The sequence below is a fragment of the Cheilinus undulatus genome, linkage group 15 (assembly GCF_018320785.1).
Source record: "Cheilinus undulatus linkage group 15, ASM1832078v1, whole genome shotgun sequence".
NCBI lineage: Eukaryota > Metazoa > Chordata > Actinopteri > Labriformes > Labridae > Cheilinus > Cheilinus undulatus.
The window spans coordinates 41,815,668-42,104,025 of NC_054879.1; the positions used below are offsets into that span (position 1 = coordinate 41,815,668).

The following is a 288,358-nucleotide window of genomic DNA, read 5'->3' on the forward strand; positions in this document are numbered from 1 at the left end:
AGTGAAGGCACATCTTAATTCTTCAGCATACCATGCTATTCCAACATGACTGATGACACAAAGCAAAGACTATAAAGACCTGGTTTGATGAGTTTGGTGTGGAAGAACTTGACTGGCCCACACGAGGCCTGACCTCAACCCCATCAAGTACCTTTGAGATGAACTTGAATGGAGATTGCAAGTCAGGCCTCCAAAATCTTGTGGAAAGCCTTTCAAGAAAAATGGTGGCTGTTGTAGCTGCAAAAGGGGACCAAGTCCATATTAAAGTATTTGGATGCAATGTCATTACAGTCCCTTTTGGTGTAACGGTCAGAGGGCTGAATACTTTTGTGTATGATTTATCCTCTGCCACCTAAAGCAGTGGTTCTCAACCTTGGGGTTGGGACCCCTGTTGGGGTCGTGAGACACTAAAGGGGGGTGGGTCTCCAGATGCCCTAAAAAACTAAGAATGTTTTTTATATTACACTGTTGCCACTTTACACCAATTATGTCACTTTTTTTAACCCCTTTCCATCATTTTTCGCACCAATTTTAACACATTTTTGCCATTTAACACCTATTTTGGTCAGTTTTAAACTCTTTCCACCACTTTTTTCTTCCTTTTTTGCCACTTCTAAACCAATTCTTGCCATTTAAGCTTAATGTTGCCCCTGTTGCTCCATAATTGCTACTATTAACCCCTTTTGACACCCAATATTTCCCATTTTAACCACATTTCATCATTTGATATGCTAAATTTTGATGGTTTTAACCAATTTCTGCAAATATCTGCCTATTTATGTCTTTCTCAGTTAACCCTTTTTTGTGATTATATCAATTTTCCATTCCATTTCACCAAATTTTCACCCATTTTTACCAATTTAAAGACATTTCAGCCACATTTTAACTCCCTTTACCACTATTTATGCCCATTTTTGCCACTTTAACCCATTTTTGCCATTATTAACCCATTTATAGCAATTTTTTAAACATTCTACTTTTTCAAGATTTACATTTTAAGAAGGCTTTTTACTACACACATGACTAAAGATATTTGTTTCTTTGATAAGAGTGGTTATTATTCAGGTCAAATATACATATAAAGTACAGCTGAGGCAAAAGTCTACCAGCTAGGCCGGGAATCACTGATCCATCAGACAAGATGATCACTGAGTAAAGAAGAAAATCTTTGTGGGCTTGTCTTTCATAACAAATGCTCATTCCCATTTTACCGTCATAATTAGAGCCTTCCAGCCTCTCTTCCTGTCTAGAAGCATCCTTACATCGCATGTTGTTTTGAAGTGTGAATAGGAAAATGGTATTAATTCAAGTTATAATGTTGGCCTTGCAGCGGAAATTGTCTTTAAGTCTGCGTCTTTGCATCATCAGTAGGATGAATGACTGAGTAAGAAACTCACCCAGTACATTTAGTGATGGCCCCTCACTGTGACAGTAATTACAATTGAGGTATGCATGTGACATTTCAGTAAAAGCACGAAATGTAAGCACTCTCTGGAACACTTTGCAAGACTGGGCTTCTTTTTACAGACAGCAGAACCACCTAATGTTCGCATATTGCTTATATTTGTATTAATTTTATTAGATTTTTTACTTTTTATTCAGTTTTATTAAAGAAAACACCAGTCCCATATTAAGAAAATAATCAGCACATGGATCAATTAATTTTTAAAATTCAAAGTGAGTAAAGAACTAACTCTGTAGCACCGAAAATTAAATAACACCCCTAAAAACCAAATCACACACAGTTTAAAAGTTTTGGGTAAGATGATAAATTCTAACTGGACTCCTTTAACTGTATTTATCACTTATGAGCTTTTTTTTTTACAGTTTAAAGGAGCAATTCAGCATTAAATGGCCTCCCATACCTCTGCATTATTCATGTATACAAGATCAAATTTATTAGAAATAGGTTTTAATTTTGCAATATTTCAAATACTGGTTAGAAAAAGAGCTGAACTCCTTATACCAAACACATTTATGCATCAGTTGTATAAGAATCTGTGGGCTAAAGCTGCTCACAAAGGAGGGAGGCACTGACGTCAATTCGGACCCAGCACATATTACCAAACTTCAGTCAACACTATAGTCTACAAGTCGGCCAAGCTTTAGTGGTAAGTACATTTTTCACTGAAAAATTCTCCTCTGCTCTTTATTCAAGCTGTTATTAAAAATAGTAATAATATTGTATCCTTAACTTGAATTTCAATGTTCACCTAGTGCATGTTAGGCCTGTGAGTTATTTTCCCTATAAATTATTTTCATGTTTCATAATTCAGTGTACGAGGCCTTTTTGCTTCTAGAATAGTTGACCTTTTGTTTACTGAGCCATTAAATCAGCTGAACTGACCTGATGGACACCGTTACCTGACTGAGTGGATAATCAATAGCACCAGCAGCTGATCTGTGCTGCGTCCTCCACAGATGGCCCCGGTGCTCCTCATCGTACACGTGCTCACTGTGTTTGTGCTGAGCTGCGCGCGCGCCGTCCCGCTCCGGGACCAGGTGGACCCCTTGACGGTCCCCCGGGCGAACCCGCAGTGCTGGGAGTCTTCCTCGGCTCTGCTGCTGGAGATGCGATCCCCGAGGATCGCTGACACGGTGCCCGCCCTCTGGGACGTGATGAAGTTCCTGCGAGCGTCAGACAACAGCAAACACACGGCACTGTTCTGGGACCTGGCCCGGGTCTTCTGGGACCTTTATCTGGACTGTGTGTTGTCCCGGAGTCATGGCCTGGGAAGGAGACAGGTGACCGCGGTACACTCCCTCATCACTGACAGTAAGTGGAGTCTAACACATTCACGCACGAGGGGCTAACTGCATCGTTTTCCTATTACTTATTATCATCAATATTAGCTTTGCTTAAATATCAGTTTAAATGTTTTAGGTCAAATCTGCAGGAGATGAGTAGAGCTACTGAATTATGAAAATAACATCTCAAACAAGGAAAAAAGTAATCAGTGACCCCAATTCTCTCCTTTTCAAGTAAGTGATTGAAATGCAATGAAAAAAAAAAGATCTGAAACACTTATTATAATTATTAATGTTACACCTATATATCATACAAAATAGTGGCCAGTGTTACCAGTAGCAGGCCAGTTTTTAACATTTTAATGTCAGAATGTCAGATAGGCACACCAACTTAGATACAAATTTAAAGTATTTTACCAAAACATTTAATTCCTTTATTCTCTCATGTTTTCCAGACTATATTAGTGTAAGAATACTTAATACTTCAGTGTTTTCCTTTCACGTTTGGTATTGTTGCACAGACTTTAGGAAAATAAAAAATCTAATGCACACTTTATATATGATGTTATATCATGTGTTTGTATTAAGTCTATTGATCCACCTTAACCAGCTGCAGAACTAAATTGACACATCATTTCAATCAGCTATGGTGAAACGATAAATAAGTATAGTCTTAAATCTGAATCTGAATTTGTACTCCACCTTCAGTGTCCATGTGGATATCATCCATGCAGCTTTGTCTGAGAGGTAGAGAATAACTGCTAAGAGAAAAAGAGGTTCCATTTCTACCAGTAGTAGCAGACAGTGATGAGGTAGTGTACGGTGGCCTGGAAGTGCAATAGAAAATTAAAAAGTCTTAGACACTTTTGCAAATTTTCAAACAAATTTACGTTAAGCAAAACGTTTTTACCAGGGCCGTCAAAAGATTAAAATTTTTAATTGCTGTTAATCTCAGAATATCTTTGCAATTAATCGTACCCTTTTATCACATTTTAAAATTTCACTATTTTGCATTTTAAACTTTTTGTGGCATTTTTTATCCCTCTACTGTCTTAAACTAGGAGTGATTGACTTCCAGTTTAGATACAGACCTGCTTTTATTGGTAGATTGAAGATTTTAACATGACCCTCATCACAGAAAAAAGGAATTTGTTATGGATTGACAATGAAGTAAGACAACATTAAAGGTCACATATTTTACTTATTTAAGACAAGTTAATATTGGTCTCAGAGGTCCACAAAACATGCCTGTGAAGTTTGTTGCTGAAAAAACACTCCAGTATTGGATTTTTGCATGTCTAAAAACCCCTCCGTTTCAGTCTGCTCAGAGCGAGCTGTTTCTGTGTCTGTGGCTTTAAATGTTAATGAGCTGTCTGACTCCGCCCCTGACTTCACCCCTCTCAGGAAATGGATGTGGCTTATTGGGTGTGGCTCTCATGATCGTCCTCTTAGATCAGGAGAGGAGTGTGGAACTTTCTTCCAAGCGGGGAGGGCCAACTGAACCTGGGGGCGGGGCTAACTCCCCACATGACATCATGAGGGGAAAATGTAAGAACAGCTTGTTTCAGCACACATTTTCTGAAAGGTGGAGAAAGGAGGGGAGGGAATGGATTTTTCTGATTCTTGTGGGGGTTGTGGACAGGCCAGGTGCACATATTTTTGTTAGACGAGCCTGAAAAAGTGTATTTTGCATAATATGTGACCTTTAAAGAGGATGTGGCCAGAAAGAAGAATCCCATGCATATTCATCATCTTTTGTGTGTCTTTGTGTGTGTATGTGTCGTTTTCAGAGTCCTTCAGGTTCAACAGATCAGGAGTGAACTCGCAGGCGTGGATCAGTGTCAGAGTGAGACGTAGAGGACACATAAAGACCCTGAAGACTAAACGTGAATCAAACACAAACCACCACAAATAATACAGAATATAATCATGCTGTATATCATTTTTACAGTAGATGTTTGTTGTAAGAATTATTTTAAGATTACCTGCTATTTTGTTTGATTTTTAAAATTGTAATAAATTGATTAATCATGGCTGTGAATGGAGAATCATCCTTTATCTAGATCAGCTATCTGTCTGTAAACATTTGAATCAAATTAGTTGGCCATAGATATGTGTGCATGAAAAAATTTGAGTCAAGTTTCTAACATTTTCTCAGATATTTATGACTTAATAAACTCAGAAGTTTTAATTTTTCCTTCAACAAATAGATCATTTTTTTCACATATTTACTATTTTATTTAGATTGAACTTACTATGTATATATATAATTTTGGCTCAAGAGCCACACATTATCACTGGTCTAAAGTCTATTCTCTGAGAGACAGGGAGCCAGTGTTAAGACTCAGAACAGGACTGTTATGGTCCAATTTACTTCTGCTTTATTTTGTAGATACAACCCAATGAGCAGTGGATCTGGGTTAACTATTAAATGAGGGTTTTTATGGAGGCTTTGACGTCATGCTGACAGGACACAGATAACATAAGGTTGCGTAAGAACGAGAATGTTCCCTGAACCATCCCAGTTTAATGAGTCAAAGTAGATCATACAGATTCAGCAATCTTCAATGGTTTACGTCTACGTGTCGACTTGAGTATCACACAAGTGGAGTCTGCGCTGTGACGTAGTCGCTGGTTCCCAGGCCGAGCGTGAACGTCTTTACTTTCAATTTCCACTTCCGTATTCAAAGGCGTCTTCGACAAATACACTGCGAAGTCAAAGCTGCGTAGAAAAAAAGAAAATTATCGGTTTTCATAACCAACCTACAGCTCTTCGACTATGCTGAAGTCTACCTGAGACTACATCCTGCTCGGCTCACCGCTGGAAACTCTTTTTACAGGTAAAAATGCACGACACGTGTTAAAGGTAGATACACCTGGTCAGCCTGTCGGGCAGAAGTTAGAGACTACATAAAAGTTTGTGGATTTTAAACAGTTTAGGGAGATTTTTTAATAAGACAGTGTTATGATGAAGCCTTATCAGGCCGTCGAGAGCCCAGATTCATCTGTAGGCTCTCAAATCCTCCCCCTCCTCCCATTTGTCATTGGCTGCTACACGCACGAAAGAGTTATCCAAACTTCATGACGCATTAGTTGCAAATGTTAAAAAAACTGCTTCTCTAAAATGTCACTCAATTGTTAGCACCTTCTGAAGCATAAAAAGCCATGAGATCCGTGTGAGTCTGTCTTGTTTCTTGTTTTCAGAGGACAAAATGGTCTTCCAGAAGCAGCTGTTAGACGCAGGGAGGGCCCTATCCAGGGATGAGGTGAAAGCTTTAGCATTTCTTTGCTCTGACCTTCTTGGTCGAAACACTTCGTCAGTGGAGTCAGCCACAGATCTCTTCACTCGCCTTAAGGACCAGGACTTCCTCTCTGATGAGCAACCACACCTGCTGACTGAGCTTCTCCTCATCATTCAACGCACACGACTGATCAGAGAACTCGGGCTCCCTGACCGAACTCCTACAACCAGAAACCTCATCTCTCCATACAGGTAGAGCATCTATATTCAACAGCTAATGTGTGCTGTCTTTATATATAAGAAAATATCTAAGATTAAACAGATTTTATCAGGGCATTTTGGCTGAAAACTCTCAACAGTGGTTTTTAGTTGGTTGTTTTTCCTTGACCTACCATGGCAAAGAGGCCGTCAGAGACAAATGTCATTATTTCTGTAGGGCTACTGTGATTTCTTATGTCTTAATTTCCTGCTGAGGCGAGGTGAGTAATGAGTTGATTGTCACTGTGCTGCAAAAACTGCCATTTTTGATCCTTCCATAGAAGTAGCAATACATGACTGTTGCAATAAAGCAGGATAAGATGAGAGGGAAAGCACACCAAAGAGATAAGATGTCCACAGAGGGCGCCAAAATGCCACTTACCTAAAGTTAACCACGGGAGCTTTATTTACATTTGCATTTTTTTTACAATAATCTGAATCACCTGAGATCTAATCAACTGATGAAAAAGTCAGATTTTAGTATTGTAAAGTGTAGGATCAAGTACAGGATAGAGAATTTAAACTGAAAATTATATCAATGATGCTCCAAACAAAACCAAATAAAGAAACCAATACTAACATTAACTACTGTTTCTTTTTCAGGAAGCTGCTCTACGAACTGTCAGAAGATCTAACTGACGAAAACTTGAAAGAAATTAAATTCTTGTTGAACGGGAAGCTGCCGCGTAGAAAACTGGAGGAAAATGTTGTGAGTACAATGAAACATTACCTTGAACAACTCAGTATTTATCCCTGTTTCTTTAAAGAGAAAGGTTTGATCAGTGGTTCCCAACCTGGTGTTGGGCACTCCTAAGGGGGGTGCCAAAGATCTCAGGGTGGGCGTGGGACCCTGTCTGCTTTGACACTGTCAAAATTAGATGTGCATATTTTTTTAATCATGATTTGAGACATAATGTACAATGACGTACTAGGGGAAACCGAAAGGATTAGAAAATAAAGATAGTTAATTAATCTTAGGGCTGACAGCCTCAAGTCGATTGGTCGATTAATTGGTCGATGACCTCATGTCCGACCAAAATCCAATTGGTCAAACAATCATGTATGCCACTTTAATTGGAAGAATCCAATTTTTTGCAGGGGTGAGAAGGAAGATGTCATGTGTTTTTTTTCTGTTATCTAGTGTTACAAAATATAATTTACAAAAAAAAAACTATGAATATAACTGTTCAATTATATAATTTACTCGTGCCTTTAAGGGTAATTAATTACAGGTTAAATGCCCAGAAAGTCAAAACGTCACCAGGACCCTCCCACCTTAGAGTAGAGCAAAGCCTATGAAGCACGTTTATACACTGTTTCCCGTTAATTGACAACATGTCGAAAAAGTCAGCGTTGTGGCAACATTTTGTTAAAAAGGAATATTATTTAATTAAACTATAAGGTGGTTATACTGCAAAAATTGTATGATTTTTAAGTTCATTTTGGGTTCATTTTGAATTTTAATTATCACCTAAATGCACTGACTACATTGTCAATGATAAGTTTGATGTGGAAATAACATGAAGGTTTTTTTTGGTCCCTCCCATGACCAATTGATTAATTGATGATCTGGTGTGATTTTAGTCGACCAAATTTTTCTTTGGTTGACTCTAGCCCTAATTAATGTTTAAGGAAAAAAGTCTAATTTCTTGGGGAAAAATATATTTTTTAAGATAACAAAGTTGTAAATTTACAAGAAAACCAACTCAGAATTTCAGTTCAAAAATGAGAAAATTTATAAAAAAATAAACACAAAATTTACAGGGTATAAAAAGCCATAAACTTTAACACTAGAACTTAAAAAATTTACCGTTCAAAATGGTAAATTTGCAACAGTTTAGAGTCAAAAATTAACAAATAACCAAACTGAAAACAGTGGTTGAATTTTTTTTAACTTTTCCACTTTATAATCTAAAAAGATTAAAGTTTTGGTCCATGTACATTTACAACTTTTTAAACAAAAAAATTTATAGCCTTTTCTTGAAAATGAACAGAGCTTTATTATTTTCTATTACAGTGGCACTAAAACGCTGTTGTAATAATGGATAGTTTATATATAGATCTTTTGTCAAGAACAAGTGTATGTACTGAAAGACTATTATGTTGGGATTGTGTAAATTAAAATGATGTGTAACTTTTCCAAATGAGTCGGGGTGGGGGTTAGCTTTTCTTAGATATAAAAAGGGGAGGCCCTGAGGAAAAAGGGTTGGGAACCACTGGGTTAGATTCTTGGACGTCGTTAGGCCCTTTTTGGGGGGGTGCTGAAGCCACCCTAAAATTTTCCTCAGACCCCCTAACAATAATTACAGTAAAGATGGTGACAAAATCAATTAAGGCATGCACCACACCAGTACATTACTTTCGGCTTAATGTATAGAGTAGAGATACTCAATCCATGGCTCTCCAGTCACCTGTAGCTCTGTAGTGCCAAGTCTTAATAAATACTTTTATTTCCTTTAAATCTGTATATTATCATCATCGTATACCTACAACTGGACAATTGAAACTTGTCCAAACATGGGTGTTTTATTTGATCTTCAATGCACTACTGATGATAAATACTGTCAGAAACAGGAAACCAAAACTACAGGATGAGGCAGGGTGGAATGATGTGTCTGCAGGTGTAAAACAGGGTCACTTTTAGGTATTATGAGGCCCAGGGCAAGACCAATATGACCCCCCCCCCCCTTAGCTAAAAGCATCAATAATGAGTGGAAAAAAAATAGAAAACGTCTCTTTAAGTTAAACAGAACTATAGTAAGCGTCCCAGTGTGAGATATTAATACCCAAATAGCCAACTATCATTCAACAACTCTTTAAAAAAAGAATCTTAGAGCTCAAAATAATATTTTAACTGGTCATTAGACCAGGTGGATCTTGCATAAATAAATAATATACGCTCACTATCAGTGACATATCCTTTTTTCTGACACTATAGACATTTTATGTGGCCTTTTGCATCCCATTTAACTACACAATAATCCAACAATTCAAAGTTTCATTTTATTCCACCTATGGATCAGCTGATCTATGGATGTTCTTACATCCCCAGCTTTGGAATGTGGCTCTCGCTAAAGTATTTTGAGACAATATGGCTCTGGGTAGAATAAGGTTGAGTACCACTGGTATAGACTGTCTTCGAACACAGAGAAGTATCTGTGGCAGGCAGAAATAAACTAGTTTTATTTGGAAAGCATGAACAGCTTGAAAGCAGAAAGAGATGAGTTATGACACTTTATCTTTTTTTAGATATTATAATCCACATTTATATTTCACTAAATGCATTAATGGATATGTTTTCCAACATCTTTTCCATGAACTCCCCCCAACATATAGACTTTCAAATACAAACTCATAAACTCAATCAGGCCGTTATTAGAAAAAAAGGAAGACCTCCTGAAGGCTTAGGAAAGGGCAGTCTTTTAAGGAAAAGAGAGTGAGCCAGATTATAGGTCCTGATACATGCTCTGCAACTTATAGTAAATAAATTAATGAAGCTTTTTTTTTAAATGGTACATGCTGTATGCCAAGCATTACCTGCAACCCTTGAGGCTAAGCCCCCCCGTCTTTCAATCCTAGTGACATCCCTGGTTAGATTATGTATCATAGAGTAAAATCGTATAGAAGCTCTCCATACTTTAATCCCTTTTGACAGCATGGGATTCAAACTGACACCTTAGACTATTTTAACCAAAACCTTAACTGTGCAAATCAGTTTGTGTTTCTCCGAGTAAGATGATGTGTGGGGCTTTTTTTTCTACAAATTTTTGTGACTAGGATTGGACTTTAATGGTATCCAAAGAATTTTGTATTGTTTGATTATGCTAGTGTGATTTCTAAATTTAAACCTACGTTTGAATTCTACAATGCTTTAATGCATGCACGGTGTTAACTCTTAATTTGTTTCGTAGACTACACTGGAGGTCTTCTTGGAGATGGAGCAAATGGACCTGATAAACAACACTGACCTAAAGTCACTTGAGTTGTTACTTCAGTTCTGCTGTCCTGTTCTGACAGAAAAGATCAACAGGTTTAAAGAGCAGCAGGGTAAGCTGTTAAAACTTCTACCAGTTTATAAAACTAGTTGCTGGCAGTTACGGTGCTGTGAAAAATTACTTGATTTCTTTTTTTTTTTTTTTTTTTTCCTTTTTTTTCTTTTGCATTTGTCACACTTCAAGCAAATGTTATTGTTCGTCAAAGATAAGCTGAGTTAATACAAAATGCAGTTTTTAAATGATTTTATTTATCAAGGGAAATGTATTTATTAGGTCAGCAGTGGTTTTGGCCCAGACTCTCCCATGGATGCCATTTTTGCCCAGTGTCTTTCTTATTGTTGAATCAGAATCACTGACCTTAACCGAGTCAAGTGAGGCCTGCAGGTCTTTAGATCTTGTTCTTTTGTGACCTCCTGGATGAGTTGTCAATGTGCTCCTGGAGTAACTTTGGTTGGTCGGCCACACCTGGGAAGATTCACCACTGTTCCAAGTTTTCTCAAATTGTGGATAATGGCTCTCATTGCAGTATTTAACCGGTCTGGTAGTAATCAGGCCTGGGTGTGGCCAGTGAAATTGAACTCAGCGTTCCAAAAAATGCAGTTAATCATAGTTAATTCATGATCTAACAAGTTTACTTTACACATAGGGCCACTAAGGTTTGAACTACTTTTTCTATTAATAAATGAAATCATCATTAAAGAACACAACTTTGTCAAAATTTGTTGGTTGATTTGAAACAATGAAGAGTGACAAATACGCAAAAAAAAAAGAATCAGTGAAAATACAGTCTTGGTCCAGGAAGAAGGGCTGGGAAGGGTTTTGTAGTAGAATAATACATGGAGCACTTTCAAGTCCAAAATAAAATCAGTTCAACCATGACCCAGAGTGGATACACATGTAAAGTTTGATGAAGTCCCCTCTAAGCATTCTTGAGATGCCGCATTCACAAGAATGTCCTGGATGGACAGGAAACCCAGAAACAGTGCCTTCAGCCTTTGCTTTAGCCGGCATGGAGGCATAACAAATATCTAAACAAATAAACAGGAGAAAAAATGTGCAAATCTGCTACATAACTTCACGCAACACTTAGACAACTTTCAGCCTAGTCTTACAAGTGAAGTCTGGCTGTTGCTTTGTTGTTGAAACACAGACAGGGGAGCACAGGGTGAGGTTTTAATTTTATACAGCTGTGTAAATCATGTTGAAAATTTTAAACCTGTGTTTTTTCAACAGCAGTACCTCACAGTGGCCTTATAGCACAAGAGACAGGCCGTCCCAGATCCATGACCTACCCTCTGGAGCCAAACAACAATCAGGTTTGTTTGACCATGTTACTTCAGTCCCTCTAAGTGTCAAAAGATTTCGACCAGTTTTCATTTGCATTTTTTCTTTGTGGCAATTTCTGCTGGATCTTTCTTGCAACTAAGTGCTTTTTAACCAGAGTAACTGCACTTTTACTTGAGTACAATTGTTGTGCACTTTTTCGGCCTCTGGTAGTAGGGTTGTCATGAACCCCTTGTCATGCTGTGGTTGATCCAAGGGCCCGAAAACCACCTGCAGTCTCTGGGTGTATGACCAGGGGTGGAAAGACCTGGACAAAAGAGATGCTGTTGAGCTTGACCTTAACTGGCGAGCAACACACATGTGTCAACACATGTCTTGCTTGAGTCTGGATGCCCTTCCCTCTCTATTCCCGGGCTGTGGCACATTGGGCCCCTGTGATGAATCCTAAGAGCCCTACATGCCTAAAACTTTAGCACATGATAGAAAACCATACATTTTTTGTCTTTAATTGTTGTGTCCTTTTTGTCCCATGTAGTCCACCATGAGTTCTTTTACCACTTCCATGGGTGAGTCTTTTGGTTTCCTCTTAATATTTAAATCAAATTGAGACGGAATAGTTGTAATTATTGTGATGTTTCATTATGTCTAGATTTTACAAATGTGGCTCATGGTGGAGATAACTTGGAGGACCTGTCACATGAAATGAGTGGTTTGAGCACCAGAACAGGCAGCTGCTCTTCTATGACTGGTAAGTCAGATAATTTCTGTATTTTACTATTTTTGAAACCAAATATTAGAATTTTTTATGAATTAAATATTTTGACAATTCTTTATAACTTTTGTTTTTACATCTTTGCCTTTTATCAACTGTCCCACAGTGAGAACTGATGCCTTAGCAATATCACAGTCAGAGTTGAATGTGAGCTCCTCTGAAAAGCAGGTTGCTCCAACTACAAACACAAACACTGAGGTGTGTGACTCTGACTTTTGTAACCTTATTTAATGTAAAAAATTGAACTAAACGTGTTGTACTACGACTGTACTTACTTGAATTATCAAATTTGGGTTTATCTTTGAAGGAATTGGGGTCATATCCCATGAATGCTGAAAAAAGAGGTTTCTGTCTGATCATAAACAACCACGACTTCAGCAAATCCAAACAGTATCTCCAGAGGCGAGAAGGGACCATGGTGGATGAAGGTATACTCGATTTTGAAAACGACAGATCAAAATTGGTGCATGTTTTTTCTGAAGTGGTGTTTGAACATTTGTCTGTGTGGTTCCCAGAGCGTCTCATCAAAGTCTTTGAGTGGCTCCAGTTTGATACAGAGATTAAAAGGGACTGTAAGAGAGAGGACATGCTGTCTGCGCTTCATGAGCTCAGCAGAAGAGACCACAGCAATGTGGACTGTCTGGTGTGCTGCATCCTCAGCCATGGCGAGCTGGAAGGTGTGTTCGGTGTGGATGGAGTCACTGTCAGCCTGAAGGAGCTGAGGGAGCCATTCAATGGGTTAATGTGTCCATCTCTAGCAGATAAACCAAAGCTGTTTTTCATCCAGGCCTGCCAGGGCAACGACTTGCAGAAGCCTGTTGACCTTGAGTCTGATGGTCCCTCAAGCAGGCATGTTGTTAGTGATGCTGTCAAATACTCCATCCCATCTGATGCAGATTTCCTGCTGGCGATGTCCACCGTGCCTTCGTTTGTGTCTTTTAGAGAAAGGGTCAACGGAACGTGGTTCATTCAGACTTTGTGCCAAAACCTCGTCCAGATGGTGCCAAGGTTTGTGAAACAAAACGTCCAATATGGTTGAATGATGTGATTTTTTTTTTTTTAATGGGCATTAAATGTGTTTATATGCTCAATTGCTGTATTTAAGTACCATTTTAGGATGCTGAATATTAGTGAGCATTTCAACACCTAACTAATTATATGTAAGCTCCAACTAGCCCAGATGCTTAACAAATGTGAGGCTTACATATCAGTAAGAATATTGATATAATTACATATTCATACAGCAAACATCACCACGTGCTGTTCTGCATAATAATTTCTAAAGTCCCTGTAAAATAAAATTCAAGTTCTTAAACATACTACAGTCATGGACGAAAATGTTGGCCCCCCTGGAATTTTTCCAGAAAATACACCATTTCTCCCAGAAATTGTTGCATTTACAAATGTTTTTGGCATACACATGTTTATTGCCTTTATGTGCATTAGAGCAGTAGAAAAAAATTGAAGAAGAAAGCCAAAATTGACATAATTTTACACAAAACTCAAAAAATGGGCCGGACAAAATTGTTGGCACGCTTTTAAAACTGTGGGTAAATCATTTTATTTCCAGCATGTGATGCTCATTTAAGCTCACCTGTGCCAAGTAACAGGTGCTGGCAATCTAGAAATCACACCTGAAGCCAGTTAGAATGTATAAAACTTGACTCAACCTTTGTGTTGTGTGCCTGTGTGTGTCACACCAAGTGTGGAGAAGAGAAAGAGGAGCCAAGAACTGTCTGAGGACTTGAGAAGCAAAATTGTGGAAAAATATGAACAATCTCAAGGTTACAAGACCATCTCCAGAGATCTAGAAATTCCTTTGTCCACTGTGTGTAATATAATCAAGAAGTTTATAACTCATGGCACTGTGGCTAATCTCCCTGGACGTGGACGGAAGAGAAAAATTGACAAAAGAATGAAACGCAGGATAGTTGGAATGGTGGATAAACATCCTCAGTCAACTTCCACACAAATTCAGGCTGTCCTGCAGACTCAGGGTGCAAAAGTGTCAGCTGGGACCATACGTGGTCATCTGAGTGAGATGAAGCGCTATGGCAGGAGACCGAGGAGAACCCCACTGCTGACAAAGAGACATAAAAAAGCCAGACTGGAGTTTGCAAAAATGTACCCGAGTAAGCCTCAATAAACCTTCTGGGAGAACATTTTGTGGACAGATGAGACAAAGGTAGAGCTTTTTGGAAAAGCATGTCATTCCACTGTTTACAGAAAACGGAATGAGGCCTACAAAGAAAAGAACACAGTACCTACAGTCAAACATGGTGGAGGTTCAAGGATGTTTTGGGGTTATTTTGCTGCCTCTGGCACTGGGTGCCTTGATTGTGCAAGGAATCATGAAATCTGGATACTATCAAAATTTTTGGGCCGCAATGTAGGGCCTAGTGTCAGAAAGTTGGGTCTGCGTCAGAGGTCATGGGTGTTCCAGCAGGACAGTGACCCCAAACATACTTCAAAAAGCGCTAAGAAATGGTTGGAGACAAAGCACTGGAGAGTTCTGAAGTGGCCAGCAATAAGTCCAGATCTAATTCCCATTGAACACCTATGGAGAGATCTCAAAACTGCTGTTGCAAGAAGGAACCCTTCAAATCTGAGAGACCTGGAGCAGTTTGCAAAAGAAGAATGGTCCAAAATTCCAGCTGAGAGATGTAAGAAGCTTGTTGATGGCTCTAGGAAGCTATTGGTTTCAGTTATTATTTCCCAAGGGTGTGCAACCAAATATTAAGTTGAGGGTGCCAACAATTTTGTCCGGCCCATTTTTTGAGTTTTGTGTAAAATTATGTCAATGTTGTCTTTTTCCTTCGGATTTTTCGTGTTGTTCCAATGCACATAAAGGCAATAAACACATGTATACCAAAACATTTGTTGATTGCAACAATTTCTGGGAGAAATTATGTATTTTCTGGAAAAATTCCAGGGGTGCCAACATTTCTGTCCATGACTGTATGTTGGAATATGGTTGCTGTAAACATGAAAACACAGATCTATGTGAGACTCAATTTTAAATTTATGCAGTTAGAAAATTGTTTACCTCTTGCCTGGCTTGGTTTTATTTGAGCAGGGCAAAAATCTGAGCCCATGACATCACTGGTCTTGATGGTGAATAACCCCGCCCCCTTGAGGCTACGATGTTATAAAATCCCAGAGCAGTTAATCTCAATACAGTCTATTGTTAGCTGATGTGACAGACTTCATTGAAAGTTAACAGGTTACATGCTGTGTTTTTGTTTATTGGGAGATATGTTTACCAAATCTATCAGCCATGGTGGCCTACAGGTCATTGAGGTATCATAATGTAGATTTGTGCCAGAAAACAGTAAATTTTATCCCAAACTTCTCTCTACTCTGGCACAGAGCCAAGCAGCTCTGATCAGAAGCATTTTTTTCTTCATTTTAGAGGTTTGTGTTTCTTGTGAGTGGGCGTGGCTTCAGCTCATTCAATAGACACGCCCACATTCCTAGAGCAGATTTTTCTGCCTCATTTTTCAAGATTCTGAAGCTTAATTTGATCAACTAAGAGATGTTTTCCATGACTGAAATGTGTCCCGGCGGTTGATAACACGGTGGCCTGTCATACAATAAAACCTTAAATAAAGGTTGTTTTTTTTTTTTTTTTTATCATTTTACAGGGACTTTAAGGAAAACTCTGATACATATATGCCCCCATCATATACTTAAAGTTACTCAAACATGCAGAACTTTTACTTGTAATTCACTGTCTATGTAATTGTTTTTACTCTAGTGGTACATTGTTTTACATATTCAGCCTCTTACAGTTGTAACAGCTGTAGTATCTGAAATAGAGAGACTGAGATAGTAGAATATTATATTATCTCACAATGACTTCATTTTTTTTAGGGGAGCTGACCTTGTGTCCATATTGACAAAAGTGAATGGAGATGTGAGCAAAAAGACTGACATCACGGGCCAGAAAAAACAGATGCCTCAACCAGCCTTCACACTCAGGAAGAAGGTAGTCTTTCCAAAACCCAGCATCCCTCCTCCAGCCCTCTGACACGGACTGACGCCAGTGGGATCAACTCATGCAACAAATCATGTCTACTGTGTTTTTTTTACTTTCCCTGTTTACAACCTCAAATCTGCTGTGCACAAATTAAATCTTATTTTTATAGCAATAACTGAGACAGTTTGATTCACTTATGATAATCAGTGATGTGGTAAGAAGCTCTGAAACAACTCAAGTGAAATTATTTTAGCATAACATGTTATTTGTTTAAGATTATGATACGGAAAAAGTACACACAAGATCCAATGGTCACTTTGTTTACAACCTAACAAAAGTATTAATTTAAAATGATTTTAAATTGTTAACCATGATGTATTTTGTATGAAAAATTAAATGAAAAATTTAATTTCACTTGAACTCTGTAAAACCTGGATGTTTGACAGAAGCAATAACAAAAATGCCATTGTTAAGCAAAAACACCAAATGTGAATGTGTTATTTTGTTCTTTGCTATAAACATTTAATGCACATCAATTTTCTGACATATAACAATAAATTTTGTCCGCCTTGTTATTTTTTGGGTGCTAAGGCTGTCTTTTGTTTGTTAGAGCTGCAAATCACATCAGCAAAATGCTGAAAGTTCAATGCAGGTGTCAAACGCTTTTACAACTGAATACACATGTAGAAATTAAACTTTTTTTAATAATACTTTTTGTCCATTTCTTAGCAACACTTTTAAAACAAATATAGATAAGCTAAAGCTTTGACTCGCTACTTTATTGATTTTGTTTAATTTGCACACATGTAGGATTATATAAAATTGAATTATAAACATAAAACGTGTCAGGGGAGGTCAAAAAGCCAGCAGGCTTACACAGGGACCTCACTTTCTATGAGACAGAAAAGAAAAAAAATTAAACATATGATAAATATTTAACATGTTCAGTTAGAAGTTACTTTGAGATTTTAATCAACTGTGGTGAATACTAACATTTAAAAAATTATCTTTTATTTTGGGAATGGATAAAACTACGTTTGAACGTTTGGATAAAGGAAAAAATCATCACTAGGTGGCAGTAAACGTTGCTATGAGCAACCAATCCGCTACACGACCCGCTGATGACCCGGATGTTGATATGATGTATATTAGGTAATTTCCTCCCCGGCTAGGCTACAATGGAGAATTGAAACCAAATTTAGGCCATTCATACTTGAAATTATATTTTAAATAAATTCAGAGAAATATATTGTCCTAAAGTTGTGTCATAGTTCACTGGGTTACCTGCAATAGTATCTTTAATCAGATCGTAAGGGACAGAAACATTTGAAACATGTCTAAAGAAGAATTTCAACCAGCAGCAGTACAGCCCCCCTCTGACACGAGGTTAGTGGTTTTATTTTATTATTTAATGTGTTTAATGGCTGAAAACAGTTGACAGTAACATATTAGTAGTACTTGACGCGTTCTTACAGTGTTTAGTGTCAAATGATTTAAAAACTGGCAAATATAAACGAAGTTACTCGTGTATTCAAAAACGAAACTGGTGGTGAATTTAGAGATATAAATCTAAATAATTCCATGATACATAGCTTTTGTTTAGCTTTACGCTTTACGTTGTGAGAGATTACGTGTTCTTTTCTCGTTAGCTCTGTAGCTACTGTCCGACTGATGACAGAATGTAAAGTCGGAGTTTATTTTCCCAGTTGTTGTGGTTTTAGACGCCTACATGACGATATTTGTGCCACTAACTTTTTAAACAGGGGCTGCTCTATGTCCCTCTGTAAAGAGCTGAACAAACGCACTTTTGCTTGTTTGACGGGCTAAATAACGTAACTCTCGTGCGCGACGGTTACCCCGATTAGCAAATTTTACAAACGTTCGGTAGTGGTGGACGATACTGCAGAACAAGGTTATAGTTTGGGATTTTTCATTAGTTTTTCATTCTGTTTCTTTTTCACTTTCTGTGTTCGATTTCAGTTTAATTTTTATTTGTTTTGGAAAAATGCTTCGTTTTAGTTTAGTTTTTTAAAATCAGTTTTAGTGTTAGTTTTAGTTTTTTACTGATAGATGTCAGGGCTGAGTGAACGTCATACATTTTAAAAACATATTAAAACAGGCCACTCTTCACTTTTCCTTTTATTTACTTAATGATGATGTTTGAATACAACTCCAGGCATTGAACTACCACTGTGTCTTAACCAATCAGGTCAGACAATTTTACACTCCCCAGATTTGTGTGTCGGTGCCAGTCAGTATGGTTGTGTCAAAGACTAAAACTAAGGATATTTCGTCTCCATTTTTATTTTATTTTATTTTTATTTTAGTTAGTTTTGTAAGCGCACTTTACAGTTTTTGTTAGTTTTGTTTTTTTTCGGTAAAGCTTAGTTTTTATTTTGTTTCAGTTAACTAAAATGCTTTTTGAATTCTAGTTTTAGTTATTTAGTTGGTTTTATTTAACTATAGCAACATTGCTGCAGACTTAAATATCGAAAACAATTAGTGACAAGTAAATTCAGGACTAATACCATCGTTATTGATACCGTATACCGAAAGCAGTAGTATATTTCACAAATTATGATACTACCCCCCCCCCCCCATTAAAAACAAAACAAAAAAACAAACAAACAAAAAAAAGATAAACTTGTTTTAAAGTAACTTTAAACAAATCCCTAACTATTCAAAGAAAAAAAATAAAGCAGGATTTTAAATTATTTTATTATCTTAATTTAAATTTCTACCTATACTTAACCTTTTATATCTCTTCACAGGCTACACTTGACCTAATATTTACTTATTTTTAATTAGTGGACTAATTTCTGTTTGGTTTTATATATTAAGTAGATACAAATGCTTAAATTAAGAAAATGTTTCCAAATTATAGGATAAAAGAACTCTTTTAAAGAAGGGGAATAGAAAAAAATGGGACAAATTAAAATAATTTGTATTAATAGTCAAGAAAAGAACATATTTCACTAAACATAGCTCAAAAAGGTTAATCTTTAAATGGTTCAAGAAATGTTTTGGTAGTTTAAATGCTAATAAACTGTCCATAAAGACTCAAAAATTGATTATTTATCAACCAAACCCAGTGTAGGTACAGTGATTTTAAATTTTTCCTGCTATAAATTGCGTCTATCATTTGCATTTGTATGTCTGGTTTGTAAACTATAGTTATATCGGCAAAGAGCATGTGAACTGCAGCCACCTTATAACTGAGTTAACATGATCCTGGTTTACTGTTCAACACCCACAGCATGGATAAAAATGAAGTGCAGAAGACCAACCCTGCAAAGACGCCAATACAAATCCTGCATGAATATGGCACCAAAAGTGGGAACCTCCCTGTGTACGTGATGGAGAAGGCTGAAGGAGAGGCTCACCAGCCCAGCTTTGTCTTCAGCGTGAAAATCGCTGATGTCAGCTGCACAGGTGAGTTACTGTCACAGCTGGCTGTGTTGATGGCTGCAGTCCCTTGATGAAGCCTTGTATTAGTTATGAATAAAGTTCTGATCATTCAGAAAGAACACCTTAACCAGCAGTTCAGGTTCAGGGTTTGAGGAGGTGAAGTGCTAGGTGTTAAAACATTTTTCAGCCTCATTATTCTCATCCTTTTCATCAGCATCTTGGATAAACTTTAACTTTCCAGAACATACACCATTTGGGCTTGAAACAGATTTTTTTTTTAAAGTATTATCAATATATTAGTCATAATGGGTGCTTAAAGACTTTGGCAAGCAAAGCACTAAGTCAAACACGTAGTTTGTTATGAAATCACCTGAAACTTGTTTATGTGATTGTTTTTAATTCAGGTCAGGGTCCAAGTAAAAAGGCTGCCAAACACCAGGCTGCCGAGGCTGCACTGAAGATCCTGGACATAGACGCTGGAGCAGTGTGAGTAAAGCTGAAATAATAACAATATTTATTTTGAAAAAAAGCCAGGTATTTTACGGAATTTAGATTTGCTTTAGACTTTTTTGATGTCAAACTGTATGTGTATGTGCTTTGATAAAATAACGTGATTTGCATTTCATAACTGCTTACTTTAGTCATTGAATTTTTTTATTTCCAACTGGCCTGTAATAAAGGTTAATGCAACAGCCAGCACATACCAAAATTTGACATACTATGCTGAGAGCAGAGATATATGCAGAAGGCAGAAAGAGGAACGTCTTTCGTATCAATCAGAAAAGATCCTGAAACTTCCTTCTTTTCTGAGAAGAGGTTTTGGTTTGTTTCTAACATCTTCAGATCAGAACTGCTGTGAAATAATTTAAAAATAATTTTTTCTTTCTCCATAACACTGCTGGACACTGTTCTTCCTTGATCATCCATTGCTGTGTGCTGTTTTTCTGTCTGTCTGCCCGTGGCACATGATTAGGTTTAATCCAACATCAAAAATAATTACCATTATGGCAAACATTTTGACAACCTTAATAAATGCACTACGAGGGAATCAATTTATTGGTGGGGGTATGTCCAACTCTGCTACACAAATGACATTATGCCTGTAGAGCCTCTTCCTCTCATAGAGTACTTATACACACTGTGCTTTATTTTTGGTACAAATAAAAAGAATGCCACACCTCTAGCTCAACCTTTCTCAACCAAGGTGCTGTGGCATCCTGGGATGCCTTCTGGTATTATCTAGGGTGCATTTAAGGTGATATATTTTACCCTTTTAAGACAAATTTATATTGGCCTCAGTGGTCCCCCAAAAACATGCCTGTGAAGTTTGTTGCTGAAAAAACACCCCAGTATTGGAATTTTGCATGTCTAAAAAGCTCTCTGTTTCAGCCCTCAGAACGAACCATTTCTGTATCTTTTTGACAGATTAATCCACAGTGGAGGAATATCATGGATTTCGAATGTCCGACAAAAACTAAATTACATTTTAGTCTGGTTTTAGTCATCTTGACGAAAACTAAACTTAGCTTTTGTCAGTTTTAGTCATCGCAGATCTATTTTTGTTAGTTTTACTCTAGTTGGCTGTCAACGAACAGTTTTAGTCATAGTTTTAGTCGACAAAATTGACACTGGTTTGTGGACTGAATAAACATGTCAAAATTTGTTTTATGTTTACTACAAGTCATTTGTTTTAAGAGAGTAGAGATTTATCATGCTAATTCTATTCAAACATGAATCCCTCTGCAGTCATAGGGATGAAGAATGTTGTAACTGGGGTGAATGGAGATTTTTCAGAATTTCAAATGTGGCTTGATGGAATAAAGGTCTAGAAGACAAACATTCCAACTACAGCTTTTTAATTGTTTAAATAGGGATGCGCATATTATTGGCCTAATATTGGTATTAGTAGATACTAACTTAAAAAAGGCAAATATTGTATTGTCAGATTTCAAAATTTCTGCTGATTTTTACATCCCTGTATTTTGGCCTTGGATATCAGCATATATCAATTATAAAATTTAGCCGTATATACTAATAAATTAGTGGAGTTTTAGGATGGACCAACAGACCTATGCAAGTTGAGATCCTTTTCTTTATTCATCCTCATTCTTTAAACTTTAAAGTGTGTTTTAAGAGGAAAAAAAAGTTTTCTTTTTTCATCCTAACACCTCAAATTGTGTCCAAAGGACGGTATTTTTAGTTATGTTAAACATATTTAAATATCGGTATCAGCTAAAATTAATCTGTAAATATCGGTATATGGATATCAGCAAAAATCCAATATCCTGCATCCCTAGTTTTGAGAGGGGTAAAGTAAAATGACTCCCTCTGCAGTCATTGTTTTTTATCAGCATTTTTTGACTGAAATAACTTGAGTTTTTACAAATATTTAAGGGGGCCCTGAAAGAAAAAAGACTGAGAAACTCTGCTTCAGCTTCTGCTGACATTCAAATGCAGAGGACTGCTTTGTTGAAACCTCCAAAGGCTCATTAATGCTCACTTTATATGCTTAAAAAGATATGGGCATTTTAAAAAATACAACCATCCCTGCCCACATACTCTACAGTTCCTTCATTTCTGCTGGCCCAGCTGCTCTGTTGTAGTTGTCTCTCTCTTTGCCTGGGTTTTGAACTGTGGCTGCTTGCATCAAGGACAACAGCCTCTGTATATAGGGCACGCTTGTAGGTAACCAATGGGCCACCAGCACCCCTCATGCTTTAAATTTTGACATAAGGGCCTGTAGTGAGTGTTGGTTTGTTGCAGCTGTGTTACCTGCATCAGTGTGATTTCTCTAATTTCCTACAGGAACATTCCTGTGAAGTCAGAGAGTAATGGAGTGGCAGCAGAAACAAACAACCATCCTAACTCTGTTGGGGTTCTGCAGGTGTGTAAATCACTGTGTCTCTGTCATAGTTTATTTGTTATCATTTTATGAAGATTTTCAGCCAAGATAAACTACTCTTCTAATCTTGAGAAATGTTATTTTCATGAAGTTTGTCACAAATTTAGTTGTATGAGGTGTTGATTACAATCACTAGAAGTATCTTAGAGAAAAGACCAACTGTTTTTATCTGTCCTCTTTATTTTTTCTGTCTCTTTGGATGTTATTTATCAGGAGTTAGCTTTGCAGAGAGGATGGCGTCTTCCTGATTACACAGTTTTAAAGGAGGCAGGCCCTCCACACAAGAGAGAATTCACAGTTACCTGTCGAATAGAGTCCCTGACAGAGAAAGGTACAGCTTCATCTCTGTAAAATCTGTTAAAGTAGCTGTATCTTCTGTTATTTATCCCAATCATAATGTCTGTCTCTTCTTTTTCCAGCTGTTGGAAATTCAAAAAAGTCAGCAAAGAAGGCTGCTGCGGAGAAAATGGTGGCAAAGCTTCAAAGTCTGTCAGGCTGTTCTGAAATCACATGGGTATGTTAGGTATTTATCAGAAGCAGTTGCAACATTTCTGGGAAAGATGTCAGTGAAATCTCCAGTGTTTTCCCTTTTTTATGCTTTTTACAGACTCCTAAACCTAATGTCCGATTTGAGAACTTGAGAAATTCACAAGCAGAGAAGATAACGTTGCTGAGGAGAAACCCGCTGAGCATTCCTAACACAGATTACATTCAGATGATGCTGGAGTTGTCCAAAGAGCAGGGCTTCGAGGTCACATACTTCGACATCGGTGAGAAAAACACTCACACTCTTATTTGCTGAGAGACGGTGCTTTCTATGCAGCGTTTGCATCCCTCACTAGTGTTTGTTTAAATGGAGAATGCCATCAGATTGCCAAGTTAATTGGTCTATTCTAGTGAGAAAGAAAAAAGAGAAATACATTTTTATCTAGAAAAAAGTTTAGGAAGTAAGTAATTAAAATGGTCTAAAAACTCATAAATCTGTACTTGATTTTTTTGAGGTTGCAGCTATGAAATGTCAAAATGGACACACCTGAAACAGAGTAAAGAAGAAATATACATGAGGACAAAATTATTAGCCCCCCTATGAAAATGTCATTGAACTTTTGCAACGAAGTTGGAAGCATAGCATTGCCCAAAGTGTCTACATACTGAAGCATTAAGATTGTCCTTCACTGGAGATAAGAGGCCTAGCCCAAACCCTGAAAACCAGCCCCATACCTTTATCTCTCCTCTACCAAACTTTACAGTTGGCACAATGCAGTCAGAGGGGTAACGTTCTCCCGGCATCCGCCTAACCCAGACTCTGCCATCTGACTGCCAAACACAGAGATGTGATCTGTCATTCCAAAGAACACTTTTCCACTGCTCCACAGTCCACAGTTGATGTGCCTTACACCACTTTATCCAACACTTGGCATTGGACTTGATGTGCTCACATTAATGCCAGTGGAAGTTCTGGAAATCTTCAGAACTGGCTGATTTGCTGTTATTCCTAAATGCTTCCACTTTCTAATAATATCACCCATGATACGTCTCAAACCGTCTTATTGTAAAGGTGGCATCCATCAACACCTATATACACCTGTGAAAAATCTGATTAAAACACCTGAAATCAATAATTAGAAAAGCACTCGGAGAGCGCAGACCTCTGCCATTAATAATGATAATAATAATAATAATAATAATACATTTTATTTATAGGTGCCTTTCAAAACACCCAAGGACACTGTACAAACCAGATAAAAACAAACAGTGAAAAAACAAGTTAAAAGGATGTAGCAGTTAAAAAGAGGGGAGATCTACAGTAGCCCTATCTCCTAATAGTAAAGAATCCTTTAAAAAATTCCTGGATCCAGACGGTAATCCAGATCACTCCCAAAATCTAATCAGTTCTTCCTTATGCCATGTCTGACATTTCCTGAAAATTTCATCAAAATCCATGGTAACTTTTTAAGTAATGTTGCTAACAAACTAATAAACCCTGCCAATCATATAACCTCCTTGGCAGAGGTAATTGGCAGGTGTGGCTAAATACTTTTGTCCATATAGTGCATATTCTGTGTTGGTGTGCCAATAAGGCTGTGTTTCCACCCAGCAGGTTAGTGTAGTAGCTAATTAATGTGTTTCCACTAGTTACAAAAGTACCAAAGTAACTGATCTGTACTGTCCTCTTTATTCTTTTGGCGCCCTCCTGCTGGGGTTTCAAGCATACCTATCGGACACAACAGCTTCAGTACTAATTTATCGTGTTGTAAATGGTCTCTATTGTTCTGTTGCAGATGAGCTGACGGTGAACGGCCAGTACCAGTGCTTGGCGGAGCTGTCCACCTCCCCGGTCACCGTGTGTCATGGCACAGGTATTTCCTGCAGCAATGCCCACAACGACGCAGCACACAGCGCACTCCAGTACATCAAGATCATGGCCTCCATCAAGTAAACGCCACCACAGTCGACATGTGCTGCACCTGTACTGTCACATTAACAAACTGACATCCAATCAGGCAAGGATTTAGTTACTCTTCCCTCTTGTCTTCATCTGCGTGGACAAAATAAGGTTAAGGTATATTTTTATAATAATGTACATCATAAAGCAGATCTTACTCTAAAACAACACATTGACTTAAACCAGGCAGTTTTAAAGCAGTAGCTGCAAAGTTTCCAGGTTGTACCATCATGTTTTATTTAATTAAAATTAAATTCATACAGTTTCAAATTATGATCCACTTCCATTTTATAAGCTTAGTTTGAGTTTTTTCTGCTTTCTTGTATTTTTTGTTTTTTATATCAGGATGGCTTTAAGGTTCCTGTTGACTTATTATTTTTTTTTATTCCACATGTTTATTTCTTTCAGAATGAAGTGTATATGTATGAGCTGATCTTAAACTTTTAATTTACTTCACAGATATTTTCCTTTCTTAAACTGAACAAAAAAAGTCAGATGAAATTGAGCTAGAAAGGAAAGTGAGATTATTTTTAATATTTATTTTTCCTACTTCCACTCCTCCACCAGCCATTATGCAATCCATACTTCAACCCCTGCTGACTTTATCTGCTGGACTCTGAAAATAGATAAAACGTGCTTCTTCATATTCTGACGCCCTGTTGCCATGTTTTGCAGTGTGCCTCATAGCAGCGTGTGATAAATTTAATAAATAAAAACTTGTAGGTCGCTGTGCTCTGCTGTGTGAACTGAACCCCTGTGGAGAGCAGCAACATTAAAATAAACCATGACACTAAATGCTAATGAGTGTTAGTTTCTCTTAATGGTCACACAACAGTCTGTCAGGATGAAGAGAAAAGATTGCAGCGCTGCATTCAGAAGCCTTTTGCAGTGTTATTGAATGAAAAGTCTGTGGAGGGAGCTGACCGCCTTACAGCCATCAATTCATGAGGCTGTACACCCTGCTGTATTATTACAACGGCAATTACATCAGAGCCTGTGTGCTGCTTCATTCACTCTTGATTTGTGTGGGTAATGAGACACAAGCACCTGCCAATTCATACAAAGGAAGAAACACATTTATGTTTAAATAAATATGTTATAACAAGGGTTTAACAACAAAAAAGCATGATGATTAGTCTTAGACATTAGGGTTGTAAAATCCAAACCGTATATCCAGTTTTTACCCAGCTTCTTTTACTAGCCTACTGTTGTTGCATGTTTTAACATATAGAGGTGGGTTTTTGTAAGCTGCCAGCTACAGTGCAGTGAAAAAGTATTTGCCCCTTTCTGATTCCTGATTTTATGTTAGTTTTTTGCATATTTATCACAATTACATGTTTTGGATCATCAAACCAATTTTTTATATTTCACAAAGACAACCCAGGTAAATACAAAATGCAATGTCTGAATGATTATTTAATTTTTTAAGGGGGGCAGGGGTGGGAATCCAAACCTATCTGGCCCTATGTAAAAAAGTAATTGCCCCCTGAACTTAATAACCGGTTGTTCCACCCTTGACAGCAATAGCTGAAATCAAGTGTTTGTGATAACTGGTGATGAGTCTTTTGTAATCGCTGTGGAGGAATTTTGGCCCACTCTATTTTGCAACATTGTTTTAACTCAGCCATACTGGAGGGTTTCCACCATGAACTGCCCGTTCAAGGTAACACCACAACATCTCAATTGGATTTAAGTGCATACTTTGACTTGGCCACTCCAAAACCTTAATGTTTCTTTTTTTGAGCCATTCAGAGGTCATGATTATAAAAGGTGAAAATATACAATAACATTTTCAACTCTGAATCTAATACACATGGGATAAATAGTCAAAACCAAAAGTGGGTTTAATGGTGGGAAGCAAAATTGAAAATATGAAATAAACCAGTGGGTCAGTTAGAATAAAAACACAATATGATCTTGCAGTCTAGGTACAACTGAACCACGGGCTAAGATTGGCCCCCGGGCCTTGAGTTTGACACTAATACCTATTACACTAATACCTATTACCTAATACCTTGTGATTTCATCTGTACCCATGGTACCTCCACTTCTCAAAAATGGAAGGGTGCCAGTGTTTATATTCTACATTATGTTGATAATTGTAGCTGTTCAGTCCATTTTATTTTAAAATGCAATCTAAACCAAAATTATTTTGAAAACATTTAAAATGGCTAATTTTGAAACACTGTTTCAAATGGTGTTTTATTTTGAAATGCTTTTGTTTAACGCTGTTTCACATGGTGTCTTATTTTGCAACACCATTTTATTTTGAAATGCATGGTAGCCGCAGGTATGGGGAGAGAGGGACTGGATAAAGAGACGCAGAGGTTAAAGTTGACAATCTGTTATGTTGGTGCTTCATTTAAAATGTTCGTGGCTCATGGTGGCGTGGCGCCCTAGGCAACTGCCTATATCACCTTTGCCCAGAACTGAAGATTTAGCGTAACAGTATGAATGCGCATCTAAAGAATCAGAGCACTGCCTCTTTGAGTCTCCTGCATGATGATCTGGATACATATGAAATAATTCTTAAGCCTCCAGAGATGGAAATAAATTTAAAACAAAATTCTAAAAAATAAAATTAAATAGCTTCATTGTAAGGTATTGTGGCATAACCTTTTGACATTTGGCTCTGGGTGACTAAAACATCATTTTCACGATTGTGTTTTTCCATATCTATCATCAGTTCTTGCTACAGCCAACAGCAGTATTTACTGACGTTCTACTTTCCCAGTCTACATTTACTGTTAGTTGTCGTTGCTGCTACTTCTCCATTTATAATTCAACTTGACTTTGATGCACAATTAAAGCAGATGAAGTAAGAAAATAAGTCCCTAAGTGACAGTTTGTGTACATAGATTAGTGGTTCCCATTACGGCTGTGCAATTAATTGCAAAATTAGATTAAATCGCAAACTGGCCTGCTGCAATTTTCAAATCACAGAAGGTGCAATATTTCTTTAACCCCAAGTTTGTGTCAAAATATGTGAAACTTTTTTGCATCAGAGATGTTATATATTGCACATCATGCAATCATTCTAGTGGCATATTTTCTTAATTTTTGTATATTTTTTCTTGTTAAATATTACATTGATTTAAGAATTATCATTCCCTTTTATACAGTTCATATCCAATTTGCAAGATGAGTCAAAATCCTCACAATTAGATATTTTTTTTTCACAATTGTTCAGCCTTAGTTTAATCTAACATTGTGTTGGCTTTAGTATAGAAGGAATTATTGCTGGTTTTTGTTGGAAAATAAATGAGATGAGGAACTTAAATAATCACATATTACATCACAATTGCAATATTGGGTAAAAAAAAACGCAATTAGATTACTTTCCCAAATCACTCAGCCCTAGTTCCCATGGTGTGCCGAGGCAAGTTTAAGTGTGCAACCATACTTTATTAAACCAAATATAAACTAAACATATGCTGAAGAGGCTATTTTGCATGGCTATAAAACAGTGAGCCTTGATATTTCAACTTGACCTTAGGTATGCCTGTGGAAAAGTTTGAAAACCACAGACACAGATCAAAAATAATAAACCCTCGGTTGACTGAATAAAAAAAGCTTACAAACTTTGGAATAATCCTTTAATTCGTATTGCATTTAAGTAAAATATTCCTGAAAATATGGGGAAAAAAATCTATTTTTTGCTTTATTTGACTGAAAACTGTGAGCCTTTATTTTTTGGAGTGAAATAAAGTAAGAAAATGATTTGTCACTTCTTCCTGGGGACTGGCATGTTTCAGTTTTTTTCTATTCAAACACCAACAGATTTCTTTAAGTATATGTGCCCTGTTAACGGTGAAATCCTTAAAAAAGCACACACACTCCTCTTGCGTTGAGTTTTACAGTTTTATTAGAACAAGCACTATATAGCAGCAGTGTACAGTGTTCATGGAAAGATATGTACTTTGTTAAAATTGCACTTTAGAAGGTCTCCATTAGGAAAAAGATCTGAAAGAAAGAGAGCTGACACAGTGCTAAGTGATGAATGTCAGTCCAACAAAATAAACAAAAACGATGGTCCAATTTAAAAAAAACAATACGCTTTTTTCTCTGTAAGGCATCTGCAACATTCATTGGCAGGCTAAGTTGTCTAGACATGCAGGCAGAATAATGGATGAAAAGCATGAGGAGGTTGTTTTTTTTTCTTTTTTACTAGTCTGACTGATATCAAACACTACACAAAGCATCGCCCCGTCCACACAGCTGCTGTGATTCAGTCTTTTTTTAAGTGATGTAGGAGGAAGAAACAGAATCCACATTTGTAGTAGTGACCTGTCTGCTAAATGTGCTGTATTTACAGTGATGATGGAGAAGCAGAGCAGTGCTGAACATTTTCTAACACCACAAGCATTTTTTCCTTCCTTTTTTTTTTTTTTCTGATCTCCTTTGAACCAAAGACACTCTGTACTCAGCTTAACCCCAAACTCTTTCATATATTTTATCATCTGTAGGCATGTGGAGACTGGATAATGTGCGGTGTACGACTTCTCAGCGTGAGAGGTTCTTATCAGTAGTGTTTGTGGGTGAGGCATTAATAAATGCATTAAGGCACAGCAAGTGAAACTGACCGGTTGTAGCACTGAGTGGGAATGGAAATGAAACGCACAAAAGTACACTTTAAAGAAGAAGGATATGGATGCAAAGCAGAACTACCTTTTTGGTTTTTATTCTACAGTACCATATGAACAGTGCACACATAATGGATATTTATTTCACTCTTTTGCTCTGTCAGCGTCCTCTCCCTCCAGTCCTGAATGATTGAGGAGAACGGCATGTTTGTTCTGTTTTCTTAGTCTGTAACAGAAAAGTCTGGTTCAAAAACATTAAAGCTAATCTGCTTTGCAATAAATACACAAACTGCATAAATGTCATTGATTTTAGCAGTAAACTCTCTGAGGAATCTGACTCATTCAAACATCAGCACAGGATCATTTTACTCTCTTACCTTCAGTGTGCTAAGGCTGCATTTACACAAAACAACCTGTAGGTGGCTCTGATGTTACACCGTGGTGTAGCGGCATGATTGTGGCTGAGTGACTCATAGGAGTGTTGACATAATTATCTAATTAATTAATTAATTTAAAGACAGCTTCATTATTTATGTTAAAATAGAGAAGTAGGTGTTTTAAAACAAGAAAATACAAATATTTACTTGTAATTTTTTTGCAAATTATATCAATTTCTTTAATTCTTACAGTTTTCTACTCATATTTTTGGTTGTTAGTCAGAGCTAAGATGACTTTGCTTTAAGTCTTACCAAAAAAAATAAGGTAATGGGTCAACATTTTTACATAAATTAAATAAATGTTTGATATTTTGAGGAAAAAATGCCATATTGGGATTTGTGTTGCAAACAAGTATTCAGCCTGCTAATAAGGAGACACTCTTACAGTCCCATCAGAGTTATTATTAAAGCTTGACAATATTTGATCTCAGAGAGATTAACAATCTAAAAAATTCACAACACAATCACTTCTTTGTCCTTCTTTTACATCCAGCGTTTCGCTATTTCACCTCTTTCCTGGGACTAAATCCCTTTTCTGCTCCACATTCATGCAGTCTGAATGTGTGCCCACTATATAAGGAGGGAGTCATGTGTGTATTTATGTAACTATATGAGTCAGACATGCTGGTCTCATGTCACCATGTTTAAAATTAGACAGTGGGGCAGGGCCGCTGAGGGTCTCCCTGTATTTACACATAACTCCACTGTGAGGAGAAACCTGACCCTGTGACAGATCTGTGTTGATGGTTTCAAAAAAAGAAAACAACCGTAAAGGTTGGGGGTGTGTCCTGCGTCACGTGTCCAAAACACTGGGATGAGTTTTTCATTTTAACGTCCTACCTCTCCCTCTGACACGTGATCAGCTCTGAGAGCTTCAAAGTATTCATTTAATATTCCATCTGTGGACGCCACACTTCCTCCGCTGCAGCCGTGATTAATTTTAAATGAGCGGGTTTCCGAGAGAGAGCACTGCTACCACATAGATTCGACAGTATTAAAAGGCAAAAAATGAATAAAATCTGCCGATTCACATAATGCTAATTCACTAAATTCTGAGTCCAGGATATTTTACAAAAATATCTCTTTTTTTTCTACAATATTGATGATATAGTAAATGCGGCTTAATGCCGGTGAAAGCTGCTCTCTAATCATGCATGATATTGTAGGTAATCAAACGTCTACATTAGAGTCTAATCTAACCCAGTCAGAAATCAAATGGCTTTGACTAAAAAGCGCTAAACTTGTGTGACTTGTTCGGCATCTTTTTAAGGCAAGGACATAATCAAAAGTCAAGAGGAGCTGAGGGAAGATCTACAGAGGAGCGGTACCATCGTTGTCCTGACAACCCAGCTTCACAAGCACAATGCAGGTGATCCTTCAGGGTTTTCCCGTGAATGGATGACCTTGTGGCGGTGCCACTAAACCTTGAATGTGTCGCTGAGCGTCAGGCCGTCAGTTCCATGCACATAGATGTCTTAACATGTTTCTCCCAACACCTTGTTGTGCATAGGTAACAGCTTTCCTTCTTGATATGATGATATGACGATCCCAGTGTTCCCCGTGTGCTACCACAGGCTCGCTGTAGGCTCCATGTTGATGAAGCCAGGGTTTTTGCGAAGCTCCCAGTACGTGTTGTTGGAGACCCACCTCTCCCTGTGATTGGCATCAACCGTTTTCCTGAAAGAAATTATACATATATTTAGAATTATAGAATTGTGACTGATAAACTTGATAATAAAAGTCTGGATTTGGTGGATTTATCACATGGGGTGAAAGAATCTTCCACATTTTAATAAATCTTTATCTTATATCCATGAAATAAACCAGACCTGTGGAAGCATGCTTTGACATATTAGAGGTTACAGTGGTTGAGCATAAACTCAAAGCTTTAAAAAGTATTTAAAAGTCTTAAATGCAAACAGCATTTTTAAATTTGGTTGTTTTTATCTTGGTAATCTTAAGACATTTTAAAATGCTTTAAAAATCAGAATTTAAAGTATTACAATTACACTGAAATGGGCAATAAAACCTTGTTTTTATCTCTTAAAAACTAAAGGTGTGCCGTTCTACTTTTTAGCTTTGTCTTCAGTGCAAAACTTGTAAACAGGTACTTTTTGATGGAGGTATAACTACTTGGAGGCCGATTAAGTAAAGAAATAAGGCCTTCCATTCAGCTACTATATGGTATTGTTTTTTCCCCCCTCATAGTCTAATCTCCAAGAAAGCCTAATTCACATTTACAGAAAATAAAATCAGCATTTTACTTTCTTTGGTGTCACATTTTTGTCTTAATATCAGCCCTGAGCATACATGTAACTGTGTTGTTAATAGGGCTGGGAAATTAATTGCAAACTAGATTAATAGTGGCAACATGGCTATCTGCAATTTACAAATTGCAGAAGTTTTAATATTTCTTTAACCTGAAATATGTCAAAATACATTCATTTTTTGCAGCAGCAGCGATTTTATACACATTATGCAAACATTCAAGTGTCATTTTTTTTAAGATGGTTTACTAAAAAATCCTCCTTTTCTTGTTTTATGTATGTTTTTCTTCAAACAAGTGACATAAAAATTATAATCCCCTACAATAAAAAACAATTGCAATTATATATTTTTCATTGTTCTGCTCTAGTTTATTCTATCTAATATTGATGAAGCTTAGCATTAGTTCAACAGCTGATACCAATTATCAGATCCCAGCTCCCACAGCCAATCACAGCACTTTCTCTCAACACAGTGGTTCATTTAAATATGACATACTTCTCACTAATCTCTGCTTTGCATCAATGCTGACGCACCACGCAGCTGACAAAGCTTCACCTCCTCCACCCCAGCTACCTCCTTTATAGCTTAAAGCTTGATGCACCCTCATATTCAGATTCATGCTACTATGGATTAATGACCTCTGAAATAATTTCATTGTTTTCTATATATGCAGTCATAAATGTATTTATCCATATGGGGGTTTCTAGCTATGCACTCCCTGGAAAGTCAATGCATTTTGCTTGACTAACACAGGAGGCATCTTTAGAGCAGAGGCTTCTCTGCCAAGTAAAACTGTATATCCATTTTGTAATAAAATAATTTAATGTATGATGAGTGTTCTTGACTGGTTGTAGGGCATGATATGGAAGGATTTATTGCTTGAATTTGTTGAAAAATACTTAAGATGAGTAACCTAATAATAATCGCTTATTTAATCGCAATAAGATTATTTTTGCAAATCATTCAGCCCTAGTTGTTAATGTAAGGGATTAGAAATTGAAGATGTGATAGAGTTTTGAAATATATGAAGAGGGTCTTAAAAAGGTCTGAAAAGGTATTAAATTTAATGTTAAATCTTCTATACCCTGTAACTAACTCACTCCCCAATGCATCGCTCCCATCTGTCTTTGTGGAAATAAGACAGCCCAGTATCCTCCACAGTATTCAAGACTTAAACGTGTCAATAAACTTCCTAACAAAGATTCATAACAGCACTCTTCATTACTTTACTTGATGTGGTGGTCAAAAGCCTGCATCTGTCTTGACACACCTGACACCTCAATGAAAGCTCCTGCATATTAAGACCTACACTACCTGAACCCAGAGGTGATACCTGCTCGAAAACATCTGTAGCCCCTAGATATTGCTCATACAGATAAGAATAAAAATTTTGGTGGGCCTGCTTACTTGAAGAAGCGAGGCTCCTGTTTGATGTCATTCTCCTCTTTCCACTTCCTCCTGGTTCTCTGAAGGTCCTCAATTCGCTGCTTCTCCGATGATGCCATCTCCAAGTTCCCCTCCTCCAGGTGCCTGTGTGACCGAAACACCACTTTAAATAGTCAGATCATAATACAGGCAACAGAAACAACGCCTTCTATGACGTCTCATACCACGCTTATCAGTGGCATGTGCTGCTATTGCTGCATGAGCTCTACCTTTGATCAGGCCTGAATCGAGAATCTGTTCGAGGCAGGGCATCGTTAAGCTCGGGGCAAAGCTCATTCAGTTCAATGGCGAACCTGGTGAATCCATAATACAGCTCATAGTCTGTGGGCATGGAGCCTGAAGAGGAAAGAGACCAACAGAAAGCTTGAAAATTAAAAAACAACCCAGCTGTTTTCATTGGAATGTGTCAACATGTAGTCTAAATATATTTATATATACACACTGAGAACCATCTCCACATTCCTTTAAAAAGCCTCCCGTGACTAAAGCACACATACCCGGCCTCCAGATGCATTTGGCCGAAGGTGGTACACCACAGTAAAGACCCTCGTGCCATTTCCCAAAAAGCCTGTGGATCACTTTCCCTTCTTGGTCCATCACAAATCCTTGAACCTCATTCACATTAGAACTCCAGTAGTTTCCCTAAAAGACAGAAACGGTGCAGTTATCCCCCACTGAAGAGGTGAATAATATTCCAGGGTAGTGGTGGCGATAGGCTGGTTACAGTGATAACGTTTCACCTTGACGAAGGTGAGTTTGCAGAGACACGCGCTGCTCTTTGTGTTTCGGATGGTGATCTCCCCATAGTGTTCGATCCACCGTCGTCCGCTGAGGATGTTGTGGACACATGTGGTGACTTTGTTCCATTCATAGTGATCTCCAAACCTGAATGTCAGCAATCACAGATAATTAGCCTTTCATGAAACTGTCTTACCTGATAATGAAATCTATTTCTCAGTTACCTTGGAATCATGAGATTAACCGTCCCAATTGGTAAAATCTCCATCGATTTCCCCCAAAACTTGTTTTTCCATCTCACATCTGAAAAGCAAATCAATGAACATCAAAAATTAAAAACACTTTGCATTTAGTAGAAAAAAAGTTACTCCTAATCAGTCAAATTTCATGAAACAGGCAAAATGAGGCTGACACACTCTGCTGCTAAGCCAAAGCTCTCATGATATAAAATTCTCTCTAACGAGGTTTGAAACCAACCTTGCCAGAAGGTGAAGTTCTTTGACTCGCAGTGGCAGGCGGAGATGGGCGGGTGGTGGCTCACCTTTGGGACGAGATCAAAAAAGCAGATTCGGCGAACAGCTGTTGAATTCATCTATCGTATACCTCAGTGGTTTGACTTGATTAGTTAACTAGCAAAATCTAATTAATACATTTTTCTCTTTGATTAATCATTTCCATTCCTATTCTTTGTCTAACATTGTGGTTTATAGATTTTTAAGGGGGTTTAAATTGTCAGTATGACTGCGCGGATGACTAAAATCTATCCACTGAGGGTGCCAAGGATCTTCATAACAAATGTTTTCTATAGACAATTATAAAGGGGGCAGCTGTACACTGTTCTCTCTGGTGTTTTATTTTTTGCAATGACCAAACATTAATCCACCATGAGCACAGCACCAATTAACATTTGCAAACAGGCAGAAACCTCGAGCAGAAACAGATCTATCTTTAACAACCATCTACAGAAGCTGAAATTGAGCAGAGCAGCTCTTTTCCTGGCTTTAGTTTTATCAAATTAACTACTCAAGACTGCACCTTTGAAAAGTTCAGTCAAATGTATGGTGGAGTCGTGCAAATTCAATGCAAATTAGAGTCTCTGTGCCATTATCTATTTTGATAAACCAAGTGCTGGAGCTCCTCTTCTCAGCCGTGCCACGGAGCATGATTGCACAGACGGCAGTTTCCAAGTTCAAATGCTTTATGCTGCACAAAATCCCTTGAAACTCTGTTTAATAAAATCAGTCTTCCTTTTAGCTGGTAAGACACAAGTTCTGTTTTAAAAGTCCCAAAAATGACTCCTCAAGACCTTTCCTATCCACTTTTCGTTGACCTTGATTAAAACATCACAGGACTAAATGAAGGCATGAAAAGAGAACAGCTGCAATAAGGGAACCCAACTTCTCTTACACTTAGCGAATGTTATGGATGTGACATGGGTCTACAGCGTATAAAACTTGAATTTACAAGTGATGAACTACATATTCTGCATCCATAGTGCCTATTAAAAGTATTCACCCCATTAGATACTTACCCTTAATTGATTTTATAAATGAACCATGATCAATATAATTTAGTTTTTTGACACACAAAAAAAAATCTTTATGTCAAAGTGATGTCATTTAAATAAAATATGTAATGTCAAATAAGTGACTGCATATATATTCACCACCTTCAAGTCAGCATTTAGTAGAGTCACCCTCTGCTACAATCACAGCTCTGAGTCTGTGTGGATAGGTCTCAATGAGGCTTGCACATCTTCATATTCGTCTTTGTAAGAATGCTCAAGCTCTGTCAGGTTACACAGGAATCAGATGTGTATTCAAGTCCAGACACAAATTCTCTATTGACTGAGCTTAGCTTTGACTCAGCCACTCCAGGACATTCCCCTTGTTGTCTCTAAACCATGTCTGTGTAGCTTTCTCTGTATGCTTTGGGTCATTGCCTTGCTGGAAAATAAATCTCCCAAGCCATAGTTCTCTTGCAGACTGAATAAGATTGTCCTCTAGGATTTTCCCATATTTTGCTGCATTCATTTTACCCTCTACCTTTACGAGCCTTCTAGGGCTGGTTGCTGAGAAGCATCCCCACAGCATGATGCTGCCACCACCATGCTTCACAGAGGGGATGGTGTGTTTGTGGTGATGTGCAGTGTTTGGTGTCCATCAAACATAGCGTCTTTTCTGACCTATCATCAGACCAAACAACTTTCTTCCTCTTGACCATGGAGTCTCCCTTATGCATTTAGAGGAACTCTAGTCCAGATTTAATGAGTTTTCTTCAACAGTGTCTTTCACTTTGCCACTCTCCCATAAAGCTTTGACTGGTGAAGAACCCAGGCAACAGTTGTTGTATGCAGAGTCTCCCATCTCAGCTGCTGAAGCTTTAACTTCTTAAGAGTAGGTGGCCTCTCTCACTATTCTCCTTGCATGGCCACTCACTTTGTGAGGATGGCCTGATCTAGGCAGATTTTCACATGCCATATTTCTTCCATTTTTTGACCATGGATTTAACTGAAATCTGGGGGATGCTGCCTTGAATTTTTTTGTATCCATCCCCTGACTTGACTGAGTTCTTTTGAGTGTTCCTTTGTCTTCATGGTGCAATTGTAGCCAGGATTTTGATTAACTAGAGACTGGACCTTCCATATACAGGTGCCTTAGTACTACAATCACTTGAGATTACTTTGTAGAAATCTGTCATCATTTTGACATTAAATACATTTTTTTAAAAAATTTTTTTTTTGGGGGGGGGGGTCAAAAAGCCAAATTGTATTGAGCATGACTGATTTATAAAACATCCAAGGGGGTGAATACTTTTTATAGGCACTGTATCAAGCATAGAAGCATACATCCAGGATAAGACTCTGCTTTGAAATGCATTAAATCCGGTGTTTGCAGACTTACCTGTTCTGAGAAAAAACAGAAGCCCTTATCTTCTCTAATACATTCATAAGTCTCTCCAAGTAGTGGGTTGAATGGCTTACTTCCTGCTCTGTAATACGTGGATGAGTAGCCTGAGATGGCAAAAGCTGCAACAAGAACCTGTCAGGAGAGTCAAAACAAAGCAGCAGACACAGAGAGAGGATTAACCCATGCCTATTAGCAGACAGCTTTGTCACCAATAAACACAACATTAGTATGCACTGGATGGTATCAAAAGGAGAGGAGACAGATAAAAATAGGAGGATTCAAGGTCGACGGCTCCACTGGAGCGGCACAGACTCTGCCTCTGAGTGAGACTATTTATGTTGGCTTGTGACTGGCAATGTCACCTCATATATTAACAAAGACGGGGATGATAGACACTAAAAAACAGGCAGAATGTTTCTGAAAAGTTGCAGAATCACTCTAGAGCCTGCAGCTTACCAAAGAGATTACCAGACAATTAATGTTCAAATCTCCCATCATGCAACACCTGGCCTGATTAACATGTGATGTAACAGCATGTTTGTGACTGTTACCATGCGTTCAAAGGGGTCCTCAGTCTCTGCGGCCTTGTCCAGCAGCTCGCTGTACTCCAGCTCTTCGCACATGCGCTGCAGGGTGTTGAGGGGCTCGTTTAGCTCCACAGGCATGGACACTTTGGACAGGTCTTTGCCGATGTTGTTCCTCAGGATGTTCCAGAGGTTGATGTTGCTGGTGTCGGGACACGGAGACGGCAGGCAGGTACGCCGACCGTTACGGAAGGCACTGCCAGCAAAGTCTCCATTTGCCACTGGAAAGTGAAAATAGCCTTATTATTTATCTATTTATGGTTGAACATAATCATTGATTGACCTGATCCAACTAGGATCAACATGTGCAATTTTTTCTTTTGGTGCTTTGAAAAGCACAAGAAATCACAAAACAAAACAAAAAATTCAAACAAAGCAATTTAAGTGGCAACCTTAAACCCAATACAAGATATATCAAAGATAAGAAATTAAGAGACAATTAAAACCAAATAGGATGGCCTCTTCAGAATGGCAGTCTTTAAAGCAGGCATCTAATAGCTAGTTTAAATTCAGCTTTTGTCATTTCAGAGTCCTAGACGAGCGCTGCAGAGGATCTGTCTTCTACAGCTATAAGCCGCCTGCATTGAAAGTAAAAACCAGGCCTCAAGTTAATCCTACTTTGAGTCAGTGCGGAGAGGCTGGGAGTTGTGATGTGCCCATGGATCTGATTATTCTTGATTGGATTTGACATATTTTGATTAGTTTATATGTTGTGTGCTGATGTTCCCTGGCAAGATCAGTATCAGCTAATCCATGACACATCACCCTGATGCTCAAGGGTTCACAACGTCAAATTAGCTGAATGACAGCTGCTCTACATGAACAAGTTAGTACATTTATCATTTGCATTTGCATGCAATCCCTTTCAATATGCCTGAATAATAAAGGAATAGGTCATTAAATTAGAAATTAGTGATATTCAACGTGGAGCCACATGTGGCTTTTTTGTTATGATTTGTGGCTCTTTTATGTCTTAGTTTAAAATATTATTCCCCCAGAAAACCTTTAAAAAGGGAAACTTTGACCTCAGAAATTATCCATTGCATGAAGCATTATTCAGTTTGTTTCCCACACGTCAAACTTAATTGCCAATCTTTTTTGTCTGTCTCCATTGTCCTCATTTGCAATTTTTGCCACGTTAAATCATTTTTTGCTGCTTTTAGCCCATTTTTGTCACTTCTTTATGCCACTTTCTGCCAATTTTGCCACTTTAATCTCATCTTTGCCATTTTCACCACCTTTTGCCTCTTTTATTCTGCTTTTTGCAATTTGTTTTTTTTTCTCCCTTTTGCCCATTTAAGCTGCCTCTTCCCATAAAATGTCACTTTTTCCATTTTTTCCCATTCTTCCCACCTTTTTGCTGTTTTTACTTATTTTAAACACTTTTTCACTATTTTTTTGCCACCTTTTTTTTACCACTTTATGACCATTTTTTCCACCTGTAACTCCTCTTTTTGTCACTTCTCATCCATTTCTGCCACTTTTCTCCCCATTTTTTTTAAATTTTCACCCAGTTTTTGCCATTTTATACCTAATTTACCCTCGTCACCAATTTTGAGCCACTTTTTGACCTTTTTTTAACAGCTTTAACTTATCTTTAGTACCACGTTAACCCATTTTCACCACTTTGATTGTGGCTCTTGCAAAGGTATTTTTTTAACATTTAGGCTTCTTTTTGAGCAGAGTTGAGTAACACTGAATTAGACCATTTGTACTGTGACTGGATTTGCCAATGATTTGTCAGAATAACCGTGTGTAAGGTTGCTGGATTTAAAACACTTGTTTTGAAGCATTCACAAACCAAACTGATAACATTTTCTGGCATTCAACATCTTAATTTTTCTAATTTTTACAGATGGCCTTGCAGTTAGGGCTCACTGCATGTAAATTGTGTTCAATATTATTATACAAATATGATATTTGATTTTTGTAGTTTTCCAGTTCAAGCTTCTCCTGTCAGTTTACATCACTGACATCAATCTCAGACAAGTTTGGTCATTAGTTTGCCAGGTGAGCCTAATCAAAGGAAACTACTTAAGGAGGTTGTTGTACGAAAAATGGACAAAAACAGTATATACATAATAATTTGTAACACAGTGCAGACCATGCAGCACATCAGCTTCATGCTCTGTACTGAAACTATGTTAAACTGCATCGTCCATATAAAATAAATAAAATTCAATTCAATTCAATTAAATTACCTACACTACATAGTCTTAATAAAAAATCTTAAGATCTTCATAAAAATACTAGGTGATGCCCCGGATGTGCCACTGTCAATACGTAACTTTCAGTATGTTTTAGTGTATTTTAAACAATATAACAATATTATGAATTATAAACGTATTTAGGTGTCACAGTTGCACAATCCTTAAGTTTGCAAGAGTTTTTTTTTTTTATAGACAGAGAAGATTTAATTGGACCTCCAGAGATGGAACAAATTACCTCTTTAACTTGTGGGTTGATTCAAGACAATTAAAATAAACTAAATACCTCAAATCCTATTCCTCCTTCAGACTCTTCTTCTTTTCCTTTCTGTATCTTTTTAAAGAACACCTAATGCTGCTATACTTCTGATATCTGGGCTGTCAAGCCTCCTAAGATTCATAAAAACAATTTCCCCAAAGTACCCAAAAGATGGAGGCTAGCCTTTCTCAGTGTGCTGCTAATCTCCAGAAGTCTCCCAACACTCCCTGCAGCATCTAAAAGCTAACACCTGCGCTTCATCTTCTCTTCCTTCTGATCTGTTAATGCATCCATATCACTTTCTTCTTTAAAAACCTGGAAACAATTTACTGAATATTTATGATCTCCGTCCATGCTTAATCCTATCTGCAGCCCTAACCCTAGTCTTAGATTCTTCATTTAGAACATGATATAAAGGCTCTACTCTTTTTTGTGATCTCTATTTTGATGAGATAGTTGGAAGTTTTGGAAACCTTGTTACCAATTTGGCACACCAAATCATAAATTACAATTTTGTTCATAACTGCAGACTTACAGGAGTTTTTCCATCACTATGAGATACTTGAGAGTGTTTGTTGACTAAGACTGAGGAGGGAGATCCCATCCCTCTGCGCACAGACAGCTCTCATAAAGTTGAAGCCCTTGGCACAGAGCAACCCTGCAAAGTCAACTGCCTCCGCCACGGTGATAAATGAGCCTGCTAGAACCAAGCTGGTGTGTATCTCTGTGTGTAGATATTTTAGAGGAGGCATCCTCTGAGTGGGAACCCCTTGCTTTATTAATTTCCCCTCCTTTCATAAAGAGAGAGCTGTGGATGCTCGACTAGCGGTGGCGCAGAATTGGACCTACTTTGCCTGGAGACGTTATCGGTCACGCTGGCGTTGTCCTCGGAAATGTTATCACTCACATCGCTGACGTATGACTCATCATCTGAGCCCTGTGAGGCGGGACAGGTACAGAGCAGAAGGAGTGAGTCAGTGCGGAAGAGTACGACACAAAGTGATCAGATTCACACATAAAAACACACACATATAAAGACAGCTTCTGCAGTTTGCCGGTGGCGACCAAACTGCAGCATTGGTCTGCTTTCTGTCCCGCTGCAGTAATCACAGGACAAGACACTGCAGCATTTTCTACTTTATATTTAGCCAACACAATGAGGCCATTGACGCCTCCATAGCGGAGCATCTTGCTGTGATAGCCTTGTTACAGCAGCCTGCTGCTGCTGAAGTGTTTGCTCACAGTGTGACACAGGTCTGAGTGGACCTGCTGTTTGAGCTAGAGTACAGGTGGTTGATGTATTTCCTCTGTGAGTAATCCATCAACAGGCCTCAATGTATGCCTGGGGAGCTACAATGCTTAACTGCTCTTCAGAGACCACATATATTCTGAGCAGGGTGTTCACAACAGCTTAAAAGGAAGAAGGAAGGAGTGATTGTTTGAAGAGATGCATCAAAGTGTCTCTTTAACCAGGGTAGAGGCTACAAATCAAGAGCAGATGAGGAGGACTGCTACAATTTTGAGCCTTGAGGCAGTTTGAAAAGAAGCTGTCCTGTGTGTCTGCGCTATCTCTGCTTTTCATGTCGCCCTCCTTAATTGCTGACTAACTCCAGCTCCACTCACTGCCATCACAGCGATGTTTTATCTAGCTTCACAACAGCAGGGCTATTTTAACCCCCTCCTTCCTTCCTCCACAGCCTCCCTCCTCATGATCCACACTGCTGTCATAGTTTTTTGAAAGCCCTTTCTCAAATGCCCTCTGTTGTACCTCATTCTCCGATGAGCTGGCTGACAGAAGCACTTCCTGGGCATCAAAGAACTCGGAGACCGACTCCGACATGGAGAGTCGGCTCTCATTAGAGGCCTGCTGAGTCAGAGGGATCCCCATCTGTTCCCCTTCCTGCAGGCAAACACATGCAAACGCATGAGATGTTCATAGCCACAACGACAGGTTTAAGAATCAGAAACAGACCAAAAAGAGCATCAGAAGACGACATAGACTTGATTTAGCAGCATTTATCCTTGCTAGAGGGCGAGTTACCATCCGTTTCTAATTAGTCATTTGTTCCATTAACCCTGATGTCAGCTTCTGCATTGAATAAAGATCCTTTAAGCTCACCTACCACAGCACACTGGTAAAACCATCAATATGTAAGGACAGGAATCAATAATGTTATTGACAACCATAGGAGAGAAACACTAAAACTGGCCAGCCTTGGAAGCCTTGTTGCTTTATCAATACTAGAGTCAAAAATGTAGCAGAAACCCTGACCACCGTAACCTACCTCATCAGGCGTGGAAATGATGTTCACACTGACAACTTGTTCAGTCAGAACAGATTCAGAGTGGATGCGATTCAGCCGGGTTCGAAGTTCTGCATTTTGGGACAGGGCCTAAAAAATAAAAGGAGTTTCATTATTTAAATGTATTTTAACTAGGATTACTAGGGATTGACCAAATATTGGTCTGGCCAATTATCAAGGGCAATATTCAGCATTTGGCTGTTTTTTCTGCATCTTAATTTACCAATAGCCAATAAATTTAATTGATCAAAACATCCATTCTTAATCTGGAAAGCATCAACCAGGGCAACACGTTCTTGCTTTTCTTGTGCCTACAAGGAAAGTCTGAGGCAGAGAGAGAGAAGCAGCAAAAACCAAGAGCAAAGCAGTGACAACAGAAAGACATGATTAGGTCAGAAGCTGGATAAAGGAGGAGCTGGGGTGGAGGAGGGTTGCAAAAATTGGCTTGCAAAGGGAGCAGCAAAGCGTAGCTAGGCTAGAGCAGTTTCTTTCTGTTCCTTTGTATACAAAGGCAGGTGGTTCAGGCTTCTCTTTCATGTCAAGGCTATCTCTCCACCTTACATATTCCATATGTATAGGGACTGACCCCACATGGGCAGTTGACATGGACAGTCTTTAAGACACACCACCTGTGGTGTCCACGCACTGATTAGCTGACCGAGGCTATATAAGCCACACGCATGCATGGCATCTTTGGTTAACTTTGATTGGAACACATTTCTGAGCTGCCTTCTGGCTGGAGAGATAGTCTCTCCACTCAGAGAACCTAAGTTACAATGTAACCATCTGTTCTCTTTCATGTCAAGACTATCTCTCCACCCTACATATTCCATATGTGCAGGTACTCTGTAAGACACAACACAAGGAAACCCAGCAGATGCCGCTGCTAATAACCACCCATGTGCTCAGATAAAGGAACTATTTACACACCCATCACCTAGGCGCAAGACGCCACCAAGGCTCAACTGGCCCCGCCAGATGCTAAGGCCAGCCATAAATGGGTGGAAGGCCACCTAGCCTGAACCTAGGTTATAATGTGACCATCCAATCTGATCAGGATGCCTCCTGGGCGCCTTCCTGTGGAGTTCTTCCTGGCATGACTAACTGGGAGGAAACCCCAAGGCAGACCAAGGATTCGCTGGAGGGATTATATATCCCATCTGGCCTTGAAGCACCTTGAAATCCTTCAGGAGGAGTTGGAAAATGTTGTGGGGGAGAGGGACGTCTGGGTTGACTTGCTTTGCCTGCTGCCACCCCGACCCCGGATAAGCGAAAGAAGATGCACAGCAGGGTTGTCAGGAGCCGGTTGGAAAGTAAAGTGGATTTTTTCTCTTGGTTTGCTAACAGGTATTGATATTGACCATGAAAATCCAATATGAGATGACCCTTAGCAATAATCATAAAAACTTGACTGAAAACACAGAAACACTACAACTGAACAAAATGTTTCCAAGTGTATGAGAAACAAATTAAAAGGCATGACTGTAGTGAAAAGCAGGGATGACAGAAAAGCATGAATAATGATTCTTGCTATTTCTGGTAGAACATTTGTGCATAAAAGGCTCACTCCAAAATACCAAGTAATCAACAAGTGTGGCTATGTGATGTCTTTTTTCTCAAACTACGCTAAAAGCTCCTGTAAAAGTGGGGATGAATTGAAATATTCAAATAGTAATAACATAAACTCAGAGAGGGATCCATTATTAATCTAAAAGTTAGTTATTATAGCTGACCAAAGTTAATCCAACATTCAGAATACTGTGCCAGTTATACCCCCGAGGGTCTTTAGTAACTACCACTGAATAGATTCATCTGGGGTCATTTTTGAAGCAGCTGTGCACAACTGACAAAAAAACAATGAGCAGAAAGGTTGTATAGTGTTTTTGTTAAACTGGGGTTTGGTTCCCTAAGGATCTTTTGTTATATGAAACACTGATATAAGCTGCCTTTAAGTTGCATTCAAAAGAGGACTAAATGACACTTAAGAAAAACTCAGTTATTAAAGTGAGATAAGAAGAGTAGGCAGGAGCAGCTTTAGCTGTAATAACAAAGACTCCAGCCTATCAACATCCCACAGATTCTCTCCATAAAAGCCTGACCTCCAGCCTGCGACAACATTGTCACACAAGCCTCCAATTAGGAACAAAGCGGAGATAAAGCAGCAGAAACATTTTACTGAAATGATGTCAACTGTTAGCAGGAGAACAGCCCAATTAAATCACTGGAGGAGAGAGACAGCCCTAAGGAGTGGAGTTAATGAACTGTATGGCACATTTCTTTCTCAGCCAATTAATATGGGAAAAGATGATTGAACTTTCACTACTCACTTGCCTTCACTCTCATCTCCTTGCATCATTTTTTAATCAGGATTAGCATGGCTGCTGCTTGGCATAAACTGCAGCCTGTGTGGTTTATCTGACAGCTCGTCATGATGTGCTTATTTTACAACATGACAACTACAAAATGGCTTTGACTTTAAACACACATCGTTAAATTTACAGTGGTAATTTCACAGTAATGTCCTGATCGCTCCTGCTAATTACATCTTAATACGGAATTATATTTAACATTGCACATGGGATGTAGCCAAATATGTCAGACAAACAGCTCAGCTTGACTAGCCTGAGCAGAAAACAAGCTGCATCATGGGTAATGTGTGAAGAAAATGAGTGAAGGCAACTCATTACCTGTGAAAGAGACTTCCTGAGAGAGTTGATCTGGACTGACTGGTCCGTCTGCTCCTGGTCTGACAGAATTTGTTTGATCTTTTCTTTCTCGATGGCCACTGTGTTGAAGGCCGACTTCAGCAGAGAGTGGACTGCACAAAGACATGACAAAAGAAAGTTAACACCCTTTACACTGCACAATTTGTTCTTTTCACAACCCTTAAATGAAAATGTTGCATGCAGTTCTCACAACTTTGAAGCACTTCAGTGGCACTTTTAATGTTTGGTGATTTGGCGCCCCCTGTGGACAATTACTGCTTCCTTTCAACCAAGCAGCAACGACTGTGCTTAAAGGTCACATATGCAAAATACACTTTTTCAGGCTTTTCATACAAGAATATATGCCCCTGGCCTGTCCACAGTCCCCCCAAGAATCAGAAAATCCATTCCCTCCTCCCTCGCTTTCTCCACCTTTCAGAAAATGTGTGCTGAAACAAGCCGTTCTCAGATTTTCCCTTCATGATGTCATGTGGAGTTAGCACCGCCCACAGGTTTGGTTGAAGAAAGTTCCACCCTACTCTCCTGATCTTCCTCCCAGCTGCCAACTGAGAGAAGGATCGGGAGAGCCACATCCATTTCCTGAGAGAGGCGGATTCAGACAGCTCAGTAACATTGAAAGCCACAGACACAGAAACGGCTCGTTCTGAACAGGACTGAAAAAGACGAATATTCAGACATGCAAAATTCCAATACTGGAGTGTTTTTTCAGCAACAAACCTCACAGGCATGTTTTGGGGACCTCTGAGAACAATATAAACTTGTCTTAAAAGGGTACAATATGTGACCTTAAAAAAAATAAAGCTAATACAAAAGTATAGAATACTGCAGTCCCTTATATAAATGTTAAAATGCTGGTTTTGACATCAGAAACAAACATGGTTACAGCCTGGTTTAAGAACGATTTTAGTCAGAGTAGTTCAAATCCTAATGGGTATACACTATATGGGGGTTGGGATAGTTTTTTTCTTTTCTTAACTTGTCTGTTTTGTTTTTAAAAGTACACAAATGATGTGTACTGAGAGGCATGGCTGATATGACTGCATGTCTGCACGCTGTAGTTATCTGTCAGGACTGCTTCAGCTGTGCCTCTTTCTCTGTTCCTCTGTTGATTTAAAGATAGTTTGAGGCAGCATTGTCAATATGGCAGCAGCTGTGGATTGACCCCAAAAGCCCTTTTTGTGTAATCAAATGGCTAACGTCACTCAGACTTTGCCCAGTATTTTTTACAGTCTGTGCTTTTAATGCTAAAAATGACTGCTCCGTCAGTATGCTTAAAACCCTCTCATCTGACACCTTCCCTCTGGCTGTTTAAGGCATTTAAATTTATTTATTTGAATGAATTTAACCAGGAAAACCTCATTTACATTAAAAATCTCATTTGCAAGAGTGCTGTAAATGAGAGTGCTACAAGAGTATGGGCAGCAGCACAATTAACAAAGGCACAGACATAAAAAAACAGAGCAATTACAATCACAGAAAAACCAAACCGTCTTGGCCTTAACCCACAACATTTGGATTCATGCAGACATATTCCCTTATCATCTCTCTTACCACCACCTTTCCTTGCCACTAAATTAAGGTAAAGTGGATAGGAAATAGGGCTGGGCAATTTATTGCAAATTAGATTTAATCACAATATGGCCAGCTGCAATTTACAAATCACACAAGTTGCAATATTTCTTTAACTTCAAATGTGCCAAAATACCAGTTTAATAAATCAAGTTTTTGCAGCAGCAGAGATTTTATGCACATTATGCAAACACTCAAGTGTCAAATATTTTATAATGGTTTACAAAAATCCTCCTTTTTGTGTTTTATGTATGTTTTCCTTATTTAAAATGAGTGACATAAAACGATAATGACCTTCAATAAAGCAAATGACATAAAATTTTCAATATGAGCAAAAATTAATTGTTGATTGATGAAGTTCAGTGTTAGTTCACAAAATTCATACTCCAGGTTGCAATTAGCTGATAACCAGCTTCACCTCCTCCACCCCAGCTGCCTCCTTTATAGCGTAAAGCTTGTTGCACCCTCATATTCAGATTCATGCTACTATGGATTAATTGCTTCTGAATAGTTTCACTGTTTTCAGTACACATTGTCATAAATGCATCTATCTGTATGGGGTTTTCTAGCCATGTGCTCCCTGCAAAGTCAAAGCAGCTGCTTGACTAACCCGGGGAGCATCCTTTAAGCAGAGCCTTCTCTGCCAATTAAAACTGTAGTAGATCCATTTTCTAATAAAATGGTTAAATGTATGATGAGTGTTACTGGCTGAATGTAGGCTGTAATATAGAATGATTTATTGCTTGAATTTGTTGAAAAATACATATCCATCCATCCATCCATCCATCCATTTTCTATATCCCACTTATCCTGTTGGGTGCTGCGGGGTGGCTGGAGCCTATCCCAGCTGTCATTGGGCGAGAGGCGGGGTACACCCTGGACTAGTTGCCAGTCAATCAAAGGGCTGATGTACAGAGACAGACAACCAGGCTCACACTCACACCTACAGCCAATTTAGAGTCACCAATTAACCTAACAAGCATGTCTTTGGTGGGAGAAAGCTGGAGCTGGAGAAGCTGGAGAGAACCCATGCACAAGGAGAACATGCAAACTCCACATAGACAGGCCCCGACCGAACCAGGGACCTTCTTGCTGTGAGGCAGCAGCGCTAACCCCTGTGCCACTCTGCAGCCTATAAACTAATGTAAATCTGTAAGTAAGTCTTTATTTTAAAACTTGAAAAACTAGTCTTGGCTGGTTGGGACTCGAGGGATGTGTGCCTTATTCATGTTGTGTCTTGGCCTTCCCTTAATGAGGCATAACATGTAAATCCTCTTTTCTGACAGCTTCCCTGTGGCACTTTGAAAGGCTTTAAAAAGTACTGGATGGAAATCATCAGTCTTGTCGCTGATGGTCTTGTTCCTTTTCATAAAAGTCTTAAAGAGGAAAACATTTTAGCCAGTTTCATAAACAGCAGAACTCCTCACAGGACCAAAGTCCTGCTCCTGGCTCAAACTGTTGGTTTCTCCAAGTTGTTTTTTGTCCCTGGGTAATTTTTTTCTCAAATTAGTGGCTGATATCTGGGTAACCTGCATCATAGTGAGAAATAAACTTCAAGATGATTGCAGTTTGATTGCAGACTCTTTTATCTTATACAGTATATAATCTTGTTATAATCTTGCTAATCATCCTGCGCTGCAAGAAAAGCTATTTACACAGTATCATAGGTCAACTGTGAGACAGAAAAATCAGTCTTAAAATGTGGTGGATGGAATACTGTTTGGCCAGTTTTACTTCTGACCTTTGCATCAGTAGTCTTGACACATTTATTTAATTCAAAGCTTGATAACTCAAACAGACACTGCACTAAAGTTAGAAATACACATGAAAAAAGGCCAAGGTGTCTATGTTCAGTCCAGTGTTGTTGCAGTCATGCATGCAGCCTGCCCACCTTTCTGTGCGATGGTGCAGAATTCCTCCTGAAGCTTAATGTAATCACTGGCACACTCCACACTGTCAGTCAGCCGGGAGACGGGGGGCTGGAAGTCGACCAGCTCGGCACAGAGGTTTGGGTTGGACGAGTGGAGGCGGACAGGGGACATGCTGGCAGACAGAGGGACCTAGAGCGGGATGATGACCACAGTGGACAAGTGTCAATCAGCTGAGAGATACCGTGATGTGTAGTGGGTCTGACAGCCAGAGCTAGGTTTTAAGAGCAAAAACTTAGTTGGATAAACTAAGCATATTTAACCCGTTAAGCTTTTTGCTCTTAAGAATTCAGAGATTCATCAGTTTGACTTTGAAATCTACAAAGGACTAAAAATTTTTAAGACTCTCTATTAGCCGAAGGTTTGGTTAAAAAAAAGTGAAAAGAAGTGACTGAAAGCCAATTTAGTCTTTACACAAGTAGCACAAATAAATATCTGCAAATTAAAGGAAAATGAGAAGAGATAGAACTTGAGTCACGACACAGTGCACAAATAAAGCCCTTTTCATACATGCAGTCAAGAGTTTTTCAGGAAAATACAGAGTCCTCAAATTTCCTGACTTGCTTGTTCACACTTGTCTGGAAGTTTTCCTGCAATTTGCCTGTCAGGTATGCGGGGTGGGCTAGATGGAAAATTATGGGTCAAGTCTGGGTGAAAAATCTGTCTGTTCACACGTGCAGCTCACAAGGAAAATTCTGAAAATTTTCAGTTGTTGTGCAAGAGGGACTTCAGTGAAACAGTGGCAGAAAAATCAATAACTATGTCATATTACTTTGTATGTGTACTGTACCAAACTCCCACCTAAAAATGGTGGAGAAAGCAAGATTTGTCTTCTTTATATTTTGCCCAGTGGTCCCTGGTATGAACTGTATTCAACCAAAATGACTGAACATAAGGTACAAAGTAAGTGAAGTTACTGTCATTTTGACTGTATTTCTTCAATGTGCTGGTGCAGAGATCACACTTCTTGTAAGCTGCATGTGTCATTTTATAACGGGATGGCATATGCTTAGGCTTGGTTGGACTTGGAGGTGCAGTAATGGTCAACTGGCTCTAGTCTAAGTTCGCGGTAAGGCCAGGTGTATATTTGCTGTTAACTACACATGTGCAGGGACAATGGGGATGGGTACCGAATTTGGTACTTTTATAGGTACCAGCTGAATTCAGTCAGTACTACAGAGTATTGATTCACGTAAAATCAAATAGTACCATATTTGGTACCTAAATGCATCTTTTTGACTGTGAGAGAGAGGAAGAGAAGGCGATTTTGCATGCTGCAAGCAAACAGAGCATTGCATGAACGACAACGCAAGCATGGCTGATAGGAAGAGATTGAAGGTATAGCTTCACTCTTCAAGATGCGATGTAGATTATGCTGCATTATTTGGGACGTGTAGTACAAGGCTTGCCCTGGCAATTCTGCTAATCTGAGGAAGCAAAGTAATGAAAAATGATTCAGATCAGTGCTCGCTGCTTCTGCTTCCCTCTCTTTTACTCACCCACCAAAAACTTTAAACAGCACGATTTGCCCGTTTATCATGTTGATATCAACCATGGAAGTATACAACATAACAGCACAAGTTTGTTCTCTCTAACAGAGACTCAATTAAGCTCAAACACACTCAGACACAGCACGGAGTGTGAGTGCGTCCTAAAAGTTGATCTTCATGTCTCCAGCTCAGCACAGCTAGTCCCGTATGAAGTGCTCTGTCAGGATCGATTGATCAAGTGTGATTTTGAAGGAATGACAGAGCCACAGGCTCATCCTCACTTCTTCATTTCATCGCAGTTTGAAACAATTTGCCACATTTTACAAATTTCGCAGTAAATATAAGTAGAATGCAACAGACTCAGTGTGCAAAGTTTGGGTGCCTGACGTTTTTGCAGATTGAGGCTCGGTTGTGCTTTTTGGGTGGACGGCCGCATGATTGATCGATGAGTCTGGAGCGGGCTCTGCTCTTATCAGAGAAAGTTGACATGTTGGTTTTGTGGAAAAAAACTGCATGAGGAAAGAAGATTTCAGTACATGCAGTTTGTGGCAGAAGAAGTAGTTTTTTTAACTTTCATTTGTAGTTTGTAGTATTTTATTTTGTAAAATATTATACCTTCATTTAATGATTTAGACTCCATCCTCTATGGTCATTTATTTTAATCTTTTTTGCCCTCAATGGACCACCAACACACATCTTTCCAAGAGGGAAAAGGAGAGGAATAGGAGGTAGTGGGACTGGGTTTTCGTTTAATATATTCAGTATTTAAAAAAAAAAAAACACTGGGTAGGTTTTTCATGTTTGAGTAATTTGTAAAAATTCTTGTGGTGTTACATTGCAAACAGTGTTTGATACTGCTTTGATATGTTCGATATTTGATCGATTTTTAAAAATGTATATCTAAAAATTCCGAAGTTTTGATATTTTTTAATAAACTAAATAACATTTATTAATACATATACACACACACATAAAAGTACTAAAAATGGGTACCATTGCGTACCAATTTGCAGGTACTGGGCATTGGTACCGTACTGGTTCATATGTGAAAGGTCCCCATCCCTAAGGGACAATAATCTCTCCACTAGAGCTTTCCTCCACTAATATGCATCCTAATATGCATAGCCAAGAACAGGAATTTTAATGATGCTCCTGGATGGGTAAGCAAATGCAAGGTGAAACAGCAAGTATATCTCCGGCCTAAGAATACAGGGGAAAAAAAAGGACTTCTCAGCTGTTTCAGTGTTTCTTTGACCACTTTTCATCTACAGATTCTTTAGTTTTACTATTGATCAAAATCCAAGAAAGAAACAACAAACTTTGTAAAATGTACTGTATATAAAGATAGATTTTCTTTAAAAAGTTAGATGATTTATATCTAATTCTAAAAAAAAAACTGTCAAATTACTGGTATATACTTTTTATTCCATCTGCATTTTTAACATCACTGTTAAAATATATCAGAGGGAGACCAAGTTCTCTAAATTTAAAAACATCCCAAATCATGTATGTGCATGTATGTGTTAGTGCAGCAGAGCAGAATAGTACCTGTAATTGGAATTTTGCATCTTTGCCGACACTTTTTGTTCTCCATCTTCTGTTCAAGCGCTTTTCTTTCTTTGACAATTCTACACAATTGGTCTTTGCAGCACACATGGATCCAAATATGCAACGCGGTGGTGGTTAATAGGACAAAGCAGATGACATTTAAAGCATAAGTTAACACACATCCATTAAAGTGAAATGGAAAAAAAGACAACATCTCCACACATGAGCTGCAAATAAAAATACTAAAGCAAACAGAATGTATGTTGGTGTATAAATAAAACACATCTGCCAAAAACTCTTGGACAAAAACAGTCAAATTCTAGCAGATACAAACTGGATTAAAGAGCTTTCAGATGCTTTGTGCATCCTCCTGAATCCTGTCTGACTTCATCGATGATGAGGACACCTGCTGAGGTTATAAAACCCTTTTCACAGAATGACACACCTACGTAATTACCTTCGTCTGTTCCCTCTGTATCCATGCATATCTGTGTATGTTTCAGACTATACCTGCATGCTGGTGTTTATGTTTCTTCTCTACCTGCATTTCTGTGAAGTTGGGTGCTGACTGCGTCCTCTGTAGAATCTCCAGACTCTGCAGTAACCGACTCAGCTCAGTCAGGTTGGACTGGCATCGAGCGAGCTCTGAAAATTAAATTCACAGCCCACACAAGCACAAACACATTCAGGTCAATGTGTGAGACAATGGTCATAAAACTCTCCTCTCAGAGTTCAGAGGACTTATCACAAGACCTGCGGCATGATTTGATCTCCTACCTTTCATTAGATAAGATTTAACCTTGACAAAGGAAGAAAACAGTGCTTACCCTCTGCACACTTGTCCATTTCCTCTGATTCCTGCAACCAGGCAGCCACCTTGCTCTGTCCGTTACTGTAAGAGGCAGGGAGGCTGTTGGTGCTGCTGCTGCTGGGGGCCACCGGCTGCCACGGCAAACTGCTTGGTTTGGTCTGCTGTAGGGCCAAACACAGAAGGATTTAGCTGCTTAGTCCTTAAATTCATGTTAGAGCTGACACTTTTGTTTCACTAATAGTTTATGCCATAGCTCTTCCATTCTTATTGTTAAAGATGGATTATTCTAGATTTGGACAACAAGAAGAACTGAATGATGTATAAAATGATTATGTTAATAATTGAGGAGTTATTTTGTTTAAAACAGCTGCTACAGACAAAAATACCCAGAGGACAAAAGACAAAAGAGACACCAGACTTGGAGAGGCCATTTTTAAATCTCTATACTCCAGGGTAAGGTCTAAATTCCTTATTTTGTCCAGTTAATGGTCCAAAATACAAAAATAAGCACTCAAACCATATGAAGAAAATCATCATCATCACACATGTGGAGCTGAAGGCAAAAATATATTTTGATTTTTTTTTAATTTAAAAAGGCCCTTTACCCAAAAAAGGCATGTAAACTGCCTGATTATTTCACTGTTCTACTCTGTAAACAAAGACATTATTATTATTATTTAAAGGGACTCCATACTGCATGAAAATTTAACCTTTCTCTAGAGCAGTGGTTCTCAACATGGAGGTCAGGACCCCCTTTGGGGTTGCGAGACACTGAGAGGGGGTCTACAGATGCCAAAAAAACACTAAGAATATTTTCTAAATTACACATTTGCCACTTTACACAAATTTTAATCAGTTTTCATCATTTTTTCCATCAATGTTGCCAATTTAAAAAATTGTCACTTAAACCACATTTTGGTTGACTTTAAACCATTTCCACCACTTCTTTGTCTGCCCACTTCTGCCACTTCTAAACCAGTTCTTGCCAGTTTCTGCCCATTGCTTCCACTGTTGACCCATTATTGCCATTATTGCGGTTTGACACGTGCATGCGGCTTCAGTGGGCTATGCCATGCATGACGTAGTGTTTACGGCCTCCCAAAACGCTGTTTCACTGGGGATGAAATGCTGATACGACAAAAAAAACTACGTATACTCCTGAATTTGTCGGCGTGTGTGGGCCTAAGTCTTGGAGGCTGTTTTTTTGGAGGAGCTCATCAGGCTGCAGCCAGCTGCTCTGAATCTAGATTTCACTGATGACCTTTAGAGGTCTGCTAGGATCACAGCTACAAACTCAGGAGACCCTCAGATGGGTGCATCATCACATTTACACACAGTTCAAATGTGTGAGCAAAGACCAGGGTTTGAATAAACCTGACCAACAACCTTAAGGTCTATCAATTATGGTAAAAAAAAAAAAAAAAACAGCCCAATCAGTGTAACCTCAATGGGCAGATATCTGCCTTCCCATTAACAGCCACTTAATTAACTATTCACTGCATAACACAGCAACCCATCAGGGCAAAATTTACAATAATACAGTGTTTGAAGCATGTTTAATCCAACAGGAGCTTGAATAGAAATCTTTTCATCTACAGCACACTATAAGAACATAAGATCTTTTCCTGAGTTCAGGTCAGCTGTGGATCAGCGGTAGAGTCGGTTATCTCTCAGCTAGAATGTCAGGAGTTTGATCCTCAGCTTCTGCACTCACATCGTTGTACCCTTGGGAAAGACACCTAAGTCTAATTTGCTCCCACTGCTGCATCAATGACATGTCAGTGTGTGTGAATAAATGAACGGGGATTAGCTGAAACTGATGGACGCTTGACAAAGCGGCCTCGACCATCAGTGTGTACATTTGGTGTGAAAGGGCGAAATACGTTAAAGTCCATTCATCATTTACCATGGATGTTCAGTGGCATTTTATCTCCTGTCTCCTGGATCATACTATTTTTTACTCTCTCCTAACTTCCAACAAAAACAGAATTTGTCAGTCTCTCCTTTCCCCTGACATACTCTGAATAAGTCATTTCTCTCTGCTTTGATCACACAGTCTACTTTTAAGTTAGACTCACAGTGAGTATGAAGAATGTTGAGCTGCTTTGATAAGAAAGGTCCAGAGAAAGATTATATCTGTAAAGCAACATTCAAGGTTATCAGTGGATCTCTGTTCAGAGCATTAACTATTCATGACTCTGAAATATTAAAAAATAAATCTTTCAAGCAACTAGTGTCCCTGTCTCCCATTATCTGAAGACTTGGACCCTGGCAGAGACATTTGTCTCTATTTGCAGATATTTCCTGCAAATCTCCTAGATGACAAGTAGTTCTTCTATCGGGCACAGTATTTTTACTGTGAGGGTAGAGGGAAGGCTCACCTTTGCTTCACGTACTACAGTAGAGGCAGGTTGAGGGGACTCCATGGCAGCCGGAGGAGGAAACGTTCGCATGGTGGCCTCCCGAGGGGATCGCACAATCTCGTTCTGGCGGTAAAGCCGGTGATGACGCAACTTGCACACCCAGGCATCAAAGATATCTTGAGATTTGACCTGTAGTGAAAGAGAGCACACAGATGTAAAATTGTATTTGTCCCCTTGTTTATTGCTGATTTTCACAGCCATTTCCCCTCTGCATTACCTTCAGGTGATAGATGTGCTCTTCAGTGTCGAGGTCGATGCGGCGCGCCCTCTTCTTGATGGACATGACTGAGAGGCCGACGTCAATGCTACCATGTAGTTTGCCTTTTTGGATCTAATGCAAATGACAGATCCTTTTAGACACCTAAAACATATCTTACAATCAGTCACATCATTTGCACATCTCCAGAAATATTTTCCTAATGGGAGGGGCAATGGGAGGGCTAAAGCCTCTGCACATGGACTACCACCCTACCATCCGAGCCAAACCAGCATCTGGGAAATCATTTTTAGCCCAAGCTGCATTTACAATTACAGTAACCCAGGGAAAACAGACTAATATCTGCTTTAACTGGGGATATTTGGACTCCATAGAGACTACATTTCCTAAAGACTATGTCTGATATGTGGTCATAAATCAAGTTTCCTGAAATGTATTGGCCTGATTTCAAGTCCACAAGGCAGAGCCTGAAGGCTCACATCAGCCCAGTTCCTCCAGTCATCAGTGTGAAACTAAATTAACTTCAAAAAGTTTTGCTGATATGAAGCTTTACATCAGTTGTTTCGCCATAATTCAGTGGTTCATTTACTTTTTTACTCAAGCAAATCTGTATAAAGATCCATCTGTCGTCATTAAATCTGTTTTGAAAATTCAGATCAACATACCCCAGCTGTCTTTCTTTATCTAGTTCAATTTTAACACAAAGTAAACCCTCATTTTCCTTTTTAATGTGACAAATTGTCACGGTACGGCTCTTAAATTTCATATTATGTTGTATAAAGTGTTAAAGCATCAGATACGTACATGAAGCATTCACAGAAATGACTTTAGTATTTAATCAAATAGAAGTTATGGTATTTACAAAGGCTACTTTATTTCATGTGTCATAAATACTGACGGACTTTACTATGTTTTGATCTTTCTCTACATAAAACCTGCCTTGATAATCGTACATCCCGGGACATATAATTAAACCCCTTGTCACCTTAGATATTATTTTATCGTATGGTTGATCTGCTGGGATTTTATGTTCTTTTTTTAAAGGGATATTTCATGATTTTTCAGGTTGGGTGGTATGAGGTGCTAGTAGTGGCATTAGCCACCAGTGATTTCTGTAAAAGTTGTTCCTGTGGTTATAAAGAGCTCAGAGAGATCTGCGACATAGTGACTGTAGATGGGAACATTTTATCCTCGTAGTTTAACCAGTTTTACGTAAAAATGGGGCAAGAAAATATGTTGGCTCGCCTGCATGCTGTGTCGAAAATGTACAAAGCACTTAATTTCTCCCAAAATAACCCCTCTTTGTCAGGCACTAATTTACAATGCAGCTTTCGACATTTTTTCAGTGATATCCTCTGATCAGCTGTGTGGGTCTCCGGGCTTCTACAGTAATAATAACACCACAACAAGCTAGGACAAAGATAATATGAGCAGATGGGAAATAACCCTTTAAGGTGAGAAGAAGGAGAACAGGGTGGAGTTTAGATTATGTTCATCAGGAATTGAATGCTTGTGGTGCTAGTGGTACATCTTCATTTTGTGTCTTTAATAACGTACCGTTACGGCTCCAAACATTTCTGTTAACACATTTCATCAGCTGGGGATCTGTGCTGACCGTGGTGGACATCTTCAAGATGGAGTTATTAAAAAGATGGCAAATTAAGCTGTCTACTGCTAGCTCTCCATTGATTTCTGTCACTAGTTTGAACTTTCTGCCACTCAGTGGAAGGAACAGCAGCGACCCGCGACGGTGACCCACATGAAATATAATTCTACTAAGTTGTAAGTTTCTATTTAGTTATCTTTTTTTTTTTTTTTTTTTTACAAAAATCCTACTTTTCTTTTTCATGTATATGTTTTTCTTATTCAAAACAAGAATAACAAAGCGATGATCACCCCCTTCAATATAGCAATTGATATCAAATTTGCTTTTTTAAAGTTGTTTAGCCCTAGTTTAATTTATCTAATATCGTGCTAATTAAAATAAAGAATAATTTATAGCCTCTGTTTGTTGAACAACACATTAGATAGGGATCGCATATGAAATCGCAATTGCAGTATTGGGGGGAAACAAAATCACAATTGGATTATTTCTGCAAATATTTCAGCCCTTGTATGTTCATTATAATGACAATCATCCAAGGAGTGATAACACTTTGTGTGATTACGTTACACCCAAAAAATATTCAAACATAAAGTTAAAATGACAGAAAGCAGTTCAAAAATTCAACTTTCTGAACATAAAGTATCTCTATATGCAAATGACATGCTTTTGTATTAATTCAAATGATTAAACAACCCATAACAAACACCTACTGTAATAAGTGCTTTTTGCAAAATATCAGATTAATAGGTTAATGCACAAAAAGTGAACTAATGACATTCTTCATTGCTTTTAAAGTAGATAAACGCTCATTTAAATACTTGTGTATATGGATCATACACCATTACCTAGATCTATCACCTATCATATGATCCAATATCTCTATTAATTGATAAAATCTTTTCTTCTGGTATAAGATAAAATGATATCTTCATTAATGTGGAATAACAGCATTAATTTGACCTAACGGTAGTTAATTGCAGCCAGTGCTATGTAACAGAATCATTATTATATAAGTCTTGTTCTTCAATATCTTTCTGGTCATATGTTACATTTTTCTGATTTGTCTGTAAAATTTTAGCTGTGCTGCAAAGTGACATGGCGTGCTGAAAAACACTGAACATCCTGACCCGTGTTGCAGATGTTTCTGCTGACTCATTGCCGAGCAGAACTGATGTCAGGCCAGGCTGCCCTGTTTGTGCCTGTGGTTACAGTCAGGGTTACTTACATCAATGGGGGACTTTGAATACTTCAGGATACCATTGTCCAGAACGAAAAACCGCTGCAGAGAGAGCAGACAGAAAAACTGCATGGTTAAAAAAGGAAGCGAAGATGTTTTATATGACTGCATTAGACCTGTTTGTGTTTGTAATGTTTATTCTCTGGTGATATTTAGCTGTAGGGCATTTGTTCTGTGTGATCGGTGGTGTTATGCTAACAACAGGGACTGGTTTCTGCAGGAATATTAGTGGGACAAGTTGACTTCAAAGGAATTATCTAGTATGCCTGTGAAAGAGGCCCAGAGAGGGAAGCGCAAGGTGTATAAAATAGTGAATTTCTTCCAGGCTACAGGACTTCACCAGATAGAAACCTGCTTAACATTCAAGGAGCGGATGTGTTTGAAATGTTTTTACAGCTACAAAAGCTTCTGTGAATCACTTAACCAGTGTATCTTACCTTGTGCCAGCCTTTCAGAGGCCATTTCCGCTTCTTCAACATAAAGCCCTCATGCTTATCAGGCCTTTGGACATTGCTTTGACCGATTTTCAGCCCTTCAATGATTTCCCAGCTGTCTGCCTCCTGCAGAGGAGTCAAAAAATGTGCTGTGTCAGAGTTAATCCCCAGGAGAAAACAGGAGACATTTGTAGGAATAAAAAGATAGATTCTTCTGTCGTTTCAACAGTCCGACAGACGCAACAACAGAAATACACTTCACACATCTTCTATTCTTTTCCCATCTAGTGCACATTTAAAGAAATACTGCCTCATTCTGATTCCCGCTGCTCTCTCAGCATTTCCACTCCATTAGCTTCTCCTGACTGTGCTCATCCTGGGGTTGGGGTGTCTGTAAATCAAAGCGACTCCTCAAGAGTCGAAGGGCAGCAGGGTCAGGCAGGGACAGGTGAGACTTCGCACTGTTTTCCAACTCAGGGGGGAGTAGGATGTCATGGGATCGTATTTTGACAACAGCAGAGTGACTAGAAATGGATAAGGATCACAAACCTAAGATGCAAAGGCCTATACTGATTTATTCATCTCTTCAAATGATCTCTGTCCTGAAGGTTTTAAATTTCCGAATTGACATGATCACTCTCCATACTTGTTGACTGTGTAGTTCTAGGTAGGGGGTAAATGATATTGGTTTATCCTTGGGGTTCCCGGACCCCAGGTTGGGAACCAATGCTGCATACGACACAATCTGATTGGCTTGATGTCACATGAGCTATGGGCCTGGGTGCTACTGACACAGTGAGCTTATGACATCACTTCCTGTTTTCCTGCTTCTACGAGGATTGAACAGTTTTGGAAAATATTAAATGTCTTTTAATGCCTAGATCGGCTTTTCAAATACATAAAACTCAACAAAATATAAAAACAAAACAAAGCTCAACAATAACTCAATACAGAAAACATAGCAGCATATTACAAAGGAAGTGCAAGATCATACATGACCTTGAGGCTCTGTTAAATCGAAAGTGTTGTATGTAAAGTCAGACTTCTAATTTCACATTTGAGTCGGCGGTTTAGTCTCTTCAAGATGAAACCAAATAACAGCCTGTGGTTCTGTCTATCACATTATCTGATGTCTCTACCTTCAGGACAGCTGGTTGGGTGTGTGATGACACCCGTCCTTGGCTTGTAGGACACTCGACAAAAGGAGGCAACAGCTTGTTGAAACTAATGACCAGGCTGATGAAGCTATCTGGTAATGAGGTCTGTTTCTACGCTGACATCAGCCCATCCTCCGAGCAAACCCTCAAGGAGCTCAGCTTCATTGGGAACATGTAGCTCACTGTTAAAAGCGAATCTATTATAAAAGGTAGTGATCCAAGCTAAGGCCCAAAGCTTACAGGCTGTTAACATTTAAACAGCTCAGCTGTAAAATGATCAAAACATCACTAACAGCCTCTGTGTTTAGAACATAAAAGTCTCAAAAATGATGAGTAACACCTCAGTGAGAGCCTGTCAGACAAACTTTCTGTGTTATCTGCAGGGTTACAAACACACTTTCAAATAGCTTTCAATTGATAAATCAATACCACACTAAATAAAGAATGGCTCTCCCTGCAAGCATTGCAACTCAATGCACTTCCCTGATCGTTTAAGCACCTAAACCACCATCAAAAAATTCCACATGAAGACATCCTGGAATAACTCCCAAAGTCTGTGCCAACTATCACTTTATATGAAAATTATTGCTTCAGTCACAGAATCTGCTTTTGTTATTTGACCCCGGATACAGAAGTGAATTAAGCCAAAGTGATTTCCTGCACTCTGTGCTCATTCATTGATCTCACTGCAGAATAATTTAAAGCTGAATGAGCTGAACTCTCAGTGAGTTTACGACTTTAATAAAGGATCTTGTTGCAGAATTAGGAAAAGGCGGATTGCTCTCCAATGTTAGGACTTAGACATGCTCATTTTGTGAGCTTCTTCTGTTAATACTTCTTCCATTTGACCTCATTTATCTTTCTTTTTTTCAGTTTTCTTCTCCGTGGAAAAGGACTCAAACCATATCTGTACAAAGAGATGGTTCCATGACAGTTTGAAAAATCTGTATTTCCAGTTAGCATTTTTTTCTAGCAGTGCCAGTTTTGCATGCCAACTCATATGGTATTCACCCAGCACTGACATGGTAGCAGAGAAAAGCTCTTAAAGCAGCAATGAATCAAACTATTACAGTTACGGTCTCCCTGAGCAGCAGAAAGGACAAACACTCCTTGGGGAGCGCTTTGGCTAGATCAGCTCCATAAATACCAGAGCAGCAGCCCAGTTGTAATGACAAATTTCTCACATCTGCTGTTCTTAGAGACACTGATGATCCACATGTCGAGGAAAAGTCTTCACTGCTGAGTGAATAAAACAATGGAAGGCTGGGCAATTAATCGCACATTAGATTAAATCTTAATATGATCTTCTGCAGTTTTCAAATCACAGATGGTGCAAAATTTCTTTAGCCTGAAATATGTCAAAATACTGGTTTGATACAAACTTTTGCAGCAGAGATTTTATGCTCTACACATTATGCAAACATTCAAGTGTCTTTTTATAGCATGGTTTACAAAAATCCTACCTTTGTTGTTTATGTATATGTTTTTCTTGATCAAAATGACAATAATTTGTAAATGATCATCCCCTTTAATGTGGAAATTAAAATCAAAGTTGCTATAAGAGCCAAAATCGCAATTTGGTATGCCTTTCAAAATCGTTCACCCCTTGTTTAATTCATCTAACTCTGTGCTGGTTATAATTTAGAATGATTTATTGCTTGTGTTTATTGAACAATACATAAAATGAGGAACTCACAAATAATTGCATATTAAATCGAAATCACAGTATTGTTAAAATAATTGCAATTAGATTATCTTCACAAATCTTTCAGCCCTAGTGCATTACCGAAACAGAGAAAGTTCAGTTATTTTACAAGATGATAAAACACAATATGATACTCTGCAAAAAGAATGCATACTTTACAGTTCCCCAATTTTATCTTGCCTGCTGTACACCTTTAACTAGCTCCATGTTAGCATCAAACAGTTCAAAACAATTTAAAAAAGAAAGACCAATTTAGATTAGGACTGGCTGATGATGCAGTAATGCCATACCCTGGGATATTTAGAATAACCTTTGCTTTAATAGCAGTCATGAAAGAAATCTGCTTAATGCTTGCTTATAATAAATGCCTTCAAGTATATACTGCAGGAAAACTGGGGAAGGTTTAAAGGGGACATATTATGCAAAAATCACTTTCTCAGGCTTTTAAAACAAAAATATGTGCCCCTGGCCTGCCCACAATCCCCTTTCTCCACCTTTCAGAAAATTTGTGCTAAAACAAGCCGTTCTCAGATTTTCCCCTCATGATGTCATGTGGGGAGTTAGCCCCGCCCCCGGGTTCGGTTGGCCCGCCCCCTTTTGAAGAAAGTTCCACCCTCATCTCCTGATCAGGAGAGCTACATCCATTAAGCCACATCCATTTCCTGAGAGGGGCGGAGTCAGGGATGGAGTCAGCTCATTAACATTTAAAGTCACAGAAAGAAACAGCCTGTTCTGAGCAGGGCTGAAACAGAGGGGTTTTTTAGACATGCACAATTCCAATACTGGAGTGTTTTTTCATTAACAGACTTCAGAAGCCTGTTTTGTGGACCTATGAGACCAATATAAACTTGTCTTAAAAGGGTAAAATGTGTTCCCTTTAATGATTCTAAAAATGGATACTGCCCAATCCTAATCCATACCTCAAGAGAGATGCAAAAACAAAAAATAGCCCAAAAAATTTATAGCAAAAATACCTAGGCTATATGTTGCAAATTATAAAAAAAAAAAAACAGAAAAGTGTGAATTTTTTTCTTTTTTGTTTCATAATGGATCAATTAAACCACAGATTAAACTACATTAATAGCTTGTGGTTAAAAATGATATTTCACTGCAGGCCCAGCTGCAAGAAAACAACTTTATTTTGACATGAACAAATAATTTAAAGATTGCAACCACAGCTATTCTCAGCTTCTACTCTGTTACAGAGTCAACATTTCTCAAAGCACACAACTTCCCAAAAAAGAAACTAAGAAAAGGGAAAAAACAGAAAAATAGTGGGAGAGTTAGAGAGGCAATATATGAGTAAAATTTGATTCTCTATAACAGTATAATTTTTTCTTTGGGGCAGGAAATTGATGTGACATTATGCCTTCCTGTCTGTGACTCTGTATGGAAATGCTTTTTATTCTCACGCTCATCCCTTTAACTTAAAACAATCTGATGCACTTTCTCATAGATCTCTGCTTATTCTTAATTTTGAAAGTACACAGAAACGTTTCAACGATTTCCTGTGGTGCTGTAATCTTGTTAAGTTTATTTAGTTATTTTATGAAAAGCAGTATTTTTACTTTTATTTTCTGTATTTATACACTCTGTGCTGGGGTCTCTCCTGCTAAAAGTACCTTTATTTTACTGAGGCTCCCTGATTAAATAAGGTCATGTATGAAGGTGGGTGGTGGGCAGTTGGGATGGGTAAATACTAAAGAAGGTGAAGAGGTGGTAGATATCTTTGTTAATCTGTGTGTTTATCTTGAATTATCTATTTAACTACTCAAACTTACTTCAATCTTATCACACTTCCAAAAGCCCTTTTATGATTGTGTGTGTAGTTTCTAGGCTTAAAATCAGTTTGATAATTGCGTAGACAGAAAAAAACCCCACAAACCCATTAACATTACTTCCAGTGTGTGGTTTCCTGTCATACCTATACAGCATGAAAGAGGAATGGAAATAAATGCACTATGAAACTGTTCTCCTTCATAGACAATAGCTGTAAAAATTCCCCATCTCGTCTACAACAATCCCCCACCCCATCCCCCCCCCGACACTGATATTATCAGCAGGTAATGACCACATAGGAAGTGCTGTGAGAGTTGTGCGGATGGATCCACTGTAGGGTCTGCCTGCCTCAGCTGTAAAGCTTAGAGCAGAAGGCCCGACTGCCACATGGATGAAAAGTTAACACCTCAAGAGACTGCATATAAGCACGGCACTGTGCTCAGTGTCCTCAGTTTGCTACTCCTCATCTTCCTCCTGCTGAGGAAGAAAAGGTCCTGGTCAGGAGGCCAGGCTGACAGGCGTGGCAGTGCTTCCTGGGGAGTGCGAGGGCTATCGCGCTGCCATCAGTGAGTTTGCTGCAGTTGCTGAGGAAACCACTTTCTCCCCTTTAGCCTCAGAGAAAGGTCCAGTTTCCCCTTTGGCCTTTCTTCCCTTTTGCCCCAAGGAAGTCCCAGTTACCCTGTTTGCCATGAAGGACGCCCCTGTTGCCCCCAAATGGAATCTTGTTTGTTCCTTTTGCTCCTGGGGCTCAATCTTGAGCCAATAAATATTGATCCCTGGAGAAAAACACCTCATTATTCAGGACTTTTATATCATATCAGAATATATATAAGACAACAGGCTGAAATCCCCTCATATTAGGCAATAAAGCATAGAGATAAAGGAGGTTCAAGTCATGGAGAAATTAAAACCACCTCTGATTAAGTTTTAATTTTACCATCTCACATTTCCTCTGCCAATCATTTCTATTGAAATCTTTTTAAATGGCTAATGGTGTGGCGAGAAAAAGTCAAATTGAATAAATAGCTCATTTTTAAATAACTGTAATGATAGACTTCTGTACAGGAGTGAAGAGATACTCATTCATGGAGCTGTCTGTAAAAGAGCTCCTTTATTCTTACACTCAGAGTTCTATTGTTTTTTGCTGATCATTACAATGAAATAGTCTCTCTCAGGGCTCAGAGGATCAGAAAATTGATTACTAACTCTCAGAGATCAGAGGGATCGTTCTTTATTGGACAAAAGCTGTGATTCTATCTATTCCTCCGTGCATCCCAGAGCTGAAAACGTCTTATCTGGACAGGAAACAACAGAGTAAAAAAATGATAGCTGTGGGGGCATCCAGATCAGTGTGTTTATGTGTGTGTGTACTTTTTCTGTGTGTTTGAGTCGGATTGCAGGTGGGGCCAGTAATTGCTCTCATGAGGGTCTCGACATTGAGGAGTCATCGTCAGTGGAGGGGAAAGTGATGTGTATTGATTTGAAAACGGGGGCTGGATCTTATTAAGGTTTTCCTTCAACAAAATGCCCATCTTTAATTTTTCCACAAAGTCAGAGTCTTTGCCAGGCTGTAAACCAAATCTATACCACACAAATACTAGGGGTGGGAGAAAAAAACGATACAGCATAGTATTGCAATATTTTGTCTGATATATTGTATCGTCATCCACCAAGTATCGATTTTTTTCAAATTAATTGCTAATAAAAACTGAAGTCTATGATAATGGAAAATAGAATCAAATGTTGGATAACTGTTTGTCCAGTGAGGTCGGTAAAAGTGACGGTCACAGAGCAGGAGAAAGTTAGTACAACAAACATGGCAGCATCAGGGAAAGGACATTAGGAATACAACCAGGGCACAAACGAGGTGGACATGACATATCAGGTTTGCAAGAAATGCTACATGAAAATAACTACACTGCGGAAATACGACAAACATGAGGGCAAGACCAATGCTAAATAAGCTAAACTGTTGAAAAAACTGTATAGATCGCAATATATCGCAATACATGGTATTGCAATACTCACTGTATTATGAAATGTTAAAAATCGCAATAATATCTAATTTTGACCCAGGTATCACGATAATATCATATTGCGGGCGACTAGCGATTCCCACCCCTAACAAATACCAGACCTAACTTAACCCAGTGGTTCCCAAATGAGGGTCGGGACCCCCTGGGGGGTCACGAGACACTGAGGTCCCGTCGATACGGAGACAAATTCAGGTGTATATGCAAAAGTTTTTTGTCGTATTGGTGTTTCATCCACACGGAAACGGCATTTTGGGTGACTATAAACGGGTCCCAGAGTGCATAAATCCGTAAACGACTACCGTTTCATCTCTATGTGGGCAGCTATCTGCATCTTTCCTGAAACGATTACGTCACACACAGCGTAGCTCCCTTAAGGCGCCTGCGCAGGTCCGGCCAAAACAATAATAGCGGACTACACGGTTGCATTCGTGTCGCAGAAGCTACTGAGCTTGTTATGAGTTTTACAGAAAAATCTGATGCTCCTTTACCACCACCGCGAAATGCACACACCATTTGTTCTTAAATCCAACACGGAGAACAACCAGAAAGGCAACTAGAGGAGAGTTTGTGTCAGTTTACTGTGATGTTTTTCTTCTCTTTTGGTGCATTTCCATGGCAGCAACACAGCGCCACGTACAGGCTTGGCATATGCACTACAGCGTTTTCAGTCGATTCCAGTGGTTTCATGCTCACCCTGATATTTCCTGAAATGATCCCGTCTTTATGGAAAACTTTTTCAAAACGAAACGGCAATATATTGTTTTCGACTCCATGTGGACAGGGCCTGAGTGGGGGTCGCAAGATGCCTTCCAAGAAACAAAGAGTATTGTTAACTGGTTTTAAATTGTGCATTTTGTGCATTTCTGTAGAAATATACTAGGGGTGGGAATCACTGGTGGCCCCACGATATGATACTATCACGATACTTGGGTCACGATTCGATATAATTGCGATTTTAAACATTTCACAATACAGTGAGTATTGCGATATGATATATTGCTATCTATACCATTTTTTCTACTGTTTAGCTGATTTAGCATTAGTCTTGCCCTCATGTTTGTCGTATTTCCACAGTATTTTATTTTCATGTAGCACTTCTTGCAAACCTCATGTGTCATGATCATCTAATCTGTGCCCTGTTTGCATTCCTAATGTCCTTCACCTGGTGCTGCCATGTTTGTTACTAAGCTAAAGTATAAAAGAGTTTGAATGACAAACATGGCATATGCCTGCCTCATACAGCCCACATAGCACAAAAGTCCTCCAACAATTAGGAACTTTTCCTATTTAGCTTTATGATTTTTTAAGTAATGAGGTCTCAAATTAAAGAGATCTACTTGAATAAAGGCATTTTCTTTTATCTTGGGAGCCTCTTGGATTTGTGCCTGACTTAATTAAACACATTCAAAGACATGAATAAGAGAAGTACTAATAGATAACCTCACTCTTAGATTAAACTGGCTGTGAGATTACGGAGCTTCTGGAAAATTAAAGGCTGTGACCTTTCTCCCATGAAGGCTTTCTTATCAGAAGAAAAGAGCTGGCATTAAAGATTGGGACAATAAACAGAGATGCTGCTGAAAGGGTTAACCATCTGCCCCATCGAGCAGCAGGCCTTCAACTGTGTACTTTCAAACCGGCCTCATTTCTCAAACACACTCCTTTTTTTATTTTACTCCATCACAAGCTGTGTACCCACTCAGCATACCAGAGTGTGCCACATGTTCAATGGAGCACCGAGCCTCCGCCTGTCCCTCATGAAATATTCATCAGCTTGTGCCGACGGAAAAGCTGTGATGTCAGAGATTCCAGTTTGGGTGTCTTGTTGCTGCGTGGCCACAGTGACACAGCAGCTCGGTGAGGTCTGGGGGCTTCAGATGGCTCAGTGCTGAGGTTAGTTTTAAGCACTCCTGGTTTAACCTGTGAAATAAGAGCCTATTGTTGCTAACAAAGAATCTACAAGGTGTTTACTTACTAACCAGGGGATTAAGGATGCTCCGTCTCAGCTGATCAGACATCTAATTGATTTATAATGTCTGCAGGGTTGAATGTTTATTAAGTCTTTTTTTCTAATAAAACAGTTTAAAACCATTAATCAGTGGTCAGTATTAGAGGATTTGCTTCTGTGTGCCTGGGGCCAAGAACAAAGATAAAATAGATTCATATATAAACTATAACTATTCATTCTATTATAACTATTCATATATAAACTGTAGGACTTAACTCTCAGCTTTACAGGAATTAGAGCTACTTTTGTTTACTTTCAGTTATCTAAATTTCAGCTTTCCGACATTAGTTAATTCCAGTATTTATATGATGATCTTTAAGTCTAGACTTCGGACAAGGGTCTACTCTCAGTCACTGTGAGCAACATAGACTACTAAAAAGCCATTACTGTAAAATAGAAATTTCATTTTTATAGGCTTTAACACAAACAAAAATGTTCAAAGCTGATTTTTAATCTCCGCCAAGGAGGTTATGTGATTGGCAGGGTTTGTTAGTTAGTTTGTTAGCAACATAACTCAGAAAGTTTATGGATGGATTTTGATGAAATTTTCAGGAAATGTCAGAAATGGCATCAGGAAGAAATAAGGCATAAGGAAGAACTGATTAGATTTTGGGAGTGATCCGGATCATCGTCTGGATCCAGGAATTTTTTAAAGGATTCTTTACTATTGGGAGATAGGGCTAATGGTGGAGGTCTGCGTTCTCAGGGTGCTTTTCTAGTTTTTAAATAAAATCACGCTGTGAATATTTGGAATAATTAAACCAATTTCTTTTTACTTTCTACATGGAAACTTCAGCCTGATAAACACTCCCATCCTCTCCATCAGCTGTTAGCAGGAACTGGTGCCATTTGAGCCAATACATGGGAAATTCAAGGCTGTAGTTGCTAAATTTAAAGGTCACATATGCAAAATACACTTTTCTGGCTTCTCAAACAGAAATATGTGCCTCTGGCCTGCCCACAATACCCTCAAGGATCAGAAAAATCCATTCCCTCCCCCCCTTCTTTCATCACCTTTTAGAAAATGTGTGCTAAAACAAGCCGTTCTCAGATTTTCCCCTCATGATGTCATGTGGGGAGTTAGCCCCGCCCCCAGGTTTGGTTGGCCCTCCCCACTTGGAAGAAAGTTCTACCCTTCTCTCCTGATCCTCTTCTCAGCTGCCAACTGAGAGCAGGATCAGGAGAGCCACATCCATTTCCTGAGAAGGGTGGAATCAGGGGCGGGGTCAGACAGCTCATTAACATTTAAAGCCACAGACACAGAAACAGCTCATTCTGAGCAGGGCTGAAACAGAGGGGTTTTTAAACATGCAAAAATCCAGTACTGGAGAGTTTTTCCAGAGACAAACTTTACAAGCATGTTTTGGGAACTCTGACCAATATAAACTTGTTTTAAAGGGGTAAAATATGTGAGCTTTGACAAGACATTTCAGGACATTTAAGTTACAACAAGACTGAGCTAGCATGCATTTTTGATTTTTATACGTGCCATAAAATTTCAATATAAGCATAAGAGCTAGGGTTAGCTTGAATATGTTTTTGGTTGAGGACAATCTCTTTAAAAGACCTACATAAACATGCAGTGTTTGTAGAGGAAATGCGTGGTTGCACCATCTTTTCTCTTATTTGTAACCTTGAATGGTAATTCAGGCTGATGTCTGATGTGGCAGCTGATTTTATAAAAACTGACAAGGTCATCACATAATTGTAGTGACTTTTTTTGAACAAACCCAAGCTGCTGAAAAATCTTTCCTGATTTAATTTTCCCTGGCAGGCCTACTCTCCTGCTATCTGCCTTTTTTCTCCTTACATAAAATGTCTCGCAGATGACTGAAGACTGCAACAACCACAAATCATATTCACTTCTTCCAGTGAAGTTCGATTCATTCATAACCAGAAGATTTCCAGAAACTTCAGTGCAGTGTATAAACCTGCTGCTGGTTAATTACCTGCCGGCTGTCCCTCTGGGAAGAGGAGGAAGAGGAGGCGCTCTTGTGAACCGGTGTGGAGGTCTTGTTGCTTGTGGTGGAGCTCCTGTCCTCTGAGCTCATGGTGCGGCCACTGGAGCCTCGCTGGTAGTGTTGGTGGTGAGACATGGTGGACCTCCCTCAGCGCTGGGACCCGTAGATCAGGTGCATCCTCTGACACTCTCTCTCACTCTTGCTGCTTGATGCTCATCTAAAAAAACCACAACATCAAGAGTTAGCAATCACACCAGCGCTGTTGTTTACAACAGATGCAGAGACAACGTGTCATTGATCACACAACCCTTCATTTGGTTTATTTCCTGAAGAAATGAGTGTCTGGGCCTCTTCCCTGCTATCAAATTGTCTCCCATCAACTTTAATATGTTAATCGAAATTGAGATGCTCTGTCTAGACATGCTGAGCTTTACTTTAAAGGCTGGGTCTTTAAGATCCTTCTTGTAAAGTGTGCTTGATTTAAGCTTTTTGTTAGGTTTGCTGTGAAACTGATGATGGAAACCCTCCCACTTCAGACGCTGAAACAAATAAGGGTAATTATTCACCTTAGCTGATTTCTAACTTTGAGCCTTCCATTTACGATAACATTGCAAGAACTGCATTCTGGTTGATCTTAAGAGATTAATCCTAATGACAGCAAATTAATCAGCAGCTTTTAAACACTTAAAACTTAAGGTTTGGAACTGTTTGATAGTATTTGTTGATCTCATCTTTTACTCTAAATGTGAGAAATTTGGTATACCAACCTGTACACCTGAATTCAGTTGGCCAAATTTGCAATAATCTTTTATGTGATCATTATTTCAATGATCAGTGGTTTCCATAAGTACCAACAAAAAAGAATAAAATATCTTCAGCCATATTTTTACCTAAAAATGCTGTGACTGAAAAAGAGAGAACAGCACCGGTCTGTCAAAATTCACAGGTTGTTAGGGCACTGATAGCCTGGTGGTTTGGAGGCTGTAGCCCTCGAAGAGGGCGTCTCATGTCCAGGTCCAATGTGGCCCCTTTCCTACATGTAATTCCTCACTCTTACCAAATTTCTAATTCTATCTACTTTGCTCTATTTTAAGTGAAAACTGAGATGGGACATTTAAAAATCAAATCAAGACTTAATTTACTTTAAAACCCAAATTATATTAAAATAGTTTTCTTTGCATTTTTGCCAAGTAAACAAAAAATAAACAAAATATGGTGCCGATGTTCAGGTTCTGATATCCTTCAAATTCCCCATTTTTCACCTTCAAATTTTAAAATTCTGATATAACGACAGCCCTACGTCTGAGTAAAGTCTCTGTCTCTGCTAAAGAAGATTGAGCTCATCCTATAGGACTAATGCAACATAAATCCTTCACCATCTAATGACCTCCATGTTAATGGTGGCAATTAAGGGAGGATGCTCTGTCAATATCAGAGGCATGGACAGCTCAGCTAAACGCTAACACACTAGATTATACAATATCTTCTTTTTTCACTCATGAACTGGCAGTGGAGACCATATCTTGAATAAACTCACTTCTGGGCAATTAATTAAAAATTAGATTAAATCGGAATTTTCAAATCACAGAAGGTGCAATAGTTCTTTAAACTGAAATTTGTGTCAAAATAGCAGTTTAAAACTTTTTTGCTACACCAGATGTTATTCACTACATATCATCATTGAATAAGAATGACCACTCCCTTCAGAAAACAATTCATATTCAATTTGCAATACATGTCAAAATCATCACAATTAGATATTTTTCAAATTTGCTTAGCCAAAGTTTAATCTAGTATTGTGTTGGTTTAAATATAGAATGATTTATTGCTAGTTTTTTTTTGTTTGTTTTTTTGGAAAATACATGAGACTTGGAACCTAAGAAATAGTTGCATGTCAAATCTTAATTGCAATATTGGGGGGAAAAATGCGATTACGTTATTTTTCCAAATTGTTCATCCCTACTTCAAAGTAACTTTAAAGTCCCTGTAAATTGATAAAAAAAATCTATTTTAGTTTTTTGTATGACAGGCAACAGTGTTGTGAATCACCAGGCCAAATTTCAGTCATGAAAACATTGCTAAGTTTATAAAATCAAGCTTCAAAGTCATAAAAAACGTGGCTTTAATATGTGCTCAGTTGACCGAGCTGAAGCCACGCCCACTCAGGAGAAATACGTTCCTCTAAAATAAAATAAATTCTTCTGATCAGAGTGCAGCTGCCTGGCTCAGAAGTTGGGGATTATATTTACTGTTTTCTGGTACAAATGTCTCTGTTATGATGCTTTTAATGACCTGTAGTCCACCGCAGTTGATAGATTTGGGAAACTTACCTCACAATGAACAAAAATGCCGCATGTAACTGGCTGTTAACTTTTAATGGAAGCAGTGACATCAGCTAACAACAGACTGTACTGATATGAATAGCTCTTTGTTGTAACGTTAGGGGGGTGGGTTGATTCCCAATCAAGACCGGTGATGTAATGAGCTCAAATGTTTGCCCAGCTCAAATTAAACCAAGCCAGGAAAGAGGTGAACAGCTTTCTAATGGTCTAAATCTAAAATTCAGTCACCCATAGATCTCAGTGTTTTCACATGTTTACAGCAACATTATTCAAACATATCTAGGGTGTTGAAACACAAAGTTTGGATTTCACTTTACAGGGACTTAACCTTCATGTTCAGGTAGAGAAGCACAGCTCTGGTTTTAGTCATTAGTCATGGCAGAGCAGCGCTCCATGCTGACACTATTGATAACATCTGCAATGGTGCTGTGTAATTGTCTGATGCCCAGGAGGTCTCAACAATGATAAAACATACGTATACTGCAAGATAACAGAGAATAAATAGATAGACAAACTCTGTTCAATTCAGAAAAAGACACATGGTGAGATACTGAAGGTATTACAGGGCCGTCACAAGGATATTAGATAAAAATAGTTGTTTTATTGTAACTGGAGCCACATGCCAATAAAAGTCCCATGGTTGGTCAAGAAGAAAGGGTAGAAATGTCATAAAAAGGACCAAGCATGCACCTTTGACCTCCAAAATCGAATCTGTTTTTCCATAAATTTAAGTAACTGCAGAATACTGTTATCTTTGGGTATCAGATTGTTTTTCATAAAGAAATTACATTTTTAATATCTATTTGTAAATTCTAAAACATGTAAACAATTTCAAGTTGTAAGAGTAGTAGTGGTAGTATTTTGCTTACAATATGCCTTGACAGCTATGGAAAACTTTTATCCTTATCCTTGCCTTGAACATACATAATTCTGTAGATTGCACTGATTGCACTAGACTCTTTACACACGTGGACAAAATTACTTTTGTCAGATTCAAGTTATTTCTGTGGGTACCAACAATTTTGTCCACGTGTGTATAACTTACTTAATGCTATCGAGTTATAGGTTTGTATCCGTGTTGTCTTTATCCAGCAAATTTTGTTGTACAATGTGCAATGACAATAAAGCTATTCTATTCTAGAAGTAGTAGCAGTGTTAGTAGTAAGTTGGTAGTAGAAGTAGTAGTATGGTAATGGAAACAATGAAGCCAGGGACAAATGTAGGTAATTAGTGCAGAATTTTCCAGAGCTACTGTCAGTCGTCCTGTACTGTGCTGTATGACTTGTGGGAATTGTATACAGCTCTGGAGCCTCCTGTGGTTTTCACTGTAGGATGTGTCTAAGTCTCTCCTGTGTGTCAGGGGAACTCCCTCGTCCACTGTGCAGCTCTGCACACTTCAGCAGTGTGCTCTCTCACATGCAACGCCACTGCACACACACACACTATAATCTATAATTCAGATCCTTTTAGGACGTCATCATCCCTGCCCCATCTTAAGGCAACCGCAGTCTGAGCTACTGTAAGACAAGGCTCTAAGTCCATTCAGATAGAGTATTCCACTTAGCCTATTTAATAGATCTGCTCTCCTTGACCTAATAAGGAAGCAGAAAGAAAAGGGCTTTGAGTGCAGAATCAACTCTTTTAATACGCTGTTCAACGAGGTAGTAGGACAGAAGCTCTGACAGGGGTATTTACTGTAAATTTAAGACATAATATGCCGTGTATTAGCATGACAAAGGACACAAAAAAGGAGTGTTAGTAAAAGTGAAGTGAGACTTTTGCAGAGAACGTGACTTTACCATTGTTAACACCAGGAACATGCTGCTTCCCTCTGGATGCATGCAGCAAATTTGAAACACTTTCAGAACTGGATGTATAGCTGCAACTAACACTGAGTTTGGTTATAGAGTCATCTTTATTGTTCTGTCTCAATATATCAAACAATTACAATTATACCACCATGATATTACAAAACAGATTTCATTTTATATCCAGATCTTATAACGTGAAGCATCACTGCTGATACGCAGAGCCGATAAGGCAATTGCAAATATATTCAATACAATATTGAACATTTTAAGATCATATCTGCTGATATCATGGTGATAATATATCTCAGTGTAAAAGCTGGCTATCTTAAGCAATGCAGAGTTCATGTTTATGCAATCTATGAAACAGCTACTGTCAGAGTGTCTCTTAGACTCCCATTAATACGTATATATTCCTATTATATTAAGTGCTGTTTAATAAGAGCTTGTTACCATGTTGGGGAACGTCTGATCAGGATCTGATTAGTCATGATCTTAATCTTCTAAATCCTGTCACTGTGATTACGGTCCTTCAAGCAGGAGGACGAGGCAGATGCAGCCATGTGTGCACAGCTCCTTAAACACCTGGTCAACACCTCAGGTCTGATAAATGATGGTGATGCGTGTGCTATAATATTAATGTCATACTAGTATATCTAAGGTCTTTTGCTTTGAGCTGAGGATCTCATTGTTTTACATGAATTGTCTTTACTGCTATTGCGTCATATCTTTTTAAAAGATTAATATCATTTCTGTTTACTGCTACTGATAAGTCTGCTCCTGCAGTGCTGCAAGGAAAATTTCCAAATGTCTAAAAGACTCAAGGGGAGCTTTTTGAAATGATTTAGAAGTTAAAAAAAAACCTTGTGTGATGCATCATAGAAGAACAATAGATAAAGAATCCAAGCACTCAATTACTAGCCCAGGGAGCAGATCATTAAAAATAATGATTTAAACATAATGTGCTCTAGATTGCAAATTTTAGTCAATTTACAAAGATTAAGAAACTACAAAGAAATGTACTGCAAAGAGTCAATAAAGACAAAGTGGTATTTTCTGTTTAAACATAATTAAAAGTCTGGTTTAAAAAACTGTCAGGCCCTGATAGGTGAAAGTGGGTGGCATGTTTGAAAGTCCAGCCAGACAAAGAGCAGCCTTCAGCTGCATGAAGGCACAACAGCAGCAGTATGTAAAAGTCAGAGGAAATGACTGCCCTGCAGGCATTCTCTTCATGCCATAAGCTGGAATAAAATGTCACCATCTTTAACGACTCTAACACACGCACTGCTTCAATGATGCGCACTAAGGCTGAACAATTTTGGAAAATAATCCTAACAAACAAGCAATAAACCATTCTATATCATAACAAACACAATATTTGGTTGATGAAACTAAAACTGAACAATTTTGAAAAAGTATGGTTTAGAGAGGCATCTGGCTGCAGACCTCTATAGCAGAGGGTCACAAACTTTCAGCCCACAACCCCCAAAAAATAAAGGTGCCAGAGACTGGGGACCCCCACTGTAGCTGAAGGTGGTTGAAGCAGAGGTAAACTTGCACAGAAAATTCAAGAAATTCAAGGATAGTTTTGAGCAGTCTTATCTTTTAAGGATATTTAAAAAAATACTATGATTTAAGCACCACCAAATGATCATGCTTTAATTGTACATTTAACTCATTTTATAACCTGACACACCAGATGGATTTGTTTAACACATCCATCTGGTAAACCTTCAATACTAAGCATTTGGGAAAGGGCAGAGGCTTTGAAAAAAAGCTGGAGTGTGATTAGATGAACGTTCTGTCTGTCACATCTTTACGGGTCAATCAGAGCAACAAAACACGTGACGTAGCCACGACCGAGGTGCGCATGCACAGCTACCAAGGAATAATGCAAACCATGGTGCCTGTAGACATGTCAGTACACGACTTTTGTCGTTTTTGAAAAGAAAACAACTCACTGATGTTCTTTGTTCTTCTTTTAACCAAGACATGTCGTCAAGTTCTGATAAAACTGGCGCTTTAGCAGCATCCACACTAATGTTTTCCATAATGGCACAGGCGTCTTGTTGCTGCTTGCATACGTCATGACTCTGCTGTGCCAAAAAGTACTGCCCCTTGTCGCTGATTGGTCCTGTCACTTTCTAACCGGGCCCAAACGGTTGAGACAGGAGCCTTGCAAGATGGGTTCGCCAGTGAGAAACAAGGAAACGGGGGAATCCATCTGCTTTGCAAGGTTACTCATTTTATGCATATATATATATTTTTTTTTTAAATTGATCAAACATAAGATTTGAAATCAAAATATTCTTTGTTTTTGGAAAGCATCTAGTTATCCCCTCTCAGTGACTTGCAACCCCCAGGGGGTCTTGACCCCCATGTTGAGAACCACTGCTCTCATCTGTTGCAGACCTCTACAATGGGGGCGACCTCAACCATGGGGCAGGAAGTAATGTACTAACCCTTGTTGGGTTTTATTGTGTGTTATTTTCAATTTCATCCCCTTACCTTAACCCTAACCTTTCGGGTACGGGTGCCTAACCCTAACCCTCTTTAGGTTTTCCTTCATTTGTGGTATGTTGTACAAAAATATCTACTTACTGTTACCCATGACAGAAAGCAGAAGTCATTGATCATTCAGTACGTCATTCTGGTTCTGGGTAATGTACTTCATTTCCTGCTCCTTCAACAGATGTATCAGTACTCTGTATTGGCCAATACCCAACACCTTGGTGTCGGAATCATATTGGGAGGGAAAAAATGGTATTGGAACATCCCTAGATAATAACACTCCATACTGATGTTACTAGATCTAAATTGATTACATTCTAATTAACCTTGCTGTTAAGTCAAACAAGATAAGCAGATTTTTCTTTTTTCAGAGAAAGCAGTTCAAGCAGTTTCTAATAAAACACAATGTCTTGTTGCCTTTAAAAGCATAAAAAAGAAGAGTTTCCCACAAATACATGGAGGAGATGTGCACAGCCCTGCACAACAAACTAATGAACATAACTGCATGATCTCTGCAACATGCAGTCTGTTTTACTGATGCATAAAACTCTACAAATAACTCTATAAAGAAATTAGCCAACCCTCTGCTTAATTTCCTCATAATGCTGCCATGTTCCTGAAACGTCTGCATAAGTGAAAAACAGTTTCACTTCCCTTCCCCATCCCTCACGCTCACCCCCAAACGCTCCCTCAGCTCAATCACACGTGAGCTCTGAAATCATTTCATGCTCCAGAAAAATAACAGTGTTTGGTGAAAGGTTAACTCAATCAAAAACTATTAAAGATGCATTAAAATAGCGTCAACTGACTTATGAATACATTAGTTACTGTTTTTTAAACTCAGGGCTAGGTAAAGAATGTAGTATGCTGCAGTTCAAAGTGTATTACTGGTAATTTAAGAAGCATGATTATGTTTTTCAGTGATACAGTGATGATATTAACAGGTTTTTGTTGCTTGTATCACAAAAGTCTTACTGCTGTAGCCAATGAGACCAAATAGGTTATTACAAACAAATGCTACATAAACAGTGAACTAACAGGCCATATAATGGAGCTTAGCATCTGTCTAATTCACTCATAGCTGTTGAAAGCTCACGGTTGTGTCTCTCTACCTAAACTCTGCAGCTACTGCGTTTGTTTCTTTGACGGATTTGATGCAATTCTTTATTAGACATTAAAGTCACCCGAACATATTTGAATTTTTGGACTGGTTGGCAAATAAAACACCTAATATGATCACATAAAGCTGTGGGAAATTGAAGTTTAATCTACAGATGAATTAGATATGAGAAATCCTCGTTAGCTGTAGACTGAAATGACTCTCACAATCTTTGCTCCATCAGCTGACTCATTCTGCAGTTAAGTAAACTGAATAAAATGTCAAGGTCTTATTTGTCTCAGAGCATCAATTGAACTTAAAAAGCATTAGCATTGGATGTATTATTGCACTATTATTGCAATTAGAAATGTGTTAAACAAGGCACTTGCTGTGCATTTAAACATCTTAATAAAAATTGAGTTACTTTAAGTGTTTAAGTTCCTATGAGGAGATTTTTTGTTGTTTATTAAACTTATTTAAATTTACAGTGATGCCTCTTTGTGGCCTAAAAAGCAAACAAATCCAACAGAGGACAGGACTGTCCACTTCTGGATAGTATTCTTTAACGTCTGTAACCACTGTCCCAGGGTAGGTGTCACAAGAAACAAGTCAAAGCACGCAACAGCAAGCTTTTTTTTCAATTTTACAGTAAACATTTAGAAAATGTGATGGTTTGTCAGAAAAAACCCAAGACAGTCTGGCTGCAGACCATACATCTCAGACAGCCCCATTTATGCAAGATATGGTTTCTGTCAGAACAGAAGTGCCGTAATTTGCCAGTAAAACATACTTCCTGTCTGGCTTTTACGTTAATGAAATAACCACAGGCAAACAACACAGCCTAAGCAACATTTCATGAATAAATCAGAGAAAAAGGGTCAGAGGTCTAACCCTGGATTAAATTATGCATCAATGTGTTTTAGAAGTTGTTACACAAACAGTGGCTCACTTTAGCTTTGTTAGCTTTAGCTAAAAATAACATTGCTATGCTAGCTACAAAATCAATGTTACTACAAGACAATGAAGCTAAGTTAACTTTAGCAACATGAGTTTAGCAAATGTAACTAACTCTAACATAGTTATGTGGATAACGTAGCTATGTAGCTCATGTAGCTGTTTTGTGAGGTTAGCTTTAGCTACATTATGTTGCTACATAGTCACAATAACTGCACTAGCTACAAAAGCTACATTAACTATGTAGCTTACACAGCTATAATAGCTTACACAGCTACAATAGCTATGTAGCTTACACAGCTTCAATAGCTACATATCTTACACAGCTACAATAGTTACGTAGCTTACACAGCTGCAATAGCTATGTAGCTTACACAGCTACAATAGCTACATAGCTTACACAGCTACAATAGCTGCAAAGCTTACACAGCTACAATAGCTAAGACAGCTTACACAGCTTCAATAGCTACATAGCTTACACAGCTGCAATAGCTTTGCCGCTTACACAGCTACAGTAGCTACATAGTTACACAGCTACAGTAGCTGCAAAGCTTACACAGCTACAATAGCTACATAGCTTACACAACTTCAGTGGTTACGTAGTTACACGGCTACATTAGCTACATAGCTAACACAGCTAGCACAGCTATGTGAACTGCACTTCCTTCCTATATAAGCAGACCATTTACTCGGCTTCATTAAATGTTTTGTGATTAGGTTTTGCTGGTCAGGTTTTTAAATTTAAGTTCTGGTATTCTTACCCTCACCCTAACACTCAACGGAAGTTTAATATGATTTTACTTCTAAAGTCTGCAGCCAGACTCCTCTCGAAAAACCTACCACTACAGATTCAGGACAAGATCAGCAAAGAGAGAAAATGTGTTGCTTTGTCCACAAAGGACCTTTAAGACGTATGTAGATCATTGTGATGTTGCCTTTAAACCCCCAAACAAAAAGGACATGAGGATCCAGTTATGAGAAGTATAATTTAGATTAGTAATTCAGCTGAATTTGCTAGAATAAAATTTTTAAACACAGTTTAGTCCCTGTGATCATCAGAAGCTTATCAAACTTCCATGATTCCTTGCTACTTTAAAAGGATAAAGACGTGAGGATCTTTGTCAAGTTTAAGCAGGTTGGCACAGTACCAACCACATGCTCCGGGTGCAGTCACCTGTAATAACAACAATCTGCTCTGCTGAAATGTCTTTGGACAAGATGATAAATTCCAACAGGCTTTGGGGCTTTTTGTTGCCGAATATGTGCTGTGACCTTAGGGGGCGATGGAGAGTGAGAAGTCAAATTTGTCCCGCAGGGGATCAATAGAGTAACATAAATGAAGTAGTAGTTATCTGTCCTGACATGGGTCAGCAAGGAGCAGTGCAGAGCTGTCTAGAGAACCGCGGTAATCCCTCTATCTGAGTGCACTGCTCTGAGAGATCTGAAGGGGATGAAGGAAATAAAGTTGAGATTTAGACACCCAATATGTCAAGCAGCTCTGTAAGACCCGCAGTCACATAGACGGACAAAAATAAAGAAACAATCATGGATCAAATTCCACTGAATACATTGATATAGCTGCTGCTTGAACACATTAAACATCATTAATGGCATCACTCCTCATAATCCCGTAATATGATGAAGAATGGTGGTAACTGAGCCTTAACAGAGGAGGAAAGACATTTATGTTTATGTTGTCTCCACATCCAGGCCACCCACAACATCACATTATCGACCAGCACTCTACGGCGTACCAGGTTTGCTGTTCTCCCCTCTCTGTTGCATAATTAAAGGGGGCCCAACAAAAGCAGACTTGTGTTGTCCCAAGATTATATTACAGGCTCTTCAAGGACAACGATTGTTTGAATTTACAACTGGCTAATAATGCGTATCGATCAGCGCAGCAGTGTTTTCACCGTTCACCTGCGTGTACGATAGCAGGATGGATGCATGTGTGTGACATCTGAGAGCAGAGAGCAGCTCATCTTTTAAAAGTAGGCCTGTTTTCCTTTTTTAAACATGAACTGGACAGAGCCAGTTTATCCTGTGCTGCACATATTACATCATCTAGGTAGAGCTGGGAATCACACTGCAATACTTTTCCAGTACTCACTGTCTTTGTGCCCATATTGGGCACTGTCAGGAGCTGGAAGTTGGCACTGAATACTTGCCTTGGATTAGACATATTGGTTTAATTTTGTGCATCTGCAGCTTGCATTGAAAACTGTTCATATTAATTGGATTTTTGAGGTCGGGGTAAATATTAGGGATCATATTTACAACTTTGCAGCCAAAAAAGAGAATAAAAACAAATTAGGCTAAAGGCACATTATGACACTAATGATTTTTAAGAATTAAAGCACATGAGTTTTTCCATGAGCCTTAGAACTACACTTTAAGCAATCTGCTATGAAGAGTGTGTAAGCTAATTAAATGAGAGGAAGGTGCAATTATCTGCTTTTCTCCTCAGTGTCAATATTAATGATGTGCAGTAAAAAGAAGCCAATATTTTGTGCATCAGAGTGACGCCAGCCTCTTCTTTTTCCTGTGTAAAGGCACAATAATCTAAGAAAAGACTGGGAGCTTTCAGCCTCTCCGGGCCTGGCAGAGTAATGGCTATCAGAGGATCAATCATCTCTGCTGATCAGGGCAGCATCTCTTCAAGAAAGTGCCAGTGACAGACAAATGCACAGAGCCCCCTGGTCCCCTGTGCTGTGTTTTAATCTTTGTGATTCTGATGTATTTTAAACAACTGCAAAGTCACAGGCTGACCTTCAGATTAAAGGAGGCTGAGTGATATTGTGGAGCAATTCAGCAGAGTGAGAGAAGTTGGCTAACTTTCAATTAGTTAGCATCTCAACGCTGGCGGCATAATGACAGGGTATAAACGATTATGAATGGAGATTATGGCCCTCAGTAATACTGTCATGTGAAAGGGGACAGCTGTCTTATGGGACCGTAGAAGAAGAGCTCAGTTAGAAAGGTGAAAATGTCAGTGACGCATTACGTTTACATCATCAAAGTTAGCTGCGTGGCTGTTTTATTACAGCATCCATGTTTAAAGGTGTCCAATGTCATTGTTGTGCCCCTTGTTGTTGGGAAATGTATTTTTTCTTAAATGTTGATTTTATCCCTGTTTGTCAGGTAACTAGCAGCTAGCAACATCAGCGGTAGCTAGGTGGAAATGTCTGACTGGTCCTCGGTGATTCACTCAGGATGCAAATACAAAAGGATGGGATGCTGGGGACTCCGTGTGCACAGAGCACCAAAGCATGAGTAGTGCAGCTTACATAAACATAGCATTAAAATGACATTGTGGTTTCCCGTTTAAAGCAACACTGCCTCTAAAGTTGGCTTGAATGGCAGAGAAAAGCGCATTGACTTACCACAGATGCGATGTAATGACCATGTCTTCACAGTTCTTGGCGCAGAAACAATTGAGGGGGTCTTCCTTGACTGGGCAGAGGTTCCCAGCTTCTCAGAGACAAACGGCCTCCATTAAAGGGTCCACGTTGAATGAGCCTGCTTCTTCTTTTTGGTGATGTCAGTGATGTAAGGAGGCTGAAGCACTGAGGAAAGTCAAATTAAAAAGTGCTGTGTTTGCCTGTTTCCTTGAATGCGGGATGTGATGCTCAGCTCGGCTCAACTGCACTCCGGTCGCTCCTCCCTGCAGCAAGATCGGCTTTGAGCGGGAAGAAATTGCAGGAGTGGATCAAACTGTGGCGGTCTGCGGCTGCGCACAAAACACGGAAATGGAGCCGAGAGAGAAACGGACTCTGAGTCGGTAAGAACAGTCAGAAAATTGTTGCTCTGTACAGAGAATAAAAGATGTACAGACAAAAAAGCTATAAAACCTTCATAAGTAGGCAATGAGTTTGCAGTGAACTATAAGTGCACAGGTACGGAAGAGGATAAGGGCCAAAAGTCAGAATTCTGAGATTAAAGTCAGAATTCTGAGATTAAAGTCAGAATTCTGAGATTAACGTCAGAATTCTGACTGTTTTCCTCAGAATCCTGACTTTAATCTCAGAGTTCTGACTTTTTCCTCACAATTCTGACTTTTTTCTTACAATTCTGCCGTTGTTTCAGAATTCTGGCTTAAAATCCTTATTTTGACATTAATCTCAGAATTTTTACCTTTATTGTCGGAATTCTGACTTTATTTTCTGAATTCAAATTTTTTTCTCACAAGTTAAAAAAAAAATTGTGTCTCCGTTTTTTTTAAAGTGACCCCAAACCTCTCCCGTACATAGGAAACAAAATCAAATGCAGAAATGTAATAAGGCTTTAAACATAATTATGTAGAAGCCCTGATAAAACATGCCGATTTGTAGTGCCTATATAAAAAAAATCAACCCATCAGTGTTTTAGCCTTTAATTGATTTTATGAATCGATCATGGTTGATATTATTTGACTTTTTTGACAAAAAATGTTTTTATAAAACTCTTTAATGTCAAACTGAAAACCGATTTCTACAGAGTAATGCCAACTAACCAAAAAATGTTACATAAAATCTGTGACTGCATAAATATTCACCCCATTCAAGTCAGTATTTAGTACATGCACCTTTGGCTGAAATCACAGCACTGAGTCTGTGGTCTAAATTAGGCTTGCACATCTGGAAACTGCAATTTTACGTCATTCTTCTTTGCAAAACTGCTCAAGATCTTTCATGTTGCGCAGGAATGGAGGGAACAGCCCGTTTCAAGTCCAGCCACAAATTCTCTATTGGATTGAGGTCTGGGCTTTGACATGGCCACTCCTGAACTTTCACCTTGTTGTCTGTAAAACATTTCTGTGTAGCTTTCGCTGTATGCTCTAGGTCATTGTTTCATGGGAAATAAATCTTCTCCCAAGCTGTAGTTTTCATGCAGACTAACTACAATTGTCCCCCAGGATTTTCCTATATTTTACCACATTCATTTTACCCTCTACCTTTACAGGCCTTATAAGGCCAGCTGCCAAGAAGCATCCCCACAGCATGATGCTGCCACCATTGTGCTTCACAGTGGGGATGGTGTGTTTGTGGAGGTGTGCAGTGTTTGGTGTCTTCCAAACATAGCGGCTTGTCTTATGGCCAAAAAAGCAAACCAGATAACTTTCTTCTACTTGACCATGGAGTCTCCCACATACCTTTTGGCAAACTTCAACAGTGTCTTTCTCTTTGACACTCTCCCATAAAGTTTTGAGTGGTGAAGAACCTGGGCAACAGTTGTTGTATGGAGAGTCTCTCTCATCTCAGCTGCTGAAGATGTGACTCCTTCAGATTAGTCATAGGCGTCCACTGTGAGTACGGCCTGATCTAGTCAGATTTACACATGTGCCATATTCCTTCCATTTCTTGATGATTTATTTAACTGAACTTTGAGGGGATGGGCACTGCCTTGGAATTCTTTTGTATCCAATTGCTTGGAGTGTTCTTTTGTCTTCATGGTGTAATAGTAGCCATGAAAACTATTTAACCAGTGGCTGGACCTTCCAGACACAGGTGTCTTTATACTACAATCCCTTGAGACACTCAGATGATCCCCAATTCACTAATTGTGAGACTACTAGCATCAATTGGCTGGACCTCTGTTGAATTAGGTCAGTGACTTTAAATGGGTGAATATTTATGCAGTCACTTATTTTACCTTACATATTTTTGTCTAATGACATTGCTTTGTAGCCAGATTGAACTGACCATGACTGATTTCTAAAATCATATAAAGGGTAAAACATCCAAGTGGGTGAATACTTTTTCACATGATGGTTACACATACATAATTATAAGCTATTTCAATGAATATGGCAGCACTTTTCAGGTTTTGCAATGGAAATGAGACCAATATAAATTGGACATCATGCCAATTTAGGAAGGGGAAAAACACCATTAAATAAAACTGAAATAAAAGAATCAACAAATTTGTTTAACTGAACCAAAATAGGGAAATCTTCATTAGAGAAGACTTTACAACTAGACCATCTGCACTCCATAACAAAAACAAAGTTAAGAGAAAGTCTGGGGGGGATTTTTGTTATGTAAAATGAGAAACGGTTAACTGTTGGTTAAAAGAAAATACTTGAGTTGCCAAACTCCAGAAAATAGTCTCAGCCATTGATATGAGTTGTGAAGACTCACCAGACTCACTCATCTATGCCAGCTTTGAATTTCCATTGATGTTACATGGTTGGGATAAATCAAACTAAATATAACAGACCACATGATCATATAGGTAAGTATTTTGATTGTTTTAAGGTTGGTCAAAAGCATTCATGGAGAGACCAAAGACTCCTTCTCCATGAGTACAGAATTAAAATAATCTCCATAATCCCCACTGTGTGTGAAACCCTCAGGAGTGCACTCGTATCTAAGATACTGTGGCACCACACACTAACAAGCACCAAACCACACACTCACTGGTGACCCGGCCCATTCATGCATTTAATGAAACTTAACAGGCTTGTTGAGCTCCTTCTCTCTCCTCAACAGGAACAAGTATGTATGATGTGTTCATTGATAGGACTCTGAGGTCACCTTGCCCCTCTTGTTATTTGTGTTTGGTAACTTGATAGGCGGTCTTTTAGGGTAAGGATAACCATAAACTCTCCTCATCTGTCTGTCTTTCCTAAAATGGCTGGATATCAGATTTCAGACTGACATGCCCAACCTGATCTTTGACATTTTAACTCTTCTTTTCTTTCTCTTTCTTTTTCTCATACCTTGCAACCAATGCACAAGACTATCTGCATGATAAAAGTTTGTACAGATAAGCTTCCTTGAAAAGTTATATCATACCAGATATGAAAAATTCAGTTAATATTTACAGCTGATATATAACAGCCATAGGAGCCAGATGAGTTAAATATCCAGGGCTAAGCCCAAACAAAGGACAATCAGGGGGGCTGCTTTCATAACATTTTTTGCTTATCAGACAGTTATACACACTTTTTTAAATTCAAAATACTAATAACACAATGCATCGTAAGGGAAGAAAGGATGCCATTCAACCTAAAAAAAAAAAAAAATTTTTTTAGTTTTTTTTTCCTTAAAGTGGATTATATTCAAAAATTATGATAAAAGTTGAAATTCTAGTTTTCACTTCCGCCTCCTAAAATGGCTGAAGTTTATTTTTATAGTTAAATTGCTTAAGTAGGGTAGAAAATTGGTTATAAAGTTTACAACTGAAACAGTGTATTTTCAGACAAAGAACAGGAAAAGCAACAATCGGGGGTTGTGGTGTTGATTTGTTCACAAAAATGCTCAAAAACAAAGGGGTACAGGGGAAAACTTTCTGGGGCCCAGCCAACTGGGGCCCATGGAGGTCAGCAAAATGTGCACAGATGTCAGGATATCACAAATAAAGCAGAAAGAATTCAAACAGCTTTATGGGGAAATAATTGAATAATTTCAAAATAAAGGTCAAAATTTTCAAAAAGGGGTTAAAAGTGGCAAAAATGTCATAAGAGACAAAAAATTTGCAAATATTGGTAAAGAAAGGACTGGGGGGGGCACTATAAATGATGAAAGGCAGTTGAAAAGTAGCACAAATTGGCTAAAGGGCAAAAATAGATAGTTTAAAATAGTTTTAAAATAATCACAAATTGGCTAAAAGGGGCAAAAAGGGGTTTATTGTGGAAACAAATGTGGAAAAAATGAGCAGAAACAGATAAAAAGGGTTCAAAGGTGGCACAAATAAAGTGAATATCAGAAACCAATAATAGTTTCACTCATTTTTCAGCTCCACAATGAGGGAACTGTTAGCCAGGGTGCTAGCACCAATGCTACTGATCCAACACAGGTGCACTGATATCACCAACACATCACAACTGAGGAGGAGTCTATTCTGTGGGCAGGCCTGCGACGTTAGTGAGAGATTTACCTGAAATCAAAGCATTTGCATGGAAATGCCTTGTTTTTGGAACAAATGTATGAAAATAAAAGGTAAATATTTGAGTCTCATGTTATTGTTGCACAAGGGTTTTGGTGGGACCCAGAAAATGTTCAGGACTGCAGCATACTGAAGTTTAGGAAATGCTGCTTTAGTGTATAACTAACCCATACTTTGCTGTTTGCTGATATGCCTTGTCTGAAAAACACATATAAAGGCGTATTAGGACTCTGGAATTGTTTGTCTCACGGCTTTCATCATCAATAAAATCATATTAACACAGTTTTCACAAATATGAGACGTCAGAGAATTGAAAACATAGAATTTTTAAAGGTGTGAGGTTAAATGGGACTACAACTAAGCTGCATCAAAGGTATTGTTATCAGAAATAGACAGATTACAGGCACACATTGCGCAATGTGATAACAGAAGTCATTGAACAAGTGTCTGTTGTAACCGGGTGATGAAACAGGTCAGCTGACTGATGACGTCTGCATTAGAGTAACTTCACGGGAAGGAAGCACATTTGTCGTGACCGTGCCGGCAAGAGGACGAAAGCGGGGGAACAAAGTCCCAAGAAGTCGTATTAGCACACACCTAGAAGAGGTAAGACGTATATCGTTGATATTTTAAACTTTTCAGCTCGTTGTTTTTAGTGAGTCTATTATTTTTTTCTCGTGACTTAAATTTGACTTTGCCGGTTCTCTGTGTGCAACGTGGTCTACTGCTGCTGCCCGACTGTTTCCGGATGATAATTGTCCGTCATTTATTAATCCAACATATTGACTCAGATGTTTAACGAAGGTCAAAGATACTAGGTTATACCTTACTTACTCCGGTACATATGCGACACTATTTTTCGACATATGTCGACATGTTACAGTTTTCGGCAGTTGGGTCGTCTTACGTACCGTATTTGATAACTTCTAAATGGAATTCACCATGTCATTCATGTAATTAACTGTTACAGTCACGTATATTGTTTTTACAGCGGAAAAGGTAAACTAAAAAGCGTGTGAAGTTACCGTTAGTCCGTTTTATAACAATGCCTCAGCCATATTAGTTGCGCAACACTAAAGTGAACTCCCCCTAGTGGCTGGAGGGGGAATATTTCTCCATTGTGTTAACAGGGCACTGGGGGGAAAGCGCCAATAAAGTGAAATTCAGCGGATGTTACTTTACGTCGTTAGCTCATTCCGTCAGTTTTTAATTGAGTTGTTTTTCCTCCATATAGAAAACATGCCTGTAGACATTAACAAAGGCAAGAAGGCGTTTGTCCAGAAGTGTGCCCAGTGCCATACTGTGGAGGAAGGTGGAAAACACAAGGTTGGACCAAACCTTTGGGGCCTTTTTGGACGTAAAACTGGCCAGGCAGAGGGCTACTCCTACACTGATGCCAACAAAAGCAAAGGTAAGTACGTTTACAGTATTTGAACAATCAAAGTTGTCCTGCTGTGTAGACGAATCATTATTTCCCTCTGTTTCTGCTTCACCTTCACTCCAGGTATTGTTTGGAATGATGACACCCTGATGGTTTATCTGGAGAACCCGAAGAAATACATTCCAGGAACAAAGATGATCTTCGCTGGCATCAAGAAGAAGAATGAACGAGCTGATCTTGTAGCATATCTCAAGTCTGCAACTTCATAAAGAACTCTTCACCGTGTGCCAATTTTTGTGTCTTACAAACTGCTCAAGAGGCCACGACTCGTCCTTCTTTCAAAATCAGGCAGAACGGCAAGCAATCTGAGTGGTGTTGGCATGATATGTTTGTCACAGCTGTATCTCTGTTTCTGATGTGATCCTCCTATTGTGGTGGAGCTAAGTGATATCCCCTGGTTTTAACAGGTTTCTTTTCTAAAATAAATTATTAAACCATATACTGTGTATTCAGAATGTAGAGACTGAAGGCTGTGTGTTATTTCTTTTTTAACTGACTGTCATCCAGTATTTTTCTCAGTTGTTTTGTGGTTGATTATCAAGATGTCTTAATAATTGTTCCGAGAATAAATATGCCTTTTCTGCTTCCGATTTTGATGATACCTCAAAAGCCTTTTATTATGTAATTTTTGAATTTGCCGCATATAATAAATCTGACACTGAATGTCTTCCTTGCCTGCTTTTTTTTTAAACCCTGGGTTGAGACGATCAGACTTTCAATTTTCATGTGATCATTTATTTCAATTGTAAGCTTTTATATAGGCTTACTCATACATTACCCTGCGAACCAAACTAGAGTGAGCAGCTTTGTTTTGTGAGATTCTTGCAAGGATCTTCAATTTTCCCCTTTATGTGGATAAAACATCTTGATTTAATCAAGCATTGATGTAATGCCACTTTGAAGTATCATCACTATGCTGTGTTCATTTTCATGATACCTGTGACGTGTCATTAATAGCTTTAAGGCAGTAATACTCAATGTGTGGCCCTTTTCAATACTGAAGAAAATATTTTCCCCAGAAAACCTTAAGGCATTTTGACCTCGGAAATGATCGATTGCAAGTTACATCAATCAGATTGTTTCTCACACTTATACAGGGTGCTATTATTGTCAGTCTTTTCTATCTTTCCATCAGATGTTTGCAAGATAAATATCACCGATTCTTGAGAAATGGAAAAACAGGTTCCAAGCTTGACTGTACTTTTGTATCATTACAATAACTTGAACTGGATATTTGTGTAGGCTGATGTTTTTACTATCAGTTTTGTGTAGGAACAGATTTTTAATTGATTTTTTCCCCCCCAGAATATGACACTTTTTTCCCCAATGATATCTTGATGTTTGTCTTCCATCAAACACACTAATTGTATCATATTAATTTATTGATTCAATATGAATGTAAAGTTTTCTGTTATTTTTACAAACTGAGTGATATGAGTTAATAGAAAAAAATCAACCAAAAATAGTCAAAAATACTACATAAAAGTAACACTTGATAGAAATGGATGCCACACTAAACTAATGTAACTAAATAAAAAGGAAACACAATAGTTTTCCGTCATTTAGTGCTGGTATTCAGCAATAACATTTACTCGTGCATTATTTTATTTACATATTTATTTTTCCACTCGTCTGAAGTATCCTATCTCTAAACTTTATTGCCTATCTTTATCTTTCACATTGAATTTATCTTTTAGTTGAATCAGTTATTATTACTTATAGATGCGCTGGTATTTTAACAAATGAGTGGAACAAAATGAATAGAGGATAAAATGAACAAAACTTAATTTTGTTGATGAGAGTTAAAAATGGGGCTAAAAAGTGATGCCTTCAGATAGCTTTTTCTTTAGATTTTTTTTTTTTTTTGCCTTTATTGACATATATATTTATTTATCAGTTTTGGATTTTTTATTTGTTTTAATTTTTATTTCATTTTCACCTTTAGTTTCAATTTTCAGTCTAGTTTAAATTAGTTTTTACTGCATTTTTTAAGGCAATTTTGTCTTAATTTTGCAAAATGCTTCATTTTAGTTTAGTTTTTATTAGTTGTATTAGTTTTGTTGACTAGTTGTAGACTATATATATATATATATGTATATACATATGTATATATACATATGTATATACATATATATATATATAGTGACATATTTGATGTATGAGCTATTTCTGGCTATTGATAAACAGTTGAAGGGAATTCATATCATTTATCAGATTGTATACATACATTTATTTTAGGAAAGTATTGAACATGTTGATTAGCGAGAGCTCTGACTAAACTGCTCCTTAATTCCTTAACGTCTCATTTAAGTTTAAAAACTGACAGACAACTTTACTGTTTCATTTTCAATGCATAACAAGTTCCTTTTTCTGTGGGTAAACTCATGTTATAATCTTTAATCCACTTGTAAATGCACGTCTGTATCTAAACAGTTAATCACACTTTCTTTAAGACAGTAGAAAAATCCAAAATGACACTTAAAAAAAGTTAAAAAATGCAAAATAGTGGAATTTTAAAATGCAAAAAAGGTGTGATTAAGATTAATACAGGTATTTTGTCGTTAATAGTGATTAAAAATCAAGAATATTCATATGTCATTACTGGAATAATTTGGCTATCTGGTTGAGTTACACTGCTTTAACAGGTATTTTAGTTTGAAGCAGATATCTAGGTTACCAAATCTACATATTCTATAGAAAACGTTCCACTCTTATGTTGTTGGGTGAAAGGTTGAGAAGATAATGTGCAGATGTTGACTTGTTGGTCAGATTGCCTGCAAAGCATTGGCTTTGATATCAGCTGTACTGAACATCCTAAATGTTAACCTAGAGGGTTTTTTTATTTAAAAAAAAAAAAGCAACATAACCTCTTTCTAAATTTTCTAAGGCACAGTTTAAGAGTTCACTGGAGAAAGGGTTGTCCATTGCAGGCCTCTTCTGAGACTGTTTAACCCTCTAGTTATAGTGAGTGCAATGTGTGGAGTCTGACGCCCTCTAGCGTCCAGTTGCCCCACTTACATGTAGTCACTAATTACATTGTATGAAGGAATTTGATTTTCTGACAGCTCTGCCAATACAAGTCGCCGTTGCATTATTAAGTTATATGGAGCAGCCACTACACAAGCCAGAGATTTAATAGGAGAGATGTAGAAACTGTCAAATGTGCTGGGACATTTTTTTCTTCCTTCAGGCGAAACTGAGTTTGATTCCTCATGTCAGGGATGCACTGGAATTCATTCCATGTGGTGCATTTGAAGTGCCATCCCACTTTGCTTTTCTTTCTAAATCTATGGAAGCACTTAACTATTACTGAAACCACCTGGCATATTTATATGCCATTTATCATTTTGCATATTTTATTCATGCACTAATCAGATTGATGAATATGATTATCTTCCACAGCATCATCATCATCATCACACTCGTCTGTAAGGAGGGCAAACGGTTCAAACATCTACAGGGCTGACTGCTGAACAACCCGGAGCTCCTCTCTGTATGACGGAGTGAGCGTCAGAGGTTCCGAGCCAACCACAGCCAGCGTCATTTGCACACAAGAAGACCCAAACGACGGTGATGCTCGGTGTAGTGGCTCTTGGTGAGGTTTCCAATAGCTGTGATGGTCTTCATTAGCACTCATTCTCTTATTAATGTCGCTGTTTTTTTCTGCTTTAATGTTCTGTAATGAAGTGAGCGGAATGGAGATGCTGTGGAGGAACACGCTGGTGCGCAAAGGGAGTCTCCATCCCTCTCCTCAGAGTGAAAACTGTACATGAAGCCAGAGCTCCAGGGGTGTTTCCAGCGTAATGCAACTTGGAAGTTATTAAACGATTCTCCAGTTTAATCCAGAGTAAAGCCTCATAGATGATATTTCTCTGCGCGACTTCATGGATTTGGTTCTCTGAGGACCATCTAAAGAACAGACATGGCAGTGCCAAATATGCTGTTCTCTGACGTGGAAACTTTTCTGGACTCGCATCCCGAGTTATTCGAGGACTACCTGAACAGAAAGGGGAATTATAGCATGGTGGAGAAATGGCTTAAGAATCACCAGGCGTGCAAAAGTCAAAGTCCTGGTGCTGCAGCTCCCGCCGAGCCGCGAGAGGAGAAGAGCGGCGCGTGCAAGGACAGCTGGGCGAGCAAATGTGACGGTCTGCAGAGGAGAGCATCGCAGAGGGAGCTGCGCAAAACTTTCGCCAGATCAAAGGCCATCAACGTGAACAGGACATACGACGAACATGTGAACTCCAGGGCCCAGGAGCCCCTGACCAGCATGAGGAGGAGAGCTCTGCTGAGGAAGGCGAGCTCTCTGCCCCCGACCACTGCGCACATCCTGAGCGCACTGCTGGAGTCCAGAGTCAACATCCCCCAGTACCCGTCCACAGCCGTGGATTTTAAATATTACCTCAAGGAACATAACGAAAGAGCCTTTTTCCTGGAGCTTGTAAAAGACATATCAAACGACCTGGATCTAACGAGTCTCAGCTACAAAATCCTCGTGTTTGTTTGTATTATGGTGGATGCAGACCGGTGCTCCTTGTTTTTAGTGGAGGGAACCGGCAACAAGAAGACACTTGTGTCCAAATTCTTCGATGTGCACGCGGGCACCACAGTTTTACCCTCAATGAATTCAGATGAAGTGCAGGTGCCGTGGGGTAAAGGCATCATTGGATATGTGGCTGAACATGGAGAGACAGTGAACATCCCTGACGCTTATCAGGTGCTCCTGCTCTTCTTTGTGCATGCATGTTTGAGTGCATTTGCATGAGTCAAAGGAAGAGACATGCAGGCATGCATTTTCTTTCAGTCAGTCATCTGATGTGTCACAGGTGATTGATCATCAATCAAACTGTGGAGCAGAGCCTAGAGCATGGAAAGCAACACCAATAGTGAAGGGCAGAGCCTCATATTCACTCCTACACTTTAATCACGCTCCCTGTTGCTTTCTCTACTTCTCCTTTGCCTTCATGAGAAACTAAGACAGCACTAAATTAAAGTAGACCTAGTATGTCACATTTTTAAGATGCCACTTGACCGTTTTTACTGAGAAAACCTAAACAGGCCCTGACTGTAGGACATTGGTCATCAACTGGTGGCCCAAGGGCCATATCAGGCCCCCCAAAACTTCCTTTCCGGCCCCCAGAAGGTCATTAAATTTAGAAAAGATGTTAAGGTTTTCAGGGTATCTTTTGGCTGCAGCTGTTAAATCCCCCCAAAATAATTGAAATTGAAATTGTTTTAGAATGACTTAAAATTTGGTCTGTTTTGACAAAAATTCAGACTGGCAGAAGTGTTGCACAAATGGCGAGATAAAGTGGTGAAAATGGGTTGTGGAGTGGCACAAAGGGGCAAACATTGGCAGGGAAAGTGGTGAAAAGAGGTTAAAATGTAGCACAATGGGTAAAAGAGGGAAAAAAAGGGGGCAAAAAGTATCAAAAATGTGTTGACAGGGGCAATAGTTGTGCAAAAAAGTAATGAAAAAGGGTTTAAAATGAGAAAAAAATGTTTAAGAGTGACACAAAGAGGAAAAAACATGAAGGAAAAGTGGTAAAAAGGATAAAAGAATGGAAAAATCAGGTTAAAGAGGCAAAAGTATAAAAAGTGAGTTAAAGTGGTAAAAATATAACAAAAATACCATGGCAAAGTAGTGAAAATGAGTTTAAAAGTAGCTCCCATGGGCAATAATTGGCAGGAAAGTGGCTTAAAGAAGTAGACAAATGGGTAAAAAGTGAAAAAAATTGGTTTAAAAGTGGCAGATTTTTAAAAATGGGTTAAGAGTGGCAAAAATGCAGCAGAAATGGCCAAATGAAGTAGTGAAAAAGGGTTAAAAAGTGTAAAAAAAATAGTGAATATTGGTGCTAAATTAACATTAGGAAGGGCCCATTGTCTGGGGTTTCAAAGAAAATATTAATATAATAAAATGTTAATTAGGACAAAATGTTAACTTTTTTTTTTGTGTATTTGAAAGTCCGGCCCACAGAGTCTCTGTCAAGACTAAAGCTGGCCCTTGTGCAAATGAATTTGATGACCCTTGTTGTAGGACATTTAGTCTTGCATTGTGCATGTGCATTAACAGCATCCATCTGAGTACCAAATCCATCACGCAGCAAAAACTCCAGTGTTGAAATCACTTTTTTTCAACATTTCAGAGTTGATTTTAACTCCATTCTGAGTTAAATGGCTTTCAGTGTTGGTGTTATTTGGCAGTTTTAATAATCAGTGTTAGTACAACTCTGTAGAGCAGGGTTCTCAACTTTTTCAGCCCATGACCCCAAAAATAAAGGTGCCAGAGACCGGGGACCCCACTGTACCTGAAGGTGGTTGAAAACAGTCATGCACAATCAAGAACAGTCATGTACAGACAAGGCCAGTGAAGGGGGGTGCTTTCTGGGGCCCAGCCAGACTAGGGGACCATGTAGGTCAGCAAAATCATTGTTCATTGTAAGCTAAGCTGTGGTATCCATATCTTATACTTAACCTGAATAACAACCACTCTAATCAATAAACAAAACCCTCTTAAAAAAATAAATCCCCTTTATTAAAACCTAAATTAAAATGGGTTAAAATGGCTAGAATAGGTTGATCATGGCAAAAAATGGTGGAAAAGGTGGTGAAATTGGATTTTAAAGTAGCATAAATGGGTTAGAATCAGCAAAAAATAAGCAAAAAGGGGCAACAATGAGTTTAAGTGGCAAAAACAGCATAGATAGTGGTAAAATGGGATTGAAAAGTGGCTGAAATGGCTTTAAATTGGCAAGAATGGGTGGAAAATTTGGTGAAATGGGATGAAAAATTGATAAAAACTGGCAAAAATGGGTCAACTGAGACAGATAAGTAGGTAGAAACGGGTTAAACTGGCAAAAAAGAGCATATCCAAAAGTGAAATTTGGTTAAAATGGATGTAAAATGTGATTTAAAAAAAAGTGGTTAAAAAAGTGGTTAATAGAGGCAGTAATCGGTTAACAAAGGCAATGTTGGATGTGAAGTGGTAAGAATTTGTTTAGAAGTGGAAAAACAAGCAAAAAAAAAAGTGGTGGAAAGGGTTTAAAATTGATAAAAAATTGATTTAAAGAGGCAAAAATGTGTTAAAATTGGCAAAAATGGTGGGAAAAAGTGATAAAAACTGGTTAGAATTTGGCATATCAGTGAAGAGTGGCAATGGTGTAATTTAAAAAATATTCTTAGTATAGTTTAGGGCATCTGCAGACCCCATCTCAGTGTTTCGTGACCCCAACGGGGTCCCGACCACTGCTGTAGAGAGTCAATTGATCTAAACTCTGCCCATTGCCAAATTGAACTGGAGCTGAGTTTTCCCATCATGCCTTTGGATAGAGTGTGTTATATGTGTTTAGATTAGGGCTGAGCAATTTGGGAAAATATTCTAATTGCAATTTTTTTAACCCAATATTGCGATTGCAATTTGAGACGCAATTATTTCTTAAGTTCCTCATCTCATGTATTTTCATCAAAAACAAACAATAAATCACTCTAAACCTATAACCAACACAATATTAAATTAAACTAGGACTGAACAATTTGAAAAATATCTAATTTTGATGATTTTTGACCCATTTAGTAAATTGGATATGAACTGTTTTATGAAGGGGAATGATAATTTTATGTAATTCTCACATTTATCAAGAAAAATATACAAAATGAAGAAAATAGGATTTTTGTGTACACTACTCCAAAAATATGCCATTAGAATGATTGCATGATATGTAATGCATAACACCTGTGCTCCAAAACAGCAGTGTTAAACTGGTATTTTGACACTAATTTCAGGTAAAAGAAAAAGAAATATTAAACCCTCTGTGATTTGAAAATTGCAGCAGACCATAGTGACATTTAATCTAATTTGCAATTAATTGCCCAGCCCTAATTTAGATGCATTAAGATTTTCATTAGTTTTAATTTTATTTTGTTTTCACCTTTTGTTTCAATTGTAAATTTAGTTTTAATTCATTTTGACAGCAATTTTTTTGTCTAGTTAAGGTTTAATTTTGCAAAAATGCTTCATTTTAGTTTAGGTTTTATTAGTTTAATTGTTAGTTTTAGTTTTGTCGGCAATAAAGGATACCTTTCAGGGGTGAGACCCAAAAGGTCTCTTCACTTTTCCCTTTAATTATTTGCTATTAATGTTTGTTTACAACTCAAGATCTAAAATTACCATCGTGGGAAGTTGTCTTCAGTCAACCAGGTAATTTTACTCTCTCCAGGCTTGGTATTCATTGGTGTTGTACTAAAGACCACACTATCCAAGACCAAGACAAGACAAAGACTTTTGGGGGTGACACCAAGACCATCAAAATCAATTAAAAAACATGACAAGGTTGAACAGTTAAAGAGCATTCTCTCTTGAATTTTAGTTTTCTTAAATAAATTTGATAGATAAAAACAAGGTGTCTGCAACTCCTTTCAAAGCATAACACGAAAACACAAAAATCTCAAATCTCAACAAATTTGTTCAACTAACTTCTTGAAAAAAATGAATCCTTGTATGTATTTAAAAGCCACTGACAAGTCTGGAATTATTTTAAATATCTGAAAATGAGATGTTTATCTAGATTTGTCAGATGAATGAGGTCTAAAGTAAGTGTTCAGAAGTATTTCTGACTAGAAATAAGATGGACCATGATCAAGACCATGATTGTTCTGTTGTACACCGATTGCTGTATTATTGTTGTTTTTGATGTTAGATACTTCTGCACCATGAGTGAAGTTAGCCACTGAGTTAGCCACTCTCCACTTGTGGCAAGGCAAGGGCTAGTATTCAGTAAAGGGTAGTGTACTGATTTTCAGACACCTGACTTTGCTATAGGCGTTCAAAAAGGTAACAACCTTGAAGTATGAAAAATGCATTGGAATGCTCAATAACTGAAATTGCAAATACTTCAAAGTTAAACCCCTATCAAAAGGAAACTTTCCAAAGTGTGAATTTAACTCAGAACTCGTGAGAATTACATAAACTCAAAAAAAGTGTTAAATTTAACGCTGTGGGGGTTTAATTGACACTGATGCATGAACTGTTTTCAGTATATATACCTCCTTATAGCGCTTTTTGTTTCTTATTTGTAAGCCACAAGCTCATGCACATTTCCCTGCTTTCTAGTTTTAAAGTAACAAAGTAAAGTTGCTTTTTTGCAGCACATGCTTACATTTCCTCTCCTTTCCCTGCTGCGTTCAGGATCGTCGGTTCAGTGATGAAATCGACAAGCTGACAGGGTACAAAACCAAGTCCCTCCTGTGCATGCCCATTCGCAACAGTGATGGTGAGATCATTGGAGTCGCTCAGGCCATCAACAAGTCTTCGAGTGGAGAACTCTTCACTGAAGATGATGAAAAGGTGAGTTCATTCTTTGAGCTGTGAGATTGGCTGCAGATATGCTGGAGTTTTGCTTGGAATTTGTAGATGTCAAGAATATTCCCAGGTTTTCAGTGACTGTTATTTTCACCTCAGTCTTGCTTTCATAGAATATTCAAAAGGTTGACTTTAGCAGTCGTAAAACCTACCACAGAGCGTAATTTTGTGTCTAAAAGGCAGCTTTATCAAAGACAGAAATATGAAAATAAGATTAAGGGCAGTCCAAGTTCAGGCTATTTATGCAGAAAGACAAGAAAGTTGCAAAGACAAGATATCCAGAGGAGAAACCAGAATTGTGACATTTTTATTTTCTTGTGCTACAGCTAGGTTGGTGTCTGTTTTAATCATTGATGGAATATCTCTCCTGCTTTTCTGGATTGATAATTTTCCTTGGACTGTTGGATTAATTGGGCTCAGACATCAGGTTTCTCCTCTAAATCACACATAGAAAGCAGCGAACACCCTAAACTCCGGCTTTATTGCCATCATCAAGTTAAGATCTACTTATCCAGTTCTTTTTTGTTTATGATCAAATACCCCTATAAAGCTAAGTCCCTTATCTAACAGGCAAATGTCAGCATGATAGCACACTAACCTATTATTGTAGACATAATAAACATTCGCTGCCATATGTCAGCATGATTATATTGTCACTGTAAGCATGTTGCCATGCTGACATTAGCACGCAAGAGTACAAGTGCCTTAGTAAAGCTCCACAGAGGCGCAAACGTGGCATTTATCCCTTTCATTTATCATTGCAAAATAGGCCAGGTTATGCAGAATTAGAGGGACATATAAGCATAGCATAGTACCTTTCACAGTGTTGTAAGCTTTGCAGTTTGGTGTTTGCAAGATGGAACAATAAGATTTCTCCTTATTTTGTGTGTTATGATTTGCATGTTGGCTTTAAGATTGGAACATGTTTGGAACATTTTGTTTACTGTTAACTGATTCTTCATGGTTTAGACTAAGTTGTTGATTTTTTGCTCTCACTTTAAAACTGGAATGAGTGCGACACAATTTACCTGTATGGGGCTGAATTGGTGCTTGTCCAGATATTCTAATAGATATTAGTGACTGTTATTAATAGTAATGTTATTTTCATGGAGCAGAATTTCATTACTTAATTATTTTTCTGACTTTGGAATATTTAATGTCACGTACTATCTTAAGTTGATTAAGTGTTATATCAATCACTGCAGCTAACTAAAGTAGGCACGTTTCAAAATAGTCATCCATTATTTTTAAGCATGCACCTTCATTAAGAGAGCAGTAGTTATACTTTTCATTCACATAAATGAAACAGAAAATGCTGCAAAGGAATAACCTTAAGAAGTAAGCTAGAGCGTTGTACTTTTACAGTACATCATGTACTCGCCATGCTGTTGAGTAAAAAATAGTTAGAGCATATTTCTGTTACGTAAAAATGTCCTGACCATCATGTTATTAATGTTATGTGACTTAATTCTAGACATGTGTATGTAGTTAGAAAAAAAATTGAAGGCCCCATTCACACAGAGACAAATTAAGGAGTGTACACAAAAGTTTTTTGTCGGGAGGCTGTAAACGCTACTTTTTGAAACCGGGTCCCAGAGTGAATTAAATCTGTAAACACTTACTGTTTTGTCTCTGTGTGGACAGCCAACCGCATCTTTCTTAAAAACGATTACGCCACACATAGCGTAGCACACTTACCCTGCATGTGCATGGCAAAACAAAACAACAATGGCGGTTTACAGGGTTGTGTTTTTGCTGCAGAAGCTACTGAGCTTATCATGGCTTTTACAGCAAAATCTGATGCTCCTTTGTTAACAGTGGTGGTAAAGTAGCACCACCGGCTTGGCATATATTCCACAGAATTTTCAGTCGTTTTCAGTGGTTCTGTGCTTATGCAGACATTTACTGTAACAATCCAATATTCACAGAAAACTTTTTCTTCCTGTTTTTGAAGGAAGCTCAGGATTTGTAGCACTTTGGATTGTGTTTGAGCCGCAGTTCTCAGCTTCCACCAGGTCAAAGCCTGTCTTTAACAAGGGCAGGGACTTTCTGAGGAATTATTTGAATGCCGTTAAGAGCCACAATGTTAGACATTCTCCAACTGGTTAGCAAAACTGGTGTCCTTAGTAGTATGGCCAAACTGTCTTCAATTGAGAGAAAAATGATTTTTATCCATTTATTTGGTCTTTATTGTTGTTAATTTGAGTCCAAACTATAAGGATCTGTGAAATATTTCATCTAAGGAAGTTAAAGTTTCCCCATCTGTCCTAGTGGAGTTGATCAATAGTCTTTAGAATAGACACTGAGGTAGCTCCATGATGTGAATTTGATCTGGTAGGATAAAGAACATTAGAATATGGTATGTTTAGATATTCTGTTGTTGATCAGATGGGTGCCAGTTTGCTCTGCTGGTAGAGCACATGCCCATTTACAGGGGCCATAGTTCTTGGCACTCTGGATGCAGGTGATGCAGGTTTGAGTTCTGATTCTGGTGCTGTTTGGTGCATGTCTTCCTCCTCTCTTCTCGTTCTTTCATAAAAAAAAAAGAACTAAAAAAGAAAATAGAATTCATTAGGACTGAGTCCTGCTTTTTAATGACAGCTTTTTGATATTTTACCTATTTCAGCATCATCTCATGCAGGGGTGTAGCTAGAGATTTTGGGCCCCCAGAAAGAATATTACACAGGAACCCCCAAAGTGACTAGCAAAGCAATGAATGTTGCATAATTTTTACAAATATCTGTCCATGTTTGTGTATTTTTGAACCATAATGTCCTCATTTATGAGCAATATGTTTTTTTACTATGGTCAAATTGAATTTACTTGTGGCATTTTACATCACTGGACTATACCATTTGGAAGTTTTTAAGGGAGGAGCAGGGGTTCCTCAGTATTTTATTTTACTCTATTTGATACAAATTTCACACTGTTGACAGATTTGTTTGGTAGCTTTTGATTCAATAATGACACTAATTACTAAGAAAAAAAAAAAAAACACTTTATATCCCAGGCTTCTTAGACCCCCTCCCTACTGTGCGCCTGGGTAATCAGTACCCTTTTCCCCCTGTGCTACGCCCATGAGCTCATGTAGCCGTTAGTTACAATAATCTTTGTGCATGAATATGATGTACTACTGTATTATATCAAAACAGTAGGTGGGGGTGTTACTTCTTGAGCAGATCCAGAAAGCCCTCTGCTTCAGACTGAATGTTTGTGTCAATTATTAAGATCGCACAGAGGCGAGAGAAGAACGTGTTCAGTCTTTTGACACATTTGACTGAGAGTAGCAGTAAGATAGTGACATGCCCTTACACTGACTTGCTCTCTTATTGCAGATACGAGCCCCTTAAGGGGAGATGAAACATGGAAGCTCAACACTATTGCTCTTATTTGATATTTAGATTTTATGGGATAAGATAACTGCAGCATTCTTTTATCTAGAGTATGCTTTTCTCCATGTCAGAATGACATCTGTAAACTACATACATTCTTCATGATGGATGCAGATTAGGCCATCTTTTATTCTTTCCTATGTTTTGAGTACTTTTCACATTGCATTAAGATCACACTAATGCCTGGATGGCTACAGCTGAATTAGTAATGAAATGCAATGCTAGCATCAGAGGGAACACAGTAAGCTCTCTGCACAGCTCAGCTGCAGCTCTGCTTTTATAGAAGACCTTGTAATAAGGAAGCCTTCACACTTTTCAAAGCATTAAGTGATACTCCAATAGCAGTCATTACAGTCTTATTAAAACAAATGTCACTCCCTATGTATTGAACCTTAGAGGATTTTAAAATACGTTACATGGCTGGCTTTAATTCCCACATAGCTTTCATTGTGTTGCATTGATCATAATGGTACAGCTCATGTATAACTGCGTTGTCTCTTCATCTATGGAGGCATACTGCTGTAGGCTTTATTTAAAGTGACTGCATTGTTCTATCCTTATGTCGGCTTCTTGTCTTGGCTTTTCATTCACTTTCATGCCTTAAATTAGATACATTTGTTCAGAAAAGCTGTAATATTCAGGTGGAGATTTTTTTTGTTTTAATTATGATAAGAAGCCACTTCTCCATCTAGGTTTTGTTCGCCAGTTTTTGTGTAAATACCGGCGTGAGTCTGTTGTCAAATAGCACTCTCTTCTCACGACTGTGCTCCCTCTGGCTGCCAACTTCTCAGTCAAATTGACTCAGGCAACACTGTAATAACCACTTTCACACAGTTTCACAGTGGAAATCTAAAACTGAAAAGGAGAGAAGACAATTTGTTTTTGCGCTACATGTTTTAATTCTTTTCTGCAAGATATCAGATCAGATTTAGATGGCGTATGAAAAGAAACTGTTTCCCTACAGTTGCCTACATATAACTGGAAAACAGTGTGAATTTTGACAGCTATTTTTAATTTTAGTCTTAGTCTTTTGATTATGTCTTTTAGTTTTAGACACATTTTAGTCATTTCTACACTTTATAGTTTTAGTCTAGCTTTAGTCCATAAAAAGTTCTCACATTTTAAGTTTTTTGTTTTAGTCCAAGCATTTATTATCTTACCTAAATCTGGTACCAACTCATGGTAGTGTGTTCTCTGCACCCTGCCAAACCTGGGGTCCCTGCTTTCTACAGCTGAGAGGCAGAATAGATACAGATGCATTGCATTTTGACAGATTTACCCACAGTGGAGAAATATCACAACCTTGCAAAGCAGATGGATTCGCCCGTTTCCGTGTTTATCACTAGTGAATCCATCTTGCACAGCTCCCATCTGAACAGTTGGGGCCCGGTTAGAAAGTGACAGGACCAATCAGGAGTAAGGGGCAGTACTTTTGGATGGTAGTGGCGTAAGCAAGCAGCGAGAAGAGGTCGGTGCAAGTATGGCGGAAAGGATTAGCGTGGATGCTGCTAAAGCGCCAGTTTTATCAGAACTTGACAACATTTCTTCGTTAAAAGAAGAACAAAGAACAGCAGTGAGATGTTTTCTTTTCAAAAACAACAAAAGTCATGTACTGACATGTCTACAGTCACCATGGTTTAGGTTATGCAGTTTTCTATGGCACTGGTTCTTAACTGGTGGGTCGGGAACCAAAAGTGGGTCACGAGCCATTTTTAGTTGGTAGCGGATTTGTGCCGGGCAAAATATTTGACAAAAAGTATATGATATGCTTTTATTTTGAGGAAAATGTCCTAATGTCTTTGTTTTTAAACATATTTTGCTCCATCTCAACTCCAAAAACCCACTTTTTCATTAAAACCACTTGGTAATGATTTTAAATGTAAAAAATTTGGGTCGCAATTTGTCAAAAAGGACGTGGCATCAGGTCCTGATACTAGACCAGTTGAGAACCACTGCTCTTTGGAGTTTACTGCTCTGTAAGGAGTGCAGCTTGTTAGCAGCTACGTCACGTGTTTTGTTGCTCTGATTGGCCCGTGAAGATGTGACAGACAGAACGTTCATCCAATCACCTTCCGAGTGTTTTTTCAAAGCAGCTGCCCTTTCCCAAATACCATCTATGGAAGGTTTTCCAGATGAATGTGTGAAACAAATCCATCTGGCGTGTCAGGTTAGAATTATCATGGATTCCTAATGTCCAGTGAAAACTAAATCACATTTTAGTCTAGTTTTAGTCACCCTTGTATTTCTGTCTTTCTTTCTTTCTTTTTTTAATTATTCATTTATGTACTTATTTCAGTCTACATCCAGTGTTCACAGTTTGGAGGTTGTTTACTGTTATTGGTTGTATCATTTGTTGTCTATTTTACTTTTGTTTAAGAAAAGAAGAGCACATTGAAATTATTTCATAGTACACTTATGGTGTGTGATAGTATAATGCCTGAAAACTATGGTTAGTAAAACTTTTTTCACACTTAACTGCAAGTGATATTAGAAAGTGGAAGCGTTTAGGAACAACAGCAACTCAGGGTAACCTGACACACCAGATGGATTTGTTGTAAACATCCATCTAGTAAACCTCCCATACACGGTGTTTGGGTCACATCTTTACAGGCCAACCAGAGCAACAAAACATGTGACGTCGTAGGTGTGCGCCGCTACAGAGGAGTGAACTCCACTGAGAACTTCATAACGTGAACCATGGCAACTGTAGATTTTTGTTGTTTTTGAAAAGAAAACAACTCACTGCTGTTCTTTGTTCTTCTTTTAATGAAGAAATGTCATCAAGTTCTGATTAAACTGGCACTTTAGCAGCATTCACACTAATCTCTTCCTCCATAATTGCACCAGTCTCTTGTTGCTGCTTGCTTACATCCTGACTCTGCCGCGCCCAAAAGTACTGCCTCTTACTCCTGATTGGACCTATCACTCTCTTACGGGGCCCAGTCTGTTCAGGTGGGAGCTTTTCCAGATGGATTTGCCAGTACGGAAATAGTTGAATCCATCTGCTTTGCAAGGTTAAACTCAGGGTGCGTGGTGCGTAAAAGTTGCCAACGTACTGTTGGTTCCATAGCTTTACACCACACTGACACTGGACTGTGGAGCAGAGGAAACATGTTCTGTGGAGTGACGAGTCATGCTTCTCTGTTTGACAGTCAGATGGGTGAGTCTGGGTTTGGCGGATGCCAGGAGAACGTTACCTGCCTGACTGCATTGTGCCAACTATGAAGTTTGGTGGAGGAGGGATAATAGTATGGGGCTGTTTTTTTAGGGTTTGGGCTTAGCCCCTTATCTCCAGTGAAGGCTGATCTTAATGCTTCAGTATACCAAGCTATTTTGGACAACGCTATGCTTCCAACTGTGTTGCAACAGTTTGGGGAAGGCCCTTTTCTATTCCAACATGACTGTACCTTAGTGCACAAAGCAAGGACTATAAAGACATGGTTTGATGAGATTATTGTGGAAGAACTTCCTCCTTCACCTCAACCCCATCGAGCAGCTTTTTGGATGAACTGGAATGGAGATTGTGAGCCAGGCCTTCTCACCTAACATCTGTGCCTGACCTCATAAATGCTCTACAGAATGAATAGACAGAAATTCACACAGAAACACTCCAAAATCTTCAGTGGAGGCTGTTATAACAGCAAAACTATGACCAACTCCTTATTTAAGTACATGTATTTGAATACAATGTCATTACAGTCCTAGATGGTGTAATGGTCAGGCGACCCAATAGTTTTGCCTTTCAAATAGTGTCCCTCTAAAGTGGGGTCCCATTAAGAGCAGACTGAACTGCCCTACTTCTGCAAGGAAGAGAAGGAGTAATGCCCTGAAGCCGGATTCAAACCCGGGCCGCCCGCCTACATGGGTAGCACCTTAAACCACTTGACCATCTGCGCACCTGATTGCTACCCATGTTAAAGCATCACTTTGTCAGATTAAAATCTAAATCCACTCTTAAGTTTATGATCTATTTTAATCTGTTAAAAACTCCTAAAATTGACTTGGCTTTCTCCTGCTTTGGCTCCTTCTAAAACTGCTTTGTATGAATTTGATATAGTTTTTTTATTTATGTGAATAATAACCGACTGTTGTAGATTCCTGTTGCATATTTTTTTGGCAGCTGCAACAGAAACAATTACTGCTAAGTGTTTTTTTTTTTTTACATTTCTGTGCTTTACTGAAGGAAGCTAGGGAGTCCCATATGAGACCAGGGAAAATGGAGTGCTCCAACTTCATTCCTTAGCAACACAACATTGGACACCCTGTGCCTTACATGCAAAGTGAGCACAGATTTTGCAGCAGTCTAGAAGCTGTTTTTTTATGTATTAAGTGTGAGAAGAAAGAATTGAGTATGTAATTTCCCTTAACTTGCCTGGTATGACAATCCAGCTGTGGAAAACACAGTCAGTCAGTGAGGTTGGAGAAACGGATTGTCCCTGAGGCCTCAGCCACTTAGTTCCGTTATTAAACCACTCTTTACTGGTCAGTCCACAGGTCTCTAGGCAAAAATGTCTTGTTTGTAATGCAACCTTGTATAATGGCCTGCCTGACAGAATGTAATTAGAGAGTGCTGTGCTTTCCTTGGGTTCCACAGGCAGATCCATAGCCAGATCCCTGAAGTCCCGCTTGCTAATGAATCTGCTCCTGCTAGGCTATTGATGGCCGCTGTCTCTCTGGAAGACAATTATTAGAGAATTCCAGAGGAGCGCTGAAATAGCATCATGTATGACCGTCAGCTATAAAAACAACAGCATGGAGCATTTGATTATGTGTAATGAGTGAATGAAGTGCATGAAGTTAATTTACTCATTAGCATGACAGAGTCATATTTCATATTAAATGATTATTATAAATCCTTTTAGAATGATGCTGCGAAGCATCACATGCAGTATGGCAGAACATATTTGTTGTTTTTATTCCATCTGTATAAATCTCACAATAAAGCACTTAAGTATGTTAATGGTATAAAGCATCTAAGAGAATTTACACACGGAAAAATTCAACAAAGCAATGTTTAAGCTTCTTATATAAGATCTGACCTTTAAAACAGAGACCTATTTCATAAACATGCATTTTCCCATGCCTCCATTATATGCAGATATTTCCTCATTCTTTTGCTCCTCTGTCACTGAAGTCAACCTTTAGTATAAACAGATTTGTTGCTAGGTAAATATGCCCTTAAGATTCAGACTGCTGTGCTTGTCTGAGAAATTAAAGCTATGTGCATAACCCTGTCAAACAGTTCATTCATTAAGGAGAAATGGTAGCAATTACAGCAGGTTTCTCTTCATTTTCTTATCTGTGATGCCATTTTTAGGCCCACAAGTCCAGCAATTAGAGCAGTCAAGTTGTGCTGTGAAATGATGAATCAGTTGTAGAAGCCTGGTAGAAGCTAAAAATGTACCAAATTTGATTTATTTTTTTGTAAAAAAAAAAACCCCAAACAGAACAAAACAATTTAGCTACAAAAACATAACAAATACCAAGGTTTATTAAATTACTTCACTGCATATGGAATATGGCATTTTCCATTGACGTGCACAAATTTGGCATAGCAGGTAATGTGCAAGTAGATAAGGTACACGGATGTTGAATCGTTAGTAGCTAACAAATGCATAACTAATTTATCTACAACTTAAAATGAATAACTAACTAGTAGTTATTTAGCATTAACAAATGAGTTACTATCTGCTAGTTAAGCACTAATGAATGAGTAACCAGCTACTAGTTAACCATTAATGAATGAGTAACCATCTACTAGTTAACCATTAATGAATGAGAAACCATCTACTAGTTAACCATTAATGAATGAGTAACCATCTACTAGTTAACCATTAATGAATGAGTAACCATCTACTAGTTAACCATTAATGAATGAGAAACCATCTACTAGTTAACCATTAATGAATGAGTAACCAGCTACTAGTTAACCATTAATGAATGAGTGACCATCTACTAGTTAACCATTAATGAATGAGTAATCAGCTACTAGTTAACCATTAATGAATGAGTAACCAGCTACTAGTAAAACCATTAATGAATGAGTAACCAGCTACTAGTTAACCATTAATGAATGAGAAACCATCTACTAGTTAACCATTAATGAATGAGAAACCATCTACTAGTTAACCATTAATGAATGAGTAATCAGCTACTAGTTAACCATTAATGAATGAGTAACCAGCTACTAGTTAACCATTAATGAATGAGTAACCAGCTACTAGTTAACCATTAATGAATGAGTAACCAGCTACTAGTTAACCATTAATGAATGAGTAACCAGCTACTAGTTAACCATTAATGAATGAGAAACCAGCTACTAGTTAACCATTAATGAATGAGTAACCAGCTACTAGTTAACCATTAATGAATGATTAACCAGCTACTAGTTAACCATTAATGAATGATTAACCAGCTACTAGTTAACCATTAATAAATGAGAAACCATCTACTAGTTAACCATTAATGAATGAGTAACCATCTACTAGTTAACCATTAATGAATGAGTAACCATCTACTAGTTAACCATTAATGAATGATTAACCAGCTACTAGTTAACCATTAATAAATGAGAAACCATCTACTAGTTAACCATTAATGAATGAGTAACCATCTACTAGTTAACATTAATGAATGTGTTACCAGCTACTAGTTAAGCATTAATGGATGAGTAACCATCTACTAGTTAACCATTAATGAATGATTAACCAGCTACTAGTTAAGCATTAATGAATGAGTTAGCAGCTACTAGTTAAGCATTAATGAATGAGTTACCATCTACTAGTTAACCATTAATGAATGATTAACCAGCTACTAGTTAACCATTAATGAATGAGTAACCAGCTACTAGTTAAGCATTAATGAATGAGAAGTCAGCTACTAGTTAACCATTAATGAATGAGTAACCAGCTACTAGGTAAGCATTAACGAATGAGTAACCATCTACTAGTTAAGCATTGATGAATGAGTGACCAGCTACTAGTGAACCATGAATGAATGAGTAACCATCTACTAGTTAACCATTAATGAATGAGTAACCAGCTACTAGTTAACCATTAATGAATGAGTAACCAGCTACTAGTTAACCATTAATGAATGAGTGACCAGCTACTAGTGAACCATTAATGAATGAGTAACCATCTACTAGTTAACCATTAATGAATGAGTAACCAGCTACTAGTTAACCATTAATGAATGAGTGACCAGCTACTAGTTAACCATTAATGAATGAGTAACCATCTACTAGTTAAGCATTGATGAACGAGTGACCAGCTACTAGTGAACCATTAATGAATGAGTAACCATCTACTAGTTAAGCATTAATGAATGAGTGACCAGCTACTAGTGAACCATTAATGAATGAGTAGTCAGCTACTAGTTAAGCATTAATGAATGAGTAACCATCTACTAGTTAACCATTAATGAATGAGAAACCAGCTACTAGTTAACCATTAATGAATGAGAAACCAGCTACTAGTTAACCATTAATGAATGAGTAACCATCTACTAGTTAACCATTAATGAATGATTAACCAGCTACTAGTTAACCATTAATGAATGAGAAGTCAGTTACTAGTTGACCATTAATGAATGAGTAGTCAGCTACTAGTTAACCATTAATGAATGAGTAACCATCTACTAGTTAAGCATTAATGAATGAGTAGTCAGCTACTAGTTAACCATTAATGAATGAGTTACCATCTACTAGTTAAGCATTAATGAATGAGTAACCATCTACTAGTTAAGCATTAATGAATGAGTAACCAGCTACTAGTTAAGCATTAATGAATGAGAAACCAGCTGCTAGTTAAGCATTAATGAATGAGTAGTCAGCTACTAGTTAAGCATTAATGAATGAGTAACCAGCTTTCATTTGTTAATGCTTACTAGTAGTAAGTTACCCATTTGTTAATGTTTACTAGATGTTATTTACCCATTTGTTAATGCTCACTAGTAGTTATTTACCCATTTGTTAATGCTTACTAGTAGTAAGTTACCCATTTTTTAATGTTTACAAGTAGTTATTTACCCATTTGTTAATGCCTACTTGTAGTTATTTTCCCATTTGTTAATGTTCACTAGTAGTTAGTAACCTGTTTGTATTTGTTTACTAGTAGTTGTTTACTGTTTACCGGTAGTTGGTTACTGTTCTGTTACTGTTTATTACCCATCTGTTACTGTTTACTAGTAGTTTGTTACCATTCTGTTACTGTTTACTAGTAGTTTGTTACCCATCTGTTACTGTTTACTAGTAGTTTGTTACCCATCTGTTACTGTTTACTAGTAGTTTGTTACCCATCTGCTACTGTTTACTAGTAGTTTGTTACCCATCTGTTACTGTTTACTAGTAGTTGGTTACCCATCTGCTACTGTTTACTAGTAGTTTATTACCATTCTGTTACTGTTTACTAGTAGTTTGTTACCCATCTGTTACTGTTTACTAGTAGTTTGTTACCATTCTGTTACTGTTTACTAGTAGTTTGTTACCCATCTGTTACTGTTTACTAGTAATTTGTTACCATTCTGTTACTGTTCACTAGTAGTTGGTTACTCATCTGTTACTGTTCACTAGTAGTTTGTACCCATCTGTTACTGTTTACTAGTAGTTTGTTACCATTCTGTTACTGTTTGCTATTAGTTGGTTACCCATCTGTTACTGTTTACTAGTAGTTTGTTACCATTCTGTTACTGTTGACTAGTAGTTTGTTACCCATCTGTTACTGTTTACTAGTAGTTTGTTACCCATCTGCTACTGTTTACTAGTAGTTTGTTACCCATCTGTTACTGTTCACTAGTAGTTTGTTACCATTCTGTTACTGTTCACTAGTAGTTGGTTACCCATCTGCTACTGTTTACTAGTAGTTTGTTACCCATCTGTTACTGTTTACTAGTAGTTTGTTACCATTCTGTTACTGTTTACTAGTAGTTGGTTACTCATCTGTTACTGTTCACTAGTAGTTAGTTACCCATCTGTTACTGTTTACTAGTAGTTTGTTACCATTCTATTACTGTTTACTAGTAGTTGGTTACTCATCTGTTACTGTTCACTAGTAGTTGGTTACCCATCTGTTACTGTTTACTAGTAGTTTGTTACCCATCTGTTACTGTTTACTAGTAGTTTGTTACCATTCTGTTACTGTTTACTAGTAGTTGGTTACTCATCTGTTACTGTTCACTAGTAGTTGGTTACCCATCTGTTACTGTTTACTAGTAGTTTGTTACCATTCTGTTACTGTTCACTAGTAGTTTGTTACCCATCTGTTACTGTTTACTAGTAGTTTGTTACCCATCTGTTACTGTTTACTAGTAGTTTGTTACCCATCTGTTACTGTTTACTAGTAGTTTGTTACCATTCTGTTACTGTTTACTAGTAGTTGGTTACCCATCTGTTACTGTTTACTAGTAGTTTGTTACCATTCTATTACTGTTTACTAGTAGTTGGTTACTCATCTGTTACTGTTCACTAGTAGTTGGTTACCCATCTGTTACTGTTTACTAGTAGTTTGTTACCCATCTGTTACTGTTTACTAGTAGTTTGTTACCATTCTGTTACTGTTTACTAGTAGTTGGTTACTCATCTGTTACTGTTCACTAGTAGTTGGTTACCCATCTGTTACTGTTTACTAGTAGTTTGTTACCCATCTGTTACTGTTCACTAGTAGTTTGTTACCCATCTGTTACTGTTTACTAGTAGTTTGTTACCCATCTGTTACTGTTTACTAGTAGTTGGTTACCCATCTGTTACTGTTTACTAGTAGTTTGTTACCCATCTGTTACTGTTTACTAGTAGTTGGTTACCCATCTGTTACTGTTTACTAGTAGTTGGTTACCCATCTGTTACTGTTTACTAGTAGTTTGTTACCATTCTGTTACTGTTCACTAGTAGTTTGTTACCCATCTGTTACTGTTTACTAGTAGTTTGTTACCCATCTGTTACTGTTTACTAGTAGTTTGTTACCCATCTGTTACTGTTTACTAGTAGTTTGTTACCCATCTGTTACTGTTTACTAGTAGTTTGTTACCCATCTGTTACTGTTTACTAGTAGTTGGTTACCCATCTGTTACTGTTTACTAGTAGTTTGTTACCCATCTGTTACTGTTTACTAGTAGTTTGTTACCATTCTGTTACTGTTTACTAGTAGTTTGTTACCCATCTGTTACTGTTTACTAGTAGTTTGTTACCATTCTGTTACTGTTTACTAGTAGTTGGTTACCCATCTGTTACTGTTTACTAGTAGTTGGTTACTCATCTGTTACTGTTCACTAGTAGTTGGTTACCCATCTGTTACTGTTTACTAGTAGTTGGTTACCCATCTGTTACTGTTCACTAGTAGTTGGTTACCCATCTGTTACTGTTTACTAGTAGTTGGTTACCCATCTGTTACTGTTTACTAGTAGTTTGTTACCCATCTGTTACTGTTTACTAGTAGTTTGTTACCATTCTGTTACTGTTTACTAGTAGTTTGTTACCCATCTGTTACTGTTCACTAGTAGTTGGTTACCCATCTGTTACTGTTCACTAGTAGTTGGTTTCCCATTTGTATCTGTTTACTAGTAGTTCGTTACGCATATGTTACAGTTTCTAGTAGTTTGTTACCCATTTGTTACCTTTTAAATACTTTAAATTTGTGTATCTTATCTTTGTTTAAAAAAATGTTTACAAATGGTTTACTAGTGTCTATGCAATCATTTAACTATTTATTAGTTACCCATTTGTTAATGTCTACTAGAAGTTAGTTGCCCAGGCGTTACCCTTTAACTATTTAAATTTGTTTACCTTATCTGCTTGTTAAGTAATGGTTATTGTAAAGTAAAGTAATTTAAAGTAATGCTAATTAACAAATTGTTAAATAGTTGTTACTCATTTGTTAATGCCAACTAGTAGTTTCTTATTTGTTATCGATGAACTTGTAGTTAGTCACCCATTCGTATTCCACTTACTATGTGAAATGTATTATCCTAATTGTGAAGAGTTTCCTGTGGAACTCATGAAATCTCCAAACTCTCTAGTCTCACTAATTATCATTAACCTATAAACCAGTGGTTCTCAACTGGTGGCACTTGACCCAGAAGTGGAACACATAGCCCTCTCAGTGGGTCGCAAAATTCCCTCAGAGAAAAAAGTGTGCTAAAAGTCTATGAAAGTATTTTGAAACATGTGTATTTGGTCACATCTCTTTGTTTTGTCACATATTTTGTGAGGTACAAGCTGTACCATGTCTCATTAAATATTTGGGATTGGTAGAAAGATTTAATAAATTTGGGTCACAATTTCTCACTGAGGAGTTTGTTGGTGGGTCCTGAGCTCAACCAGTTGAGAACCACTGCTCTTAACTATCACATTAGATCTTAATTCTCATAACCTTAAAATAGTGCAGTTATTTTAATGCTTGGAAATCAGCAGTAGTAACTCCCATTGTTAGAGCAGAAGATTAAACCACTGTATGGAATTAAAGGCCCACAAGTCATCTCCAAAGACACTGAAAGAATATTTTTGAGCAGCTGATAGTCTGTTTAAATCAATCCAGCAGGACTTCTATTTTTGTAACAAGTGTCAATATTGTTTGATTTTTACCTTATGGAGGTTTAAAGTTCTGGTATAATGACTACTCTAAGTGCAGCAGGATTCATTGTGTGTTCATGTGTGGCTGATGGGTAACTGATACATAATCTTTTCCAAAAGGTGAAACAGATATTCCTGTATCAGGGCCAACAGCTAAGTAACTTCCTATTCATGTATTGTTGAAGCGTCACTACCCCCAGGTCATGCTGGAGGCTGGTAAATATGAGTGGGCTTGTTGTACTGATTGTGTTGTTTACACAGCAGCCAGATGCCAAAGACAGATAAGTAAACAAAGAGGACGGACACAGCCTAAATTCTATTGATTCCATGTTAACAGGCCTAAGTGTCTTTAAGATAACACTGCACAGTTTATATAGAACTCAACCTGTGTATTTAAAGTCCTGAACAGCAAACAGTCACAGCCCCCTCTCTGCTTCCTCCTCGTGCATTCTTGCATATTAATGTTTATTATTAATCAACAGGGGCTGAAGAGGAAAGACATGTAGTTCGATTACAAACTAGTATGAGGTTGATTCAATTTCAGGATACAAATCATCATTTTGCCACATCAAGTGATTACATTATTTATGTGAAGAAAATATGAGAGAAATAAGGAATTTATGCTTCGAGCTCAAGGCACAGTATGGCAGACTAATCAGTCAACTGGTAAAATGTCAGCGAAATTGATTTATTTGTTCTAGCACGTAATGATGCCAATGAAAGGCTGTTTCTTATTTGTTTTGAACCATAAGATACGTTTTTTCTTGGATGAAAATGTAGTTCCAGTGCAGACAGAGTATTAAGACATACAGTGCCAGTAAAAAATGTTCACCCCCATTTATTGATTTTATAAATTAATCATAGTCAATATCATTTGTTTTTCTTTTTATAATTATTAAAACACTCTTTAATGTAAAAGTGAAAACAGAAATTTACAATGCACAGTTGAATAAGAATATGTGATATAAAAGTCGAGTCACTCTCTGTTTAGTAGAGTCACCTTTGGCTGCAATCACAGCCCTTAGTGTATGTGGATAGGTCTCAATCAGACTTGCACATCTGGACACTGCAATTTTACTCTATTCTTCTTTGCAAGACCGCTATGGGATTGGGTGTGAACAGCCCTTTTTAAGTCCAGTCACAAATTCTCTATTGGACTGAGGTCTGGGCTTTGACTCGGCCACTCCAGAACATTCACCTTGTTGTCTTTAAACCATTTCTGTGTAGCTTTTGCTGTATGCTTCAGGTCATTGCCTTGCTGGAAAATAAATCTTCTCCTAAGCTGTAGTTCTCCTGCAGACTTAATAAGATTGTCCTCCAGGATTTTCTAAATTTTGCCACATTCATTTAACCTTGCACTTTACAAGTCTTCCAGGGCCAACTGCCAAGCAGCATCACCACAGCATGATGCTGCCACGAGTGTGCCTCACTGTGGGAGTGGTGGATTTGTGGTCATGTGCAGTGTTTGGTGTCCACTAAACATAGCGTCTTGTCTGATGGCCAACAAGCACCATTTTGGTCTTATTAGACCGAAGAACATTCTTCCACTTGATCATGGAGTCTCCCACATGCCTTTTGGCGAACTCTAGTCGAGATTTAAAGGTCACATATTATGCAAAATACACTTTTTCAGGCTTTTTGTGCCCCTGGCCTGCCCACAATCCCCCCAAGAATCAGAAAAATTTATTGTGACCATGATTAATTAATAAAATCAATGAAAGAAAAAACAACAACCAAGGGGGTGAATACTTTTTATAGGCACTGTATTGTCCTTTTTTTACCAGCTTGTAGTTCTTGGCATTACTGTATTTGTTGGCTTGTTTTTGTTGTCCTTTGCGTCTCAGTGCTATCTATAGATGGATAGACTAGTGTGAAGTCATTGGCACGACTGTTGAGGGTGTTGTTCAAAACCCACTGCTGAAAATCCTATTGTTAGTGGTACTTGTGGGCAGAACCACACGGTATCTAAATAAAGGTGTTTGAATACATTTTATGAAGCATGACATAAAAAAAGTTGTATATCTTCACTTAGATCAAAGGAAAGTAAATAATCAGGGATTTTGTTCAATCACATACTTTTTTTGATTCATTTCCATGTTAATAGAGCAGATTTTCATGCTTTGTCACACATCCACAGGTACTTCAGATGTACCTGCCTTTCTGTGGTATTGCCATCTCCAACGCCCAACTCTTCGCCGCCTCAAGGAAGGAGTACGACAGGAGTCGGGTAAGGGCAGCAGGGTCGACCAGGCTAATAACCACCACCCACCCAGGCCTAGAATCAGCATTACTTCCTCCCCCCTGATGCTGACGTGGAGGCTGAGTATTGATCCGCAGCAGCCCACTTGCTGCCACTGCAGTGGGGATCACAGAGCAGCATGCAGCCCTGCATGGACACTGTCTCTCAATGTGTAGTTGGGCGGGGGGGTAGGGGGGATGGGCTTGTTTCCAGACTAGGGCCTAGCCCGGGATCTAAATCTCCCTGGGAATGTTAAGAGATGCACTAATTCATGTCACACATTGATCTGTGATGGAAGAGAACATAATGAGAACACAGCTGAGTGAATAGATGAGAGAAATGAGGAGAGCTCTCTTTACACCGTATGATTTTTATGTGTTTGTGTATTAAATTGGATTGGCAGTGCCTAAGATAAAGGGCCTAATTAACTTTTATTGGAGGAACTCATTATTGTAAATCATCCTGGTGGTTTATGGGTTAAGGATAATAGTAAAAATCGAGCTCCAACAGCTGAGTGAGGCAAAACATCTTTATTGGAAGGTTCTCTGTATGACCTGATGAAAATGTTCAGTTCAGATTGTGCAGAATAAGTGGTATCTTTTTCTCTCCCTGGTGTTCAGGCACTCTTAGAGGTCGTCAATGACCTGTTTGAGGAGCAGACTGACCTGGAGAAGATTGTCAGGAAGATCATGCACCGTGCCCAGACATTACTAAAGTGCGAGCGCTGCTCTGTTCAGTTGCTGGAGGACATTGAGTCACCGGTACTGTTTTTTTTTTCTCTCTACCTGCTGTCTGACTAAATGTTTGCATGTTGTTCGTTCTAGCTGCCTCATTTTATTATCCCAGAATGCTGTGCTCCTTCATGCATTTTTATCTAAGAGCTGATGTCTTTCCTTTCAAATCCCTCAGGTGGTCAAGTTCACCAAGTCGTTTGAGCTTCTGTCCCCTAAGTGTAGTGCGGACACTGAAAGCAGGTATGCAAAGTGTTCCTGTGATAGAAATCTACTTAGCTCCCCAATAACATCTGGCCTGGTGAAATCACAGCTTTTCTTTCCTTTTTGCACTTCTCATATCAGCAGCCTTTTCACTGAGTAGTCATAGCTGCACTGTAGTTTGCCCTTGGCTCCACAGTACCTTTATATTCGGCGCAGAGCCTTGTATGAGTTTGTAAAGCTTCCATCAAGGACAAAAATAAAGGAGGGGGGGATAAAAATTGAATATTTTGTCAAGCTGTGGGAGTAATATGAGGATTGTGAATAGAAGGCATACAGTAGGAGCCCTGCTTAATTGGGTTTTGCTGCTTCTCTCCACTGCAAGGCATGGCTAAGTGGAGAAACAGAGGCTTAATATTGTGTGGGATGTTTATGGATGAAGACCAACAGTCAAAGGAAGGAAAACTATCCCCTGAGTCTTGCACTTGTCACAACTGACATGGTCAAATCATAGCACAAAAAATTATAATCACAATAAAAGGCTGTATAAAATATGGGCAGCCTGCCCCTGCATCCTTCTGTTGTATAAACTGAAGCCAAATACATATGACAGGTGCTGGCATGGTGTGCCAGTGATATCCAACCTACAGTATAAAATGTCAGTGATTCCTCAGGTCAGAACAGTCTGCTGTCTGTTGGAAGCAGATACAGTTATGGTGTTTGCTGCATTTCCTCACACTCATCTCCGCTGATCAGCTAATCCGGAGCACAAGTCAGTCAAGACATCATATCAGCTCCTTTTGTCATCAATAAAAAAACAAACTTTTCAGAAAGTGAACACATTAACATAAATATGCACAACAAAAAGAAACTTTAAAGATAGAAACATGTTGTCGAAAATGGACATGCATTTTAATTTCAAAGTTTGCTCATTGTTTGCTCAAAGTTCATTCCATCTTTTCACATAGAAAAATGCTGAAATGAAAATGGTGAAAAAGAAAAAAGAAAAGAGGAGGAAAAGAGAAAGGAGGAGGATACAGAAGAGGAAAGAAAAATATACAGAAATGGTAGAGGGAAGATGCAGAGAAAGAAAGGAGGGAGATGCAGGGAAAGAGAAGAGGGAGATGCAGAGAGATAAAGGAGGGAGATGCAGGGAAAGAGAAGAGGGAGATGCAGAGAGAGAGAAGACGGAGATACAGAGAGAGAAAGGAGGGAGATGCAGAGAAAGAGAAAAGGGAGATGCAGAAAATCAAAGACGAAGATGCAGAGAGTGTGAAGGGGAGATGCAAAGAGGAGAAGAAGGGAGTGCACAAACAAAAAAAGGCAAAGAAAAATATAAATGAAAAAGAAAGGAGAGATGCAGATAGAGAGAAGAGGGAGATGCAGAGAGAGAGAAAAGGGAGATGCAGAAAGACAGGAGGTGCAAAAACAGAGAAGAGGGGGATACAGAGAGAGAGAAAAGGGAGATGCAGAGAGAGAGGAGGGAGATGCAGAAAGAGAGAAGATGGGGATGAAGGGAGAGAGAGAAGATAGAGATGCAGAGAGAGAAGATGGAGATGCAGATTGAGAGAAGGGGTTGATGCAGAGAGAGAGAGAAAGGAGGGAGATGCAGAGAGAGAAAGAGAAAGAGGAGATGCAGAAAGAGAGAATAGGGAGATGCAGAAAGTCAAAGACAAAGATGCAGAGAGAGAGAGAAGGGGGGTGCACAAAAGAAAAAAGGCAGAGAAGCGTAAAGAGAGAGGAGGAAGATGCAGAAGGAGAAAAAGAGGGCGATGCAGAAATTCAGATGAAGGAGATGCAGAGTGAGAGAAGACAGGGATACAGAAAAAGTGAAGAGGGGGAGGCAGAAAGAGAGAAGAAGAAGCTTCAGACACAAAAATGAGGCTAACATAGAAAGAGAGAAGATGTAGATGCAGTAAAAATTAACTGGGACTTCCCTCATTTAAATGTTTTTGTTGCTCTATATAAGATTAAAAGCCTGTTTTTTATTTAAAAATAAAACTACACAATTCTGCCTAAGCTGACTAGACAAACATGTAGTATCTTTGTGATCACACTAGTCTACAAAAGCACCACATCTGAATAAAAAGAGATGCTGTGCAAGATTTATGTGTGTAATTAGGTGAATAAGTTTGGTGTCAAAAGGCGGGTGAACTGCAGGATTTTTTATGTGCTTTAAAATCCCCTACCGCCCCCATGGGGAGGATAATGCTGAGTGAGTGCACAGTGCAGCTAGTGTGTCTCTGGCAGCTAGATGACAGACATGAAACAAGGAAGAGACGGAGGAGAGAAAGGGAGTAAGAAAGAAAATAGGAATAATGCCATCGTGCATCTTGCCATCACAACCCTGAAGTTTATTTCCCACCACGCCTGGGTTTCACATCCACACACAGCTGTATCAACAGATCAAAGGGACTCAAAAGATCTGACATCAGTTGTCTTTCAGTTTCTATTCTCATCTGAAAGTCAAAGTGGGCTGCAGCGAACATTTACCTTGCTTTGTTTCAAAGTAAAAAGTCAGCAGCAGCTCTCTGCGATAGATATGAATGGAAAGTCTGTGCAGCTATGCAGGTGTTTCTGTGGCTCAGTGTGGGGGTGTTTGGCAATGAGGAAGACAATCGCACAATTAACTTTTCAGGGTTTCATAACCTGCAGGAGAAACGTACTGATACAAGCTGTATGAGTTCATTAAATTCAAGTCAATGTAAAAGAGGGTCCACATGGAGAAATAAAAGCTTCAAGTTTAGGTGCAAAAGAGAGCCAAACCTCTTTAAATGCGATAAAACATGTCTTTATGAAAACAAAATTATCAACCAGAGGAAAGTTTAGCTTCTTTTAGAGTCAAACCTCTCCTGAGAAGACAAAGATGGACAAATTAGGCCCTGTGCTTTTTCTCCTGCTCTGTTGCTTTTATCTTCTTTTTTTTATTATTATTATTTTCTAACCCTAGTTTCAAAGACAGCATGGAGAAATCTTCCTACTCAGACTGGCTCATCAACAACAGCATTGCAGAGCTGGTTGCTTCCACAGGACTCCCAGTGAACATTAGTGATGCTTATCAGGATCCTCGCTTTGATGCTGAGGTAAACACACAACAACTTACCTTTAAAACGTATGCCTTTTAATGTGGAAACAATCTAGGATGGTATTACAGAACAAAAAAACAGCATAAAAAGTATAATTATTTGAAAGAAAGTTGTTGTTCTTCTGGATGGACCAAATGATGTGGAGACAAGCCTTGGTTCTATTTCTACAGAACACCAGAGGAACAAAGGATGCTGTTAGATGCTCTGCTCGCTCTGTTGGTTCCAGTAGATGGTAGTACTTAACAGACTTCCTAACCCTGCCATCAAATATTGTGTTAATTTGACCAAAATATAGCCATCTTTAACTAACATTACCAGGGCTTGAGATTTACACCTGCCAACTAGCCAAATGCAGGTGAATTTCAACTGTGGCAGGTACCAGATTGTCTTCAACTAGCCACTTTGGCCTGTGGAATTCATCAATGTCACAACCTCAGCATTCTCTGGTTGATATTTGTCTGAGTGAGAATTAGATGAAACCAGCTGCATTTTTGATTTTTTTAAATAAAGTTAATTAAAATTCATTGTTTTAATATCAGTATAAACTTAGTATTCATTAATAAAGAAGGAAGTGGAGCATGTGTTTCATCTCATACCGGACATACCCAATTTGGCATGTAACACATAGTTTCCCAGCAACACAACTGGGGCCAGTGGAAATGCTCAGAGGCTAGTAACATTTCAAAAACAAATAGCCATGGTGGCCAGTGAGCAAAAAAGTTAATGTCAAGCCCTGAATGTTACGGTGCCGCAACGCTGACAGACAGCTGACAGTGATCCTGATAGCTAATGTTAGCTACTTTGCACTCCCCTATGATTTGACAAGGAAGAATATGTTGCCCTTCACTTTCCTAAAAAGTGGTGTTATTGTCTCAAGCACATCTTATATTCATATAACTGTCCATACTTTTTTGGTAAGCACAAACTTAGCCAGCTAGAAGGCTGAATTTGGATCCCTTTGTTCTTAATGACCACTGTCTTGTTGCCGCAATGCCCTTTAATTCGATGTAAACAACTGCGAACTCATAGCACTGATAGCATCTTGTAGGAACAGCATGTTTTAGCACTATTTTGAAAATGGGGATAAAGTTGTCTAGAAGCTGTGCCAGGTTATACTCACATATAAATGAAGCACTGAGTGAAGATATTCAGTACAGGAATGTGGACGTTAACCTGCAAAGAGAATCAAAGGCTAGGGGTGCTAGATCTGCTAATGTTAGTCACATTCTGCAAAGGACATTGACAAAGTTATTTTGCCTAATGTTTTTATTTGACTTCAGACTAGTCGGCTAAGCAAGTTTATATTTTGTGTTCAGTCATATGGGTGATTATACAACTTAAAGCATCACTAATGCTTTTGTAGACTTTCATCCTGACAGTAATGTAAGAAGGATTCACAAACCGGTATGAAAGCATATCCTTGCTCAGACTTTCTAATTTTAGGTCGTCAGGTGATTTAAACATTCAACTTTTTAAAGGGATGAAAAACAATGCCATGCACAGCGCCAGTCAGTGTTCAACAGTAGCTGCCACTGTTTAAGCTTTTATTGCCCTCCAGGCCTCGCACAATCACACGACTGAAAGCTATAAACACCAAGATACTGGCCTTAAAGTAAAACATAAAACCCAGTCCCTTTTTTTCCCCAAAGATTTTCTTTTTTCTATCTGTTGATGAAACCAAGACAGCAGACCACAGCTCTGATGCAGGACGCTATGAGGTGCTAAATCTGTCAGAACGAAAATGCGCACAAAGACTTTAAAAATAAAATTGGTTTTAACTTCCTGTTAGTGTTGAGATAAGGGTTAAGATACACTGTAAAAAAAGAATAATTGAGAAAACTTAAAATTTTAAGGCAACCTTTTGCAGTAGGATTTTTGAATTGTGTCAACGATTTGCTATGTCATTGTCCTAAGTGACATTTCATCGTTGTACCAATTACATTTACGTTGTTCTGTTTTTGGTCACTATTATTAATTCTTCGTTTTGCCAATATAAACATGTTTATTTGCTCTATAGCGTCATTCATATAACTAGCAAAAGCTAATTAACTGCACAATCATTATTTATTTACCTGCATTTCAATAAATACACAATCCTAAATGGTGTTTCCATACTTTTATTTTACTTAACTGTGCAACACTGTAACACTTTGGTGATAACACTGTCAAGAATGACACGCCTACCCAGAGGAATACCACAACAGGTATGAAGGCATTCATTGTATAAAAAAAGGAACACTTGAAAATCTGGCACATCGTCCTGGACAACAGCCTCCTCCAAAATCACAGCATGTTCTGCATCATAGCTGATGAAGTTGGTGCAACAGCTTCCTCTTCACTTCCTCGACAGACCATGAGGCAGAACTTGCCCTTGCAAAGAAACGTGGTAAACCCCATGGGTCTTCTTCTTCCACAGGATTTCCGGCAGACCTTGTGGGTCAATGTCAGAACTGCATTATGGGTATTTTTTTCCTACTTTGTTGTGCCAACAACAAATTGCAAATTCTGCTAATTAACAATTACATATTTGGTCATAAATGAGGTGCACATTATTGGTCTAACATGTATTTTCTAGTTAAATAATAGCTATTTTAATTTTCATGTTAACACAATTAAGAATACAAACTCTGGTGAATAGATTGTCGTCTTTTTAACAGTGTAGAGGTTGGGCTACCAAAGGTTAAAAGTCAAACCTATTAGTAGAGAAATGAAGATGAAGTTGATGAAGCTGATGAAGTTGGTGCAACACCTTCCTCTTCATGAAACACTCTAGCTGTGCTAGAGTGTTTTCATGGTGTTTTTTCCCTATAGTAGACTGTTTACTTGGTATTTAAAAAATGTTCACTGTTGACTTTTAACCTTTGATAAAAAGTCAAAAACCAGACTTGAAAACCTAGTTACTGAACATTTTTTGATGTCTATACACAACCTACTCCCAGTCTAGACCTCTGACCTTTATTCAGTTTTATTTATGACATGTTGACAGAGTTTGTAATGTTTGCAATGTGGTAATTTTATGAATTTAACTGTCAGAGTGTGTTTATGAAAAAGCTGAATTTAAAAAACACCCACTTGAACAGGACATACATTTTACAGGCCAATTATGTCACTTCTGTCCTGACAGATGTGGTGTCCAACAGTAGTGGTCTGCAAGAGGAGGCGTCTGAGGTCTGCAGTGTGCAGCCAGACCCCTCTCGATTTATCAGAAAAATACTCATGAAGTGACGACTGCAACTGTAGTTGACATGGTCAACCTTAAGCAGCAGTGACAGAAGATAATGTCGGAAACAAATTTCTGCTTTATGTATTAAGTGGCTTTTACTGAAGTTAATAGTTCTTACTGTACAGTGAAGACTTAAGTTCTTAACTTTTGCAGCCTTGCTCTTCATAAATAGTTTTCAATATAGAATATATTCAAAAAACAAAACCTCAGCAGATTTTTTTTTTAATATTAGATTAACAGATGAGGGAAAAAAATTGATGCTTGAATAGAGACCAAATTTGTTCTTATTTGAGGACTTGGGCAGAGTTTTGCTCTTTGAATCAATCACTGGAGTTTTCATGGTTTTATGTTGTAAACTATGGCCATTTTTTCCATTTTGTGATGTGATAAAAATCTATAAACCTCTGAGTTTACACACTGTAAGAAAGCATTCAAGCAGATCATAACCCTCATTTGCTGAAACTTTTTAGGCGGACCAGTTCTCGGACTTTCATATCCGCTCCGTCCTTTGTGTGCCCATATGGAACAGCAACCACCAAATCATCGGTAAGTGGACAAATTAATATCCCCTGGCTTTTATAATCTGATAAATGTGTTAATAGTTCATCTACATAAATGCATCTGTTTGTAGTATGCTGCAACATTAGAAATATGTATTTGTCTTCTTAGGAAGATGGATATAAATATGCTGAAGCCTTTGTCATTCTTGGATGGCTCTCTAAGAATTTTAGGGTGTAGATGCAAAGCAGTGGTATTTGATTTGGTCTTGTTCACATAGGTCAATGCCAAAGGTGATCCCTGTAGATCACTACCGTGAGACTTTGCATCTGTCAGAATGGAAAAAAACATGCTAAAACTTTCAAATAAAATCAGATTGAACTCCCAGTTAACAGAGTTAGGGTTAAGCTAAGGGTACCATAAGTTAAAAGTGCAAAACCCGACCCGTAAAACCTGATTACAGAATAAATAAAGCAGAGTCTGCTTGTTCTCAATGAAAACACTTTAATGCAGTTAATGTAGCTAAGGCTAAAGCTAACGAAGCTACACTGGCTGTGCAGATAACAAATAAATTTGAAGATAATGAAGTTATGTTACTTACGTTAACTACATAGGTTACATAGCTATTGTAGCTAAATGTAACATTTGTTGGCTACATAGTAAATGTAAGTATTTTGAAAGCTAATGATGCTATGTTATTTAAATAAACTGCATAGGCTACACAGCTAAGTAGTTAATTCTCAAGCTAATCAGGCTACCTTAGCTACATGGTTAACATAGCTACAAATATAGCCAAAGCTAAAGCAAACAAAGCTACATTAGTTATGTTAACTTGTGCTACATTTGCTAAAGCTAGTCCCATTTAAGAAACAGTTATGCAGCTGCTGGTGATGACTGGCCTTAGCTTCATTAGCTTTGGCTAGAGCTAATGTAGCAACATTGATTTGTGTCATAACGTTAACTACCTAGCTACTTAAGTTATGTTAGCTCTAGCTGAAGCTACATGGCTAAAGCAAGCCACTGTTTGCATAACTACTTTTAAACATACATACATAATAATTAGACATCGTACCTATTTTTCAGTTTTATTTATGAAATGTTTCTTAGTCTGTAATGTTTGCAGTATGGTTATTTCACGAATGTCACTGCCAGACTATGTTGAGTATTTGAAAGTCAAACTTGAAATAACTGGCTACTTACATCCATTCTGTTCTGACAGATGTGGAGTTTCACTGTAGTAGTCTACAGCCAGACACTTCTTAAGGTGATGAGGTTGCAGTCAGTCTCTGTGCAGTTCAGTTATTTTTTCCACACCAAAATATTTCCTTTATGTCTATTGAAAAACAGGACGAATGCACAGATCTTTACAATTATTGCATCATAAACATTTTTTGGAACAAATGAGACCTACTGATACAAGGATAAACAAGTCAAAACCAGAGGATGAATGTTTCCACATGCTTTAATCATACAGGTTTTGGTATCAGACCTAAGTCCTTACATGATGCCACACTGAAACACACTCATAATGAAGGTTTCAGGTTTCTTCTGCTGCATTCTGGACTGTAAAAGAGAGGGGAGCTGAGGCTGCATCTGTGCGATTTGCTCCATGCTGCACAATCACTCCACACTCAGAGGTGGAGTTCCCTGTTCCAGGCTGTGCGCTCCGTGTTTGTGTATCAGCCCCAGGCCCTAACACCACACTGACACTTTGATAAATCATTGATCTCTCGTCTGGTTTTAGTGCTGGATATTGCAGGGAGGAGCAATGATAGCAGCTCCGCTCGGTCCACTGAGATCTGACGCAGGAAGTCATTAGTTTTATTTGAGTGCAAAGTGATCAGCATTTCTGCTGCAGATGGTTGGTTAAGACCTGTGAAGGTCTGTGTGTGATGTCCATGTATGCTCTGTGTGTGTGAGTGTGTGTTTTTTTGTGTAGGTGTGAGTGCATTTGTTGGGGAGGGGAGAGGAAAAGAAACACAAAGAGTGAGGGGAGAAATAAATGCAGTGTGTGGGTGGCACCTGAGGATCTGGAGTGAAAAACCATTATACAAACAAAGCAGTATGAGATGAAAACCTTAAGTCAAGGACACATTAGGTTAGACAGAATGTCCCTTTGTCATCTGCCAAGGTTTAAGACAGTAAATACAAGATACACACTCAGAAATTATTATCAATCAACAGAATGGCATTGCCATTTTTTAATCCCTTTTTGAGGGACTGTGATGTTTTGGTAATATCATTTAGAATTTAGCAGCTTAGCATGAACATATGCAACAAAACATATCAAAGTATGTAACGTCAGGATCCAGATTTTTACCCAAGACTAACAACATGTGAATTGATCCCTAACTTGAAGAGGGCTAATAACAGCCTTGTTGTTGATCACATCAGGATGTCCTAAGTGTGCCTGCTGTAAAGTGGCTCACAGGGTAGATGGTGAACACAGAGGGCTTGACTATTATCAAAAAAAGCATCATTTATGTGATGCTGAGCTTTAAAAACTTTGTATTTTCCCTAAATTAAATGTTTTCCTTTTTGAAAATAAAAGTACTTTTACACTGTGCAAATGCAGTAGCAGTTTTGCAAACTTAAAGACCTTTCTGAAGGCATTAGCATAAACCTTTCAAGTAGTATGAAATACAAAAATACAGTGCCTGTATAAAAATATTCACCCTTTTACTGATGTTATAAATCAATCAGGGTCAATATAATTTGGCCTTTTTACAAAAAACAACTCTTTAATGTCGAAGTTGAAAGAGATTTCTACAAAGTAATGTCAATTAAACAAAAATATGTAATTCAAAATAAGTGGCTGAATACATATTCACTCCTCAACCAGTGACTGACCTAATTCAGCAGAGGTCTAGCCAACTGGTGCTTGTAGTCTCACAATTAATCAAATGGGGATCACCTGAGTGCAGGGAAGGTGTCTCAAGTGATTGTAGTATAAAGACACCTGTGTCTGGATGGTCCAGTCACTGGTTCATCAGTATTCATGACTACCATCACACCATGAAGACAAAAGAACACCCCAAGCAACTCAGAGAAAAGGTTATTAAAAAGTATAAGTCAGTGGATAGATACAAAAAAAATATCCAAGGCTGTCAACATCCTCTGGAATTCAGTTAAATCCATCATCAAGGAATGCAGGGAATATGGCAAATCTGCCTCGATCAGGCCGTCCTCTCAGACTGAGTGAACATGCAAGGAGACTAGTGAGAGAGGCCACCAGTGACTACTCTGAAGGAGTTACAAGCTTCAGCAGCTGAGATGCAAGAGACTCTGCATACAACTTTTGCCTAAAGCCACTGTTGAAGATAAATCATATTACGTCTGGACCAGAGTTCGCCAAAAGGCATGTGGGATACTCCATGGTCAAGTAGAAGAAAGTTCTCTGGTCTAATGAGACCAAAATGATGCTTTTTGGTCGTCAGACAAACTGCTATATTTGGCGGACATCAAACACAGCACATCACCACAAACACACCATCCCCACTGTGAAGCACGGTAGTGGCAGCATCATGTTGTGGGGATGCTTCTCAGCATTCAATCCTTGAAGGCTTGTAAAAGTACAGGGTAAAATCCTAAAGACAACAAGGTGAATGTTCTGGAGTGGCAGAGAAAGCTGTTGACTTTGACATACAAGAGGTTTTTTCATAATGAATATGTACTGTAAAATATCTATGTAGAAAAAATGTCTAAACATCTTTACTAATGACTGCTTAAAAAAGGTGCAATTCACTAATAACTCAAAGTACTCAAAAAGGTAATATAAGCAACTTAAATAGAAATGATAAAACTGTTATGTTTTATTGTGTGTTTTTCCTCATTTCTCTGGAGGTCATAAAAACACTTGGTACATTTGGAACATGCTAAAGTTAGAGATGATTTTAACCACAGGGTTTAAAATGCTCAGGTTTACTTTGTTTACTGTGCCTTCCTTCACAGTTCACATGCTCACAGATGTTCCTGATGCTCACACAGGGAGAAATAAACGGTCCGAGCAGAGATCTGCTCTGTATTTTAAATTTAATAACCCCATAATGAAAACTGTTTTCAGGGCCTGTAATAGCCCCTGCTTAGCCTCCATGGATTTCCTGCTTTGCATTAAAATTAAAACGTCACTTTGGCGGGTCTGTTTGACCTCTTAGAGATAAGCGAAAATGCTTATGTGTTGTTCAATTGCTTTTTTCATTATTTCTCAGTGACCGTCAGTCTACATCAATTAAATGTTTGTGCTTTATCAACAAAGCCGTCGTCTGTTTTTAATTACATGATGAGTGAAGCCATCCGGACAGGGAATACTGCTGTCAAATAAAGAAAAGCTTCAATCAGGCTGCAACACTGTGGATAACAAGTGGAGAAGATAGCTTTAATTGAATGCAGATTTTTTTTTCTATTTGTGTGTCTACGTGTTTAAAAGAAACTTCTCTACTCAGAAGATATTGCTACATAAATTCACTAACGGTTGCTTATTGTATACAGTGCCCAATTTGCATGAATAATGAATGCTTGTAAATGACGTGAGTGTGTGGGTTTGATCCTCTTTTAATTACATGCAGGTTATTATGTGCAGCCTAGCTAATGTTAATGTTAGTCTTTATTAAAGGCATAAACTGACTCTGTGTAACAGGTGTTGCCCAAGTGCTGAACAGGCTTGATGGGAAACCCTTCGATGACGCAGACCAGCGTCTTTTTGAGGTACACTAGATGCAGTATCACTAAAGCATTACAGAAACCTTTCTGTTTACTGCTCTTGTTGTTGAAAATGACTTTTCTTTGTTTTCTTGTGTAGGCATTTGTGATATTCTGTGGGCTCGGCATCAACAACACCATCATGTACGACCAGGTTAAGAAGTCTTGGGCGAAACAGTCCGTAGCTTTGGATGTAAGTGTAACTGGGGGTTTGCCTTGCTCACCACTAATCTATTCTTAAAAAGACGATGTGAAACAGAACCTCCATGAAAACCATAGACTGCTCCAGCTCCTACACAGATCAAATAACTCTACAGTACAAAAATTAGCTTAACTTGCCGTGAAATTAAGTTATCTGCAAATCCAGGTAAAGAAAATATTTTGATGTTATATTTAGATTAAATCAACATTACTTTACTGATTTGTTCATTCTAATATGAATTTATTTATTTATTTATTTAACCTTTATTTAACCAGGATTTATTCCCATTGAGATTCAAAAATCTCCAAGACAGCAGCATAAGTTTCACATATATGACATTAGAACAGGACATAGAACAAAGGTTACATCAATCAACAACAGCTTTCAGCAGAAAACGTGCACACACTGGTCAAATGCATGTGAAGTCATTAAACTGATGAAACTTACCTATAGAGGCAACATTAGCTACATGTAGCTATGTTATCAACTGCCTCTGTAGCTATGTTAGCTTTAGCTAGCAGACCAAAAGTTAAAAGTTAAAAACATGACCTACAAAATCAAATTACAAAACATTTATTACAACCAACTTAACAGTCTGCTTACAGGAAAAAAAATTGTCTTCCATGAAACACTGTAACACAGCTTATGTAGCCTAGCTCCAATACTGTAGCTGCGTGAACTAGGCAGATAATGCAGATTTGTAGCTAACCTAGCTAAAGCTAAAGCTCAGGAAACTCTTGTATATCTATACTAACCTAGCTATTGAAATAAAATAGCTACATGTAGCTATGCTATATTCTGCTTATGTAGCTATGTTTGCTAGTCAAAAACATGTCCTGCAAAACCACATTACAAAACATTTATTACAACCAACTTAATAGTCTGCTTACAGAAAAAAAAATGTCCTCGATGAAAATACTCTACTATAGCTAAAGCAGCTCTATTAGCTGCATAAACTAAGTAGATAATGTAGCTATATAGCTAAAGCTAAGCACGCAATTCAATGGAAATATCTATGAAACAAAGCTTCTAAGCTAATGTTTGCTATGAAAGCTAAGTTAGTTCTAGCTATGTTTGATAAAGCTCACATTGCTTAAGCTATTGTAGCTACACTGGCTTTCATAGTTATGTTAAACACATAGCTAGCAAAAGTATGTTAGATTTTGCGAAAGCTAATGAAGCTAAAGTGAGTAAAAGCTGAGGAGAAAGTGACTCTGTTTACCATTCACGGTGTGCCATACCATGACTCGGGCTGCTTGGATCCTACCCGAAATCCAGAGTCGGAATCCTAAGCTCAAGGCCCGTTCTATTGCACTTTTCCGATTCAGAGGTCGGATTTATCCAAGTTCCGAGTACAATTGAACGCAGCATTAACTTCTCTTCTGACAGACACGGCATACCCACAGTAACGGTGTCTGAGATCTTTCCTCTTAGGGTTCAAAGATGCAGACTTGGGAAGAGAACAGTTTTGCACAAGTTCTGGTAAAACGCACACAAATACATTATCGGGTGTGGCTGTTTGATATGCACTTTCTGCTCTTCTAAATCCTTGTTAGTTTATAGCATCTGTGGGCACACGTTTAGCCATTACTCTGATTTTATACATTAAGGCTAAAGCTTACCTGTTAATCAAGGCTTGACTGTATTTATTTAAAAGGTGGACATGCTGGAGCTGTTTGAATTTCCTTAGCTCAACTTCTTTGCCTGATACTAGGTAGTCCGAAAGTAAGCATTGGACAGCATTTTCAATATGGCGACCAACAGTGATGGACTTCAAAACACCTCTTCATAAACCAGTGGGTGACACAGCTTATAGTACTCTTAAACACTGGAGAAAAAAAAACAATATGATTAATAAGGGATGGATTTAAATAACAACCTAAACATATGACACCCACCTCTCTCACAGGGGACTAGGAAAGAGGGGAGAGTGGAGGAGGGAAAACAACTATTTATAAATGCTAACAAAAGGAAAGAAAACAAAAAGGAGGGGCGGTAAACCACAACACTATCCCACAAGGAGGTGTTCTGTTCTCGCAGTCACATAGAGAGAATTATCAGGTTCAGTTTTGTGAATTAAAAAAAAAAGTGAACGATACTTGTGCATAAATCGAATGGACCTGCAACATGAGGAGAAATGTTTGATTTTCCCACCTTGAATTTTCTATTTATATTGCATTTTTTCAGAGCAATAATTTTAATTTAGCTACACTTATATTTTTTCTCTTTATGTCATGCGCGTGTGCTCTTGGAGTTGGTTAATCTTCATTACCTCCTTCAGATATATTTTCCCCTCTGCGTCCTCTCTCTTCTCCTGTCCCATTTGCTTTAATTGCGTCTTAATTTCCATTTCTAGCCAACATATGTTCTGTGCTGAAACATTTACCCAGAAGTCCGAAAACACCACTGCTGCTGCATGGCTGATATAAAATCTTCTCTTACTTATTCTCTCTGGGGTCTTTGTGCTTGGCTCCTTTTTTTTGGTCTCATATTTCCACAAGAATGTACGCATGAAAAAAAAGTGCTGATCTCTCTTTGTAGATAACCTTCTCACAAAGGTTTTATTGAAAATTAATGAGAGGCAGTGAAAAGCAATCCCTCATCTGCCCTGCAGTATGCAACCATTCAGCACAAGTCAGCCTTTACAGTATGTCCTTAGATTACAATGGGGATCTTTCAGGTGCATTATAGTAGTTAGCACTCCTCTTTTTCACAATAGAGGAAGCACAGAAGAGAGAGAGAGCACGTTTAAAAGGAGGGGAGCAGAATGAACTAATATGTAGATGCATTGCTTCTGGCAGCACTGAATAAACATGAGCATTTATGATCAAATAAGCAGCTGCAGGTCTGAGCGAGGTATTTCTCTCAGGAAATGAAGGGAACATGGCGATGGAATCAGGGCTGACATCGCTGCTCTTGTAGGGGCGAATGTTGACTCCCTCATAAAGAGGATCCACTGCACCGCTGTAAAGGTTGTGTGCTGTACTTTTTCTCAAGCCACAGCCAAAGTTTTATGGGCTATTTTAATGATTTGAGAAATAAACTGCATGACACTGTGTTGTTATTTTGCAGGTTCTGTCTTACCATGCCACGTGTTCAAAGACTGAAGTTGACAAGTTCAAGGTAACACGTTTTGACTGTTTTCATCATGGGAATGTTTTGGAAAAGTCTTTTTTTTTCCATCCATACTTGGACCAGTGGAAAAGATTCAGATATTTTCAAAATATGGGGTCAGCATGAACATTTAAGTCTAAACCAGTGCAGGGCATTGCTTACACCACGTTCCAAATTATTACGCAAATGGTATTTTTCTCTGATTTTCCGAAATATCTAGATTCGATGCAAATGACAGTCAATATAATTTTCAAGTCATCAACCATCAGAGCATAATTCAAATTTTACTGAATAAACCTCCCAATGATATTTTTTTTTTTAATAAAAAAAACTCAAAATGCACTGTTCCAAATTATGCACCACAGAGTATCAAAACATTTTAAAGGCTGTAAAGAACTGAAAATGGTCATTTGTTGATTTTTCAGCAATTAGGAGGTCATATTTACTGAAATCAAAGCTATTTCAATCAAAACCATCTTAAGAGGCCAAGTTCCATGTTAACATAGGAGCCCTTCTTTGATATTACCTTCACAATTCTTGCATCCATTGAACTTGTGAGTTTTCGGAGAGTCTCTGCTTGAATTTCTTTGCAAGATGTCAGAATATCCTCCGGGAGTTGCTGTTTTGATGTGAACTGCCTCCCACCCTCATAGATCTTTAGCTTGAGGATGCTCCAAAGATTCTCAGTATGGTTGAGGTCAGGGGAGGAAGGGGGCCACACCATAAGTTTCTCTCCTTTTATGCCCATAGCAGCCAATGACACAGAGGTATTCTTTGTAGCATGATGGTGCATTGTCAGGCATGGTTCTTCTTTTTGTACCATGGAAGAAAGTGGTCAGTCAGAAGTTCTATATACTTTGCAGTAGAGCTGTCAATATTTATCTACAGGCCCATTCGAATTTCATTTACTATTTTTTACAGATTTTGAATTATATTTGAATATTTATGCACATTTGTCCACTAGAACACCCTCTAATATTACATTACAGATTGCAATGAAGAAATAATGAGCTAAAAGCAACAGTAGTCAATGTTAATTTTTATGTACTTTTTAAGTGCAAACACATGCACCTGCACCAGTATTTTGTCACTGATGGTCAATTTTAAAACAAACAAACAGGTTAGAAATTAAATGTCAAACAAAAATAAATTGAATTGCACTGCTTACAGCGGTGATGACATCATGTTTATAGTGAACAAAACATTTTTAAAAATGGTCGAACTATCTTGTCCCTACATGTTTCTACCTAAAAACACGAGGCGATCCACGTCGTCTGAATTAAGAGCAGAGCGTTTTTGTTCTCTATAGTCCCAGCCGTTGAGAAAACTCTCTCTGCCCTGACAGAGGTGCCCGGGATGCACAGGTAATGGTAGCGAAGCCTCACTTGCCAAATCACCACCAGTGTGTGCACCATGCCTCTGTGTTTCGAGTGTGAAAACTTTATTGTTCATCATGTCACGTGTAATGTGATGAAACATTTGTTCCATACACCTGCATATAGGTGAAGTAGAGGCCAAGGAGAGAGGGGAGAGACTTGAGAACAATTATAAACAGTAAAAATATTTTTAAAAACATGCTCGAATAGTAACTTCAGCTTTCAAATATTAATGTGTTTTTAAATATTCGAATATATTCAAACCTCGAAATTTGTTCCAACATCCTTGTTTTGCTGAGGTCATTTTCACCCCTTCAGGGTCCCTACAGGGGCCTTCCTTCCAGCTCTCTCCCCGTGATTCCAGACACAAACTGACTCCGCCATTTTCTTGCTGACATTGCAGCATGAAGGATATTAGTGAGAGAGGCCACCAAGACACCTCTGACTACTCTGAAGGAGTTAAAAGCTTTAGCAGCTGAGATGGGAGAGACTCTGCAAACAACAGTGGTTGTTAGGGTTCTTCACCAGTCAAAACTTTATGAGAGTGGCAACGAGAAAGACACTGTAACAGAAGACTAATTTTAAATCTTAAAGATTTATTTTCTTGGCCTTTTTATGCCTTTATTGACATCGGAGGACAGTGGATAGAACTGTAAAAACAGGGATGAGAGAGCAGAGGAGAGACATGTGGGAAAGTGCCAAAGGCCTGTTCCGAACCCAGGCTTACCCCATACATGGGACGAATCTTAAACCAGGAGACCACCTGTGCCTGTACTCATATCAAATCTTGACTACAGTTCCTCAAAAGGCATGTGAGAATCCAGAATCAAATGGGAGAAAGTTTTTTGGTTTGATGAGACCAAAGTGTGCTTTTTAGTGATCAGATAAGATGCTATGTTTGCAAATCACCACAAACACACCACCCCGACTGTGAAGCACGGTGGTGGCAGCATCATGCTGTTGGGATGCTTCTCGGCAGTCAATCCTGGAAGGTTTGTAAAGGTAGAGGGTAAAATGAATGCAGCTGATACAGGAAAATCCTGGAGGATAATCTTATTCAGTCTGTAAGAGAATTACAGCTCAGGAGAAGATTAGTTATCCATCAAGACAATGACCCGAAGCATACAGCGGCATAAAGTTCTTTGGTTTAAAGACAACAAGGTGAATGTTCTGCACATCACCACAAGCACACCATCCTCACTGGGAAGCACGTTGGTGGCAGCATCATGCTATGGGGATGAATCTCAGCAGCCAGCTGTTTATTGGCTAGAGTAGTTTAAATATGGCAGCGTGAGTGTGATTAGCCGATAGCGTGCTTAGAGTGAATCAGCGGACCATCGGCTGATGAGGGCTTGCGTGAGATCAGCTGATCTCAATTATATGACAGCGCTGAATCCTTGGCCTGACCAAACTAACCCCATATGCTCGATTAATTTTTCAAAGCCTTTCAGATTACATCTAACAAAGTAATTCTCAAACAACATTTAATTATGTGCACATATTACAGCTCTATATGCAACTGCAGCTTTTCCCATTGTTATGTTGTTCCCTCTGTATTTTTATCCTCACAACAAGCCACTACAGCCTCGAAGCAAAAGCTCCTAAAACAATAGAGTTCATGCTGGTGCACTGACCTCATTCCTCTCATACCTCTGTGTCAGAGTAGCTTTTTTTTTCATCGCCTTTCCAAAGGACCTATAGGAGTATTTTCTGATTTCAGCTATCCTGGTGGTAAAAGTCTGTTCTTGTATAAAACGGTGCAATCACTCTCAATTTGGGATCATCAGGTTTGCTCTGATGGTGTGTGTAATTGCCTTAATAAAATTTTATTGTTTTCTACCTCTGTTAATGCATTCCTTAATGTATAAGCTTTACACTGAGTTCAATTAAGACATATTAGAGAAAAACAAAGATATTAAAGTCCCATTATGATTCTCTGAAACCCCTCTGATTAACAAAATTGCGATGCACAACATCAGCAGTAAAATAGAGCTGTTAAGTCCTGATGCCCAAATTTTGTTGGAAGGTAAAAATCTTTAAATCGTGGCTTATAATGAAAGCAGTTTAATCAAGATATAATAATTAAGTAACAATGTCTCATCAGCATAAATGGAAAAATTTAACAGGGAGGAATTATTGGCATTCTTTCTTCAAGATTTCATTTTCCTGCAGCAGGGTAAACATAGACTGAGAATTCCCCACAGAAAACAGACTAATTGTGGTATTTGGAATAAATTATTCCAATCAATAGGCAATTATTCTCAATGCATTATTTATGAAGATGAAAAAAATCAAAATATCTACATTTTTAATTGGCATGACATTTCTGAAATATAGATATGACCTATTTTCCCACACTTTCATGTGTAGGAATTTCCCCAGTGGCCATTACAGCAGAGTAGGAACCCAGCTTTCCAGTGTGCCCATGTGATCCTTCTGCCTGCCCCCCCTCCCCCTTTCTTTCTTTCATAACTGCCCCACATATGAAACCTTACGGAGGACACTTGACTGGGATTCCACTGGAGTGCAAATGGCAGCGGTGAACAAACCTGGCTGACATTTTGTAACCTGCAGCTGTGGATTGAGAGAGTAGCAGCTGACCTGACAGGCAAACATTGCGCTCTGATGTCTGCTGGAGAGCAGAGAGAAACACTGACACAGATCTGTTAGAGTGCCGGGACTTGTTGGAATAAGATGCAGGCTAGAAAGCATGAAATTGTTGGATTATGAACGCCGACTAGAGGCGGAAAAGACATGATCTTGTTGTGCTCATTAGACCACACTGAACACAGACGAAACAGAAGCTTCAGGATGAATTTGGTTAATTGGAATCACGTACGTCTTCCATGCTTTTGTTTGAATAATAATTAAAGAAAGAGCCATAGATGATTACTATGGCACAGCTAGGTTTGTGGATGAGCTCTGATAGTAAACAATCCTTTTCTAAGCTCCCTCATTAATCTTAACCCTTTCTGAATGACTCCTCAGAGTCTTAATTAGCATGTCTCCATATTTCCATGTATCATCTGTAAATGGCACAGCATCCCCTGACCTCTCCATCCTCTCCTACTCTCTGACCTCATATTCTCCTTCCTTAATTAATGTTTTCTCCCACCTCCATGAAACAGGCTGCTAATATCCCCCTGGTCTGCGAGTTGGGTATCGATAAGCTCTCCTTTGATGATTTCTCACTGGACGTCGACGCCATGATAACAGCTGCTCTGAGGATGTTTATGGAGTTGGGGATGGTGCAGAAATTTAAGATTGACTATGAGGTGAGAGCGCTCACTTTCCTTATCTATTTCCTCTCAATATCTGACTGAATTTGCTCCTTCAGGAGGCCAAATGCTAATTTATCCTCATGATGGCTGTGGACTCGTGTACTCATTTCTCTCTCTGTCTTCTCCTGCAGACGCTGTGCAGATGGCTGCTGACGGTCAGGAAGAACTACAGAATGGTTCTCTATCACAACTGGAGACATGCCTTCAATGTCTGCCAGTGCATGTTTGCTATGCTAACGGTAAGGAAAACACCGTTGTATATAAAAACAGGACTAATTTTATCACACACCATAGTTAAGAGAATAATAAGATGGTCATACTCGTAGATTTTTAGTAAGGGTTCCCATTTATAATTTTCCTCCCATCAAATAAAAACACACATAACATTGCATTCAAAAGCTACTTAATACAGCTACTTAAGTTCTATGATTTTGTTGCAGTTCTCTTGTAATTAGGTGGTACTTTACCCTAATCCTAACCCCCTAACCCTACCCCCAAACTTAAGCCTAACCCTTAAAATTACTGGAAAATTATTCAGGCAGGACTCACTTTAATTTATGTCCAAAAAACAGAAATTACCTTATATAGAAAATCATCATCTTATTTCTAAGAAATTACTTGGTAAAAGAAACACCTAATTACCAGAGAATTGCCAAATATTAAGAGGGTTAGGGTCAGAGGGTTAGGGTCAGTGGGCCGGGATGAAAAAAATACCTAATTACCAGAAAATTTCCACTATATTACAAGGATTAGGGTTAGAGAGTTAGAGTTAGGATAAAAGAACAACCCTAATTACCATAGAAATGCAACTATATTAGGAGGTTAAAGGGATACTTCAACATTTTGGAAAATTCGCCCATTGCCATAATTCCTATAGTCTTAGTAATGGGTTTGTTTCCTTTAGTTGTCGGTGCAAGCTGTTTCTAGATCTGGGGGGACGGTTAAACCAGCTGCACACCTAACGCTACGTTAGCAGATGGAAAATTATTATTATTTTTTTTTTCCTAGATTTATTTTTGGCCTTTTTGCCTTTATTTGATAGGACAGTGGATAGAGTCAGAAACAGGGGAGAGAGCGGGGAGAGACATACAGGAAATAGTGCCACGGGCCGGATTCGAACCCGGGTCGCCTGCTTATATGGCATGTGCCTTAACCACTCGACTACCGGCGTGCCAGCAGATGGATTTTTGCTTTCCTTCATCAAACTCATCAAATACACAATCCAACAACTCCAAAACGTTCTTGTGGATAAGTTGTGACCTGCACATTCACCATGCTATGAAATAATAAAGTGTAATTATATAACATTACGACACATGAAGCAAATACTCGGAACTATTTCTTGAGTAAACCACTGGGCGGAGTGACACGGTGCAGCAGCCATGTCTGGAGTGTAGTTCCAGCTTTGCATTTAACTTTAAAACATCTCCGTCTCGTAATGTTCCATGATTATTTCATCTTATTCACCTTATTACCACAGAATTGCCACTATTTTAGGAAGATTATGGTAACAGGGGTAGGGTAAGGACAAAAACTACACTCTACTTCCAGAGAATTACCACTATATTGGAGGATTACAGCAAGAGGGGTAGGGTTAAGACAAAAACACCTTATTACCACAGAATTGCCACTATATTAGAAGGATTAGGGTTAGAGAGTTAAGGTAAGGATAAAAAACCCCACCTAATTACCAGAGAACTGCTACGTTGTAAGGAGGATTAGGGTAAGAGGGGTAGGGTGAGGACAAAAAATACACCCAACTACCAGAGAATTGCCACTATATCAGGAGGATTAGGTTTAGAGTAATCCTCATTCACCAGCTTACATAACTTTTATGTTGAGTAGGGCCTTACCCCCCCCCCACTCTACTGATGTTTTAAGTCCCACAAGTTCACTTTAACTTGAACAATCTGATTTTAGCTTTTATGCTCCAAAAGCACTGAATAATTTATAACACAGTCCTAAGTCTGACACTCCTGTTTCTCTTGGACAATTTAAGATGATGATGTCAGACCACTACACTGCATTGTATGCATTAAATATGTCTGTAGCTCTCTTTGCAAGAAAAGGTAGACAAAAATAACATACTGAAGTTATACATGTAAGTTTATAGTAACAGCAGATGGCATTATAATATCAGAGAAAGGTGTAAGGTGTAATAACAATTGTTTGGAAGCCCTAAGCGGACATTTATCCATATATTCTTTTCTTCCAACTTCCTACATTAAAGGGATATTTCAGTACGTTTGAAGTTGGGTAGTATGAGGTACTTGGTAACAGTGGTGGCATCAGCCTACACAGATTTCAGTGATCGTTAACCCCTTAAAACAGAATGAGACTGGAGTGCCACAGATGGGTATAGCTTCGCTGCATAATTTAGTGAGTTTTAGGTAAAAATGGGCCAAAATAGTGCTGGTTCAATAGCACACTATTTTGAAAAATTTTGAAGCATTTGTATTTTTCACCTAGAAAGCCTCTGTTTTCAAAGCAAGCTCCAGCTACCTTTATGTGCCTTTTCACCTCAGCATATCCTAGCAGCTGTTTGTGTCTACAGGCTTCGTTGGGAACACCAAATTAAGTTCAACCTAGTTATTTTAGCCCAGTTTTCATTTATCAGAAACATATTGTGCATAGCTTGTCTAATTATCAGCCGTTAGAAAAATGGAGCCATAAACTTACATAGAGTCAGTTCGCCAATGCATTCACAAAAAGTTGAAGAATGTCGGTAAAACATCAGCATTTAGTATGGCAGGGAACTCTGGATGGGGAGTGATGCAGGCTGCATGCTGTGAGTTGCTAATATAAGAATAGCTAAAAATAGGAAAATGTATGTTTTTGACAAGAAACTTCACTAAATACAGTTGTGAATATGAAGAATGTGTTTGTATTTGAGGTATATAAAATAGATGTGACATACTGAATCCAAATTTTTTAACTCAAGCGCTACTCAGCTAAGACCACTTTGTGTTTAAATATTTGTTCACATTTTGTCTTTCCACCAAACTATAGAAAAGTACTGTTAGTGGTTTTGATAATGACTTGGATCAATAAGGAGTATTGATAAGGGTATCAGTATCAATAAAAATGTATGATCCCCATAGCTATACACATCTGTGGCGCTATGTAGCCTAGCTTGCCTAAGCAAGTCTTGTAAAATGAGGCAACATAAGCTAATGGCACTTCTATCGCCAAGCACCTTACACAATACAACTTTAAAAATACCAAACTATCCTCTTAGCAAGTGACTATTTATTTGTTTTCTCTAATGTTTTACTCAGCTCTTTTTCTCTGTATAAATTAGTGACTTCTTTTTATGGCAAAATTATTTTAGCTTTTTTCCTGACATAATTTCTTATTATGCAAAAATCACTTTATCAGGCTTTTCAAGCAAAAATATGTCCCCCCTGGCCTGTCCACAATCCCCTTTTTCCACCTTTCTGAAAATGTGTGCTTAAACAAGCTTTTCTCAGATTTACCCCTGATGATGTCATATGGGGAGTGAGCCACGCCCCCGTGTGCAGTTGGCCCTCCCCCTTTGGAAGAAAGCCAGGGGCGGAGTCAGACAGTTCAGTAACATTTAAAGCCACAGAAACAGAGCAGGGCTGAAACAGAGGAGTTTTTAGACCAGCAAAAATCCTGTACTAGAGTGTTTTTTTCAGCAACAAACTTCACAGGCATGTTTTGGGACCTCTGAGACCAATATAAACTTGTCTTAAAGTGGTATGTGTCCCTTTTAAGCCTACATCTGTATTTGTTTTGTGCTTTTACAGTTCTTGGGACGTATGATTAATAAGTCCAAATTTTTAGAAATCAACCATAAATGATTTTGGGAATCATGATATAATAAATTAAATGAGGGCTTTTTATTTTCTAGTTCCCCAGAAACTATACCCATCCTCACAAGAAAACAAGCTTTCTTTCTGGAAATAATGAGATAAATGATTCTGTTATCATGGGAAACCATTTATTTTATCTCAGCATATCAAGAAAACAACTCAAATTAGGTTGTTGACACAGTAAAACAGGACTGACATAGCCAGAAAAGTCGAGAACTGGGATGAAAATGGGCTGAATGAAATGTGTGGATGCTTGTCTACTTAGGGCTTCTGATAAAACATGAAACATTTCTGTTAGACCTGTGTTAAAATGACTGAGAGCCATAATGAGACTCATTGTAATATTAACTTTGTACACAGGCAATGCTGCAGAGTCAAACCAGCGACATTTGTTTGAACAGAAACCCCCAAGATAATTACTTCATTCAGCCTTACTTTATCAAGTCCTTTGGGGAAAGGCACACACATACACTGTTATACAAACAGCACAGAGTAGTTCATTTAATCAAGCACAACATCAATGCACAAAGCCCCATCTGAATTGATTATTGGCAGGGGGAAATGAAATAGCAGTGTGTAAGCTGTTCAGTGGCCCTCCACTCTCCTGCCATGTGTTTTAATGAGAGGACTAAGGGCCATGCTATCTTTGCTGCTATCCCCACAGTGACCTATAGTGACTCAGTCAGCTCATGGCCTCCAGAACCCATTCATCCATTTGACCGTGTTACTGCGGTCTCACCGGCTGACCTGGGAGAAACTGTTTTTAGCTGCTATTTCGTAGAAAGAGGGCTGTTTGATCAAGAGATGAGAGTGTGTGTTTTCTCACTGACCTCTATTCTTCTTCACCAATCAGACGGCGGGTTTCCAGGAGACTCTGACTGAGGTGGAGATCTTAGCGCTTATCGTCGGCTGTGTTTGCCACGACTTGGACCACAGGGGCACCAACAATGCTTTTCAGGCCAAGTAAGTGTTAGCTGCCTAATGTCTACCATACACATAAGCACGCTCCCTCCCACACACTGTTTACAGCGCGTTTTGCCACCTTCAGCAGCAGGCTGCAGAAGTCCGGCTCTGATCAGCCGGAGACAAGCGGCAGGTTGTGTAAGGATTATATAAGCATCTGCTTAACGAAGACACTGAAAACACTCTGAAAACATTCAGATTCAGCAGGTAAAAAGGTAAAAAGCCATTAAATACAACCTTAAACCTTGTGTTCTCTATCCTCACAGAGGTCATCATAACAGAGATGGAGCTTAGAGAACAAGTAGGTTATGAAATAAAGAGTGAATGTTAGTGTTCCCGTTGCCAATAAAGGTTGGTTTTCTGAAAAATGAGAGGGGATCTGGCTGCAGGCTGTACCTGTCTGACGGCCCCTCTCACAGAGCGTTGTTGTGAGACACCGTCTCTGTCAGAATGGAAATAGATACTAAAACTTTTAATGTAAAATCTGATTAAACGTCTGTTTATGGTAAGGGTAGGGGCTAAGATAATGGTTATGCAAAACCTGTTGTGTGTTCAATGTTTAATAAAGCCAACTAAACAGTCTGCTTACAGGAAAAAAGCTCATCCTCCCTGAAAACATTCTAAGGTAACTTGCATAGCTTTATTAGCTGCACAAGTAGAAAATGTAGCTATGTAGAAAAGGTCATACCTAGCCTTTTATACCAATTCACACCCTGATGGTAGAGGATGCTATGTTGGTTGCATATTTTTTTAATGCCATTTTTGTGAGGAAAATCAGCCTGGTAACTTACTGAGTGTGTCAATCAGGGCAGTGCCAGGTGTGGGTCAATCACTGCACCATCAGGTGTATGTGGCTGTTTGCCCCTGATTGGGGCCAGGTGTGGCAAACTTATATATACTCCTGGGCTGCAGCACTCTGTGCTGACTCATTATCTCACCATCAGAGGTATTGAGAGCATTTCCCTGTGTTTCTTCTTGAGAGTGTGAAAGTTAAAGGTCACCTAAGCATTGTGTAATATATTTCTTGTCTACGTTCTATGAGAATAACCAGTTGCCCCTGGATTAAGATTATTGTGCTGGAAAGCATTAACCAGTGTTATGGTTCTCCTTTTCACACCAGTCTGGTGAGCTTTGTTTTCTTTCATCTGAAGATACATTTCTCAGTCTCCCTAGTAGTTTGTGTTCATTTCTGCTGCACGGCAGCAGTGGTTTAGTTTCCCCTTTTCTCAGTATTGTCAAGAACGGGAGTTTTTTGGTTGTGGGCTAGTTTTCTTGAGCTTTTGTTTCCCCCCTTTTCCCATTTATTGCTTGCGATTTAGTGGTTATCCTTCCAGGATAACTTTTAGAAACCTGTTGTCTGCACTTGTCCCACTGCCCCTCCTACCTGACAATTTTCCCCCAGTTTCTGTAATAGAAAAAATCCTCACGCTCTTGAACCTTGCACACTGTGTTTGTTGTGTTTTTTTATTTGCCTTAACTGGAAAAATTCGTAAAATGTACTTTGTACTGTGAGCCTGTGGCTCTGTCACTCCTATAAAATCCCTCTGAATCCACCCATCCTAAAAGAGAACTTCATACAGCACACGGCCATTTGTCATTATGCTATGCCAAGTTGAAGAGATTGAGAACAACCTTAATTCAGTCTCTTTTATGACCTATGAGTATGCAGATTTATGCCTTTATCTGGTATATTTCTGTGGTTGATATCCACATAATACACAGTGTTTAAAGTGAGGGTTCAGTCCGGGGGTGGGGGGGCCGTACAAGAGAGAAGGAAGCAGCAGGCGCTAATCTGAGGCCACGTCCACACGGAGACAAATTCAGGAGTATATGCAAAAGTTTTTTGTCTTATTGGCATTTCATCTACACAGATACGATGTTTTGGGGCTGTAAACGCTACTTTTTGAAACCGGGCTCCAGAGTGAAAAAAAATCTGTAAATGCTTACCGTCTCATCTCTGTGTGACAGCAAACCAAATCTTTCTTAAATGATTACGTAACACATAGCGTAGCCCACTTAGGCTGCATGTGCTGTCGAACCAAAACAACCACCGTGAAGAACAACCAGAATGGCAGCAAGGAGAAAGTCTGGGGTACTTTCTGTAATCGTCCTCTCTCTTTTGGTTCCGTTGCAGCGTTACAGCGCCACTTACAGGCTTGGCATATATACTACAGCGTTTCCAGTTGTTTTCGGTGGTTCCATCCTTACACAGACATTTCCTCAAATGATCCCGTATTTATGGAAAGGATTTTCAACAAAACGGAAATATATCGTTTTCGTCTCTGTGTGAACAAGGCCTGAATTATCAGTTATCCATTTAAATGACTTTGAATCTGTTCTGGAAAAAAAGACACGCTGCATCTATCAGAATGGAAATAAATGATAAAACTTTCAAAATAAAAATGTATTCCTAAGGGTAAGGATACCAAAAGTTAAAAGTAAAAACCTGCTTACAAAATGTTTCATAAAGTCAAGTTAACAGTCTACAGGAAAAAACTTATCCTTCAACCTAACGGAGCTAAAGCTCACAAAGCTCATGGACATCCATACTAACAAAGCTACAAAGCTAACATTAGCTATGTAAGCTATGTAGCTACATTTCTATGAGGCTTATGCAGGTATGTTACGTTAAGTTATGCTTGCCAATGCTCATGTTGCTAAAGCTAACTTAGCTACACTGACTTGCATAACTAAGTAGCTTGTTTAGCTATGTTAGCTAAAGCTAACAAAGCTAAAATGTGGCATTATTTCATGTACCCACTTGTACTCCAGACTTCATTTATGAATAAAATTGAATTAAAAAGCAAAATCTATAACTGGAAACACAATGTACCGGCATATTACAGCACTTCCTTTCTGACAGAGATGGCGTCTCATCATGACAGTCTGCAGGAGGGGCCGTCTAATAATTGCTGTCTTGCCTTCACTATGACCTTATTCCTTTCACACACTTTAACACATATTCACACAACACCCCATAATGGGTTTAAGTGTTAATGTTGGGTCTTTATAAGGACATATCAAAGAGTATGATCTAGACAGCCCTCTTTGTAAAGTGTCTGAGGTACTTTGGTTCTGAATTCTGAATATTCACGTAAATATGGATTAAGTGTCTTTCCCATGGACAAATTGTCATGCTACTGCAGGAGATGGGATCAAACCATCTACCTTTTGGTTGGACTGACTCTACATCTGAGCCAAAGCCATTCCATTAGAGCAAACTACATTTTAACCCACGAAACTAAATAAGAAGGAGGTGAATTCCGACATGTCTTCATTTGGATTTTATTGTTAAATTTAAAAAAGGACATATTCTAAAAACACAAAGAACATTTTCTCTTTAAAACCCTTGTTTCAGTACACCAGGCCCAGTTCTCCTGAGTATTCTCCACAATAAATGATCATATTTAGTGTGTAACTGTTGAGTCCAGCTGCAGTTTAGGTTATGGCTCTCCTGTTTCTTTCATTATTGAGCATTAAGTTGGCGACAGAGAGCAGAGTGGATCGGTAAGGGAATTACTACGGACTCAACAGCACACTTTGTTTCTTAGCATGTTGTAAATCTTGGTGATGTTGTTCCTTTTCTTGATCCCTGAATGTGTTTTGTGTGTATGTGTGTTCCAGGACTGGCTCAGCCCTTGCTCTGCTTTATGGGACCTCTGCTACGCTGGAGCACCACCACTTCAACCATGCTGTTATGATCCTGCAGAGCGAGGTGCAATTTGTTCCAATATCTGCTGCAATGCAGTTACCATGAATGTTCTGCTTTTGCATACCACTGCATGTTGTGTTTGAGCTACACACTCAAAATGTACACAGGAATGTGCAAAAATTAGGGCCAGGTAGGTTTGGATGGCTTTTTTTTTTCTCTTGAAAAATGAAATAATCATTTAAGTGTGACAAATATGCAAAAAAATAAGACATCAGGAGGGGGCAAACATTTTTTAACAGCACTGTGTCCATTTTTACAGTAACAGATAAGGATGCAGTTTTCATTTTCACATATGACTCCCAGCATGAATATTTACTGAAAATGTTTCTTAAAGTCATGTCACTCAAGCCCTAGGTGCATCTACTGTGGAGTTTAAAAGATATGCCTCTAGAGCAACCCTGGATATGGCAAGGTATGAGGGGTAATAAGACATGCCCACTCTATCCTTCCTGCTGTCCCTTATCAGCCACAACATCAATCAGTCTATGCTGCTTTCAGATTTGAATATTAGCCATCATGTCATTCAAGACTTGCCACAGCTACCTGAGATTGAAATGATGATTTATGGTCATATAGAAGACACAAGTTTATATGTTGTCCATTTCATTTTAAGAAAAACATGGTTTATTTGAGATCCTTAGCAACAGCACTACATTACCCACAATCCTCGAGTGGCACAGGGACAGTTCTGATTTGTTGATCTAGCCTTTGCCCACGAAACTTCCATGTTTGCAGTCACCGGTACATTCTTAGATTTTTTTGGGGGGTCTCAACTCTATTCATAAAAAAGTCTGGCAGTTACAGACTAAGAAACATTTCATTAATAAAACAGAAAAAGGTCAGAGGTCTAATCAAGAGGTAAATTTATATGGGCTTTCTTTGGCTTAGTTAGCTTTAAAGCTAACATAGCCATGCTAGCTACATAATTAACATTACCATAATGAGCTACATAATGAGCTACGTTGCTTGTTTGTATATCCATGATCTTTTTGAGCGTTGGCTTTAGCTACATTATCTACCTAGCTATGTAAGTTGCATTTGCTATGTTAGAATGTTTTCATTGAGGGCAAGCTTTTTTCCCGTGAACAGACTGTTTTTTCAGCTTTAGTAATTATTTTGTAATAAGGTTTTGCTGCTCAGATTTCTTTGGGTGTAGCTAAGTTAACTTTTTTTCATTGTGAGAGTTTGCCAATGAAGCTAAAATTAAGGTAGCAATGTGTGTTTTTTAGATAATATAACTATGTAAATTTACTTGTATATCCACAATCTTTATGAGCTTTAGGTTTAGCTGTGTTATCTACCTTATCTGCATTGCTTCATAAGCTACATTGGCAACATAGAATATTGCAATGAGTTGTAATGAGTACTCGACTTGTAACATTTTGTTTTCAGGTTTTGCAGGTCAGATTTTTTGGATGTAGCTAAGTTAGTTTCAGAAAAGTGAGGTTTTGCAAATATAGCTAAAGGTAAGGTAGCATTGTACGTTTTGCAGATTGTATAACCATGTGTCTTCATTTGTATATCTATAATCTTTGTTAGCTTTATGTTTAGCTATGTTATCTACGCTATATAGCTACGATATCTACATTTGCTATATAGAATATTTTCATGGAGGGCAAGCTTTTTTCTTGTATGCAGACTGTGTACTCGACTTTATTAAACATTTTGTAGTCAGGGTTTGCTGGTCAGGTTTTTTGGGTGTAGCTAAGTTAGCTTTAGTAATGTGAGGTTTTTCAAATATAGCTAAAGGTAAGGTAACAACATACGTTTTGTAGATATCGTAGCTATAAAGCTTCATTTGCATATCCATGATCTTTGTGAGCTTTAGGTTTAGGTTGAGCTACATTATCTGCCTTATCTGCATTGCTACATAAGCTACATTTGCTACATACTGTAGAATATTTTCATGGAGGGCAAGCTTTTTTCTTGTACGCAGACTGAGTACTCGACTTTATTAAACATTTTGTAGTCAGGATTTGCTGGTCAGGTTTTTGACTTTTAACTTTTTGTATCTTAATCCTTACCCCAACCTGACCAAGAGATTAATTTATTTTATTTTGAAAATTTTAGCATGTATTTCCTTCCTGATAGGTGCAGTGTTTCACTGTAACAGTCTGTGAGAGGGAGCGTCTGAGAGCTATGGTCTAGTTTTGCTTTCTAAATTGTCAGTAAATTTTCCAGTCATCACAAGGGCACAAGACTTAATTTTATCCAGTTGAGTTTAAGAAGCTGAGATTTAAATGTAGCTAAATTAGCTACATCACTTTTCATTTGAATACAGCATATTTTTCCTCAAGATGCAATGATGATTAAGTTAAGATGTTAATAAAACTACACAAACACTCATTTGTGCAGGTAAAAGGAGTTAATTAGATGGAAAGATGCATGTCCGCCTAGATCTTCTGCAGTACCACAATAAAACCCTTGATTGCAAAATAATTGTGAACCTACTCACATGTAAAGTCACTCAGGAATTAGAAGTCAAACCTGACGTAGTTCCTCTTTTTTTCCTGTTATTTAGCTACCTGAAAAAACCCTAACACCCATCGCCTCCTCAGAAACAAACAAATAAAAATAAGTGGAAGTTTGTTTGTTTTGTTCCTTTCTGTATCACCGTGTTACCTCGATGTCAGCTGTTTATGAGGGAGTAAACAAATAGCTCCTGCTGCCTCACAAATCAGTGTGATCATAGAGGCGATGGATTCGCTGGTAATTGGTCGAGAGCGACATTTTACCAGGTGACTGGGTTTGCATGAAGTTGTAATTAAAGACGTTTGGAGGGAGCAGCTGAGACGAGGATTAGGAGGGTGGGTTCCAGTGGCTTCATTATCAAGGTGCTGACAACACAGTAGGCTGACAAATGTTTGCTCTGAATATCATAATGGGCTCTGTTGAACTAACACTTTCCCATTAGCATATAAATGAATAATGGGGCTAATTTGGAGTAGAATTGAGTGTTTTGCACAAACCAGTAGATTGAAATGTAAACTTTTAAACATCACTAGATCCCTTTGTTTCTCCCACGTGATCTGAGACACACTGAGACAATCCTTAGACTTCTCTGCTAATTTCTGCAGGTCATTAACACCCTCTCATTCTTCATCCTTTTCTATTATCACCTCTGCATCTTCTATTTTCTCCACAGACAGACATATCCATCTGTTCAAACCCTCCTCTGGAGGACAGAGTCTAAGTGGTGAATGATTGTATAATACATGATGGGGAGAGGCTTGTTTTAATGACAGAGAGCCTCCAGTGAGAGATCCTGCTTCCTTATTAACAGCTGCTGGTTCCCTCCTCCCTTGAACTCATCCATTCAGTTTTATTACTGCCTGTTTGTTACAGCCATGGTTAAGCTGGCTGTTTTCTTAGGGAATTTTGGGCAAAGTCACTTCTCCTTAAATCATGATTACTCAACAGTCTGATCAAAAAACAGGAAATGGGGTCTACAAAGATGAATTACTCTCATAAGGCCTCATTACTGACAAGTATAGTGTTGCAAATGCATGCCATTAACCCACCTGTTGGACGTTAAAGCTGCACAGTGAAAAACAATTTCATCGTTATTGCAATATGAGCATCCACAGTGAATACATTGCATAAATTTGCATGTTGCAATAGATACAATCATGGACAAAAGTATTGGCACCCCTGGAATCTTTGCAGAAAATACACCATTTCTCCCAGAAATTGTTGCAATTACAAATGTTTTAGGCATACACATGTTTATTTCCCTTATGTGCACTGGAACAACACAAAAAAGAAAAAGAAAAATAAAAAGAAAAAAGCCAAAATTGACATAATTTTACACAAAACTCAAAAAATGGGCCGGACAAAATTATTGGCACTTTAAACTTAATATTTGGTTGCACACTCTTGGGAAAAAAATAACTGAAACCAATCTATTCCTATAGCCATCAACAAGCTTCTTACTCCTCTCAACTGGAATTTTGGACCACTCTTCTTTTGCAGACTGCTCCAGGTCTCTCAGATTTGAAGGGTGCTTCTTGCAACAACAATTTTGAGATCTCTCCATAGTTGTTCAACGGGATTTAGATCTGGACTCATTGCTGGCCACTTCAGAACTCTCCAGCGCTTTGTCCCCAACCATTTCTAGGTGTTTTTTGAGGTATATTTCGGGTCGTTGTCCTGCTGGAACACCCTTGACCTCTGACACAGGCCCAACTTTCTGACTCTAGGCCCTACATTGCAGCCCAAAATTTTTTGATAGTCTCCAGATTTTATGATTCCTTGCACACAGTCAAGGCACCCAGTGCCAGAGGCAGCAAAACAACCCCGAAACATCCTTGAACCTCAACCATGTTTGACTGTAGGTACTGGGTTCTTTTCTTTGAAGGCCTCATTCTGTTTTCTGTAAACAGTGGAATGGTGTTCTTTTCCAAAAAACTCTACCTTAGTCTCATCTGTCCACAAAATGTTCTCCCAGAAGGCTTATTGAGGCTTACTCAGGTACATTTTTGCAAACTCCAGTCTGGCTTTTTTATGTCTCTTTGTCAGCAGTGGGGTTCTCCTCGGTCTCCTGCCACAGCGCTTCATCTCATTCAGAAGACCACGTATGGTCCCAGCTGACACTTTTGCACCCTGAGTCTGCAGGACAGCCTGAATTTGTGTGGAAGTTGACTGAGGATGTTTATCCACCATTCTAACTATCCTGCGTTGCATTCTTTTGTCAATTTTTCTCTTCCATCCACGTCCAGGGAGATTAGCCACAGTACCATGGGTTATAAACTTCTTGATTTTATTACGCACAGTAGACAAAGGGTTTTCAAGATCTGTGGAGATGGTCTTGTAACCTTGAGATTGTTCATATTTTTCCACATTTTTGAAGTCCTCAGACAATTCTGGGCTCTTCTTTGTCTTCTCCATGCTTGGTGTGACACACAGGCACACAACACAAAGGTTGGGTCAACTTTTATATGTTCTAACTGGTTTCAGGTGTGATTTCTAGATTGTCAGCACCTGTTACTGCCAAAGGTGAGTTTAAATGAGCATCACATGCTTGAAATAAAATTATTTACCCACAGTTTTAAAAGGGTGCCAACAATTTTGTCCAGCCAATTTTTTTAACCTTTTTGTGTAAAATTATGTCAATTTTGGCTTTTTTCTTCTGGTTTTTTGTGTTGTTCCAATGAACATAAAGGCAATAAACATGTGTTTACCAATATAATGTGTAATTGCAACAATTTCTGGGAGAAATGGTGTATTTTCTGGAAAAATTGCAGGGGTGCCAATACTTTTGTCCATGACTGTAGGAAAAACAATTTCTATAATCTCTGCTTATCATGCATAATTTTCTACATGTTGGATGGAAGTCTGCATGCTTTCACACATCAGTCACATGTAACTTTAGATCTGAAGGACCCTCAGATTTGTCTGTGCCAGTGAAAAAAACACTAATTTATTTCTTAACCAGGAGAATCATGTTGGAATAATGTGTTAACATTAATAATAATAGACAACAGGAAGCCTTACATTGTGGGATTATTATCAGGATCCTTGGATTATGTTCAATCCTTGGACTCTACTCTGTCACACTGTTCTGAAAATGTGCTTTTAAATGAAACATAAGACGGCGTAATCATGCCTTACACTGTTGATGTAAGCAGGGAGTGCTTTCTGACACAGGGCTAGTTTCACTCTGCTGACTCACTCTTATACTGTCAGAGCTTAATGCTTAATGTTATTAGTAACACCTGTTCTGTCTGGTATATTAAAGGCCCATTAAGTGATGCTGTGAAGGCTCAACTCGTTGAGTTTCTCTTGTTTATCGGCTGGTTCAGATGTTCAAACTCAAGCAGAACCACTGCTGCGACTCACGACTCCACACTCAAGCTTTGCACGCATGCTCTTTGAAAACCTTTTGTGCTTAAATGACTTGATCCTCTTGTAGATTCATAAGCTAGCTAATTTAAATCCTGGGCTTGTACAAGAGCTTGGAATCCTAATTGGACTGCTCCACAGTCCAGTGTCAGAGTGCTTTACACCCCTCCATCTGACGCTTGGCATTAGACTTGGTGATATGGCTTGCATGCAGCTGCTCGGCCATTGAAACCCATTCCATGAAGCTCTTGCAGCACAGCTTTTATGCTAACATTAATGACACTGGATGTTCAGAACTCTGTTATTTTACATTGTCTCCTGCTTCATGGCTGAGTTGCTGTTGTTCCTAAACTCCTCCACTTTCTTATAATATCACTTACACTTGACTGTTGAATATCCAGCAGGGACTAAACTTCACAAACCGTCTTATTGCAGAGATTGCATCCATCAGTACCACGCTTGAAGCTACTGAGCTCTTCAGAACGACCCATTTTTTTAATCAAAAATGGTTAGGTACTTGATTTTATATACATGTGACAACAGATCTCACTTAAACACCTGACTTTAATGTTCAACAGGTGTGGCCATATACTTTTGTCCATACAGTGTAGCTTAAAGGTATGCACAGTATTATAATGGATAATGTAGACATCAGCAGATGAGAGCTGAAAATCACTATCAGTATCCACAAATCTGAACATTTCTCCCTATTTGTAATGTGAATGTATCATGCAAAAACCTGTTGTTCAGTTAGGAGAATTTTTTATTTGAAAGTGCAAGCTCCATAAAAAAGAGTCGCATTTTATCCAGCTGTGGTTCTCAAACTGGGGTCAGCTACATGCATGGTGAGCAACAGCTTGGGGGTCCCAGATAATTCTGAATAAATTATTAAAGTAAGGCCATGTCATTAATAAAAAAATACACATAGGGATAATAGTGCCATAAAACAACCATACTAAACCAATGACTCTGCTTTGGGCCAGCAGAAACACAGATATGATTGTGACATATCACATAAATCTATCACTCATCACACATCAGCCACTTTGCCCAGGATGCATTTGGCCTGCAGGTCCAGCTAGCAACAATGGATAAATATTTAAGCATTTCCACTTCATCAAGTGATGCCAGTTTGGTTTTATTGAGAACAGCAACAGAATAGAATAGAGTAGAATAGAACTTTATTTGTCTGTTCCAAGATTAAAAAAAAAAAGAAATTTGTCTTTAACACAGCTTACTCAGGCAAACATCATCCACTAACCTCTCCACACCCATACCACAAAAAACAAACAAACAAACAAAAAACAATATTATAGAATCAAGACCAAGACCAAGATGGGCTGTGTGTCTTCATGGGTTTGCAAATGAAGCCCACCAAGCTAAAGCATCATCTGATAACAAAGCATGCAGAGTTAAAGGACAAAACAAAAGAAAAATGGAAGTTAACACATGTTTAGGGGTTCCTAGCCCCGAAAAGTTTGAGAACCCCTGTTATACGGTCTTCACTGTCTTTCAGTTAAAGGTCACAAATTATGCAAAAATCACTTTTACAGGCTTTTCTAACAAAAATATATGCCCCTGGCCTGGCCACAATCCCCTAAAAAATACCAGAACCCCCCTAACTTCTTTCTCCACCTTTCTGAAAATGTATGCTGAATCAAGCTGTTCTCAGTCTTTCCTCTCATGATGTCATGTGGGGAGTTAGCCCTGTCCCAACCAACTTTATTAGACCGGTCATGGTGGTCATGATGACCCCGATGAAGGCTTACATGCTGAGACGCGTCGGTCTAATAAAGTTGTTCTCTAAACTACAAGTGTTGCTGGAGATTCCTGTTCTCTTCAAGACTCTTCATCCTGTATGCACCTTGGAAGTTGGTGAAGTTGTACCAGAGTTAGCCACTTCAGCTCTCTTGTAGTTTTGGAAAAGGTAGATGAAGCCTTACTTTAAACTAGTTTGAAAAAAATGGGCCTATCAGATGACAGCACAAGTCCAATATCATGCATTCCTACTGGCCATTAATATATTCTTTTTGACTTTTTGAAACAGTAAAAAACTGAAGATTTTCACTGCAATTCACTTAACTAGAATCAGTTTAGTTTAACCAACTATATATGCATAAACAGCACTGTGCAGAAGTTTTAGGCATGTTTGGGCTGAAATCCAAGGCTTAAGTAAGGCGTGTAATTGCGAGTATGCCCACCTGAGGGCCCCATCGGGCGGGAAGGAGGATTGACACAACCCAGATCTTGCTCTGGATGTCTTTGTACATTACCAAGGGCATGGGAAAATAATCTGATGAAAACAAAACAAAAACCACAGCTTTAGGGCGGAGTTATGGGTAGATGCGGCACTTAAACATAGCCTAGGGTACTGTTAGGGCGGGTAGGAGGGTTGCCACATGACTGGTTGTCATGTGTATGTTCTAAGCAACTGAAAACTGTTGGGGTGCAAAGGCCCAAACAAAAGAAATGCTGTTAAGGTCGACCTTGGCTGCTGAGCAACACATGTACATGTCAAATGTGTCAACACTGACTCTGGCCGCCCTCCCTCCTCTCTTCAGCCCGGGGTTGTGGAAATCAGGACTGTTAGCACTATACATGCCTAAAACTGCTGCACAGTACTGTATATATATTTTAAATCAATAAATAAAATCGTTCTTTATTACAGAGATATATCAGTATATGCAACTGCATGTCTGATTGTCACTCTTTTAGCTTTATGCAACTTTAAAAAGTATCTTAAAGCAATATACAGTGCTTAACAAATTTATTAGACCACCTGTCATATTTGTCTCAGAGACCATCCAGCATCATGAAGTGCTTTAATGCGGACTCTTTCATTTTCACTTAGCTCTCGATGTTTTACCATTTTTAACAGGAATGAGGGATTTCAAACTGAATTCACCCAAATTTGAGCCGGCTCACTGGGCTTCTCTGAGAAGTCAGAAATGAATCAAGTATAACATTCAACCAATAAAACTAATTTTTCTGTTCAGGGATGTAAGTAAATAACTATAATTTGACATAAATTCATGGATAAAAATAATAATTACATTTTAGCATTAAAAATATCATTTGGGTTAAAGAGCTTCTACATATTGGTGTATTAACCATCGCAGAAACATCTAAAATGATTTAGGTAATTACCAATGCTGTTAATTTAGGGCAGCTGTGGCATAATCCTTAATTTGGTTAGGGTTAGGGTGGTCTAATAAATTTGTTAAGCACTGTATATTTAGACTGATTTCTTAACAGGTTCCACATAAATAGCTGTTTCCATCTCTGCGTTTAAGTCAAAATCCACCGTGGAAGTAATATAGACCCTGTGTTTCAGTAGTTAGAGCACATAAATATAAATATCTATCTATATGGATTCTGTGTACAGAGATTTTTTTAACCTGTAACTTTTTTATGTGTCTCCACAGGGTCACAATATCTTCTCCAACCTGTCGTCCACAGAGTACAGCGACCTGATGCAGCTGCTCAAACAGTCCATCCTAGCCACAGACCTCACGCTTTACTTTGAGTACGTTCTGCTGCTTATTAAACGGTTAAATCTCCCAGCAGAGACAGCCACAGAGAGTAGGAACTAAGTCACAATGACTGTTTGTGTGCACTGCTCTCTATTGATTCCAAGCTTGTTTTAGGTAACACCGCCCCCTTGTGGATTTACCATGACTCACACCCACATGTAATGGTGCTTTGTTTCCTTGCAGGAACAGAAACATGTTTTTTGAGCTGGTCAGCAATGGAGAGTACAACTGGAACGTGAAGAGTCATAGAGACATGTGCAGGTAACAAGAGTGCAGATTCAATATTCATGTATGTGACTCCTGTCCTGGCCAATAAAGTTAATTCTGGTTTTGATCTTAAGATAAAAAAGGTCAGAATTTCTGAAATAAATGTGAATGATTTCTCTCAGATCCATGATGATGACAGCGTGTGATCTTGGTGCTGTCACTAAACCCTGGGATATATCACGCAAGGTGAGAAACACAAGGATCTATAAATATAGAAGTTCTTGCTCACCTTTAAAGTGATTGTTTTATTTAATATCTCCAGTTTTGGGGGTGTTGGTCAGACTATTTAAATCCTCTATGGATGCAGTGTCTCAGATTTGTATCAAATAATCTCATAATCTAAAGGCAGATCATTGATAAGTCAAATTACAGCCACAGTTAATGTTTTTTTCTTTATTCCAGGTGGCAGAGTTGGTGACCAGTGAGTTCTTCGAACAGGGCGACAGAGAAAGATCAGAGCTGAAGCTCACGCCCTCGGTGAGTTCATCCAAACCGCCTCTGCTGTTGTGCTTTCGTGCAGTTTGCTTCACCTCTGTGACCTCTGTGAGCTGATGATGCTGAAGATAGATTTTCTTCGCAGTCTCCAAAAGCATACTGACTGCGTAGGAAACATGAGCGCTCGTGTCTCGTAGTGCGAGAAAAGTGAATTGTCAGCGTGACCGCTCTGCTGCCTTGCTGCACAGTGCCAAGAGCAAATTGTAGACAGTGTAACAGCCATTCTTAAAAAAAAGAGGGGAAAAGCCCTCCCACACAGGATTTAAAGCAAACACTGACCCCTCTACTCATTCAGCTGGAAAGCCATCATATATTTAGGTGTAATGGCATTCTTTGTTCTCTCATATAGCTGTAAAAATAGCATCATAATAATGGCAGTAAAAGACTTAAGTCCAAAAAAGAGAGGTTTTTTTTTACTCATAAGCTGACCATGGTTTTCTTAAAGCCACAGCAGCACAACAGAGTAGTTCAGTATGTTTGATTGAGCAGCTTTGAAGGCTGGACTGAGTCCTTAAAGGAGGAACCAACAGCTTTCCGAGTGCAATTAATGTCCGTGGACTAATCGAGCCAGGCCACATTTCCTCCCTCTCTGATATAACTAATGCAGTAGCCTCAGGTCTGCAGCTTGTGTCAAACCTTTACCGCTCCGTGTGTGGGTGTTGGAAATTAAATATTAACTTCTAAGTTGTAGCCCGGTAACTATCTCTGAAGCACAGCCTCACTGAGCCTCTTAAGCTTAGGCTGCGGAGAATGAGGCAGAATAGGAAATGTACATGAAGCGAACTCGATTGTTTTAAGAGCCGAGGGAGAATTTAGCTGGAACTGAGCGTCAGCAGCAGCACTTTAGCAGAGGTAGAGGTATATGGATCCTTTACTGAAGTGAAAATAAAAATACCACACTGTAAAAATAATCCAATCAATGTCTATGTCCAACTTAAGTCCTAGTATGTGGCTATTATCAACAATATTTACTTTAAAGCTCCTGTGAGGAGATTTTAAGTTGGTACTGAAATTAATTAGTGACACATTTGACTGATAAAATCAACACATATTGCATGTGTACAAGACATAAGAGATACCATTTTGTCCATAGGGGGCGCCAGAATTCACACAAGCAAAACTCCTCACAGGAGCTTTAAGTGATAAAATTAAAATAAATGATTGCAAAGCAATCTGACTGCACATCGTCATCTGTCTCTGTCAGGTTGTAAGTGCTGAATTTTCCTTTTTTTCAGATTAAATATGATTTCATAAATAAACAGAGAAAAGGTCAGGGGTCAAACCCAGGGGTAAATTGTGTATTGAGCCATTTTAGAAGTAGATATTAAAACAGTGACACACTGTAGCTTTGTTAGCTTTAGCTAAAGCTAACAAAGATACACTAGATGTGTAGATAACAATACTACGCCAGCCAGGGTAGCCTATGTAGCTAAAGTTAACTTTGTAGCTTTGTTAGTATAGGTATCCATGAGCTTAATGAGCTCAAGCTTTTGCCGTTTTAGCTAAGTTAGCTACATAGCTATGTCATCTATGTAGTTAACATTACTACATCAGCATTTTAAGTAGATCAAATACAGAAAACAAGAGATAGAAAATATAAAAGACAAGTGTTCAAGAGTGCTCTGTCCTTGAATTCCTAATTGAAATTAATTATTGCACAAAAGCTTATATTCATCTCTAAAGGTTTATCTCTTTTTTCCCCCCAGTTTTACTCTCCAAATGTTTTTACTGAGTCATAGAGAGTAGCTCATCTGTTTTATCTGTTTAAAGGTCACATATTTTACCCTTTAAAGACAAGTCTATATTGGTCTCAGAGGTCCCCAAAACATGCCTGTGAAGTTTGTTGCTGAAAAAACACTCCAGTATTGGATTTTTGCATGTCTAAAAACAGTAATCTGTTTCAGATTCTTGAAATGTTAATAAGCTGTCTGACTCCACTCCTCTCAGGAAATGAATGTGGCTTAATGAATGTGGCTCTGCTGATCCTCCTCTAAGCTGGTAGCTGAGACAAGGATCAGGAGAGGAGAGTGGAACTTTCTTCCAAGCGGGGAGGGCCAACCGAACCTGGGGGCGAGGATAACTCCCCGCATGACATCATGGGGGGAAAATCTGAGAACGGCTTGTTTCAGCACACATTTTCTGAAAGGTGGAGAAAGAGAGAGGGGGAGGGAATGGATTTTTCTGATTCCTGGGGGGATTGTGGACAGGCCAGGGGCATAAATTTTTGCTAGAAAAGCCTGAAAAAGTGTCTTTTGCATAATATGTGAACTTTAACAGTGCTTATAAAGAGGCCAGCAGTAGGGCACGTTTTTAAGCCAGTATTTTATATTGACCTTTTTGCAAGTCCTTAGCAGGACCTTTATGAGGTAAGAATCATCTCCAATTAGTCTGTTAGGGATATGTGGAAGGTGAAGGGAGGTGAGGGGACTGATAGTGAAACAGAATTTTTGAAGAAACTATTGCCGCTTTCTCCTGGTTGCATGTGTTTTTATTTTTCTGCTCGTCTTTCCTAAGGAAAATGTTTGCCTTTGTGGGCTACAAGAGATTTTAGGCTACAAGTTTAATTTGCAGAAATTTCTGATTCTTGTTTCTATTTGAAAAAATCTGGTTGAAATTTTATGTGTTTTTTTTTTTTTTACTAAATAGGAGCAGGATCATAACTTTTGATCTGAGCTAAAGCTGTCTGACAGATGTGTGAGTAGGAGATAAGCGAGTACAGTATGTTCCTCTGAGATAAAGGAAAAAAGAAGAAAGAAGCAGGAAATGGGGAAAAATCTAGCATATACATAGTTCTTTCTATTTGTACTAGACTTTGTGCAGATTTTGAATGCATGTACTTTGCTCAGCCTTCTTGGCTCTACAGTTTGAGCATGAATGAGAAAATGGACTCTAACTTTTGTGTTTCAGGCCATCTTTGATCGAAACAGAAAGGATGAGTTGCCCGGGCTGCAGCTGGAATGGATTGACGGAATCTGCGCTCCGCTGTATGAGGTAAAGCTCTCTGGCCTTCTTTGTTTGGCGTTTATCACACATCCACTCCTGCCATCAGTAGTCACTGTCCTTCCTCTTTCAGCCATTGTTGCCTTCAGTGATGTCAGCGATGAAGCTGTCACCTATTTCTCTGTGGGCACAGATTTCCTTCTAAAAGACACTTTCTCTTTCTTTGCGCTGAAAGCTCTGAATCAACTTCAAGGTTGCATCCTGTTCTTTTGAGAGGAGCAGAATGAGTTTGCTCTTTGTGAAGGCACGAAAAAGCTCAGAGGAAGTGGAGTGTGTGAAGAGAACGGTGATGGTAGTCAGGTTAAATCCCCTCAGTCAGACAGTGTACTCTGGGCTTTGCTGCACAGTAATGAAATAAGCAAGGTCTGACTCTTGACTGCAGTGCTCTTCTAAGATTTCTTTTGCAAAAAAACATACAAAAAAGAGCTGATTTTATTTTGTTATCCAGGCAGAAGGATTGCATGGTTCTGGGTTAGAGCTGTTGGTTGTCGTTCAGGGGAATTAATGGAAATCTATACTGCATCTAGCCAGTATAGTAATGCATGTGCGTATGTTTTCTTTATGACGTCAAGAGAGGCTCACAAGCTCCCCTCCCCCTTCACCGCTGGCAGCTGTGTGGGAGAAAGATGCGCACTCTCAGGCCTGTTAAGAGATGTGTTGGAGGTAAATCCACAAAGCAGACAAATCTTTAAAAGAATTAAATAGTTCTTAAGTTATTCAAGATATTTCCTCTTTTTCCTACCATATCAAAGACGTCACTCTTCATCATCAAGAGGAGAAATCAAAAATAATCCTCACATCTACTGTACGGTATCGCTGACCAAAGTTAGACTGATCTCAGCCCCCCCTTGTTATTGTCTGTGTAGTCTAGGTTGAAGCATCAAAAGAGGTGTGTGTAGTCTGTGTGGGGGCTTTGTCTCCACACTGTCTTATATAAAGGCTGATGTTTGGAGAATGCAGATATGGAGCTCACGATTACACTGCTGCCAATTAAATTTGCAAAGGGGGGAGAACAGAGGGAGTTCAGAGGCGGCAGGGTTTTTGTCCGTGGGCGGGAGATCTCTTCTTCTTGATCTCGCTGATCTCCTCCTCCTGGTGGTGGCTCGCTACTTTGTGGAATATTAAACCCCCATTATATAACCTTCCATCTTTACACCCCACCATATGACAGTCTCTCTCTTCCTCTGCCTGTGAGTTTACCTCAGAGGGATAATGATGCTGTGCAAACCCATGACACTGTACCACAGTGGATTTAATGGAGAAAGAGGGAAACTCTCTTCTTTTAACCCAGTAGATGCTCGTAGGCCACATGCTGTTACATCGCTCTGATGCTTTTAAACACTGAACATTTTTATAATCTTAAAAACACATGAATTTGGCTCTGTTGGGAATAGTTGTTTCCATTTTACATTGAGCTGCAGACATTTCTGTGACAGTTTAGCCTGTAGACTGTATATAAATATGGACAGTGTGTCTTCATCTCAATCCATTGTAAGAAGTGAAGCCAAAATACCCCTGCAGTATTTGGCGGGTGACAGAATTTGGTGCCAAGACATGTGAAGACGGACCTGGCTGGTGGAGCCGCTGAATTTATTTCCAACTAAAGTAGGGGTGCAAAATATCATCGGTATGATATCAGTATCTGCTAGTATTTAGAACTAATATTATGGGTGTAATGGTACGGAAAAGTTTCGGTTCGGTACGTACCTCAGTTTTGAAGTCATGGTTCGATACATTTTCAGTGCAGTAATTAAAGCGCATAAATAATATAAATTAAAAAAAAAAAATTTGTTAAATTGTATTGAAATAAACAGGCTGAATAAATTACATTTAAATTATTAATAATGCTGCAGCCTCCTTTTACGAAAGGTCTTCTATGAATAAAAATATTAATAAACACAATTTTGAATTACTAGGTTATTTTTATTGATATATTGACATATTTATACCCATTCTTTAAGCATTAAAATTTCCCAGCCAACTTGAACACATCATCATACAACCATAAGTTAGCTTGTGACGCATGCTAATTAGCATGTATCCTGCTGATTACAACACGGACTTCAGCCCTGGATTACTTTTTTAACCAAGGGGACCTACTATAAATTTTGGGAGAACTTTTCACAGCCCATCTTGGTGGATAAAGAGGTTAGAGCCGTATGAAATCTGAGGATAACTTTACCTATGACACAGCTGCAGACATGATGGAGTCCCCTCTGCCCCTCCTACAGTTGAAGGTACAGCAACTTGATTCACAAAACCAGAGCACCATAGTTACCATAAAAAGATCTGCTGGCGAGACTTTATGTGTTTCCTCCTTGTTACAGTGGCGTTCTTGTTAGAGTGGAGCCTTTTCAAATGCTTTGATTGCGACACACCTGCTGAATAATGTCAGCACTACTGTTGTTGTCTTTGTCCACTGTTGTATTTTACTGGGAAACAAAGTGTTGCTGAACAGGACACTTTTACCTGGGAATATTCAGGCTGTTGCTGTCGTTTGCTGTGGTTGCCAGGACAGTGTGACAGTGAGTTGTTCTCTGGTTTTCCGCCTATGTATGAGCTTCGTTTCACATGTATCAGTTTGGTACATGTCTGTACTGTACCGAGAGGCCCATACTGAATCAGTGTGGTACAAATACATGTACTTTTACACCGCTAATATAAAGTAATACTTAACACAGAAAATGCACACACTCTTGCAAGGCTGTGCTGAATCCACCATGCTCTGACTACAGTGATAAGCTAGCAAACACGTTCAGCATACATGCCGCTTTCAAGGTTCAGACACTGAATTAATGTACTAAAACAATATAAAATCAACTTATTGTACTGTTAACATGTTCCTTTTAACTACAGTAACCTTTTACACACCGTTTCATTCATTTTTAACCTTGCATTTTTACCTGTAAAGAGGAGAACTGCAGTAAAAAGACAGTCACGTTGTTGCCGGCTCTCATTGAACAGTGTAATGAATGAGGCGCAGCCAACCTGCTCCCCCTAGTGGCTAAACCCGGAAGTACACCTAAACAAACAAATCTCAAGACCAAACGAATCAACAGGAAATATGAACTAAAAAAATATAAGTTTAACAAAATACAATACCTTTTTTACATAACTTTTTTTTTTAACACATACTGTTATTTCAACCCATTTCAACTCGGGTTGAAACCTTTTAAACCTATAATAACAGTTTTAAATGCTTTTTTAGAGTTAGACTTTTTAGCTTAGTGATCATTATATATCCACTACAGTAACAGATCTTTTGTGTAGATTCTCAAAAAAGGAAAATTGCACTCTCAAAAAGCCATAGTTATAATAGCTTTGGATTTTTCATTAGTTTTAATTTTTATTTTGTTTTCACATTTTATTCCAATTTTCAGTTTAGTTTGAATACATTTTTACTGCTGTTTTTAGTTACGTTTATTTTCATTTTGCAAAAATGCCTCATTTTAGTTTAGCTTTATTAGTGTTGGTTTTGTCAGCAAATAGGGATACCTGCCAGGGGTGAGATCCAAAAAGTCTCATCACTTTTTACTTTAATTATTCAATTTTAATGTTTCTATACAACTTAAGAACTAAAATTTCCATTGTGTGAAGTTTTCTGCAAAGAAATCAGGCAATTTTACTCTCTCCTTTTTAAGGATGTTCATGTCAGTCAGTCTGCTAGTGTCGAAGACTAAAACTAAGGACATTTTGTTCCTAACTGTATTTTGTTTTATTTTTCTAAGCACATAAAACACTTTCAGTTAGTTTAAGTTTTATTTGTAAAGCTTAGTTTTTATTTAGTTTAAGTTAACTAAAATTAATTTTACATTTTAGTTTTAGTTATTTGGTTAGTTTTAGTTAGGTATAATAACCTTCCAAAGAGCCTTAAATAATCAGTTTTATTTAAAACCAGAATAAGTATTTTTTTACCATGCAAAATTACAGAAATACAATTATTTTTGATACGATTCTTGTTTGAAAAGTCGCTGTCAAAGGTTTTATTTGAACTTTAAGAAAAAAAAGTTAAACAATAGCATGGCATATTTTCTCTTTCTTAAATTTTCTGAATTAAATTATCCTCCGGGGGCTGTATAGGAACGATTTATGTGATTAAAGGGAAATTCTCCTCTTTTAACCTCTGTGGACCACATACCATCATAAACATTAAATATAAAATTTACCCTTTAAACCTACAGGATCGCTGGCACTCCAATTTGCATATCTATTTTTAACCGTGGGTAGAATTGTAACCAAAGGAGATAGAGCAATAATTCTTTTTGCATATAAAACTGGAGGAGTAATACTAACACTTCACACATTCAATGTGTTCCAGAGCACTGTTTCCTTCTAGAAATACACTTCCTTCTTTTGCAGAAATGTAGTTTAAAGTGCACACACCAAAAACAATATAATATATTATAATCCGGGCTATAATTGTGTTGTTTTCTTGCAGTCACAAGTCGTATTTATTTTTTCAACATGGTCTTCTGCAAACATATGCATGCTCAAAAGTATCTGCACACTTAGAGATTTGATTGCATTACTGAAAAGAGTTTATTTTTTAAAAAGAGCCCAATTTTATTATTTTTTTATGTTTTTTGTCCACAGTTTATAAAGATGAGTGTATTTCAAAAATAAAGTTTTGAACATACTACAATTTTTTTGTTTATTGAAATGATTTTGCGCAACTTTTTTACTATCAAAATTTTGAGGGATACAGCTACGGCATCTCTGTATTTAGGAAAATATGTTAAAAAAAAAAAAGCTTTTCATTTTTCTTGTGTTTTTTTGCACTTTTGAGCCATTTAATTTGTTTAGTTGTTAATTTGTGACTTATCACATACATATCATTAAAACTTGGGTTCTAAGGGTTGTATTGATGTATAGCCAATTCAAATACTATTAAAATGGCACTACAGCACGTAAAAATATAATGATATGCTCTGACTTGTTCTATTTTAGGTCATCAAGGGTTAAAAGACAGAAAACGACAGTGGGAGACAGACTACACAACTCTCATGTGATTTTAAAATCTAATGAATAAAACTAAGAACTCTGAAACAAAAACCAATTCTTCAGAGGCAGTACAGAAGATAAAAAGTCTATTTGAAACAGCAGTCTAACTCAACAAAATCCATTATTTTATTTTTGGAGACAAAAAGGTGCAAATCATCATTATTCAGAGGCCGAAGGCAGTGAAAGTTTGACTTTCTTACTTTTACTGAAAGTTAACAGCTTCAGGATGACTTCATACACACAAAACTCTAAAATAACTAAAACCTATCAGAAATGATAGTCCGATATCAACTACATGTAAAATTATCTAAAATGGAAATGCTCTCATGTATCTCTGCATTGCAGGTGAACAGCATCAGACTTATTTAATAACAGACATCTTTGAGTTAGTTTAATGAATTCCTGATCAACAAATGCAGGCAGACAGGCTTTTTTTTTCCACAAACAAAATAGTCTTGATGTCTGAAGTTGGCCACATTATGAAGCTCTCCGGTCGACTGCCCACACAGTGTTTTAATTGTTCATATGAGTTTGTGAAAACACCGTCTAAATGGAAACGCAGCTCTGTTAATTGGCAGCTTTGATTAGTTGTGTTTTTCCCAGAGAGTAACAACAGATTTGATTTTGCTCTCATATATTCAACACTCACTCCAGAGTGTAGGTGTTTCACTTACCAAGCTTTTTATTTCATTCAATTTGCCCATTTACTTGTGTGTTTGTGTGAATAAATGAACATTTTCATTGTTTGGGATGTGGGACCCATGCCCACATGTTGCATTTCCATATGAAATAGAGGTTAATGAAATAATAATCATTACTGACTTCACTAGAAATCCAATAGGCACAGAATCCCTGCCCCACCCCCCACACCGCCTCTCAGGTGATTTATTCAGATGCTGGATGACAGCTTTGACTACACAAACGCTCGCAGAGAGAGGACAAAGGCGTCTAATCTCACTCATACGTGGTATGCTAATCTTTAAAGAGCAGACATTCTGTCACGTAACAGTCAAGCTGTTGCTTTTCCTTCTAGTAGAGATGAACTAACACCATTTTAATCCCAAGTACTAACAGTAGGGTTCTCACCGATACTAAGAAAAAATATTAATACTTAGTAATACTAATACAAGTCTTTAAATAATCTTAAATTATTTTCATCACATTTAATGTCATTTAGCTTTTATCCAAAGTGATGCACATCTGGGACAGATGTTCCTGGTGTTAAGAATCTTGCCGAAAGGCCCAAACTGGACAGTAGTTGTGCTGCGACCAAATAGGAATATACGAGATTAACGTACAGTATTCCTAACCTCCTATGTCCCAGCATCCTTCAAATTAGGCCTTACAATTTGGGCACCTTTACTCTTAACTTTGCTAAACTTTGACCTGTTAGCCTCATTCATGGGCTCTTTGTCTGCCATCCTGTGGTCACAAAAGCACATTACAATTATTGGTGTCCATTCAAGATGGCCGCCATTCCTATGTGCTCTACAGCTGGTCTCAACAAAAAACTGGTCAAAGACAAGAAATGTATGGCTGTCAAATCATTAAAGTGCTGATCTGAGTCCTTATTGATACCACTATCAATACTTTCTATAGTTTGGCGCAAAGACAAAAAAAGGGCAAATATTTAAACTACAAGTGGTCTTAGCTGAGTGCTTGAGTTAAAAAGCTATGATTCAGTCTGTCACATCTATTGTATATCCCTCAAATATAAACACATATTCACACTGTATTTATTGAAGTTTCTCATCAGAAACTAAATTTTCCCATTTTTATGTAAATTTGAACATATAACATAGGATACAGTCGTCCAATTTACCGAGGTTACCTGAATGCATCATATTTTCCATCTTCAGCTTGTTAAGTTCACTAATTAATTTAATTTTGCCAATTCACTGCAGATTTCTACACTGGATTAATATTGTTAATAAACAGGACTGTCTCAAAGTTTTGGAGCACTTTTCAGCATTTATCTGAGCAGCTGAAGAAGAAAACTGTCCTGAAGCAGCTGAACAGAGTGGGATGACCATGGCTTGATCCCGTGTCGTTGTTAGCGTTGTTGCTAACATTAGCAAAGATGTGCTTTGCCTGAAGGTGGAACTTAAGACTCGATGGGCTTCGGTGTAAAGACAGTTCATCCCTGCAGCATGTACCCACAGTTTTGGTTTTATCTCAACTAACATTCTCCAGCTTTTAAAAAGAAAACTGCCATTAAGCAGACCTGGGTCTGTCTCCTCACTCATCACTGCTGGCTGTGTCTGACCCTCTCACCTCTTTAACTCCAGGCACGTAAACATCTGCACTGGAGGACTATGGGAGCAAGTTGTGGTCAAACTAAGTCATATGATTAAATGCATTATTATTTTTTTTAAGCCTTTAAGACTTCAAGATTAATCACAAGCGTTAACACGTTAATGTTAATAGCCCTAATAAAAATATTTGCACAAACTGAATATTTTTTCTTAAACATATATAAATGTATGTAGATTTATACAGGATCTTTAAAAAGGCTTTTGAGATCATTACATTTTCTCATTAAACTTTTATGTTTCAGTAGTGACAATATGGAAGACAAAAATATTATCCTCCAGCAGCTGAAAGGAGGATCAGGAGAGCCACATTCCTTTTCTGAGAAGGGCGTGGTCAGGGGCGGAGTCAGACATTTACAGCCACACACACAGAAACAGCCTGTCCTGAGAAGGGCTGAAACAGAGGGGTTTTAGACATGCAAAAATCCAATACTGGAGTGTTTTATCGGCAATAAACTTCACAGGCATGTTTTGGGGACCTCTGAGACCAACAAAAACATGGTCAAATATGGTCTTCAAATGGTCAAATATGTGACCTTTTAAATTCACAAAATATTCAAATATTTGATGGTATTGGTCAGGACTTAAGTTGATGAAAAGAATCAGATCCAATTTTGTATTATACCTAAAAATCAGCATGTGGCCTTTTCAGAGTTAAAAACACTTATTATTATTATTATTTAGCAAAGCCTTTCTTGTTTTGTCTTAGTATTTCTGGTGTATTTTTGCTCTCTCAATTCTTTCCCCTTCCTCTCTCCCCTCTCTCTTCAGACCCTCGTCAAATTGAATCCCAAACTTCAGCCGATGCTTGACATGATCAGAGCCAACAGGGCCAAATGGGAGGAACTGAACAAGAAGAGACAACGTGGCCAGAGCATCTCAGCACCCCCGAGCCCCTGCAGTGGCGACAGCGCGGATAAAAGCGGCTGCACTGTGGTCAAAACAGGCAGCACACCATGCTGCAGCAGTGATGCTGATGGCAAACCATCCAAATCTGTTAGTTAGCTTCAGATGCCATCCCTGAGCTGATCTCATTAGCTTATTTTCTCTTAAAGTGCAGCCTGCAGCAGAGGCAGTGCGATGCATGCAGAGGCTCCTGGGCTCTGCTCCTCTTCGCTTTTGCTACGAGAGATGAGCTTTGGACTTGAGTGTGGCGCTATCGTCAAGGTTTTTTCTGCTTCCTTCAGTCTTCCAACGCTGAAGGCTGACAGAGTTGAGTTTGGCAAACTTGTCGGAGCAGCTACAAATCAGCTGACGACACCGTGTGAGGAAGGAAACTCAAACCACTGTGTCAACAAGTCAACCAGTGAACTAAGACCAACTATTTTGGGCATTGCACACAATTTCAGCACAAAGGCATGGAGTGTATAGGACAAGAATGTTTGTCACTTTTGTGGTCTGTTTTTGCTCCTGGTTGCCTGCATTTTGTCTGAGGTAACAGAGATATTTTTTGTAAATCTGTACAAAGGCTATTGAGATATTTATAAGTGCTGTTTGAAACCATGTAAGCTCTGGATTGTTTTTGTGGCTGTTACGTTTCTGAAGGATAAAGGGGTGCGGGGACAGCAAGACCTTTGACGGCACTTGCAATGCAAATGGAGTGCACCTCTCCCTCCCTTCCTGTGCCTTGTTTTGAGATCCTAATGAAAAATGCATGGCCTCCTCACAGATACTTAGATAGTACGTTAAATTATTTTTGCCATAATTTATACAACCAATGAATAAAGTTAGGTCTTGACCCCATGGAAGCCACAAAGCATTAACTTAAATACTGAAAGAAATCTATTTTACCCAGTTTTATAAATGCAGGGTCTCACTTGTCACAAACACACACAATGTGCCTTGATGAAGTTTTCAGATACCACATTAATGTCTAAGTTTAACATGACCTCCTCACTAATCTACATTCAAAACAAAAGCTACATTTGAAAACTTAAAATGTACTTGCTTTCTGGCAGAGACTCGGTTAGAAAAACACTCTTATTTTTTCAATAAATAGAGAAAGCTAATAGTTAGCTTAGCAAACCACAAGGGCCATTAACAGTCAGCCTAACACTACACCATACATTTACATCCCTAATACTCAAACATTATATTCAGTTTTTTGTCTTTTTAGGGATAGACTATGTCTTTGTTGCCGTACAGGGGCCAGGGGGGTTTTGAGGTTTAGGGAACTGGATTGACTGAAATAGAGGTTTTATGAAACAAATAATGAAAAGTAATATTACCACACAAAAACAGAATCACTTTTCTGCCAAGTATTATAGAGTCATAAACTTTATTAATGTAAATCACATTTCAGCCTCAGTTTAGTTAATTACTATAAAATACAAAATAGATATCAGCAGCCACAAACAAAATCCAAGTCATCACAGAACATCCATGGATTTACAAAAGGTGTTGTTCTGAGCAAAAAGACATCTTTAACACTCAGCTAAATATTTAAGATGGTGGTGTGGATTTATTAAAAGTTACAGCTCCTTTTAGCTGGCAGCCTGGTGGCAGATGTCAAGGCTGTTAGCAACAAATAAAGAAGAAGCTCACTTTCAGTCTGCACTAAAAACAGACAGCATTGATTTAGCTTGGTTTATCAGTCCTCTTCCTAACCATCCTCCTCTTCACCACCCTCCTCTTCACCACCCTGCTCTGTATCCCTAGTGGTCTCTATTTTTCTCTCTATTTTCTTACAGAAAAGGATTAGTGCCACTGAAAAAAAAATGAGACAGTTTTTTTTTACTAGTGAGATAAAAGTCAGAATTCCCAGAAAAACGTCAGAATTCTGAGATTAAAGTTAGAATTCTGAGATTAAAGTTATAATTCTGAGATTAAAGTTAGAATTCTGAGGTTACAGTTGAGATTAAAGTCAGAATTCTGAGATTAAAGTCAGAATTCTGAGATTAAAGTTAGAATTCTGAGGTTACAGTTGAGATTAAAGTCAGAATTTGGGGGAAAAAATAGAAAAAAAAAATCAGACTTTTACCTCAGAATTCTGACTTTAATCTCAGAATTAGAGCAAAAACAGTGCATCTGAAAAAACATTTATTCATTGGCCCTTTTTCCTCTTCCATATTTATGAGATACAGTCTGCCGTGATAGTGATTAGCATCCAAAAATACCCAGAGACAGTTCGGCTGCGAACTGTTCCTCTCTAGTTGGCCTCTCTCAGGGTCTATTCATCTGACACTCTGTATACCTCGGGACAGAAAAACATGCTTAAACTTTTGAAATTAAATAGGATATTTTAAATTTAGGATTATGACAATGGTTAGAGTGACAGCAAAGTTTAAAATACGACCTTCAAAACCTGACTGCAAAATGTTTAATAGAGCCGAGTCAACAATCTGCATAAAGGAAAAACATTTACGCATTAAGTATAGCTCACGCTTATAGCTGTGTAAGATATGTAGATAATGTTGCTAACTTAGCTAGACTCACAAAGCAGCTTTGAAGCTATGTATCTACGTTATCTACATAGCTGAATTAGCCTTAGTGCTGTTTTTAAAGCTCATGCAGTTAGAGTTTATTTAGCTATGGATAACATAGCTATGTATCTTACCTAGTGAAAGCTAAGCTCACAAAGCAGCTACATATCTGATGTATTTAGGTAGCTAAGTTAGCTTTAGTGAGATTAAATGAGCAATGGTTACACTGTACTATGTAGTAATGTTATCTATGTAGCTAAGTTAGCCTTCTTTAATGTTAACATTGCCAGAGCTAATTTAGCAATAGATAACATAGCTATGTAGCGTACCTTGCTAAAGCTAAGCTCACAATGCAGCTATGTATTTAATGTCTTTATAAAGCTAAGTTAGCTTTAGTTAGCCAAAATAAGCAATAGTTACACTGTCTTATATGGTAACATTATCTACATAGCTAAATTAGCTTTAGCTATGTTTTCTAAATGTCACTTTAGAGCTAATTTAGCTATAGATAACACAGCTATGTAGTGTACCTTGCTAAAGCTAAGCTCACAAAGCAGCTGCGTATCTATATGAGTTAGATTTAGTTAGCTTAAATTAGCAGTCACTAAACTGTCCTATGTAGTAATGTTAACTATGAAGCTAGCATAGCTTTGTTAGCATTAGCTTAAGCCAACAAAGCTAAAGCAAGCAATTGTTCCTGTAACTACTTCAAAAACAGGTATCCACAAAATTTAATCCTGTTAGACCTTTTAGCTTTTCCTTTGTCTCATCTATAAAAATGTTTCTCAGTCTCAGTTTGTAATGCCGTTATTTAATGAATGTAACCAACTTTATGAACAAAGCTGAATGAAAAAAATGTAAAATGGAAATATATTATACCAACAGATTATGGCACTTCCTTTCTGAGAAATACAGTGTCTCAGAAAAATGATCTAAGTGCAGCCAGACCCCCTCCAAACGTTCTTTCTCCCAAGATGCTACTGTGCTAATGTTAGCTTAATTTCACCTGCCACATCAGATCCCAATAAAAGTTGATTTTATGTAGTTGTTGGCTGTTTCACGTGACGTAATAAATAATGTGAAAAAAGAAACACTACTAGTTACTTCAAATAGTAACGTTGTATGTTAATAAGTGATATGTTACTCCCAAAGTTCAGAGGTCATCATCAATTATTATCAAGTTAGTCATTATAAAGCTTTATACATAGCTTTAACTGATTAATATATGGCATTTGTTTGTATTTATAAAGATATATTTATGTGCAAATATACAAAACATACCAAATTTTCTCTTACTCTTCTTCACATAGTTATTTGTATTTATACTCTTGAGTTTAAGTTTTGATAATTCAGCCAGCATTTAACATGATAATCAGGGAGGATGTTTTATTTTCTCTGGACAGGCCTAGACCTACGGTTTCCCCATGATCCCATTTTCTTTTTACAAATCTAAGCTAACTGAAGGCTAAATTGAGGGTAAATAAAAAGACCAGTATCCTCTTGGTGTTTGTCATGCCAGAAAGCAAGTCATATTTCTTAAATACCTGGGTTTTGAGTTAATCTTTTGAGCTTTTCTCAAAGCTCACAAATGCTACATCAGCAGCTTTGAAAACCTCCAAAAACAAACTGAAACACTGAACCGTGTACTACTGAAGTGCTGTCACAGCTATTATGAACGTCAGTATGGTTTTACTGGGTGGGGTATGCCTTATGAGTTGTGTTGAAGCTTTGTTAACTGGACTTTAAAACGTGACTGTGCACATTGTGTGGCATGGATCTGTGTGCTCTGCTGTGTTTTAGTTGAAGAGCTGAATCAAAGTCGACCAGAAACATTTTAAAATGCATGTTTTATGCAGTATTAAATCCAAACACTTGCTAAGGATGTAGCAAACGTGAGCCAACAAATACCTCGTATTTTGAACTTCCTCAGTAAACACTTTATGTCATCTGAAATGCATGATTTAAATTCTATTGCATCATGTTCTGTGGATTATGAATATCGCTGTTCTATTTTTCTATTAGGTCTCCAACTTCTACTTGTCTTTTTTGTGCTCCTTGTATTTCTTCTTTCTTCTCCCAGTTGGACTCTTAGATTTATTTATGGCGGGCTGACCCGAAAGAAAGCTAAGGCATGAAAAGGCAAATGTGCGATGTTTCTGTTCGGAGTTTGAATAAAATATGCTGCTATCTGCCTTCTGGTTTGTTCTGACATTTTAAAATACATTTCTTACCTAAATTTGAACTTTGAGCACACATTGGGGATTCTTGTTATTTATTATATATTACTAATACTACTGTAGCCCTTTATTTCTCCAATTATATAATGATTTTATTATGATAAGTGGCAATTATTCGTAACTACTGTACTTACTGCGTAATAAGTTGAAAGTATGGTAATATTAAGGAAGTATTTACCTTGCAATAATGTATTAATGATCAAGTAATTCCTTGTAATATTATGGCAATTACCTGGTAATTATATGGGTCTTAACCCAACCCCTATCACCTAACCCTAACCCTAAAAAAATACTTTAAAATTATTCATGAAGGACTCACTTCTAAAACATCTTGTGTGGAAAATTATCATCTTATTTCTTTGAAATTACACTTAAGAATATCACCTGATTACCAGGAAATTGCCACAAAATTACAAGGAATTAGAATTTTTTGCAAAAAGTCTTGCAAAGCCATCATATGTCCACATAGTGCATCTCAGATAGTTAGACTATCATGAAAAAGTTCATTTTTTTTCCTGTGATTTAATTCGTTAAGTTAAACCTCTATATATTCTAGATTCATTGCTATAAAGTGAAATATTAAGACTTTTACAGCTCACACAAATCAAAAATTCACTCTCAGAATATTAGAATATCCCTAAACATCAGTCCAAAGAAATTTTTTTTTAAAGTCTTGAATATTTTACTTTGTATGAGATGAAGAATAAGCTAAAAAAAAAAAATAATAAACCTTTACATGACATTCTAATATTTTAAAATGCACCTGTGATTTATGCTATTCTGTTCTGCCTGGTAATTAATAGATTTTAGTTGTTTGCTTAAGGGATTTGGACATATTCATCTTGTTGTCTTGGGATAACAAATCTGGTTTTCCTATGATTGTGTGCTTAATTCTAAAAATCTATGATAAACAAAATTAACACGTAATCTTGGCAACCCTACCCTAACCCTAACCCAACCCCCATCACCAAACCCTAGCCCTTGTGCTGAATATCATCATCTTATTTCTTAGAAATTACTCTTTAAAATATCACCAGATTACCTGAGAACTGCAACAATATTATGAGGGTTAGGGGACGAGGAAACCTTGGCTACAATTGACCTTTATCCAAACCCTAACGCTAAAAATACTTCAAAATTATTTGGGTAGGACTCACTTACCAAGCCACCAATATGGAATATTATCACCTTATTTCTTGCTCTGTAAAATACCACCTGTTTTTATTTATTTATTTTATTTAATCTTTATTTAACCAGGAGAAAACATCATTGAGATTAAAAATCTCTTTCTAAAGAGTTTCCTGACCAAGACAGCAGCAGTGAACAGTTTCAGACATACATAAAAACAGTCATACAACATAATACAAGATATGTAGTTCATATGCAGAAAAAAAACATACAAGAATTTAAGCAACAGCTATTTACCAGAATCAGCCAGAATTAAGAATTAATCAAAGCATTTGCATCCATCTTTCAACTGTCTCTTAAAAGTGTTTACCGGAGAGTTGGAACAATATTACAAATGTTATGGTTAAAAAGTTTTTTAAAAAATTCAACATTTCACTTTGTAGTGATGAATCTAGAAAACGTAGAAGTTTAACTTATTGCATTAAATCACAGGAAAAAAATGAACTTTTTCTCTATATTCTAATCATCTGAGATGCACCTGTATGTGGACATATGTTGGCGTTGTTTGACTTTTTGCAACAATTTCTAATTCCTGATAGACAAGCTCCAAGACCCATTTTCGGATCGAAACGCTCCAGTTTAGAGCCTCTGTTATGGAGGAAAATAAACTGTTCTCCATGCATTGATAAAACAGCTTGACACATTTTACATTAGTTTATCAGATTTCCTATAGAAAGAATACAAAAAAAGCTTTTAAAAGCTTGTTATTACAGTGACAAAAAACTCTCTAATCTCTCTTATCTAATATTAAAAAGTTTGTTATGCACCAACTCGTTTGTTTGTTTCAGATAATTCTGCACATTCAAGTGTTGATTTCTTCTTAGGGACCAGAGGAGTGAATATATTGTTTCTCGGTGCAGTGCTGACCCCATGTGGACAAATGCATGCTTGCACACGACTGTATCTGGATGAATAGTTGCAGGTGTACTTATATTTCATTGAGATATATTTGACAGTGGAAAATCTGGTTGCAGTCCAGTTAGAAAGATAACGTAAAGAAAACAGGAAATCATCTGCAAACATATAAATCTGTAATCAATGCTGTAAAACTCTGACAGTGTATTTGGATTTAAGCCCAAATCCCTTTAAGTCATGCTTCTATCTAATGTATTTATTCATAATCCTCTGTATTAAACTGTGAGGAGTGGGATATCTGCGGCACATTCAGCATTCAAGGCTGAGCTCTATTGCTGCTGATAGGTGGCAGTGACGTCAGCAGCCAGTGTGTGGGCGGCTGTGTGGGTGAACATGACTCCCAAATGAGCCTGTGTGTAGAAAAAAAAAAGAAAGAAAATCCTTCCTGTCAGGAAGCAAAACACCGACTCAGTTAACATCCTCTGTGCCAGATCACCTTGGGCTTATTGTGGTCTCAGGTAAGAGAAAGGAGCAAACAAAAGGCTGCTCCCGCTGACCCTCCGAGCTCTGGCTGACAACATAAATAAAGGCTGTAAGGGCAGAGCTGAATCGGAAATAATGTATGAGAGAGGTTGGGAGATTTCTGCTCTCTGAACAAGAAAATCAACAATGGGGATGTTTTAGTTCAATTTATTGCACAAACAGCATTGACAAAATGTACATGGATGTTACTACACTGTTAAGAGGGGAAAATAACAAAAGCTTTTTTGACACAAGGGTAAAATATCAGACGTCAGGTCCCTAGTAAGTCCTCTTGTTCTGGGGGGGGAGATTTATAAATTAAAAAGGACAAAGTGGTCCAGAAAAGCTGGGATTGGAGGGAAAAGGGGAAATTCCTAAGCATAACATCTCCTTTAAAGCTTTAATTTGCCTCAAAATCAATGATAAACGGTACAAGTCTGGTATCAAATTGTTGTACATTACAGTATCTGCTTCAAAAAACCTTCAGACGATACATACACACAAACAAGAGAAGCCTTTTCAGCAGGGATTTGTGGGAAAATTATCCATATGGAGCAGGAATTACTCAGTACAGTGTCTTGAACACACATGTAACAGTCGGCTAACTTACATTTTGTACAGCTTTCTCCAGGGTTATCTTTGCATATGCTGCTTAAAAATACAATTCAGCAGTGCTTGTGTTACTATATGTGTGCACATAGTCAAACTATAGTGCTTGATCTGATGTGTTGTGAGTCTTTGGTACAACGTGAGCACCGGAATCCAGAGGCCTTCAACTGCTGCCTCACTGAAGCAGTTATGACAAAAAACAATTGTTTTATACCTGCTTTGCTTTCTATGTAACAAACCATGCAAGGTAAACTCTCTTAGTACAAAAAACTAAACACACAAGAGGGATATCCATCTCTGTTAGCACACTGATGTTAAAATGTGGTGGGGCAGAGCGAAGCTTTAGTAGTCCAAAAAGAGTCTCTTATGGCAAAAAGGTCAACATGACTAAAGGGAAATGAAAGAAGACACAGAAAAGCTCATATGTGGATTAACTTTGCTCCACAAAGTGAGTCAGAGGAGAAGGGGGAAGGCAGACAGAAGCTTTAGAAAGGCACGGAGCTTTAGAAAGCGCATTCATCTTGAACTTAGCGCTAAAGGAGTGCCACACACACACAGACACACATACCAAAGGAAAGTAAAAAATGATTTGTTGATGAAGAATGTTAAGGAAATGGTTAAACACAAGAACATGTGACAAAATCAAAGTTTAGTTGCATCGTGGCCGAAGCTCCAAACAAGCTGAGGTGAACGTGAATGATTGTTACAGCATGTTAAGTGCAATATCATGTAAAAGAAAACAATGGTTTATCAATAAATGGCACCAAATGACACTTTATGATGAAAAAGACAACATCTTTGTCCATGTTTAAGTTTGCATTTTAGTATGTATGAATCCAAAATGCACACGATGCTTTTAGAAAAAGGTAAGGTGGACAGGAGCGGGGAGTTAGAGGAGGTTCCTGTTGCCGAAGATATTTTGGGGGTCCACGTAGTCTTTGACCGACTTGAGCATCCCCACGCCGACACTGGAGACGGTTTCCCTCATCCACTCCTTCCGAAGTTTCCCCACTGAATGACAGAGGAGAGAAAATAAATAAATAAATCAACTCCAAAAGAAGAGGACCAAGGAGGAAAGGGGGGTGGGGGGGTGGGATGGAGGAATCGGCACGGCTGATTGCTCAGCGGGCTGCTGGGAGCCAATCAATCTTGTGAGAGTGAGTGAATAAACAGAGGGTGATAAATGCTTTTATTCAGAGAGGAGAAATGTTTTGCATGGCATGATTTATGGAGCTCAGCAGACTATCAAACTCATTAGGCTCTGTGTGTTCCCAGAGGAGGGGCCGGCTGGCGGCTGTAGCGCTCTGTCCCCGGCTCCCTTCACTCTTTGAGTCACCGATCCCCTCCCTCTCTCTCCCTCCAGAGTCGCCGGAGCGTTTTTTTTTCCCTGTGTGTTTCTGTCTCATTGTGCACACGAGCGCGCTCCTCCAGCTGACCCGCAAGGCAGTTGTGTGCCTGCCTGCCCCCCTCCCAACTCCAATCCGTGCCCTCCGACACCGGCCTGATCAGCGACAGGGTGCCAAAGCAAACCGTGGAGCGACGCACAATGGTGCTCTGTCAGCGGGACTTTGGCTCTCGGCCGCTCCTCCCCTTCATCCAAAAACCCCAACCTGAGGAGCGAGAGCGGCTGTGGCACCAAGCCTAGTGAGGGTGCCTATTGCTTCACCAGCTGTCTGGTCCAACATACTCCACAGCGTTTGTAGCCGACAGGTTCTTAGTGGAGAGTCTGTAGCCAGCGAGAGGTCTGAGAAAACCTCAGAGCCAGACTCTGTCAAGAAAACTACAAAATAAAATGAAAACTTCTGATTTCCTGCAGGCATATTCTAAAAACCAAATGAAGATTTAAGATTTTGTTTTTCATTTTTTCCCTCTCTCTTCATTTTGTTTGAATTTCCTTTTTTTAATTAAACAGTTAATTTAGGCAGTGGAGATGGATAAATAAATGTTGAGTTGGAAATTTCATCCAAATCCAACCAAAGATTCTGACTGACCTAGACCTTTGACTGCCCAGGGTCATCATAAGACCCATACTCTTTACGGTTTGTGGCAATATCAAACAAAGTAGAAAAGCAAGATAAGTTACTTTTGTATTTGTAAGCTAATTTTCAAAAAGACAAAAAAAAAAAGCCTGATAATCTCCAGTGTTTCCCACACACAGACCATACATAGGTAGGCCACCCAGGTACATTTACAGACAATTAAGTGCATTTGCTGGTAATTTTTTATCTTTAAAAAATTTAGTCTGCACGCAAGAGAGACATGCCCAAGTTCTGTTAATGCACTGATGGAAATACAATGTTTTATATCAAAATTGAGCCTCATATGCCCTTGTTACAACATTTTTCTGCAGCTTCCTGCTGCCTACATCACCCTGTACCCTTGCACTAGAGTAGTGTTTCCCAACCTACTCTCCCTTGAGCCCCCCGATATATATCTAAGAAAATTTGAGCTCCCCAAAGACCAACCCGCAAGTGTGGTCAAAAAAATAACAAATCTCAATTCTTTTTACCATTTAAACCAAAACAAAAAAAGCCCTAAATAAAAAAATTTCTTACCCAAAGACCTTTAAAATCAAGTATTCATACCAGCTTGATCATGATTTTAGTTAGTATGTGCAAATCTTATTTTAATAGTCTCAGAGCAGGGAGAGCATAGCTCTGTTAGCTGCGTAGGCTATTTAAATAACAAAACTACGTAACTAACAAAGCGAAAACTGAGCTCACAAAGTAGCTACATATGCATGTTATCTATGTACCTAAGTTAGCTTTAGCTCTGTTAGCTAAAGCTCATGGGGCTAAAACTAACTGAGCTATAGATAATGGAGCTGCATAGCTAACTTGGCTACATAGCAAAAGCAAAGCTCAGAAAGCAGCTATGCCAGCTACACTGGCTTTACCTACATTTGCTAAAGCTCACATTGCTAAAGCTAACAAGGCTATGTAGCAGATTTAGCTAAAATCGATAAAGCTTAACTCACAAAGCAGCTTAGTTAACTATTTAGCTACGTTATCGACAAAGCTAAATAAGCTCTGGCTACGTTTCATAAATTCACATTGCTCAAGCTCATGCTGCTTGAGCTAACTTGGCTACACTGGCTTATGTATTCATGTTAATTATGTAGGTGGCATAACTGTTAGCTTTAGCAAAAGCTAAAGAAGCTGAAGCAAGCAAACATTAGTTTAACTACTTCTAAATTTAATCCTGGATCAGACCTTCATCCTGTTTTTCAGTTTTATTTGTGAAATGTAAGAATGGCCGTCAGAAATGTACAGCATGCAGCCAGACCCCTATCAGAAGTAAAGTCTTTATCAGAGGGACACAAGAATTAGAGATAATGTAATTAATTAGTAAAGATCTTTGGAAATCATCCTGAAATTAGCCATCACCACAATAAACAGTAAAATAAAAATGTATGGGCGTATATCCTCTTCTATAACTAATAGACCTGCTTTTCAACATTTTGTATTCGAGAGATTTATTTTTGGCTCTTGGAAAATGTGATAAGTATTTTCACTTTTCACATATACACTACTTGATTGTGAGATAATGAGTTAGAAATAGGGATGCACCAATACAGCATTTACACCACAATGTCAGCGATATCATCCTGTTTGACAGAGATCATCATAGTCATATAATGTGCTATCAACAGAGGTTAGTAGCAGATTTTTTATCTGTTTTACAGTATGAGCTTAGTGCTGAAATCAAGTTAACCTAACTCCTGATTATGGGAAGAGGGTTTTTATCATTCAGAAGAAGTCACCTGATGGACAAACTGATCAGTTCAAGAAAAAGTCGGCATTTTGGGAGTCTTACACCACAAGAAGTTATTCAAAAAACATAGCTTTTTGTATCTGCAATCAGGGTCAGCGTCAGTGCAACTCTAGTTATAAACATGCCCTGCATGTGATGCTGCATTAAGTAACATACATCTAGACTTGCAGGCACAATAGGCTACTGCGTTTTCCATAGAACCCAGTTGTTATTATTTATTAGATAAAGAAAAGGGCCTTTATACTACAAATAAAATGAAAAATAGCAGAAAAATACAGTGTGAGATGACGACAGACTTAAAATTTAAATATGTGGGTCAAAGCTGGGTAAAAGTTACCTTTTAGAGGTCATGCTTACTTAAAAGAAACACTCCGTATCTACACTCTAAAACTGAAAAAGATAAACCTGAGAACCAAGTGGCTCAGAACAGCTGCTCCTCTCTGAGTGAACTCTTAAAAGCAACTCTGTAAACACAGAAGATTAAACACAGAGGCCTGAAAACAGGAAGGTGTATGACTGGTTCACATGCCTCTCTTGCAATGCTAGTAGAGGGGGCTCCTGTGTTAATAAGGCACAATGAGAGCGGGCGAGCCTGGTGTGTCACTGCTCCGTGTTATCAGAGTCCAGCCAGGAAACCCAGATGGGGATCGTCCACGAGGCTGCTGAGGCCTGTCTCCTGACAAAACAGGGCAGACAGCGGGGTCACAGGGGACCCTGATAGTGAACGCACCTCCAGATGGTGACAGAGGGACCAATCAGCTGCTGCCCAGTAACTAAGAAAGTCCCCTGCTCCCTACAACCTCCTCCTCCTCATCCTCCGACGGCCTCCCTCCATGTCCCACCTCCGTCCCTCCCTCCTCTCAGGAAACGGAGAGAAAACAGAAGGTGCTGGGACTGCATCATTGCCTCCATCACTGTGATAATTTACACATCTATCTTGTCATATGCTCTCTTTTTTGCTCGCTATTGCAATCAATCTCAGCGGGCTCGCTCTGTGCAGCTGAGACATGCAAAGAAGTGCAGGTAGTTATTTCAGGAATGACAGATTTTTTTTGGAAAAATGCATCCTTTTTTTCTTGAAAAATAAAGCAGGAACTTCACCAGATCAGGTCATTTTTCTACCTCCCAAGAGTACCATCTTGTGTGGCTCTAAGGTCAGAAGTGTTGGGAAGATCTGAACTCTACAGGGCCATAAGTCTAGGTGGAGATGCTAAGCATTGTAGCGACCTGGTAGAGTCTTAACCTCTTGACATGCTGCTCTCACTCTCTCTGGGTCTTTCTGACAAATGGGGGTCAGGATGTGAAAGACACAGTAAGGTAGTGGCCCTGTGTTCATGTGATACGGCCGAGTATTGGCTGAAAGTGTCGTTGCAGGCTGATAGATGGATGACTCTCTGGGTGATGGATGTTTAACAACTCTTTGCTGCTGCAACACTGTTTGACCTAGTTAAAGAGGACATTTCTTCTCATATCCTGCCTTTAAGAAACTCTGAATAACCAAACAAATATCTGCCCTTTTACGCTTAGAATATATTTAAATGGACTCCTCCTACAGTAAAAAGTATTGCCACTTCTTTGATGGATAGCATGGCGGTGTTAGCTGAATATTATGTCCTGCAGATGAACAGGTAGAAAGCTTTACACGCCCAGATTCCCTTACCTACGCCCACGCAGCACAACACTGACCTGCTGTAAACACAAGGCCACAAAAATGTATATTTCCTCCGCTGGCCTCCCACCTCCCCATCCTTGACTACATCTGTTTTGTTTGATACACAAAACCCGCAGAAACTAGCTCCATTTGTCAAGCACTGATTGTGGGCAGACAAACCGGCCTGTCTGCGCCCAGATAGCAAAGCCCCGCTGTTATTAATCACAATTACAGAGTGGGCCCTGCACGCAGGAGCTGCATCAATATCCCCTCCTCTCTCTCCCCCCCGTCACCTCCCTGTGCTGCTCGGGGTGGCCGGGCCACCGTTTGGAGGTCAGCGTACAGCGGGCGATAACGGTGGCATCATTTACCCTGGCCTTTGCCGCCTCCTTTTTATTAGCAATCTTTTAATTTTGAACCCGTCCCCGCCTTCAGGAAAAAATTGTGATTTAATATCACAGCTGATTCACTGCATACTGTTTTTGACAGGTGTGATGAATAGCCTGAAGTGATGTATGAAAACAGCGAGGCGGATGGCAATATAGATAAGGCAGCCGTTTCGGTTAGCCCTGATGGGGCCCACAGAGTTGTTTCACTCCCCCTCCCCCCGCTCACGTTTCATTTGGTCACCGCTGAAATGAACAAATAGCCGAGTCAGAGCAATTCATCCGAGCAGGGGGAACAGATTTTGGACATGTGAAGGAAGCAATGAAACATTTCTGACCACATGCATAGTACGTCTGGATGCCTGCTCGCTAGCATGGAAGTGCATGCTGGCGAGCATTTGCCACTAAATTAAACCTTTTTGGGGTTAGAATGTGTGCAATAATCAGATGGTCCCATTTCATGTTTCACTTTTACAAAAAAAGAGCGTTTTTTCTGTTGCAATACCTCCGTGGTGATGTGATAGGCTCCCTCCGTTGGCAAGGATCTCTTCTCTAGCTGCATGCTGGGGAAAATAATAGGACATACAAAGTCAAATATTGAGAATGAGTGCAGTTTGGATTCAATAGAAGATATTGGAACACAATATAGATACAGCACTGCATCATCGTCCTGGCATGTGATATAACAATTTTTTTTCTTAAATGAGTCTCTTTAAACGGATTTCCCTGAAAATTTGCTGGATGAGGCTAACAAAAATGAAAGTTAAAGGCCAAAGAGGTAACATACAAGTGCCTAGAAAAAAACCACTCACCCTTTTATCAATTTTATAAATCTATTATGGTCAAGATACTGTTTTCTTACTCAAAAAACATCTTTAATATCAAAGTGAAAACAGCAATATTAACAAAATATAAATATATAATGTAAAATAAGTAGCTGCATAAATAGTCACCCCCTTCAAGTCAGCATTTAGTAGTCACCTTTGGCTGTGAACACAGCCCTGAGTCTGTGTGGACAGGTCTCAATCAGGCTTGCACATCTGGACGCTCCAATTTTACTCCATTCTTCTTTGCAAAACTGCCAGAGCTCTGTCAGGTTGCACGGGGATTGGGCATGAACAGCCCCTTTCAAGTCCAGGCTCATACTCTCTATTGGATTGAGGTCTTGGCTTTGACTCAGCCACTCCAGAACATTCACCTTTAACCACTTCTGTGTAGCTTTCGCTGTATGCTTTGGGTCACTTGCTGGAAAATACATCTTCTCCCAAGCAGCAGTTCTCTTGCAGACTGAATAAGATTGTACTCCAGGATTTTCCCTATATAATGCTGCATTCATTTTTACCCACTACCTTTACAAGCCTCCCAGTCCTGACTGCTGAGAAGCATCCCCACAGCATGATGCTGCCACCACCGCTCTTGACTGTGGGGGTGGTGTGTTTGTGTCTGCGAAACATAGCGTTGGGTCTGATAGCCAAAAAGCAGAGAACTTTCTCTTTTGGTGAATTCTAGTCTAGATTTAATGAGTTTTCTTTAACAGTGGCTTTCTCTTTACCCCTGTCTCATAAAGCTTTGACTTCATGTATTTTTTGTTACATTGATATTACTTTGTAGAAATCAGTTTTCACTGTGACATTAAATCAGTTTAATTTTTTTTCGTCAAAAAAGACTAATAACATCGACCATGACTAATTTATAAAATCAATAAGAATGTAAAACAGGGGTGAATACTTTTTTTCTCAAACTTTTCAGGGCTAGGAACCCCTTACAGACAGAAAATTTTCCAAGAACCCCCACATAACCCTCTTATATGTATTTATGCATTTTATTAGATTTTTAATGACATAGTATTACTTTATAACCTTGCAAAGCAGATGGATATGCCCGTTTACGTGTCTCTCACTGGCGAATCCATCTTGCAAAGCTCCCATCTGAACTGTTTGGGAACTTTTGGGCCCGGTTAGAAAGTGACAGGGCCAATCAGCGTTGAGGGGCGGTACTTTTTGGGCATGGCGGCTTTGTGACGTAAGCAAGCAGCGACAAGAGGCCGGGGAGATAAGCATGGATGCTGCTAAAGTGTCAGTTTATCAGAACTTGACGACATTTCTTTGTTAAAAGAAGAACAAAGAACAGCATTGAGTTATTTTCTTTTCAAAAACAACAAAAGTTGTGTACTGACATGTCTACAGTCACTATGATTCACATTATGCAGCTCTAATGGAGTTTCCTCCTTCGGTAGGGGTGAAAACCACTCACAAACACTGACTGTGAGTGGTTTTCCACATGGATGTGTGAAACAAATCCGGCGTGCCAGGTTTATTGCTTTAATAATTTATTTTTAAAAAAATTTGTTTTGTATCCTATCGTATCATGAAGCTTTGGATCACGTTCTATCATGTAGCTTTGTATTGCTTTGTATTGTTTCCTATGGTTGTGCATTATATTGTATTTTATCAACGTATGCATGTGTAAAGCTGATGTCTTCCTTGCTGTTGTTTTTCTGCATCTATGTGATTGCTATATTTGCTGTAATTGTTACTAGAAGACTTGTATACATTGCATCATTTGCACTCCAATTAGATGCAACAATGCCTGACATATTTTCTCTGACAAATAAACGGATAAATATTGCCTATTAAATAACAAGCTCTTTATCATAATGCATCACATTGTTTTGTATTCTGCAGCTTTGTATCCTACTGTACCATGATGTTTCATACCCTTTAACTTTCTATCATATCCTATTCTATTATATCATACTGTATCCTATGGTTTGGTATTGTATTGTGGGTTATAATACAACAATGCATAAAACTGAGAAACCAACCATACCTCCACTTGTTCATACACATGTACTGGATCGCTGAGTCCTCTGTAGTTAAAGGCAAAGTAAAAGTAGACACAAGCACCAGCGTCGTACGTCTGAGTCACCCTATGGAAAACAGGAGATATTATGTTAAAACAAGCATTTCCATACAATTAACGTATTTTTATCCAACTAACTGGAAGTGAAAGTAAAGTAGGAGGACTGGCTTCCTTCAGTGAACTCCTGACCTCAGCTCCACTCATGTTTTCAATAAGCAGGCACAGCACTGAAGCACAGTCAACTTTAATACCATAACATTATGAGACATTTAATGCTTTGGCTGAATCATCCGAGCCACATTTGGACTGCAGGGAAAAAAGGATGACTCCACTTTAAAGCAGGACAGAAAATGTATCCATCACAGAACAAAGCATGTTTACAACCACGTGTTTATCCAAGAAAAAGCCCAGCTTTGATTCCTCTTCTTCTAAGAAGATGAAAAATAAGCTAAATTATGAAATGAAAGCTTCTCCAGTTTTAAAGCTCTCCTTCTGTGATCTTGTTCCCTGTAGAGGACTGGGGTACAGAGCCTCTGTTCATCTGACATGGCCCATCACCTGGCACGCTGACTCCTCTGGAGGTTAAATGGACAAATCAATCATGTGACAGACTGTGGCCGGGAAATGAATGGCTAGAGCATAATCAGGCTGAAGCCTAATCTGTGCGCAATTGGAGAACAGAAGTCTGGTGCTCCTCAGCCGGCTCAGCTCATGTTTGTTAGATTGCCCACCAGTCTGGATGGCTCTTACCAAAATAACAGGGACTGGTTGGGATGGAGATTGTGACTATTCTTTAATTTAAACTTTTATGTCAGAGTTTCTCATTTACATTACAAAAATAAAAATTTAAAACAAGAATTTTAAAGGTTTAGCTCTTCTGGACTGCTTCTGTTTGACAAATTTAAAGGATGATTATGTATTTTTCTTATAGTCAAAGAATCCGACATGTAGACCAAACCTAATACAGAGTATTGATCCCTTTGTCATTAGCACACTTACAGTCAAAAATTATCAAAAACACATACATCTGCAACTAGGGAGGCTATTATGTTTCATTCTGCATCAGTCCTGGATAAAATACTGCAACACCAAACTAGAGCACCTAATGTGAAATAATGTAATGCTTAAAACTTTACAAACTATTATTGAATCTTCCTGTTTTAAGTGGCATCTGCTGAAAACTGCTTTGCTAGTCAAGAATAATCTAGGACTATTATTTCAGTTTTTGTTCAAGTAAAGAAGTGTTGTTTTAATAACAGGCATACAACCAAATTGGAGTTCCAACACTTTTTGGAATAATTTTTGCCCTGATAGAGGGCAAGTTGGAATTTCTGTCCAAAAATGGCATAAAGATGCCCCTTATGAGCATTACCTGCAGGTGGATAAAGGTGGAAACTGTACTCCTTTCTCTTTACACTCTCGAATGATGCGTGCCTTCACATTTCGGCAAATGTCCAACACCCTGGAGAGAAAAAAAACAACAACATATCTTTAAAATGACGCTATTGCTTCATAGAAGTACCTTTAACTGTGATTTTTTTGTGTGCTTCAAAAACACAACATTAAAATATGCATGAAAGAGATTAAAAATGTAAGTGTACTTAAATTAAGAAAAAATGAGCACAGAAAAGAAGAGGAGGAGTCTGTCTAACACGACGACCACAGTGGGAGAGGTTCCCACCGGCGTGGAAATGGCCGCCAGTCCTGAGCATGTGCAGTCGTGTGTAGAGAAGGGAGGATGGGGAGGAGGGTGGGTAATGAGCCGGGCACATATGCTCGCCTCAGTGCGTGATCTCTTGGTCTCTCCCAACAGGCATGTTACACAACACAGAGCTCTGTGTGTGTGAAAATGCTGATGAAACCATGGAGAAACCATGAAGAAAACACAGAACACCAAAAGTGGCTGTGGGATGAATATGTGTATTTCTTCACACAGAACACACAAAGAGATCTCTCCTACTGTTAGTATGTGTGTCAGTGACGGCGTGTTTGTACGCAGAGAGGGGGGAAGCCTCTGTCAATGCAGAGTAGGATAACAGGGGGGCATGAAGGTGAATATCAAAGACAGAGTCAAAGAGAAGTAATAGAAAAGAAGGACAGAGGAGCAGGAAGGAGACAGAGGACTCCCTGAGGATTGACTGTGTGGGAGGAGAGTAAAGAGAAATGTTTATGGCTGTTTAAATCAGAGAGAGGAGCGTGCAGCTAGAATCATAGGATTACCTGTCCCAAGGCACAGAGGTTTCAAAGGACTCCCCGATTACATAGTAGTCCATCCCCAAGTCCTGCATACAATGAAAAAGAAGCTTTAATAAGCTGGTGGAAAATCTGATACACAATCTGATATGTGTCTGTTGAATGAGCTGAAGCCACGCCCACTCAGGAGGAATAAGATCCTTTCAAATTTAAAAAAATGCTACAATCTGAATGGAGGAAAGCTCTCATGCTATTAACCTGCACCTTGACCTTTAGTTGACATTGTGATCAGAGTGCAGCAGCCTGGCTCTATGCCAGAGAAGAGACTAAGTCTGTTTTCTGGCTCAAATCTCTGTTATGATACTTTAAATGATTCATAGACCACTGTGGCTGATAGATTTGGCAAATTTACCTCACAATGAACCAAAAAACAGCTGTTAACTGGCTGTTCACTTTCAATAAAGGCAGTGACATCAGCTAACAACAGACTGTTCTGAGATGAACTGCTCTGTGATTTTATATTGTAGTGTTAGAGGGGCGGGGTCATTCCCTACTGTGGGCTCATGACATCACCAGCCCACATATTGGCCCCACCCAAATTGAACCCAGCCAGGAAAGAGGTGAAAAACTTTCTAATGTTCTAAATCCAGGATGCCAGAGCTCTGCCAGCACCATGGCATGTGAGTATATATATGCAAACTTAAATATGTGTGTGTTTGTATTCTGCAAAATGGCCTGACATCATTAACAGGAGTTCTTTCATTTTTTTAAAGCATCTTCACACACAGGCAGTGGTGGAAAAAAGATACATATTCTTAAGGACTTGTACTTTTTGAAAACATTTGAAATCAGTAATTTTACTTCTAAGAAACCAGATTAAGTGTATTTTTACTTGAGGTCAGTAGTCTTGTACCACCTCTGTTGACTACACAGTAGCACAAAGCCAGAGAAGGATTCCACTGCCCATCCCCAAACAGCTGTTGTACACAGCCAAAACTGGAGTGTTGATATCTCCATTTGTTATAACTCTGTTCTGAGTGAAATGGTCTTCAGTGTTGTAGTTATTTGACAGTGTTGATCCAGTTCAACTCTCTAAAGAGTCAAGTGATGTTAGTTCCAACTCACTTTTGTGGGTTGGAACTAACACCAATAATACACCAATATGTAGAAGCTTTTTAACCCAAATGATATTTTTAATGCTAAAATATAATTATTATTGTGATCCATGAATGTTCAAATTTACTGATTTACAAAAAACTGAAAAAATTGTAAAGCACATTATTATTTCTTGATTGATATGTCAAATTATAGTAATTTACTTGCATTCCTGAACAGAAAAATGAGTTTTAGTGGTTGAATGTTATGCTTGATTAATTTCGGACTTCTCAGAGAAGCCCAGTGAGCCGGCTCAAATTTGGGTGAATTCAGTTTGAAATCCCTCATTCCTGTTCAAAATGGTAAAACGTGGAGAGCTCACTGAAAATGAAGAGTCCGCATTAAAGCACTTCATGATGCTGGATGGTCTCTGAGACAAATATGACAGGTAGTCTAATAAATCTGTTAAGCACTGTATGTGTTTAGTTGTGCTTGAAAGTTGCCTGTTAAACAGTCATCCTTGTTGAGGTTCCTTTGGTCAGATTGCTGGTGGATTGTTGTTTTTGATGTAAGACACATTTACACCATGCACAAAGTTAGCCACTGAGTTAGAGTTTGACTTCGGTTTTCCTAAAGAACCGATAGTATTCTTCATCAGTAAGCAATACCTTGCTAAACGGTTGACCCTGCTTTGTTCTTGCTCGAGGAGTTATTGCAGAGTCATTTTGTAAAATGTTTAACACTCCCACACACTTTCAAAAGTGTAGTTTAACTTTGCATAGTGTGGGCCAATATAGATGTGTTTAAAGTGTTACATTGTAGTGTTTAATTAACGTTTATTATGCTGTGTATTTTGATGCCTTATAGAGGTGTGACTTTATTTGAACAACCTGGCTGGAGATCTATTGCCTTGTTGTTCTTGCCAATGAGGAAAGACCATACTTTACTGTAAAACTCCCCAGTAGCTACTCAGTACTTAAAGTAAACTTTGAATTAAAAGCTTTTAACTTTTTCTTGAGTAGAATAGTCATGTACTTTCTCCTCTGGTTTACATGTACACTTCACTCCACAGTGGACCATTTCTACAAGGTCACTGATTATTATTACTTGGGTCATATTAGCCATCATTTGACATCAGCTGTCCTTTGACTTTGATTTCCAAAGAGATCTTAGTTTCTCTTATGATTATCTAGTTGTAAAACCTGTTCTCTTGAATGTCAACTCAGTCAATCTACTCAGTGGCCAACACCTCTCTGTGAGCCAGTGGCATGAATACTTGAGGAGAAAGTTTAACATTTTTCTCTCTTTAACTTTGTGGTAACACTGGTTGTTTTGTGTCTGAGCTGCTTTGTCAATTGTTCTTTGATTTTTCGTGTGCTGAAAATAAAGTAAATATTCCTAAAAAAACTGTGAAAATAAAGTAATTTCAAAACCCCCGTGTTTTCTACTTCATTTCTAAGAAACAGCTAACCCAATAAATCAAATAAGAAAGTTTAGGGAACTTTCTGGTCATGATAGATTTAGAAAGTGAGTCAGAGTATGAGTGAGGCTTAAGGAGATTTTTTTTTTGAAAAGCTAAACATTGGAGAGTTTGTTGTTCGGCTTTGGCATTAAGACTTGTAGTCTATGTTCCATGTTGATTTGTCTGTTTCACTGTGGTTCTGAAGGCATTGTTTGTGTTTTGTATCTAATGATGCATCACTGTGTATCAGGATGCTTCCTTTCTTTCTGCAGCTCTCGCATCATAGCCTTACTTTCCATGTCCACACTCTTTGTCATGCATCTGAATATATTTAAAAGCCAATTACCCATAAAAAGTCAAACGTATCGGCTTTCTTGAGGAGAGAATTAGCTGGGAGTGTCGGGTTTCTTTAATTCTCCACCTCATTAGGGGAAATAAAAAAATTTATATCTATGACGTTTAAGAAATCGAATTATAAGAGAAAGCCGAGAGTAACCTGGTTCATTAAAGCAGCCCTCAGAAAGTTTTATGTTATGATAGTTTCAGCTACACTTCGAAGAGCTACATGGAGAAAACTAGGCTGGTAGCTGCTGGTCTACTTTGCATTTATAGGTCATAAAGCAGATCAATTCATAACCAGTTAAGAACTCTCAAAGTAGGATTGATTGCATTTTAACTCCCTGAAAGTTTAAGTGCTTGTATGATCAAAGGCTCTCTGACAGGACTGACCAAAGACAACTCTCTATTGTCATTTTGACTGCAAACACTCTCCCTCCTGGTACCTTTGTGATAGACACCCTGACAACAACTGTGACCAGATCAAATCAGAGACCTCCTGAGGTCACATTCTGCACCCTTTCTGCTCTGCTCTCTCTCCTATCTGCTGTCAGAGTGCGCCCGCCCCGTCTGCCCAACCTGCCCATCAGTTCAGCCAGAGGAGTGACCCACCCGGAGGTAAGCGATGACGAAGGTCAGCATGTAGCCCCTCTGCCCATTGTCCTCTCCAGCTGCCAGGCCCCTGGAAGCAGATAACAGGGTTAATATTTAACAGCTCTTTTCTTTTAGCTTTGTTGCTCCAACCGCGCCCCTTCACAACAGCAGCCTGGGAGCCTGTCAATCCAACAATGTACGGATCAATGAAGCTATGCTCTGTGCATCGCCACAGGTCAGCCACACATCCATCACCTGCAGTGGGTAATCAAATTTTCATCCAGCACCCAAACTAATCAGGCCAAGCTCATTACAAAATCACTATATTGATTTTTCAGCCTTCTTCCTGTTTCCCAACATCACAGGAAAATATTCCTCACAGAACCGCCTCAATCCATCACTGGCACTTGATCTGATGGCTGATCACAATTTATTTGAAATAATGCAATAAAGCAGAGGATGCTGCATGTAGCTGACAAGTTTCTCGTGATTTAATTGCTGGCTATTGCCAGGGCAATGCTCCAGATACCTGCAGGTCTGGGCACAGGGCCAAACAGTAGCACCAACACCAAATAAAATCAATAAGGTTTGAGCAACGGCACTTAGAGCCCCTGGTTTGCTTGGTATTGTAGTATTGTCAACTTTTTTTAACATTTAGGATCCCACATGATTGAAAACAATACACAGCCTAAGAAACTACAGATATTCAGTCATATTTTGAACCAAAAGCCACAGCGACCACAGGAAGACAATAACGTCTACGTTGCCAATAGATCAGTGCAATTTGGACAGTGTGCGAGGATTTGCTTGTAATTTTTAGTAATCGTTAGAAAATACCCAATCATATTCACATTTACCATTAGGCAAAGGTAGGCAACTACTTACTCTAATTACTCAACCCTGCTCAACCGAAGAGCTAAACTGTTGAAAAATATCTTTGCAATAGCCACAAGCCCATCAAAAGGCCCAAATTACCTTTATATATTAATAGTGTGTTCAAGAATTTATAGAACAACATTGATACAAAAAGTATTAAACACTTTCTATGGTCAAAAAACAAACATTTATAACATTAAGGGCATTAAAAGACATGTAACAATGAAGAAATAAAGAAATTAAAATATCAATCAAATTATAGTTTTATAGATCTCTACAGAAACAATAAATAAAAATGTATGATTTGTAATACTCTGAAACATTTTAGTCCAGTTTTAGTCAATTCAAGTCCCTGCATCTTACATTTATCATCTTGCCGTGGTCTGGTACCAAACCATGTTAGCAGGTTCTATTAAACCTGTCAAACCTGGAATCCCTGCTTTCCACAGATGCAGAAGAGCGATAGATCTGTCGTGTTTTGACAGCTTTGCCCACTGTGGAGAAATATCATGGATTTTGCATGTCAGACAAAAATCTAAATTATATTTTAGTCTTGTTTTTGAAAACAGCGTTTGATTCATTAAAGATCTATTTTTGGCTCATCTTAGTCTAATCCTAATGGGAAAAAGGTAACCCACTAGAGTATTTAGTCATAGATTTGGTTGACAAAACTGACACTAGTTGTATTGAGCTTCTTGTACTTATTGACAGGTTTTAATACAGTTAAAAATGGTTTCAACTAGGGGTGATATTAGGGGTGGAAATTTATGAGTTAAGCGCCCTACAATAATGACAATATCAGGGTACAGTGATCCTGTGATAACTGATAAATTGAGAGGCAATTGTATGATGATATATCATGATATCACATTAAGTGAAAAACACAAAGTGCCTCTCAAAACACCGACTGCAGGATTCTTACCATGTTTCTCCCTATACTAATTTCAATCACTGTGTAAAACTGTCCAGTTATCAAGTTCACTTTGAACAAATTAATTTTCTTTGCATGTTTCTCTCATTCATGTCATGAGCGTAATCATGAGGAGTCATGACATGGTGAAAAGTGAGCCAAGATTGCAAGGAAACTTAGAATTGCCTTGTTAAAATTCAAATATTTACAACTGGCACCAGTGAGTGTATATATGTGTATATATGTATATATATGTATATATATGTTTATATGTGTGTATATATATATATATATATATATATATATATATATATATATATATATATATATATATATATATATATATACACACACACAAACACACACACATTAGGGCTGAATGATTTGGGAAAATAATTTAATTGTGATTATTTTTTCAATATTGTGATTGGGATTCAATGTGCAATTATTTTTTTAAGTTTCTCATCTTATGTAATTTCAACCAAAATACGCAATAAATCATTAAAGTATATTTTAACCAGCACAATAATAAACAGATTAAACTAGGGTGGAGTGATTTTGAAAAAATATTTCATTCCCATTTTGAGAAATATAAGGAAAGTAGGATTTTTGTAAGCTATTCTAAAAAAATCGACACTTAGATGTTTTCATAATGGGTGGATCATATCTCTTCTGCTAAAAAAAACTGTATCAAACTGGTATTTTGACATGTTTCAGGTTAAAGAAATTATGATTAATTGCCCAGTCCTAATACATATATAAAATAACTATAATATATTTTGAAATAAGCCACAGTATTCAAAACAAAATATTTTCAAAATCAAAATGAAAATAGTCAATAACAAAAAAGACTTCATTAAAAAAAAACAACCACATTAAGGAATGTTGCTATGAAACTGATTTTATCTTTTTTTGTAAGAATTAACTCTTTTTAAAGTATTGTACAATGTTTCAACAGGCTCAGGATAGAGGGTTAGCCTCCCTCTCAGGCTGACAAGTAACTGATTTCCACCAAACTCCTCATCTATCTGTTTAGTGATCAATCACAGCAGCCGAGCACCGTGTCCTCTGGCCCTGAGGGGAGCCGTGCCCTACTATCAACGCCCACACCACACCTACTCTAACATAAAGGCCGCCCTGACAGGAGGACATCCACAGGTGATCCATCAATCCTCACAGAGACAAACTACTGAGCAGAAGGCCAGCTCTGAAGTGTGTAACTGGGCTTTACCACCTTTCTTCTCACTGCTACTACATAATAGTTGGTTAAATAAAGTGTCATGACAGCCTCGGGCAGCTCCACGTCTCGCTTTAAATCACAGTGAATGGTGCTTTGTTATTTCTGTGCCTGGATGTGCGACTGATCCTGTGACGTAGCTCATTTACGAGACAGAGAGAGAGAGAGCTCACCCAAATTTAGCAGCAATGTCGTAAACCTGCTTTTCGTGCTGCAGGACCTTCTCACGGTCTCCTTCAAACAGGAGGGTGGCCACACACAGACGGTTCTGGTCAAACCCTTTGAACTGGTGATTAAAAAAGATTTATTGTGATGAGAATCACAAAGGGAAAGACACGAGTTATGTTCACATTTATTTTTAATCTTTGTTCTTACCTTGGTGATGTAAAACTTCTTCAACCCGTCCAAAAAGGAAGTGAAAATTGAAGATACTTGAGGCTTCAGGGCATGACCTGTGAAAATATCAGATAAGAGTCAGCTCCCCCTATTCACAAAGAAATAAACCTGAAAAACAGATGATGTTTTTCACACATTAGTCATAGCCCTGCTGCTGTTTGCATCCTCTAGCGCTCTGAGAGGGCAAGCCAGTCAGATTTATTTGCAGTTTGAAACAAAAGCAGGAAAAAATAAATGGTAACATTTGAATAACTTTTACAACTGGCCAGTGGCTGCAAGCGACAGCGACTATAAATCAGACGGTTTCCGAAGGGAAGTGGGGTTGACGCGGCGATATCCGTCTTCCTCACCCACACTTTTTGATTTATTCCTGATCGGACGCACAAAAAGCGCCCGTGGACAAGCGAAAATGAGGGGCTGGGGCCAATGGGATGGTTATCAATCACAGCGGGGAAGTCACGGGTGATGTCGCCGAGACTTAACAGTTCATTTATTTCCCCCCATGCTCAAGTCTCTTCATCACTTAGTGTCCTAATTGTTTCCATTCCAAAATTTGATTGCAGGTCTTTAGGTCTCTCATAGCCATCATACTCGTTAATTAAATACTCAACTTCCAGAGAGAGAAAATCACACCTACACTACATTTTTTCACTTTTAACTCTCCTCTTTGTGCTTTTTTGCACATAAATACATGTTGCTTCGAACTACAACATTCTCATTTTTCATCGTGTGTTCCCACTGCTAAATTGTACTTGTAGTCCCAATCTGAGACAGACCTGTGAATACATCAGCTCTCCTCACATCCAGCCAACATGATTAAACGTGAGGACAAGCCACTAATAAGCCCAAGAAGGTATCATGGAGCCATGAGTTTTAGTTATTAGTGGAAAACCTGGTCGCTTCATCTTCCCCTGCTTAATGCTAAGAAGTGCCTACTCGGTGAAAAGTGGAAATATAGGGGAGATAATGAGATCCCTGGAGAGTGGGGAACTTTACAGAGATCTCAGGCAATGCCAGATGCATTCCACTCGACCTGAAGAAACAACATCATAAAATTTCAATGTAACAACCACTTCATTTTAGCCAGGGTCATTTTTCATCCTGTTTCAATTTTTTTGTCTGTGTGTGTGTGTGTGTGTGCAGCTATTCTGCTGCAAAAAATGATAATCAATTTAACAGTACTGGGAAATGGAAGGTGGAATCATTGTATGCTGTAACATTGCCATTTATTGTTCTTTTTCTCAGAGGTAAAGAGCACATTGATGAAACTCAAAACAACATATTGATACAAAAACGGTGTGACAAACTTCAAGTTAATATGATTCAGTTAGTAGAAAAGCAACATTACTCAAATAAAAATAAAAAAGAAACAAAGACACTTCAAAACCCTTAAATAAAACTATTTCATTTTGTTAAGGTTTTCTACATCAGAGATGATAACAGCATTAGTATTTATAGTTATGCTTTAAGTTTGAAGTTGTCTGTATAGTGAATGATCCAACTTTTTTTTACTTACCAAATTTAAATTGTTCATTATCCATGAGTCGGATAGATGCCGGGGCACACCTCTGAAAAGTACAAATTTGTCTTAATTAGTATGTTTTAAACATGCAGTGCCTATAAAAAAGTATTCACTCCCTTGATTTAACCTTTTATTGGTTTAATAAATCCATCATAGTCAATATAATTTGGCTTTTTATGAAGAAAAAACGATTTAATGTCAAAGTGAAGTAACGTCAATTAAACAAAAATATGTAATGTGTAATAAGTAACCGCATGAATATTCACCCCCTTTAAAGTGACTGACCTAATTCAACAGAAGTCCAGCCAACTGGTGCTAGAAGTCACATAATTAGTGAAATGGGGATCACCTGAGTGCAGTGAATGTGTCTCAAGTAATTAGGGTATAAAGACACGTGTACCTGGAAGGTCCAGTCACTGGTTCATCAGTATTCTTGGCTACCATTACACCATGAAGACAAAAGAACACTCCAAGCAACTCAGAGAAAAGGTTATTGAAAGTACAAGTCAGAGATGGACAAAAAATCAATACAGAGTGGCAAAGATGAAGACACTGTTGAAGAAAACTCATTAATTCTGGACTAGAGTTCCCCAAAAGGCATGTGGGAGACTCTGTGGTCAAGTGGGGGAAAGTTCTTTGGTCTGATGAGACCAAAATGGTGCTTTTTGACCATCAGACAAGACGTTACCGCACATCACCAAAAACACACCATCCCCACAATAAAGCACAGTGGTCGCAGCATCAAGTTGTGGGGATGCTTCTCATCAGCCTACCCTGGAAGGCTTGTAAAGATAGAGGGTAAAATGACAGCAGCAAAATCCTGGAAGATAATCATATCCAGTCTGCGAGAGATCTATGGCTTGGAAAATTTATTTTCCAGCAAGACAATGACCCGATGGAGTTATGAATGTTCTGGAGTGGGCGAGTCAAAGCTCAGACCTCAATCCAATAGAGAATTCCTGGCTGGACTTGAAAAGGGCTGTTCATGCTCCATCCCTCTGCAACCTGACAGAGCTTGAGCAGTTCTGCAAAGAAGAATGGAGTAAAATTGGAGAATCTAGATGTGAAATCCTGACTGAGACCTACCCAATCAGACTCAGTGCTGTGATTGCAGTCAAAGGTACATCTACTAAATACTGACTTGAAGAGGGTGAATATATATGCAGTCACTTGTTTTACATGACTTTTTTTAATTGACGATACTTTGTAGAAATCTGTTTTGACATGAAAGAGGTTTTTTTGTAAAAATTCTGTTGCATTTGCAGATTTAGGATGCACTGGATAAAACTGCAATATAATCTGGAGTGTCAAAGAAGTTTATAGTCTCAGCAGAAAGGTTTTTATGCAGCAACAGCTGCAGAAAGTTTTAACAAAAAGTAAAAGTAGGTCTAAGAAAAGTGTTCTTTTTTCAGTGCGTTTTGCTGATAAGTCAGATTTGTAAGGTGTGAAATGAAGACTGAACAGTGCTCATTATATTCTGGAAAACTAAAAAAGTTTCTGGACTTTTCCTCATGTGGAGACAAATATAGGAAGTATCTGTGGATAAGTATAGATTAGCATGTTACCTGTTTGGCAACCTCTCGCAGGCAGGCAACTCCCTGCTCAAAATTTGGGAACACCACGGAGCCGTATTTCTGATACTCAGGCATGGGACGAATCTTCATTGTGACCTCAGTAACCACACCCAGGGTTCCTGTGGAAAATCACAGTGAGACAATCTGAGTGGAACAAAAAAAATCAGTTCCCACATTTTATACGACCCAACCCACTTTAAGAGCGGAACTTGAGACTGTTTTACAGGCCTCTGGTACATGTCAGGGTACTTTGGGTGACCTTTGTCTAAGGTTTCACCAGGTAGATCTGGTTTTCTACCGCACACCAGGGGACAGCTGAAATTTATCAGGTTTAGAGTGTGAGGAAATAAAGCAGGGCTTTATCAAAGGCATCAGGGCCAAATGCAGCAGCAGCACAGACGTGGGTAGTCAGAAACCTCAGACTGACATTTTAATCCTGGAAACTGTCAGACATGAGCTGATGCTGCTGAAGTGCATGTTTGAAAACCACTGGGAAAAAAAATCCTCTTCCCCGCAAATATGTCTGAGAAAATATTTAGCACTATTCCTGATGCTTTTCCCTTCATCGGGGGGAAAACAAAAGGTCACTCTAGAGATGAGTATTAAAAATACCAAATAACAGTCAAGTAAAAGCATATTTCCACTCTGCACTATCACCATTGACTCTTTAAAACATGGACATAGATATCCATTCAACCATCTATTTCTAAGAGCTGTAATGAGGCCAAAGGATGATGGTTGCCATATTGGAAAAACTAACTTCTCCTTACTTTCAATCAATGTGTTGATACATAAAAACACTGAGCTGAGGTCTCAAGCCTCCAGGCAAACAGCTTAAGTGCAAACATTTGACAGTCAAATTAGACAAGTCCCTAAATATGCTGGCTTTCCATAACTTTTAGTCTTAATACAATCAAAATGGATGGGTTATAAACCCCCCCCCCCCCCCGCAGTTTTGAAAAATAAAGAAACAAGCTATGAAGACCAGAGAAGTTATTTGTCTCAAACATGTTCCTCATTGCTGTACAGGGCATGTCTCATCATGGAGCTTAAAGTGGATTCCTTAGCTTTTAGAGACAGCCTCGAAACTGCCATTTTTGGATCACTTTGCTCCATTATTCAACAGCGGAGGTTTGTGCTTGATCCTGCCCTGTGTAGGTTTTTACTGATTCATTGTTCTTTCTTGCACAGTTAAAAGCCAAATTATTGGTAGTTTGTCTACAGCAGTGATCATCAACTGGAGGCCTGAGGGCCACATGAGGCTGCCCACATCTGCCTTGTGGCCCTTAAGAGTATTCAATAAGGAGGAAACATGCTGCATGCTATTGTTTAACATTTTTTCTTGTGCAAGCCAAAGTAATGTCAATTTAAAAAAACGTAACAAAAAGAGGCACACAAGCATAACATTTCTGCAATCTTACATAATAAACTAACACTTTTCAGTTCATTGATTGAGGCTTTTTGCATCATTTTTTTGCCTCAGGTTTTTTGAGTTTGCAACCTTTCAAGCCTAAGTATTAAAATAAAACACCTGCTTGTGTTTTTCATTACAGCAAACCCAGCCATTTAAAACAGAACATCCCTGGAAACGTGCGGCTAAAATATCTCAATCTCATTCGCCCCCTTGTGGCTGGCTGCAATATAGCTGATTGGGACTCACTGTAAAAGGCTAGAAATGATGTACATTTTGCAAGAAAATAAAAAATATATTTGGACAAAAATGTGTAAATTAGAATTTTTTTAAAGGTCACATATTGTACCCCTGTAAGACAAGTTTATACTGGTCCCAGAGCTCCCTAAAAATATGCCTGTGATGTTTGTTGCTGAAAAAACACTCCAGTATTGGATTTTTACATGCCTAAAAACTCCTCTGTGTCAGCCCTGCTCAGAACAAGCTGTTTCTGAGGCTTTAAATGTTAGTGAGCTGTCTGACTCCGCCCCTCTCAGGAAATTAATGTGGCTTAATGGATATGTGGCTCTCCTGACTCTCCTCTCAGTCACGAGAGGAGGGCAGAACTTCTTCCAAGTAGGGAGGGCCAACCAAACCTGGGGGGTGGGGCTAACTCCCCACATGACATCATGAGGGGAAATCTGAGAATGGTTTGTTTCAGCACACATTTTCTGAAAGGTAGAGAAAGTGGGGGGGTGTGGATTTTTCTGATTCTTGGGGGGATGGCGGACAGTCCAGAGGCATATCCTTTTGCTAGAAAAAGGGAAAAACTATTATTTGGAAAATATTAACCATTTTTGAAAGCAGTACGGTAAAAACTTCGGGTTTTGTATTTTCTTAGTGACTTAGCATTTGTATGTTTTGAGTTGAGAATTACATGCTTCAAAGCTGGCATTATTCTCTGCATTTTCCTTGATAACCAAGTAAGAAGACTCATGATACTATTTATGTATAATCATAATCACAAATTGCAATATTGTCCAGTATAACAGCAATGACACATTATTACTTCTGAGTGAAATATCTTGGTCTTAAGTAACTTCATATCTACAATTACTGTGTCTCTGATATCAGTCATCTCATGATCAATCAAGTATTGCTTAATGACAGTGTTGAGAATACTAAGGGCAAAAACAAAGGTATGATATCACACAGTACAATGTTACTATAATATTTAGATTTTCATTGACTATACTGGCGTATAACTTGTTCTGATAATGTCTAACATTTTCCAGGCATATGACTGGTTAAACTTTTGTTTAAAGAAATATAACCAGTGAAATAAATAGTGATGTGCTTTTACAGTCTTGAATTTTAGTGTTGAGAACTAAACCTATTACTCTCCCCAGTGTATGCATGTTACAGACGGTGTCCATTTAGGGACACATCTCCCCTGAATGTAGCCTGTTCCATTAGGGGGCTCCCTCAGCCTGTTATAGCTGTTAATGAGCCCTCTAACAGTGACACTACATGCCACATGCTGCTCCCTAGTGGCTCGATGGAAAACATGACTGGATTGGACCTCAGAAGAAACGCCCCTCACTCCTGACAGCACAGAGGAGGAGCCAGTGAGTGGGCGAGCAGGGAGAGAGAGAGAGAGAGAGAGAGAGAGAGAGAATGACAAGGGAGGAGCTAGAGAGGATGGGGAGTAAAGGAGCATGAGTAAAGGGAGGTAGTGAGAAGAGCAGGGTCAGAGAACTGCTCTCTTTGGGATGAACCAATGTAATGAAATGCTGGGGGCATGAGAAGATATTTTAACAGTCACTTTTTCTATCAAAAATAACTCTTTTTATTCAGAGTATTTATTTTAGTGGACAGACAATTAGGGGTGACCTGTCCCTTTGTTTTGGTATTAAACATTTCAGAAATAAAATCAAAGTTTGGAGAAAAGGGCAAGGAGACAACAAAGTGTATTTTTGCCTACCATATTGCTCGCCATTGTAAAGACAGTAAATCAAATAAATGGCTCAGAAAACCAAATTAGGTGTGGTTGGCTGCACACACCTACATCACATCCTCTATGGCTGAGTGGAGATTGGAATACTCATTGATAATAAGCCTTTCTTTCCATTCACTTTAGTTGCAGCTAGAATGAGGGAAATACTTAGCATTCATTCTTTTTCAAGGTCACAGAGATAGAGAGCCCGTCTTGTTGTGCGATGAATGAGAAGCTCGAGGTTTCAACAGTAATTTCTGATAAAATAGATGTAGCCCACTTAGCATGCAGAGCATAGTTGAGGGTTTTAGCTTTGTTGGTGGTGGTGCTGGCCTGCTGTCAGGCTGCAGGATGTGGATTCTGTGGTGATGAGGTAGATAATTTTAATGAGACTCTGTGATGGTGTGACCTACTGGTTCTAGCGTTAGGCCTTTCAGCAGAACATGATCTCTCTAAGACATGTGGTCCCGTCCCATCTCTAGTGAGGAGCCCAAACTGTCTTTTTATATTTTATCTTCTGTATGAGCTGTTCCTTTCTTCTCTTTGCTTTAATATGGCTTATTCTAAACATTTTTAAATGTTTCCTTTTGATGCATTTCTTCTTTCTTTATAACGATGTGATGATGTCTTGAGTAAAGCACTTTGATTTGCCATGTTGCCGAATAGTAACATTAAAGCGGCTAAACTAGCATCCTTCTGTCAAAAAAACTGTTTTTCTATCAAAACACAAACTATCTTTCTTTTATTGCGAGGAAGAAACTCATTCAAGCAACATTATTGTCTGTAATTGATTATAGTGATGTTCTTAACATGCATGCTGCCTCATCCTCTCTGAAAATCCTTATACAATAGAAGGATGGAACATTGGTGTATCTTTCTTTATAAGGCAATTTAACATGAATTACCTACTTATTTTTGTTCTTTACTGACTCCAAAAGCTGTCAGCAGCCGTTATCTTCGTTCTCATGGATTTATCGTGTATGTTCCTCGAACTCGCTCGGTCTTTGGTCAAAGAGCTTTTAATGTTTTTGCTTTTTCGTCTTGGTCAGAGTTACAGGGCCATCTTAAACTTGAGCGTTGATTTAGTTTAGGAGATTTCAAGGCTAGAATTAAGGAACACTTGGCCAGCGTGTGCACGTTTTTCTGCTGAAAGCTGTCGATTTGTTGATTGATGTAACACTCTTATGTCCTGTTTAATATCATATGTGTGAAACTTCTCATGCTGCTGTCTTGGCCAGGACTCCCTTGTAAAAGAGATATTTGTATCTCAACAGGAATAAATAAAGGTTCAATAAATAAATTTTTGCTCAGTATTAGCCTCCTCAAAACTCTTGTCTCCCTTCATCTGCATAGACTATGCTAGGAGGTCTGCAGGACTGAGTAAATTGTGATATTGATCGCCTCCACACAAGGTAAGCCGGTTAAGTTTTGGGGTAAAAAATCCCTTTTTTGTAAAGTGTAGGGATTGTACTTTAAAGTATTAACTTTACTCTGTTTCCAATCATTCCTAATAGCCGTTCCCCACTTCCTGATCCCCTGTAGACAGTCAAGCGTCTTCAAAATCAACCAATTGGAAGAACCAATATTCTACTGCACATACAGCAACTTACAACAAACTCAACACCATTGATGTTAGTATTTCAATATTAGATATGTATCTAGGGGGTCTCTTTGTTCATTTCTATTCATTCTTATTTCTTAATTTTCCCCTATTTTCAATAGTTTTTTTTCTTGTATATTTGCTAGTAAAACTGTGAGGACTTTTGGTTTAAGTTGATTTTAACTTCCCCTGTGATAAACGCTGTGCATCTTACCTCTGCTTTTTAAGGACAGAAGAGATTTTTGCTGAGTAAAAGGTCTTTTTTTGCACTGCTATTTTAATCTCCATTTCAGACACATAACCTGGGGCCAAGGTTATAATAGTTTTAGGTTTTTTATTAGTTTTAATTTTTATTCTGTTTTTACCTCGTCAGTTTAGTTTTAATTAGTTTTTCCCGTTAGGTTGCTTGTTTAGTTTAGTTTTTATTTGCAAAAATGCTTCGTTTTAGTTTAGTTTTTATTTGTCTTTGTGTTAGTTTAGTCTTTTCGACAATATTGGATACCTGCCAGGGATGAGATCCAAAAGGGCTCATCACTTTTCACTTCATTTATTCAACTTTAATGTTTGCATACAACTTAAGACCAAAAATAACCATTGTGTGAAGTCTTCTCCAATCAAATCAGGGAATTTTACTCCCTCCAGGCTTGGGCATACGTGTCAGTCATTGTGCTGCTGTCAAAGACTAAAACTAAGGAGATTTTGTCTTTAATTCTATTTAATTTTAGTTAGTTTTCTGAGCACAGAATTTAGTTTTAGTTAGTTTTCATTTTTAGTTTTAGTTAACTATAGTAACCTTTCCCAGGGCAGTTTCAAATATGAAAATATCACTATAACAAAACGGTCAAACTTTATGCAGATGGTTTCGTTTGCTGTCATAGTTTAAATTGAGGCAACAATGTTTCTATCAGTCTGTTTCATAAACAGCTACAATCCACAACAGAAGCTAGAATCTTGTATGATTGGAATAATAATGTTAGCAAAAAATTAAACTTAAAAAATAAACTAGCAAGGATCATAAATGCTTTAAGAGCTTTTCTACAAACATTGCAAGGCTAATCTTTCATCTGATGAAATCACAACAATTTATAACTTATGCTCAACTACTTTAAGGTAAAATGAACATCTATTTAAATGAAAACCGTGTGCTGACTGAGTGATAAAGACAAATGATAATTACTACTTTAAGCAAGTTTTGAATTAGTTGTAGGCTTACCATTTTAAAGTTGATCTAGACAGTCAATTTTCACTGTGTTGAAAAGACTTTTCAAATGGTGACGTCATGCTTTTAGGTATGACTGATCTTACATGCTGCTGGTAGTCTTACTAAATTGAAATCGCCTCTAATGAGAACAAATGGAGATTTCGGCAGTGATCCCAGTCTAGTCAGGGAGCAGATTGCTGAGCTTTGTAGGGTGAATATAAAGTTTTCATCCACAGCTGTTTAACATAGCCATGCCAAGAGTCTCTGAACCTCCTCATTATGTAGGGGGGAACCTGGCATATGGCAGTATTCTCTGTGGGCATTCACAAGGACAGGGCACGGCAGATGGGGTGGGGAGGACACTCGCTGGTTCCTGACTAACACCCCTCAGATCACTTTTCCACCAGCACTGGTTAATGTGTAGAGGCCCAGAGCATGAGAACCAGCCTGATGTTACTGTTTTATCTGTGAACGTGCACATGAATGCACCACCTCACATGTGTGACCACATGCTGTGTGTCAGTAAAATCACATGAGAAAGAGACAAACCCTCTGAGCCCATGATGAAGTGGTGAATGTCGGGGCCCGTGGACATGCGTGGGCCCTGACAACTCTTCTCGATCACCCCTCGTGGAGTCACCATCTTTACGTGGACAACCTAAAACAGCAACACAGCACAACCTTTAAACAAAATTTAATCATTGCTTTGACTGATGCTAGCAAAATATAAGAATTTGGACATCATGCAGAGGACTGATGCCATGAGTGTGCTGAGTTGAGGGTAAAGTCCACAAAACTCTGCTAATAATTTCCTTCCTAATTACTGTGCTGCAACAACAGAGTCCTGACTTTCATCCCATGCTTAAACAAACAAGAAGGTAAAGGTGAATGTGTGCAGCTCACCAGGTCCTCAATGTTGCCGTAGATGTTCTTCTTCATGCCTGACGCTCTGGTTGCTACCCAGCCCCCCAGGGAGCTGAACTCCATGGAGTCCGGCTCGTGCCCTGTACAGTAGCCGCTCTCATTAAGCTGTGACAAGAAACAAAGAAAGTACGCATTTGTTGATGCAGATAAAACCCAGCCAAAAAATGTTTGGAACACAGTGATGTAAAGCCACAAGAATGTTTTAATAACAAGCAAAAAGAATGAGCAAGCAAAGGGAAAAAGATAATTGCAGCTCTGCTGCTGCATTTCACTACACTCCTTTTGCTGCAGTGCACAAACTCACTTTTTATGGCATCGTAGATTTTTACTGCAGCTTAAAATAAACAAAGTAGAAAGGCCAAAAAGACTAAAAAGAGATTGGTGTATTATTTGTACTGTGCTAAATTCCCAGGATCACTGATGTGGTGTGTGAAATAAGAGCTGTATTCTGCCAGGCATCATGTTGAGGCCTTTATTACCATCTCTTCTAAGTAACCAAACTTAAAATTACAGTTACTTGCACATGTTCATCTGTGAGTTATTCAGGCTTTGTCTCAGGCAGAAGTGATGGAAAACTGTGTCACATTCTGCCTCAAAGCCCCACCCAATTCATGAGATAGTGTGGATAACTTCTAAGTAGCTCGCCACGCGGTCAAAGCAAAGTGACAAAAAAACTGAAGGGTAGTTTCAAAGTGTAATGCTCACATAAAAACCCTTTACACAAACTCATCAGATACAGAAACCCTGCAGCTTTGAGGAGAATGTAATGGTCATCAGAAACCAACAAATTCTCCTCAAAGCAGCCAAACCTCTTAAAGGGTGCATCTTTAGGCAGAACATTTAATAGTAATAATAATAAGGACCTTAAAGTATAACAACAACCTCCACCAGAAGCAAAAGATGGGGGTTAAATCAGGCCTTGTTTTATCACCACTCTTCCCCTGGAAGGCACTTTATAATGCACACCCATCTGCTCCATCAAAATGGCCTGGTCTAAATGCAGAGCTGGCGTCTGCTTTAGATGCAGCTCACGCATTCCTCTACATCAAATGCCCGCTCCTTCTCCATTTTTCTGAATTAGCTTGATGGTGCCATCTGCTCATGACCGCCGCTTCACTCTCTAATCTCTCCCCTTCAGCACTCTGCTCCCTGTCTCACTCTAGCTCCTAAAGCCCTGCTAGATCTACTGAGCAGAGAGCACCAAGGTGACTGAGCATGGGCGGGCAACCTGTGAGTGGGCATGAGGCTTGATTGTTGGCATGACGTTTTACAGCCGTGTAAGCTCTTTCAGTGGATGAATATGGATGAATGGGGAGTGCTTACCAATCTCTCCAAATCCTGACCCACGATGCCAGCTTCCACATGGGCGGTTAAATTCTTCTCGTCAATCCATAAAATGCGGTTCTGAAAATCAAAAAAAAAAAAAAAAAAAAAAAAAAAAAACGCAACAGTGGTGGTCATAAAACATTGTGTATACATGCTTTATCATATTCTGCATGCAAGAAACCCTCCTGAAAGCTGCTTCACTATGAAAGTACACCACTGCTTTAATGCAGGCTACAACTGTTATAAAATAAATGTAGTGTATCACGGTGTCTGTCATCCTAACTCTAAACCTGCCTACTTTTGTCCTATTCTCTTGAAACATTTTGTTTTTGTTTTGCACCAGTATGCCCTTCTTCTTGACGGTCACATGTCTGAGGATAAATGTGCACAGAGGGGCTAAAGGACAGACACATTTTCCTCAAGGTTAAACTCAATTTAACATCCAATTCCAAATATATGCCTCTTATTTGGGCCGCTGGGCACGTGGTCCACCCCTACCTGCAGGAGGTCATTTCACACCTGCCATCAATTATTCTCCAGAGGTAGTAAACTTTATGTTACAGCTACCTTGCTGCTTTCATGTGCTTCCACTGGAGCCAAGCCCACCTCTGACCCCTGACACAGAGCGCTGGCCACTGGTGTCAGTGGCTCCAAACTCAACGAGGTGAGCTAGCAGCATCCGGACAGCGTATATATCACCTCTATGTAGTCCTGCATCAAAGGGATGTACTGTACTGGTGACCATTTTATCGTACCTACCGTAATTTTATGGGCTATAAAATATTCTCATGTCTGTGGTCAGATTCTCAGGATGCAATTAAAACTGATGGCTGATACCCAAGTGAAAAGAATTTTATCATGTTCCACTAACAAACAGTAAATATGGTGATCTAACTTCTGTTGTTATTTCTGTGGATTTTATTTGTAAAGTAAAAAACTGACAGACAAACAACTTGCTGATATTCAATACAGATAAAGAACTAACAGATCAACATCACTAGTATTCACTGATTCAATAGAGGACACCACAAACTCTGATTATTAGGAAAAAATTGCAGTAGGAATATTCATTGATCTGACATAGAGGTGGGCAGTAAATCAGTTTTAATACCATCACCGGTAAAATTTTTGCCACAGAATGGATCTTTGCAACACCGCCATCACTGGTTTAAATGCCTACACTGTGCTGTGACACCTGCGAGTGATTTGTGACAGCTCAGGCTGAATCCAGTCAATACAACGTTTAGCTCTACTATTATGAGTAGCCAGGTAACTAACCGGATGTCAGCCACTCTTGCCGTTGAAAGTAAGCACGCTTGGCAGGCAAAAGACGTGTTTTTTCCGTCAAGGTTTCAAAAGTTTGACGTCCGTACCTTAACAAAGTCAATGTGCCGTCTCTGTCAGCCTGCCTGGGGCTTTAACACAAGCAATGTGCTGCTTTGGCTGGTCTTGGTTTTTCTAGAGCCCAGCGCCGCAGCTATTCATCTTACAATGGCTTAAACAACCATTTAAAGGTCTATTTTAACTTTTGACGTTCTTTACTAAGTCCACGGTGAGTCAAAGATCCAGGCTGCGATGTTAAATGAGGTCAGAAAAGCTGCTGTAAACTAGCTGCAAAAATGTTTCAGTACAGCTGCCTAAGCTAAGATAACTCAGTGCTAAACATAGTTCTTCAAGTTTGAAGTTTTCATCAGTTTTCTTTTTTCATTTAGTTTTTTTTATTTTCAATTTAGCATTATTTAGTTTTGACCGCTGGTTGGTTAATTAAGTTTAGTTTTTATTTAATGCTTCATTTCTGTTTTTTTTAAGCAATAAGGGATACTTAGTATCAGAAAATGTAAACATCATACAATAAAAAGAATCAAATAGGTTACTTTTTACTTTATTTTTATATTTTCAAACCAGAGATTTGAATACAACTCAATCCCTAAAATTACCACTGTGTGAAGTCTCTTCAATCAAATCAAAACATTTTACACTCCCCAAGCTTGGGTGTACATGTCAGACAGTCTGCTGCTGCCAAAGACTAAAACTAAGAATATTTTGTCACTAATTTTATTTTTATTTTAGTCTGTTTTGAAAGCACATATTTAAGTTTTAGCTTTTTTGGAAAAAGTTTAGTTTTATTTAGTTTAGATTAACTAGAATAATTTTAATGTTTGAGTTTTAGTTATAAACAACTATTTTGACCTTGGCAGTTGGAAATGCCTGTGATAGCAGCCCCTCTGTTGCTTTATGATATTCATGTTTTGTGCTGCTTACTTGTCAGGAGCCGTGATTATACTCTCTGCCATCAGCTGTGACTACAACTATGTTATAGTTCAATCGCCAAAGCTTGAAGATCCTGTTCATAAAAATACACTACACAAGGTGTATTTACTAAACAGTAAACTGATGATCTGGTTTCATAGGAAATAAACTATTATGAGGAAGCTGTGAGTAGCCAACAAGATAAAAAGACACTACTGACAGCCAAAACATTAAGTAAATACACAGTATGGGATGCAGTATTTGTTGAACAGAGTCCTCAATCCAAACAAGAAATAAACATCGAAGATAGCTGGAGCTGAGTAGTGCGTCATACTTTGCTATTATTTTGTGTGAGAACCCCTAGAGGAGGATTTTATCTACTGTGTGTTTAAATGTAAGCTAAAGCATCAGCCAGTCAGATAATATGTCATGTGTTTTAGACACATGGATCTAAACGGACTGATTTGTATGATTTATGTTCTACTTCCAGCCTCTTGTTTTTACTGCAGACAAAACCTTTTGTCACTCGAGAGATGCTGGTTGTGTTTACGTACCATCTGTGAGGTATCCACAGAGACAATGGAGCGAGTTTCCTCTGCGGGGCACTCTAGTGCGCTGGAGACACTTGTCCCTCCTGAGATAGAGAAACAAGAGTTAGAGTATGAGACACGACAAAGAAGCTTTCAAAAGAACCAGAGGAAAGTATTTTACATGACAGAGTTTCCCGTCACACTTCAGGAAAACAAGAGACTTGTAAATTACATCATGTGTTTTAGATTGATAGCCCAGTAGGACGCCTTTGTATTTATTTTTCTCTTGCTTCATATAAAAACAAATGGAAAAAAGACGTACAATTTTGCCTGTGAACTATTTGCAAAACATTATAAACTTTAAATAATTCTAAATTTCCGAGGCTTCAATTATGAAATAATACCTTTTTCTACAACAGAAGGGTAATAAAGACACAAACTTCACTAAATGTAAATGCATATTATATGAGGGCCTGTGACTCACCTCCGTATGGTATCAAACAAACGTTATGTTTGCATGCCAGTTCCACAATTTTCACCACATCATTGTGGCAGTCTATGAAGACACAGAACATCATTTTAGAAATTAGTGGCTATCAGATATGGAAATTTTTAGTAACCAACATCTACTGCATTCATAAATAAGATGCTAAGATAATAACGAAGGAGACATTGCACAGCAGATAAATACGGCACATAACACTGTGTATGCACAGGACAATAAATAAAAGTATATAGCTGGAGCCATTTGAGCCAGGGGAGCAGCACAGAGGCAGGTTCTGATTCGCCTGATGGTTGTGATCTGTCCAGGGCTTTCCTCGGGCAGAGTGAGACTGCATGAAGCTGTGCTCCCCTGGGGGCGGGATGTGCTGGATCAATACAAACGTGCTTTAGCCAATCATTGAGCCCACATCCATTCACACTGGAGAAGTGAGCGAGTGGGAAGAGATGCAATACCCACCCACATGGATGTGCTTGACTGGCCTCAAGTGCTTTCAGAGGCGGTGAGGAATGCCTGCATACGAGTACATTTTGCCATCCAATTAAACACCCAGCTTCTGCCTACAGATTACAGTTCAACAAGATAAACCTCCATCACAACACTCTGCTTGACTCGGAGCAGACTGCTGAGGAATGCAAATCACAGGTCAAAATATCTATTAGATGCATGGCAAATGAGACAGTATTTGTAGGGAGTATTTTGTGCCTGTTGCGATGAAAGGATACCTACAGTTGCTTAGAGAATTGCTGCCCAATTGGGAGGCTGCTAATCAAGTTTCAGCTATCAGTCAACACTCATTTGCATGATAAAATAGTGCCAGTCATAACAAGAGAAAACCAATCTCAGAATCATAACTCATGGGTGCACTGTGCTGGGCCAGGCCGTGGAGTATTGGGTGTCAACCATCCTCCCCCTGACGCTTCTTATTAAGCCTCCACTCATACATATTAATATCCCAGCCTCTGCAGAGATTAACCCTTTAAATCACCTAAGCAAGTAGTGGGATCAGTGATGCTGCGTGGGAGGAGGAGGGAAAAAAAGATGAACTCACTTGGCCATACGACCATATCAGGAACACGACCAACTTTCCCTTCCCGCAAGGCAAAGATCTCGTGTAAGCAATGGCCTGGAAGACAGAAGAATACAGAAATGAGGCGACAAAAGACAAGAGAAATGCTCATAAAAGTATGAAAAAATAACAAAACTAGGGTGGGGGAATTAATCGCAGATTAGATTAAATCGAAATATGTCCTGCTGGAATGTAAATATCGCAAATGTTGCAATACTTATTTATCTTGAAATGCGTCGAAATAGCAGTTTAATATATCCTTTTTGCAGCAGAAAATTTATGCATATGATGCAATCATTCAAGTGTTATTTTTTAATGGTTTACAACAGTCCTCCTTTTAATGTAGATTTTTCTCAGCTGCCATCAGCTGATAGCCAGCAGATACCAATTATTGCCTCCCACTCCTACAGCCAATCACAGCTCTTTCTCGCAACACAGTATGCATGTGTATTTAAATGACATACTAAACCTTGCTTGCATTAATGCTGATACAGAACGCTGCTGCTGGCAAAGCTTAACCTCCTCCACCCCAGCCACCTCCTTTATAGCGTAACGCTTGTTGCACCTTCATATTAAGATTCATGTAACTATGGATTGATTGTTTCTGAAAGAATTTTATTGTTTTCAATACACAGTGTCATCAATGTACCAATCCGTATTGGGGTTTCTAGCTATGCTAAGAAGCTATGCTAAGCTATGCACCTTGACTAACCCAGGGAGCATGTTTTGAGCAGAGCCTTCTCGATCAAGTAAAACTATATTTCCATTTTGCAATAAAATGGTTAAATGTATGATGAAAGTGTTCCTGACTAAATAAAGGTTGTAATATAGAATGACATATTGCTTGTATTTGTTGAAAAATACATAAGACAAAGAACCTAGAGACAATCGCATATTAAATCACAATCGCAATATTGGGGAAAAAAATCACAAATTATTTTTGCATATCGTTCAGCCCTATCAAAATCCATGCAAGAACAGTACACCTTACCATGGGCCCGAAAAACTCGGTCCTCTGCATCATGGGAGAAGGGGATACCTGTAGCTTTTACTTCTTCCACGAAGGCCTCATTAAGAGTAGGAGGCTGTACTGCATTGCTCGTCAAAGCAGGCTGATTTAAAAAGAAAAATAATCAGCTGTGATTGTCGTAATAGTGATTTAGCCATATTCTTTAGTATTCACTGTAGAGACAGCAGAGAAATATGAATGTGACTCACTGTTGCTGGAGTTTTATGCTGCAAACTGGCTCCAAATGTGCCCTCAAACCAATCCTTCAGAGCAGGGATGATCATACCACTCAGTCTATACCTGAATTATGTGTAAAAGAGGACAAATAGTGTAAAAACCACATCAGGAAGTGATTTCTGTTACTACAAGTCAAAGCCCTCAAATGAAAAAAATGCTTGACTGGGCTTTTTCATTTTGAAATCCACGTCTGTGTCTAATAAGAATAGAGTGTGAGGTTCCAGTCCAGCGAGGTTATTAGGCGAGCACAGCAGCAGTGACAGTACTGTCTGTGTGACCGCCCTCGCCATCCCTTGCATAATTGAGCTGCTGGCACAGCCTGGGCCGGCCCATCAGGGCACTGTGCTGTGCCTTTGTCCAAGGGAGCATGAAAACACACCCTATAATGAAAAAGCCTTTGTCACACTGAGCGCTGAGGAGGAGAACAACATCTCAGACACTCATTCAGCTATGCCCATGCCTCTTTACTCCACGCTGCCCAGGTAGCTTTCCAATCGAGTGGTTTGTAGGAACAGCTTTGCACAGGAGGAAGCCATTTGCTGTGCAACGTCCTGTTCAGCTCAACTCATTACTCAAAATACATCCTCATATGCAATGTGCCATTCCTCTGTGTTTTCAATAGGGACAAGCAGGGCTGTTTCTTCCAGAGGTATGCGTCATGATTACAATAAAAAGGTTCATTCATACATCTTCCTTTGTTACAGAAGACAGGGATAAAGGAGCAGGAAGAGATGCTATTTTCACTTTTTCAGAACAACTGGCTTTATTTTTTGACAGTCTAAATCATTCAAAATATTTTTTTTTCTGGACAACTGAATAGGTGTTTGCCTTCACCTCCCCAGAGACCCATCAATAATTACAAACATGATCTGTTCCATTTCAGAACAGATTGAAAAGTGGTTCCTGTTAATGAGCTGCAGACTTTGGGAGTGCTGAAAATCACTAACAGTAACCTTCTCTGATTACAATGTGCACTTCAAATGCCAGCCACTGGGTGGCAGTAGCACCACATTGTTGTGAGCGTAGGGAGGCAGCAGCAGGGATCAGAGTGAGAGCACTCAGAGAATGATCAATGTATGGCTCAGACTGAAAACACATGAATGATGAAGCTAGACCTAGAGGCTGAACTAAAACAAGATAAGAAGCTGTGAATGAGACCTAATACTGTGTGTTTTCAGAGTCACAGTATGTCTAACAGAAGTGATGTGATACGCCGTACCTTTTGCCGGTAAATTCTGCCTGCCCCTTCTTGTTGAAGAGGAATCTTGAATCACTGTATCCCCAGCCGTTCCATTTCATAATCTCCTGCCTGTGGGAAAACAAACAGTTTCAGTGGTTAAGTTACAGACTCCTACACATTACAGTGGAGTTAAGACATGAGACACCTTTGAAAGATGTTAAAAAAGAGGTGTGACAGAGATTCCACTGACTCCATTACTCTCCACTGACATTAGCTAGCAATGTGACCCCGACAGAGAGGAATATTTCAAAGAACCGCTCAGACAGTCTCCTCATTTTATTCAGCCATTCATGGACATTGTTTCCATCATAGATGGAGCTTTGGCAAATTTACAATATGGGAGGATACAGACGGACACACCTGCAGTACTCCCTTGTTGTTTCTTCACCATTACACGCACTGATCTGCACACAAGCTAACAAAAGCATGCGGCATGTTGTTTATATGATCAAGAAGTGACAAATTAAAACAGAATTTCTATGCAGAGAGGCCTGCAGACACTCCCTGAGCTGTGAGGCATCTCCCATCTGACACATTCAAATATTCTACATTAATGATCCCCTGCAGGCACACCTATACGCAGCTTCTTTCAATACTGCTCAGGTTTATGTGATAAGGGCCAAACGCGTCTCCTGTAGTCACACCCTTCAGCTAATTATTTATTATTTAATGTTATTTAATGTTATGCTATTTAATGTAGGGATGCATAATTCTAGATTTTGCTTGATATCTGATCTGATATGCCTTTATTTACAAATTCATTTTAGGCAAAAGCGATATCGATTCCAATATCTAAATGCAGTCCAGGCCTAAAACTTTAGTCCCTGAGACACACTTATTACACACTTATTATTAAAAAATTAGGATGAACAAAGAAAGAAAAATAAATCCACAAAATTATTAGAAATATGTCTGCAATTACAGCAAATATAGACCAAAATTTACAGCCAATATATATATTTAGGCTTTAAATATCTTAAGAAATGTTCATATCTGCTGTGAGCAACATATCACCGTGATAATACTTTGCAGGCCTAGCATAATGTTTGGATATTTTCAAACAAATATTGCAATCCAATAACCGTTTAAGGTTTTTTAAATATGTAACAACAGCTTCGCAACTAAAGCTTATGTAAGCAGAAAAAAGGCGATGGGGGGGTGGTGGTGAAAGATCTGTGACTTTAAAGTTGTATATTTACAAGAAAATAAACTTAGAATTTCAGGTTTTAAAAAGTGGTGAATTTACAAGGAAAAACTTCAAATTTCTGAGTTCAAAAAGTCTTAAATTTTGATATAAAGATTTTAGCATCATAAATTTACAACAGAGTAAAATCACTGATTTAAACAAAATCAAACTGAAAAATCTGAACTTTATAAATTCAAATATTTGAATTTTTGGTTCACATACATTCACAACATTTAAACTAAAAAAAGGCCTACTAATTTTCTAGGAAAGTAATGACTTTTACTTTGAGAATTTAGAGGGTTTTTTCCATGAAAATCACTAAATCCTCTTTATTATCTTTTTTTTTTTTTTTTTTTTTTTTTTTTTACAAGGCAGCCCTAATATGGTGTCATGATAACAGATAGTATATGCATAGATCTGTCAAAAACAAGTGTTTGTAGGCACATTATGATGGGATATTCTCAATGAAAACTATTAAAATTGATGTGTCATTTTTCCAAGTGGGTCCAGAGCAGCTTAGCTTTTCTTAGATATAAGTAGGGCGGCCCTAAGGAAAAAAGGCTGGGAAGCACTGGTCTAGATTATACAAAATCATTTGCAATAGGGATGCACAATATTATCAACATAATATCCATATCAGCAGATATTATTTAAAAAACATACAAACAAGTATTTATCTGCAGATATGAAAATTACTGCTGATGATTACAGCCAATATCGATAATACATATCAGCCGTATAAATCATCAATCAACCTTAAAGATGGTAAAAAACCAAAACAAAAACATATTAAAGTACAACTGTACCATTAGTTATAGGTGGGTGCCTAACACTTAAGGGGGCTGACTGTGAGCCCTGAACTTTCTTGAATAAAGCCACATATGTGAATAAAGCTCCAAATGTAAAACAACTACCAGACTGTCTACATCCCTGCTCCTCTCTCAGCTCTCTTTGACTCAGCCTCTCTTTGAAAAAAAGATAATTGTAATTCTTTCCAGTAAAAAGAGGTGCTTTAATATGTTATTGGCTAAAAGAGTTTGGAAACATCAGCATATCTGCTGTCGACACAGTCCAGTATTGTGCATCCCCTTCTGACCTTTTGGTATCAAACATTGCCAATGTTTTTGTGCAGTTTAGACAATGTGCAAGAGTTTTTGATGAAGTTATTCAACTCTAGAGTTTGGTGTTAATTGGGTTTTTTTCAGATACCAGTGCTAAAGTAACACTTTTTAGAAGGCAGCTGATAATCGGCAGCTGAATAAAAGCTGTCTTGGTATTGTAGATGGTTCAGAAATAAGATGCCAATAAACAGTTAAGTATGAGAAACAGGTGTAACTTCTTCCTATCATGTATTTCGTGCTTTCCTTTGGACTGATGGAGACCAAATTGGGCTGGTGAGGTACCAAAATGAAGCACTGAAAACTGTCCTGGATTTTGGTAGGATGGGTATCAGACATGTTGATAACAATACAACAATTAAAAAATAATTTTTTAAAGATTTATTTTGGGCTTTTTGTGCCTTTATTGATTGAGGAGACATGCAGGAAAGGGCAACAGGTCAGATTTGAACCAAGGCTGCCCATGTACATGGGGCACACCTTAAACCACTACGCCATCTGTGCCCTCTTAGTATCTGATTTTTATACTTATCCCTATTGAACTCCTAGGCTCCTATCTGTAAAAGATAGATATAGTTTTTGAGTACTGTCTAATGCTACTTTTCTTTAAAATAACTTAGTGTACAGTATTGAAATATTGAACGTTTTGACAACCTTACTTTGCAGTGCATCTGTGCTGTACGTAGGAGCGACATCTATCTTCTGCTCACAGATCAAAAGATAACTCTTAGGATGGGATGCAAAACAGTAGGGTAAAAAAAAAGCTATAACGATGATAGATTCCTGGTAAACTAAATCACTAAATCAAAGTTCAGAAATGAGAGAGACACACTAGCCACTTGCAAAAGGCCTACTTAGCTGCTGAAAAACATAATGATAAAGTATGAATAAATGGGGTGTGAAAAGGTCAAGAGGTATGCTTTACTGTTGCTCTTACTGAGGTTGACTGCTTTGTCTCCTAAAAGTGCTTTTTGGAGGTTTATTCCTTATCTGGGTAACACAGGAACTGTGTTTAAAGATGAAAGATTATTTACTGACATTGAGGCCTTTGAGGCAAACTTGTTTTGTGTAATTTTAAGCTGTACAAATAAAATTCCATTAACATGACTAAACTAGACCTAGACTCAAGATATGCAAAAGGGAAAGAGAACAAATGGTCTCATGACTTTTACGCAGACAGAGTCTTTGTGAACAGTATTGTGGAAGTATGAAAATTTGATTGCAATTCCTTTATCAAAAAAAGCATCACAATATGTACACTGTCTACATTTTCAAGTAGAATAGTGTTTCTGTAAATACCAAAGATACTCTGGAGAACATAATAACAGATGTAAGTTGTTACTGAACCTTAACCTCTCAGCTGACTTGAGGTAATGGGAGGCATGCACTGACACATCTTTAATGTGTTGCCTGTGATTTAACTAGTGATGTGTTGTCCGTGAATGGGATGCTACAAAGAGCTGTCTCTTTCACCTGAACAATAGGGTCCAGATCCCATTTGAGAGACGTTTTAAGTTATATAATGATAACAATATTAATATAACTGTTATTAATATTGTTATCATTATGTTGCAACATTGTTATATATCAGATGTCAAAAAAATTCAAGTATAATTGGAGTAAATTACCACCACAAAAATCAACCAAGTATCATGACATTTCTAAATTGGCAGGTCAAACGAAGCCAAACCGGTACACAAATGTAGAGCTGTTTGAGAGCCGATAGAGGTGGCCCTTCTTGGGGAGTGGAACCAAATCAGTGTTAATTTTGTTGACTAAAACTATGACTAAAAATGTTCGTCAACAGCCTTTATTTCCATGACATAAACTAAACTAAGACAAACAAAAATAGATCTTTGATGACTAAAACGAACAAAAACTCAGTTTAGTTTTTGTCAAGATGACTTCAACTAGACTAAAATGCAATGTAGTTTTTAGCAAGCATTCAAAATCCATGATATTTCTCCACTGTTGGTGAATCTGTCAAAAAACAATGCAGCTGTATCTATCCTGCCTCTCAGCTGTAGAAAGCAGGGACCCCAGGTTTGGCAGGGTGCATAGAACACACTTCCATGATTTGGTCCCAGATTTAGGCAAGAAAATAAATGCTTAGACTAAAAGTAAAGACTAAAATGTGAGGACCTTTTATGGACTAAAAGTAGACTAAAATATTTTGTGTTTTTGTCGACTAAAACTAGACTACAACAAAAAGAATAGAAATGAGTAAAATGTGGCTAAAACTAAAATGCATTTCATTTAACGTCTAAAACTAAGACTGAAATTAAAAATAACTGCCAAAATTAACACTGAACCAAATGAATCACTAAAAGAGCCAGAACTGTCATAACTAGACTAAGAAATTAGTCATGAATCTGTGAACATGTAATGCAGTTTAATTCAACAGCTCTAAAGCTAGAGCATATTTAGGATCGTAACAGTTTTGTAAGACTGCAGTACCAAAATGTTTTTCTTTACCTTCATACAGGCAATATTCATAATGGAGCATTTGTATTGATTGCATCTGTTTCACCTTCCCGACTGGAAAGTTAATAAACTCACCCAAGTGGAAGCATAAATATCAGCTTGTCAATGTATGCAGGTCTTGATGAATGCTTCTAACAAAAATGTTAATAACACTGAAGAAACACAACCTGTAATTCAGGATTCTTGGCTGAAACCACACGACTAGCCATACCAGAAAGGTAGCAGTTAGAATTTCTGCAAAGGAGTGAAAAGCATGAACTGAGGAAGCCTCTGGTAACTCTGAGAAGAAACAGTGAATATTTGTTATTTCATAGGTACAGCAGTGTGTGGTCATGTTTGATCAGACAAGGGGCATGGACAAATTTGCTCCTGAAGTGTACCTACTCATCAACTTTCCCTTGTTTTTGTTGGATAGACATGAGGTATAGCTTTCCAACTGATGTCTTAAGTATTTTGGTTATAATATGTTTGAGATGATACTAGTAGCACTTTAATTCACAATTAAACTTAAAAATAGACGGGAGTATGATCCTGACATGTGACCGAATCCCCTCAGAGTCACACTGACCGTAACATGACATGATGAAGTTCACAGGACTAAACGCTGATGCTTTTTTGAGTGGTTGATTTTATATTTAGCTTCAGCTGTTTTCTCAAACTGACACTAGATGTCAGCACAGCGTGATGCTTTACTATGAAGAACCGAGCTGCTAATAGGTCGAAAGTCAGACCACTGCTTGTCCTAGCCAATCAGATCAACTCGAGTTCAACAGAGGTTTCTGTCACGAATTGGAGGTTTCTTTTTCATTTGGTCAATTACCAAACAATCTCGTGTACGAATTACAAAGTAAACGCCCTTAATAAGAGGAACCCGTTACCACATTCATATGCTAACCAAATTAGCAGCATTTGTAGCAGTTTAAATAACGGTTGCTAGTGTGGTAATAAAAGACAAAACTGATGAATAAAACAACATGTAATACCCGTGGTCATTACATCGGCTACAGTAGAGGGTTAATCAAATGAACTGTCGCAAACTTAATTCAGTGAATGTTGTGTTCATCATCTGGAAAGAACCAGAAGCTTAGCCATATCTAAACAATACAGCTTTAAGGGTGTTTTCGCCGGGGAAATCTCTCATTTAACGACTTACATAAACTAAGACAAGCTATGGAATAAGCTTCTTCTCATAAACTTTGACAAAGTCCACCACAACAACGTTGAACTCCTGAGAGTGAACCTAGCCGCACCCACTCTTAGCAAATGAATGCCTACTCTATAGCCCAGAAACGTTAGCTAGCAGGCTAATTAAAACCAGCTTCAGCCGTATGTGCAGACGTTGCTAATGCTCATGTAAGAGAGGGGAGAAAGTCTGCTTGTGCATGTTATCCTCTTAGTTCTTGTTAAGACATTCGTCCACGGTTGATTGACTTAAAACTAGCAAAAGCCAGAGATGATGGACCCTCGTCCACCGCTCCATCACAGCCTCGTACCTCCTCCTCGGCACCGTCTTCCCTTCACTGGACGCATCAGTCTTGCTAACTTGGCCTTTACACTCCGCGGCGAGGATACCCGAGTCGTCGTCCACAGGTCTCTGTAGATGCCCGGCTATTATCCTCAGTCTTTGCTGTGCAATCCGCTGCCTGTCGGAGCTGCCATCGCCGCTGCTGTTGGACGCCATGCTGCTTCCGTGTTTGTGAAGGGAGGGAGCGGATCCATGAGCGGGCCGGGCCGGCTGTCAGAGGTCAGCGCAGGGAAAGTGTGCTGCATTCAATGTTAGTTGGAAATATCACACTCAAGCTAAGGAATGAACTGAATAGTGGCAAATGTTTTTAAACTAGGGAACTGACCTTGTATGCTCGCAAAAATATGTCGTTTGAACGCTAAAAACAAATTATATGCTTTTAACATTTAATAAAACTTATGAGTGGTCTAGTTACGTTTGATTGAGGTTTACAAATATCGAACAAAAAATTAAATTTCAATATAGCGGGATGGACACACAAGTAACCTTTCAACTGTTATAATAATCTGATTATACTTACAGGTTTTTACCATTGGACATGCAAGACATCTACTGATTTAACCTCCTGTGTTTGATATCCCCGTTATATTTTTGCTGTAAGAAATTTTTGGACTTAAAATTACAGGGCATGAATAGATAAGGGTTAATTATATGTTGGGACCAACAAAATGAATAATACTACTTAAAAAGGGTTGGTGATTCTGTAAATTGCTTAAATATAATAGAGTTTAGAAAAATAGTAGGTTAAGTTGTGTAAATTTGGAGCAATTTGGAGGACCTGAATGCACCATTCAACGTATTTCCCAGCATGCCTAGCGTTATACGACTGGTTACATACGCTTCATTGACTGTGGAAACTGGAATTTACTGTTAATTTGCATAGCTGTTACAAGATAACTAAATGAATTTAACTTTCCTGTTAGTGCCTAAAGTACTTATGAGAACAGAGAATGGCGTTGAAGAGATTATCAGTCATTTTTATACCAAAAAGATGGTTTAGTTTTAATGAAATAAACGTTACAAACATAGCCTATGTGGCATACGTAATCAACGTACATGGGTCAAATTACGCGCTTGAAATTAGCATTAATTATTTAGCCGTTTATTCATTTTAACTGTTACAAACTCGGGTGGGCTCACAATTAATACAAATATGAAATAAGTGAGCTATAGAATAAGGTTTTGAATGGTCTATTTCAGTATAATGTAGGCCAACATATGTAGCCTATTTACTAAGTAGGCCTAGCAAAATCTAAGTAGATAGCTGCTGTTTATGATACATTTGGTGGCTTTATTATAAATAATGTCACTTTTTCTTTTATTAAAGCAGCACTATAGGTGTCAACGCTCCTTGCCTGCTTAATTTGTAGGGTTTTGAAACCTGAAAGTAACCAGAAACAACGAGACTTTACTGTTTACCCCTACACCTCACCTGACCAGCGTGACTACTGTTTCCATATGGCACACCGCGGTGCCCTTAAAGTTATGATTTAACCCAAGCCTAAAACACTCAAACAACAAAAACACTTCTTCAGAATACATATTAACCTGGGTGAAACTCTCAAAAACAAGACAGAGGCTGTGAAAATTCTTCAATAGAGAGAAAACTTTATTAAATAACAGACCATTTATCACCAGTATGTTTGCAGCATGCAGTCAACTTAAAAGTCCAGATGTTTGAAGATTTATTCCCACAGGTTTAAGTATTAACTCCCAAAACAAAGTTCTGTAATGCACTGACTGCGAGCAATCAGAGTCTAAGTGTATCACAGAACTTTATTTGGAAAGCCACAGTGCCACCTCATAGGTTTGTCCTTGTGCAGGACCTTATCCTTCTCATGAATGGGTGCTCCATTGACCTGCACAAAAAGCGAGAAAAACAGGGTGTGCACTTTGATTATCACACTTTTCATTGTACTTATTTCAATGCAAAACATATTACTACAACAGAATAGCTTATCTATTATATATATATATGACTTCCAAGTGAGTGTAGTATATGTCAAGAACTGGGCCTACAGAAAGGCTTGCTGTGTGGTGAGTCTTCTGTGGAGTAGCACTGGTAAAAAAGTAGAAATGGACTCTTTTTACACATTGTTAGCTCTCCACATGATAGATATCAAATGGCTAATTATCAATAGAGCATGTGCAACAGTTATTTCATGCTTTCTTTAAAAAATGACCTAATATTTATTTACTTACCCCGTTAAGCTTCACCATCTGTTTGGTTACAAATTTATTAAACAGTCTCTAGATCAGCTGGCCTGTTTGAACTTTCCAGTTGTGTGATATCTTTTACTGCAGTGGGATTACTTCACTCCTGTGCTCATGTGTCATTGATTCTACCTGTTGAGCTTTTGCAACTCTGTGAGGTGAGCAGGCCCTGCAGAAAGAAAGCTACACGGCTCAAAATCGAAAGATATGATAGAAATGAGGAAAGTGCAAAAAGCTGAAGAGGAGTATTACGTTGTGTCAGTTTGAAGCTACTTATTACACTTGCCACTTTAACAGTAAACAAGAGACAAACTTTTAAAGTGCTAAATAACACAACTAAATAAAGACTTTATTGGGTATATAATCATCTGGGACACGATTAACACATAAGGTAATGTGGAAAGGGCTAGATAAGTCATACTGTACCTGATGTAGGTAGACGCAAAGGAACCAGCTGCAATCCAACACGAGGGGGCAAGTAGTCTGGATCACAAAATGAAAAGCAGAAAGCGATGAGAGGACATCGCAGGCCATCGCTGGATTCACTCTGCAAACGCCACTTTTCACTGCGGTCGGTGTCCGTGTGCGGACTTGCAGCGCTCCGGTCGTAAGGTGGCTGTCGCCGCTTTTACCTTTTCTTCCCCCAGTCCTGTGCACTTCACTATATGCAGCTGGAAGAATGTCGACGTGGAGCTGCCAAACGTGAACGCGTGCTCATGAGCGCGCAGGAGAGAGAGGGGGGGAAATAGGTTTTTTAGTGTAATTTCACGCAGTGGCACAGTGAGCTGCACTTTAGTGCGAGCTTCTTCACAGATAGGTGCCAGAGCCCGGACACAGTCTGTTTATTACCGTGGCATATTTCTAAAGTCACTTCATTATATCTGGATCCGACTCCTGACTTACGCTGAGGTGTCAGAATGAGTCGAGTTGAATTAACTTTGAGAAGCCTTAACAACTTTATCAAGAAGCAGGCTTAGAGTGAAACACTTGAATTTGTGAGTAAAAGGTAGCTAACCAATGGAAAAATATCTTCTGTCAGCTCGTGCTGTGGCTTCTGTATTAGCCTAGTAGCTTACCATTAGCGTTTATGATAGATTAGTATTAAAATGAAGAGACAGACCTAATTTGAATGCCACATTTCTCAGAGAGGCTATTACTGTGGTTGTTTTAAATCAACAGCGTAGAGTTCAGAAGCTAAACTTTGTTACAGTGTAGGTCAAACTTTAACAAACAAGTCTATGTCTCATTGTAAAGTCCTGTAAGTGTACTTTGTATTTACGTGACTATCAGCATCATGAATTACTAAAAGTACGCCCCTAAACCCAATTAAGTTATTCTGGAAAATGTTTTGGGAGCGTAATTTAAGCATCCTAGTTCAATGTAACAATGCAATATTTATTTTAAACTTACATAACTAAACTTTGTGTTAATAGTTGAACTGATTTCTTTTAGCATATATCAAGCTTTTGTTTTCTCTACTGAAGTCTATCAGTTCCCACTGAATCCTGGTTAGATGGGAAAGGTGAACTTTCAAGACTTACAGGATTATAAAGTAGCATCAAGTGCAAGCAAACACAAGTAGACCTAATGGTTAAGAATGTACTCCAAACTGGGGCTATAAGTAGAAAGTAAGCTAAATGTAAATACTGCTGTTGTTGTGCACACCAGTCTTAAGTGGGTGAATATACTATGTAAGTACTCAGGGGTGTATAGGGATTTTGGGTCCCCAGAAAGAATACTGCACAGGACCCCCCTTCACTGGCTAGACAAGCAAGAAATGTATTTTTGAACCATAATTTCTCTATTAATGAGCAATATTTTCAACATGGTTACATAAAATTTGCATTATTGCACAGTGCTGGACTACACCATGGACCTTTTTAATCTCCCAGTATTTTTTTTTTTTTTTTAAAGAATTATTTTTGGGCTTTTTGTGCCTTTATTTGATCGGAGGAGGACAGTAGATTGAGCTCGAAACGAGAGAGAGCGGGGAGAGACATGTGGCAAAGGGCCACGGACCAGATTCAAACCCGGGCCGCCCGCGTACATGGGTAGCCCGTAGACTGCTAGGACATCTGCGTGCCCAATGTCCCGGTATTTTATTATATTCTATTTGATACCAATTTAAGTTTGTTGACCGATTAATTTAGTCACTTTTGAGTCAATCATGACACTTATTACTAAGAAAAAAATAAATAAAAATACACTTTTAATAGAAGACTTCTTAAAGGCCCTTCCCTACTGTGGGCCCAGGTAAACAGTACCCTTTATCCCCCCTGTCCTACGCCCATGCAAGTACTTAATGTAATCTAGCGTCTGAGTCAATTTACTATAGCCTACATAGATTCATGACTTTTCATGTGTCATTACATTAACAAAAGCCTCTATAAATAAGCATGCAGCGAAGCCTGTGACATATTTGCTGACTACATAAGTTCTGTGATGAGTATACTCCAGCTGGAGTCCATTTGAATACTTTCCACACTACCTTACAAGTACTTTGATCTTGACTGCATTTATGTAACAGTTAAAATTTTCAACTTAGGACTTTCAAACCACATGTATAAAGCACATGCTTTCAGATGCATTACAATGAGCTTTGTCTAAAAAATATACACCAATCTGAGAGCAAAATAATGCAAAAATATAGGGACTTACCAATAATGATTAATTTGGTAAAATATTACATATCATGAGTTTTTATCTCTAATATATTTATACTTTATTGATGCTTTTTTAATCTAGAAGTCCAACATTTAATTAGATATTGATATTTTTATCAACAGAATTTAAATGTGTCCACCACTGACCAAAAACATTTCACCATATAGCGTCATAAGATATGATTAACTGAAAGTTCAAAGAGAGCAGAATTAATCTGAATACAGGTTTGTCTGTTTGACTGTGTTGATGTTGAACCATATGGACCCATAAGGAGAATTATGAAGTCAGGTCACTCTAATATGGTGTTGAGATATTGTGCTGTCAGCATATTTGTTGGCTATATCAGTGCTGTGCTGATAAACTAAACTCCATCTGGAGTCTATTTAAGTTTTAGGCTGCTACTTTCCACACTACAAGTACAAAGTTATTTGATCTTGTGTATGTAACAGTTATAATTTTCTATTCAAGCCTTAACTTTCAAAACATATGTGTGTATAAAACACAAATACATGTATTCAGATGTAGTAAAATTAACTCCATGTAAACAAAAAGAAAAATAAATAAATAATGAAAAATATACACTGATCCATACTCAAAATGATACAAAAATACAGGAAGTTTTACTCTGCAGACACCACACATTAAGAATATTTTTTCCTCTAAAAGGTCTGTACTTTGATGTCAGCATTTTGAATCTGGGATTGTTGTATTTTATTAGATGTATACACTTTTCTCCACATAAGATATTTTTTCCACCACTGACTACTGACTTTAACTCATTACACTGTAAAAAAAATCCAATTTGATTAATGTTGTGGGAACAAATTTTTAAGGTATAAGGTACCCCCTTGATAACTTAATAAGTTTATATAACACATGGTATTGAGTTTCTTAAATTATGTAAGATACCTACCAAGTGAACACGTAGATTTAAGATGGGCCAACAATTTCTTGGGGCTCAAATTAAATAGCTGACACAACTACCTTAGTTGAGACAACTAAACTGCACATTTTAATGGGGAAAATTTTCTGACAACTCGAGATTCTTGTGTATAAACATTTCATAAAGTATTAAGTTTGACCCTTACACTCCAAAAAGTTGTGGAACTTGTTTGGTTTTTTTATGCTGGGCAGTCATATTAGTTTTTATAGTGTAGTCAGTGGATGTGTTCAGTGTTTCCACGGGACATTAGGGCCCCAGGGCCTCTAGCTCCACAATTGGCTCTGCAACCAGCAGGGGGCGCTGTGCACCAATCAAAACTCCTCTGATGACGTAGGGAGAAAAGAAACGGTAAAGTTATACAAAACATTTAAAACAGCATGTGAGCTGGCGAAGAAGTATTAAGAATTTAAAACTGATGCAAATATAAAATTTCCCATTATTATTTCGCTTTAAATTTATTTTATAGGCTTTATTTTATTTTATTTCTCCTACTGTACGTCTGTCGCCATTTATGGAATTTTAATGACCTTCAAACGCGCAATGACACAAGCTGTTCAGTTTTAATCTTTATATTTTTCTCATTTATTTCACCGTGTGCATGATGTAGCCTTGATATCGCCTGTAGTTCAGCCCAGTCGACCCCACACGCATGCACACACAGCTCCTCCACGCCTCATAGGCGGTGAGAGGGGGACGATCCCGGCGCCGCAGCTCGGTAGGCAGGGCCAACGTTTCCGTAAGGATCATTACATGTTAAGGAAGCAATGTTTGCTTCAGTTCAGCTGCTGTGACGGACCATATCGGCTCCACACCGACCGCTCGCCATTTTAATCTGTCATTTGGGGAATAACTGGCACATTTATCCATCATACGGCGTTTCTTTACGGTGACGCAGATCTCCACGATGATGGACATGGAGGTGATGCATTCCAGTCAACAGGTAAATTGGAGTTTTTTCTTAAAAGTGACCCAGAACGGTTGACATTAGCTTTTGAACTTCGTTTTAGACGACACCGATTTGTAGTTAAACTTTTACAGTCACGTATTATAATTCAAAACACTACCATGAAGTGACAGCCTGGTTGTGGCGTAGTTAAGAGGATGAAAAGAGGAAATAGCAGTTCAGTGCGAGAGTTACCATAGAAAATACTCTGAAAACTTAGCTTTCTGTGGACATTGAAGCTGCCCTCGATACACTTTCAGTTCTGCAAGTCATTCACTCATGACGTTTTTTCCTCGTCAGGAAATAAATAAAACTTTCAAGAAAATAAAAGTTTAGCTTCTTTGTTTAAGCTGATGCCATGTTAAATTCAATGTTTTGTTTAATACTGTGGAGTTTCATAAACATAAGGAAGCTTCTCGAGCTTTTTTTTGGTCAGTAACTGTTTCCTTCCCCCGCCCCCTGCTTTCCCTCAAAGCATGTGATACCATATCTGATGAAGACAAGCTTGTAAGCACAAGAAATAACTACTTTAAAGTCTGTACTGGTGCTCCTGTCTGTTTGGATATTATAAATATTATATGGACACTCACATCTATAATGTTGCCTGTGTTTAATGTTTCAAAGCTTTACATCTTGAGTGTTTGGTTAAAGCTGCCATAAGTAAGGGTCAGTGGAAGTACACAGTTGAGTGATGATGAGGGCCCAAAAACAGGGCTGTTTTTGTACATGTGTGGCTGTGTTTCATCATCCATGGTCAAGGGGGCATGTCCACTCAAAGAGGCTACAATAAACCACAGGAGTCAGCTGCCCTTTGAGGCCCTTGTGTTTAGCTGAAGGGAGGTAAATGAACAACCAAAACTTGAAGCGCACACACCAGTATCACTCCTTTATCATGCTGTTTGCTAACTGTATGCATCAGTTAATAATTTGACTTGTTTTTTGTGTTTGATATCAGGGTTATGTGCATTTTCAGCACTATTTTAACCCAAAGGTATGTTGCTTAGCTTGTATGGCAATGTATTGTGTAGTGTAGAGGTGTGGTAAGAATTTTATGAGCCAGTTTCCTTGTTATGGTGCCAGTTTAGGTCAGGTGACAGCCTTGTTTCTGATTCTGATAACCTGATATCAGACGCCCACATTTACAAAACCTATTTATCACTAATACAGAGCAATAGTTATCATTTAACTAGTGGCTTTTGGTGCTATTAAGTTATATAACAGCAATATCAATCAATGTAAGTGAAAGGGCTGATTGGACTTTCCCTTTGGAGGTAGACAGACCTTATTTAGTCATGATCTTGTTTTTCAGGGACTTGTATGACTTGTCTGATGAGCTTAAAGGTGTGACTAACTGGCAAGCGTAGGTTTTTTGTTTGGGAAAACATGGATGACCTCAAGAAGTGTGTACAGACATCCCACATAGATATTTTAGGGCACTTCCTCGTTCCTGCAGCAGCCATAATGCGTGCTTTTGTGCGCACATCTCAGCCGGTGAGTGCGAGTTATAGTAGGCAGCCCTGGCAATGTGTAATCCTTCAGTGGTCAGGCCTCTGATGCAACACCGAGGCAAAGAGGGTTAGTGGGTTCTTATTTTGCTCGGCCACAGCTGGAGTCAGAGAAACTGTGTCAACAATGTCTTTAAATACATATAGGTGTTTGCTTTAACATTACAAAAGCCTTCCCCAGAATCATTATTTTAATGATTCCCCAAAATCAAAGAAGACCACTTTTTTCTTAGTTTCCCATCCTCTTTGATTTGCATTGTTCTGCTTTTTGTTTAATTTCCCTGCAGTTTTCTTTTGCTTCCTCTTGTCTGCCTGGGCCTTATGACCGATTTCTAAGCATTACAGAGTCAAGCCCATAAGTCATGTTTATACCCAAATCTCAGGAACAAACAAGTCACATGATAGGACATGTTCCTGTGAGGCAGTATCTTTGGTTGATGCAACTTCCCTGGGCCTTGTGAAATGGTTTCCTTCTGTAAATAAGCTCTGGTGAAGGAGCTGCATAGTTTATCTTCAGACATTTTTGTTTAGAAGAGCAAATAACAAGCAGCTTGTGAGAGGAAATCAGCAGGAAAACGTATTAAAATGTCCTCCTATTTAGGAAGTTGTCTTCTGTAATGATAGCCACATTCAGCTTTAGTATGTGAGTAGTTCATGTAGGACAGATCGTTGGTGCAGGGTTGTGATTTAATTACTGTGGCTTGTTATCAGTCGTTGCTTTACTAAAAGACAGAGGAGAAAGAAATCATGAGATCAGGGCCTGTTATCCCACTCAGACACAAATCTACAGCTTTATTGCTTTACCTCATTGTATATTTTCCACCCCTTCATGTGATATTTATTGTCTTTTAAAACATACAAACACTATGTTCATTGTTTTGTTGTTACATATGTAAAGTAAACCATCTGTACACATAACTATATGTGTAATAATATACATATTTTAAGATTTAACTGTACTTAATTGAACGATATGAGCTGCAGCACATGCTCATTAATGCAGAATCATATCTTAATCTATGCCGACATGTGAGTTTGGATGTTAAAAACAAACTCACACCTCTGTCTAATTGTATGGGTGATAGTCACTACGTGTCGAAAGTATCAAGTGATGATATCTGCCTGGACCGAGGTGGCAACAAGGTAAAGAGAGAACTACATGCATTATTCACGTGTCGTCTCCCTCCTGACATTAGTGCCAGCGTTGTTGTCGGTGAACAGATACAGAGGGACAGGGTGTGGCGGGTGCAGCAGCCCCGCTTCACAGCAGGGACGCTCTTCCTTTGCAGTCACCCTGCTCACTCTCCGACTGCAGGACAAGCATGTGTATGGCTCCCTAAACTGATCTGCTGTTCTCTCACCAGGACATGAACCTGATTGACATACTGTGGAAGCAGGACATCGATCTGGGTGCCAGGCGAGAGGTGTTCGACTACAACCATCGCCAGAAGGAACATGAACTGCAGCGGCAGAGGGAGCTGGAGGAGGAGAAGAGGCTGGATCAGCTGCGGGAGCAGGAGAAGGCGCTGCTTGCGCAGCTACAGCTCGACGAAGAGACGGGGGAGTACATACCATGCCCACCGACCAGCGCCCCGCTGCAGACGGCTGTCACGCCTCTGGAGGTTACGCAGGTAAATGCACATGGCCATCATTACTCATGTCAAAGGCGAGCCACTCCCACCTCATTTGATAGGCTGTGGCTTTGTTGTAGCTAGGTAACCACCTCTTTCTGTGTAATTACAGGCACACAGGTGGGTCTGTAGTTTTGCATTGGTGTTGTGTGCCTGTGAAACAGCTCCACTGAGAGCTGAGCATTATAAATATAAAGTACTGCCTTTTAAAGATACCAGTTTCCATTTAAAAGTATCTTAACATTTTCTTGCAGAATGTAAGCTTCACTGAGGAGAACGGTGATGCCATGTCTTTTGATGAATGCTTGCAGCTGCTTGCAGAGACATTTCCTGTTGTGGAACCTGAGGTAAGAATATTAAATCATTACCACATATGGGGAAAAAAACGCAGTTTAAAGTGACATTAAGCTTTACAAAAATGCTCACATTCTTGTTTCTATGTTACAGAACTCCTCAGTTTGCCTGGACACAGCACCCATGATGTCTCCTGAGCAGCAAGGCTTGACGCCGGCCACCATCTCCCCACCACCACCACCACTACCACCCCAACAGAGGATGTCCCCAGATCTGGAACAGGCCTGGATGGAGCTTTTGTCCCTCCCCGAGCTGCAGGTATAATACATGAATTGTAACGCCTCAGTGGCACAGTGGTCTGCGCTGGTATTTGTTGGAACAAATACTCAAAGAATGCATCAACGTCAGGAGGGCGGCATTAGAGGACAAACACCTTTTTGTTTGATTTATGAGAACAGGGTCTCCTATATACCTGTCTCATTCCTTCGCGATTAGGTTTCATTGCCGAGACTTTTTCACAGAGTTAGGCAGCATATTACACAACAAGTGATGGGTTTTTTATGAATTATAGCTACTAGCTTAATCCAGGAGATTAGGTAGAAATCTTGTTTAGGGAGGGAGTGGCTATCGTAGATCCTCTGCTCACAGCAGCAGTAATAACATTTGTGCATTGAAGTTTTTCTGCAGCCGTCTTATCAGTTGTGTTTCAAGGCAGCTCATATTTGCATTCTTTGATGGGTGGAGCAGTGTGGCATTTGTTAGCTTGAACTTTCACTCAGTCTCAGTGCAGACTGGACTATTGTCTGAACCATACAGGTAACCTTTTAGCAGTTTGCATCTGTTGCTCTTATAAGCCTCAGATAAGATGTAGAAAATGACGATAGTGTGGAATCTTGTTTGAGTTCTTGCCAGCTGCTTTCTGGAGACATAATTTGCAGCATTAGCAAGCTGAGAGGCTAGCAAAGGAGATTTTTGGATTATTTCAACGTCTGGTCTGATCATATATGGTGATACATAAGTCTACCAGTATTTTCCAATGAAATACTTAGCTGGTACAAGAGTGTGGCTGAATGCAAAATCACCTCTAACCAAGCCTGTTGTGCAAATACAGCAGATAAAGCTCTTATCTTTTTATGTACAAAATGATGCAACTCAGATTAAAGCTAGTCTCTATGTCTCTGATTTTAATATCTAGGTTTTACAATCTGGATATTGAGCCTTTGATGTGTGCCTATTGATTATCATAGAAATAGCTTTTTACAAGCATTTATGTAATCATAACGCACCACGAACCCAGTTTTGGAAGATACTAAAAGCTTATATTTATAATGGAAAAAGTACAAGACTATTCCACTCAAGTAAAAGTACAGTAACTCTGGTTTACATTTACTTAAGAAGTAAAAGTAGTTGTCCATAAATGTTGTTTTAAGTTTACTCAAAGCACTAGGTACTGTGTAGCTACTGAGGAGCTGTACAGTAAAATATGACAAAATACCATGAGAATGTGAATCCCCAACCAGGGGGATTAAGGAAAAGGGAGTAAGGTAAAGTCTGCAGGGCTTGAAAGTAACTAATTACATTTACCTAACCTACTGTAACTGTATTTTTTTGGAACCTGAACTTTTTTGACTACATTTTGAAATCAGCACTTTTATGTCTACTTAAAGGGGGCATATTTTACCCTTTTAAGACAAGTCTATATTAGTCTCAGAGATCCCCAGAACATGTCTGTGAAGTTTGTTGCTTTAAAAAACACTCCAGTATTGGATTTTTGCATGTCTAAAAACCTCTCTGTTACAGCCCTGCTCAGAACGTGCTGTTTCTGTGTCTGTGGCTTTAAATGTTTATGGGCTGCCTGACTCTGCCCCTGACTCCACCTCTCTCGGGAAATGGATGTGGTTCTCCTGATCCTCTTCTAGGCTGGCAGCTGGGAGGAAGATCAGGAGAGGAGGGTGGAACTTTCTTCCAAGCGGGGAGGGCCAACCTCCCCTGGGGCTTGTGCTGACTCCCCACATGACATCATGAGGGGAAAATCTGAGAGTGGCTTGCTTCAGCACACATTTTCTGAAAGCTGGAGACAGGGGGAGGGGTGGATTTTTCTGGTACTAAAGGGTATTGTGGACAGGCCGGGGGCACATATTCTTAAAAGAAAAGCCGGAAAATGCATAATATGTCCCCTTTAAGTAAGTTTTTACCAGACTAACTACTTTTACTTGAGAACAAGACTCTTGAATGTTTCCGACCTCTGTTGGTTATATAGTAGCAGAGAATGATTGCACATCACATCCAAAAACAGCTGTTTTACAGTGAGATCTTGAGTGTTGATATCTCTGTGTTTAACATTTCTGAGGTGATTTTCATTTGTGTAATTTTAACGCCATTCTGGGGGAAAAAGCTCCTCAGAGTTATTCAGCAGTGTTGATCCACCAGTGTTATTTCAGTTCTGTAGAGACAGCTGATATAAGCTCAGCGTGCTGCAATTTAAAATCTGAGGGATGTGTGGACAAAGTTTCCCATCATGCCCTCTGGCAAAGTGGTTAGATGCGTTTAATATGTGTTTACTTGTAGCCTGCTGAGCAGTGATCCCTGCTGGGATTCTTTTAGTCATGTTTCTGGTGGATTATTGTTGTTTTTGATGTGAGACTTTTGCACCACGAGTGAAGTTATACACTGTGCTAGGTTTCCTACCTGTGTTTCCTCAAGGAGGCATAATATGTATTTTTCATCAGTGTGCATTGCCTTGCATGCACAATACTTAACACTTTCAAAAGTGAGGTTTAATTGTATGCATTTATGGATCATTATAGACACTTTTAAAGTGTTACATTTAACTCTATATGACTTCAATTAACACTGTAGTTTTTTGTGTATTTTAATTTATTATAGAGGTGTGACTTTACCTGAACAACCTGGTTGAGGATCTATTCTTTTTGTTTTTGCCAGTTAGGAAAGGTCATATTTTACTGTACAATTCTACTGACTGTCATGTAGTGTTGTACTCAAGACCACACTATCTGAGACTTGCCCGAGACCAGAGTGCACTGAGACCAAGACAAGCCAAACCAAGGCAAAACCAAGACCATAAAAATCAATTTTAAAAAAACCATGACAAGGTTGAACAGTTTAAGAGCATTCTCTTTAGTTTTTCTTTTTAATAAATTTGACAAATAAAAACAAGGTGTCTGCAACTCTTTAAAAGCACAACATGCAAAAATCTAAAATCTTAACAAATTTGTTCAACTAACTTCTTGTAAAAAATAAATCCTTGTATGTATTTTTAAGCCACTGATAAGTCCAGAATTATTTTAAATATCTGAAAATGAGATGTTTATCTAGATTTGGCCAGTTAATATCATTGAGATAAAGCTAGAACCTCCCAGTTTTCACTTTTTTATTTAAGTCAGTAATTGATGCTTTTTAAAAAGTAATGAGCAAGAGTAAATATAATTATTTCAAAATGTACTCAAAAACTACTCAATTACAGTAATTTTAGTAAATTTAGTTACTTTCCACCCCTGATAATGATCATTCAATAATTGCACATGTATTAGATTTAACAACTCTCAGTTTGGATATAAACTCTTATACCTCTCTCATCAAAGCAAAGCTTTTTATTGCATCTATTATAACATCTCTTTTCTTTCTCTTCTAGCAATGCCTGAACATGCAAATGGAGGACACACTGGAGACCACAGCTTATCCTCCTCCAAGCAGTGCGGACATCCAGGCTCCAAACTACCCATTCTATCCCATGACCAATCTCACAGAGGGGGAAACAAACAGTGTAAATGTTTGTCCGGCAGAGTTTATGAATACTTTCAATAGCTCTGTTCCCAGTATGGCTCCAGCAGACACTCTGAAAGCGGAGGCTCCAGAGTTAAATACTAACTTCAGTGCAGAAAACTTCTGTGACATTTTTTACCCCAATCCCATTCTGGAAGAGAGCAGTGGTCAGCACAGTCTTGAAGGAAATGAAATGAACACCATGTCTGACATCCAAAACAAGCCTCCTTACACACCTCTAGACCTTTACAGCCTCTCACCGGGTGATGCATTTGAGAGAGGCAAACAGAATCTAACAGCAGACATGCCGGACTCAGATTCAGGGATCTCCTCAAACACAAGTCCCAATGCGAGCTCTCCAGGGAAGTCTGTGTACGGAGATGGCTCATTTCTATACAGTGATTCAGACATGGAGGAGATGGACCACAACCCTGGAAGTGCAGAATCTGATTACTCAGACATGTTCTCCATTAATTTCCAACCTGATGACCTCCCGTCAGCTGTCCCTGTATCCACTCTCACAGGGCAACCACAGCAGAAGGAAAAGAAACCCAAACAGCACAAGACAGATCCAACAGAGGAGAGTGGCCACAACAATGCTCCCTTCACCAAAGACAAGCTGAAGAAACGCTCGGATGTGCGTCTCTCCAGAGACGAACAAAGGGCGAAGGCCCTCAAAATCCCCTTCACTGTATCTATGATTATCAACCTGCCCGTTGACGATTTCAACGAGATGATGTCAAAGCACCAACTAAATGAGGCTCAGCTGGCTCTGGTCCGAGACATACGGCGGCGAGGCAAGAACAAAGTGGCTGCCCAGAACTGCCGCAAGCGCAAGATGGAGAACATAGTGGGTCTGGAGAGCGACCTGGACTCGCTGAAGGAGGAGAAGGAGCGTCTGCTAAGTGAACGGAGCCAGAACACCGCAGACCTGAAGGAAATGAAGCAGCAGCTCAACAGCTTGTACCTGGAGGTTTTCAGCTTGCTCAGAGATGAGAAGGGGAACTCTTACTCCCCGTCTGACTACTCCCTGCAACAGTCTACGAACGGCAGCATCTTCCTGGTTCCTCGCGTTAAAAAGACTTTCATCAAGAGCGAAGACAAACACTTATCTCCTTAATAATATGGTACTGCTTTCTTAGAGTAATACTATGCAATAACTTTGTAGTTGCTCAGCTTTAAAGCATTACTTGCTTAGCAGAACTATTGTATAGTTTTGGTGCACTTCTCTTGAATGTAATATTTTTGATATTTTACTTCTTTTTTACTCTATTGTCACAGATTCTTTAACCAATACCGTTTGTAAATATGAGCATCACTTGCTTTTGAGATGATAAAACTGTTACTGTACGTTTGTGTAAATATATATATATATTGTATATATCATATTTCTGTATGCTAATGATTGTTTCAATCATTATTACATATATTTTATAACTGTCCCTGTATGATTTGCTGCCCAAGTTCTTTTTTTAAATCTTCTGTGCTTTTAAATAAAGTCTTCATAGTATAGACATACTGCCTCCTGTTTTGAGAACAGAACATTGTGTGGTGCACTATAGTCTGCAGCAGATTGATGCCAGATGGATGTATAGTCTAAGGAACGATTACATAACTTACCACATGTTCAAGTCAGTACTTGAAGTGAAAAGCTCTACCTACCAAAGGGCTTAGAAAGCAGCAAATGAAAGGAATATTGTAGCGAAACAAGAGCGTTATTGGCTCAAACCATTTGATAATCTGCTTGCCTTTTATTGGACCACACTTGTTTGTATAGTAACCTAAATCTTTTAATACTGTAAATCTCATGTCGTAAAAGAAACCCCACCCACCGCATTTATTATGTTACACAACAAAGAGTACAATTGTGGAGCATGTTGAGTATAAACCATGCATGACAACTTCACAATGGTCCGCCCAGCGACTATATACAAAAGGTAAAGCCCTACGCAATCAGTATGTGCACTAGCCGCACTTTCACACACAAACACCACCTTTGATCACTGTCTGACGGTTTTCTGCTCTCATTGCAGACTAAACGCACTCAAGGGCGCCACTGAATCATCAAACACAACCGTTTATATATCTAGGACTACTTACAAAAGAGATTTTCAGAAATGGACCACTCAAGTCATGAAAAATGTTTTTATTAAAGAGCAAAAGTCACATTTACACATCTTACTCTATGGTAAACAGTTTTCAGTGAGCTTTGATCAAACAGCATTTTTCTTTGTAATGAAGTTGGTCAGACTACATTCCTCTGCAGAAACATGATCCTTCATCTGATTCAGAGAATAGGAGGAGGATTTGCATTCCATTTAAGCTTTTTTTAAAAACATAATTTAATGGTTTAGCCATTCTCTGTTAAATGGAATATTCTAAGAACAGTAATTCAAATAGGGCCGAAGTCAAAGGAATGGGGATCAAATTTGAACAGGGGACACATTTTTTCCTAAAAGGCATACTTTAACTGGAAAGCATGGCTAAATATGGATGTTGGTGAATTTGACTAAGATTCACTGCATGTTTTGTTTGCTAGCTTCGACTTATGTACTTCCTGCTAGAGTCTACTCATGTTTTCCATCTGGCTGCCTGTCATAGCAATTAGTAAAAAAAACATTTGAATTTCTCTGTCATACCTATACTCAGAGTAAGTGTGAATTTCTCTAGAAACTGGTGTGTTCAAAGTTGTCATAATCTTCTTTTAAGAAAAAAAAAATACATTTACAATTTTAACTGTAAACAGACTTGTGTTGTTAAGCACTCCAGGCTGCATTTTTTGCATAAAAAGTGCTATATAAATCATTATTACGGCTATTTTCAGTCATAATCAAGTTATGAAAGTCATTTTCTAGCATGTTTAAGTTGCTTGTATACTAGAGAATCGACCTTTTGACGCAGGAAAAGCTTATAATTAGTGGATGTAAAAGTCTACAGAACCCTTGATAAGATTAACATTTATTTATGATGTGTCAGAGACAAGACAAATCATTTCAGAGCTTGTTCACCTTTAAAGGTACATTGTGTCATATGTAACATTTAGTAGACCTATCTAAGTTAGAGTTTAAGCCCTTGAATATATAAAATTGGTTTATTTCTATTAACTTAGAATAATACATTTATCCATATATAGGGAGAGTCCCCTCCACGGACTCTGCCATCTTTGAATTTTGCATTTTTCCACAGTACCACAGAAGGGACAAAATAACATAAATTTTATATTAAAATCCACTGTTGCAGTTATAAACATAAGTGAACACCGAAGTCTAGAATCATGTATATGTTGCAAATATTTTAAATTCTACACACTGCAACTTTAATGTAACCTATGGCCTGTCCAATTCAACTTAAGAGCAAAAAAATCCATGTTTTAGGAGGAAACTAGTTGCATAATTATAAAAACCCACAGACTAATATTTCTTTAAAGCACCTTTTTGTCACATTACAGCAGTGATCATCAACTTGTGGCCCATGGGCCACATCAGGCCTACTAAAGCTCCTCATCTAGCCCCCTAAAGATGACTAAATTCAGAAAATGTTAGAAAGAAAAAAGATGTCATGGTTTTATTTTGTTTTCAAATCCCTAAGGCTATCAAATTAACCCCAAAACTGTCAAGACTGTGACAGTTTTATCAGGTTTAAGTTAATGATTGATTGATTTTAAAGAAATCTACCAATCAGCAATTAGAAGTAAAATGAGACATCATTAAACACATACTCATCAGTCCAGTCCTGATTAAATCTGCAGTTTTCCCAGTCAACTTTCCACTTCAGGCTCTAGAAGAGTGCGGATTTCTGGCCTGAGAATCAGATGACCTGTTTCCTCTATTTATTTTTCACCACATTAGCTTCAGCGATGGACAACTATCAGTCTCTGAAGCCTGTAGCTAAATTATTTAACTGCTCATGATTTCTGTTAATTCAAAATAATTACGTTATGAAAGAAATAGAAATATGATATGTTATTTGGACCAAAATATGCATTTTATTTTAATTTGAAAGTCTGGCCCTCAAAGCACCTGTCAAGACAAAACCTGGACCTTGTTCAAATGTAGTTAATAACCCCTACATTACAGTATTCAGCCTTTTTGGGACAGGAGTCTATCAGCTGGATAGGACTTGGCAGAAAATTGCCCACTCTTCTTGGCAGAAACGGTCAAAATCTGTCAGATTACATGGGCATCTGCTGTGAACAGTCCTCCTCAGGTCAGCCCACAGATTTTCAGCAGGATTCAGGTCTGGACTCTGGCTGGGCAGGTCCTAAACTTATATAGTCTTCTGGTGAAGCCCTTCTTTTGTGGACTTGAGTTTGCTTTGGGTCACCCCCATGCTGAGAGGTGAAATTCCTCATTTTCCACTTTTGAGCGGACACCTTAAGGTTTAATTCTAAAACAGCTTAGTCTTTGAAACTGTTTCTAATCATCTAACTTCCAAATGAACAAAACAGTGCAAAACCTTGATGCAGCCTCCTCTATGCAAGTATTAGTCTATGGATGTGCATATTCAAAGTTTTGAAATTATATGTCTAGGCCTCATTTTGTCACATCACAAAAACCTATTTTTTAAAAAGGATTTGTAGACTCTTAATACCCACTGTACCTTAGCATCGCCATATTCACTTTGTTAGGGCTTCTTTTAGTCTAATTCAGTCAAAAACAGCTGTCCTGGTGTAAAATCATCTTTGTCAGTGTCTTATTTGATACTGTGGGAGGTGTTAGTTCAGTCATATTTTTGTTATTGAGGTCATAGTGGCAGTTACTATCATACTGAACTGCATTATTAAAAAAGTGATCACCATCCCCACTTAAATTACAAAAACAAACCAAAATATGTATATATAGAATTTTACCCCCTAGATTGTGGCAAAGGGAAATCAAATTTAGTAGGAAATAACTAACACAATTAGCATTTAAGATCTACCGGACACTGACGTGAAGGTCGGAAGTTGATTCTGGTGAAGTGGTGCAATACTGGATGTCATCCTGCAGGATTTACCTTAAACAAAAACCCTACAAGCTGTGTTATCACCATGTGCATTTTTAGATTTACAATAAGAGCAGCCTTGTGTAATATTTTGAAAAAGTCTTACCCATCCAGAACCCTCCATGTAATCAGGTCTTTACAGATTTTCAGCAAGAAGAGAATGCCTCTTTCCACATCTGCAAATCAAGCAAAGTGGTTACTCTTACCTGCTCCATCTTCTTAAGTCAGCTTTTGTGAAATACTCACTCCCTTTTCTTGTTAATGTCTCAAATCTAGGGTAAAAAACTGCAGTATCTGACTCAACAGGATATCCAGTTTGTCCAGGAACTAGTCTTTCTTCTCTTCGCTAGCACCAGCTGCTGGAGGGTTTAGCTAGCCTTGAAAATGAGAGATAGATGCTCACTACCAGGAACGACACTGCAAGCTTCCTTCCTTGGCCGGTTGTGCTCGATGCTGCCTTCTCCCTTCTCTCTCAAAATGCTGACTGGTCCACTGTGCTGGGGCTGAAGACGTCCTGTCTGACAGTCATCTGCAATCTTCCACACTAGCGATGCTGAGGGCCCAACTGCAGGAACTTGTGGCGGAAATAATCCTAGTCGCTAAACACTGGCATATGTGGTGTATGGGCCCCTGCCTTTGACTATATTAAACTCCCTTTTAATGGTACAAGTTTAAAGAGAATATGCACTATTTTCACCCACAGAAGTGTTATTTTTAGGGATGCCCTGATTGATCGGCGACCGATTTTTGTTAAAACATGAGACCGATAAATGCTTGAAGCCATCGATCAGACGCGGCTTATACTGTGTGGTCTAGTCTAACTATAGGGGTACATAAATCAAACATAACAGATAAGCCGCACCTTCACCTGTCAGCTCTGAAAAAGACTTGGCTGCTGCTGCAACTCAGTCATCCTCCTCCACTGAAAACAGCAGTGCTAACATCCCCCAAACTGAGAGGGGTCTGGCTGCAGACAACCACTCTCTGACGCCCCCTTTTGCAGACTACCACTGGTAGATACCACCTCCATGAGGGCAGGAGAGACAGAATTGCCAAGTTGCAATCTTTGTCATTTTTAGAAGTAGTTGCGTGAACAGTGGCTAGCTTTAGCTACGTCTTGGCGGAAGAAGAAAGTCATTCCTTGCTGTTGTCATGATGATGTAAGATTCTGGCAGTTTACAAAGTAAAAAATTCCCCAAATTTGAGGATTAAGCTCGTGATTCTGCTCTCACTGTGGGAGCGTCTGGAACCGAAATATCAAACATGTCAGAAATCCATCTGACAAGTTGGGCCATCATATTCCTCTGTACCCTGCACGACAAAATGCACGACCTGACTGAAAGTTGGCACAACGTCCAAGTCAGTCATGCGACTCAAAAACTGTAGCTGTATCAGATAAAATTTGCAGTGTATGGCCGGCTAAAGCATATTTTCATGGTGGACAAGTTTTTTCTAAAGGCACACTGCTTATTCAGCTGTATTTAATGTTTTGTAGGTCAGGTTTAGCAACTATTAGCGCAGTGGTTCTCAAATGGTGTGGCAAGACACACTGGAGGGCCTTGTGGCAAGCTTAGGCGCGCCGTGGGAATTTGCACAACCATATGCAATTACTGCATCAACTTAAAGGAACTAACACGTTACAGAGGCTATTTTTGCATGGATCTGATAAAGTGTGCCTTGAGATTTTGGCTATATCTTAGGTGTGCCTTGGGTAAATAGTGTCAGAGGTTTTAAACTTGTAACAAAATTGATATGATTAACAACCATTCAGGCTATTTCTTACCATCACTACCCTAACCCCTAACCTGAAGTGTAATCTGTTATTTTGACATTTTTGCATGCATTTTGTGCCCGAACAGTGGTGCAGTTTGACAGCCAATGTCTGCAGAGCAGCAGTCTGCAGCCAGGCTATTTTGAAACGTCATCACAAGTTAAATAGGTTAAATAGTAATCCAATGTTGAAATCTGGGTTGAAACCAGCAGGGTAAAAGGGTGTGTCTCAATTAAACAAGGCAACACAGGGTTACATCATGATCTTTGGTCATTAACATGAATAGAAGGCAAAGGTAAATAAAATTTCATCACGATGTGTTTAAATACAACTTGAAGAGAAGAAAATTTGGGTTTTGGCAATAAACTTGAGCATGGCAATTTAAAATTCCTGCATCAGTGCAACACAATGTTTAGTTCTTTAAAACTAATTGTCTTATATTTTTAGACCCTTACCACACTCTGGCCTGGTGAATAGGCTCTGTTTTTCAGTCTATTATATGAATGAATCACATGTTATTCAGCTGTCCTTACTATAGGGTACTTGTTTAAAGCACTTTCCTGAATGACGACTTTAACGCTCCTTTCATGAGGTTATGCTGCCAACTGTACGAGGTCCAACTTCAATATAAAGTTAAAAAAACACAGCTACAACAAAGCACTAAATACGATTGGGATCAGCCAATCTCTCTTGCAGAAGATCAGGGCATCCCTAATTATGTTATACTTCAAAATAAGTAAAAGTTTCTGGACAGGGTGAATTTCTAACTTCACAGTCATACTGGACAGGCAACAAACAAATAACTCATTAATCTCTTTCTGAACCAATGATGCACTGAACTTCATGTTACTTTACTACACAATTTTATTCGGTCTTTTTCTACTAATCAAAATATTCGGAACAAACTAGAATTCGGTTTTCTGGGAACAAGAGTGAGGGATTCCCTTATTTCTAATCCAGGCTGCTTATAGCTGTTCACACTGGTACTATGAAGGATTTACACACTGTGCTTCACATACAAAATCATAGTACACTTGACACTTGTAATTGAGCAATCATAATAACGTCAGAAAGAAAAAAATTGTGTAATTCTAGCTCATCTGATGGCCTGATATTAACTATACTATATGACACAACCAGGTTAAAAGACAAAATATTAATTGACCAGCAGAAAACTAACCAATATCAAAAGAAAAAACATATTAAAACTGACTTCAAATTTTTAAAAAAATTACTCTTTACCCCTGATACCATAGGCACAATACACACACTTCAGACGCACAAAAGGAAAAATTGCTTAATAGGGAAACATCTATCACAATTAGAGAGGGGCATCATCTGCACTCATGTCTTGTGTATACAGTCCTTCTTCATTTAGCTGCAGTAAAAGTCTGACTTGTGTGTTCCTCTAATGCTTTCAGATGACTGCCTCAAAGTAACCTGCAGCTTTCCTGACAACTCCTTTGCTCACCTCCTCGCCTCTGCTGCTAAGAACTGAAGCCTGTTGAATGGATACAGGATAGAACAAATAGTTATTCTGCACTTTCATGGGCTCACTCTGTACTGTGCTCCGAGGGTGGTGAGAGAACTGAAGGAAACTTACCAAAACATGAGATAATTAGTATCGCCGGGAGCCGTAGCCGCCTCCACCGCCACCCCCAGGGCCGTAGCCACCTGTGGTCGATGATTGGTCATTACATAACGGCTAATTGCCGGATGTCAGTTCATCTTTGAGTCTGAATGACACTTTAACTCACCACCATAGGGTCCCCCTGAGTTTCTGCCACCATAGTTGTTTCCTTTCATGGGCCCGTAGTTGGACTGCTGCCCACCATAATTTCCAAAGTCGTTGTAATTACCACCCCCTCCATATCCTGAAGGGGCAAAAGTCAGTTTAAAACAAAGCTTCGGTATTAATAGAAATTTCCACAGCTGAAACCTAGCACTCTAGTTTTATTTCTGTAGTCACTAAAATTGTTACCTCCACCATTACCTCCGTATCCTCCATCACAGCTGCTTCCAAATCCACCACCCTGGTTCCCATAACCTGGACCACCACCACCTCCATATCCACCCCGGCCTCCCCCATAACCTGGCCCTCCTCCATAATTACCTCCAGGGCCTGTAATAGGCAAAAATGGGGCAATCTTACATAACCTTATTTGGAAGGACATAACACTGTTGTAAAGCACCTTTTCAAGACAACACTGTTATTGTTTAAGCCAGCAGGGATAGAAAAAAAACCCATGACTTGGCCAGAGGGTTCATATGACTTACTGTAGCAAAGAGTCTAAGTGTTTAACTACTATGAAGATGTAATAACCGCTCACCATTATCAAAATCATCACCATAACCTCCTCGCCCTCCACCAAAGCCACCTGAAAAACAAAGTTACATGTATCATACATTTAAAAATTGACACGACTGTATTATTGCAGCTTTTACGCAGGTGACATCATGCCAGGCAGGTGAAAGGTCACTGGAATAACAATACTGCTCTACCCAGGCCTTTGCCTTTCTTGAGACATTTTAAAATAATCAAGCAGGCACATTTTAAAAGGAGCAGCGTGAGGAGCACATTTTAAAGAATGGCAATTCTCTATGCACAGAAAAGTGGAGCTGTTGCCATTTATTCATGTGCCTGCTTGTTTTGCATGGTAGTACTGTTGCTCCACTAACCTGATCAGTCACTGAGATGTTTCAACAGCATAAAAATCAATGTATAAATCCAGGGGAAATAAAGTTAACGGGCTTCAATCCACATGGTTTTATATTTTTATTACTACAGTGTGTCAGTGTTTATTCCGTCGACTAAAACTATGACTAAAAATGTTCGTCAACAGCCTTTTTTTTCCATGACAAAAAGTAGACTAACAAAAACAGATCTGTGATGACTAAAACTGACAAAACCAAAGTTTAGTTTTTGTCAAGATGACTAAAACTAGACTAAAATGTAATGTAGTTTTCGTCCGGCATTCAAAATCCGTGATATTTCTCCACTGTGGGTGAATCTGTCAAAAAACAATGTAGGTGTAGCTATTCTGCCTCTCAGCTGTAGAAAGCAGGGACCCAAGGTTTGGAAGAGTCCATAGAACATGCTAACATGACTTGGTACCAGATTTAGGCACTGGAATAAATGCCTGGACTGAAAGTATAGACTAAAATGTGAGGACTTTTTATAAAATTAGACTAAAATGTTTTGATCTTTCATCAACTAAAATTAAAAATGACAGAAATGACTAAAACTAAAAAATATTTCATTTAAAGACTAAAATTAAGACTAAAATTAAAAATAGCTGCCAAAATTAACACTGCTGTGTGCTACTACAGTTGAGGCTTATTTTCAAATAAAACCCTGTTTTGTGTGGTTAAGGCCAATGCCTCCAACTAAGCACGGCAACACAAATCAGCTCACCTCGGCCATAGTTGCCACCTCCTCCAAAGTTACTGCCTCTCCCCATGAAGTTTCCAGATCCTCCACTCCTGCCTGAAGCGTAAAGAGAAGCCAATATGTACATAATTTGCTGGGAGTTGCATACAGTACATTTAATAATCAAGCATTACTTTATTCTAGATCGGACTGACTGCTTACCCCTGTTGCTGGACATAGCACTCATTTCCTGTTTGGAGAGAGCTTTCCTGACCTCGCAATTGTGGAAGTTGATTGTGTGATATTTCTGGGCTGTAAGTAAAACAGGACAGAAACTTACATTAATCAAACCCTTGCCTTATTTCAACGAACCCTCTCTTTTAAGGTTGAAATCAAAACAACCACATACCAACAATTTTGTCAACAGTGTCGTGGTCATCGAAGGACACGAAGCAGAATCCTCTCTTCTTCCCAGTGGAGCGTTCCTCCATGATGTCAATGCATTCAATCTTTCCGTATTTCTCAAAATACTCCCTGATGTGGTACTCCTCAGTGTCCTCCTTGATTCCACCGACAAAGATCTTCTTCACGGTCAGATGGGCGCCAGGTTTGTTGGAGTCCTTAAACAGAGGATATCAATGTGATTACACCAAACAATAACACTGCTGCATGATTCACCTCCTGGTCTGGGATTTGTTTACCTCTCTAGACACAGCCCTCTTGGGTTCAACTACTCGCCCATCTACTTTGTGAGGCCTTGCTTTCATGGCGTCATCCACTTCCAAAACAGAGGAGTATGTCACAAAGCCAAACCCTCTTGATCGTTTACTGTTGGGATCCCTCATCACCTAAAAACAATGGGATGTTGCATAACAGTAAAATAAACAGAGTAATAGGACTTCAATGCCGGACTGGTTTCCATTTTTCTACTAAACAAGCTCTAAAAAGAAGTTTGTGTTTCGTTTCTTTATAACAATGCATCTTGGTAATACACCACTGAAAAGCCTGTTTACTATTTCAATCTTAAATGGTGCCACAGTTTGTAAGGAACATGCATTTGTGGGATGAGCAGCAGTGCTGAGTATGTGGGGTTTTTCCCATGAAAAAAATGACAAATCTTCTCTACCAATGCCAAACTGCTCATTCTGCCATTAACTTCCTGTTTGGATTGGATGATTGAAATCTGAGAAAACACGACATATTGACGATTTCACAATTTATTCATGTAACAAGTAGGAGCCTCAGTAGGGGTGGAAGAACTGCAAATGTGTAGGAGACAGCCAACAATTCCCAAGTGTTAATGGAGTGAGGAAACAGTCCTCTTGGGATTGGGACTTGGCGGGCTGTCTCTAACTCCCCCTTCAGTTTGGAAATGGCACTAGGGCTCACTCCAAATAATGTTGCAACTTGGTTTTGTGGGACACCAGCTTTAAGTTGTTCTATCATACTATCCTATCAAGGTCAGTCGAATAAGGCATCCTGATTCTTGGAGCAGACACCTGCTGACCACTGCAGCAGGACCCATACTCACAGGTGCCAGGAAGCTCAAAACAGGAGTCAACAGCAAAATAAGATTCTTGGCACTGGCAGAGAAGATTTGAAAAATATTTCATAGGTGCAACCCACATACTCCACTCTGCTGCTCATCCCACAAATGCAAGTTCCTTATAAACGTGGCACTATTTAAAAGGGGATTCACAGGCTTTCAAATTATGCAAGATTTATATCCAAGAGCACTGCAACAAAATAGAAATAATTTACCAAAGACAAATTTCCTTACTTTTTGTGCTTAGTTTTAGTATTTCTGTGTTAGGTCACTTCATCAGGGGTTACAAGAAAAACATACCACACAATCCGTGAGAGTACCCCATTGTTCAAAATGGGCCCGTAAACTCTCCTCCGTGGTTTCAAAGCTCAGACCTCCAATAAACAGCTTTCTGAGCTGCTCAGGCTCTTTAGTGCCATGGTCCTGTAAAAAGCAAAGTAGGAATCAAATATATCTATAGCAGTGACGGGTTATCAACGACTACATATACATGATGGTTACATAACATTGCATCTGCATTAAAGGAAACAAGTACACAAATGATAGATACCCAATTCAATATCATGAGCATTTAATATTGAGTATTTTACTTTGTAATCATTAAATATTCCAGGCAAACTCCTGCTAAGTGTCTAGATAGTACAATTAGATATTGTGTATAATTTGGGCAGTTTGCGGGAGGTTTTCTGCCATTTCTGATAAATTCATTCTGCTCACTTGCACTCCACTTTGTTACAGATAGTATTTAAACCGTTCAAATATCACGAGTCATCAAAATACCATAATGTATCTTTTTTGAGCACGCTGCTTTGATAAAGCATTCAAGCATTATTTTTCCAACCTTAGCAAACACCATCAAAGCCAAATAAACCGTGTCGACACGCGTGAACAGGACCTAAAGCTAGCCGTGTTGCAATATGCATAACCGAGCCGGCGTTTAACATGTTTTATTGTATACTTTGTACACTTGGCTACCACTTGAATGCTTCATGTGGCTTATATGGACGAAGTACTTCATAAAAGATGGAAATATGTCAGGCTGAGGCCTGTAGAGGGAGTGCGGCCTACCGCTAGCTTTGGCAGCTACCGTTAGCTTACATGGAGAATGCCGCAGTTTAAATGTTGTATCACCATAACAGAATTAAAGCCTCGGTTAGTATTTGTTTACACGAGTGTTTAAGCTTAAACACCAGTTTGTATTCATTCTAAAGTAAAAATGAAAGAGCAACCCGTGAAATAAACTCTATTAGCCACTAAGCACACATTAACACTGATTTCCATTGGCCAGGCTGCAGCATGAGCTGCGGCAAACGTTACCGGATATAAAGCTGCACAGTGTCCACAAATTAGAAAACAAAACTGTGCACTCTCTCACAAGAGGTAAACCAACGATGCAGGGAGACCACAACTATGGTGCAATTTACTAACAGCCGTAATAAATCCGCATGATTTCAGGGTACCTCACCTCCATTTTGCAGACGATAACGGGCGTCCAAACAGAGTGAGTCACGTGACCGGGTCATAGCTGTTTGTACTGCAGGTTGTCAGTGTGTCATTTTTCACTTCAGTGTTCTTTCTGTTTTATATGTGCACTTATTTGGTTCAGAAAAATCAGAATACAAGAAGTAAAAGCTTTAATTTATTTCAGCTGTTGAAATATATTAAGAAATGTTGTTTCAGTTTGCGGTTGGCATCTTGCACTTGGGAAAAAGGCAATTTGCGCCATCTACTGGTCACATTCGACCTGACAGAACAATACAGGCACATCAAGCTCAGTACAAATACATAATAATGAAGGCTTTTGCTTTTAATCATTAAGGACTTTTTTTAGGAGCCCATTTCCGACACTTAAAAAAGAAAAATGTGGAAGTAAGGCAATTAAAAAAAAATCCTAAGTCATGAAATAATAATGTTATAATGATGAAATAAAAAATCGAAATTATGAAATAATGTCATAATGACGACATAAAAAGTCGAAATTATGATCTATTATCATTCATCTCATTATTATGATTTTTTTCTCATAATTTCGACTTTTTATCTCATAATTTCGTTTTTTATTTCATAACTTTGGCTTTTAACCTTATAGTTATAACTTACGTTTTGTTTTTTTCAAGAATTGCCTTATTTTCAAATTTTTTCTTTTTGTTTGGCAGAAATGGGCTTCCATACTTTTAATGTTAAACACAACTGAAAATGTTAACCTGAAACAAGTATATATCAAGGCTGCCAATGAAAGCTTTCTGGGGCCCAGCCACGTCAAGGGCACGTAGATTAACAAAAAAGAAAAAAAAAAGTTCATCCTAAATTTAAAAAAATCAAAAAATTATATATTAAAGCAACAAAATGCACATATAATTCACTTTTCCTTTGGAAAACACAGACTTTCCAAATTTGATGTAATGTAACCTATTTTTTTGTAACATTAACATCACAGGGTAACTTTAACTCATCTTTTAGGCAGTTTCATTTTGTAATTCATATCGCCAAAAGCTGGGATAAAGGAAAATAAAGGACATAAAAAAGAGGTGCAGATGACCCCAATGACAACTTAACCAAAACCAATTGTTTTCAGTCTGTTTCAAAGTTGGGCTGAGCTTGGCTTTGGAGGCAAATCCAATGGTCCATGGATGGATGGATTACACTTTATCATGTACTGTGGGCCTTCAAATTTGGGGCAGACACCCTTCTGTTTTATGTTCTATTGTATTTTATGTTTCGGCTGATTAATTACCAAGATACAGACATGTATAACCATGACTGCATGGTCAGATTAACTTGTTTTGTGTCCCAGGGAAAAGCTTTCTTTTATTGGGCCCTGACTGGAAACTAACATACCCTTACATCGTACATGATGCATACAGTAGAATCTGTGTTCCTGCACTGGTGTCAGTAGTAATGTACTAACATGCATGTGTGTGGGGATGCACAACATGAAAAGTTAAAAAAATAATAACCACTTGAGTTAACTTTGAAAATGCATTTAAATTTGAAATACATGAAGCACGAGGAAGCTGCAGAATCTGCAACTGTGGAGATTTACTAGCTTAGACACTACAAAGATAACAACAGGTTAATATTGATTCATAGCGTTGTTGTTTCTAACTCCTCAAAATGTCAAACCACAGTAAAAAATGGATGAATTAAAACAAATCCGATGAGTGTATTTACATTCTTTGCAAAGCAATCACTATTTGCTCATGTGGGGTTTTTAGATTGTGCGGTCAGCAGAGGACTACTCTGAAACCAAGCCGATGATGCACCAGTTTCTGCAAAATATCTTCAAAGGAAAACACAAAAAAAAAATTCACAGATCCCAGAGAGGAATCAAATATCTTTATATGTTATTTTAAGGCACTGTTTCATCAGTTCTGTCACCACTGCAAATGAAGCTTAACTTTCTTCTCTAGCTGTCTTTATCACGACCGTTCTGCTCAGAATTTATCACTCCAATGTTACTGATGAGGCAGAAATTTCTGAGATGATACGGCTTCATGGCATGGATAAAAATGTAACAAGACAGATCTATTTGACAGAAATACTTGATTGGGCGAGTATGATCTATGCGCCAGATGCTACGTAGCCTTGTTGAATCTGACCAGCATCTCCAAATATATGACTGTTTTATGGTTCAGACAATGTCTGTCATTAACTTTATCGTAGTGTGTGAGGAAAATACAGCCCCAATAAAAAGGCTAATGTTTTTCTGGCACTATTAATGATGAGTATTTATGATCAGCCCATAGTTCAAATTCCTCTGACAGTCAGTGTTTAGCTCCTTTATTCTGCTGCTGCTACTGTGTTTGGTCTTAACTGGTGCACCTTTCTTTTGTGCTCTAAAGTCAATCGCAGCAATTTTGATATTTTCACTCGCATTTCTTTTACTGAGCCTCTAATAAGTCAAACTAAAAGCATTATTTATATATGTATGCGGAACAGGTGAAAGTTCTTTGGAGGGACACATAAGATTAGTAACAGAAATCAGAGTTTTTAGCCATTTAAAAACCCTTTTCTTTAAAATCAGCTTCTAATACCAATGGGATACAGTCATGCTACTAATAAAGTCTGGTATTTTCTGTGCATTAGCAGAGGGAACTTTGTTTAGCATGGCTGCACTTTGCATATAAGGCTTGAGTGTGAGCCACTGCTGTTACAGCAGAGGATGTAACAACATCTGCACTGGAGCAAGTAATAATTATTATCAAGGAAAGCATTTGAATGCATCCTGTAGGCATGCAATAAAACTTAAGATTTCAGATTGTGTTTGATGACTGATTTGATTGTGATGTCCATGTTAGCTTCGCTTTGTCAGCTAAATAACTATCCAAAACACAGTTTTCTAATAGTTTTCACAGTTACTTACATTTTGAGAAGGATTTAATCACGCTAAAGCTGATGTTTTCCCTCCTATATCTCCATAATTTTATTTATTTTTATTTATTTAACCTATATTTAACCAGGATAAAACCTCATTGAGATTAAAAATATATTTTTTTACAAGTGTGTCCTGGCCAAGACAGCAGCAGTGAACAGAGTTTCAGACATACATAAAAACAGTCATACAACATAATACAAGATATGTAGTCCATATGCAGAAAAAGAAACCATACACACAAGAATTTAAGCAGCAGCTATTTACCAGAATCAGCCAGAATTAAGAATTAATCAAAGCATTTGCATCCAGATGTGTCTGCCTCCAAGTCTTTTAACCTTCTCTTAAAAGTGTCCAATGAGATCAGTTCATTGAGTTTCAACTCTTTTTGTAAATCATTCCAGGCAGAGGGAGCAGCAAATTTTGCCTTTTTTTCCAGTTCAGTTCTGACCTTTGGGATGGACAGTAAATAAAGATCCTGGGAACAAGGGCTATAAGTTCCTGTACTCTTCTGAATGATGTAGGTCTGAAGGTAGGAGGGTAGAAATGTTAAGCTCACTCCCTCACTGCCGTTCCACTTACATGAAAACACAAACACACACTTCGGCTGCCCACAAGGAGAGGAGCGTTCTGAGGCCCTGTCCTATGGAGGGGTCCATGCAGATCAGAAAAATAGCCAAACCCATCTTTTCCTTACTCCCACAGTTCTCAAAAATGTAAGAAAAACTGTAGGTATTTTTTATACATCTAACAAAAGCATCTGTGTCATTTAAACATACATTATTACTGTCCAAACTAATTAGAGGAACAACATACAAATGGCTCAGACATCAATGTGAAGAGATCAACAACAGGTCTAACATGTTACAACACCCAACACACATGTTGGGTGCCACGGGGATCAGTTCTGGGTCCAACATTGTTTATATTATACATTAAAGGCCATGTAAATTGAAAATAAATCTTTATTTAGGGTTGTTATAATACAGGCCACTGTGTTATGAACCCCTAATTTAAATTTCAGTAAAATGAAACATGTCCAAGTTTATCAAATTAAGCTTCAAAATCATGAAAACGAGGCAGTAAAATCTGCTCCAGGATGGTGTGGGTGTGTCTTTCGAATGAGCTGAAGCCACGCCCACTCAGGAGAAAAACAGTCCTCTCGGATTTAAAAAATGCTATAATCTAAGGTCTTGTACACACTTAGCTGGGTATCTACAAAACCGCATATATTTTTACACGTTTAGGCCTGTCATCCACACGAAACCGCAATTTTACGTCACTAAAAACAATCTTTTCTGAAAACTCCGGCCAAAGTGGAGATTTTGGAAAACTCCGGTTTCGTGGTTTCATGTGTACGCCGGGAAATGTACGTTTTTGGTTCTCAAACGTCACAGCTTGCGCCATGTTTGAATCTCTGGCAGAAGAGACAGAATGACAGAAGTTCATTCTGATTGGCTGGCACGGGTTTCACATCTGCCAAAGAAGAGACTAAGTCTGTTTTCTGTCTCAAATCTCTGTTATGATGCTTTAAATGATCCATAGACCACTGTGGCTGATAGATTTAGTGAATTTACCTCACAATGAACAAAAAAACAGCATTTAACAGACTGTTAACTTTCAGTAAAGGCAGTGACTTCAGCTAACAACAGACTGTACTGAGATGAACTGCTCTGTAATTTTATATTGTAGTGTTAGAGGGGCGGGGTCATTCCCTGCCCACATATTGGCCCCATCCACATTAAACCCAGCCAGGAAATAGGCGAAAATATTTCTAACAGTCTAAATCCAGAATTTAGTCACATGTAGATCTGAGTGTTTCCACATGTTTACAGCAACCATATTCCAACATATCTAGAGTGTTCAGAAAAAAACTTTGAATTTCACTTTACAGGATCTTTAATGACATTTATAATGTGCCAAACTGTTTAATTTCAATTTATGCACTGGTGACAAAAACTTGTTTCACCCCAGTGAAAACCTTAATCAGCCTGTGGATGCAGCTTTAAAATGATGGTTTAGTATAAAAAAATTATCTTTACCTATTAATGAAAATAAACGTAATATTTCTGAAAACAGAAAAAAATACTAAGTACAAATTGTGTTAGATCATACTGAAAGTATTACACCTGAGCCTCTGGACTTTTTTTCTTATTTCAACCATAAAAGGCCCAGAAAATGTCCTGCGAGTGAGTGATTTTGCCCATTTTTCCACACAGAACTTTCAATATCTGGAAGTTATATACATTTTACTGCATGTTAATAAAGTGTTTAAAGTTTCAAATTAAGAAAAGCCAAAGAAGGGGTTTTGATGTTCAGGTTTTAGTGAGAAAAGGTGGAATTACCACAATAACTACATGTTGGCTGTGAAGCACAACTTGTCAGTGCTCAGAAACCGTTTGAATTTTTCCAATAGCACAAACAGTCGTGTTTATAAGGTAATGCAAAATGTGCTTTCTCAGTAGTTCTAAAAGCTCAAATTTAGTGAACCTGTCGATTCTTAAATAGCTTCACTGTGATTTTGGACAGAGAAAGGGTTCATATATGATGCACATTTACTTAGTTCTATCTTGATTGCTTCATATAAGTTTAAAGGGAGCCATGTAAAAGATGAATGTGCAATAAGCAAAGAATTCAGCTTACACCTATTCAGTCCTGTTTCTTCATTTCTTCATGTTTTTTATGCCAAAATAGCATTAACTTGATGTTTATTTGTTTTCACTTGACCAGTATAATTGAGTTTCTATGTTAAAAGCGGCCAAACTAAACTAAACTACACTAAAAAGTAAAGTAAACACTAAAGTAACCCTAACCCTTAAAACTCCCTGTGACAACCCCTCTTTTTGGTGTAACATTAATAAAGTGGGTCTAAGCCAGGCCAAAAGTCACGTCAGCGAAAAGGCTAGCCCCTCACATGCACATGTGTTCATAGTATTAATTCACCATTACTTGGTCCTTCAGGGGCTTAGCCATTTCTCTGGACGGGCCTGCTCTGTAAATAAAACTGGTGTTTATTTTGCACAGGCCCAACAGTTTGAATACGCTGAGTTATGGCAGAGTTTGACACTGGTCAACATCTAATGCTTTGCATTTAATATGCTGATGAAAAGCATTGCCCTCCTACGGCTTTAGCTATTCAACCATCATAAAGTACTTGAAATTTGCTTCACTTTGATGAAATGCATCATAAAAATCTAAGCAAAATATGTATGAAAATATCAGTAATGATCCTCACATGGTTAAAATACGTTTACAGTGCAGAGCTGCATTATGAACAGTTTCACTTCAGTTGTTCTAGTGTCTCTGCAGAGGAGCTACAACCATAGGAATGTCTTGAATTAAGCATTTTAACTTTTGGGCTGTAGAATATAAAAGACTTCCTCCACCACTGTCAGTTGTGTTCAAACTTTCTAATGAAGAAGAATTAAGAGTATTAAGCATACATGCAACAACATTGAAAGTATGTCTATTTCAGCCAGATCTTGAGAATCGAGAGGCATCTGGCTGCAGACCTAAAGGGGAGATCTCAACCTTGGTGACATAATAACCCTAATTTTCAGTTTTTATCTGTAAAATTTGGCTGGTGACAGTGAATGGATTGTAATTCAATAAATCATTCTGGTTCTGACTTAGGTAATGTACATGACTTCCCACCCCAGGGAGGTCACCCAGTTGTAGAGGTCTGCATCCAAACGCTTCACCATAGAGGTCTGCATCCAAAGGCTTCACCATAGAAGTGTGCAGCTTAATGCCTCACCATAGAGGTCTTCAGCTTAACACCTCATCATAGAGGTCTGCAGCCAAACACCTCACCATAGAGGTCTGCAGCCAAATGCCTCACCATAGAGGTCTGCAGCTTAACGCCTCACCATAGAGGTCTGTAGCCAAATGCCTTACCATAGAGGTCTGCAGCTTAACGCCTCACCATAGAGGTCTGTAGCCAAATGCCTCACCGATAGTGTCTGCAGCTAAACACCTCACCATAGAGGTCTGCAGCTAAAAACCTCACCATAGAAGTGTGCAGCTTAACGCCTCACCATAGAGGTCTGCAGCCAAATGCCTCACCATAGAGATGTGCAGCTTAACGCCTCACCATAGAGGTCTGCAGCTTAACGCCTCACCATAGAGGTCTGCAGCCAAATGCCTCACCATAGAGGTCTGCAGCTAAACACCTCACCATAGAGATGTGCAGCTTAATGCCTCACCATAGAGGTCTGCAGCTTAACGCCTCACCATAGAGGTCTGCAGCCAAATGCCTCACCATAGAGGTCTGCAGCTAAACACCTCACCATAGAAGTGTGCAGCTTAACGCCTCACCATAGAGGTCTGCATTTAAAGGCCTCACCATAGAGGTCTGCAACCAGATCCTGTAGTGAGAATCACCGTCATTAACAAACTACATGGATGCAGAAGAAATCTTTTGAACTGTGTTTGGAGCCTCTTTAATTACATGTTATGCATGATTAGTTTGAATCAGCAGCCACACCTTCATCACACATTATGTTGTAGCTGTTTCTGGTAGGTGAAGTTCTATCTAGTTTAAGCATTATCATATCACACACTGACCTTTAACCAACATAAAAAAAATACCCAGAAATCACCACTGCACAGCTGGTAAAAATATCATAAATGAAGTGTACATGTTAGCTTTGCAGGGAGTGTGACATGTACAGTATCAGCCTCTCCCAGCTGCAGTTTGATGGATGCTCTGTGTACACCTCCTCGCCCTGACGCTAGGACAACATGTTTGTTTGGTTGTTGATCACACCCCTCAGTCTTTGTACCTAACTGCCCCCTGACACAGAGATATATCACAGGTCCCACACACTGCTTCCTCCCAGGGACATTTTTATTCTGTGCACCTCTGTGCGTATCTCTGCTTTGTCCTCTTAAACGGAGAAAGTATCAGCTTCTGTTTGAATCCTCACTGCCTTCAAATCAGTCGAGAGATCTGAGATTTAAACACAATTAGCAGCTCATTTACATCAAATGGTGTAAAAATTAATAAAAGACGGGCATAAAAATCTCTCAGCTTGCTCTGATTTACCATGCAGCTATACAATCCTGCTCTTGATTGTAATTTTTCGTTGACAAATGAGTGATATAACGGCCCCCTGAATTAGAGGGGGATGACATCCTGGTGTGGACTAAAAGGCAGCACTTAGAACCACGATTAAATAATTAATACAGCTTTTATACCCATTTTTACACCTCCAAATTATGGTTTGCCATATATCTAAGACGCAGCAACCGAAGAAGACCGTGTCAGCAAAAATTTCATATACAGTAAATCTTGGTGAGGGTGGAGCCAGGAGGCTGCAAATCATGTGTGAGGTGAGGGATGACATGAATGTAACCTTTCCCCCTCTGAATTGATATCAGGGGGGATTTCGCACACACTCTCACTTATCAAGATGTAGTTTTTACACCTTTGTTTTACTTTAATTTGATTGTCTCATTGGAATAGGTGTGTTGATTGTGGTTTCAAGCATGGTTATAGAGGAGGGGATCCAACAGTAGGTGGCACTATATCATAAAGCTGCACAAAAAGAAGCAGTGGCATGCATCTGCACAAAATAACATCTAAATCTGCAAGGTTTCCCTCCAAATTGATCTACCTCACCCACTTTGACATGCATAAATTACATTTAAAAGAACCCATGCATGCACAACATTTCTAATTAACAGAAAGCAACCGCCTAAATTGTAATGTCTCCAAACTCCTCTTTTTCCTGCTTCCTCTAGATGGCACCATGGTCCATGAAAAGATGGATCTCCTCTCTTCAAATCACATCACCTTGTAAATGTCAAACAATATTCCTCAGCACTAAATTCTTATTTTCCCCTTGTGTCACATGTCTCACTACTTGATTATCTGCAATCATCTCAAAACCATAATCATATTTGTTTGGCTTAATTAATGTAATTATGTGGAACACATTTTTATTATTTGGCTATTAGATCCAGCATGGCAAAGACAAACTTTATTATGCATAATGATTGATTTATTTAGGGCATTACTTTAGATGACTTTAAGGTAACCTGCAATAGACAGTCATGTTTAATTCCTTTGTCTTCTTCAGTATTTCTCTGAACTCTCTGCCCCCGGCAAAATTTCTGTTTGTGGGGGCTCAGGCCGTTAAGGTTGACCTTGTCCTGAGAGAGCGTCGACTCGGCTCCACGCCTCCATTAGGGAAGCCTCCACGCATTAACCTGGGCTTTTTTCTGCAGACGGACCTACGCAAGTGGAAACAGTGAGGAAATGGAGATTCAGAGCAGGGAAACCAGGGAGTCAATTTAGTCACTGTCTACTACCTTTTCGCATGCAAGTACAAAGCCAATCTCGCACGTTGGTGTTGACGAGAATCTCTCTCAGAGGAATTTAGGGAAAGAACAATTCCCCGCATCTGTTTCCTGCTCACTTGGATGGAGGAAATTGGGTGTAAATCACACCAAATATAAATAGAATCAGTATTCAATTTACAGGAGCTAAAGTTGGGTGCAGTGGCCTTGAGTTTGGCTGTTTTCTGTCACTGAAATGTGTCCGTATGTGCAGTGTGAGTTACAGCAAACACATGCATTCCTTTAGCTTTAGGTTTATTAAATACATTTATGTCCCTTTAAAGTAGAATAATGCAAAAATTATATGTTTATGAAGCAGAAAGTAATCAGCTTAAAATGACAGTTAGAAATAGTATCAATATCCTAATTTATTACTATTATTCACTTAAAAGCATTCCAGAGGAGATTTGAATGGATCTAATTTTCTTTTATATTGGTGCTAGCATCCTGGCTAACACTTATCTTGATGTACACTTTTGGACAAAATTGTTGGTACTCTTCTGTTAAAGAAAAAGCCAAAATGTTCACTGAAAAGATGCACAACTGACGAAAGTAAGAATACATAAAAATGTGCTGAAAATTAACAAATGAAAGTCAGACATTGCTTTAAAACACAAACTAATGAAACTACCCTGGACTAAATGTGTGGAACCCTTAACTTAATATTTTGTTTCACAACCTTTTGAGGCAATAAGGCAATTTCTGTAACCCTCAGTGAGACTTCTGCACCTGCCCCTGGTATTTTGGCCCACTCCTCATGAGCAAACTGCTCCAGCTGTCTCAGGTTTGAAGGCTGCCTTCTCCAGACTGCATGTTTCAGCTCCTTCAACAGATGCTCAATAGGACTTATATCAGGCCTCATAGAAGGCCACTTCAGAATAGTCCTATGTTTTCTTTTTAGCCATTCTTTTTTAGCTCATTATCCTGTTGGAGGACCCATGATCAGCAACTGAGACCAAGCTTCCTGACAATGGGCAGCATATTTGGCTCATGAATACCTTGATAGTCTTGAGATTTCATTGTACCCTACACAGATTCAAGACACCCTGTGTCAGATGCAGCAAAGCAGCCCCAGAGCATAACCGAGCCTCCACCATGTTTCACAGTAGCTACAGTCTTCTTTTCTTTGGATGCTTCATTTTTGCATCTGTGGCCACTGAGCTGAAGTGACCTCCCAGAATGCTCCAGTTTGGTCTTATCTGTTTTTTATGATTTGCTATCAACAGTGGAGTCTTCCTCACTTGTCTTCTATTAAGTCCATTTTGGCTCAAACAGCAATAGATTGTGCATTCTGACACTGATGTACCTTGACCTTGGAGTTCACCTCTAATGTCTTTGGAAGTTGTTCCAGGCTCTTTGGTTACCATTCAGATTATCTGTCTCCTCAATTTGCCATCAGTTTTCCCCTTGCGGCTACGTCCAGGGAGGTTGGTTACAGTCCTGTGGACCTTAAACGCCTGAATAATATGGTCAACCGTAGGCACAGGAACATCAAGCTGCTTGGAGATGGTCTTATAGCCTTTACCTTAAAATGCTTGACTATAATTGTCCTTCTAATTTCCTTGGGCAACTGCCTCTTTAGCTTTCTGTGGTCCATATTCAATGTGGTACACACCATGATACCAAACAGCACAGTGACTACTTTTCGCTCTTTAAATTGGCAGGTTGACTGATTACAAGTTTTAAGACACTTGTGATGCTAATTACAGGATATATCTACATCTATATATTATATCTATATGTTATTTATTTATTCATATATATAGGGCTGAATGGTGGCCCAGCGGTTAGCACTGTTGCCTCACAGAATTAAGGTTCCTGGTTTACGTACAGGGCTTTTCTGTGCAGCGTTTGTATGTTCTCCCAGTGCATGCATGGGTTCTCTCCAGGTGCACCGGCTTCCTTCACATTACTAAAGACATGCTCGTTAGGCTAATTGGTGACTCTAAATTGGCTGTAGGTGTGAATGTGAGTGTGACTGGTTATCTGTCTCTCTATCTCAGCCCTGAAATTGTCTGGCCACCAGCCCAGGGTGTACCTCACTTCTCGCCCAATGATACCTGGGATAGGCTCCAGCCCCCCACGGCTGCAGTGATGTTAAATAAGTCCACTTCTAATCCTTAATGTGTCATTTCACTTTAAATAATCACTGACAGCTCAGTGGACAAGTCAGATGTCATCTGTACCTTTTTTAATGATCTCTTATTTCATTTTCAATCCTCAGCATGTTCCTTTTTCCATGGTTAAGTCTGTTTGAATTTTCAGTCCACCCTTACAAGCAAATCTGTTATCAATTATCATTTATCCTTAATTTAAGACAGCAGAGAAATCCAAAATGACATGAAAACATTTTAATATGCAAACTAGTGGAATTTTAAAATGCTATAAAAGGGGTGTGGTTATTCGCAATTAAGTACAGAAATTCTGGGATCATATTTTGACAGCCCTAATTATGATGTAATCCTATAATCTGATGCATTTTAGCCACCGTGCATCATTGATAAAGTCCACATATTTATACGAGATATACAGATTTCATAACCACCACTTTCTTTTATGCACTGTGTGCATAATAGCTCCCCTGACCTAGACCAAGGAAATGGAAGCTTATTTATTGTTTAATTGTTTGTAACCTGGTGTATGTTGTGTGCTGCTATCTTCTTTGCTGCTGTAACACTGAAAATTTTCCCATTGTGGGATAAATAGAGAATTATCTTGTCTTATCTTGACACATATCGCTCTGTAGGCTGGCCCTCATTAGGTCAGCATAGAAAGCAGCACAGTAGGGCACTCACTGGTTAACTCCATCCTTTTCCTGACCTCTCTCCCGTCTGTAAACATCTCTGGCTATACAACCAGATCTCAGAACTGGATCACTTTGAAACACCAAGGTATGGAACATTTTCCTAATTATGGCTTTCTGGTATCATATGGCATTTTTAAAAAGATTGTGTCCGAACCATGTAAGGAAAGTGATTACAGCTGTTTAAATGTGATATATGTGTTGACTAAGTGTGGATCTGTGTTAATGAATGCATCTGTGATTATTCTAACCTTGTGTTTTTCTTACTCTGTCCTTTATTGAATTGCTGCCTAGCACCCCTGAAAAAAGACCTCCGTCTCAGTGGGTTCTCCCTGCAAAAATAAAAGATACGTGTTTGAGTGGAAAAGTGAAATTGTTTGTTTAGTTTGTCAATCTTTTTTCATAATGAATAGTAATGAGGCATCAGTACAAAAATAGATGCCAGCAAAAACAGGATTAACCCAATGATCCGACTGCTTTCCCTCATGCCTGTGACTGTGGCCTTCCTCCTTGCTCTTTACTGTGTAACAGAAAGAGGAGGGGTGATTATGCTAGGAAACAGTCCAATGCATTGGCCTATTGATGTCCAGAGAAGAGACGCAGATAGTGTGGTGTAATAAAAACCTTTATTTACAGCTCCTTGCCGGAGAGCAGCAGAGGAGTGCTGTGTTTCCCTCTGGCACTAATTGACTGCCTGCAGCAGGAGAAACATAGACTCTCAGCCCTTGCTCTCAAATGTAATAATAACCACTACGCTTTCCCTCAATGTACTCCCAAAGTCACCCTCCTCTATGGCTATTGTAAAAGAGGATTCATTTTGGATTGTCTAATAAAATGAAGATTTGGGGACTGTGTTTTGCTGCTGCATGGCTGCTCTCTGTTTAAATGCTGTGAGCCTGTAGTGGTGGCTGTGTTGTGTGCGGTCCATTCAGAGTGTGTCCCTTCTTCCTGGGTGAGAGGGGGTGGGGCAGGTGTGGGAAGTGAAGGGAAACCAGCTCTCCCCTTCTTCTAATTTTTGTGTACGGGCAACAAACGACCACAAAAGTGCTGCTTTCACAGTTTTTCTGTGGCCCCGACGTTGAGCTCCCAGCAGAACGAGACAAAGGAATGGCGGGATGATGAAGTCCCGAGCAGCGCGGGGCAGGTGTTTCCTCGCTCTCCTGGGAGCCGGGGAGTACACCTGCCCACTACTAACCCACTGTGATGGATCGATGAGGCAGTAACTGACTCAGCACTTCAAGAGCTCTACCTGGGATTAGAGCACAGAGGACCTGATTGAAACACACTGTCATCCCACAAACAATAACACACATCCATCTTGGTGGGGCCGGCTCTTCTGCTCTCCCCTGTGCGTTACTCTCACTGAGAAGGATCACACTGTTGATGATGAGAGGAGCAATCTAACGGCTACATTTGTGCAGACATGATGTCTAATGGCACCACTTGGATACTGTAAACACTATCTGCATCACTATGAGGTGGCTGAATTATGATCCCCCACACCTGGTGATTCAATAAAGACCCACAAAGACACAAAGAAAACCCATGCAGGGACTAATAAACACATGCACACTCCAAGAACCTCAGCTAGTTATAGAGGCCCATACAGAAAACCTCTAAATGCACTTACAGTCAGATAAACACACTGCCATGATGGTTTGAATTCCATGATTCTGCTTTTAAAGAAGCATAAAGCCAGCACGCTCCCAGGAGTCAGTGACTAATGTAGGATAATAGTTGGTGCTGGCATGGGTCATTTTGCAAAACACCCAAGCAATCCTCAATGGCCTTTAACCCAGTAAGGGAAATCATTACTATCACAGCATTTTAACACATATTTTAGACTTTATAGACATCAATAGTAATCACATGATACCCATAATAAGCTCTAAAAAGTCAGAATAAAGCTTATCAATCAGCTGCTATTAAGCAAACAAACAAGAAGACAAAATATGAATTAGAAGAATCACATATTCCTTCCCATGTTTTATGCATTTGTAACCCCTTTATTTAAAGCTCCTGTTAGAAACTTTTGTTTAACCTAACTTTGAGGACAAAGTTTGATTCTCATCATTTGCTGATCTTGTCCTCTACATGCATAGGTGAAAAATCCTCTCCTGCTTTTTTATAGCACTCGTTATTAATCTAAGAAAGGCCATTTTCGACACCTACCCCACTACAGAGATTACAGCCATTCAAATAATACAAAATAGAATTTTGAAATCTAGTCAATGATAGTCTTGTTTGCTTTTGTAGATCATACAAAAACATCACTATTAATTTTAGTCTGTTTCATAACTAGTTAAAAAAAGACCAAGCAGGAGCTTTAAAGGTACAGTGTGGAAAAAAATGGAAACACAGGCGACATCCAATGGGCAGCAGTCAGGTTGCAACAGTGAGTTGTGTTGGTTGAAAAAGAAAACAGCCCAACTGTTATTTGCCCACTTTTGTGGTAGTAGTGGAAGTAGAAACATGTAGAAATATGCTGGTGCAAGAGGGCAGAGCCTGTAGAGCCTGTAATAAAACAGCAATTTTAAACAGTGTTCTAAAAATATTGCTGTTTGACATGGTGTTTCAAAATAAAACACCACTAGAAACAAGGTTTTTCAATTTAAAATGCCTTTTTGGATGGTGGTGCCAAGAGAATGAAGGAGAGAAAGAGAGAGAGAGAGAAAGAGAGGGCAGATTATTATAGAGAAAGAAATTAAAAACAGTGGTAGTGCATTAAATACCATTGAAATAAAGCTTTTTATCAAAACAATCCTTGAAGTGAAACTCCCAGACCCCCTGAGGTCAGGGCTGTGCCTCAATAGGCCCAATGGCTTCTTAATATAATTGCACTTCATAGTTATCTGAACTCCTCTACAGTGAATTCCTCATTTAATATTTCACTGTGCATCTTATGAAAAATGTTTCTCACTCAAGGCAAAAAAAAAAATCTTTGTGAACTTTATCAGAGGTGATGATGAAGTACTGGGGATGGGGGGCACCAAATTGGAATCTCCGTTAGGGTGAAAAACCACCCCTGAATTTTTGTATTTGTTTTTGTCTGAATTCAGTTGAGCTTTCTTTGTATTCACAAACCAATAATTAAATTGTATGGCATTTATTTTCACAAATTAAAGCCCAGTAAGCAGAAAACAAAGGCAGATTGAATTAAAACACATGAGCCTGCTCCTTAAGTCTGTATTGTCTCTGTCATATTCACCAAACACAGCTTGCCTTCTCTGTCTTTCTCTCTTCTTTACCCTTTTCCCTCTTTTCTTTTATTCTTTTTTTCCATGATTTTTTGTTGAGTCTTTTCTAATTCTGTTAAGTCTTTATTGGATTATGTTTCAGTATCTTGCAGCTGTCGTTACTTTTCTCCCACACAGTAATTACTATGCTTGGTTTTGTATTTTATTGTCTATTTTGCAGTTTTATACAATAACAAAATTCTATTGCACAATTTTCTTCATCACATGTTAATGGTGAGTTATTTGAAGGTGTATGGATGCCCTGCAAAATAAATTAAATGCAATACTTAGAGGAAACTTTGGAGGGAGCCTTCAGCATGAGGTTGGACCTCTGTCTTATTACATAAGAAATTATTTAAGGCAAAAAGACCCTGGAAAATGTAGAGCTTCTTCTTATTCATACTTTCAATTGCAAAACCTGCTGCAAAAATTCACATTTTCTGTGATAAAATAAGTCACACTTTATTTTAGTGGGCCTTAATTACCTAGTAGTTTTATAGCAATAAAGTAAATCTTTTTATATGATAAGAATAAGGTGGTAAGAACAAGGTTTTAAGTTGGGATTTAACCAGGTAATAGCTTTCTGTAATTTATCTAGCAATGATGTAATAATTATCAGGTACTTCCTTGTAATATTGTAGCAGTTCTATGGTAATTAGGTGCTATTCTACCCTGAACCTAACCTCTAACCCTTACTCTAACCACAAAAAAACTTGAAAAATATTCAAGAAGGACCAATAATTTAGTGGGAAAAAATAAAGAAATTCAAGGGAAGTATCAAGGAAATTATATAGAAAACTATCATTTTGTTTCCAAGGAATTGCTTGGTAAAACATCAGCCAATTATAGAAGAAAAAACACACAATTGCAAAGGTTAGGGTTAGGTTTAGGTTTGGGGGTTAGGGCAAAATACCACCTGCACCAGAGAAATTACAAAACATTATGAGGATTAGGGGTTAGGGTAATATATCATCTAAATATCTGAGAAATTATATCACGAGAATTAGGGTTAGGTTTTGGAGTTAGGGCAAAATACCACCAAATTACCTGAGAATTGCCACACTATTATGAGGGTTAGGGTTAGGTTTAGGGGTTAGGGGGTTTGGGCAAAGTCCCACCAAATTACCTGAGAATTGCCATCTTATTATGAGGATTAGGGTTAGATTTAGGGGTTAGAGAGTTAGGGAAAAAATACCATGAAATTACAAGAGAATTGCCACAACATGACAAGGAATCACTTGATAATTAAAACATTATTACCAGATAAATACAACCTTATTGTTACCATATTTCTGATCTAATACTTGGTCAAATACAACCTATTACAAGGTTGAGAAATTACTTAATGATTATACTTTAAAATTACACTAAAGTGCTATCATAGTTTATATTTTATTTGGATATCACAGAGATCTTTTTGGATGATGTATGAACATAGATTCTTGATAATCTAATGCAACAATTCTTAACTGATCTAGTCTCACGAGCTACTACTTTAACTACACAAATGTATTTGATAAATGTGCAGTTTGCTCTGTATATAAAACTAAATTTATGGCTGAGTATAGAGACAGGACAAAATGAGCATGTTTAAAAAGCAAATTATTAAGGCCTGGGGGATGCGTGCATACATTTTTCCTCACTTTTGTTGTGTTAAATTCAAAATGTTGGAATAAACACTGGTATTCCCAAATTTGAATGGGGAAAGTCAGCTTTGTTTTTCAAAATAAAAAGATAAAAGAAGTTAAAATTTTCAGGGTAAAAAGACAAAATTAGTAGTATTTAATGCAAATAAAGGAAAAAAAAAACCATATGGATGTATGTGTACCTTGGACTTCTGTATACTATAGACGTGATGCCACAGTAGTGGAGCATAATTTGGAAAGTGATGGGTACAAATCTCTAAAAAGGAGTTTTCTGTAACTTTTTAAAAATGTTCCTTGCTTTCTGCAAAGTTTTTAAATACAGATGCAAGCCTGCAGAGTTCTGCATGATTCAAATGCAATAGAAAATAGCTGTTAAAAACAACAGAGTGAAGGATCAGAGAGAGTCTGCATGGCTTTTCATCTGGAGGCAGCATCAGAATATCAGTGTGCACTTTGTTGCAGCCGGTCTCGCTCTCTTATCTTGTCCTGTTCTGCTTATCTGGCCCGTTGTACACACACAGCCGGGTCTGTAATGAGCCTACACCTCTCCCAATGTGCACAGCCCGACTGCTGTCCCACACATCCTTCCACACGAACACCTGCGTGCCCCCCCCACCACCACATGTGCCCGCCACATGCACATGTATGAAGCTGCGTGTATGGGCGGTGTGGTCAAACTGTGGGACGCTTGGTTCGGACGGCAATGACAGATTTAGAGGATGTTGTGGATGGAGGGTGGACAGAGGCTGCAGGCTATGGAGGATGTGTGTGACATGTAACATCCAGCAGTGGCGTGGAGTGATGACATCCTCTGTTTAATGAGCATGAGAGTTAACACGGCACATGTTAGAGCAAGCTGCCCACCTCGGAGAGCTGTAAATCTGCCGCCTATCACTAATACAGGAAGTATTATCTAATAACTGCAATAGGAGGACTAATTTCAACAGGGCACATACCCCCCACATGCAAGGATTGAAAGTTTTATCAGAAGAAAGTGTGTAAAGTTTAGTGGGACAAGCCATGACCAGATGCTACTTTTCCCCTTGAGCTGTCTCATGTTGAGGTTAGTAAAAAAATCAAACATGGGGCAAGACAAATCCCAGACGTCTGCTTGTTCTGCCACATTCCTGGGCCACGCTGGAACTCTAAAGGACCTCTGTGTCAGGCCCCCCCCTTGCCTCCCCTCCTCGTCCTGGCCTGCCCTTCAGCCCTGATTTGTAGAGTGCTGGTGTCAAAGGGGACTACTTTGTAGATGGTGTGCTCTGCTTACCTGTTTCCCCACAGCAGAGGCAGTAAAAGTCACTCTATGACAACCTCTGGATTGTCTCAAGCCGACCTCTGCAAGTCTCTGCAATAGAGGCAAAGATACAAAGAAAATCAAAACTTAAAAACATCAGTTAATTAGTGTTTTGAAAAACCAAAAGACAAAGCTGATGGGCTGCTTTATCTGTGTTTGTGGTGTCTGGCATTTGTCTGCAGCTTGAATGCAATTGTGTGCTGAGAGTTTTCCTCCTCTGAGTGGGGGGTAATTGCTGACTAGTCTTTTAACCTTATTAAATCATCCAGAGGCAGTATGTTGGAGCGAAGATGGAGTTGATGATACTGCACCTCTTGTGCTTTTAGGAAAAGGAAAAGATGCTGACTGCACATCAGCCAGGGGATTATACACCGAATTCAAGCAAAACTGCTCCAGCTAATTAAAGCTCTGTGACAATCGCCACGGGATGAACCTCAGCCAGTGATAGTAGATCCTTTTCACGGTATTTTCCACCTTTTATATGCAAGTTAACTTTACACAGCCCTAAAAGTTGGAGAGGGGTGCATTTCTGACAGCCACTCTCACAGATAGTTCATCTGAGTGTGCCGTAATACACACTATACACATACATACATATATACATACATATATGTATGTGTGTATATTTATATATATATATATATTTTTTTTTTTTTGAAAATCAACTTTATTCATAAACAAAGTCTGGCTGTTGAATAAGTGAAATAACTACATAGCAAACATTTCAGACTAAGAAACATTTCATAAATAAAACAGATAAAGGTCAGAGGTCAAATCCAGGATAGCAGATGGGAGAAGTCGTTACACTTTAGCTATGTTAGCCTTAGCCAAAGCTAACAGCTATATAATAAATGTTACGACATAAGCCAATGTAGCAGAGTTAGCTTTAGGAACAAAAGCTTTAGCTAACATAGCAACATAGATAACATATGTATGTAGCTTACATAGCTACTGTGCAAGCTTAACTGTAGTAACATACCTCCATTTCATAGCTAAGTTAGCTGTAGCAAAGTTAGCTTTAGCAAAGTTAGCTACACAGATAATGCAGATATGTAGCTTATGGAGCTGCAATGTGAGCTTTAGCTCTGTTAGCTACACAGCTCTGTTAGCTATGTAGTTCTGTTAGCTATGTATCGCCATTATATATAGCTAAATTAACTTAAGCGACGTGAGCTTTGGCAAACAGCTAAATCTAACTTGATTACACAAAAACGTATTAACATAACTTACATTGCCAGTATGTGAGCATAGCTGTAGCTCCATTAGCTGAGTAGTGCATTAGCTACATAGTTTATTAGCTATGTAGCTCCATTGTATATGGCCAAGTTAGCTTTAGCAATTTGAGGTTTAGTTAACCTTAGCGGTGTGAGCTTTGGCAAACATAGCTACAGCTAACTTGATTACACAAAAAAACGTATTAACATAACTTACAATGCCAGTATGTGAGCATAGCTGTAGCTCCATTAGCTGCATAGCGTATTAGCTACATAGTAGCACCATTAGTTGCGTAGTGCATTTGCTACATAATTCATTAGCTATGTAGCTCCATTATATATGGCCAAGAAAGCTTTACCAATGTGAGATTTAGCAAAACACAGCTAAAGGTAACATAGCTGCACTGATAATATACATAGCTTAAGTAGCTGCTGTGTGAGCTTAGCTTTAGCTCTGTTGGCTATGTAGCCTACACAGCTAATGGAGCTACATAAGCTACACTGGCTATGTTAGAATATTTTCATAGTGGACAAGCAGACTGTTATTTGGTTTTACTAAACATTTGTAATCATGTCTTGCGGGTCAGTTTGTTCCTCCTTTTGTCTTTTGGTCTCCTAATGCTTACCTTTACCCTTAACCTAACCCTAAACCAAAGTTTAATCCAATTTTAAAAATTTGTATTGCATTTCATTAAATGTATCTTTGTTTTCTTTTTTTTTTGTGTTGCAAAACATTACAGAATAAGTGGCCGATATGACAGAGTCAACATGTAGTGGAATGATGCAACAAGACTGTGGAAACAATTGAGAAAAAAATAAAACAAGAAAGGACAATAATAAGCAGGGACTAACAACATATTTTGTGTGCTGAAGGTGCTGAAAGGCTTTTGGTATCCCTAAAAGCCATACCTTACCCTGAATGAAAATTCAATCTGATTTTATTTCAAAAGTTTTTGCAGTATTTCCACTGATAAATGGTGTCTCAGGTGAATGGTCTGCAGCCTAACTGTTTTGAATAGTTTGGTTGTTTTTTTACTTGCTTGGTATTTATTGTCATTTAAATGTTTGCAACTCTTTATGCTTCACAATCATTAGATTTTATTACCATATTCCCACTGACAGCCATTCTTCAGTTTCCATGATGTGTGTGCATAAAAACACTCATACTCAGGTTCTGGTCGTTTCTCAAGACCTGGCAGCCTCACTATGGCTCCTGAAACCCCAAAGAGGTTTGACTCCGAGCTTAATTAGATCCTGTGGAGCTAAATCAAATCAGTGTAAACGAGAGCAGAGAGCCAAACCCTCCCCGTACCAACTCATCTGCTGTTTGCTCCGTGTGATCGCTATCTCGACTCTGTCTTTTGGAGGTTAAATAAGCCACCTCTTCTTGTTCACTTTTCCAGCCCCTCTTCCTGCTTCTTACACTTATTCTGAGGGAGTGGGAAGGATGGATAGTTTTTGGACTCCTCCCCCTGCTCTCACTGCTTAACCTTGACAAGTCAATATGATGCAGACGCAATTTGCTTATCTCCTCCTGACATTACCACTGTTCTCCCTGCTGCGGGGGCATGGGGCCTGCTCCATTAGCATAGCTTACAAACACATCATCCTCTCTTTGAGGGCCTAGAATCATCCACGGATGCTTTGATACTGCCTGAAAAGCACAATGTTAAAATGCAAAAATGAGGCATCTATTTCAATTCTTTGCCGTTAATCTCTTAGGTTAAGTTTTGACCAATACTTTGCATGACTTGCATCACTTTCTGGCTCACCTACAACCACATGGCCACCCCACCCCAGAGTGCACAGTCAAATGTGCTGTGCAGATCTCTACCTGTGTGTGTCAGGCCGCTGAACTGAGCCCCCCTCAGCATCTGGCGGCTGCTCCCCCGGCCAGAGAAGCAGTCAGCTCCTCTGGTCTCCTGCTGCAGGGTGGCTCCAACCCAGCTCCATTAGTCACCAGACCCCTGGACACCTCTCGCTCATCCCACCACATAAGGTAGCGTAATTGATACCTATCAGCCCCAGCTATAATCTCCTCTGTGGGAAAGCGGTTGCGGGTGCAGGATGTGCACCTCATGTTTGGTTTAGAAGGTGCCGAGCAGGGTCCAGGACTCCCCCGGCCTGTCTTTTTGCCATCACTCCACTTGAAGGTGAGATGATTTAGGGGCCTGGGAGAAAGTTAATTTCTCTTGATCATTGTGTGCAACCTGGAGCCTTAATGGCGGGCGTAATTAATTCTGCTGATGTTAATCACCAGGGCTGGTCCCCACAATTATCAGGCCTGTGCAGATGGGGCGCGGCGCAGACATGAAAAATTAGGAAAATGAATCTGTAATGGGGTGGCAGATCTAATCTGCGTCAGAGAAAACAAAGTTAGGAAGAGCAAAGAGCCCCAGGATTCCAGGTGAAAGCCACCAAAGCCGACAAAAAAACCTGTGTGGCAGAGCTGAAAAATGCTCCCGTGTCCAAAGTGTTTGGTAATTACTGGGGCATTGAATTGTTCTATTGTTAATTCATCACTGCAGCACGGGTTAAGTTCAACATCTCCTTCCTGGGTGTTGGGGAAACAGCGGTGGTCACATGCTTGTGGAGTCACTGTAAGGTTAATCAGGTTCCACTCTCGGTTGTGTGGGCTTTGCAATCAACCTGCAGAGAGGAGAAAAAGAGGATAAATGAATAAATGAAAGACTGACGCTCGCTCTGCAAATACAGTTGGATGAGCATAAGTTTACTGTATGTGATGAAAAGAGGGATATGTGCACAGGAAATGCATGCACACACCGTCTCAGACACACTGGATTGTTTCAATCACAGGTCCAAGCGATGGAAGGATTACTAAAACATTAGTGGTCAAAGGACAGATACTCCCAGAGGACGTTTCCCGTGCCAACGTCAAACAAAATTAAGCAAAATACAACTGATTAATTGAAATAGCAGAAGAGCCATTTTTCAAGCCCTTACTCGGCTCTGGCAGTTGGTGCATGCCGTCATTCCTATTTGGTCTGCTTAATTAGTCTTCCACCTATTTTGTCTTTAATAAGGCATGCCATAGCTTCTTAGAAAATCTAGGAGGCTGGGAGGAATCATTATTCATCATCATTGTTGTTAGAGTGCTGAGAAACCCAGAAATAGACTCACCTGGCTTGCTATGATTTAGTTAAAGTGCGTTATTAATGAGTTGAATAACTAGCCCTGTTTCATTGTTGTTCCTCAGACTATTGTGGCTCTCTCTGAATTTAATACCAAGTTAAATATCACGCTTAACGCTAAGAAAAACTCATTTAACAGGATTAGGCTTGTCTGAGCTCTGTGGTGCTATTTATTACATCACAGCACTAAAACCACTCACCTCTGGAGGTCTTTAGTAGTAATTACAGTTGTGATCAATACGCACACATTGACAATATTACACTTAAAGTTTTTTCCCGATATACATCAAAGGTCAAAGGCTCTTTTTCTTGTAATTACTCACAGGGGAGGGGAGGGGGGGATGCAAGTCTTGAGGTGAACCTGGATAAACAATAATAGATGGAGCAGCTGGCTGTTCATTGTTCTGCGGTCAGACGTTGCACAGCAGAGGTGACCAGGTGTTTACACAGGGCACCGACACACAGCCTCACGGCAAGGGGACAGACGTACACAGCACTTAAAGGAGCCCTGCAAAAAGGTCTCAGACCAGAGGAGATGACACAAATGGCACATACATATAATCCACGAGTGAAACTGAAGCCTCATGCACACTGAAAATGTTTAAATGTAGATGTGAGAGACGCACTCATGATGACTAATAATGACTGATTTTACTTTTTTTTTTACAGTGAGTGGAGAGCAACGATGAGCAAAACCTCCAAAAATGGAAATTTCCCCAAATAACCTAAAACGGGACCTGAGAGTTTTTAAATGAACACAAGAGCACGTGTGCCCTACTAACAGCTAAGAGCTTTAAGGTCTGAACTCTCAGGTCCAATATGAAGCTTAGAACTAGTTAATGCAGGACACAGAAGTCATACGCCCAGCCCAGCTGATCTCATAAGCTCCCAAAGATAATCACTGCTCTTTCTCTCACAGCAGTCCATTTAAATATGGACACTAATCCCTGCATGCATTAATGCTGATGCACCACATTACTGCTGCTGCTGCTGCTTACGAAGCGTCTCCTCCTCCACCCCAGCATCCTCCTTTATAGCATAAAGCTGTTGCACCCTCATTCACATTCATGCTACTATGGATTAATTCCTTCCAACTTAATTTTATTGCATTCAGTATATTTTTTATATTATAAATATATCTTATCCATGTGGAGGTTTCTAGCTGCGTTCCCAAGAAAGTAAAAGCATGCTGCTAGAATAACCCAGGGAGCATCTCCTGAGCAGAGCTGTCTCTGACAAGTAAAACTATATTTACATTTTGCAATAAAATGGTCAAATGGATGGCGAGAATTTTCCTAAATGAACTACTTTTAAATTTGGTATCAATATCAGGATCAGCTAAAACAAATGTGTAAATATTGGTGTATCAGATATCAGCAAAAATCCAATATTGTGCATCCCTAGCTATAATAAGTTGAATTTTCACATTGTAATATCTATACTTATGAAAACATGACTACTTCTGTATAAGGCTGGGAAATTAACCAGAGCATTTCTAGGATGTGTAGAGAATAGGCACCCTGCTCGATCTACCTCTGTGGCTTACTTCTTGAGGATGTTGTTCAATGAAAACTTTGCTCCATAAGAAATATGTTGACTTAATTTTTAACCGTTGTTTTTGTTTCATATATTTATTCAACAAATGAAGGAGAAAAGCTGTTAAAAATGAATTTCCTGTTTGGGCTGCAGGGGATCCAAGAATGCTTTCAGAGCAGACCGCAGCATGAAAAACACTTTTAACAGCTTTTCTCCATCACTATGAGTTCATCAATGAAAATACATTTGTTGATTTATTGTTAAGTAAATAAACTTCTTGTAGTGCAGTTTTTTTTTTTAATTTAATTGAGATAGGAAGTCAGCAGCAGAGCTGGGTGGAGCTGAGCAGCACTTGTCATTTTGTTCTGACTCAATCTGTAATTTACACAGAAAAACCATCAGTTTAATTCTTCCATCATGTTAAATTCTAGTTTATATAATTCTCACAGATTCCAACTTTAACTAACACTTTAGAAGTATTTAGAAATGTAACTCTATTATAGTGTAAATTTTTAACACTCACGCCATTGTTTTTATTTTACATATTAGAGTGTACATTTTTAAAAGCTATGTTTTTGGCCTTTTTATTCCTTTAATATAGACAGAAGGACAGTGAATAGAGTTGGAAACAGGGATGAAAGATTGGGGAAGGGGCATGCGGTTAAAGAGCCGTAGGCCAGACTTGAACCCACCTACCTACATGGAGGTACATGGAGGTACATGGATAGGCTGAAGCCTATCCATGGTGTCATTGGGTGAGAGGCGTGGTACACCCTGGACTGGTTGCCAGTCAATCGCAGGGCTGATATCTCGACACAGACAGCCAGGCACACTCAAATTCACACCTACGGCCAATTAAGAGCCAAGCAGTGATGAAACATCCAAACACATATGAATACATCTTAAGACATCTAAAATCATTTGAAATGGCAATGGGCGGAGCTTAGATCAATTGACTCTATAGATTTGAATAAACTGAATGAATCAACGCTGTCAAAAACCTCTGACAATGAAGGCTGTTAAATTCAGAATGACATTAAAATTACACTACTGTAGTTAAAATCCACTGATGTCTGAAATGCATACCTTCTTTAATGCTCTATATTAGCTGAATAAAGAAATGAATGTAAATAGGAGTGGTGCAGTAAGCAAAGTCTTTAGCCTGCACATTTTTGTTCCTGTTTTTCTTTTTCTGTTAAAGACCCGGGCTCAGTGCACGCATGCTCCTGGAAGTAACAATGCTGGTACTTTCCAAACCTATGGCTCATAATGTCCATAAGCAATTGTGACGTACATGAGCAGGAAAAATTGGTGACAGATTTCATTCTATTATTTACTAAAAAAATTCCCAAATAAAATTTGAAAACAGGCTGTACATATTATAGCATAAGCTTGAGGGGAGTAAAGATGGATTTGTTGCAGTTTTGGTGCTTATTTCTTTGGTCAGCATGTCCTTCCAAATAACAGGACATCTGACGTAAATAATAACCGTATTTAATATTATCATTTAATGTGGCCATGATGTTCTTGTGAGCACATCTGATCACTTCTAGCACATTGCAAAAATGAAAAATCTGCAAAGATAATTTAGGCCATGGGACTTTGTTTTTTCTGGTGGGGAGCATCGGGCCCAAAATCCTCCTGGTAATGTTGCAGTGTGAATCCCTTTCAATATTCCTTTTTAATCATAGCACATTTTGCAAACTGGAAAACTCTGGTCATAAAATTGCTCATAAAATTCCTCTGCATACTGTTTTTTCTTGGCATTTCTCCTGCACCGTGATGAAAATTAGACCAGTCATAATTCGAGGATTACATGCTAATGCACTCTTGCCTGTTTGTGTGAGAAAATTGCTCTGTGGTTATTAGCGTGACACGGCAGCTCTGAGATGCTACCTGGCAAACGTCCTCTCAGATGCCCTCTACGGATTTACATTTTTATTACAACACGAGAGGGGAAACCAAAAGTGATATAACAGCACATGCACAGAGCGAATGCCCTACACTTGCTTTAATTGAATGTATTCAAATGTGATTCATTGAACAATTACACCCTCATTCTGCCAGCATACAGTCCAATTGTTTGGCCTATACCACACTCTCCTCCCCTTTCCCTCCCCATCTTCTTGCTAACACTCCCACTCCCTTTAAATTAGAAATCGGACTGGCCTTTGTAGGAGACACTGAGGAGGAATCAATAGGTGCATTAATTACAGCAATTCATTACCCAAATAAACATGGGACTCAACCTTTGCTGGATACAAATTCTGGGGTTGTAAGTGTTTGGCTGGAGACAAAGGCCTGGACCAGGAATCCCTATTGCATTAATCTACAGGATCAAACTCTGCTGAGTGCCAGGGCTCCTCCAGGGAGGGTCCAGCCCGGGATCAATCCCCACACTAAGGCAGTGAGTTATGGCCGCCGAATACAAACACAGTCATGTGACATGGCACCTACACCGCTACTGTTGCTCTGATTCTCTCTCTCTCTCTCTCTCTCTCTCTCTTTGGCACTTAATGGGAGTCCTGCTGGCCCACAATGCAACGGGCTAACAGGGCAGGCTCCCACTCCAGAGACCCCCAGCCTCCCTACCCATTCAGGGTCCAGTCTCCTACAAGCGGGGCCGCAGAGACTCCTGAAGGCTCCTGGCAGAGGACGAAGGTAAAGGACATTCCTCTCCCTCACTGTCATCTCTACAGCACGGGCCTATTTGTGAATTATATCTCCAACGGTGGCCATAATAAAACATGATAATGATGGATCGCACCGATAAATTACTGTTGAGTGGATTGTTAGGTCAGATGTTTGAATGTGTGTGTATGTGGGGGGGGGAGCTGCAGGAAATGTGTGCAAGTACTGAACAACCAGGAAAGTATGAATAACCCCCGGAGCAAGGTAAAATACACCAGCGCAAATACAATTGCAAACATCTGCATGCGTAGCGTGCAGTGTGCAGAGTAAACCGTGAATTTTACATGGAAGCTTTCAGTGGATAAGCACTGAAGTCTTCTGGTCATTTTGTATTTTGTTTTAGAGTTAGGGTCTTACATTCATACTGCAAACTACAACATGAGCTGTTCACAGGAGCCCCCTTAACCAGCTAGCCAAGCAACAAATGTTGCATCATTTTTACAAATATCTCTGCATTTAAACATTTTTCTGAACCATAATTTACCGACATATGAGTGATATTTTTACTATGGTTAAATCAAATTTACTTGCATTATTTCGCAGTGCTGGATAATACCATTTATACATTTCTAAGGGGGGAGCAGGCCGCCCCAATATTATATTTCACTCTATTTGATATAAATTTCAGTTTGTTGACCAATTCATGTAGTTGCTTTTGATTCAATAATGACACTAGTTACTAAGAAATAATAAATAAAAACTTTCAAAATTACAGACTTCGCAAGGGCCCCTCTCTACTGTGGGCCTGGGTGATCAGTACCCTTTTCCCCCCTGTGCTACGCCCATGGCTGTTCATGCTACCACAAGGTCCTTTATGTTTATTTATAGCAGGGTCTCCCAAATGCTGAACTTTATGATGGCAAATTCCCAAAATTTATCCAACAACTTATTTATATTTAATTTATTTATTAATGATTAATAATCCTGTTATTTATTCATTAACTTGCTACATACGTTCCTGTTCTTATAGGGTCTTTTATTTTTTATGTATTTTGCCAATATTGTATATGGATTTTATATGGATATTGCCGTTCCATTTTGAAAAAGTTTTCCGTGAAGACAGAATTGTTTCAGGAAATATCCGCTTAAGCACAGAAACACTGAAAACGACTGAAAACGCTGTAGTATTTATGCCAAGCCTGTACGTGCTGCTGTAATGCTGCCACGGAAATGTGCCAAACGAGAGAAGAAGATCACAGAAAACTGACACAAACTTTCCTCTAGTTGCCCTTCTGGTTGTTCTCCGTGTTGGATTTAAGAACAAATGGTGTATGCGTTTCGTGGTGGTGGTAAAGGAGCATCAGATTTTGCTGTAAAAGCCATAACAAGCTCAGTAGCTTCTGCAGCACGAAAACAGATCTGTAATCTGCCATGTTTGTTTTGGTTGGACGCGCAGGCGCCTTATGAGAGCTGTGCTGTGTGCCACTTGGTCGTTTCAAGAGAGATGCAGATAGCTGCCCACACGGAGACGAAACGGTAGTCGTTTACGGATTTATGCACTCTGGGACCCGTTTTCAAAAAGTATCGTTTACAGTCACCCGAAACGCCATTTCCGCGTTTCTTAAATATCCACATCTCTGTAGAGCACTGATCATCAACTGGTGGTCCCAGGGCCACATCAGGCCCCCAAACTCACCATCAGGTCCATGAGATAATTATGAGATCATTCTGTTACATTCCCGGTTCAGTTACTCGTGTTTTCTTGTCGGGGCTGTTCAAGCTCTCTCCCCATTAACTTTTTTTTGGTTTCTTTAATTACTTTCACCAGGCCTGTCAGCATTAATACATGAACTACAATGTGATGAAAGTCTATAATAGGGGAGCAGGTGGCCTAGTGGTCAAAGGCGCTCCCCATGTACCCGGGCGGCCAGGGTTCGAATCCAGCCTGAGGCCCCTTGCCGCATGTCTCTCCCCCAGTCTTGACCCTTTTTCTGACTCTATCCACTGTCCTTCTCTATCTAATAAAGGCACAAAAATGCCAAAAAATAAATCTTAAAAAAAAAAAAGTCCATAATAAGTGCATTTCTAAAAAAAAAAAAACTCAGTGGACAAGGCAAAAGTCATCTGCACCTTGTGTTATCAAACATGAACTTTTTCACTGTTCCCTTATTTCCTTTTCAGTACATGTCAAGTTTAACCTTGCAAAACAGATGGATATGCCTGTTTCCTTGTTTCTCACTGGTGGATCCATCTTGCAAAGCTCCTGACTGAACTTTTTGGGCCTGGTTAGAAAGTGACAGGACCAATCAGCGACGAGGGGCAGTACTTTCAGGCGTGGTGGAGTCGTGACCTAAGCAAGCAGCAACAAGAGGTCGTTGCCGTTATGGCGGTAGACATCAGCGTGGATGCTGCTAAAGTGCCAGTTTTATCAGAACTTGATGACATTTCTTCGTTAAAAGAAGAACAAAGAACAGCAGAGAGTTGTTTTCTTTTCAAAAACGAAACAAAAGTCGTGTACTGACATGTCTACAGTCACCATGGTTCGCGTTATTCCTCGGTAGCTGTGCACGCAGACCTCGGTTGCGCTTATGTCATGTGTTTTGTTGCTCTGATGGGCCCGTAAAGATGTGACAGACAGCAGGTCTCTGAGGGTTTTTTTTTTCAAAGGCTCTGCCCTTTCCCAAACGCTGTGTATCCAAGGTTTTCCAGATGGATGAGTGAAACAAATCCATCTGGCCTGCCAGGTTATGTCAAGTTACTTTTCCCTTTGTTTAGTTCAAAATTTTCTTTCAAAATAAAAGCAGGTCATATCCATAGAAAGTCAAATATCCTAGGTTTAAAACACAAGAATCCCCAACAAAACAAAATCAGTTTCAAACAGTGGAATTTCAAAATAACTGCACTTATATACCGATTCCAAAATAAAACACAATTTTCTCAAAAATTGATCACTTGACAGTCCTGTTTTTCATTCGTACCACAAACAGCCAGTGGGTGCCTCAAAATGTTAAACAAAGCATGTTCAATAAGAACATGACAAGGACTAATGGATGTACTATATGTTATGTTGCTCTTTTAATTTACAATTTGCTTCCATGGAGCCAAAACCTCCTATTTTTCCATTGAATCTTAATGTTGAAGGGTTATAGTTAGCATCTTTTTGACCACTTTTTTGGGTTTAAATCTTTAAAAACCCACTCACAGATATAAAGGGTGACCACTGGTACTAATTTATGATTTAAAAAAAAGTGAAAAATGAAGATACAAGGTTTTGGCTCAATGCCAGCTAAATGTAGTTTCTTCTTTTTATTCTGGTTTAAAGTCTTCCATGTTCATAGGGTTAACATATTTTACTTGGATGCCATTGTTCTATACAATTATGCATAATAATGGAGATATGTCTTTAAATAAAGATTAAAGCTTAAATGTGTTATACTGCATGTCCCTAACAACATTACAGTGATTTTTTTTTCTTAAAATAAATCTGGATCTTCAATTCTTTTTTAAACTATCATTTATTTGATCTGAATCATACAACCAAGTCAGAGTAATCTAATTTTGACAAATAATGCATTTCAGATTCCAAAATGCCTCTAAAAAAATTAGTAGTTTGAAATCAGAGTGAACTTTTACAACAAAAGGGTTCACTTGGATTTTTATTAATAAACATTTTCATAAAGAATAATGATGAAAACATGCAACAAAGTGAATTATACTGCTGAGAATGTTTGTTTAAAAATAATTTGCATTGTCTGTTTTTCTCTCTCCGGCTTCACCAGGCAAATCAAAGTGTGCACATCTGGGCCTAAAATGTTACAGATGTTGTTCCTGTCTCTTTTTGCCATCATAAATACTGGCCTAGTTTATCAAAGCTGGGTACACTTTGATAGTGAGCTTGTGCCAGATGAGCTCACTGGGTCCACAGTGTTGGTCTCAGTTGGCCTGCTTGTTTAATGTGAACTGACATTTCTTTGGCCCCAAAAATTTCAGAAACACAGAGACTAAATCTGACCTGACCCACTTTTCATGGAGTCCTCTGTGGATCTCTCAGCAGAACTTCAGGAACTCTGCAGCCATCTTTGTGCTCTGGAAATGTAGTTTAATCCTGAACACACCCCACTAAGCATCTTTGAATGTGATTCTTATTTATTGTGAATATTCAGACAGAGTTTCAGCTTTTAACCCTCTACTTACTCCTTTTAACACTTTAGCTAAAAGGTGATTAGTTTTTCATAAAAGTCCATTTGAGTTGGCCACCATCCAAAAGTGTTGCTAATTAAAAATCAATCTGTGGGCCATTAGCGCGAAGGTGTGTGCCAAGATTGTGTGTATCAGAGGATCATTTGTAATGAGGCTAGCTTTGGGTCTGGAAGCAGGGAGGAGAGAAAAGGAGGGATTGGAGCGAGGGGAGGTACAGATCTGAGATAATCTGGGGACCTGCTGTTGCTCAACTTAACAATTGATACTATGTGTAAAGATGCTGAACCTGTAGTCTTCACTAATTGATCCACTTACCCTCATTGGGAGAAAGCAGAGAAATAAATGTGGGTGTTCATTGCATGCGAGGGACTCCATAGATAACTATTAAAGCCGGATTGGTTGCCCTGATTCTGATGGCTACGGAAGGGCTCGCAGAGCAGGAAGGCATTTGTCTGCTTTAGCAGGAGTGGTGTTAGATGTTTATGTGATAAATGTTAGCTAACTCAGACCAGCACCTTGGGAGCAGCAACCTGGAGCCCTGGACTCTGGAACTTATTAAAGTTGCAGGGGTGTATTTCATAGCACCTCTGTTAAATTTGCCCAATTACAGAGGTGTAGCTGCTACTGATGCCCACCGATTTGGCCCCTAAGTCTACACTGTAAAGCACCTCCACTTTTATCTAAATGGAAGCACAATAGTACAGTTAACGGCTGAAAAAATATTTTTACACAAGCAGCGACACACTGGGATTTGTAGGATGAGAGGACTGGTTTTATGTCAGAATATGTCAAATAAAAAAGGTCTACATGTATGCTGGTGGCCAATTTCTATCCTCTTCATTCTTTATGGTACAGGAGCAGCTAATGTGGCATAAAACTCTGCCCTCTAGATCATCCATGGTAGTAAAAAGCACCCTCTGACGGTATTATAGGAATAATTGTTGAAATGACTCTGAAGATGGTTGGTTTAACTGCTCTTTACATTTGAACACACGGTGCCTTATGGTGTGTCTCAAAGAGCCTATGATTGGTTAAATCCACTACTTAGTTTTTAAATTACTGGTATTATATGAACGCATATGTGAGCTTGGAACGGTTTTAAACAGCGAACAGTCGCTAAGGCTTTAACAAACTTCTTTTATTGGTAATAAAGTGTACAAATCTGTAAAAAAAAATGTGTGTTCTGTCACATTTTATAAGTTTAAAATGATAAATATCCAAGCTGAATCAGTAAGCTAACATGACAATATACATTATATGGTATTATCCACACCTGTTAATTATTGAATTCAGGTGTTTCAACCAGGCCTGTTGCCACAGGTGTAAAAAAATCAAACACCTAGCCATGCAGTCTCCCTCTGCAAACAATTATGATACAAAATGAGCCATTCTGAAGAATCCAAGCATGGTGCTGTGATGGATGCCACCTTTGCAATGAGACAGTTCATGGAATTTCACCCCTGCTGAATATTCCAGGGATATCATTAGAAAATGGAAGTGTTTAGGAACAACAGCAACTCAGCCACAAAGCAGAAAACGACGTAAAATCACAGAGCGAGGTCAACGACTGCTAAGGCACATGAGCTGAAAAAGTCGCCATTGCTCTGCTGATTCCATGGCTGAATTGTTCTGAACTTCCACAGGCATTCATTTAGGCACAAAAACTTGCGGTGGGAGCTTGGAATGGGTTTACATGGCATAGCTGCAGCATGCAAGCCTCATGCCACTAAATCCGATGCCAAGTGTCTGATGGAGTGGTATAAAGCGCAACGACATTAAACCGCTTGTCTGCATTCAGATGGGCAAGTCTGGGTTTGGTAAATGCTGGAAGAACATTACCTGCCTGACTGCATTGTGCAAACTGTGAAGTTTGGTGGAGGAGGGATAATGTTATGAGGCTGTATTCAAGGTTTGGGCTAGGGCCCTTGCCTCCAATGCTTCAGCATACCAAGACATTTTGGACGATGCTATGCTTACAACTTTGTAGCAACAGTTTGGAGAAAGCCCTTTTCTATACATGTAGATCTAGACATGACTGTGCCCTGGTGCACAAAGCCTCACTTCCTGACCTTAAAAATGCTCTACAGGGGCGCACAGATGGCCTAGCAGTCCAAGGTGCAACCCATGTACATGGGGAGCCCAGGTTCAAATCTGGCCTGTGGCCCATGTCTCTCACCACTCTCGTCCCATGTCTGACTCTATCCACTGTCCTCGTCTGTCAAAGAAAGGCACTACAAAGCCCAAAAAATAAATCTTAAAAAAAAAAAAGCTCTACAGAATGAAAATAAAGGTAGTTTAATACAATGTCATTACAGTCCCCGTCAGTGTAATGGTCAGGTGTCGATATATTTTTGTCCAAATAGTGTATTCAGCAAAGAGCTTAAGTGTTTACTAACCTAGTTTAGGCATTACAAAGTGACTGCCTGACAATAAGAGATTCTACAAGACAGGAGAAGCAGCATAAAGTTATTGTCAATATCATTCCTGAATTGAAATCAAAATTAAGCTACTTAATATATAAATGTAAAATGAAAAATATACATACTATTTTCAGGAAGCTCATAAAATCTATCTGGAGTGAAATAATTTTTCTCAGGTAAGCTAACCTTCCTTTCACCATGTTATCATTGGCTAGCACTGAGTATTGTAGCCTTTTAGCTGTCTGGCTAAGAGCTAAAGTTTGTTGGTGAACTTCCTTTTAATCATTAGTCAGTAAGCTAGCTAAGTTTGTGCGTATTTGAAGACAGCTAAAATGTGTTAGCTTACATCTTTTACTATGTTATCCAAACTGGTTTCATATTTGCCGCTAAAGTCAGATGTTAACAGCAGCTGCTCAGGTTAGAAATTCAACATTTGGAACCATAGTTGGTATCTGGAAATCAGACAAGTTGTTACTCTTCCTGAACACAAAAGTTAAAGAAGTTAGCTAGTTCTCAATTCAAAATGCTCCCCTCATGACTTCATATATTAGCTCAAACTAAACTAATTTGCCAGGACACTCTACTTCTGATCTTCTTATCGTGTCATTTAGCGCAACTGAGTTTAAGCTAACAGCTAGGAGCTTGATTGTGTCTGGAAACTTGTTTTAAACAAGTAGACCTATCTGCACATAAATATGTTGGCTTAAATGTTACTTTTCAATCCAAACAGATTTATAAGAACAAGGTATTGTTAAACTTGGCAGACTGTGCAATTTCAAGCTAATTCTGGCTTGTTTATTTGAGTCACATGACTCACCGGAAAGCCTGGTTGAATTACAGCTCAGTCATGCAAAATTTGTCGCCATGGTGCAGGAGGATATGAGAGCCAGTCACAGTCAGCTGCTCCGAAACACTGCGATGAATTTCTGTTATGCTTTATATTTTGGTCACACACCAACACTATGCCACACTGTGAGAGCAGTGCTGCAAGCTAACATCCTAACTTCAGGGCTTTTATGTCCTGATTGTGCCTGCGCAAATTGTAACGCAGTGTCCAAAAGCACCACGACACGACAAAAGACATGATATTGAAGAGCAGCTAATACATGCATACCTCCAGCTAACAGGTAATATTTAATAGTCAGCTTGTTGTATTTGATAGGGTTTTGACCCGTGCGAAAGAGACAGCTTTCATAATACAGGCAGTAGTCTGTAGGAATTTTCAATGGAAATTTTACTTGTGACATTTGTCACAGTCTCTGACACAGCCTGATTAAACTTGCCATAATTGTTATAGATTCAGCTTTAAATCCGAAAGTGTTTACCTGTCTCTGGACTTGAAAACAGTTGAATCTGGTTAGCGCCTTTAGTCTGACATCTGTAAGTGGATATACTGTACATACAGAACTGAACAGAGCTTTTAGGCATGTTCGGGCCAAAAACTGAGGCTGAAATAAGGCGTGGTATGGCTAATAAGCCGCCTAATAGCACATGAGATTGGAGGGAGGATTGACACAACCCCGGTTGTGCTCTGGATGACTTTGCATGTGACCAGGGGCATGAGAAATAATCTGTTGAAAAGATAACAAAGTCCACACACTGAGGGCACATTAAGGGGTGGATGTGGCAAGCAAGCATGGCCTAGGACAGGGTTTTCAAATTCAACTGGGCCAAATTTTAAAGCCAAGAAATGTAGCTGGGCCAGACATGTTCGGCATCCAGTAAGCAGCTGGTAATGTCAAATTATGAACCAATATAGATCAATTTGAAGAAAAATATGCACTTTCTATTCATAGTCTCCCTTTTAAATTTGGTAACATGACACAACCACATCAAAAAGTGCATAAAAACACAACAACAGCTGCATTTGAGCATAACCTGAGGTACTAGAAATGTTTTTTTCCACTTGAATAAAAATAAGATAAATAGAATGAAAAAAATAAAATTAAAATTCTGTAAATAATAATTTTGGTCACATTTTACCCAGGCGTATCTTAAAGTGCATAAAAACTAGATTTGCACAGTTGTAGCTACAGTTGAAAAGGACATGTTTAATACCAGGTATCTTGGGGCTACTTCTGTCAGCATCGCTAGCCAGGCTTTAAACAACACAGTGCACTGTAGGTAGACTGTTGTTGGGCTATGCTGTGTGACATTCCCGGTCTGAAATACTGCGGGAATTTATGAAAACTTTCGAAATGGGTTGCCCTCTGCATCTCTGGCATGACCACAGGCTGGGCAACTTGGGGACTGGTCCTTGGCCACATGTGCCCCCCAGGCCACTACTTGAATAGGCCTGGCCTAGGATAATGTTAGCTGGATAGAAGGGTTGCCACAAGCCCCTTGTTGCAGGGTTGATGTCCCAAAAGCGCAAAAACCTACAGCTATCTCCAGGTGTATTACCGGGAGTTAAAAGACCCAGCTATAGAGGTGCTATGGAGCTTGACCTTGGATGCCAATGGATGTGGCAAGTAATCACAGCCTTTGGTACCTCCTGGTTGGGTAGAAGTTTTGCCAAGAGCCCCTGGTCATGCTGTGGATGTTCCAAAGGCCCAAAACCCACCAGCAGTCTACCAGGAATGAAACAGACTGATAAAAAAAAGATGTCATCAAGCTCAACCTTGGCTGCCAAACAACAAACGTGTGTGTTGACATGTGTCAAGCTTGACTCTGGCCACCCCCAGGTTGTGTCTAATGAATGCTTAGCGCCCTATATGTCTAAAACTTGTGCACATGACTGTATATTTAAATCAGTGTAACTACTTCATAGAAACTGTGTGGGTTGAGGGTTTTTGGGGTTTCAAACATTATTGTAACAACGAGGCTAAGTTTCATTTTAAGGCCAGCTTTTTCCACCTGTTCTTGATTTCAGAGAAAATATCTTCAAGAGAGAATTGGGAAATAACACATTTTTGATTGTGTGCATTTGCATTTGACTGCCAGACATTGAGAGTGAAAGAACAGGGAAAAGGACACACTGGTAGTGAGTGTGAGAGAGGGAGATGGATTGTGTGTGTGTTCATGTGTGTGTTTCAAAGTGAAAAAGAGAGAAAGAGAGAGCGGTGTTGCGTGCTTTTGATAATACATGAGTCCTGAGAGCGATCCGTGGCTGCTGTGACGGAGGAATCTCAAGGAGAGCTCAATAACAGAGCTGTCAATGTATTCCCTATTTGAGTGTATTTTTAGTGCAGGCATCATGGGCCTCATGCATATTTCAATAGATATTTTGTATATTAGGTGCGAGGGCACACACAAACTGGAGTGAGGACTAGCACAACATGACTCCAAGAAATATGGGCTTGATTCTTGGATTTGACAGAACGGCTCAGAGTGGCTGCAGATAGGTTGGGTTTGACTTTCAGTGGATGAGGTAGGAAGACCTTCATTGATTGCATTTTGAGACAACAAAGAGATGACATTGAACCTACTGCGGGGAATGAGACAAAAAGATGTACAACATATTAAACTTGCAGCGCCAGCCAATGTGTAATAGAAGTAGAGAAAACAGAAGAAAATTAATAGATACCTCGACAAGCAGGCAGACAGACTCGCATACACATGAACGCGAGCATGCATACACAGGCAGGTGGTTGTGTTATAAAGATTTTTCCGTTTCAAGCTGCTTCCTAAATTAGATTCTGGAGGATTGCACGCAAAGGGATGAATTCTAATCAGCGCCGTTGCACATCACATTGGAGATATATCATCACAGAGTTGTAGATTATGTCATATAATGGTTCAATTTCTCCTGTCTGATTAAATCAAACTTTATGAAGCTGTCATTGCTTTGCTCATGATGGTGCCATAACTTTGCAGCAATATGTGTATTTGGTGACATCAACCTGCCTCCTACCCCCGGCAGAGAGCAGGGGTAAGAGTGTCGAGGTTGACTACCCATAACACCCTTGTGACCGCAGCCTGGAAACAGCAGCCTCTCAGACTCCACATGAGAGGGTTTGAGAACATCACGCAGGCAGTTTTCCATTACATCCAGGTCCTGGAATTCACTCTTGATGATAGCTGGATTCTATTAAAGAGCCAGCCCTCTGTTGCCTTTGAGGCTTTACTTTAATATGCATATATCACATTATGGCAAACGTATTCTATAATCGATTCCTGTGATGAGACAAGCGGCTGACATCTGTGAGGTCTGCGTAATGTAAAAATGACAGCTCTATCTTTTGGAGCGATATGAAGCTGGAGCAAATTTGGCAACAATGAACCCTGCAGGGTTAAACATCCTCAGATGTCACCAGGCGTTTTAGTTTACACGCTGGGCTGCACTGCAGAGCGCTGCCAGGAGAGGGAGTGTTTCTTGTCAGGAATGTAATTGGCTCCATTAAGGCAGCGGTTGCATTGCCTGTCAGTGACTTCACGTCTATGCAGGAAATATTCAGACAGTTTGCATGAAGCATCTGCAGCAGGAGCAGGCTTCAATGTTCAGGGTTTAACAGCTGGGCTCACATTCATCTCAGCTAAAAGAAACATTTTGTTAAACCACAATCTGTTACACAATACTGTGTGTGGCAGATGTATGTTGTGTGTGACTGATTTCTGCTGCTACAGAGTGATACACCTTAATCTTCTGAGTGGTATCCAACAGTTTCACACATCATCTGTTGGAAAGTTACAAAACCGCCTCCATGCAGCCCTCAGTATTTTGAGGTCAATGTCCTGCCCTCTGATACCTGACATGCATGTCTTTTTCTGTGAGAGGAAACCGCAGAGAAAACCCACATGAACATGAGAAGAACATACAAACCGTGGTTAACGTTTAAACCCAGCTCGACCACAGAGCCACCGCCTGTCCATCTTATTTAATATCAGTACTTCAACAAAGGGCTGCAGAAGAATTCATTTTTTTGCTTTGTACATTTTTAATGTTTTTCACTGGGCTCAAATATTTTAATCAGATTTGATTTGAAACAAATATTTTCTACCTAAGTAAACCAAGAAAATTCCTGAAAGCTTTTATAAGACAAGCAAAATTCAGAATTTTATATTTATGCAAAAAGTACTAAACTTCTCCTACGGAGCTCAACACTTAAATTTTCCTCATTAAAGTAATTCTTGTTATATTTTCTCACTGATTGGATTTGTCCACTTATATAAATAACTATAACTTTAATATGAAACAAGGATATGAACAAATGAAGAAACAACATTGCCTGATGCAGCATGATAATATAGAGGCACAGCCAATAAGAAATTAGACACAAGTTTAAAAAATAAATATATTAAAAAAACAGGAATATATATATATATATATACATACATATAAAGCAGCAGTTGAAATAGAAAGAAAATAAAAGAAAAAAAATAAAAGAAAATTAATGAAACGAACAGAAACCTAATCAGTCAAAAGTAATAAAATATGTAAGAGAATGGAAATCAAAGCAATAAAAGCAACAAACTAAAGCTGTCGAAATAAATAAAATCACTAATGACACAATTTAGAAGAAATAAAAACAACTAAAATCCTCAAAAAATGTAAAATAAAATCAGTAATGAAAGCAATCAAAAGAAATTTCAAACTCTAAACCAGTCAAAACAAATAAATAAATAAATAAAAGTAGTAAAAGGATAAAGGAAATCAAAGCAATAAAGAGAAAGAGGCAGAAAAAAAAGAAGTCAAAAGAAATACAAGCAGTTAACAATGACAAGGAATCAATGCAACAAAAAGACAAAAAATAAAAAATAAAAACAAAAAATAAAAATAACAATAAGCAATTTTGATTGAGTGATGATGGGGTGTTACCTACTGTTGGTATAAAGGAAATGCCTTTATAAACCAGAGAACACAGAGTTGAGACTGAGCAGGTCAAAAACAGGAGAGAAACTTCAGTGGAAACTGTTGAGCAGGGAGAGATCCTGAGTTACATGGTGGTGTCGGTGTCAATCAGCCAAAAGGTCAAAATTAAATATATTAAATAAATCACTAAACAAAAAAACTAAATAAAAGCAGAAAAATGAGTCAGTTAAAAGAAACAAAACCAGTAATAAAAATAAAAAACGAAAATGAAATCAAAAATAACTAAGTCAAGGCAATAAAAGCAGAAAAATAAGTAAACAGTCAAAAGAGACAAAAGCAGTAAATGAGATCAAAGGAAATAAAGGAAAAAAAAACATGCAAAAGTGACAAAAGCAAGAAAATAAACAGTTAAGCCAGACAATAGCAGTAAGCTAGATAAAGGAAATTTAAAAAACAACAAAAAACAAAACTGAATGTCACAGCAATAAAAAAATAAACAGTCAACAGTGACAATAGTAGTGTGTGTGATAAAGGAAATAGAAGCAAGAAATGACATAAAAATTCAAAAGCAATAAAATCAGAAAAATAAGTAAACAGTCAAAAGAAACAAAAGCACTAAGTGAGATCAAAGGAAATAAAAGGAAAAAACATGCAAAAGTGACAAAAGCAAGAAAAATAAACAGTGACAAAATCAGTGAGCTAGCTAAAGGAAATAAAAGCATAAATTTACTTAAATAGTCAAAATCAATAAAAGTAAAAAAATATCTTAAGAAGTCAAAAGCAATGAAATCAGAAAAATAAGTAAACAGTTAAAACTAGACAAAAGCAGTGTGTGAGATAAAGGAACTAAACAAAAATAATGCAGTCGAAGCAATAAAGCAGAAAACAATCTGTGAAAAGAGTCAAAATCAGTCACAGAGATAAGGAAATAAAACAAAAAACTAAATTAGTAAAACAAAATAAAAGCAGAAAATAAGTTGAGCAGTTAAAAGAGGCACAAGGCGTCAGTGAGAAAAAGGAAATAAAAGTAATAAAAAATAAGCAAACTCAGGAAAATACAAATTTTACTTATAAGGGGGTATAAAATAATCTAAGGGTGGTTATTTGTTTTACCATTTGGCTTGCATATTTCTATTGTGTTAAAAATTAAGTCTTTCTTTTGCCAGACCTTCTCATTATGTCAGTAGTTTTGTTCTGTATTCATGCAAGCTAAAACCTAAACCAGCCCAGTGCAGGCATGACTCCAAAGCAGTCGTCTGTAGTGAAATTCTGCATTTCTCAGCTGCATGTGTGAGGATGCTATTTTAGCAGCATTTTCAATCACCTGGATACTGAGGTTAAAACGGGCTGTAGGAGTAAATGCTTTGCAATAATCTAAGAAGGAGAATGAATGTGATGAGGTGATTATTAAATGAAAGAAGGATTCATATAAACAGGATGACTATGGATGGATCCTGTTTGAGGGTGCATCCTTACTCACAGGTGTAATTACTTGGAGAATACCAAAGTCAGAATATCCCCGCACCATTGGAAATCCATGCTGTCTATGGATTGGCCTAGAACTTTCAAGGTGCTCTAACGAGAGGCAGAGGAGCGGTCACATTGATGGCAGAGGGGGCATCAGATTTCCATTATTGACTGCTGCAGATATTGCACTGTAGCCGTGTGTAAATTGGTTCCTGAGGGCTTTTCAGCTCTCTGAGCTGGGGCGAAGTGTGCAGGTTCACCCCAACCCCCATCCTCTGTAAATCGTAGCAGCGGATCGCTTCCAGTCCCTCTCTGGCGCCAGACTCCCCCTCCCTCCTCCTCTGATCAATACCTAATTCCAGCCTGTGCAATCAGCCTCTGTTACCCAGGCAACACTGATGTCACACAAGTTGAGTGCTCTCTGTTGCAACAAATCATTTCCTTTAAGCAAACGTAATAGAGTATTTGTACAGTAGGCTGTCAGCTGAGACTATTTACATCAAGCCTGAACCTGCAGGACATTAGTTATGCCTGCTCTCCGAGGGACGAGCTCAGCAGAGCAGGTGACCTTACAAAGTAGCCAGGAGGAGGTTACTATGGCAACGCAAGCTACTTTAAAGTGGTGCAACTCCAGAGAGGATAGGGGTCACGGCGATGCAGGAGAGGGGATGGAGCCCTATTTCATTTTTGGGAGGGGTGAAGTCCAACATTTGTGAGGAAACCGATGGCTTGTCCTCATTCATGCATGTAGAGGAAAATAACGGATGTTCAGTCATATCATCCGTAAAATCTCAGTGAAAGAATTTCTTTTTAAATCAGTTGACTTTATTATTCCTGTCAAGACAAAGACAGATTAATTTAACAAATTAGCATAATAGTGAACAGCTTAATTACTAATCGTAATTTCAGAGACACACATCCACCTGGACATTAAAACTTAATTCTGCTACTTATTTAAGAGGATTGCATCATTCAATATCAAACGATGTATAAAGAATTTGAAGATGAAGCTACACTAATAATGTTTTAAAGATTCGGCTTCCCTGCAGGTGTCATACTAATGTCATGAGACCTGAGACAGACCTGAAACTGCTGCATGTGTTTGATTGGCTACAAATATTATGAGAAGATATATGCAACATCCAAAAGCATTTTTCATTTCTTTAAGCAGCTGTCAGGATAATTGTCCATACAAATATATCCCCTAACACCCCTATCTGTTCATCAATCACTAATCACTGCTCCAAGAAGAGATCAATTCAGAGCAACATGGATGCAAAATTTTGTAGCTTTTTCCATGCGTTAAATTTCTGCAGGCCAGATTTACTTGGAAATGATCTGCTTGAAAGATCTGTTTCAAACTACATATTGAGGACTGCCGCGATGCACGCAGATCAGCAAAAATGACCAAAGCACTGCTGTAATCAAGCCAGGCCACTACACATCAACTTCCAAAATAAATAAAAAATCAAAATACCTAACACATGAATGTCTGTTGGATGGATAGAAGTTTGTTTTTTGTTTTGTTTTGTTTTGTTTTTTTTACGGTATTTGCAATATAGTAAAACAAGAGACAACGCAAGATGTTGTACATTAAGCAGGGCTAAGGTGCTTGTTGAATGAAAATTCAAGTTTCTGGCACTCTGTGACTGTTGAGTGGTCATCAGATTAACTCTGTGACTGTTGAGTGGTCATCAAATTAACTCTGTGACTGCTGAGTGGTCATCAGGGTATCTCTGTGACTGCTGAGTGGTCATCAGAGTATCTCTGTGACTGCTGAGTGGTCATTAGAGTAACTCTGTGACTGCTGAGTGGTCAACTGTTGACTTGTCATTAGAGTAACTGTGACTGCTGAGTGGTCAACTGTTGACTTGTCATTAGAGTAACTCTGTGACTGCTGAGTGGTCATCAGGGTATCTCTGTGACTGTTGAGTGGTCATCAGAGTGACTGTGGCTGTTGAGTGGTCATCAGAGTGGTAGCCATGCAGAAGAATCTTAGGTATGCCATTATTCTTCTCATGCAAAGGTAAGTGAACCTCAGACAATTTCCAATCCTTCATCTTAACAATAAAAAGCCTGTCAAAAGTCAAATTTCAATAAACTTAAAAAAATTGTACTGATAAAAATGAACCCAACCTTAAAATATGTATAAAAACTCCACATATTCCATATTTTTAGGGGCGAAAAGTCCAGTAATTCTCTTTGCTGGCACAGGATGTCATAACAGCCTCTAAATGAATGAGCCAGACCTTGAAAAAACTTATTTTATTACCCTTACTGCAACTATCTGAAACAAAATACCTTTGTCAACACACTTTTACTGGAGATGACGGTAATCTTCATATCAAAAATGTCAAACCCCATAACATAAACTATCAAATCTGAGAGACAGATTTCTTTCATCTCTCTTCAACACAACTTTTCAAAGTCATTTGTCAAAGTTATTGGTCATTTGTAATGGCAAAGCCATGTTATGTCTCAGCACAGGGAGATGTATAGCAGTTGTTGAGTCATAAAGACATAAAAGACAGCGACACATAGTGATGGTCATAAATGCTTTATTGTTTATGTTCAGAGCATAAATTGAGCAATCAAATGAGCATTTTAGAATGAGGTGAGCAGGACTTTAGGTTGTTTGCAGATGATGTCATGTCTCAGTGAAGAGCCTCCAGGCCAGGAGGTGATTTCTGGATCAACAAGAGCAATTAAAGTCTGCCAAAAGTGCTTAAGTATTGTTCCGTTTTTGTCTGTTCCAACCTGCTCAATCAGGAGAAAACAAGACTTACTTATGAGTGGGAGGTCTGCGAGATGTATGTGACAAGTCAGTCAACCAGTGAGAAAAAATCTCCTTTGTAAGGTCTAAGGATCATACCTGATGCATGCAGGTCTACCTGGAGTGTTACACTAACTATTCCCCACCAGTGTTTTTCACTGGTGTCTGACTCTTGCACTGGTACCAGCTGATACCAGTTTATGGAAACAACCCCCGGCATACAGGGTTACTACTTAATTAAAAGTAGGCAGGTAGTCTTAGAGTTTTTATTTCAGCTTATTGAGTTCACCAGAAGATGACTTGGGCTAAGTTACCTGCTGTGTTTTCTAAAAACATTTCCTCTTTTGTGTGCTTAGTCAGGACAAAGTTGAAAGAGTGACCGCTAAGTCCTAAAACACAGTTACAGCAAACACAGTTGGAGTGATTCTTGTGTGTTTGCTGCTGGTTCGGTACAGATGAACTCTCCCTAGAGGCTCTGTGGCCCCTGATTCAATCAGTGCGTCTCCACGTCCACTGTTTCCTGGCACTGATGTATTACAGGGCGCAGACGGCAGTGTGCACCGCCACTGCATGGATCAAGTTATGTCACCGGCATTTTCACAGTGGCAGCGATTTTTACTCAGTGTCCGTTCAGAGACGCTGAGAGGTGAAGACATTAGTTTGATCTGCAGGGTTTGATCGCTTTATCTGAATGTGGATTGAGTAAGGTGAGACTGAATTTCTTAGAGCACACAGAGAAAAGTGGACACAATGGAGTAATCAGAGAGAACAAAGATGGAATAAAGAAAGGATAGTTTTACATAAGATGCTCATATATTTTATAACCTCCCCCTAATAAACAGCTAAAGTTTGAGTTATTTTACATATTTATTGTTTACAAAGTACAAATTACACAGACTACACCTTTTAAGAAATATGAAATCAAACAGAAATAACTAGGGGTGCACCGATTGCAATTTTCTGGCCGATCACCGATCTTTAAAAAGCCTGACCTGCCGATTCCAATTTTGGCCTGTACAGTTTTTTTTATAACTGACAGCATACACCTTCAATGTTCCAATCTTATTTTATTGAATAAAATTGAACAATACCCCTGAAACAATACAAACTTGTTGTTTTAACTGCACATGAGGTAGTTCTCTCAAATATAAATGAAAAGTTTAAAGCATTGCTGTCCAAACTACTAAATTATATCAGTTCCTTTAGTTTTTCATTTTTCACATTTTAGTAGGTAGAGGCATATGAAACCGATCTTATCCACTGATCTTATTTACATGGATCGGCCCATCGCCGATCTCCTAAAATTAAGGAAATCGGCGCCAATACCGATTTTGGCCGATCAATCGGTGCACCCCTAGGAATAGCCCCTCTCATTGGAAAGAACCTCCTTAAACTGGTCCCTAAAGTTATGCAGATACATTAATGAATATTAGTACAAGTTACTCCTGAGAATGTAAAGGTAGTGATGGGTCGTGAACTGTAACTTTAAGAAACACATTATGGTTGCAAACCCCGGAAGAAAACAGGCTGTGGATGCCATGATATAAGTAAAGACTTTGCTGAGTGATTACTTAGCATTCGGATCTGTTTGCTAGTGTTAGCATCTTAGCTAATCTTTAGCCGTCTCAACAGGTGAGATTTATGTGATGCCTTTGAACTTTTTTTACAAAGTGTACCAACAGGCAAACATTTTAAACCTTTTCCTTCAATCATACTAAGTACACATGACTTGACTTCTGAGATGGAAAACTGTAGGATGCTTTGGTGGTACTCTGTGTAACACACGTACCTACCTAGTGTGCACCTATTGTAATCCTAGTGGGAAGTTTAAAGGTCAAAGCAAGCCTTGCAGGATTGAAAATGCTGAGCTAGAGCACACAGAATGAGCAGCAGAGCTTCTGTAAACCAACGCACAACCTTAAAGTCAGTTCACTGGCCAATTTGTGTTTGTGTTACATTTTTGACCACTTCAGGACTCCACGGACCGATGCATTAGAACAGTGTTACCCTACCATTTTTCCTTGAAGCCCCACCTACATGTACCTGAGAAAAGTGAAGCCCCCCCCCAGGACCCAAGAGAGAAGAAAAAGTGAAACACAGCCACCAAAACTCAACATAGATTTTTTTTTTTCACTGACAAAACTCTAAAAAGGCCAATGCATGCTTTTCTCTTAAAAGACCTCTGTATAAACTACTTGAAAACTGCTTTATCATGGTTGAAGGCAATATTTGCAAATCTAATTTTGTCAGCTTCAGAGCAGACAAAGCCTCGCTCTCCCTCCAAGGTTTTTCCCCCCCTAGGGGGTCCCAGACCACAGGTTGGGAACCAATGCATTAGACTCTTTCATGTAAAGATGGCTTATTTATTCAGATCAGTTCATCTCTACTCCCCAACATACCATGGTTCAATTTTGGCGCCATTGCAAAGAAACTTTAAGGGAATATTATTTGGCTATTGGGCCAAAAACCTCCTATCTCCATCATTACCACTTTTCAATGAAAGTAAAAAAAAATGCTGTATTTCTAAAATGTAAAACTGACAGGATGTAATCAGCATTTTTTATACACTTTTTCTTAGTTTGAAATTTGTAAAACCCACTGAGAGATGTAAAGGACGACTAATAGCAAAATGGAGATATGAGGTTTTGGCCCAACACCAGCATAATGGAGCACACGTAAGCTCCAAGACAGACTGGCTGCAGACCATAAATCTCTGATAGCCACAGAAGTGCTGCCATTTGGTACAATGTTTCAGTTTTTTTTGATAAATCAAGTCATTCATAAACAACATATGGCAGACACATTCATGAAATAACCACATTGCAAACATTGCCAAGAGTACCTGGATGCAGCCGAGGACCCCCACTTCACACCGGTAGTCGGAAAATCACCGCCATATCTTATCTTCTAATACTAAAAGTCACTTGAACTGAACGTCTTCTTCGTTGTTTTCTCCATGTGTCGCCGCTATATTAACAGAGGCAAGTCCGCCACATAAGGAAATACAAGTAGACGAAAAACAGGCGCATTTTTGGCCTAACAAGCACAGCAATAACATTACATTAGTTTTAATGAATCGATTTATGATCCAAATTCACGTATATCACTGAGCACAGACATGATAAGTGACGCCATGTTGCCAGAGGCAAGTCAGCTACGTCATTCAATACAGTAGACAAGGATTGTGCAGTTTCTCTGAATAAAAAGCTGTAATCACCATGTTTGTTAGTC

General features: G+C 38.7%; 9 protein-coding genes across 14 annotated transcripts; 6 read left to right on the forward strand and 3 right to left on the reverse strand.

The window, feature by feature from the left end:
- The first annotated feature begins 2,421 nt into the window (after positions 1-2,421).
- LOC121522232 (protein FAM237A-like) lies at positions 2,422-4,663 on the forward strand. Its single transcript, XM_041806385.1, has 3 exons — positions 2,422-2,776; positions 4,153-4,230; positions 4,539-4,663. Exons 1-3 carry the CDS (start codon positions 2,422-2,424, stop codon positions 4,661-4,663), a joined length of 558 nt encoding a protein of 185 aa, XP_041662319.1.
- Positions 4,664-5,378: 715 nt separating this feature from the next.
- On the forward strand, positions 5,379-16,852 carry casp10 (caspase 10, apoptosis-related cysteine peptidase). 3 transcript variants are annotated; one of them, XM_041806234.1, is made up of 12 exons: positions 5,380-5,588; positions 5,953-6,241; positions 6,851-6,956; positions 10,159-10,294; positions 11,476-11,558; positions 12,062-12,092; positions 12,176-12,274; positions 12,405-12,496; positions 12,606-12,726; positions 12,814-12,975; positions 13,195-13,306; positions 16,172-16,852. In XM_041806234.1, exons 2-12 carry the CDS (start codon positions 5,961-5,963, stop codon positions 16,326-16,328), a joined length of 1,380 nt encoding a protein of 459 aa, XP_041662168.1. In that variant the 5' UTR covers positions 5,380-5,588; positions 5,953-5,960; the 3' UTR covers positions 16,329-16,852. The 3 variants fall into 3 exon arrangements, with proteins under 3 accessions (XP_041662167.1, XP_041662168.1, XP_041662166.1); XM_041806233.1 differs by having other exon boundaries at positions 5,379-5,588; positions 11,479-11,558; positions 12,814-13,306; XM_041806232.1 differs by having other exon boundaries at positions 12,814-13,306.
- A 572-nt stretch (positions 16,853-17,424) lies between these two features.
- Positions 17,425-25,834, forward strand: prkra (protein kinase, interferon-inducible double stranded RNA dependent activator). Its single transcript, XM_041806446.1, has 8 exons — positions 17,425-17,663; positions 19,534-19,709; positions 20,090-20,171; positions 22,491-22,569; positions 22,801-22,918; positions 23,007-23,101; positions 23,195-23,357; positions 24,870-25,834. Exons 1-8 carry the CDS (start codon positions 17,611-17,613, stop codon positions 25,025-25,027), a joined length of 924 nt encoding a protein of 307 aa, XP_041662380.1. The 5' UTR covers positions 17,425-17,610; the 3' UTR covers positions 25,028-25,834.
- A 3,046-nt stretch (positions 25,835-28,880) lies between these two features.
- osbpl6 (oxysterol binding protein-like 6) lies at positions 28,881-81,771 on the reverse strand. 2 transcript variants are annotated; one of them, XM_041807112.1, is made up of 23 exons: positions 81,503-81,771; positions 69,391-69,619; positions 58,760-58,882; positions 58,311-58,364; positions 55,480-55,593; positions 55,221-55,391; positions 52,856-53,000; positions 52,570-52,673; positions 52,029-52,121; positions 48,954-49,122; positions 45,455-45,585; positions 42,750-42,857; positions 42,233-42,364; positions 41,314-41,401; positions 37,966-38,219; positions 37,409-37,546; positions 34,983-35,046; positions 34,730-34,808; positions 34,508-34,652; positions 34,265-34,409; positions 33,977-34,103; positions 33,729-33,851; positions 28,881-31,730 (listed from the first exon to the last, which is right to left on the reverse strand). In XM_041807112.1, the coding sequence occupies exons 2-23, from the start codon at positions 69,535-69,537 to the stop codon at positions 31,619-31,621; spliced, it is 2,766 nt and encodes a 921-aa protein (XP_041663046.1). In that variant the 5' UTR covers positions 69,538-69,619; positions 81,503-81,771; the 3' UTR covers positions 28,881-31,618. The 2 variants fall into 2 exon arrangements, with proteins under 2 accessions (XP_041663046.1, XP_041663047.1); XM_041807113.1 differs by lacking the exon at positions 52,029-52,121.
- Positions 81,772-86,460: 4,689 nt separating this feature from the next.
- Positions 86,461-88,092, forward strand: LOC121522189 (cytochrome c-like). Its single transcript, XM_041806322.1, has 3 exons — positions 86,461-86,594; positions 87,223-87,399; positions 87,493-88,092. Exons 2-3 carry the CDS (start codon positions 87,228-87,230, stop codon positions 87,636-87,638), a joined length of 318 nt encoding a protein of 105 aa, XP_041662256.1. The 5' UTR covers positions 86,461-86,594; positions 87,223-87,227; the 3' UTR covers positions 87,639-88,092.
- Positions 88,093-91,351: 3,259 nt separating this feature from the next.
- pde11a (phosphodiesterase 11a) lies at positions 91,352-164,356 on the forward strand. Its single transcript, XM_041806386.1, has 20 exons — positions 91,352-92,146; positions 96,614-96,772; positions 113,880-113,969; positions 114,602-114,742; positions 114,891-114,955; positions 117,864-117,996; positions 121,693-121,768; positions 126,357-126,424; positions 126,519-126,611; positions 129,693-129,743; positions 134,239-134,385; positions 134,523-134,630; positions 139,081-139,190; positions 142,815-142,905; positions 152,169-152,269; positions 152,460-152,537; positions 152,666-152,729; positions 152,946-153,020; positions 155,946-156,029; positions 164,123-164,356. The coding sequence occupies exons 1-20, from the start codon at positions 91,352-91,354 to the stop codon at positions 164,354-164,356; spliced, it is 2,763 nt and encodes a 920-aa protein (XP_041662320.1).
- A 7,371-nt stretch (positions 164,357-171,727) lies between these two features.
- agps (alkylglycerone phosphate synthase) lies at positions 171,728-214,872 on the reverse strand. The gene is made up of 20 exons (XM_041807671.1): positions 214,608-214,872; positions 208,306-208,395; positions 207,059-207,149; positions 206,832-206,952; positions 205,823-205,897; positions 204,754-204,825; positions 204,294-204,373; positions 201,487-201,567; positions 200,143-200,268; positions 199,789-199,897; positions 193,044-193,171; positions 191,473-191,524; positions 189,936-190,012; positions 189,734-189,846; positions 186,556-186,625; positions 183,078-183,139; positions 182,230-182,319; positions 180,825-180,924; positions 178,501-178,558; positions 171,728-173,195 (listed from the first exon to the last, which is right to left on the reverse strand). The coding sequence occupies exons 1-20, from the start codon at positions 214,793-214,795 to the stop codon at positions 173,074-173,076; spliced, it is 1,905 nt and encodes a 634-aa protein (XP_041663605.1). The 5' UTR covers positions 214,796-214,872; the 3' UTR covers positions 171,728-173,073.
- A 6,283-nt stretch (positions 214,873-221,155) lies between these two features.
- On the forward strand, positions 221,156-230,125 carry nfe2l2a (nuclear factor, erythroid 2-like 2a). The gene is made up of 5 exons (XM_041807263.1): positions 221,156-221,400; positions 224,273-224,539; positions 224,794-224,886; positions 224,987-225,151; positions 228,486-230,125. The coding sequence occupies exons 1-5, from the start codon at positions 221,365-221,367 to the stop codon at positions 229,734-229,736; spliced, it is 1,812 nt and encodes a 603-aa protein (XP_041663197.1). The 5' UTR covers positions 221,156-221,364; the 3' UTR covers positions 229,737-230,125.
- Positions 230,126-236,216: 6,091 nt separating this feature from the next.
- hnrnpa3 (heterogeneous nuclear ribonucleoprotein A3) lies at positions 236,217-241,795 on the reverse strand. 3 transcript variants are annotated; one of them, XM_041806935.1, is made up of 11 exons: positions 241,752-241,795; positions 240,587-240,709; positions 239,442-239,588; positions 239,150-239,360; positions 238,963-239,052; positions 238,786-238,857; positions 237,701-237,748; positions 237,364-237,492; positions 237,128-237,244; positions 236,974-237,044; positions 236,217-236,871 (listed from the first exon to the last, which is right to left on the reverse strand). In XM_041806935.1, the coding sequence occupies exons 1-10, from the start codon at positions 241,755-241,757 to the stop codon at positions 236,989-236,991; spliced, it is 999 nt and encodes a 332-aa protein (XP_041662869.1). In that variant the 5' UTR covers positions 241,758-241,795; the 3' UTR covers positions 236,217-236,871; positions 236,974-236,988. The 3 variants fall into 3 exon arrangements, with proteins under 3 accessions (XP_041662869.1, XP_041662868.1, XP_041662871.1); XM_041806934.1 differs by having other exon boundaries at positions 237,352-237,492; XM_041806937.1 differs by lacking the exon at positions 237,364-237,492.
- Between the last annotated feature and the right edge of the window lie 46,563 nt (positions 241,796-288,358).

Excerpts from the sequence above, each read along its gene's own strand:
- LOC121522189 (XM_041806322.1), top strand. The coding sequence starts at position 87,228 with ATGCCTGTAGACATTAACAAAGGCAAGAAGGCGTTTGTCCAGAAGTGT. Across the intron at positions 87,400-87,492 it reads TGATGCCAACAAAAGCAAAG|GTATTGTTTGGAATGATGAC; the intron begins GTAAGTACGTTT and ends CCTTCACTCCAG.
- hnrnpa3 (XM_041806934.1), bottom strand. Across the intron at positions 239,589-240,586 it reads GTACTCTCACGGATTGTGTG|GTGATGAGGGATCCCAACAG; the intron begins GTATGTTTTTCT and ends CATTGTTTTTAG. Across the intron at positions 239,361-239,441 it reads AGAGGGCTGTGTCTAGAGAG|GACTCCAACAAACCTGGCGC; the intron begins GTAAACAAATCC and ends CCTCTGTTTAAG.
- prkra (XM_041806446.1), top strand. The coding sequence starts at position 17,611 with ATGTCTAAAGAAGAATTTCAACCAGCAGCAGTACAGCCCCCCTCTGAC. Across the intron at positions 22,570-22,800 it reads ACTCTGTTGGGGTTCTGCAG|GAGTTAGCTTTGCAGAGAGG; the intron begins GTGTGTAAATCA and ends GTTATTTATCAG. Across the intron at positions 23,358-24,869 it reads GGTCACATACTTCGACATCG|ATGAGCTGACGGTGAACGGC; the intron begins GTGAGAAAAACA and ends GTTCTGTTGCAG.
- agps (XM_041807671.1), bottom strand. The coding sequence starts at position 214,795 with ATGGCGTCCAACAGCAGCGGCGATGGCAGCTCCGACAGGCAGCGGATT. Across the intron at positions 205,898-206,831 it reads CCGAGTTTTTCGGGCCCATG|GCCATTGCTTACACGAGATC; the intron begins GTAAGGTGTACT and ends TCTGTCTTCCAG. Across the intron at positions 199,898-200,142 it reads ACGGCAACATTGAGGACCTG|GTTGTCCACGTAAAGATGGT; the intron begins GTGAGCTGCACA and ends TTGCTGTTTTAG.
- casp10 (XM_041806232.1), top strand. The coding sequence starts at position 5,961 with ATGGTCTTCCAGAAGCAGCTGTTAGACGCAGGGAGGGCCCTATCCAGG. Across the intron at positions 6,242-6,850 it reads AACCTCATCTCTCCATACAG|GAAGCTGCTCTACGAACTGT; the intron begins GTAGAGCATCTA and ends TTTCTTTTTCAG. Across the intron at positions 12,093-12,175 it reads TTCTTTTACCACTTCCATGG|ATTTTACAAATGTGGCTCAT; the intron begins GTGAGTCTTTTG and ends CATTATGTCTAG.
- LOC121522232 (XM_041806385.1), top strand. The coding sequence starts at position 2,422 with ATGGCCCCGGTGCTCCTCATCGTACACGTGCTCACTGTGTTTGTGCTG. Across the intron at positions 2,777-4,152 it reads ACACTCCCTCATCACTGACA|GAAATGGATGTGGCTTATTG; the intron begins GTAAGTGGAGTC and ends CACCCCTCTCAG. Across the intron at positions 4,231-4,538 it reads GAGTGTGGAACTTTCTTCCA|AGTCCTTCAGGTTCAACAGA; the intron begins AGCGGGGAGGGC and ends TGTCGTTTTCAG.
- nfe2l2a (XM_041807263.1), top strand. The coding sequence starts at position 221,365 with ATGATGGACATGGAGGTGATGCATTCCAGTCAACAG. Across the intron at positions 221,401-224,272 it reads TGATGCATTCCAGTCAACAG|GACATGAACCTGATTGACAT; the intron begins GTAAATTGGAGT and ends TTCTCTCACCAG. Across the intron at positions 224,887-224,986 it reads TTCCTGTTGTGGAACCTGAG|AACTCCTCAGTTTGCCTGGA; the intron begins GTAAGAATATTA and ends TCTATGTTACAG.
- osbpl6 (XM_041807112.1), bottom strand. The coding sequence starts at position 69,537 with ATGTCTCACCACCAACACTACCAGCGAGGCTCCAGTGGCCGCACCATG. Across the intron at positions 52,674-52,855 it reads AATGGACAAGTGTGCAGAGG|AGCTCGCTCGATGCCAGTCC; the intron begins GTAAGCACTGTT and ends TTTAATTTTCAG. Across the intron at positions 37,547-37,965 it reads AGGACCCCTTTGAACGCATG|GTTCTTGTTGCAGCTTTTGC; the intron begins GTAACAGTCACA and ends CTCTCCTGACAG.
- pde11a (XM_041806386.1), top strand. The coding sequence starts at position 91,352 with ATGGCAGTGCCAAATATGCTGTTCTCTGACGTGGAAACTTTTCTGGAC. Across the intron at positions 96,773-113,879 it reads TCACTGAAGATGATGAAAAG|GTACTTCAGATGTACCTGCC; the intron begins GTGAGTTCATTC and ends ACACATCCACAG. Across the intron at positions 156,030-164,122 it reads TCTGCGCTCCGCTGTATGAG|ACCCTCGTCAAATTGAATCC; the intron begins GTAAAGCTCTCT and ends CTCTCTCTTCAG.